The 288,358-nt window shown below is 39.8% G+C and overlaps 4 protein-coding genes across 11 annotated transcripts; 1 reads left to right on the top strand and 3 right to left on the bottom strand.

Moving 5' to 3' along the window:
- The first annotated feature begins 4,400 nt into the window (after positions 1-4,400).
- On the top strand, positions 4,401-93,262 carry ebf3 (early B cell factor 3). 4 transcript variants are annotated; one of them, XM_014470951.2, is made up of 16 exons: positions 4,401-4,531; positions 4,857-5,013; positions 5,394-5,457; positions 5,649-5,704; positions 7,620-7,693; positions 9,426-9,494; positions 56,061-56,142; positions 59,797-59,914; positions 64,609-64,742; positions 65,437-65,563; positions 78,676-78,764; positions 86,182-86,247; positions 86,419-86,590; positions 89,120-89,305; positions 89,759-89,926; positions 91,137-93,262. In XM_014470951.2, the coding sequence occupies exons 1-16, from the start codon at positions 4,401-4,403 to the stop codon at positions 91,166-91,168; spliced, it is 1,725 nt and encodes a 574-aa protein (XP_014326437.1). In that variant the 3' UTR covers positions 91,169-93,262. The 4 variants fall into 4 exon arrangements, with proteins under 4 accessions (XP_014326437.1, XP_005804938.1, XP_023183813.1 ...); XM_005804881.2 differs by having other exon boundaries at positions 89,759-89,848; XM_023328045.1 differs by having other exon boundaries at positions 64,612-64,742.
- Positions 90,819-130,643, bottom strand: mgmt (O-6-methylguanine-DNA methyltransferase). Of its 5 annotated transcripts, XR_002752237.1 has the most exons (7): positions 130,559-130,643; positions 128,181-128,326; positions 113,870-114,030; positions 107,624-107,763; positions 95,348-95,397; positions 91,501-91,568; positions 90,824-90,839 (listed from the first exon to the last, which is right to left on the bottom strand). XR_002752237.1 is itself a non-coding variant. In XM_023328049.1 (6 exons), the coding sequence occupies exons 1-5, from the start codon at positions 130,574-130,576 to the stop codon at positions 91,536-91,538; spliced, it is 498 nt and encodes a 165-aa protein (XP_023183817.1). In that variant the 5' UTR covers positions 130,577-130,643; the 3' UTR covers positions 90,819-90,839; positions 91,501-91,535. The 5 variants fall into 5 exon arrangements, 4 of the variants coding, with proteins under 4 accessions (XP_023183817.1, XP_023183816.1, XP_023183814.1 ...); XM_023328049.1 differs by lacking the exon at positions 95,348-95,397 and having other exon boundaries at positions 90,819-90,839; XM_023328048.1 differs by lacking the exons at positions 90,824-90,839; positions 91,501-91,568; positions 95,348-95,397 and adding an exon at positions 103,658-104,487.
- An 89,564-nt stretch (positions 130,644-220,207) lies between these two features.
- LOC102223304 (progonadoliberin-3) lies at positions 220,208-222,222 on the bottom strand. The gene is made up of 4 exons (XM_005804880.3): positions 222,188-222,222; positions 221,872-222,014; positions 221,611-221,688; positions 220,208-220,400 (listed from the first exon to the last, which is right to left on the bottom strand). The coding sequence occupies exons 2-4, from the start codon at positions 222,007-222,009 to the stop codon at positions 220,347-220,349; spliced, it is 270 nt and encodes an 89-aa protein (XP_005804937.2). The 5' UTR covers positions 222,010-222,014; positions 222,188-222,222; the 3' UTR covers positions 220,208-220,346.
- Positions 222,223-223,957: 1,735 nt separating this feature from the next.
- LOC102223048 (receptor-type tyrosine-protein phosphatase epsilon-like) lies at positions 223,958-252,874 on the bottom strand. Its single transcript, XM_005804879.2, has 21 exons — positions 252,368-252,874; positions 243,389-243,604; positions 238,159-238,230; positions 235,792-235,888; positions 235,339-235,412; positions 234,762-234,898; positions 234,516-234,606; positions 234,320-234,396; positions 234,197-234,233; positions 234,018-234,115; positions 232,657-232,776; positions 231,658-231,821; positions 229,885-230,020; positions 229,549-229,698; positions 228,977-229,070; positions 228,507-228,583; positions 228,232-228,366; positions 226,601-226,726; positions 226,360-226,511; positions 224,157-224,292; positions 223,958-224,054 (listed from the first exon to the last, which is right to left on the bottom strand). The coding sequence occupies exons 3-21, from the start codon at positions 238,223-238,225 to the stop codon at positions 223,980-223,982; spliced, it is 2,043 nt and encodes a 680-aa protein (XP_005804936.1). The 5' UTR covers positions 238,226-238,230; positions 243,389-243,604; positions 252,368-252,874; the 3' UTR covers positions 223,958-223,979.
- Positions 252,875-288,358: the final 35,484 nt, after the last annotated feature.

The following is a 288,358-nucleotide window of genomic DNA, read 5'->3' on the forward strand; positions in this document are numbered from 1 at the left end:
TTTTTAAATATTCTTCAATTAATTGTTTTTTTATTTATTTATGATAACTAGTAGATTTCTTTAAATCGATATAAACATGAGAGATTCTGCTATCTTGTCACTCATGAAGAGAACAGCTGCCTCAAAAATCGACACGATGATCTCAAGTGTAACCAAGGAGGGGCGCTGTCCGTCCATCAGCGCCAGCAACTTGACACGGGCTGGGCTGTGCAGCACCGCGCGCCCGCCCGATCCCGTGATTGATCTCGCCACTCTTGCCCGTCTGTGTTTTACCGCTATAATTAAAAATAACGTGCGGGCTTGTGTTTTAATGCGATGTTTGAATATTGTCACCTCGGATTTTTTTTTTTTCCTCCCCGCTTTTTTCGGAGGTCCATAAATCAGGCCTATATGGAGTTGGGAAAGTTTGCAAAAAAATTTAGGGTTGTCATTTCAGATTAAATACATTTTATAAAATGAATTAAATAATAATAATTAAAAAAAAAATCAGCTCCCATTAGGCCTGATGTTTTTATTATTATTATTTTGCCATTTAGAAAATGCTTATGAAGCTTTTATAATAATAACGCAAAATAGAAATATGAGGGGTTTTTTCAACAATATGCGCGCGAATTTTTGGAAATAAAGATGACTACATTTTTTTCAGAGCAATTACTTTCTTTTTTATTATTATTCTAACAGAACAATAACTGCGTTTAAGTTGTGTTGCTACAAACAATACACGTGCTCACTATTTTTTTTTCCCCCACAATGACTTTGGAGTGATGCGTTTATTGTAGGTGGATTTGATTAATAATAAATCGGGATAAAAAAAAGAGAGAGAGACTTGCTTAAAACAACCTCTATGATAAAGCAATGAGCGATTTAGCTCGATGGGTGCTAATAAGACCCCCCCGCCACCCTTCTCTCTCTCTCTCTCTTTCTTTTACTTTCTCTCTCTCCTTCTTCTTCTCCTTCTTCTTCTATCGCCAATCAATCCATTAGGAAACAATGCAGGTGAGCATAATGAAAGTGTTGTCCCAATAAAGTGCATCGATGGACAGCTGGGCAGCGGCCGGCTGATTGACTTTGCCTTGACATCTGGGAGGCCCGCTGGCCCCTGGCACGCGTAGAGGCTGATGTCGCCATTTACATGCAAATTTAAGGAGATCATGAGGGCCTCGCCCCGTAAATTCACACACACACACACACACACACACACACAAAGAAAGACGTCACCTTTGAATACGAAGGATGCACATAACCCTTTGAGACTGGAGGTCTCCTGAAGTCACCCTATACATCTTTTTTGTGTTATCATTGCTATTGCTATTATTATTATTATTATTATTATTATTATTATTATTATTGGAGGAGCTGGGTTTGATATCAGTCTTCAGGCTCAAACCTTTGGGGGCTCGTTCATTGTGGTCACTGAATAGAAGAGTGAAGATCAGCCGGTCATTTAAGACTGAGCGCAGCCATGGCTCCAACGCGGGCCAAAGATGCAGGAGATCAAATATAGTTTGCACTTGTCACCCACCACTTACCTCCAGCGTGCTGCTGAGGAAAGCCTTTTTTTTTTCCTCCAAATAATGAGGAGGCTCCCCTTGAAATCATGCAAGTTTTCATGCATGTAAGCATTAAACCAAACAGGGGATGGGATCAGCGTTTCTTTCTTTCTTTTTTTCATTTTATATATTATTATTATTTCTGATGCCGTACCATGTCACCTAATGATGGAGAGCGCATTTTCCACGGTGTAAAGCCCACCACGCAGATGATCCCACAGAATGAGCTGAGACGGATTCAGACTGCGCGCATGCAGCAGCAGCAGCAAGCAAGCAGCAAGCAGCAGCAGCTGACTCCCTCTCTCCGCGTCCAGATGGCTCCTGCACACAGATTTGCATTCATTTTCCCCCCACCACCCGCCTTTAATATCTTCTGAAATAGCGGGGGGACAGCTGCATTTGTTGTCAAATACGGTTTAAAACTCCCTTTCAGGACAGCATCGTTACCTACGTGACGGGTGTGGAGATCCATTTTCCCTCTCCAGTCAACAGTATCAGATCTAAGAGGATTTGTCTCAAAAGTCTCCCTAATTTGATAATCAGATTTAAATCGCCTCGGTGCGTGTAATCAGGGGTTAAGTTCTAATAAGCGACTTGAAACTGTTCAAAAAAAAAAAAAAAAAAAGATAGAAAGAAAGAATGAAAAAGAAACGCAATCTGCTCAAACAACAGACAAAACATTTGCAACATGCGTCTCCTTTAAGAGGAAAAATACGATTAAAAAGGCATCAGGCATTTTTCTTTATTATTATTATTTTTTTTGTGCAAACTGAAAGTGGGATCAATTATAAATTTGAAAGAAAAAAAAAAGTTTAAGGACAAGCAAATCTTTATTTTGTGACTGAGCAATTTGGCAATAGATTTTGCAGAGGTGAAAGCAACAGCTTATAATTCACTTATCTTTGGCAGCAGCTATTAACCCTCAGCACCAGCTAGATAGATTGCTCAGGATATAGCACACATCTCTCTTCCTCGCACCCTCCCCCCACCCACCACCCACCCACCACCCCCTTTTCACCACTAATGAACCGAATTGCTCGCTTGTCCCTCTCGGACAGAGTCGGACATGTAAGGCAGTTGGCCTCTTTAAAAATGATTAAGATGTTTCTGATTATTACTGATTTTACGGGACGTGCATGAAATAAGAGGGAGGGCAGAGAAGCCACGCGGCGTGGGGGTCCCCTCGAAGTTGTGTCTTAACGCTCTCTCCGTGACCGAAAAGTGACAAATAAATAAGTGTTCACCTGCAATAACTGGGATCAGAATTTCACTGATTTACGGCAATGCGAGAATTATTGCCATCGTGTATTTCATTTCCCCTCCCCGTCCTTGGCTCGTTCATAGCGCAGAGAAATCGAGAAACTCTTTTTCTTTATGGGAATAAAAACCAACTTGATATTGTTGCAATTTCTCAATGAAAAATTAATCCAATTTAATAGATTTATAATGACGTGTGATTCTTTTACATGCAAGCTGAATTATCAGTGACATATATATGAATTGCATTTTAAAAACTTCAAAACATTTGGAAAAATGTGAAAAAAGTGGACATTTTAGACAAGTATGGTACAAGTATAAACGTAACGTGCCAGTATTGAATTTTTTTTTCCAGAACAAAATTATTTCAACACTTATTTAAGGTAATATGTTAAAAAAATAATAATAACAACAGAAATAATCAAACAAAAATTAATCGAAGGAATACAACAAAATTCATCACTTTTAATCAACAGAAACTAAAGCAAACTTTATCATTAAAGAAAAAAAAAGAAACATGAATTCTGAAGTCGGAGTTATTAATAAGCATTTTTATTATTGTTATTACTATTAATATTACCACTATTTTTTCTCTCTCTTTCTCTCCTTATTATGTTTGATGGTTACACCCCGCTCGAATTGTCCATATCATTAAAAAAGTCAAACTCACCACATATAGGGGCCTAAGCAAGAAGGAAAAAAAGTGGAGCGAGTGAGTGTTCTCATGCTGCTGCACTAAATGGGCTGCACCCGCGGAGTGGAGCGCCGCTGCCTGACAGGAACCGTCAGCGCTCCGTATATGGTCAAAACCCCGCCCCCTTCAGCGTCACGTTCTGACAGCGCCTCTCCCGTGGGTTTAGAGTTTTGGCTCCCGGGAAAGATTTCAGTCCTCGGGGAAAGAGGGCTTAGTTTTGCATGTTCCCATCCATCCTGCACGACGCGAAAGGGGCCCCCTTATCCACCTCTCCTGTGTACGAGGAACACCTCCACTGGTGATCAGCCTTTGCCTTCGTGTGTTTGTCTTGCGGAGAAGCAGCAGCAGCAGCAGCAGCAGCACCACCACCACCAGCAGCAGCAGCAGCAGCAGCAGCACCTTTTTCCAGGAGTGGGGCTTGCTTTTTTTTTTTTAATTCAACGAGAAGTCCTGAAGGTTTTGGATGCGGGCGCTTCAGGGATGTGGGCACTTTGAGAGCAGCAGCATCACCCACAAACACAAACAACTGCCATCGATTTTTCTCTGAATAGCACAGAAAGACAAGAAAAAAAAAAGAGAAAAGAAACAGAGGAACAATAGCAAGACAAAAAAAAAATCTCGTCTATTGAACAATTCACTTTTGCAGTTTGTGGATACCGCTCTAACTAAGTACAGCACTTTGAGAATTGCTCACATCGGACGGACTGAAGAGGGAGGCAAGACCTGTGGACCGGGATTTTTCCCCTCGCAAGTCTTATCCCGCGAAGATAAAACCCTGAAGGATAACACGCTTGGACGTTTATTTCCCCTAATTTCACAGGAGGCTCTTCTCTCTCTTTTTTCCCCCCTTCTTCTTCTTCTTCTTCTTCTTCTTCTTCTTTTCACGCAAATTGTCCTAAATGTTTGGGATTCAGGAAACTATACCGCGGGGTGGGACGACGATGAAGGAGGAACCGCTGGGTGGACTGAACTCGGTCCGCTCCTGGATGCACACAGCTGGGGTGGTGGATGCAAACACAGCCGCCCAAAGGTACGCATGCCAAAAAATGCATCTGATTTTTTTTTTTTCCCCTCGCACGCATTCAGCTCCTCATCATATCGACCCCTCAATCCCCTGAATACTCTGTATCAATTACGGTCTCCCAATAAAATGCCCCCCCTTCGGCTTTTCGCTTCTTTCATTACATCAGATTAGCCATTATTGTGACAAATCAAGAAATCTCCCCCGGTTTGTGCTCAAGCGTGCTTCTGCATCCTCAATGTTTCTCCCCCTCCACCAGCTTCTCCATCATCTAGTGGCATATCCCCGGTGTCCGGTGCTTTAACCGAGATGGTCTCTTGTTCTCTCCCCGCAGCGGTGTCGGCTTGGCACGGGCACATTATGAAAAGCAGCCCCCTTCCAACCTCAGAAAATCCAATTTTTTCCATTTCGTCCTGGCGCTGTATGACAGACAGGGTCAGCCCGTGGAGATCGAAAGAACAGCTTTTGTGGACTTTGTGGAGAAAGAAAAAGTAAGACGTTTTAAGAAAAAAATTATAATACTTTTATTATTATTATTATTATTTTTTTTTTATTTATTTTATTTTAGAAATAAATGTATCTGCAAATAACCTGCACATGTTTCCAAATTATGTTCTCTGAAATTATAGAAGGGGAAAGTCACGTGTATTATTGATTTCTTTTATTATTATTATTATTATTTTTTATTTAAAACTCAATTCGCTTATGCCAGAGAGTCGTTTTAACCACTAAAGCAGATCTTCCTACTTATAGAATTAAAAATATGCATGTATTTAGATTTTTATATTTGATAAATAAAAACAAACACGTCTGTTAGTTCTGGAAAGCTGATTCACTGATGCTGATTTTCACAAACTGTTGTCTTCTGCAGGAACCAACCAGTGAAAAAACTAACAATGGAATACATTACAAACTACAGTTATTGTACAGCAACGGTGAGTAAAACTAATAATAATAATAATAATAATAATAATAATAATAATAATAATAATAATAATAATAATAATAATAATGCTTTATTTTGAAATGCATTTTATTTTTATTGAACGTTGCTTTATTTGCAAGCTAAAATTCATAAAACATTTCTAAAGTGCCCCTCTTCTTCTCTCCACCCCCCCACCCACAGGCGTCAGAACAGAACAGGATCTTTACATACGATTAATCGATTCCATGACGAAGCAGGTAAGCTGTTTGTCACACTTTAAGTTTCTTTTACGCACGGCGCGAAAACCCAAAGTGCCTTGCAAATCGTCACCCCCTAAAGCCAGAGGAGGGGAACATAACAAAACTTATGGTACAAAATAAAATCAAATTACGTGCGTAATCACAAGAGACAGCCTCTATTTTTGACTGTTTACGTTTGACCCTACATTATTGCCATACTCCTAAAAGTCAATGTCACCCTGGAGTTTTTTTTTTCTTTTCCTTTCTTTTTCTTTTTTTTTTTTGGCTTCTTTGTAAGTTCAGTTTGTCCAAGCATTAAAAATTTACGCATCACCTCTGCTCCATATCATCTGATTTGACTTTTCTCTCGCAAAGAGTCAGAGGTGACGCTCTAAACCAGTTTTTGGAATAGTGTTTTACATAAATATACAGTTTTTTATTATTATTATTATTTTAGGGTTTTTTTTTCAAAAGGAGCTTAAAGCCTAAACGCACGGTGTGGATTGTTAAATCCAAAGCAAACCCGATTACAATGAAGAAATAGATAGATTAAATTAAATTAAATATTTAAAAGGCCGCACACACATGCTTAATTTTTTAGCCTTCCATTTCCCCCCCTTGTTTTGTTATTAAAGCAGGGGGTGTGGAGGGGAGGTTAGGGGGGTTGGGGGGGAATTAGATAGAGCCGTGAAGCTTGGACAACATTCCTGCGCGAATGATCCGAGTCAATGACGCAGAACAAGCAATTTATGGATTTCTGTTACTGCAGTTGCAAATAGCGACATAAATCAAACCAATATAGATAATCGCCAGTTACAAGCGGGTAAAATACTACAAAAAGGAACGAGGGGGAAAAAAAAAGAACATAATAAAACCTGCAGGTCAAACAAGTTATCTTTTATAATGTGAATGCTGCGACCTGGTTCAGATGTGTCACTCTCTCTCTCTTTTTTTTTCTTTCCCCACACTCGTTTTATCCTGTTGGCCTGAAGCGTGCCAGACGATGATTGAATTTATTAATGGCAACACAGCGAACATCAGCAATAAAATTATCACCCTTATTATTATTATTATTATTATTATTTGCTACAACCCTTTTTATTTATGAACGTCGACTTTTATTCATTTGTTTATTTCACTCACATTTGCACATTGTGCCTCAGCCTTGTACAAGGGAGTAAAAAAAAAAAGAGAAAGAAGTCTATCCTTAGAAATAGAAGAAGGAAGGAAAGGAGAGGGAGGGAGGGAGGGAGGGGATGGAGGGAGGGAGGGAGAGAAGAGCGGCAGAACTGATAGCTCCACGCCATCTGTTTCAGCCAATGCTCAAAAATTACTCAACCGTACCGCCAGACACCGCTTTTTATCCACAGAAAGATCATTGTTAGCGGCTCAAAATAAACAACAGATTGCCCATTAACACTTTCCCCCAAATATCCCCAGATTATAAGCATATTGATGACACTTCTATTGGATCTCTCCTCGTGAAAAATCTCTTCTGTGTGTCTGTGCGAGCCACAGGATATTACCGAGATTAATAATAATAATAATAATAATAATAAAATAATACAGTTTATTATTAGGCTATTTCTATAATTATCAAAAAACTTCAATTGTGTGCTTTTTTTAATTTTGAAAAAAATAATACCATTGCTGGATTTAAAATGTTTGTTTCTGCTATTTATATTATATTTTGGAATTGTTGATCATGTTTTAAATAGATGTTTTTTTTGTAATGTTTTCTTTTATAGAGAAATAATTTGCACATGGGAACCGCGTTTACTATTCAGTTTAATATTCCGAGCTGTCTGTACACTGTGTGCATTTATTTTCAGGAGAAGTAAAATCAGTAAAAAAAAAATATACATACAAATATTTATTTATGTTGCAAAATAAATTAATACAATTTATTTCTGTGTCATTTTGGTTTAAAAAGGCCATAGTTTATGAGGGTCAGGACAAGAATCCAGAAATGTGCAGAGTTCTTCTCACTCATGAAATCATGTGCAGGTAAGCATTGTGTATATTTATTATTATTATTATTATTTTACACTGATACACTGTCCATGTTGCAGAACCAGGCAAAATCGTTATTCTCTTTCCCTCCAATAAGTTTTGACACTTTTGATGTGATGCAGCAGCCTAAATTGTTCTGTGGTCCTTCAGCAGCCACACACACACCCACACACACACGCACACATACTGAGCCAGAGCGAGAGAGCTAGAGAGGAAGAGAAAGCTGCTGTCATTTCCAACTTTGATATGATGTGATTAGACTTTGATACAAATATGACAGTGAAAATGAACTGACTGTCTTTTTTTATTGAATGGAAATTGACATAACCACACAAGATCCAATTTCTTTCTTACTTTCTTTTTTTATTTAATGTGATTTCTTTAGGAGCTGCATGCCACTGTTAATGTTCTGTTATGCATAAATGCAGCATGCAGCGCATTCTCTATCTCTCTCTCTCTTTTTTTTCATTTTAGTACAGAGTCATTTCTCGCTTGATCCCACCTGTCAACACTGATCAGCGAGCCTTTTAGTGTCATTTAAACCACGTAAATCTCAACAGCTCACGTTGCACCCGCCTATTCATCGGTGTCACTGATACTAAAAGGAAAAAACTCCTTTTGTTGTTATTGTTAAGGCTCAGCGTGAGCTCTGTGAACACTGAATTTGGATACTGTCGGTTAACCTCTCCTTTGTTGCACCCGGTGCATTGTTCAAGTTGTGCTGGTTGGGGAGCAGGAGCAGCATGAGAGCTGAGAATGATTTGTCCTTTTTCATGCATAAACTCATCACTCACGCTCAATTTATACATGCATCCATCACTTATTTGTGACACACTGAATATGCTCGTGCTGTAGGGGTAATTTTTTATTTATTTTTTTTTACCAAGAGGAAGTGCATTTTGCGGCTGCATAAAATAAGTACTAGAACCTATTACGACATATATAAGACTGGTGTTTTGATATATTACCTAATTCTATCTTTATTTTTTTTCCCCAGCTTGTTTTGAATTACATTTTTTTCTTTCCTTTAATACATCTCAGCTATAAAGCTCACCTTTAGTATTGCCTCTTGTAAATAAGGGACACCCAGATAGTGTGTGGTTGACTGACAGAAGCTTTGTTTTTCTCCTTGCAGCATATGGCATAAATCAATCCCATTCACATACGCTGATACGTTTTCATCTCAAACGGAAGCCGAAACGATGCATTTGTTTGTTGTTGTTGTTTTTTTTCTTATGCACTTCCTGTTTCTGAACCAAAGAGGTGGTAGGCAGCAGCTATAGCTATAAGTTTTCTTTTTTTTTTTTTTTTTTTTACAGTGAGGAAAGGGCTGGAGCAATGTGCTGGAAGATAGATTAGTGCTTTTGAGGGCCATAATTGATAAATGCCCCACAGAAATATTGGTTGAGGGTGGCACCTTGCATCTCCCTCAGAAATAGCAGCTTGGCAATTAGAGGTAAACAAAAGCTGAAGCTGTGAAAAGTGACTCCCCTGCCTCCTGGCCCAGTCCCCACTCCCCTCCCTTCCATCGCTAAGCCAAACAACACAACATGTTGTTTTCACCATTTTTATCAGCCATCAGCATCAATGGGATTCGGTAGATTGAGTGAAGGAAATCTCAAGGCAATGTCTTACCACTCTGATGTACTTAGCGAATAAATGTTCTGATATTTAGCTAATTATTTGTTGTTGGGAAAAAAAACAATCATTTTCTCTGTGTCTCCAGCCGATGCTGCGATAAGAAAAGCTGTGGAAACAGGAACGAGACCCCGTCAGACCCCGTCATCATTGACAGGTAGGATGTGTGCATCATTCTGCATGCGTGTGTGTGTGTGTCTGCAAAGAGGCAATGAGAGAATGAATGAGAGTCACACCGACTAAACGGATGAGTGACGGAGTGCTTGATCTCCCTTCTGGTGCACCAGTCTGGCCCAGTTGGGCTGACTTGCATCTTCCAGCACCACAGTGTGGGAACTGCGGGCGAGTCTGTGTGAGCGGCTGAGGGGCTTCTTTCCCAGGTAGCCTGTGCACCACCGAGGGGGCGGTCACCACCTGGATAGGGTCTGTTGGATCACAGGTGGTCGAGCCACCAGAGGCTCATGCTGAGAACAACGTCTAATTAGCTCGCTCTTATCTGGCATGCTGTCGTATCTTTATTTTTGACAGCGACGCCGTCAATAATAATTGCTTTTCATTGACTACTTCCTCCACTCGGGCGAGCTGCTTGCTGGGCCGCCACTAAAGTTTTGTTTTCAGGGGGGGATAAACATTTTATGGCTGCTGTTTTGAGCTCCACCAGAAGGGAAGTTGCACCTTGCACATTTATATTACCCTCGCCGCTAAAGAGGAAGAATAAAAGCTCCTCTCTGCAGGCACTGACATTTCTTTCCCATGCCAGAGCAATAGGTCCTGGTCAGCAAGGGGTTTGTTTAGGTTGAACATATGTGTGTGTGTGGTTGGATATAGAGGTGATGCAGGGGGTTGCAGCCTGAGTGTTGGATCTCAATGTAACTCGCACCACGTAGTGAGGGAGGCAGCAATGCTAATGTTTGACTAGCCGGAATCACTGTTTGCTTAGCGGAGAATGCCTGGTATCTGACAGAGGGGACAACTCTCTTATTAGTAATCAAATAGGGCTGAGCAGTTGTTGCTGCCACTCCACTCCAGCGGCTTCTCATGCATCAGGAAGTAGGGAGCCGGCTGCCCTGGGAGCCTGGATGGATTACCAGGGCTACTGCTGTCTGAACCCCAAACTCACACAGACACAAATGCATGTCAACACACACACGGACGGAGACACAAGTGCAGCATGAGACACGCTCTCTGCAGGCGTGCATGCATAGTTTCTGTATGTTGTTTAAACTACTGCTCTGGTTGACTGTCATATTTTTATACAGCTTGGGAGAAAAAAAATTAGGAGACCTCTGTACAATTCAAAGTTCTGGTGATCTGACTGTAGCTCTGAGTTTGAGTAGTGCTAACATTTGTTTTAATCCTAGAAACATAAAACAACATTCCTCCGAAATTTCACGTAACAATATTGTCGTTACGAGCATTTATTTGCAGTAAGAGAAAATGTTAAAATAAACTAAGGGAAAGAAACCATTGACTTTTAAATAGCATGTTCCTGATGTTTTAACTTAGGAGGTGTTCAAGCATCAGTATTTGCTGGAAAATCAAGATTTTCAATCACAGCTTTCACATGCCTTGGCATGCGCTCCATAAGTTTTTCCTACTGATGTTGAGTTGAGGTGATCACCTAGTCAGTGCCGCAGTACACTGATATGTGCTTCTTGTGTTGACTCGACTGGCTTTCACGTAGAGATCCTGATTTCAAAACTATTTTCAGGGGTCATTTTGTATTTTGAGGAATTCATATCTAATGACTACGGCTGGTTTAAAATAATTTTTACTCACGTTTATTTAATTTTTTTAAACAAAAACTGGAACATTTGTTAGATTCAGGTCAGTCAGATCTGGCAGGGGTATGGATAATTTTGCCAAACATTTTTTGTCATATTTTTCCTACAAATCCTCTTAATGAGATGATAGAGAAAGTGCTTATTTTCGGCTATTTTATGCATTGAGTAACGCAGTACTGCATAACCCCTAGAATTATTGCTGCACACTTCTGGTCAGCTGGCTGAAATAAGCTTACTATGCTTTTCCCTGGCTAACAAGAAAAAACACTGTATAGAAAAAAAAAATCAATTATTAAAAACTATAGTTAATGGAGGTTATGCACAGCATTACTAGAGCTAGAATTCAAAATAATTTGTATTATTTCAGCAGTAGTAGGCGTAAAGGTGGGTTTTCAGATTTGAACAATTTGACATATACGTACATTTTACTTTGAAATCTCTCGTTTGGCCTATGCCAAATGTACATATATATTCTTTAAGTCAGGCTCAGTGGATGTATACCAGAGTAAAAAGCTGCATTTATTAGTCAGGAGGAGTTCTAAAAAGATTAGACTAGATAAAAAATATCCACTTTTTCCCGGATTTCCGGTCCTTTCATGTTTGCTTTGTGTCGTTGCTACTGTTTAAAGTTTCGCACACCATTGTCCCTCATTCTGATCGGACAAAAGCGTGTAACTTAAGTACAATAAGCAAAATGAAAGCAAGTAGAATTAAAGTCAAGAAGAAGGGGTGGGAAAAAAAGGGGTGGTAAAAAAAAAAAAAGAAGAGAGAAGCGGATGGATATTGTAAGCTCAACCAGCTCAGGGAGGGCTCGGATTTTCATTGTGACGACTCTGAATAGGAGCAGAGTATCCCTTTCCTTGCACAATGAGCTGCTCTGTTGAAACACAAAAGCATATGTTCCTCATTAGACCCTCCCATTGTCTCCATGTCGTAACTATGAGCCCGTCAGCTCACCCTAACAGACCCACGCAGGTTCCCAGTGACTGAGGGGGGAAACGCTCACAGAGAGGGGCGCCTGTGAAAGTTTGCAGAGTTTAGCAAGAGTTACGGACATGACCCGAGCACCGAGCGCGCTTACTTACTGTACGATTATTTAGTGCAGTTACTTGACTCTTCCTGCAGTGCATATGGTTAAGCTTTTAGTTTAAGCCCCCATGTTTTACAGCCATTTCTGTTACATCTGTCATTTTCCCATACACATCATTAGAGGCACCTGTGCTGTGGTCGCTGCTGGCAGAAACTGATTATTTCCAATTGAGTAGAACATAGCTGAGTGACATAAACCTAGAGGAGAGGTTTGATTGTTGAATCAAGCATGTCTCATCTGTCTAGAATTACAGCATGAGAGAAAAAAGAAAACAAAAAGAAAGAAAGAAAGAAAGAGAGAGAGAGAGAGAGAAAAAAGAAAAAGCCCAGCGAGCACTGCCACATTTCGTTGAGAAACAGTAGCATGGCTGAACCTTAAGAAACAGATTTGGAGTGAATCATTGATGGCTTTCACTCTCTGTAACATTTTCCCAGATGGTACGAGGGGGGAAAGCGCACACAGCTAGCTGGCATCTAGCAAGACATTAACTGGCGTTCCCATGGATCTGGCATATCCAACGGAGTTTGGGAAACTTATCATTCCAAATGTGTCCTATTTTCCTGCGGTCAAGCCAGACATCTGTTTACCCTATTTTCTCTTGGAGTTTTGATACAGATTTTCACTCAGATTTCTGAAGAGGAAGGATTCTCTTAAAAAAAAAAAAGAAAAGAAAAAAAAAAAATGTTGGTTAGATATTGGCCCAACAGCTGTCACAAAGTTTCAGCTCTACTTGGGCTTTAAATATTTCAGCAATTACACTAGATGCCCTTGCATTATTCATATTTGGTTTTGGATGAAGAAAAGTCCTATTTTTGATTAATTCTTGTGGTTTTATATCAGGCATGGGGCCGGCATGAGGTTCTCACGGTGTGTACAAGCGCCACAAAAAAATATAAAACAATATCCGAGCGCTTTTACTTAAAACTGGAGCATTACTCATACTACTAAAATAAGATTGTATTGTTAATTACAGTCATGGTAATGTTTCGATAGCTTTTATTTATAGGTATTTTGAGTCTGACGCATTTAAATGTGCTTAATATTATAATTTTGTTGGTAATATCATTATGAACGCTTTTATTATCTGGTTAATTACTGAGGCTAATTCCTTAGTCAGTAAAAACAGAAATCTGCCCTTTAAAATTGTGTTACACTAATAGGTTGATAGGTGGGGCTCTTTTAGTTTCCACGCCTCTACTTTACTTATTTTCAGAGACTAGAAATTAAAAAAAAAAAAAAATTTCCCACCAGCCAAATTTGTGTTTCTTGTAGAAAAGAAAAAAAAGGTAGCAGCCATTCTATTGGACAGCTGATCAGCAGTGTGCAGCAACAGATAGGGCAAGAAGATTACTTGCGGTACTCTATACTCCGTATCCAGATAATTAAAAGGCCCTTAAACTGTAGGAATGATATGACAAACAAATTTATGCAATTTAGAAATCACAATTTTTTAAATACGTATTATACTTTTATCCCAGCCTCTCCTCACTTTGTATTTACCATGACTTGTTATCATGAATGTGTTTTTCAAACATAACAAGTGAAAAAAGTGAAAAAAATTCAAAGCCAGTTGGTGCGAGAATTAGATTCATCTAGAGACTAATTGTTGCGATGTTGCTATGGCCGCATCCCCTTCCAGTTTGCATAAATCTGGCAGAGCTGCAGATGTCACTTTTATAAGTTAATGGTGCTTTAAAGTAACTGGGGGAGCAGGTTTATTTAGTCTGTAATTTAAATCCTGAGAGTTATAGTGATGAGGTACCCAATATCTGATTAGATGTTTTTCTCCCCCCCATTTACAGTGCATGCAGCATATATCCCAAACATAACTTAATTTACGACGACTCCTCTGGTCTGGGATCTGTCTTCACTCTTCTGCATATTGACTTTGTCTTCTCTTGTGTGAAAGATTAGATACAATGGCCAGGCTCTACGCATGGATTTTGTAATAAGGCGGCACATGTTGTTGAAAGATGAGAGAAAATGAGTCATTCTGACTGTCTGGGTTCAAAGGTCACCTTTAGCCTGGGAAAATTGGGATTTTTTTTTTCTGTTGTTTTTTTTTTTTTTTTTTGATGGCAGAAATCAGACGGACAGTGTGTGAATTCTGGTTTTATTGTATCTTTGTGAGGTCGGACATCCTGTCTCAATTTTCATTGCCATTCGCAAACAGTTTTTGGAAGAGAGCTAAACACGTCAGCTTCATTTTTTCCATCGGCCACAGCACTCCATTTCACTTCCTGTCACAAAGGTCAAAGAGCGCTGACCTTTGGAGTGCAGCCCAGCCACTGAATAATTCATGACATTGACTTGTTTTTTCCCCTTATTTTTTCCCCCCTTGCCTCCTTTTTTTTTTTTTTTCGGTCAGCACACATGGCTGTGCAGTGGGAGGCTTTTATTCATTTAGCTCATTTATAAAAAGGGCCTCGTTGCACCTGTTTGTGTGTTAATGCAATTAAATTTTGGCCTAATGTAAATTTTGCTTAGCTTTCTGTTATGTCCCTCATTAGGCAGCCTGTATTTTCTAAACGACTTTGCGTTATCGTTCATTTGTGGGAACACCTACGAGGTCATTTCCCAGAGTGCACTTGACTTGTTGTCAAGTTGTTTACCAGAAACAAAAGGGGGGACTGCAAGCCTCAGAACGTCTCGCGAGCGGCCTCCTAAGAAACAAATCGTGGAAATTTGTGCGCTCCCATCTGGTTTTTGCAGAGCCGTGATTACCTCCGAAAGCTGAACAAATGCCAGTATTTATAAGGTCAGCCCTTTATGTGGAAATGCGATGTAAATGAGAATCAGCGAAAGGGGACATTAAACAAAATTAAATTCATTGTCTCCTTTAATGTCATTTACATTTTTGGCTAAGCTCCGGACTGTCAAAGAGGATTTCTAAAACCATTTTAATTGCACATCAGCATTGAGGGAGAAACCCCCCCCCAAAAAAACAGAGGGTGTTTTCACTGTGCAGCTGCCTTGATAACCTGCGAAAAAGAAGTGTGTTTATGAAGTACCTAAATGACATGTTTTCACTGCGTCTGCACAGGGGCAATTAAGATGGCAGTCAGTAGGTAGTGTTAATCTGCCATGGTACTCCAAGCATCCTTAATGAAAATGATGCTGAAGGTCTTTATTTTATTCTTAATACCTTTTTTTATTTTGCATTGCACCTTTAAGTTGCAGCACTTGAGTTGCAGTGCTTCCTTTATGGTTTAGCCATTAAAGCTGTTAACATGTATAGGAAGTGCCCTCTTATTATATTTCTGCACGCATGCAAACACCTGCGAACACCTAATTACTTGCGACTTAACAACACATTCAAGTCAACGTTGTATTTATGGACGTGTTTGGCATCATTCCTGAGACAGATGTGGGTTGAGAAATGGGAGCACAAGCCGGCCACCCCTGCTTTAAGCCGGCGTGGTGTTTGAGTGAAGCCTGTCTCCTGCCGGGGTCCAGAGCAGGAAGAGCAGGAAGTGTTGAGAGCGAAAGCTGTACTTTGGCAGCTCTCCTTTGGCTTGCACTTGCCGAAAAATGAAACCCAGACCCTCTGCGCAGCCCCTAAAGGAGCCAGAAACCTTCCTTCCCAGCGCTCCCAACCATCCAGGATTGGGTAATACTTGTTCACTAAGCAAAACATTACCTCAAATTATTCTCGCCCTGTTCCCCCTATTCCCTCCTCCCCTCGTGTCGGTTTTTATCGCAGTTTGTAAATGTCAAGACACGTACGACGACGCACAGTATAAATGATATTTTCCAAATTATGCTCACATGTTTGGGTTCACATGAGTGGCGGCTGAATGTAACATGGTGCCTGATGCTCCCGCGGGACGCCCACCTCACTGGGGTAGCATTCCCCAGTGGCATCAGCTAATGGCAAGACTTGACAACAGCAGAGAAGCCGGGGGTGTTGTGTTTTACTAGCGCTGAGCAGGGGTGATGACTTTAACATGTGTGCAGAGAGAAAGACGGAGATGTTTGTGTGCTCTGTGTGCGTGTGTGCGTGAGTGTGTGTGCTGTGCTAAAGAGAGAGGTGTGCAATACGAAAGATTGGCGCGGGCCAACAGAGCGACGGATTCGGCTCCAGCTTGACGGCAGTGAAAGACGAAACATGGTTCCACATGTGTTGAGAAAGAGCAGTCCATCTGTCCATGGAGACAACCCCTCCTCCTTCAACCCCCGTTTCTCTTCCCCTCTTTCCTTCTCTTCCTTTCCTTCTCCTCCACTCTTTTACTCCCCTGGTTCAATGCTGACAGAAACAAGGCCAGAGCTGGGGTGATGAGATGAATGCTGGGCCAAAAGCAACACTGGACCTTGTGTATACACACAGAGAGACATGCACACGCACACATACACACATATATATATATATATATATATATCCTGAAGAGGAATGAAAAAGGCTTTAGAGAGATTATTTGTTATTTTGTGTTATGTTTTATATATGTTGGTAAAAGTTTTCATTTTTATTTCTGTGCTGTTTGTGCATTTTAAATCTTGCCGCCCCCCAAAAAATCTATGAGTAAAAAAATCAATCTATAAAAACAGGGATTGTTTACTGGTATATATTAAAAAAATAAACTGTATTAAAACAGTGTTATTGGAATACAACTATGCTAACACTGAACAAAAAGGTAACATTAACTATTGTTTGTAAACCCTACGAACTGAAAGTATGGTTGGAGTTATAACTTTTTTACCAGTGATGCCCTGAGGGAGTGTCCAGAGGGGCTTAAAGGGGAGCAGTGGCTACCTCTATAAATTATATTTGTCAATATATAAAAAAGAAGATTTAGATCTGAACGCTCTCTCTTTTGTTCTTTATAGTATTTATATTGAATGCCCTCAAATGATACCACAGTTATTTTATGCCAAAATGTAGGAGGCTTGCTGTATTTTAAAGTAATGAGCTACAATTTGCAGGGATAGAAAAAAAGGAGGTTGTAAGACATATCACCTGATATTTGGTATGTAAGTACGCACTTTATGGAGAAGGTAACAATTTTTTTTTGTGCCATAATGAAACTAATGAAATTCTGTAATAGCTTTTGGATTTCGGTGTGCCACCCTAGCAATGTAAAGGAACCCCATCTGGCAGTCTCTTTCAAATCCTTCCACTGCATGATCCATTGGAGCAACAATAAGTATCAATATTCGGCGCTAGTTCATGTAAATAATGTGCTGCTGGTGTAGCTTATTTGATAAAGGGTACGTTTTATTGTTAAATCAATATCTGTGTTTGTGGAACTTTGTATGCAGCGACAAGTTTAATGTCAAAACGACTGATAAAGTGAAAAATAGGATTCCAAATCCTTTTTACTGTAATAATAATGTCGTGATTATTTTGATAATATTTCAGTCCATATTGCCAATCCCTGGTGAAAGCTCTAATGAGATAAACAAAACAAGTACTTAGCAGCACTCCTTTCTAATTTAGCTTTATTGCGGTTTTGAAGGTGTTTTGTTTTTCCATGCGGTAGTTTTTATTTTTTGGTCAAATTGCTTCTGATTCTGTGAACCAATTTGGTTCACTCAAGCCTATGTTTTTCCTTTTGCGAAAAGTGTCCGTTTTCTTTCTCTTGGCGTACTCTCCCTTCTCATTCAACCCTTATTAGGTTTCCCCTAATTGTCAAACAAACTGTTGGGTCAACCTCAGTCATATCTGGCCGTAAAACAGCACATTAGGCCCCGGCGAGGGATATATGTGGTATTTCATCGGGAGACGGAGTAATGCTGGGGTTTTATGGTTAAGTACCAGTTCACGCCCACGCCATTTGTTTCGCATTAGAAGCGAAGGTTTTGTAAATCAGATCAATATGTTCGCTGAGATGTGATTCCATGTCGGGATCTCCCGAGTCGTTCGTTCCTCCAGTATTTTTCTTAGGGGACTGGTTGTCGATGCACACTCTTCCCCTCCTTTGCCCTTCCTTTCCACCCCCTTTTCTTTTTTCCTTCCTGTATTTCCCACCTCTGCTATTCCCTCCCTCCGTCTTCACCTCAATCTATTTCCATTTTCTGAATGTAGCAATTTGTCGCGTGACACGGACGAGATTAGGATGGGAAGCAGTCCTGAAGATTTCATCGGACATGGTCCTGCTCCCGCTGGTGTGAGGTCACAGGACAAAAAATGGGGGGTGGCGATGGTGGGTGGATTCGGGGAGAGGGTCATCAGTTACCTTCGGGGAAACGAGCTGGTCTGCTGGCTGCTCCGTTGGCCCCCAGGGGTGCCTGGGATGTATCGGAGGAGAAGGCCCCAGAGAAGGAGCCCTGAACCAGTGTCATTTATTAAAAGTGACAAGTTATTTCTAACTATAGCTCTGTTTTTATTGTTTTACAATGCTGTCGTTTGGAACGGCGGCCCCTCTCTTCAAGCATCACAAACAAGTGATGAATGAACCAGGTGACCAGCTTTTTTTTTTCTTTTCGTTTTTTTTTTTACATGCTCGATGCACTTAAGCGCCACATGTGTGCCGTTAAATCATGTAACGTATCTTGTTGCTCTGTTAAAATTAAACAAACGTGCAGCTTTAATAAAAATCAGACCATATGTTAAGTGTAGAAGAAATATTTCAGCATTCGCCAGTTTTTTTTTTGTTCTCCAGGACATTTGTTCAGTAAATTAATAACAGCTTACAGTATGAATCTCAAGTTGACCTCTGCATAATCAGTTCCAGAACATGACCAAACTGCAATAGTTGAGCTTTTTCCCTTATTCCATTCAGCACTTCCTTAATGAAAACCCCACTAATAATGGAGTGTTATTCAATGTGTGACCAAAGCTCCTTATTGAGGGTCAGCAAGGTACCCGACCGGCCCCACCTCCTCAAACCCCCTTCCCCCCATTTTTTTTTTTTTTTTTACAGCCAGCCCCAAGTGCGTTAATGATATATGACAGAAATTTCCTTGTGCTGGTTCAGTGGCAAGAAAGGTCCTGGCTAGTCTATATCAATCCATCTGACTTATGTTCCCATGTCTTGAATTACCGCTTGATGGAAACCTGCTGCGGGCTTCTCTCGCCAATTGAAATCAGATCTCCTCCACAGCCTGGTGTGATATTGATCCATATTCAACACCCAGGCTGCGGATCGATCAGTATTGATTTACAATAAAAAACACTCCTCTGCTTGTTCAGCACTGCAATCGATACTTTAAAGCAAAGGAGAGAGGGGGGGAAAAATGCAAAAAGAAGAAAAACAGGACCTGCACTGTCCAGCTGGAATTTATATATGAAAAAAAAAAGAGGATCTGTTTTATTTCATTTGAGGAGCAAGAGTTTATGTGACCAAACCTTAACCACTCTGGTAACCCCACAACCCCTGCAATGATCCTCCCCTGCAATGTAAGACAAACCTATAAAAATGGTTTTACAGGATGATATTTCTATAAGGACCCGTTTACTGAAAGAGGTGTGTCTGTTTCTGAATTAGCGGCACATCTGCACTGCAGTCTGCAAGCGCTAAAACTGTCACATCAAATCTGTTGGAGAGCTGAAATGGAATGCTAAAATTGGTGGATCACTTTAGCTTGATTTCGGCGTGTTAACACAATGACATGATTTCCTGTGGTTTTGATATTAATTCATTTCTCATTTTCCACCCCCCACCTTTCCCCCCATGCTCACACACAGACACATAATCTTGGTCCAAGCCTCCCACACGTTCACGATTAGGGCCCGGTACAATGCTGAACACGCTGGAACAGGCCGAGGCGACCCAGTGAGCTCCGGCCAGATCCACTTTCCTCCCTGTCACATCTTAGTCCTAATCTTTCGGACTTCCTCTCCCCTGCCAAATAACTGTTCCCATCCAGCAGGTCCCAGCATTGGCTCAGGCTGCCAACATCTGAAAGTTATTATCCCCAATCTCTGACATCCAGGAGTTTACAGTTATATAATGATGGGGAAAACCACATGTCCCCAGAGGCAGAGAACATTTTTGAGATGCCTCCCCATCTGTTTTGGGGGGAGCTGCCCATTTTGGGCAAAACTCGGAATGGCAGGCAAGCAGAATTTTTTTGTAATCTTTCAGTTATTTATTTTTTTATTTTTTTTCCAACAACTGTAACAGGCTGGTCTGGGAGTCATTATATGGGGTGATAAAGCAAATCCAATTGGGTCAAGTTCCCCTCTACACAGCGCTGGTGGCATCAGCTCTCTCCGCCTCACCGCTCGTCCCTGACTGTGTAAGTGGCGCTTGTTTGTTTGTCCTAGAGAGTCAGTGTTGGGGGGGCCTAATGCAAGCCCAGGGGCCAGCCAGGTCGGAGGCGACGGTAAACCCGAGCTGCCTGGTGTAGCTGCGCTCCCTTGCTGCCGGCTCGGCCTTGTTTGGACTGCAGCTCCGGTTTGCTTTCTTAGAGGGAAGTTGAGCCTCCGTAATCACTGAGCCCTTCGCTCGGGTGGGGAGTGCAGCCGAGGCCAGAGGGAGTGATGACATAGGTCCGCAGAGGCCTGGCCCGGTCCACCCCTGCTGCTCCTCGCATATTTATTTTCTCTTCCCATTGCATGGTTTAAGTCACACCATATTATGTTCGGACCTTATGCACGTGTGTAAGGCACTCAGATGTGATGAGGTGCATCGAGTAAGCCGTGGGCTTTGTTTTTACTAATAAAGCTAGGGATTATTGCCTTGCTGACCTCAGTGTAAACTTTATTAGTCTCTTAATCACATACTCTAGTTATGAAGCAGCCCTACCTGCCTTGGGAGTACTTATACAGCCATACAGTTCACATTATTGGGGAACTGACTAAATTGCACTCAATTATTAAAACCCCAGCCACACAACTTTGGAAATTTTCTTGCATGGGTAAACTATTAGTATTTTGAGAAAAAAAAGAAGCCCTGTCAACACTGTCTCTCGGACTCCTGCAATGATAATGTAATACTTACTCCAAGCCAGCAGTTGGCAATAATATCATCAACAATTACATCAACACTTCAAAAAGAAGATCAATGACCCTGTTGCTATATTTAGCTGGTAATTAGAAACTTCCACCATCTATTTTTCAAAAAGCAGCAACAATTGGCAAATCTATCAATATTTTTTTGGTGCTACTGAAGACTTTTGTAACTTCTGACAAGGCTTGCATCATCTGTACATCTGTTGCTTTTGGCCCAGCTGCAGAGAGCAGGAAATTTTCACACTTCTAAGGTGTGAGTAAACTACGCATGTGTGAAGCAGTCGTTGCTAAACCTCCAAATCCTCTAATCTGATGTAAGAAAGTTAATCTGTTTTCAACTATTTAGATTGTTTTCTGTGTCACTTCCATTGGGTTTTTTCTCTCTAACAGCATACATAAAAATTACGTGTAGAATTGTGTTAATTAGGTGACTTTCTGATATGCTAAATGTAGCTAAAGCAGCGCACGGGTAAAAACTGGCCAAAACAGCTGCAGTGCTTGTTTTCTTCAACACTTTACACTCCTAACTATCAGTCATTAACTTCAGCTTGCAGTTTAGTGCAAACAGAGTCACAGTAAAGCAAGACATATTTGTAGAAAAAAAGCTTTATTATATTCTAAGCGTAATCTTTAGTCTGGACATCAGCATTGGGGATCCACTTTTTAAGAATCCAGATAGCCAATCCACTTAGATACACCACCATTCATTTTTAAACTAATCAGAGTCCACACTTACCATACAATACAATTCACTACCTGTGCTGCTCCAGCAGGTGGTGATAACAATGATATGACCTACAAAAAAATAAAAGGATGAATAAAATGAGGATGCCGAAAGCAGTGCTAGGCTAGAGAGTCTCTTAAATCAGTTATAGTTCATGTTTTCCTTCTCATCATTTACCCTCTGTCCACAAGCTGTTGCATCAGAGTTGTTAAAAGGCTCCACTTTGAAAAGTGCTTTTGAAAATCTGTTTTGTCACAAACAGCTTATTTTGAGTGTGGAGAGCTACGTGGATGCAGCAGAAAATCGCAAAGTATCTCAAAGTATTTGTATTAATGTGGACAGCGCCTGAATCACTAGGTGAGACATTGTTTATGTCTAGGTAAATAGGTGCTTTGGCATAAATGAGCAAAACTCTTCCCAATTTTTCGCTGTTTAAAATCTCATCTACGCAGTTCTTCAAAAATGTTTTATTCAGCATGACCACTCTGTTTTGTTTTGTTACGTTATTGAAATGGGTTGTCGATTCGAATAGAGTCAACCTGGTGGGCCAATCTCATTGTAACCAGTGGAGAGTGAAAGCCATCTCCGCACTGTGGGCTCACCAGAACACACACTAAGATTGGACAAGGGGGGCAGTGAGTGAGAGAGAGGGTGCGCTGCTCTCCAGATGGAGATCCCAGATATCGGGAAAGGGGGGGGGCGGAGGGGGTAATGTCCGGGCCATTTTCCAGGGCTTCCATAATGGGAATCTACCCCTTGCTTGCTTATTAAGTTGTGCACACACGGCAGAGGGACAGGAGAGATGGAGGGGAGAGGAGATAAGGGCAGGCGAGGCGGAGGATGGACAACCTGCTCGCATTCACCTCTCCGTCGCAAGTGTCAAGCAGACCCTGTCGGAGAAATCGCAGGTCATGTGGACAGATGATTGTCAAAGCTCCACCTTGATAGAGGGCTTTTCCGTCTTTCTTGTCGCTGAGCTGCTGAGGTGAAAGATAAGATTTGTTTTTGTTTTCCGTCGGAGAGGGAGAAAGTATGACGTTCCAGTGAGGAAGGTCGCCTCCGGGGGGTCACCGGGTCGCGGCCCTCACGGTACCTGAGCACCCTCACACGGCTAATCCATTTCTCAGCCTTGCCGAAACGACGATGGGGTGCGGAGAGGAGTGGGGGGCTCGGCTCGAGGAGAAAGATCTATCAGCGGCAGCAGCAGACATGCAGACAGCATGGCAGCTACTACAGCTAAACAGAGTGAGACAGATAGGCCAAAGTCTCTCATACGTAACACCGGCAGCTTTAAGACGACAGCACTGAGTGTTATGGATGCTTGACATTGACCTCCGATGCACAGATGGTGTATTTATCAAGGTTGTAGGACAATGGTGTATTTGTTTGTAAATTATTTAGTTTGGCGGGTGAAATGCTGCCTCTCTTCACATAAAAAAAAAACATAAAAACTTGCCACTTCTGTGAGATAAGAACAATCTGTTTCCGTTCTCCCCTTTTTGTGCCTCTTGTCAGCTGTTTTCTACACGGCTTAGAATTTAGGTGATCATATTTCCAACACTGTCAGTTCTATCAAGTCAAATCTGCTTTAAAAGGCAGAGGAAAAAAGCTCTGCAGCGTACATTTTTCTCTAAGAAAAATATTTGTGTAAAGATAGGCTTGTCATTCCGTGAAACAACATTCATGATTCTTTTATTGGTGCTCTGCCATCGCCCCCCCTCTTCTTCCTCTCTTCCCTCTGTGGAAAAAAGGGCTAGTCTACAAAGTGGCTTTTTGTCGTCTGAGAGAAGTAAACTTCATCAGGTCGACGGTGAGGTGTGCTTCACATGTCACTCAGTTGAGCTCTTTCCTAATGAAATGCTGCATACAGATTTCTGCCTGCGGGCTCAGGGGGATAAGACCGTGGTAACAGAATGAAACAAACCCCTTCCCATTCCCTTCACTCACACACACACACACACACGCACACATCTTTCTGGAGAGCATCCATGTGAAGAGATCCAAATCTGCAATTTATTCAAATATTGATATTTCTACTTGTCAGGAGAAAGGTGCCTTGAAATTTCCTCTGAGTACTCCTGTCAAAAAAATAGCAGGAAATATGTCAGATAATTCATAAATGGAGTTCAGCGCTGCAAAGTCAGTTGGGAACAGCGAAAAAATATATATATGCTTGTCAATGAAGAATAGGAGCAATATTCCAGAGCCTGCTGCTCATTCTTCCATCATGTCAAGCAAACAGCTTTTGCTGGCCCATAAGCGTTTGTTTCACAGTTTGTGTGTATATTTGTGTACGTCCGTGTATATTTGCACATGTCCTCGTGTAAGCACATGTGTATGTATATTTATGCATGTGAAAGTGTGTGTGCTTTGGCAATGTTGTGACTCCTACTTAAGATGTGTTTGTTATCTTTTTTCCATCAAGACACCCCATTTCCCGTCCCGGAGCAGCCAATGGGAATGTGTCCACTTTTTTTTTCTTCTTCTTTTTTTTTTTCTTCTGCAGAGGTCCGTAACCGGACGCTGGCCTCCATGTGGTTTGAATTAGGGCCCCTGAAACTGTGAAGGACGCCTCGAATGACGTGAGGCACTTGCAGACCCAAATTCCATTCTGTTGAACGGAGGAGAAGAGAACTCTCCGGAATCCTCTGAGATTTTTTGGCTCGGCCCCCGTTAGCGATTAAAACAGGGCGGAAACTGAAAACTCAATGAATCATGTGGCAATGTCCCATGAAATCTCTCTACCCTGTCACACCCTCATGCAAACACGGATCAGCTTAAGTTGTGAAAAAAAAACAATTGCCTCACTCGTCTGTGATATCTAGTGAATGAAAATTTCTCCATGTTGGTCAAAAAAGTACTTTTTCTCGCTCTTTTTTTCCCCCATCCACTTCCCTCCTGACGGAGTGGCAGCCCTGTGATGATGTATCGCCTGACCACGTCGTGCCAAGGCAAGACAGAATGGGACCTCACATTTCTCCCGCGGTCATGTGATGCCATAGTTCATAGCTGTTGATGAGATGCAGTTTGGCACAGCTTGGGACCCATCTGGGAGATGCAGATACGCAGACACGAGAAGTATTTTACAGCAATGCATCTGCGCGCTTGAAGAGCCATTTTGCATATGCTGCTATACAGGAGAATGTGCAAGGCCATGGCCAGCTGCAGATTAGACTCCATTTCTCGAGAATCCGACAAACCAGCTGATCCATTGTCAGAGATGTGGCAATGCATCGTGTTATTTGATATTGCGCTTTCAATACTTTGAAAAGGTGTTTTGTCGCATAACAACCACAAACGTCAGTGAGTTTTTGCAGATAAAAATCTGAAAAGTTTGGTGCCCATTTTCATTCACCCCCTTATTTTAATAGCTTTAAATAAAATTCAGTGTAACCAGTTGGTTTCAAAAAAGTCATATAATTAGTAAATAAAGTTGAATAAAAGTCTGAAGGGTATTTTAGAATAGAATTTAAAAAAAAATGTCATGGAAGACTACTTAATCCATCATCCAAAAATAGAAAAATGATGGCGCAACTGCCAAGACGCTAAGCGATGCAAGGTAACTTTGGAGGAGCTGCAGAGGTTTAGAGCTGGAGATGGAGAATCTGCGGCAGTTCTGAATTTAGCATGCGTTGTAATTCCCTAGTCAAAATTCAAACCTAAATTCAATTTAGAGTATGTGGTAAGATTTGAGATGAGATGTTCGAAGATGCTATCAACCCAATCTGACTGACTGACCTCCTTCACTGGGAAATGGCGCGTTAGAAGCCAAAACATACGTCTAAAGACTTGCAGCTGTGATCGTAGTGAAAGGAGGTCGAACAATGTAGACTCAGACGGATTAAATACTGTACAAATTCCTCCTAAAACTAGATTTTCACCGATTTTGGTTTGTAAAAGACAATATACTTCTTTTGTTGGTTTATCTCAACAAGATACACTGTAATGTGACAAAATGTCAAAAAACTTTAAACAATTTGTTTGAATTCTTCTGGACATCCCAATAAGTGTCTGTACACGGCACAGAAAAATATCGCAAAACAAGTAAATTCGGTCACACAACGTGTACTTTAAAGTTTTCCTTGTAACAAGGAAATAAAGCAGAGCAACATTGGAGCTGCCAGCCCAGCTTGTTTTGTTTCTGTTAGCTTTAGCAGAAGTCAGAGACCATCCTGCTGCTCTAACTCAAGTGGCTGATATGTTCGGCCATCTAAGGCATGGCAGGCGGTTGACAGTCCATGCAGCCTGTCTACCCACAGGACATCTCCACACAGTGTGTCCACAGTGGGGGCCAGCGCTGTCATCTGGGCCCACTATGGACCACTGCTCTGCTGACAGTGAGATGGTAAACGTTTACCACCTCAATCCCCCATTAACTCGGTGAAGGCACTTCGATCCTCTGTGAAAATAATGATATTGATTGGAAGCTTGGGCTTTACAAACAAAACGGTTGCAACTAAAAGAGGGATGGGCCCGTGCATTAGAATATGGGATTTCCGAGGATAAAAGAGTGTTTGGATCTTGTTATATTTTCCCTCTCCTCTATCTGCCTCCAGCCCTCCAGCCCTCCTTCCCTCCCCACCACCACCTCCTCGTCTTCTCTCTTTCTGCATTTTTTTTGTGCCTGTGTGTCTCCCAAGATTACCCTCCGCAATCCCTACAATCAAACAACAAATGACAACATCATCGCTCGGGTCCTTTTCAAAATACGACACAGAAAATGTGCGTTGTAGCTACATTAACTTGCAACAGCCCCCCTAATAGACCCTTGTGGGTTTTGTATCTTCTCCCTCTTTCTTTTCCCCCCACTTTTCCTCCTCTCTTCTCTCTGCTAGGGCTGTCACATTTCCACCCCCCACTCCCCCTCCTCCTCACAGCGCGAGCCTCCGAGCCTCGGTGGAGATCAGGAGCTCCCTGTCGGAGGTGCTTTGTCACGTAGCCCAGGGAGCGTGGAACTCACCCAGAGCTGTTGAACAAACACAAGCGCAGGGGCTGTCAATAGCAGCTCCGCAAACTAATTGCCTGTCAAATGAACCACCCTCGTTAAGCTGCCCTCACGCGCACGCACACTTACATGCACGTGCACGCGCCGGGCCCGTTTGATTCAAAGAGTAGTGATACCTTGTTAAAAGGAGAAGACACACGAGTGACACTTCTCTGTTTGCCGTCTTGTTCCCCGCGATCGTTACCTGCGCGTGTGGAGCAGTCACCGTGAGATTGGCTTTTTGTTATTATTAAAGCGAACATGGCATCGTATAGCATAGCTGATGTAATCCAAGCTCATCCAAGGCGCCCCGATGATACATCAGACCTGTGTTGTATTTCAGTTGTTAAACCCACTCATTAGATGGTAGCAGAGCTCCATATGCCAAATGTTATTGTTTTTATGTTTGTTTTGTTTCTCTTTTTTTTCTTTTTTTTTTTTTCTGTAGTCATTAGGCGGTAGCAGTGGAGTGCCCAGCGTCTTGTCTGGGTGCCTGTAACAGTGCTGTCGGATTGACACAGCTGGGGAGAGCAGCTTGAGGCTGCACGCTCAGGAATACACAGGGGTGTTCAAAGCCCCTCTCTGAATCCTGATCAGAGCGCTGCCCCGGCCAACTGATGGCCTATTAAATATACATGCGCAGAGGTCAGAGCTGGAGGTCCCGGCTTCCTCCCAGCCATGTGCACTTAAGCGGAAGGGCTGGGCAACAATAAAACCAACCCTTCTCTCTCTCTCTCTCTTTCCTGCGAGCTCTCCCCTGACACCCTCACCTCCAGTGTGTACGTCAAGTACAGTGCTCACCTAGCGCAATATTACAACCGCCTTTGTGAAAAGGCCAAATGATGCATTTTTTACATGGTTATTATATATTTATATTCAATAACACCAGGACCAAGCCTTGAGTCTGTCCGTCTCCTGTTATTTCTTTCTTTTGTCACCTTGCTCGACAAATTGCCCACGCGTGCCTTCTTGTCGTTTAGCGGGGCTCGAGACGAGAAGGTTGAAGGAAGATCCCCTCCAACCCCCTATAATGGCTGGTCATGATTAACATATTCAGAGTGACACTCTCTGTGTGTTCCTTCGTTAAGCCCGGTCTGTCTGACTAATGAAGTGAAGCGGCAGTTTATCAATTAATCTAGCTCTGAGCCATTTGTGTAGGGGATAACACTCACGCCGGGCATCAGAGTGATCCAGTTTGGTGCCCTTTAACCTCCACTAGCGTTGTGAAGAGTTAAAAAAAAAGGGAGCGTGACAAACACTAAAGAGGATGTAGCAGAGAAAAGCATGTGGATTGATTGGTTATTAGGATCCTGGAAAAGCAAAAAAAAAAAAAAAAAAAGCATAACAACAAACTAACATTGGGGGATTCAGCGTTCTCAGACTTCACATAGATCATAGCAAACAACTTAGTGCTGTCTCTATTAAAACAAGGCCTCCCCTGCCATTATCTTTCCCCCCACTGCTTCCTCCTCCATTTCACATTGTTTGTGTTCATTAAGACATGGGCGACCTGCCTTATCCACACATCAGACCCGGCTCTCAAGAGTAATTGCGATAGTCTTGCAGAGGATAATGTGGTTTAAACTCAGTATAGCCTGTCTATTAGGAGAGACATGATGGCAACCACAAATAATAAAGAACTATTTATTCCTCTCTCTGTGACGCTAACTAGGTAACATATCAAGGCAACAGCACTAAGGGTCTCTCTTACTGTCAGAAATGGCACCCTCCATCCATTCCCAATGGCCCTTTGCCTCGACATCTCTGCTCTTCATTTTCTACATGAGCTTGGTCATAAATGGACACACACCTCATATATATTTGATGGTTAATATTTATCCTCGCCGGGGAAGTGCACTTTACATGTGGTAACATACGATTACCTGCAATTCTTATAGCAAAGAAACAAAATCGATATGGATATATAATTCATGACAGAGGGGCTATCAGTTTTTATGGCTCTCTATCCAGCCTCATTAAAGTTTTATCATAATTGACTGCAAGCAGGAGTTTTTAAGGCATGTTTCTCCCGTACTTTCTACCTTTAATAATTGAGCAAAGTTTAATTGGTTGTATTTTGAAGCACCTATAGTGGATGATAGGATTCTCTCCGACCCAGAAGCATGAATTATACAGCGTTTTGTTATGCATTAACCTGTCAGTTTGTTCATTCGTTGAAGCAGTACAGTATCCCTAGAAATTAAAAAAACTCAGAATCCAAATAACTAACTGGACGGGACAAAAAAAAAAAAAATCCCTTTTTTATGTCTCTCATTGCTGTGTTAATGTAGTGACACGACGCTGTCACTCAGCGCGCGCCCGTCAAGTGCCGGCCCTCCGAATCGACTCCCCCTGATTGGTGGTCAACTTGTTCTCTTGAAGGGAGATTGACAGACGGAAAATTGCACTCTCAGATTTCACCCTTCATTCGCCGCAGTTGTTCTTCCACTCGTCAACCCCTCCGCCAGTGCCTGAGACAGACAGAGGCTTTATCCATTAGCCGCTGGTGCTGGCGGGTGGGTGGGCAGATTGAGGCGGGGATGGAGGAGGAGATGGGGGGGTGGTAGGAAGACAATCCTACATTTGAGCACTCTGAGGGAAAATCAATCATGTCATCATAAGTGAGAAGTATGGATGAATTTCATCAGCTGGTTCCTTTCCTGTTCGCGCCACTGGATTTCTGACTGGCCTGTCCCTCCTGATTGGCTTTCCCAATGACCCTTAAATCCAAGAATGGGCGAAGATTTTGAAAACACTTTAATAGGAGAAGTCAGACAGCACTTTCAGGGTTACAATTTCCCACTTTGCCTGCTGCTGCACTGCGGGAAACCTCAAGTGGTTTCTCTTGACAAAGTGGTAATAGATTTACCATATGATTCTGTGCCAAACCAGCATTAGGTGGTTTTGTAAGAAAATGTTTCTCAACTATTTTTCCGTCTGCAGCAGATATGATGAAGTGTTATAAAGGGCAGCCTCAGTCTGCCACTGAAAATTTATTTTATAATTTCCACGCCCCCCATCATCATCATCTCACAAGGTCACAGATGAGCACTAAAAGCATTGCAGGTATAGGGTGTGAAGCAATCAGAAATGGACGAAAATGAAGACATGGGAATCACAGATGAGAAATGGACAGCCGTTTACAGCCTTGTTGTTGATGTGAGTGAGGAGGGACGGGGGGCCTGAAAGCGAAAAGGAAGGAGCGAGAAGGAGAAAGGGAAAAGGAAAGAGTTAAAGTGGTGATAAATTTAATGGAAAAATCAAATACAAACCAAATTCATTCCTCTGAACTTGATGCTCCGGTCGTTCTTTTCTTAGCTCGTGCTAAGCCTTAGAATAAACTGTCACTCCCTATCGATTGCATCTGAATTGTTACCGAGATTTCTCAAAAGTAGTCTTGACACACACCCCGCGAATGGTAATCTTGGGAGATGAGAACATCCAGACCGAACATCTAACACCCCTGGCTTAAAATAAAAAGAGGCTTTTCCTTTTCTCTGCCTTTATTCGAATCCAAACTAATACACGTCGGTGAATTACAAATTCGGTGATAAATATGTGCTCGAGAAAGACGGGGGTTTTTATTATCTTTCACGGTACAGTGCCCTAAAAAAATACTCATGGCTTTTGTCACATAACAGCTAGAAACCTCAATGTATTTTTATTGGATAGACCAATCCAAAAGAAAGCACATTTCTTAAGTGTAAGGGAAATTTTAAATATTCCAAAAAAATAAAAATCTTGAAAGTGTGGCCTTTATTGTATTTATGGAGCCCCTTCTACAGTCCCTCAAAATGAAATTCTACCTGTGTCTAGTTTAATCACAGCATAAATCCAGTTCTGTGAATGAATCAGAGGCTTGTTAGAACAAACAGCATCACTAAGACTTGTCAGAAATAAAGTTATGAAGAAGTTTAAAGCAAGGCTAGGTTATGGAACAATAATCAAAGCTTTGAATATATCATGAAATATGACACAATTGACTTGATGCCACCTGTCAATCAATCTAGTGGGTTTGTCAGCAGCTGACCAATAAGCAGTCACAATTTTTCCCAAAGTAAACGCCCCTTGCATGGAGGAACTGAACCGCCTATGGTGCTGACACATAGTGTCAGGGTTTATCATTATAAATGAAAGACATTGTAAGCCAAAAAGCAGCCAAGAGGCATATGGTGACCTTGGAATAACAGCAGAGATCCAATCCTCAGGTGGGATAATTTGTTGACAGGAAAAGTATCAGTTGTGCACTCCTCAGATTTGTATTTTACGAAAGAGTGGAAAAGAGAAAAAAAACTATGAAACGTTTGCTCTGCTGTTCGCTGCATTTTATGTGGGGACACAGCAAACACATGATGCAAAGTCACTGTGGTCTGATGAAGCCAAAGTTAATATTCTCAGCCTATTTGCAAAATGTTATATGTGGTAGAAAACCAACACCCTGAGCACAGTTTCAATTATGAAACAAGGTGGTGGCTGCATTAGTGTGGGAATGCTTCGAGGAGTGGTGGTGGACAGTGCTGGACGAAATTTTTTAGCACTGCATAAGAGTTCAAGGAACAAAGCACACTCATGTTTTAGGATGGTCCAGTCAAAGTCCTTTATTAACTTTTTGGAATGTGTTCAGAGATATTCTCTATCCAATTTGTCTGAGCTTAAGTTATTTTGAAAATGAAAACGGGCAAAAAAAAAAAAATCTCCGTCTCTAGATATGCAAAGCTGATAGAGACATACGACAAAGGATTTGTGACTGAATTTGTAGCACTAAAAAAATTACTTGGTATTGACTCGGAGGGCCTGAATGCACACTAGTTTCTCAGATTTGTAGGACTAATTTTCTCTCCACTTTTTCATGATAGCACCCCTTTGCATTGGTTTGTCATAAAAAGTCTTAATAATTTATATACAAGTCTGTGGTTGTGATAGGACAAAATGGACAACAAATTTCAAGAGGTATGAATACTTTTGCACAGTTCAACACAGTAGCTGCAAATACAAGGGATGCCTAATGTTTTGTCATGGGGGAATGTTTAGAAGCAGCAGCTGAGCATGAAATGTTTGCACACAATTTGCCTAATATTTGTGTCGGAAGTGACATGATCAGAAAATCAATTCACTTCACATGTAATTTCCAAACAAGCGGCTAAATGACTGCCGCTGACAGCCGCCGCTGGAATTCATGTATCATGGTATGGCTCATTATATTCTGATGGTGTATTAATTATGGCTATAGATAGAGAGCTAAGCTATGAGCGGTAGCCTTGCCGCTGTGTGCCAGGGGGAGCTCGCCTGAGGAGGAAAAGCTCCGCTTGTATCCACTCATCCCTCAGCTGACAGGCCTGCTCCGGGAGAAAAGGATTTCTCCGGATTGAGTGCCATTTTCTCTTCTTTAACAAGGAAATTAGTGTGTAAAGGAGATCTGTCAGGATAAAGTGCAGCTTGACTGCTGCCGCCCTCCCCTTCTCTCCTCTCCGCCTTTCTTTTCCCGCTCTCTTTTCCCTCTTTCCCCAATCCTGTAACCTGCTCTTCACCTCCCTCTCTCTCTCTGTTTCTCTCGCCTTCCCCTCACACTCTATCCATTTCTTTCCTTCCCTTCTCTTTCTTCTCCTTCTCCTCCTCTCAATGGCTCCCTCAGGGGATCTTCCTTGAGCATTAGCAGAACACATCCAATGTCCCAGCTACATGATTTCATGATATGATTTGTACCGGGGATTTGCAATAATCCGCAAATAAAGTTGAAAGTCAATGACTCTCAATAAGAGAAGCAGACAAGCACAACCAAACCTTTTAAGATTTTCTTTATCTTTAATGGCATGAAAAATGAATTTGTTTTGCATTAGATCACAACTATTTAGGAACAGGCTTGAGTGCCTTGTTTTGTCTTTGGCTTTTATGATCATGATTAATTCCTGCACAGGAATTTCAGTGATATACATAATGCATCACACTCTCATTTAAATGTTCAACTCCTCTGCAGCAGCAGAGCTTGGTAGCTCATTACACATTACCCACGTGTGCCTGGGAGTTGGAGTATGCCAGTTTCTCACTTGTAGTCAAAGATTCAGTATGTGCAGCTTTACTTGGATGTCATGTTAAGCCCAGGTGTCATCTCCATTTCACCGGCTTCATTCGCCTAATGCTGGTGCTTTTATTTTTGTCGAACTTTTTTTTTTTTCCCCAACTCGAGCGGATGGACAGGAACGATACCCGCTGGCACATTTTAATAAGTCTGCTTCAAAGGTGTTGGACGAGGAAGAGAAAAATCAAAACATCCTGGGTTAATTTGAAATGTACTCTGCATCTGTGATGGGAAATGGCCTCACAGGTAAGTATGGGGAGACAATTAGGGAATATCCGTTAGTGCAGGGGGCTGCATACTAAAAAAAACGCAAATCACTATTTCCCCCCATCTGGCCCCCGCTGCGCTGAGAACTGCAGCTGAGGTCCGATTTCACCCGTCAATCATGGCCTCCTCGCTGTGGGGTGTGTGTCCTGGTGAGAGAGCCTACCCCCAAGTCATTAGCACACACAGTCAAACTGTACTGAGAACTGCCCCGCGCCGCTCTCCTCAGCACCGCGGTTTAAATATCCCCAGCCTGTGACAGGATCAGTTTAGCGATCTGTAGGATTGATCTCCTCTTTAAAGTTTTGCCTGAGGCGACTCTAATTGGGAACGAGGCTGCCTCCCACTCCCCTCACTCCCTTAACTGTCAGTCTTGGCTTTGTTTACTGAGGACATGCCCAAACCTATTTACTCAATAATGAGGAGACGTGGTGGGGATGCTGCTGATCACATCCAGGCCCCCAGCGGGACTCATACCTGCTGGGAAGGGCGGGAACATCGGTTTTGGACTGTTCGAGTCGGTAAAACTTGGCCTGTACGCCGTCATTGTAACGTAGACTGATGAATCTTTTTTTTTTTTTTTTTGCTCCTGGTTTTCTCGTCTGGCTCTCACACCTTGATTTGCAGATCACTTCTCTGCCTCTGGGTGTTTATTGTTTTTCTCAGTCATGTGGTGCGTTTATCTAAAATAGAACCACCTTTGAGCAGACAGCACATACAGTGCCTTTCAAATGGATTCATGACCTTCCTTTCCAGTTTACTGCATGACAAACACAAAATTTGGTAAATTTTATCGATGTGATGCAATTATTTCATAATCACAAGGTGAAATGAAAATGACCTGTCATAGGTTTTTACAAATAGAAGAAAAAGTGTGGTGTGCGTAAGTATTTAGCCTCATTTTACTCTGGTACCAATGAAATATTTCCTGCAGCCACCTGCCTTCTGGCAGCACCAAGGCATTAGAGTGACATCATGGTGTTTTTGCAGCTTACTGAAATATACTCTGGGCAAAACAATTTTGTTGCATGGTTTCCAATAAATATTGTGTGATTGGTCAGAAATGTAAAGTGGGCATGGATTGCGCTCCTTTTCTTGTAACATATGAAATGTCCTGGTCAGCAAGAACTCTGCTCTCTCTTATTTTTCTCTCCTTGAGTGAAACAATTTTTTTTTTCTGCTCTTGCACAGTATGCATAGATGCTTCGGAGAAGCAGGTAGCTCTGGGGGAGCTGCAGAGCTTAGGTGGGGAATTTGTCAACAGGACAGCTACCTGGCCTTTCCCACAGATTATTTTTCCCTTATTAGGGAATCTGGTGTTAGTTATCAATGTGACGGCCTACGAAGAAAACCTGATAACCTGAGTCTGTCTAGGACAGAGATTTATCTTTTAGCATTCTAATGACCCTAAACATACACACAGAGCTCAGGTAGACTGATTTCAATCAAAGCAGGTTGATGTGATAGAATGGCCTAGTCAAAGTCCTGACCTAAATCTAATTAGATATATGTTGGATTTGACGGGGGGTTAATATAAATGAAATGCTACATTTATTTTTTTGCCACTTCTCAATAATGCTCTACTTCTGTCTGGTCTGTACATTTAGGTTTATGTTTGTTATTTGACAAAATACTGTATATACTGCACAGGGGTTTTTTAAAACACAGTAGCACAGCTTTGTACTTCTACAGTGATGTTTGATGTCATACTTGCAGAATAAAAGCCCACTCCAGACATGTGAGGCACCACCAACGCTTTGCTGTGGATTAGACTATTCATGATTCAAGTGTTTTGGCCTGCCAGCTAATTTCCTCATCTCTTTTAGCCGATCCCTCAATGCTCTCATTTAGGTTGTTTTCATTTTGCACCGAACGACAAAGCCTTTGGTGTGGCCGGGCCATAGAATCCATTGATGCCCATTGGGATTATGAATGATGAAGTGGAGAAGCTGCTGCTATCAGAGGGACACAACACTGCTCTTAATAGAAAAGCATTTAGAGAGGCAGCAGGGAGGAGGTGGTGGTGCAGGGGGCTTTCTGACACTCCACTGATAAGAGGCAGCCCTTCAGAGGTGGTAGTGTGTACAATGAAACACGCTGATGGGGATACAATGACACACATGTTGCGTCTGACAGCCGCGTGATTTAGATGTGCAGTTGTGAAGAGAGAGAGAGAAAAAAAAAAACTGGACCACACAACAGAGAGCTCTGTGATGTGACGTTCTTGACGTGGAGATCTGCATTTGCATGTTGCTGCTTATTGGTTTGATTTGAGGAAAAAACGAGTTGTCGTTACTCATATCAAGCCCTTTCACAGAATGAAGAGGGAAAAGAGGCAGGACGAGAGAGGAGTTAGTAGGGTAGTGGCACGGGAGTGAAAGAGAGATACGCAGAAAGGAAGGGCTGTCAGTTTGAGGAATGAGCCTGATAAGAAAAGGGGACTCGGCAGATGGGAGGAAGAAACCGGCAGCGCACTTCTCAATTAAACATGTAAATACCAAAAGCAGGCGGCAATCGAGAAGAGGGAGTTGGGTAAACACAGCACCGTGCTGTGATTACAAGCTCAGAACGCTGCCACCTTTACCACTAGTTTTAGTTTTTGGAATACCAAGGAATTGTTTAATCAATCCAAACTTTTGCTTTGCCATATATATACAGGAAGTGCACCCCAAAGTAAGAATTTCATAGAAAAGTTAATTTTAGTAATTTAATTTGAAAAAACTCAGAAACTAACATACACTAATTCAAGTGTTCATTTCTTTTCATTTTGATATACTTTAAAGTATGTCCATTTCGTTATGGCGTAAACACTCAAAACTTGGACTGGCTCCTTTTGCAGCGTGACATGAAGATGATCAGCTAGTGGCTCTGCTGAGGTGCACTGTTGATTCTTGTGTCCTTCATGTTTCTCTGACAGTTATCCATTGATTCTTTACTGGTTTTAGGTCAGGCCAGCATGCAAGCTTATCAAGCACAGTGATACCATGGTCATTAAACCAGATATTGGTATTTTCGCAGTATGGACAGCACTGGCTCGGGTGATAGACCAGGTTGGCCATAGACCCCACTCTGGTTCGAACCTCACTCGTTCCCTTCCTGGTGATATTTGAGGAGGTTGCATTAGGAAGGGCATTGAATGTCAAACCTCAGCCAAGTCCGTGTGCATGCAGCTGTGGTGTGTGGAGGCTGCTTTGCTTTTGCAATCCCATGTTGGACAGTGCCACAAAAACAAAAAAAATAACATTGTGGGCAGGTTCCAAGTCCTGTGGGAAAAGTGAAATTCCATAGAACTTGTCAACAGGGAGAACCATGAAACTCTGACATTTCCTAAGAGATGACTTCATGGTCTTTGAACTTGTGTGGACCCACATTAGCAAATGACACAGATTCCCAAACTATCACTGACTATGGAAACTTAACACTAATGCCAGCCCCTGTCTACATGTTATAAATCTCCCTCAAACAAGCTGTTCTTCACCATGCTATAAAATTGGGATAATGCTGCTGCTGTGTGCAACTTTTCCTTCCACTCAACTTTCCATTAATGTGTTTGGATGCAGCACTGTGTGAAGACCTTTTGTGGCTTACCCTCCTTGCGGACAGTGTCAGTGTCTGTCTGCTGGACAATGGTCATGTCAGCAGTCTCTCACATCATTGTGTCATTGTGTAGACTACAACATAATATTTAGTTTAAAAAAATCTTTTTTTTATTGGCCTTGTGTAATATGAAATTTTTCTAGGAAACATTTTTTTTGCTTTTATTATCTGTAAGCCATAATCATCAAGATCAAAAATAAAAGCTTAAAGTTTATCAATGTACACAATGAATCTATATGCAAGTCTCATGTGTAGATATTTACTTGTTTTAATCACCTCCTGTGGGTGAATTGATTCATGCAGAGTCATTCTTTGGAAAACTGCACGCCCACCAGGAAATTTTGATAAAGACCTAATTAATGCTGTTTATCCATCCACTTTGCCCTTTTGTTGTAATTTCTCTATTCTAATATCTTTTCTAATATTCTTTGTCTATCACTTCTACATATTTGCCCCCTCCTCTGTATGCACCCCGCTGTGAACTACAGGGAGTATCTTAAATACTTCTGTAGGCAGTGTCCCTGACATTAATAACAATGAGCTTGGCATAAGCACAGTGCGTTCTCAGGGTAGACTCACAGTTTGACATTCAGCCCAGATGCTATCGCGAAGCCTCGCCGTTTAAGACCGCAGAGAAGACAGACATCTGTCACTTGTTACCTTTGAAGTGAATAAAAGAGGGATGCAGAAAAACACAGTGGACAAAAGGCCATTCTGACCACAGACCTTCAGTGTTTACAAACGGAAAGAGAGAGTGACAGGAGAAACTGGAGATGAATGGATCGCCGCTGTTGATCTCGCCTCCTCATTCCATGTGCTAAGTTATTCTGCGGCTGCTGCCCCAGTGGGGGGTGTAGGGAAACAGGAAGTTGAGAGAGGGAGGCAGAGGCAGAAAGAAATGCCTCAAGGAGTCTAAAGGTGCCGAGCACTGCAGCCTGCATGGGAAAGAAAAAAGTCCCTAACAACTTACTGTACACTTCTCTAACCGGAGGTATCAAACATTACAAATGTGAACACCATACAGCTTTTAATGAGGGGATGATGCTATACTAAAGCAATATTTGCAATAGTGTTGTTGAAATAACCGCTCTTGTTGCGTTAGCTGCTATTTGTACACAGTGCAGATTAAGACTTGAAGTGTAAAGAAAGGCATTTTCATACAATTATTAGAACAATGGCCACATTCATTTATCTTCTGTCATGTCTCCTTAGACCTGTTTCTATTTCAGGTTGCACGTCAAGTGAGAGCAGCTATATCTGGCTGGCAATTAAGTCGGTCCTGCCTCCCCTTGATGCTTGATTAGTCCGATTGATGGAGGAGGCCATATGTGGCGGTGTCAAAACTTGGCAGCCAGTCTCCATCCTCTCAAATGAGAGGCAGGCAATAAAGAGGCAGGCTGCCCAGAATGGGTGCATGTATGCAAGGCCGGCAGCACTGCGATTTTAGGCCCTGCTGATGCGATGTGTGGCGTTTTTCTCTGGGGGCCTTCAGGGCGCTGACCGCTTCCGCCAAGTTCTCGTCAGGCCAGAGGTGGCCACCGGCTAGGCGTGTCACTGTACCAAGCCCTCTGGGGGGGCCCAGGCTTCGGGGTAGGCATAGAGAGGGAGGGAAGATTGGGGGAAGTTGGGTGCGTTCGTGTTGTTGGTGGGGGGGGGTGGGCCGATACCATAAGGGGGAGGGTTGGGAGGTTTAGAAAGCTGAGAGATATGGCCCCCATCCCAATCTCGCTCGGAGACAACAAAAAGGGAATGCTTGAGAAGGGGAAGCAGCGGGAGGAGAGCACAAAGACAAAGGCGCGGGCAAGGTCAGTCTAGCTAATGGGCCTGAGCCGTAGGCTGCCTGGGGCTAGGCACACTTCTGTTCTCTCTCACACACTGGGCCTTCAAAGACCCTTCAGTCCACCCCTCTCCTTCTCTCCTCTCTCCCTCCATTCTCTTCCACTCCTCTTTTGCTCGCTTCCCCACTTCCATTGGTGACACTTCCTCCCTTCAAAAGATCCTGCACAGGTGCTTTCACCGACACGCTTTTCCACGAAAGCGTCTCCTGAAATCCCGACTCGTTGCGAGTATCAACAACCGTGAATTAATAAATGGCAGAAATAATTCAGCGACGTGTTCAGCGGGCGAAGAATTCTCCAAGTTTACACAAGCACCATCATTAGCTTCAAGGTGGGTCTGAGGAAGTGCTAAGAGGAGCTGTTGGAAACGAGGAGGAGGTGGAGCGGCGTTGTCAGGTTGGCTGGCTGGCGTTGCTTGGCTCCACTCGAGGGCTCCTTTAATGTGCAGCGGAGTAGAATAAGTGAGTGGCTGTGGGCACCAGCTGAGCTCACTCTCGTCTTCGCCTGGTAGCTGAGGGGTGAGCCGCCGCCACCTGACACTGGGCACACGGCTCAGGGCTCCTCTTGGCAACGTGGCACGGCACACATGTCCCCTCATTTGGATGGAGATTCAGACACAACACACAAAAGCTTTCCCCCCACCCCTCTCAGCCCCTCAGTCACTCAGTCTCTCGTTTCGTCTCCCTTCCGCTTTTTTTCCTCTCCTTCCTTTAGTTTTTGACAGCATCATAATAATCTGGGTATCTTCTTGATCATGCCCCATGTTTTTTTTTCAGCTTCTTTTCCTCATCTTCTCAGAGACGAGTTTGAAATTGCCTGCGTCAGGACTTTGCTAATTAAAGTCATACTTTCAAAAATGCCATAATAACTGTTAATTAGCTTGATGCTATTTTCAGCATAATTTGCTAATTAGTGGAAAACCTGTACAGCGTTTCTCTCTAATTACAGTATGGCTCTGCACGGCGCATCTGTGCCTTGACTCCAAATGATACCATTACAAAGTCCCGTATTACGCATTCTCTCAAAACAGTTAATTGCCTCCACAGATAGTGAGATACTTCAGTCAGCTGATTTTTATGGTAATAAATGGACAGGCACAGACTCAAACCACCCTGGTTCATATTTATGAAATATGAAGAAGGAAAACAACCTCCTTATGAGATGCATGGAGTTAGTTTGGAATATAATCTAGTTGGTTCTGTGATGATTTTGTGTGCTCATGCGTTGAGTTGCTGGGATTTTTCTTTAATGAAGTTGGTTTTATTCTTTGTTGCGACCTCTTGTCAAGTAAACCATAATGCTGCAATTAAAGGGAAAGTTCAAATTTATTTGAAGTGATGTTCTGTGTTATTATGAGTAACAGTTCCTTTACGTGGTAGAAAGATGTCACGTTACCAAGGGTTTGCAACAAACTGAAGAGATCTTCAGAGCTAAAAGGCTAACAGCAGATTTTAGCTAATTATAGACTTTAGCTGAAAATGTTAATATCTGTGTGAAGTAATTCTGTATTTGACAGCTATTAAAGGTTTACACTTTCACACAGAAACGGTTAAGTATGTCACTTTTTTCAAACAACTTCTATGCTACTACACTAAAGTTACACTCCTGGAGGCCTTCAGCTGCATCAATACACCTAATCAACAAATCAGCTAATAGCAAGTCCACTTGCCTTGGAAACACACAGAGATTAACCATATTTGATGTAACTGCATCCTGATGCAAATCCAGATGTTTACTCCACTATTGGTAGGTGAAGTGATGAGTTGTTGATCAGGTGCAATGAGTTTATTTACTTTCCACTTGCTGTGTTTCACATGTTCAAGTACAGACAAATTGTCCACATGTTTAATACGCCTGGCAGCTTTAAGGACTTTATCATTGTAAGATTGTTGAAGTTTCTCAGCTGGAGAACATCTGCATTACCACCTTGAAGTTATGTTGGTGTCCTCTAACTCTGCCAAGAGTGGAAAAAAATTAGTGATTCTGTGAAATGCTGTCATTTCTGAATTCGGCAGTGAAGATGGTATAGTCTTGTGCTTTTCCAGGTCTTACATATTTGCTTGAAAGTTATGTTGACATTCTGCAGATTAACAAATTGGATCGACACAGTCGGCAGCCTTGCCTAGCATAACTTTAGCTTCATAGCAGAAAAACTTGTTGAATGACAGTCCATAATATATCATTGTATACCACAGACCTAATCATTTTTCAGTGTGAATTGTTATAAATTTCTAAAATTAGCTAAAGCAGTAGAGGTTTTCTTCACTTTTCTACAATCCCACTGTGATATCTTTCAACTACACGTAAGGGAACTGTTACTCATAATAGCTTCACAGAACATTACTTCTAAAACATCTGAACTTTCTCTTTAAAGCAGAAGAGATTCATACTGTTATACGATGAAAGGCAGCGCTGTGATGGAGTCCTGCTTCAGGGTTAGCGTGTAAATACAAGCTGGAACATTATGCGACCATGCCACTACTTATTACTGAGGATGTAACTACCTTGTCGCACCGCCGTTTATTTTCATGTGGTCTAGAATTACGGACATGACCACAGGTTGACCCCCTGACACACATGTGTACGAGACGCAAATTATGACTCATTAAGCGCGCTGAGGAGTGTGATTGGCATGACCTTTGAACCCAGAGACGTCAGCTGTGCCCATCCTCCGCTCTGCCCCGCTTTTTGACAGCCACCAGTCTGACAGGGGTAGCATTGGCGTCGGCTAATTAATGCGCCACTTCAGAGACCCTTTCATTTATGGCTTCTGAAAGGCATTATTAAATTAATTAAACCACCAAGAGTTAGTCATTATGAAATCAGGAGGTTTACATGGATGACAGCGTTTATGAATTAAACATCCCCAAAGTTCCTCGCAGGAGATACCCCGAGCTGCATGCGGGTACCTAGCGCGACAGATGTTTGCCCCCCCTCCACCCACCCCTCCTCCTCGAGCTAACCTGTATTGCAAGCGATTTAGGTCTCATTTGGGGGTTTGAAAACTAAAGGCAGGGAGAGAAAGAGGTTCAGGATAGCTAATGAGCAGAGAAAGAGAGGGGAAAAGGAGGTCACTAGCTCTGTTCATCTGTAGACAGTACAGATGGTTCTGTTTTATACAATGCAACAATAGCGCACATCAATTTGTTGATTGCTAATAGATAGCTGCTCTCAGAAGAATTGCAGTCTGGGATTAGCTGTCTGCGGGTTCGAGCTGAGAACTCCACATTCATAGCCTGGAAACATTTAGAGAAGCTCTGTGCTGTTTTTAACTCATCATGTGATATGAAAACTACAAATGGTTCGCGAGATAAATCCCATAAACTCAGGCTTAGCTGGAGAGCAGAGGGCAGAGATGAGTGGCTCGCTCAGGAGCCTTGACGATAGACTTCTTTTCATCTGCGGACTGAGATTCACAGATTATCTCAAGAGGCTCTCTATCTCTGTCCTCGTCTCTATTTCTCTTCCTCTGTTACACCCTCCCTCTCTCTCCACCCCTCCACCTCCCGAATCAGGAAGTTTGCCAGCTACTGTCTTTGTTTACAATGCCAAGGGAAAATGTCAGAGCCGTTGAGAAAAATATCCTTAGAATCTCTCTTTTTTTCATCTTCTTAATCTAACAGTTTACTGAACTTGATAAGTGTCCTATCAACATGCTAATCAAATTACTTCGGAACCAAAATTGACAGTTTTCATTAATTATACAAGATTATTCTAATTGCAATTCAAATTTATTCATTCTGAACAGAAGGTATTCAGTAATATTTTACAAAATTTGCATATTAAATGGAGGGAGTTGTGCATTATGCATGGTAATGTATGCACAGTTTCTTATTTTTAACTTCACGGCCATATGTGGTGTCGTTGTAGGAGCAGGTGAAAAGTCTAAGTGTGTTTAATTTGCTTGACAAACATTCGGCTGGAGCTTGTCAAGGGGAGTATTGTGCATGCCAATCTTTATTCCCTCTTTATTGATTACCCCCAAACCCTAAACATCTGGAGGTAAATGGCACTGAGAGAGATGAACTGAATCATGGGATTAGTACCCTCAATGACTGAATCACTATCAATTACTTCAATAGCATAATTCAAGTGTACTGCATAAAAAGCAGCAGCACCTCGGTCTGAGCATGGGATTAATATTGCAATTTAACGTAACAATGGAGGCGCGGGAATGATATGGATGGCGTCCAACTTTTTTTTTTTTTTAACACTGATGTCAGGGAGCTAATGCTGTTATCTAAATATGAAAGTATTTAATTCCTAATTTGAGCTTTGTTTGTGGAATGAAAAGACTCCACGCATTAGGCACATGTTTTAAAAGGTAATGGATTCTGTGAGTAAAACAACCTTATTTATTCACCGAGACGCAAAACCCCCAATTTGCTCTTTGTTTTTATTTCCTAAAGCGGGCAGTGAAGTGCAAACAGCTTACTGGGAAGCTGTTTACTACTGTATATGACAAAAGGAGTGTGTGCGTCGGCATGCGCGAGTGTGTGTGTGTTTATAGGAAAGGGGGCTGGCTCTTGCAGCTCCACAGGCAAGGTCTTGTGCTGTAATGTAAGCGTAATAATTATCAAACAGCATCGGGGGCTCTGGGTACGGGCTTTAACAGGGGGAGAGCATGTTTGATATGTAGAATCAGCCCATAGTGCATCCATAGAGGGTGACTAAATCGCACGGTTCATGGATCACATTAGTATTGCTCTGCATCCACCCTCGCACTATAGGTGATTTCCATTTAGACACACATTTCCACACGAAGATAAATATGACTTGAATCGTAATTTCCCTGAAGTAAATATAATACAAATACAACATAATACAGTGTCAGGCCAGGCAGGCTAATAGATTACTAGCGTGTTTTCCATTTGTATGGTAAGTGGTGAGCCAAGGTGGTGGTCTGGCGAGTAACAAATTGAATGTTTAATCCATCTCAGTGCAGATTGAAGGTATCAGAAAAGATCGGTAGTCTTTGCAGTTCTCCTGTGGCCGGTACTATATTAGAGATTTCTTTTTTTCCTTCACTCTTTGGGGAATTTTGAGGAATGTTGTCGGATTAACAAGAGGTGCAAAGTGCTAGATAAATTCAATTTCTTATCTCTTCAAACGTCATCTGCTCTTTTTTCAAATAGGTGCTTGGGTTTGATGGGCAGCGTTTCCAGTCACTCGCAAGTGTAATCTCTGATGGCTGATTAAAATAAGACCAGCTCTGCTTGAGCTAGATAGTTAAAATATTTCACGACTTTTAATTACTGAATTTTTTATTAGAGTATTGAATTATTAAACTCCCCACCAGTCACATATGTGGAAGTCATTACACCCACTATTAGGTTCATCTTTTTAGAGGCTTCTTCCCTATAACTATGGTGGAGGAACAGTGACAAATATGCAAAAGACGTGCCTCTTTAATGCTACCAACTATTCTCTAAGTGCATGTTTAATTCTTTAATAAATGTTTGCTCTTGCATTTGGAAAAGCTAGATTAGCCCCAACTGTGCGGCGTCTTATATAAGTGTGACAAATTGATATTTTTATATAGCTTAATCTGTTTACTATGATGTTTTTTTTTTTTTTGCGAGGACTTATTACAAACTAATTAAAGAAATCACTTTGATATAATTAGTCAGATTTCAGGAAGCTCATTAGTAGTAATTTGCATGAAAAATAAGCCCTGTAGTGGTGCTCAGACCCAGCTATCCGATCTGTGTTTTATCTGGTTACACATCATCCCCCATTGTTTGTTGTCTGAGGCTTGTCTGAAGTGGCCCACGATATTTTCAGTCATTGCCCTGAGAAGCGGCAGGGTGTCTTTCAACAAATTCCTCCGCCTAAAGCTAGTCAACCTGCATGGGGAAGCAGACACGCGCCTCTGTGTACATAAGGCAGGAGGACTGAGCAGCAAAACACCGTCTATTTATCTGTCAGGTTCCTGACAAAGAACTGAGCTGACAAGTAATGGTCTCCCCCAGCAGAACAGGGGGGGAGCTTTTTTTTTTTCTCCCACTGTACTTACATGCCCAGTCTATGCCCAGAGACTCATGTTATTTGCAAATCACAGCCTTTGAAAATTCACAAGCGGGGCGAGACATGCCATGCTAGGGTTTTGTCAGCTGCCTTCATAACAACGAGCTGTATCACTAACAGTGTGCGGTTTGGTAAGGAAGCAGCTTTCTCTTAGCATTTGCCTCGCTGTCACTTTTTCCAACACATGCGTTCTGTGTCTTCATGCATGGGGTCTCTCCTCCCTCAGAGGGTTGCCATCTTCCCTTTGGACTGACAGAACGTCCACACTCCCACTGATATAAAGAAAGAAGTGGGGAGGGAGAAAAAAAAAGAAAAAAAAAGGACAGAATTATATCATTCAGTGCTGTGGTAGTTCTTCCAGAAACTGACACACAAATATTATATTTATGATTAGATAAAGGTAAGCTAAGGGTGTTTGACAGTGACAAAAAAGAAATAATGCTAACATCATATTTCTTTTTTTGCCATTGTTCTAATAATAATTTTACTTACAAAAATGCTTGATTTCAAAAACTTATGGATGTTTCCAAGTAGTAAATTTCAAGAAGTGGTCATTTATGAAATACACACCATTTTTGGTGGTTATGTTAACTGTTAACTGATTTGTAACAACATATATATGGCGAATAGAATTGAATATTTTTACCATTAAAAAGTTATAAACAATATTGTTTGAAATCAGATATATTCCGCTTACATTTTTAAATAATAATAATAATAAAAATTCTGATTTCTGACGGAAACCGGACCTTGCTCAATCTATATAAGCGTGCTCGTTAATTAAATCTATAGATTTTTGGTACATTGGTACTTTCATTATTTAAAAATGCTACTTGCCCTAAGAAACACAGCATTGTCAGACCAAAATTTCTAAAATACACCTTGGTGCTGGCTCTCGTACTCACAGGAATGCAAGAAGGAATAAATTATACTATTTAGTTCTCAATGAGGATTCTTTAAACTCATACTCTGATCACTCAGAAAAGAAGAATCGACTACTTCAAAAGCCTCACAAAATGACTGATTGATCGATTACAGTTTGCAGATACACTCAGGGACAAATACCTTAAATGTTGGAATAGTGTTCTATAGCCTGCTGATACTACAATTAACATTTTTGGCCATAATGTACACTGTTACATTTAATAAAATAAAGGACAAGTTTGCATGCCAGAGCACACCATCCTCACAGGAAATTTCAGAAGTTGCAGCATTATGTGGTGGAGTTGTTTTGCTGCAAAAAGAGGCTGATAGTCTTTGCCAAACAGTTGACAGTGTGAGGGAAAGAAACATTATGTAAAAATATTGAAGCAACATCTCAAAACATGAGCCAGGTAGTTAAAGCTTGAGCACAAACTGGTCTTCCAAATGGCAATGAGCTAAACATAACAACATCTTAGATATAAAGTGGCTTAAGGACAATAACGGAATATTTTTAAAAAGAAAATCAAATAGGGTAAGTCCAATAGAAATTTTCAGGACAGAGCTTAAAAGATGAGTGTAAACAAGCTTGCCTAACTCACTTCACTCAGTTACACCAGCTCTGTTGGGAGGAATAGGCATATATTGCAGCAAAGTACTTTAAGTAGATACAGTAGGGTATGGTAATTGTACCAAATACTGAAACGTGTTTTTCTGTCATTTTGTTCAGTGTGTGTAAATATCTAGTTTCACATGTGTATTGCACACACTTTGGTAATAGTTATGAATCTTCAGTTTTTTAAAGAAATTTTCCTTCAACATGTGGGGTTCAGAATGACGGCACAAAAGTGGAACCTGTTTATTCTCCATACTCCTTTCCCACCACAGGACGAAATCCTTCCCTAAACATCCGGACAGAGAAGCACTTGTGTGACGTTGATGTCACAGACCTACCTGGCCTCCCTCTCACAAAAGCTAAGGTATCATTAGCTAGGCCCACACAATGGCCATTCAACCAAGCCACTGCGCTCCTCAGGACTGAGGAACAATGTTATTTTTTGTCTCAGAATTATAAAGACAGACTTTTGCAGGAAACCTGACAGACAAAACCTTTTAGAGGTAAATGCTCCAGGCGGCTTTTGGGTTTAATCTTTTCCCATTAGCATTTCAGCCCCCCACCCCCACCCCAACCCCACACCCACCAACACACACACACTACGCTCCCTCTTTCCCTTTGCTCACACACAAAGACCATATTTACAGGGTCAAAAAGTACAGACTCTGAATCTGATTCTTTTCAACTTTACATTTTTGCACTTTTTTTTAACTTTAGTTCAATCTGATCAATACATAACACATTACATACATACATACTAAACATTTTTAAAATAAAATTTTTGCTGTTTTTTTTAATAAAGCCAACTAATAAAACAATATATAGACAGAGATCATACGTGTTTACAAGAATATGAAAAATGATTTACCTACGAATGCAAAGGCTAACTTAATAGTCACATTGTCAACAATACAACAACTGTGCTAAGGGTTCATAGACCTACCTTTGTGTGTGTTTGTGTGCATGTGTGTAGGCGTGCACACATTCACTTACACTCATGCGTGTGTGTGACTCCATGTGTGTGATTCATTCCAGGGCAGTTTTAGTCCTTATAAAATATTCATTTTGGTTGTGCAGGGCCCTGTAATTGCCATCTCTCACCCTGAATTATTTATACCTCGCACAGACTGACAAAGCTTTGCCATACGGCCCCAGATGAATCAGAAAGCAGCCATCTCTGCTGCCAACAGCACTGGGCTTTCACACAAATATGGCAGCCACGTCTCTCTGCCTGGCCTCTCTTAATTTGACATTTTCTTTTTCCCCCCTGCCTTTGTCCTAGGTGCAGAGAAAGGTTACCTGTTAGCTTTAAGCACCGACCCACTCTCTGTCTTTCTGTCTCTATCCCCCCTACCTACATGACAGTCCGTTATGTTTTTTTTTCCCCTCTCTCTCTCTTTTTTTAAAGTCTTCTGAGAATGCGTCAAAGTAGTGGCAATGTCACAGTGACTGCTTCATGATGACTGATCAGCTCTGACAGCCACTTTAGATGTATGTATTATACATTAGTAAAACTATGATGTAGAGTAACACTCACATAAATATGAGCACGCATGGACAGACTGCAAAACCATTGACTCGGTGACCTAAAAGCAGCACACACACATGTAAATCAGCCCCTGATGGCATGCTGAGTCCACCAAGGCTGTCTGTACCGTAAGCGGTCACAGCCTCCCCGCTAACCTTCGCTGTACAGCCGTGCTCCTCTGCACCTCGCCTGGGTCTGATCACTCCGAGGGGTGTCACAGGAGAGCGCCTGTGTTGTATGGCTTTCGTTGTGAACAGACTCCAGGAGCCTGCAGAACACCACGTCCAACACCCTAAATACAACTATTCAACCAGCCACGCCAACATATGCTTATCTTCCATCTCACCAGTGCAGGGAGGTGCTGACTGGTATTTCCTCAAGGCCACAAGCTGCAACATTGACCAGTAATCAAAGCTGCATATTTCCTTTTATGCACACACGAAAAATAAATAATAAAAAAAAAAGAACATAACAAGCAGATACCTCTATGGTGTCCAGCTGGTGAGTAAATATTCCTGGCAGCTGTGTTGTTGATGTGCGTGATTGTTTTTGCAATGGCAGAAATCTCTCAGTCGACACTGGTCTGACTGCCATAGTCAACACTGGTAATAGGCATGGACCTTTTACCGCTATACCAAGGTTTTGCTAATTTAAACCATCAATATACCATTCCTACATGAGTTGGGTATATATCTGCTTTGAATCAGAAATAATATGGATCTCAATACACTGCTAAACAATCTGCTAAAATAAAGATGCATGAGCTGCAAACTCCAATCTGATACAACTCAACCACAGTTCCGTTCAGTTCGGTATGTTTTGACTATAATAATTACAACGCAATTCAATTTGATGTGACAGGATACAATAAAGTAGAGTGAAGGAAAGAAATGATCATTTGCAACTCAATGAGAAGAAGCCATGTAGTATAATGTCAGTACAATGAGCCTCAGTGGATTATAAAACATCTGCAATGCAACAGATCGTCATTTTATGAACCTTTCAGTTCCCAAATAGAGAGCGGCAAAATTGTGCTTTCTAAATTGTGAGCATCAAAAAAATGAGCTAAACCAAATTCTCAAGACAGGTCTTTAGAACTGCTCACGAATGGGAGATTTGAGCTTAGTGACATTCACTGGGTGTGTAATTAGTCCCATTGTTAAAATACAGTAACCTAGATTAGTGGTAGTGAGAATTTTATTAAAGTGAACATAAACGTTCAACAGAAAGGGCTGGATTGCACTGATGCAAACATTTAAAAACCGACACATCTAGACTTTATCTAAACCAGCCAGTCAGCATACTGCCAGCCAGCTGGCTGAAATAAGGCTACCATGCTGTTTCTTGTTTACATGAACAAAACATTTTTCTGTCTGGAAACGTGTCATGGTTTTGGAAACTGGAGGACTGCTATAACACAAAAGTTGCAAAATGGCAGGTCTGTTAAGCAGCTGACTGCAAGCTAGCTACTGGAGCACATAGCCACATAGCTAGCTTATGATAGCTTGTTAAACCTGTGCTACTCTGCTGCATTTCTGCCAGAATAGAACTGAATAAAGGTATAATATTCCGTGTAGTAAGTGCTAGAAAACCGCTTCTAAAAATGGTAATTGTTTACTTTTTATTTTGGTTTAGGATCATTATATAACAACAGATAGTTGATGACTTTATTGGAACTGTAATATTCAAGCTGCTGGAAAAATTAGAAATAATTATTGCTTTTCTCTTTCTAAAAAAATCAGTCGGATCATTTTTCTTTAAAACTTGGCTACCGTTAAACCTCACTGTTTTTACTTAACTTTATACCCTGAGAATTTCTTGCTTGCCAATGCCTATAATCTGTAGTGAACTTCACATGTTTTTTTTTCCAGGGGCAAACAACAATTCAGCTGCATTGAGAGATTCCACTTTCAATGCAGATGATGTTTGTTCTACAGCAGCATTTAGCATCAGATTTGTTTTTACCACAGCACCAGGCAAGACAAAGTAACGCAGAATTATTTATGTCCAGCGTCTTATTATATTGTGTTCAAAGTCCTGGTAGAGTAACGTCGTATTCTGAGTAAAACAAAGAACAGCGTGGAACAGTACACAGCCTTTGCAGTGTCTCAATGTGAATGGGATGGGAAAGGCAGAGAGAGCAGAGAAAGCTCGGGGCTAAACATGCAGTGTGTGGCGGGGTTGAAGCTAAAAGCTGCATAAAGCACACAGCCTTAGTCCACTGTTAGCTAGTGATGGATAGTTAGCAGGAGCTCCAAGTCTTCGTCTAATCTGTTACAGTAAACCTATGCCAAAGCCCGAAGGGAATCAGTGGGGGCTATAGCTGGGAGTGGGCTTGACGTGAAACCATTTGTGAAGACGAGTGATTCTCTTAAGTAAGAAACTAACAGTGTAGAGAAAGGGAGAGGGGAAGAGAGAGAGCGAGAGTGAGGTGGAGAGAAAGTGAGACAGGAGGTGAGGAGAATGAGTGAGCGTGTGAGGGAGAGTGAAGGAGGAAGAGATACCATAATGAGTCCTGTAGCCATGGAGTAAATGAAGAGGGATTGACAGAGTGAGGGATCCTCAAGTGAAATAATGTCAATGCCACTCTGCCCATTAGAGAAGATGGGGGTGGTGGAGCTGGTGCTGGTGGAAAGGGTAAAGAGGGATGAATGGAGGGACAGAGCTACATCTTACGTTGCAGAGGAAGCACATAAATTATTTGTGACACCTTTGCAACACACGTGTACGAGCTACAAAAATATGAAATATGAAACAGCGGAATGAACCGACAATAGCAGCTGAAAAAATATAGAAGTAAAAAAATAAAAAATCCCAGAAAGGGCCTTGGAAATACCTAATAAATTCTCAGAGACGTGCAGTCGGGGGTATTTGATGTCGAACAATAATAATCACAGCAACATCTGCCTTGCTGCTCTCTGAGGAGGTGGGCAGCACCAGTGGGTGGAAGGGGTTAATCTCCCAAACCCAATAAGGTTGGATAGTGAGGCACTTGTTCCCTGATAAAGAAGTGATAGGATCTGTTGGTCTGGTCCCTTGGCGCTTGTACAGGGGTAGAGCAAATATTGTTAATGTGCTGTGGTTTACTTCAGCTAAGGCGAGAAAAAACAGCCCAGTTTGACGAGGGAGAACAGCAGCAAACCAGAAATATGATGGAGAGGGTCGAGTTTGCTCAGTGCGGCCTCCCAAGGTCTTAACTGCCATGTATATCTGGGCCTACTCAGCTGCATAAATAAGTGTTCGGGGAAGATTAAGATCTATAAGTGTCTCTATTTCTCGTTTTACCTGCCCCTCCTTGTCACAACAGGGATCTGAATGCAGTTCAGTGAAGTGCCTAATAACCAGAGCAGTAGGTAGGAAAGGCAGGAGGCTTGACATTAAGACCCTGGCGTTTTGGAAATCCGATATGCTATTGACCCGTGTACTACTATCTCAGCGTAGAGATCTGGTGTCAGCAGATTGTAGTCTGGTGTTGGGAGCCGTTTCTTACAGGGCTCTTGTAACAGGGGCCCATTGAGTCTGGGAGGCAGCTGGGGCCTGATGGGCTAGAGCTGGGTGGTGATCGATACTCACCACCCCGCAACGGATGACCTCACTGTCATGGCTGCCGGCTGTGGACACTGCATGCTAGTCATTAGTGCCGGGGCACCAATCAGGAGCTTAGAGTTGTCAATACCTGCCTCTTACAGATACTGTGGCCATCTGTCAGTGTATTGTGTAACGGCCTGAGTAAATACGGGGAAGCTCTTTTGAACAATAAGAACAAGGTGTACTATCGAAAAAAAAAAAAATTGCTTCGCTGTAAGTAATTTAAGAAATCACTGAAAAGCTGTTAAATAATTCCGAAAATTTAAACAAAAATAAACAGATTTAAAAAAGGTTTTATCATAAATTCAACATGAGGCCCTTTTAGGTTTAAATTTGAGAAATGGAACTTATATGATAACAATTATTCAACTCGTCTTATAGCTTAATCAAGTAAAATACTTTTATGTGAGTTGAAGTTGCTTTTTCCTGGATGGTTTTATGTCTGGCCTAATAAGATACACTGCTTTCGTAGGATTATAGCAATTATGAGTTTAGCTGACCACTTTGAGTCAAACACATTTAAAGATACACTTTCCAATCATCTATAAATGTGTGTTTTTTTAATCAGAATTCCAATAGGAAAATCTCATTTTTTTAAGAAATATCATTCAATGTCACTGTAGAAAAATAGAAAACTCACATTACACAGTCACACCGAAGGTTGCAACAACCAGTGCAGTGTCTCTTTAACCATTCTTTCATTGTGAACATCAATGAAAAAGTTGGGAATTCTTAGCGAAAATATTTCTCTTAAATTATATGCACATAGATTTTTCTTAATCCGCTATATTCCAGTTTGAAAGTGAATTCCTGCATCTGAATCTGCAAGTCATAGAAAGTTGTATATGGAAAAATTATTACATTTTTATTTATTTTTTTGATTTTAATAATGTTTTTGTAATCACATGGAGGAGAAATTGATGTACGTGACTGATTAGGTGGATGGTCTTAGTGGAAAATAAACAAGAACCTCCTTTTACTTCAATTACCCTAAGCATTAGATTTAATCCCAATAATTTTGCTTCAGAAACATTACATTTTCAGAGGTTTGAGGAAAGGTTGAAGATCTAAGGTTCTAATATTTATTGAACAGTAATTATTGCATCCCTGCATTGTGGGATTTGTAGTTTTATTACAATAAAAATAACAGTAACATTCATCAGAGCTAAAAAAAAAAAGAAAAGAAATGAAACTAACTTGACTCGACTTTATACATTTAAAAAAAAGACAATGCAGCTGAATTAATATGAACACAGAGACTAATTTTCACTGGCAATTCTGGGAAGGTTAGCTGGTATAAAACAAAATGGTAACATTCAAAACAAATTAAGTAAAAAAACCAGCAACAAACAAACAATAAATTAATACAACAAGTAATGAACATGTGATATAAATACATGTAATTAAACACCTACAGAAAATCTGGTTGTATTTAAGATGTTTATGGCCTAAAATGAGGATGAATGAAGACTTTTCAATAATTTGCAGAAACACTGAAAAAAAGAATGAAAATGCGAAGACAGCAAGCCTTGGAGATCGATAGATCCTCCTTAATAATACAACATTATCCTTATTTGCCCTCCTCACTCAAATCAAAAGGTTGGACATTTATGCATGAGTGACATCAACCCGGCAATTAAGTTGGCCATTTAAATGAGAGAAGGGCTTCCTCACCTCCTGTGTTTGTTTTTCCCCCCTCTTCTCTCTTCCCTTTTTTTTTTTTCCCTATTCCCCCCTCTGTTTGATGAGGGGAGAGGGTGAGCTCGAATTAGGGCGATGGGTCTTCCTTTGAGTGTCAGCCTAAAATGATCAGAGTAAAGATAAGAGGGTCTAGCAGCCCTCAAATCAGTCAAAGTGCCAAAGTCGGCCTTTTTCTCCTCAATTACCGGGTCTGTGAAGCCAGGGAGTAGAAGGCGCAGAGCCTGCTGCATTACTAAAGAGACAATCTATTTCCCCTTTGACCAGAGGGAGAGAAATCATTATGGCATGATTAGTAGCTTCGGCAGTGGGCGAGCATGGAGGTACTACAGGAGAACCGTATTAATTGCCTTAGACCGAGGCATGAGCGGGATTGTTTTAACGTTGATTTGAGGACCTGTATGACTAGCTGTCGGAGATAAAAGCCCGTGTCAGGTCTTAGTTATACTGGCAGACTTCGGGCGTACAGAATGAGAGGCTTGATGTCAAAAAGAGCTTCTGTGGCTGGCCCAGAAGTCTTTCTCTATATGCCTGTCGATGTCTTCCTCTTTGTCTTTCTTCACACTTCAGAGTTTTTCCTTTACGCCTCCCACTATCCCTCCCTCCACTCCCCCCACGCTCCCCCGCCTCTCCCTTCCCTCGCGTGGACTGCACCCCACCCCTTCCCACACTCCTGTTCTCTCCCTCCTCCAACTGATAGCTGCCTTGGCCGATTATTTCATCCAGTGCAGTCCACTGAGAGCCTCCTCTCTCGGCTTTGGAAGAGCTTTAATTAGCCATGTTAATATCCCCTTCATTGGCCTTAATATCACTCAACACCTTCCTCCATCTCGGCGGCCACCAGGGTCCCCCTGTCCTGTCAGAACAGCTGATTATTGAGAAGGATAGCTTTAATCAAACCTAATTGCAGTTCATTCTTTCCCTCTATCCCCCTTTGCCCTCCATTGCCAACATCTAATGGCAGCGACGACTTGATATCCCATTAAAAAACAATTAAACAACCTCCTTTTGTCTCTGTGCGTGCCAAAACACCAGCACAAACTTCTGCAGATATTTAAGAAGTACAGGAGAGAGAGGGGCCTTGTCTTAATTGCTCTCCTTTCCACCAAGGACCAATTTGCAGAGTACTCATGGAGAATCCTAACCAACTCAAATGTAATGAATGCTATAGTAGTGTGGACGGTGAAAATGAAGCCTCTTTCTTTCTTTTTTTTAGGGGAGAAATTGTACTTAATTGCCTTCATACGATTAAGCATAAAGAGCTTCTTTGTAACAATGTGGACACTCAAACTTTTGGTTTTGCTTAGGGAGGAGCTGCATGGGAAGGCATTGAAGCATCCAGGAAAGAGACAAGACAAACTCTGAAAGTGATGCGTTTCTTTTATGAAGTGAATGCCTGGAAAATATATTCTGTCTCCAGCACTGACATAAATTGTCTCTCAATAGGTGATGCATGTGCATGCACATCTTCACACAAACCCACTCCAGCTCTCACACACACACATACAAATACGCGCATGCCGTATGAGAGGCGACAGACAAATAAAAGTCGTATTTCAGGTCTGCTTTCCGCAGATGTCTGCTGCTCTACATTATGACTCTTCTGGGAAATAAAAACAGGGTCATGGAATTAGAGTACATAATGGTCATTTTGATGATCAGCCAACAGATGCAACCCGAAAAAACACAGCGAACACAATCAAGTGAAATGCACTAATGGCAAGTTAGGATTTTTAAATTTTTATTTATTTATTTAGTTTTAGATAGCCTTGCCACACACTGACAGGCTATCAGCATTCTGGCATGGTTTAAAACATCTTTTATTGATGTCGAAGCCAAAGCTCCTCGGATGTGGAGAGAAAATATTTTCTCACCTCCGCTCACCCTCCTGGGTACACGGCGGAGCGCAAAAGTATAGAAGTCTATCGAAGAACGCTTCTAAATGACCAGTGCATGTGTTAATGCGGCCAGGGTTAGAAGGGTCATTTCAGTCTCTGATTTATGGCCTGGCTGGAATCCCAGTGGGCGAACGCAAAAGTCTTAAGTGTTGTGAAAGCGTCCTCGCAGGACACACAAGTCACTGAATTTAGCTGAATGAAATGGCCACGCAATCTATGGTGCAATCTATGGTAATCCAGTAAGACACAGCGATTCAAAAGCCAAGTCATTTTTACAAAGGCAACAATAGCATTGTATATAGTAATAATGGCGCAATGTGATGAAAAAATAAATACGACTGTGCTGTATTTCTAATTGGAGAAACCGTAGGCACAATCAGTCGGAATCTGTGGTCGATTTCATTGTTTATTCTGTGTGTGCTTTTTAGCACAATGGCTTACAGCTGAGATAATTTCTTGCCGTGCTTTTCCCTTCCTTGTAAATTTTCCCTCCTTAACTATTTTGCGTCGGGGAGGCTACATCTTGATATGTGCAACTCTAAATTTGCTTCCTTATCAATAAATCCAGCGAGAGAAGAGGGCAGCTTATGTGAACTAAACCAAGCCCAGATCTCACTCAGACGTGACATTTGTTCAGAGACGATTAGCCAGGTTGTAATTTGTGGCATAATTGCCTCACCCACCCACAAGTACATGGGTGTGTGTACGCAGTAGGTGTGTGTGCCTGTGTGTGTGTGGCATTCTGCGGTCCCAGGAGTGTCCGCCTAATTGCCTGACAGGACTATAAGTTTTGTGGCGCGCTCTCACCTTGTTAGGTCCTTTATCCCTGATGCTCTTCAAACAAGACCTGGTCACAGGTGGGCCTCATTTGCTTCCCTATTGAACAGGGGAACTTTAATTGCACAGGGGGTGTCCTGGGATTAAAGAGGTGGGTGGAATATCAAGTGACTTCCTGTATGTTAGTGGCAGATGGGTGTTGGGGAAGACCTGTGAACTCAGGTGAGATCACAAAGAGGCTGAAGCTCCCGGGTTAGAAAAAAAAATGAGATAAAAATGTTCAGATGAATGTGTGAATACAATCAGATCTGCCTGGAGAGTTTAATTTAAACATTCTGTCCCCTTTTTCCTTCATTAATTTTTAACTTTGGGAACATAACTAATAGTTTTTTTTTGCTGTTCTCTGTTGCTCTTTTTCAGATTCTTCCTAAAGTTCTTTCTCAAGTGCAATCAGAACTGTCTGAAAAATGCAGGGAATCCACGAGACATGCGCAGATTCCAGGTGACTGAAACCTATTTCACACATACGCTCCATTTCTGTCACTGTCTTTCACTGTCTGTCTTCTTCTTTTTTTTTCAGACATACACACACACACACCCACAGGTGTAGAAATGTGCAGCTACAGCTGCTACTCTGCACTAACTCACCCTGACACAGATTCACATATGAACACATTCTTATTACTGGCACTAAAGGAGGTAAAAAAGAGAAAAAAATAGAGGAAGAAAGAGTGAGGGATTTTGTGTCGTGTGTGCCCTGGACAGAATATTTATTAGGGAATACCATCTGACACAAATAAGGATATAGGATTTAAGAGTGCCATCAATTGTGTTCCTGACAGCTTTCTGAGCCCCGGCGCACAGGGGAGGACGATACAACCACATGTAACAACAGTGTTAACTCAGGATCTGTCTGGCAGAGGAAATGCATACCTTCTAGCGCACTCATATGCGCGGGCACGAACCACATATGGATGCACGCACATAAACGGAGCGCATGTGTTTGCTTTCTTCATGTCCGTCTCTTGGTTTTAAGCCACATGTGCATATGCTTAATGCCAGTCATGCAATTCTAAGCAAAGCCATCAAAAGAAAAAAGTACACGAGCGCAAAGTGATGTTGGATGTTTCTCTTACCCTCTCACTTCTGATCTGTCAGAGAAGTAAAGAGGAGCGGTGATTGACCCACTCCTGATCCATTTATCCAACCGTTCATCCATTCTGCTCCGACATTTTCAACACAAACAGCCCACTAGGTCAAGGTGAGACAGCAAGAGCTAGTGTGATTTGTCCTATCAGGGTTTACTACAAACTACAAGAGGACGTCCGTGACTGGCAGCACTATTCAGTGATAGACACATGAGCCGGCATCCTCCAGGAGGAAGCCCAGACATGAAACAGACAAGACAGGGTGTCCCCTCCTGATGTCACCACCATCAGACCTCCCCTGCCTCCTCAAATCTTCCCTCAGGGTGAATGTGGACTGATGCGTGACAGCCACCATGGGTTTTCAGCTTTCTCACATTCTGGTATCAAGAAGGAATTCAAGAACCAACTTTTCTTTTTTTTTTGAAGGTTCTGAAATAATAGAATACTTTTTCCATCGTCGATTATGATGATCATAACAGTTAAGATGCCATTACCCCCTAATGGATTTCCCAGATGTTCCTGCATAGGTATTTCTCTGGCCAAAGTTGTGTATTTTACATGCCTTCGACTCTACTTATTACCCCCCAAAACCAGCTGGAGGCCAGAAAGGGCCCAATCCATCATCCTCTGCTTGGCCCAGCTCTGAACCTGCTCACAAGAATGGAGCTCTTTCACTTCCCCTCCTCCCTCCACCTTCCCTTTACACCCCCACCATTCTCAAACCAACTCCCCCCCCCAGAAAAAAAGTGCCCCCCTAAATTCCAGCGCCACACCGAGGTCACTTACCGGCGAAGCAAAACCTGAGAGGGGCTCTCTGTTTCCGGCTCAGAAAACACTTTGGCCATTCACATGCAGGTTTGCTTGTTTGGAGTGCGGTAGCCAAAAAACAACAACAAAAATAAGCGTTATAAAATATGGAGTGTGGTTTGGAATATGATCCTGGTAAAATGTTTGCTGAGTGATGGGGACGGCGTACGGCCTGGCTGTTAATGACTCCGGTAATAGTTTAAAAGGAAAGGGCCTACCGTATTCAGAGTTGGTGGAAAAGCTGATCAATATTTTTGAGTTTTAGTCATGATGACAGTTTGGGATGTAGATAAATGAAAATTGTATTCCAGTCAATCTCTCTGAAAGTAGGGCATTAAAAACAAAGGAAGGAACAGGAAAAATAATGGTAATGCAATATTTCCAAGGAGAACAATCACTTCAACAGGTTTGGCAGTACTTACAAAGGTATGCTCCTCACAGGGGAGCAGTTGCTCATTTTCTTCATGTATTAATCTATTTACTTAATTATATCCTACATTGCCCAGAACTGCTTTACATTCTGTCACATTAAAACTACAAACTGTAATGCAATTTATGGCAGTTTAACGTGATAGCCCAACACAAGTGCAAACTTGTGAGGAAGAAGAGGGATGCATAGTTTTTCTTTTTGTAAACACATTATCTAAAAGGTTTGGCATGCATTTTTATTAAGATGAGTAAATACTGTGGAAATCCACCTTCTATTTGCTGCTTTTTCGCTGCTTTTTGTTAAAGAATTTTCAATAATTTATCTGTGCAAAATAACTCAAACTCCATTTTATTGCATGGGAAATTCATCCCAGTATTTTTAATTTGATTTAGGTATGGACTTTAGGATATTCCTAATAATGAATAGGCGTTGATCTAAACCTCTCCAGTGTGTCTCTGGCTGCATGTTTAAGGTCATTGAACCTCTGCCCCAGCCTAAAGTCTTCTGCAACCTTTAACAGTTAGTGTTCCCAGATTACTCTATATTTACTTCAATCCATTTCCCACAAACTATGTCCCATAGCATGATGCTGCCATCAACATGCTTCACCCTGGGGACAATATATCTGTGTTGTCCCTAGGGACAACGTGGTGTATGAATAGTACAAATATTGGTAGATAGATGTGTCTTTCATACCAAGGACACCATCAGTGGTCGAAGTGTGGACTACATGTGGATGTGCACAATAGAGAGACTGCATGGAATTTTGCTGATAAAGTCAATAAATAATTTTAACTCTGAGCCAAATTATGCAGCAAAAACTATAATTAGGATTACAGATGTAGTTAATAGCTAGTTGTTTGTGATTTTGGGTGTGACGTATTTTAGCGACACTAGGCAACTAAGGAATAAAAATAAGTAATACTAATATAATAAGGATTCAGGTGTAATTGCAGAAATGGTCATTTGTGTGGATGCATTTTAAAATGCAACTTTAAATTAAATGATTACTTCAGGTTACAAAAATATTAATAAAAATATAGATGTAAAAATAATTACTTAAATGAGTACATAAATATTATTTTCTTTTTTCATGAAATGGGATAAAAGCTTCTAAGAGTTTAATAAAACTATATTTCAATGCTTAGCTGTACTTAAAACACTGTAGGTTGAACACCAATAACTGTTCAAAAATATACATTGAAATTAATTTGTAACACTGATTTCTTATTGTGAAAACTGGCAAGAAGCTCATGGGACTGTGTGGCAAAAATGCTTTGCTACATTTGAAACACTGTAGATATAGCTGTCCAAAAACATCCATAGCTGGCTGGAGTTGTTATGCAACTCCAAGCAACTCAATTTCAAAGTTTTGTTTGAGAAACAGCGGGATCAATAAAATAATCAACATACCACAATTGAAAAGTTAGTTTCAGTGCCTAAATGTCTAGTGGATCTAATTGTGTCATACATCCATCATACCAAAATTGACACTAATTGTTAGTACAATGTTCACAATAATAATCCCAAATTAATTTAACATCTAACTGACAGCAAAAACACAAATAATATATATATATATTTTTTGGTACAATTAGAAATCATTTCAGGCACTTAGGGGTCAAACCACACTTAGTTTGTGACTGTAATGTAACAAAATGGGAAAAGATTCAACGCTCCATGTCTTTATCTGTATGCAATATATTTTTCAAAGCCTGAATTTTTGTCTTGTATCTTGCTAAACCACATCTCACTTTCACTCCTCTCGCAGGTTGTCGTATCGACGACCGTCAACGTGGACGGCCATGTCTTGGCCGTTTCCGACAACATGTTCGTACACAACAATTCCAAACATGGGCGAAGGGCTCGCAGACTCGACCCTTCAGAAGGTACGCCTCCTTATCTGGAAAATGGTAGGCACATTTTTACATCTTATAATTTGCTACGCTGCTTTTTTCCTATTAGTTTTTTTTTTCCCTTTTTCCATTTTTCAGATCACACACCTATAGCTCCTTTTACATCCGTAGAATCAATAGTTCTTTCAACATCATCTTTTTTTTTTTTTCTTCACTTTTTGAGTTGCTTCTGGCTTCCATCCGAACTTCTGTTATGCATTGACAGGAAATACAATGCATTAGTTTTTATCATTGTTGCACTGCGAATAACAACTAATTCAGAAACGTTATGCTACTTCTACTCTGGTAATGCACCTACATTTGTCCTAAAAGCCACAGTGAAACATGATCAAATTGCTGAAGAATTTGGCTGTAAGGTTAATTTCCTGCCGTTGGAGTTCTGTAGATTTAGCTGAGAGAGAGTCGAAACAGGGGGAGGAAGGAGAAAGACAGAAAGAGAGAAGGGGGGGAGAAGGAGGTCGACTGATTCTGTGTGTGTGTGTGTGGGTGGGTGCATGGAGGGGTGGGGTGGCCTATGAGCAAAACAGAACTTACTGTTTTTCTTCCAACTGATTCCATATGATAGACTGATTGCCTTCTCAGCCAAAAGGGAGAAAAGAAGGACCACCAAACCATGGGAAATCCGAAAAGTAAAATGTGCTATGTGTAACCTTTCGACCCCCGTGGCCTTCGCTTACGGAAAGCAGCTAACCCACAGCTGAAATACTGTTAAGAAAAGAAAAGAAGGGGAAACCTGACTTTTGTGCGATTGTTTAGATTTAAATTGTGAGGGCCAATTATGGCAAGGCAAACAGTTTATATATGCCACGAACTAAAAACAAGCTTCTCTGCACATTAATGGGCATTAATGGTTCTGTCACCAAAAGCAAATGTAATGTTTAATACAACAACGACGAATACAAAAGAAAAAAAAAAAAGCAACAACAAAAAAAAAAAAAAAAACATAGCAGACAATTAATATATCTCGGTGCTCTGTAGTCCTAGTGGGGGAAAAAGCTAATCTATTTGTTTTTGTCTTTATTAATGACTCCTCTACTGGAGAACAAAATCAAATAATTAAAGTCCTGCCCGGAGCACCAAAGTCATTATGTTCGCTGACGTTCTGTTTGTGTGTTTCACATTTATGACACGATAGGTGTGGATCGCCTAGCAACCAGTTTCTTAATGAGGAGAGCAATTAAAGAGGTTGAGCCCTTGCCTCCGTGTTCCCCTGCTCCCATGAGACCTTCTGTGTGTTGTGTGTGGTGTGTGTGGGGTGTGTGTGCGTGGGTGCGTGTGTGTGGGTTCTTTACAGGTTACCCCAACCCATCCTTTATTCTCCTCTTCACCGCACTCTTCAAAGCGGCAGAGTGACGCCCCGTAAAGCAAGAAAAGAAGCAATTGTCAACCGCCCAGTTGAACATGTCTTTGTCTAATAACTTTAATACACCTTCCCTCTTCTTTAGAAGTTGAGATCTGTTTTTTTTTCTCTTTTTTTCCCCCTCCCAGGCTAAGCTCTACAACAAACTAATTTATCATGCATCAACAGCGATGGCTCACTTTGTTTTGAGTCACCTTTAACAAACGGAGATGTGCCACGGGAGGAGAGGGGGAAAAAAAAAGAAAAAAGAGAGAGGCGGTTTTATAAAATGTAACTCCAGCCATGTCCTCCGCAGCGGCTCTGACAACTCGAAGGCAAACAGACAGACAGCGTGCTTTAAATTAGCAACACATTCTTCCTCTGGAGTTCACAGGGCGAGAGGCTTTCAGCCTTTGTGGCTGTCTGACTGGCTGGAACAGGGAGGCATTCTTTCCGAGCGCAGCTCAGGCTCAAGAAGTGCTGCCCCCTATTGGCACTCAGAGGGGATCGCACCCAGATGACAGTCTGAATCTCGCCATGTGACATTTTTGTTCACTTGTGTGCTCTGTCACACAACAAGCATATTATGCATTCAGACATGAATGTGCTTTGAGGCCGGCTGTCACTCAAACATGTATGGATTCAGGCTCAAAGGTGCATAAACATGCTCACAAATAGCTGAGTCTTTCACACACGCACATCACCCCCCTCCCACCCTCACCTCCAAACACACACACACACAGCAAATACAGAAATGCTCTCACTCACTCACCCCCACACGCATACACACGCCAACACAGACATACACTCATGCGCGCACGTTCCTTAGCTCAGTTTCACCATTATAGAGCCCCAGACAATATAGGAGACTTAGCATAGGGCCTGCAGCGCCTGACTCATTTGCATGCCAAGTGGCTGTAATGCTGTTAGGGTTTATGCAATAAAGACAAGCGAATCCAGACCGCCGGGCCTAAGAGGACGAAAAAAGAAGAAGGGAAAAGAGGATGGGAGGAAAAGGAATAAGAGAAGGAGAGAGACTGAGGGTGAGACAGCGAGAAAGAGAGACAGAAGAGAGAGTCAAAGGGAACAGATGGCCCAGGGAGAGGTAAAAGGTATAATCCCATCAGCTGCACTATCAACCGACCATCTGGACATCCCACAGCACAATTACAACACATTTCAGCAGGCAGAACAAAGGACGGCTTCACAGGGCCACATCAGACCTGTTTGAGTGTCACAAAACCAGAGCCAGAAGCTCCTCCGCTCAGATCTCGAATCGGCTTTGACGTCCTCCACGGCTAACGCTAAACTGAGAAAAAGGAAAAAAAGTTGAAAACGGGTAGCAAAGTTGCAGCATGTGGTTGTTTAAAAACATAAAATTATTTAGATTCAATTTGAGGTGATAACTGGCCCTTGATTTGTTTTACTTTCGATCCTAAAGTTTGTAAAGACTTAGTAAAGCAGCAGAACATTGCAAACTCCTCCGTCCACTTCAACTGATGTCTATCATCTGTCGGGGTGGGAGGGGGGGCACACTGTGCGTGTCTGTCATCAGATCGCCTGTGCTGACTGTGTAATCCACTTTGCCACGGTCCCCATTCAGCACATGCTCCCCGCTCTGACTGTGCATTGAGACATATGCAAATTTCCAGGCAGAAGGGTGGACGGCTTAGGGCCTCAGTCACTGCCTCTCCATGAGTCCTTCTGCGTGTGGGAGTGAGGCGTGGGGCTGGGGGTATATGGATGCAGACAGGGGTGTGATAGATGGGATTTCCGAGGTGGCGTTTGTCTATTCTCGTGTCCGTGTGTGTGTGTGTGTGTGTCTATGTGTGTATGTGTAACTAAGCGCAGCCCGTCATAGGTTTCAGGCAGCAGCTGCCCCCCCACGTCCCCACCCAACAGTCACCATCAGGCACCCTTCTAGCCCCCTCCTCCTTCCTGCCCCTCCTTCCCTCTCTTCGTTCTCTCTCATCCCCAAAGTCAATTTGTTTACAGTAATTTTGAAGGGTGAATTATTTGCTGTAATCGTCCGCACTGATGAAGGTCAGGCCCTTAGAGGGGGCCCCGGCATGCCCATGGAGGGTTGGTCCTCTTTCAGACGCTCCGCTTCGCAATTAAGGAAAGCAAATGTCACTCCTCCAGGCCTCACAAATGAAAATCTGTACGAGGTGATTAGCATGAAGTCAACAGCGCCTGTTAAAGTCAGATTCCCTGTAGTACCAATGTGTGTGTGCGCACTTTATGGGCAGAGAGAGAGAGAGCAAACATGACCTGAACAGACCCAACAGTAAGGCAAACAAAGGGAGATGTCTTGTCTGAGGTGATCCATACAACAATGGCTGACTGTGATTTACTTACTGGATGGAGGGGATAAAGGAGGATAGAAGTGTGCTTGCAGTGGGAGGAGAGTAAGAAAAAAAAAGAACAGAAGGAGAACTTGCAGGAATAGTTGCATGCATTTTGAGGAGCGGGAAAACATGCGCATTTCACGCCATATTATAAGATATTGATGAAAATAGATTAAATTTGATATTGCTATTTTATGGCAAGCTGTCATGATATTTCTGTTGTAAACATGGTGTTTTGCCGAACACCATATTAAGGCAATGCATCAAGTGACAGCGAAAGTGAAGCATAAGATCACTCAAATTAGATTATAATAACAACTCCCACTGTTGATGAATGGCAGCGCTGCACAGCAGAAGTCATGCCAGATGAAAAGCATTGTAATAAACAATGTGAAATGGATTGAATCGATCACAAAAAGAAAACAAAAAAAAAAAAATCTTATACTGAATAATTCATGAGCGCATTTCACGATATGAAACCTGAAACTACACGCAGTGTGCCTTCACTGTATTGTAGAACAAAGGTAATGAAATAACATGAAGCAGCAAAGCTTTAGCTTGTCATTTCCACTTCTTGACTCATTTAAGATGTGTTCAGCTTTAAAATTTTACTGTACATGTCCGTGCATGCTTAATCAATTCTGATGGCTACATTTGCCCTGACACATAATTTGCTCCATCAAATCATTTTCCTGGGGAGCCTGAGCGTTTAGCCTTTGTGAAGTGGACCATTTGAAGGGTCTGCTTAACTACACCACTCCACCGAGCTGATAAATGATTTTGATTCTCGTGCCTTAAAGGACAAATCCATCATTTTTTTTTTTTTTTCTGGGGGCAATTTCCATGATATGTCTTTGTGGGAAAAGACACACAGGGCTGAACGTAGAGGTGATTCAGTAACGTGTCTGAGAGAAAAGAGACATGTGCTGGAGTGTCAAAGCCTGGGTGCTGAATTTGCTCTTCTCTTTGTCTTGGATAAGCAGCCACCCCATGCATCAAGGCTATCAGCCCCAGTGAGGGATGGACCACTGGAGGAGCCACTGTCATCATCATCGGGGACAACTTTTTCGATGGTCTTCAAGTCGTGTTTGGCACTATGCTTGTATGGAGTGAGGTACGATAAAACATTTGTTAAAGAAATACTTCAGAATTTGTTCTCATCAGTCAGTCTTGGATGCTGAGACTAATCCGAAAGCAGGCTTTCAACCTGGATTAAACAAACATAAGTTTAGCACAGCAGTGATAATCATTTACATAGCTGTAAAAAGTGGTACGCTTCCAATAGTCCTCTGCTGAGAAACGTACTGAGAAACAACAGATAAAACTAAACTGTCTTAAAATTAATCAAACAATGGTTTGTCAAAAACAAAGTAATATATTTTACTTTTTCCACCACTTCACTTTTAAATCAGTTACTTTAATGGAAAGTTTTGTTGAACATGTTCTGTTCTTAGTAAATGTTTCGCAACAGGAAGATAATTTTTGGTGCACCACCTTTTACCTCCATGTAAAAAAAATCATAAGCCTTTTGTGTAAAATAAACCCTAAATGCAATTGTGGCAATGATTTCAAGGTTCATGAAATAACATCTGCATGAACAACTTTGAGATTGGAGTAATTTCGGACTAGCAGTTGGCTTCACCTTCAGGATCAGCTAATGTGGATTTGTGTTAAATGACGCCAATATATATTTTAACCTTGCAGCCTGAATTGCTTTCCCTCTTGCATGGAAATTATGTTCTCAAACGTTGATTGTTTGTTTTTTGTCGGTAACTCGTGATTTCCTCTCGTTTTCCTCTGTAATCTAGCTGATAACTCCCCACGCCATCCGTGTTCAGACTCCCCCTCGGCACATCCCCGGCGTTGTGGAAGTCACGCTGTCCTACAAGTCCAAGCAGTTCTGCAAAGGTGCCCCTGGGAGATTTGTCTATACTGGTGAGTCAGAACCTTCTGTTCCTGTCTTTCTTTGTATTTTACAATCTTTTACTATACTCTATCTCCATTCTGTCATTGGGGTGGAGACCTCAACTATCTATCCTAGCCAATAATAAAGAGATGCGGCACACAAGCTTTTCTGGACGGCTTGTCTCTTGCTTTTAAAGCCTTTACAAATATGATTTTGACTGATTTGGATTTCTCCTTAAGAACTATAATATAAAAAGATAAAAGAGATACAACCAAGATTTTTTTTTCTTGTTCTTCTGCCACGAGCAGTTGATATTTTTCAAGAGCAAATGTTAACATCACATGTTTGTGAAAGAGCATATTAGCAGCGTTTGATATTATTTTAAAGGCAAAGAGATTACAACGTTGACATTTTGAACTTGCATTAGCATGCTTCCTCAAAGTTCCCTTTAAACACCTCACTGATATTGTACATAGCTAACTCAGAGTCTTCTCAAAATTCAAACTTGTCAAGTAATCTAGAGCCAATTTCTCTGCTCTTGTTAAGTGATCTGGTTCGATGAATGTTAAATAACCATGATCCAGTAAGGTATCATGCTAAATTACAGTCAAAACCCTTCAAGATAAATCTTTCTCCCAATCGTTCATATCTACCATTAAGTATAACAGATTATGTTTTAGTGTAATTTGCTGAATTTATAAGTCAAGCGTGGTTTCATTTTTTATGAATCAAATAAGAACGTCTATAACTAGGTTAAGTGAATGAGTGTGTCTGAAGTTATTCTCATGTGTGATCAGCATGAATTTGTAAGAGAAAGTGTGGGAAGAGAGGGTGAGAGAAAGAGGGAGCGTGTGTGTGTCACACCGCGAGTAAAAGATCTGATTATCTTGGCTAACAGAAGGAAGTGGTGGTCTTATCTGTCATCATTGGTGAGTAGACAGAGGTTGTGAGGGTCAGAGCCTGTCTGACCTGGAAGCCTCTGTCTGTTCCAACTCTGGTGGGCAGAATGAAATGACCCCTCCTTCCCTCTCAGCACTCCTGAGCCTTAAGCAAAGCTCTGGCCTTGAGCTCAGCAAGGCCAAAGCTGGGGGCCCCCCAAACCCCTTTCCCACCCCCAACAAAAAAAAAAAATCCCAATCCAGACCTTTCCATCCTGCAGCAGCTGTTTCTCATCAAGTCCCCCTTGCTCTCCCTGATGCCCCAAAACTACTACTCCCCCCCAGCACCAGAAACAGCCGTTGGTCCCCTTCTCCTCCAACCGTGCAGTCTGGCCCAGCTCTCCTGCGTTTAACCTCCCTAGCAGGAGTGGAGCAGAGGCCAACAAGACACCGGGATAATGAAACAGGAGTGTAGTGTGACTGCATAAGTGTATGTGTATGTCTGAAAGTGAATGAAAGTGGGGGAGAAAGTGTGAGTGCAAAAGAGTCTTTGTGTGTGAGGGGTGTGTGTGTGTGTGTGTGTGTGTGTGTTACTAAACAGCCCTGAGAAGGTGTATAAGTTAAGACATTAATGGCTTCTATAGCACCCTAGTGAAAGTGCCAGGTCCCTTAAGAACAGACCCCATTAGTCACAGAGGCTAAGCGGATTGGGATGATTACCATCAGGTTTTACTGGAGAAATGTGTCCCCTTCCCTCTATCTTTGTTGATTTTTCTCCCCCCATTCTTCCACTCTGTCTTCCCTGGCTCCTTCTCACTTCCAGTTAGTATTAAGATACAATTACCCCTGGAGGCAATGGTGGTGCAATTGATTAGTGTGGTGAATTAAAAGCGAAAGTCACCAACAGACAGGTCCAACTCCTTTGCTTCCGTACTCCCTCAGTGGCTCGCTGTGATTGTGCGATGGTGGAGGGTGAAGCTCGAGTGAACGAAACCGTTAAAAGGCAGCATAATGCCAGAATTAGGTGCCGCTGATTCCATATGTACAGTAATTGCGAGATGAAAAGGATGTTAGCTACTCCTCTCGGAGATTAAAAAGCGAATTGAGTGCAGGGAGAGTGGATTGTGTCTTTAAAAATGAAACAGCTCATTTTAAGACCACAGTTTTTCTTTTTCTTTCACAGCACTTGAACAAATGGCCTTCACACAGAAGTAGATCGGAGTTACATGAGCGGGGAAAGTGAGTGCGATAAAATGGCGCTGTTGAATAGGCAAAAAACGTCACCATAGAGCAACACGTGTATATCAAAAAGTCTAGCTATCAAAGCTTTTTGACTTCAGAATGCAACCTGAGGACTGTGGGTTTTTTTTTTCCATGTTGACTCCTCTTTCCCCACTGTCCTAATTGTGGAGATTTAACTCGGTCAATTTAAGAAATTATCACAAATTACCAAGAGTCAACACAGAGGAGACTGCAGTCAATTGGAACAGCGGAGGGACACGTCCTCAGTCAGGTTAGCACCCTGGATCGGCTCCAAAACTCACAATCCATTCTCAGAAAGAGAGGATCCTGTAGCGTATGTCAAATAATCCTGTCGGCATTGACTATTGAATGTTTAAAACACTAATGAGACAAACAGACAGACCATATAAAACTTAACTAAGCTGTAGCTGACTGCTTCAAGGAACCTATTTATGTTCTTTAATTGACACTTTTTAAAGGAGTGAGAAGCTATTTTTGTTTGTTTTGCAGCCTTCTAAAAGAGCCTTGTCCCCTGGAGCTTACATGCCTGTCCTCTGTCTAATCCATGTATTGGTTATCCATTGGTCAGGACAGAAGTGGTGGAACCAGCTGTCAGCAAGGTTGTGGAAAATCAAAAGGAGAAAGTTACGGCTGCACCTGAGTCGATATTTTATTTTGCTTTACACTTTATTAAGCACGGAAAACAGCAGCGAAATGGGTTTAATCAAATATCTTAAACAACGAGTCCCAATTTTAAGCCTCATTTGTTGCCTCCCAACCTTTTTACTGCATACTTATAGAGCTGTGTGAAGGAGTAAATCATAAATAAAAATTTGACTGTACAATTATTCCAATTTAAACTCCTAATTGCATCAGAGCTATTGTTGTATATATATATATATATATAATTTTTTTTTTATCTCAGCCAAGTTTCCATGAAGAACTCCCCTCCAGGGCCAGCGATGATGCAGGCCTGTGGTAATATGGTTCTGCAAGCAGTCCTAACACACTCAGCCGCTATTTATCCTAATCAGTGACATCCACATAACCAGGATTGCTTAAAATGAACCCCTTCCGCGCCCCAGAAAACGCACATTTACCGGGACCCCATTTGTCATGGGTAAATTGAGGGTCAGTAAACTTCGCCTGTATCCTCCAGTGGGGATCCAGGACATGCATCATAACGTTAGGAGAGAATGATTGGCGAAGGCGAGCTGTCACATATTTGTCAGGGGGAAGGGAACATTATTTGCTAATTTCCCAAGCTGGGCACTGACAGGGTGCTTCGTCTTCAGACCTTTGGTGACCAGCATGGCTTCCCGGCTATTAGTACAAGTCAAGTGTTTTTTTCTTTTTTTCTCTCCTCCCACTGTAAAGCGGCAGTAATAAGAGCCATTCGTTCGACCTCACAAGACTGCAGCACACTGGGTGAAGGATTTTGGATGAAGCAGATGCCCCCCATACAGAGAGTTGCTCTTGCCAGGCCTTAGTTGTGGCCAGACAGCCTTGAGGGCTGATGGATCACAAAGTTTCCTCGTCAAGGTGACGCTATCGACTCCACTGCACCAAAATCTGACAAAATGGGTATGAGGCAGTCATTCATCAACATAAGGACAAAGGGGTCATGTGTGCTTCACTCAATACTGTTGGAGATCAAGAAATGTCAACCCTGTGAGGGAATAAAAAAGGAAGCGGTTGAGAGTGCTGAAGTGGGTTCTCTATATAGATAAAATGTTTTTTCCGAAGTATTCATACCTCGTTAACTTTTTTTCCCCATTTTGTCACAAAGCAACCACAAACCTTGTTGTGTTCAATTGGAATTTGCATGTGATAGACCAACAGAAAACAGCACAAAATGTTGAGGTGGAAAAGAAACACGCATTGTTTTTAGAGTACTTTAGAATAAATAATCTGTTAAGATTTAAAGCAGGGTTAGGTTAAAATATCACCATATGAACATAGAAGGATTATTGCAGAACTACATGGACCACCTAATTTTAAAGGCTGGGCGAGTCGAAATTTAATTATTACGGCAGCCAAAAGGCCCGAGGTATCACTAGAAGAGCTGCAATAGTAAACAGCTCACGTTGGAGAATCTGTGGACAGATTAAATATAAGTCGAGTGACAGACACATACCACATAAAAGACTTGTAGCTGTAATATGAGAGACATGTCATTCAAAATATTGAATCAAAAGGTATAACTATAGATCCACGCCACACTTTTATTTATAAAAAGAAAATACTCCTATGCAATTTTTGGCTGTAACCTGACAAAAGATTAAAATGGGTATGGGTATGAATACTTTTGCAAGGCAAAGCACACACAAACTAAATGTTTAAAATTTATTAAGCCAAAAAAAAAAAAAAACATGCATGTACATTGGATTTCCCTGCATTTTAGCAAATAGCGCCCTTTTCTCCAAAGCTATAAATAGTGGTATCCAAAAATCAAACACTTCCTGCTAGACTCGTGGAAGGCAGAACAAAATGCTGCACCGTTCTTGACCCTCCTCTCTCCTGAAAAAATTAAATAAACAACCAAAGACATCTTTATCGGCACACATCAGACAGGGTCTAGTGCCGTCCAGCTGGTGAATTGAGCCTATCCTCTCCGCCCTGCCGGCACTTTGAAGTCCCAGACTTACAAGCTGATTAGATGGAGAGCTTCCTTTTCATTTCCTGTCCTGCAGGGCTGGGTTTGGTACTTCACTAGCGAATGGTCAGTGACGGGGTGTGGCCTACTGAAAGATATGTTATAATCAAAGGCATTCAAGGAGGTATGTAAACAGATCGGCTTCTGAGGAGGACCTGCAAACACACAAAATACTTCATACTTCATTTGCGTATTTAGAATCTACTCCACGCAGGGTTTTGGAACCTTCCTCCAAAGCCTATTTTTAAGACGAAAGTCAGTGCAGGAGCGAGGAAGGATGACACAGGCATTTATAAATGTCATCTCTGCAGTGAAATGGGTTGTAACCAGTTGGCACAACAGTTTTAGCATGTGTCAAGGCGTGTTATCCACCAGCCATCGCCATACCTGCCTGTCTTATTACAACTGCTGGTATTTAGCGCGAGCTCCACAGGAGTGGAGCAGACACTCATTGCCAAGTGAGATGGGCCTGGGCTTGAAGGCCTTGTGAGCTTGTGTGCATCGCGACAAGGTTCCACAGAGGAAGGTCCTTGTGTCCAATTAGAGGGCTGACGTGACACGTGCTCACACTCCCCCACTGTCAGGCAGCTTGTCAGGTAAGCTTTGAGAAGCACACTGTGGCATTATTCCACAGCGTGTTATCAGCAAGTGACCTGTGAAATCCAGCTTCAGGAAATTGATTGAAATAAGTACTCGCGGCCGAACGTGTGTTTTCACCCATTACTTGTTTCTGAAAGTGGTTATTTTTCAGGAGCGGGAATAAAAAAAAATGAAGGTGTTAGTGTGTTTTTTCTACCAATAAAGCAGGTATGCATTGATTTATTTTTAATTGGGCCCACTTTTTGTTTAACTATTAGCGTTTTTTTTTTTTTGGTAAGTGAAAGTCGTCACCAAGTCGCAGCATTAGTCTTTTGCCACTGGACAGACAGGCAGAAATATGTTCTGTTCTCCTTTCACCACCTACCCTTCCCATTTTCAGGCATGATCCAAACCCGAAAGGCTTTAAAGGAACTCCAGCCCCCGACTACCCCCATCCCTTCTCCTCCGCTGCCGCTTTTTGATTGAAATTCATCGGCGAGTTTATTGAGAAATGAATGAGGGAGGCAGCGCGGTATTGACTTTGAGAGGAAAACACAACTCATCTTGAATGAGGGGGAAAATTCACCCGTAATTTAGCCGCCATCGATCCATGCCCCGTCCATGTATTGATCTTCATTTTACAATATTAATTTGCGCTTGCAATCAGCTGTGAAGGGAGCCCATTTGATTTCTGCGGGGCCAGTAATGTGCGAGAGTCCACCGGCGTCCTCGGAGAAGAGGCACACATGCTTTAGATGTCATCTAAGAGGATTGAACAGGTGTCTCTGGCACCTTTCTAATAACACAGCCAATATGAAGGGAGCTGAAATTATGGATGTGCGATCTGTAACATTGCTCCCTTTTAACCGTGTTAATTACATTTTATCTGTTGCAGGGGCAATATCTGTGGGAGACTGTAACTGTCGAGCTTTTTTCATCTGTATTGGCTCAAAGTTCATGAAATTTCAATGAACATTGATCTGTCTCCATTGATTTATCTTAACTGCAGATCTTTGAAATTTTAATTTCCTGTTCATCTCGAGACTGCTGGAGATGGAATCACTGAGTGGTAACTGGCTGCAGTGGATGGAGATGATATGGTCAGTGTTGAAACAGATGAGGTTTGCTTTGCGTGGGCTTGCTGTGAAAATTTCAATTTGACTTGGTTTGGTTGGTTTATAGGTTGGTTTCCAAGTCTGTGTGCATGTTTTCTACTCTTCCAAATGGAACTTATCTATTCTGAGGAGCAGCAGCATGACTTCTGATTTCTTTACCTTCCCTCTATGCACAGTATTCAATTTTAATTCCTTGAAGTAACCATGGAAAGTTATTCGCCCTTTCTGCAGTGCTTTGCAATAGTATTCAGACCTGAAATGTTTTCCCGTGTTATCATGTTACAGCCAAAAACAGAGTATTTTCAAATCTTACAACAGAATCTCAATTGGTTCATATCTAGGTCATTCGAACACATGGACCTGATTTGGTTTAAGCTACGTTTTATTGCCGTATGTGTAACATTTGGCCTCAAATAGGCTTTTCTCCAAGAATGCTCTGTATTTATCTTCATCCATTTCCCTATTAGCTATGATCAGCTTCTGCTGCTGAACAATAGCACATCCACAGGATGAAGCTGCCACCACTCTTTTTCCTGGTTCTTTGTGGGTATGGTGTGTCCAGGGCGATCTGCTGTTAGTTTTGCATCCAGTTACATTTTAGTCTCATCTTACATGAGCAACTTTTTCTATACGGTTTATTGAAGCAAAATGCAAATGGGACTTGACTTTCCTCTCACCACTTTTCCATAAAGAGTGGCAAGAAAAAACAAATAGCTTTCCTTTCAACAGATTCCCCCCCACCTGAGCAGTGTGTCTTTGCAGCTCGTCCAGTTACCGTGGGACTCTTGCCAGATCTTGGTAATTTTGCAGTAGCACCATAGACTCCCTGACCTAACACTAATTTTTAACAACTTCATCCTTGACCTGTCAGTTGAGTTCATTGCTGTTCCTAATGCTGTTTGCTCACTGATGTTCTCAAACAAACCTTTGAGGCACTCACAGGACAGCAAGATTAAATTACATTAATTAATTGGATTAAGTGACCTTTTAAGGGGAGGATTGGATTTTATTTTAGAGTATCAGAAGAAAACTGAAATCTCACGTAACTTTTGAGATTTCAGTTTTATTTGAAAAAACTATATTTCTATACATTTTCTTTCTATTTCATGCACTACTCTGTGTTGGTCTGTTAGATTAAGTCTTAATAAAATACCTAATTTTTTTTGGGCTGTAACATGATGAACTGAGAAAATTCTCAAGGGCTATGAATACCACAAGGCACCAAGTAATTCCTGTAGAGTGGTGAATTTCAGCTGGAAGAGGTCATTCTGCGTGATGATAGATCTGCATTTGCGTAACAGACTACAGGTGCCTAAAGGGCTTCAGTTTGACAAGTCACAAATGCAATAACACTTGAATGAACTTCTTGCTTGTGCTGTTTATCTGTCTCCCCCTTTCCAACTCCCACTCCACCTCTAATTTGTGTTAAGGGGGGAAAGAAAAAAACTGCTCAATGGTGTAGGAGGAGTGGAGATAAGCTCGAAGCAGTTAAGTATAATTAGCGAAAGTAATAGCTGGCAAATGGCAACAAGGCTAGGTTTTTTATCTCCTGGAAAGATAGAGTTATCGTAATAAGCTGTAATGGCTGGCAGGAATGCTAGTACTCTGTGCAGGCTTCCATTCAGGCTCGTAGACTTAACAAGGAACAATTTCCCTTGAATTTACTGCTTTGCTCAAACATTTCCCTATGTTTATACCCTGATACTGTAAGTCAATACACGTGTTCACTCCACTTTCATATAGATTGAGGGCACACATTGCCGTATTGCCATGTAAGCACTTCTGGCTGCCAGCATCGGCCATGTTCTTCTGTTCCCTCAGAGCGGTTACTCATGTCCCATTTCCAGAGAACACGGAGAAGTGAGCAGCAGACCACACTCATACGGCATGTACAAGCGATCCACTCTACATTTTAAGTAAAGTGCCAGTGACCGAGGCTGCTGAAGGACCTCTCGCAGAAAATGAAGGGAAAAGGGAGGGAAGATTGAGGCGTCAGATCGAAATAAGATTGGGAAGCGTGCATTCCAGGAAAGGAGGAATTCAACTGAAGGCCTGCCACGGCTGCCAGTGCGCATGCGGGCCTGCTCAAAAGGAGGAAACGATACGGTCGCAGCTGCACAAGGAGTCAAGCATTCCATTTCTTCATATTCTGAAACACGATCATTCGGTCTCTTGAGAGAATTGCTGAAATAGTCATAAAAAAATATTCTACTTCCCAATCTTCAAGACGGTCCACAGTATGTCTGCGCATTTTGCCACTTACCATGCTAATTCTGCTCGCATGTGGCCATAATTCTTTAAGTTATCAGCTGTTAAATTTGAAACATATTTGCTGTCACATTCAGTTAGGAAAATTTCTATCATCCTGGAAATTAAAACACGAAGCATCTCTGATCCAGCCAGGGTGAACAGATATAAGGAGTATAATTGAACAAAACACGCAACCTGTCGAAATCTGTGCAGAAAATGAGAGAAAATGAAAATTCTATTAGTGTCTAATGTTCCCTCCTCCCCCTCGCTGCGCGCTCTTCATCTCTCCGGCAAAGTATTCAAATGCAAGCCCTGCCTTACCTCCCCGTGTCTCTTTTTCTCTAATTATCCATGAGGTCAGTAAGCAAAATGGGGAAGAAGCCAGGAGATCAATACAAATTATCCCTGAGCAAACCAGTGCTGACAGTTTGAATTGCAGCATATGTTTACCCAAAATCAGGCAATTTATCTTAATATCAGGCGAGTAATGCAGCAGGGGTGAGAGGTCACACAATCTCTCCACCTCATAATTACCCGCCTCTAAAACAGGAAAGTGGTATTGATTGGCCGCGGGCCGGGAAGCGGGCGTGACTGGAACGTGCCAGTGACCCCCACCTCTCCCGCTCCCGGACACCCACCCTCCCCTATCATACCTCCCATAGTTCTCTCTGTCCCTCCGCCTCCCTTCGGCTAGACTCCCCACCCAGCGCAGGATTTATGGGATGTGTGTGGATGGTTTCGTGTTTCCTCGAAGCGACTCAGAAGTCTTACAGAAGGGGTAAGAATGGGTGAAGGGGGTGTGGGAGTGTAATACCGCTTTCACTGTTTATCATTGGAAGGTCAAGGAGGACTAAACAAATTTTGGCTCTGGATCATCGCACCACTTTATTGCAGCGCAAAGTTTATGACTGAGAAGAAGTACATGACGAGGTGTTGTAGATCTGGGAGGTGAAGAGGGTAAAAGTGTGGAAACATGCACATCAATGCAGGGAAACGTAAGGAGAGTGGTCCCAATGATTCTTGTAAAAGCTCAGCGGATGAAAGGAAATCTTCGCATGGAGGAAAAAGAAAATCTGCGGAGCAGTGCAGCGACTGCACATTTATTGTCCAGATTGAGCATAAGTGCTCAGTATATATCATCAGCAGCTCTTACAGGATTATTGACATTGTCTGTGTCTGTCTGCGCCGGTGTTACACGCTATGACTACAAAACTGTCAACTCATCAACTGACAGCACCGTTTAGCGCTAATGCAAGTCTCCATCAGCTGTCAAAAGCATTTGCATGAAATCAATAGCAGATGGCGGTCTGTGTCACCAATTTCATTACGCCAGGGTTGTTACAAAGATCATCTCCATGATAGATGAGACGGCGACATGCCGGCATGGGGAGATCATGCCTTGTGCTGGAACTGAGACTGCACTGAGTTCTGACACCAACTGAGACAAGTTTTAATATATCTTTTTTTTTTTTTTTGGTCTGTCACCAGAGCGTGATGCCAACTGAGTCCTCCAAATCACATTCATTGCAGTTCTGAGGCCAGCATTTACAGTAGGGCATCATTATCATTGGAAAGACATGTCAAAAAGTCCACCTCTCCCGTTCTCCGTCTCGTTCTGTACTTTACATCTGTCCGGCCGAGTTCCCAGCATGCCTGGCGGGTTCTGCAGGCCCCAGCTGAGGCAGAGGACAGGAGAGCGTGATGTATCACCCTGAGAGAGCCCACTGACAGCCTCTGATGATGGATGGCCTGATTATGGAGTGCTTTTTACACATACACAATTTACATCACACTGAGCAGCGGGGTCTAGCAGGGCCGTCGAGCACATGCGCGTTTTCCAAGCGGGGCACAGGCGTTCACACGCTTGCATGTGTGCACATACACGCCTGCACGAGTCTGCCAGAGTGCATAAGATAAGGAGGGGAGTGGAAATAACAAAAGAAAAGGGGGCAAATTCCTCACTACAGCCTTGTCATGTAAGATCAATATGGCAGATCAATCCTTTATTAAGGAGAAGATGGCTTCTCCCCCCACATTCCGAAGCAGACCTTTGTCGTTTTGCGACACATGATGACATGTCAAATCAGATTTCCAGCAGTGTATGTAGCTGTGGCGGGGGGTTTATTCAGGTGTGTCTGCACTGCCGGGTTGAATACCACTGTATTTGTAAGCTGGATCTGTGCTATCGATTAGAGCCCCCACATTGTCCATGCTTGAGTACATAATTGCTGTTTGACCATGCTTGAGCTGGCAATTACTGTATTCAGCATTTAGCACAACTGCTGCATGTGTTCAGTTGCAAGAACAAGTTGGAATGAATAGGAAATTAGTGCCTATGTCAAACGTTGGCATTGAAATGAAGCCCTGAGTTCCATTTCAACCCATAAACCTAAATCTAAGTTCTTGACCCCACATTACTGAGGGGCATAGCATCCAAATTGGTTCTGTGTTGTATAGAGACAGCAAAGTAGAATGAATTTTTAGCCCTTGAAAACAGAACCACACTTTATAACAAAAGGGGTAAAAAAAAAAAGTAAGCAAATTTTTACTCTGTTTACATATTTTTAATGGCACAAAAGCACCAATGTTGTCAAGTCTTAAATGGCCCACTATAGTATGTTTAGAATCACTGCTAAACATTTAAATAATTCACCATCACACCCACCAATAATTGTGCAGTTGGATGTAAAACAATGTGTTTAATATAATATTCAAGAATATTTTAGGCAAAGTAAAAGAAAGGTTAGACACAGGTTGTTACAATGAAAATAAAGAATGTACTAATCATCAGTGTATGCAAGATATTTTTTTCTATTTTAAGATTATTATGCTTAATGTGTTTATTTTAAACTATTTTCAAGTTGTACATGCTAAATTGAAGAATGGAGCATAAAAGCAATTTCCACTGCAGAATTGATTACTGTTTACATCATAACACATAAGTGCATATTTGGTCACGTGTGCAGACAGAAAAATAGATAAAAGCTGATAATATATCAATGTCACTGAAGAAGTGTACTGTTTCCAGTGGTAATTTTTACCCAGTACCATAATTAATTGCAAACAAATAAGGCAGTAGATAGTGGTAGGGGTAACCTAACTAAATGGTACTTAGGTCATGACCTTTGTGTTACTGTCCATGACTCTTTGTGCTTGAGATCACTTGTTTAAGACCTTTTCCTACAAAAGCAGATACCTAATAAAGAGTAGCAGGCTTTGTATGGACCAACGCCCAGTCCTAATCCGGTAGAACTAATTTCTGGTTTCAGAGTTCGGGTCAAAGTACTGGTGATGGTCATGGATAAGTACAAGTGAAATTACTCAAATGAATAAAAGTCAGTGCCATGTCCCAATGAGAATAGGAACACAAACTGGGGTGTGTGTGGGGGTGTTTTTGTGAAATTGTTGGGGGTTGCGTTCACTTGCTTATACATTCAGCAGGTTCAGCGAGCTGTGTGGTGTTAATGCTGAAATTACATGCTGAGTAATGAGTGATGGGCGAAATTACAGGCTGAACAATGAATAGAGGCAGGCAGCTCTTATTAGTCTCCATAGAAAGCCATTGATTTATGAAGCGCCTTGCTCGGCGGAGTTACTCTCCTGAAAATGATATCTACATTGAGAAGTGATGTTCTCTATTAAGCCATTCTTTCCCCTTTTGCACTGCTCTCCTCCTTCCTAACTCTCCTCCCCTCTGCCTCTCTCTGAGTGTACACATGATTGTTTAGAATCAGGCGGAGCTGTAAGGAAACCTTCAATTACCCATTAGGACTGTCAGACATAAAACGCCCGGCTCTCACCAAAGTCTGGGTTATGATTCATTTACTTTGTGCCTCTGATTCATCGCCCAATATGCCCCAGATTACTGTTTGAGGGGTGGGAGAGATTAATGGCTCCATGGGATCTGCCACCGTTTTTCAAGGGCCCAGTGTTGCAGTACAGTTGGTGCAGAAGGGTGAAATGACAGCAACTTACACTAGATCAATGTGTGGACAGTCTTTCACAGATTATTAAAGCTCTGTTAGATTAAAAGACCCCCGCTATGCTACAGTACTGTAGTACTGTAGTAACTACAGTACTACAGTACTGTAGTTTACTGTAGTCAATATTCCCAAGCAGATAAAAAGGGGGCGGATCCCTCTAAATAATTCTTAGACTGATGTAGGTCATCATGGCTGCTAATGAAATAGCACTTGGTGACACAAGTGTCAAAAGGAACCCCCCCAAACCCCCACCATAGCTGATGATGTTTCATAAAACATTGTCTCACCCTTGAGTGTTTTTTTTTTTTTTTTAAATTAGGCATTCTGAAATTACTGTACTGTAAACCATCACAAATTTTTCAATTAGTTCCCTCATATCTCTGGCAAAATTAGCCCTCAAATGGGTCTAATCTTTATCTTCCCTTTTCTCTCTTCTAGCTCTCAATGAGCCCACCATCGACTACGGTTTCCAGAGGCTGCAGAAGGTCATCCCCAGACACCCTGGCGATCCTGAGAGATTACCAAAGGTCAGTACATTGTCCTTCCCGAGCAGAGAAACGTAGGGTGGTAATGACACAGAGCTCCTCAGGTTCTGAAGGAACAGTTTATATCTTAACCATAGCAGATAACTCTCATGACATTGTTATTTAATATAAATCCAGATTAGTTTGTTGGTGCTAATTGGCTAGTCCAAGAGGGGCCATTGTCCGTTGTGTATTGGTGACTGTCCTTGGAAGCTCGTTGGGGGACTAGTGCTCCAGCGGTCATTGGGCAAAAGGCAGGGTACACTCTTTACAAGCCACCGGTTCATCACAAGGCAAAAAGAAACAAACAACTATAGACAAAGTGAATGTGCGTGGAGTACCGTGGAAGGAAGCATCAGTAGTCTGGACATTACCCACACATGTAAGGGGAGAACATGCAAACTGGATACAGAAAGGCCTCATCCAATGCAGAGCATAGATCCTATACAGTAAAATCATTTTATTGCTGTCCAATTTTCCATATTGATGTTGCACACACTAATGCAATGCAGGTCGATAAAATAGCATTTGCTTAAACAGCGGCAACGTTTTTGGGACTGACGTTGTGTTAAGACCCTACAAGTAAACTTTATTCTTGGCCACTAGCTTCAATCTCCAGGGTCAACTAATCTGGATTTACACTAAATGAAGACTCCAAAAGAATTATCCCCATGAAGTAAGACATTTACTGCCTATAATCTTTTAACAGAACCTCCCTTCAAAAATCCTGAACCATCCATTTAATATCTTGCTAATACTCTGTGACAAATAAACTAAACAACATTCCCATCAACGCAGAGCACTGCAACCCAGAGCTCTAACAGCTTTTACTCCACATATGTGGCTCACCCTCCAACCAGCGTGGTAATGGTATTGGGGGTTTTTTGTGTGTGGGGAGAGAGGCGTAAACTCTCTGTGTGGTAAAATAGCTCAATCAGGCGTTTTCCTCTCCAGTAGTCTGTGGAGATGGTAATCTGGTCAGAAACGACGCCTGCACCCTCATTACCCCACTCATGTTTTCCTTTCATTTTCTGCGGCTCGATTTGGTTTAATCTTTTGTTTACAGAACCCTGTGCCGTAAACCTTTCTAGTCTTGCTGCAGCTAATAGACAAAGACTGCATGTTATTATGCTCTGGCTTTTATAATGCTTTGTTTTTTATCTTTAAGTTGAAAGTCACATCAGTTTGGCATGACACATCAATAGGCCAAACTGAAAGAAAGAACTGAAAATTAGCATTAAAACTGAGGTGTTCAAATGTCTGTTTTTTTTTCATAAATGCTCTCCTGCACAGTCCTTTTGATTCCTTTGATTCTTTCCCTCTTAGTTTCCCACTGATAGAACCTGTGTGTTTTCTCTAATTGCCACCCCGCTAGTAACCATTTTGATGACCAATGCTCCAAATGTGTCAAAAGTAATAATATGACTGATTAGTCAATTCAGGACCCCTCGGCACGCTGTAATGCGGGGACCACCTCAGAGTTTTAATAATACTGTAGAACCTTTAAAGACCTTATCTATCATATCCCAGCAAGCAACACAACAAAATTATTAATGTCCAACAGACAATTTAATAAAGAACAGAGTGTGATGTTTGACCAAGGCAACCTGGAGAAATGGAACTTCACAGCTAGTCTTTGGCTCAGTATATGAAGTGTTTCAATTAGACCTGGTCCCTGTGGAGACAGGAAGCTACACCTCGACATGAAATGTTGCTCTAATTTCAGGTGTAAACGTTGACCAAAAGGTGAAGTTCACTTACCTTTCATATCTACAACTCTATCTCCGCTGGCAAGACTGTTTGAGTTTTACAGGGTTTTCAAAAGTTTTCATCCTCTGTTAAAATTAAACCATGATAAATAATTTCAAAATATTTTTACACATATTATGTTAAATATATCTGCACTAAAATCACTTAGAGTAAAAAGAAAATGCTGCAATAACTCGACTGCATAAGTGTGGACATTTTAAAACCAATAACGTCTGAAAACATGTTTTGATGCAGTTTTAGAAAACTTAATCGGTTTCAAATTGATTCAGTTTCAGTCTGAAAACTGATATATTAAGTGACATGCTTAATATATCAGCATGTGGCATACTGATACATTAAGTTAGAATATATCAGCATGTTACATGAAAGTTATCCAAATCTGTCAGACTACTATTGCACATGGCCATCTTCAGATGGACCCACAGATTTTATGTTAGATTTGTTTAGCGATTTTTAGCTTGGTCAGTCCAAAACTTAAAATTTTTTTCTCACAAAACTATTGTTTTATTAATTGAACAGTATGCTTGGACTTCTGGTAATGTTGACAAATTAATTCCCACTTCATCTTGATGTCTTATAATAAAGCTGACTAGTATTTGATATATTTCCTTCCACTTTGAAAAGAGAAAAAACACAATTCCAACTGAAGCCACCATGTTTCAGTGCGTTGGTTATGGTGTTCTTCTGGTGGTGGGTGTTGTCTTTGAGTCAAACTTATCCTTTAGAATTGTGGCCCAAAGTTCAACTTTGGTTTCATCTGACCACAACAAATTTTATTTGACATAAAAGGTGACTCTTCTTGCAGTCCAAATCTTTAGTAAAGATATTTGAAGATTATTGGAGATGTAGGATATTTTTTGTCATATATAGAACACAAAATGCTTGGAATAAGTTCCTGCGGTTTCTTTATTTAAATTACTGATGACTGTCTTCCATTTGCCCTGGTGCATGCATAATAATTTATTTGTGTTTTTGTAATGACTGATAATTTTAAAATACGAAATCCTTAACTTCTCAGCAAACCAAAAGATGCAAATGGAAGTGCAATAAAAATCTTATTAGGGTAGCTGAACTTCAGAATCACTTTAATTAGTATAAGATGTCCAAAAAAATTTAATTCTTCAATTAAATCAAAAGGCCTTTTAACATCAAGTATTAGGTTAAGGTTGTGAACACCTAAGCAAGAAGGTTATTGCACTTTTTTTATTTTAATTTGAAGACAGATATCTTGGCTTTTTACTTCAATTCTATGTGGTGAAAATTTGTCGTGGTGACATTGTTTTATCATCAAAACTTTTTCACATTTTAACAGAGCTGTGTACACTTTTGAAAGCCACTGTATATAAACCAAGTCCACATCTTTTCTGCAACCAGAGACACAATGTTACATGGTAACATGGCTTTATTACAAAGAAACCTTGAATACAAAGCATGGCTGGTTGTGGGACAGATTTTGACACTGAGACCGAGATTAGTTTCCTGGGTGAGCGTATACTTAATATAGCACGGTCTCCCGGCCTTTGCATGAAACAATCAGAGAGTGAGATGAAACCCTGCACTCCCAATAAACAACATAAATATTTGATTTGCTCTCTAATGGACCCAAATATGGGGTTCAGGGGGCATGTAAATGATCCCACGAAGTGATTCGTCATTGTTAAGCTTGCCATCTCAGGGTCAGCTCTCGGGGTCAAAAGCACATTCCCAATAAAACAAGCCTGCGGCGGGCCGAGGCTGCTGTGCACATTCGGAATGAGAGCAGAAACAGAATATAGAGAACAGCCATTACAGGGTGCAGGTGAGGCAGAGAGACTCTATAAAAAGAAGATAAAGCTGGAGGACGGCACGGTGTGCATTAGCAGAAAGGCAAATCGACACCAAGCCCACTCACCACCTCTACCCAAGACCCCCCCACCCCCGTCTCCTCCGTTCCCTCCCTCCCATGACTTCACCCTCCAGTTGATAATATTACTGCGCTATTGATTTCCACCAGCCTTCTCCCTGGGACCAGTAAGACACGTGGTAATTGTAAGGAGACAGAAAGCCAATATGGGAGTGCTCATGGATAGCAAGGGATGCACGCTAATATTGTTGCTACACAGAGAAAAAAAGGGGGGAAGCTGCCTCTGATTGAAGTTTACCTCGTAATTCTAAGACAACATCGCAGATGACAGCCTGACCCTGTGGGAGGAGAGGAGATATAAAAATTCAATGCAAAGTCCAGGGTGAATATGAAAGTAATAAGTGTGAGCAGTCAAGTGATGAGAAAGGAGATTGGTTTGCGGGCATGGCGTTAAGTGAAGAGAGACTTTAGAATTCACCCTCCTTTTTAAGATCTTGTTATAAAACAATTTTCTATTCATAATATAAAAAAGACAATTTATAATACCATTTTGTGCCCTCTGGCAGTAATGGACAAATAGACTGAATATCACATTATATCACACTCAATTTCTCTCCTCTGCAACAAATTAGATTCATTATAAAATTAAAAGTGGAAACTCAATATTGTTTTATTATTAAGCTGATTGCTTTGGATTCTTTTTGTTCCCCCCACCCCCCAAAATGAGCATAAGCCCATTCTTTTCCAATTCTTTGTGTAATCCACAAGGAGAAAATATTACAAATGTGTTCATGTCAAGCAATTACCCATGTATTTAAATGAATCTCTCTTCCTGTGCTCTTTGAAGTACCTTCATCTAATGGCCCTATGCTTCTAAATGCATTCATTACCTCAGGCTAGAGCTAACAGAGTAATTGCCTTACAGTTTTATAATGGCATTAGCACTCCAAGCTACATAACCTAGGCCCTCTTTTATTAACTGTGATAATATAAATACAACATCCATGTTAATCTAGTGCTTGAAGACTCCTTATTGTTAGATTTGTATTTTTTTTTTTTTATAAGTCGTCATTTTGGATTTCTTCCCCTCAATTTTATGCCTCGGCAATAACACGAACCGGCTTTTAAATCTTAGGTGATCAGTCATCGGAGCGTTTGTTAGCAGAGCACGGGACCTTTTATGCAGAACAGTCCCAAACAATAGCCGAAATCAGTCACGCATTTGTCACAGAACAGCAGAAATCATTCGAAGCCGTTAATTGTTTCAATTTAACATGGTGTGTTCAGATATGTCTCCATGACAAGAAAGCCAATTACACTTATGCCGGAGCAGCATTTGAGATTTACATGGAAATGCCCTCGGAACGCTATTCCGTGCTAATCGTATTCACAGCATGAGCTGATGCGCATGAAGGCGTCTCGTCAGAAGAAAACAAACTTCCTTCCTTGATTGGGTGCAGCACTTCTCATCATCCGCCGATATGACTAGGTTGCCACTTAAGCATAGCCCCGGCGAGTCAGCTTGGTTAGTTAAGACACCACGCGGTAAACGACAGATTAAGGATGAGAGGCAATATCGTTTTCTCCCCTCCTCTTTTTTTTTCCCAAGCTGTCCTTATGTCACTGCTGCAAAGTACCATATGGACAAGGAGGGAGAGGACGTTTCGCGGAGAATGAAACATGGCTTCCGAATGCGACAGTCTTAATTGCTTTAATTGTTGTTTAAAATTGAGAGCCATGTAGGAGATCTTGAAATATGATAGAATAGATTATTGGTAATTATTAACTGCAGACAAAAAGAAAGGAAACCACTTTATCTCACTCAGCAAGAGAGAGAAAAATCTGTTCTGCCTGATGAGAACACATCAAGACAGCTGGTACTCTCATTTAGTCTACCTGCTTCACGACAACCATAATTCTTTATTTGTATGCAAACTAGATGCATGCAACGTTGAGCATACACACCAATTTCAGAGGTAAATGCCCATTCTAAGAGCCACCCATCCGGTAACTTGGGGTGGATTAAGCGATATGTTTCTATAAGAGAGCATGGCACACGCTGCAAGTGGCTCCTACAGCGATTCATCTTGATAAATCAAGGACGGTGGCTAGCTATGCTCCTTAGGATGAAAGGGGGGCCCCCTTACACACGCTGCGTACACACACTGCATACGCCGTGCCTCGGAGACGCAGGCCAAGTCTTGGAGGCCGCTGTTTGAAGGCGCGAAGGCTGTGTTTACATTCATTTACGGCAGCTGCCGTCTTAATCCCACACTGCCATTGCCAAGTGATGGAACACTTCAGACAAATTACCGAGGCCTGCAAAAGAAAACACAGTGAATGTGGGAAGAAAACAAGCACCATCTGAGATGTTTCTAGTGACAGATTTGCATTGCTTTTAACCGGAGTTCTAACAGCACAGTCGACAAATCTCTGCTCTACAGCAGGTGACAACAAGAGAGCATTTTAAAAACACACACACACAACAGCCATGACTGCAACTTGCCTTTGTCAGATTAAATACACTCTTAAGAGGAGGAGAGGGTTTTCATACAGCAAACTGCCTTCTGTATTATGGAAAACAAAGAGAGCAGTCTGGTTTCTGGAGAGGGATTTAATTGTAAGTGCTGAATTCAAAGAGCCGATAAGGACACACAAATGGGCCAAACCCCACCTAGCCGAAAGCCCAAAACAGAGTGTGTGTGTGTGGTTGACTGGGTGGGGGTGAATGGGGGCTGAGGGGTGCGGGATCCGGGGCCAACTCATTTTCACCGTTAAGAGCCAAAGCAACACAGCTAATCCGCATTGTCAAGCGGGGGCAAGCATGCAGACATGGATAAGACCACATCCTGAGCATCCGTGTCCCCAAGGCACGAGCACCCAGCTCTTGCTGGATGGGAAGTCATTTGTGAAGTCCTTTGCAACAGCCAGTCAAAGAGGTTAATTGAAAAATTCCTTAATGTCATTACAACAGAACTAGATTAACCCAGAGCTAATTCACTTTATTGTTCTGAAGAGAGGGGACTCGGCACTGAACTCCGGAGCAAACGTGAAGCCCGGAATCAGGGGTGAGGTGTTGTTTTTAAAGGACTATGCCAGTTTAATTAAGATAGGGAACATTATTCACTGCTCTGCATGGTTGGAAGGAGCAAAATGGTAGTGCTGTATAAATTTACCTCCGGTGCCTCTTAAATCTAGGTGGCTCTTATTTATGTAAACATTTCATAGCACTTTTTAGCACTGTTGTTCGGCTCTCTGCGTGTCATTCTTATTCTGCATGTACAGTGACGACACACCTCCCTGCTTCCCCCTCAAAAGTAATGACAAAACTAATAGTGGTGTATATTTTGTTGGATTGCCTTTGACATCGTCTGATGCCTTTGTTTTTGGTGTTTCAAACTAATTGCAATCCCCTTTTTTGAGATGTGTATTGATGGGATGGTTAGGCTCCTTTGTAACATGTTTTCAAGGCCATCAAACATTTTCAGAGGGCCTAAGGACCTAAAAACCTGGTGCTTCGATGCTCCTTGAACCACTTTCCCACTGTTTGGGCCCACTGAATACTGGGATTATTATTTAATTTGAGCTGGACGCTAAAACAAACATTTTACGCTATTATTTAAGGGATAAGAGACATAAAACTGGACTGTTTTGACTTGCATAACCTGTTGCCTGTAGAAACATGTTAATCACTGCAAAAATCTTCCCAAAGCAGGGGTCTTCTCTTTGGTTTGACAGAGGCCTCAGGCTAAAGAAAACTCTGTTGTGGGAGTTGTATTTATTTCCTTTCCCTGTTTCCCTAATCAGGAGGTGTTACTGAAGAGGGCGGCTGATCTCGTCGAAGCCCTGTACGGGATGCCCCATAATAATCAGGTACCTCAAAAATCCTCTCAGTGTGTCTGATTTACACATAAAGAATTTTTGATGACATAATTAAGGCCCATATTCAGGACTATATCTGAAGGAATATAGTGCCGCGAGTCAACTCAACAGCCATGTATTATGCATTAAAAAAATCCTTTGCCTTCTTTTTTTGCCTCTCAGGAGATCATTCTGAAGAGGGCAGCTGACATCGCAGAAGCCCTATACAGCGTTCCCCGCAACCACAACCAGATTCCCTCTCTCGCCAACACAGCCTCCCACGGCATGATGGGAGTCAACTCCTTCAGCAGCCAGCTAGCAGTCAACGTGTCAGAGTCACAAGGGAATGACCAAGGTGTGTGATTTGGGGGGGTTAGCTCCATAACTTAGAGGTGCTCAAAAGGGGGTTGCAGAAGGATTGCAGGTGCTTCTAAGAGGAATATCCAGGGACTTACAAGAATATGGCAAATATGTTCTCCCTTTTGTCGCCTTCAAATAAAAATAACTAATAAAAAATGGCCTAATACGAAAAAAGGTATTAATCCAGTCCGTGAGTCTTCTATCATTTTTTGTAAGGAGGGGTATTACGTATTTCCCAGGCACATAGCAACATTTCATAGCACAATCAATTAATTATGTTACCTTCAGTTGTTATTAAAAAAAGTCCTGTATATATCAAACATAGCTTAAAAGAAATCTGACTTTCTGATTAGATACCTTGAATTTGAGCCTCAGTCTCTTTAAGAAGCTCAAATTCTTCCTGACATGCCGCCTTCAGCACGTTATCACAACAATGCCTTTCAGTTGTGCCATTTATAACCATTCATATGAGCATTGGACTGAGAAGTAGTTCATATGATGAGCTCAGCCATACCCAACTTCCACCAGATGTTTGATAATTGTTGCTGCCGCCAGTGTGGTGGAGCTCAGTGGGGAAGGCTTGGTGGGTGAGGGTTGCTCTGTGAAGAGGAAGCTCGGCTGGATACTGCGGCTCCAAGGAGGAGCTTTGTGTAAATAGGCGGTGCTTTGAATGAGCAAGCATTTTAGGCAACCTGAATGGCTGGCAGGGGTGCATGAAAGAATCAAAGCAAAACTCCAGGTATGTTTTCAAACATGATATAAAGTTAAAAATTAACTATATTTTACATAATACCTCCATTTGAATGTGGAACTTGCAATATGTCTTTATAAAGAAAATAGAGATGAATTTGGCTGATTCTGTCTTTCATAAGGCTTTAACATGCCAGAACTAATTTTAGCCAACTATGATTTTGTTGTACATTATACAGATATATAATTCCGACATTATTGATATGACATACTATAGATAATGAACAGCACCCAAAATACTTCTGTCTAGTCTTCTCACCAGTGTGAGTGATTAATAATTATTTATATTCAGAACAGACATGAAGTCATGCCCTGTGTGTGCGCGAGACAGTGTCTGTAAAACAGTTTTACAGCTAATTTAAAACAAAGAAAATATTATGCAGCTCCCCTTTTAAGCTGTCTTCAGCATCTTATATTAGCTATCAACAGGATTAGTGAGACTAGGATTATTAAAACAGCCATCTATGTGTGTATTCCCTGTGGAGAATGTAGACGACATTTTCAACTCCAGCATGCTCCATCAGATACAGAGGCTGAACGCTTAAAAGGATAAAACAGTTCAACTTTGCTTAACGTTCAGACTTCTTATTAGCCCCTGAAAGTCTTGCTCTATCACTGCTTAAAGCTGCAGTAGATAACTTTAATTTTAATTTTTTTTTTACATATTTGTTAAAGTTGCCACTATGTCCTGAAAATATAATTTGAGACAGTTTGTAAAAAAAAATCCTGTGGTCCTATTGCCATCTGCAGATTTATACCACTTCCGAACAGAAACTACCAGGCAGAGCTAGGAAGAGGGTCTTAGTGCTGTCAATCAATCTTGTGTACGCACTGCTCAAGATTGGCAGTTTGCTGCAGCTTTGGTAATGGTGGGCAAACAACTTACTGCTACAGGAAGACTGATTATCTACAGTTGTTACTAGCAGGCACATTCACAACAGATTATGCTTTGGGAAAGGAGCGGTATTTCAGCAGAGAGCAAGATTTACTGATCGGTCAATCAAGGAGGATATAAGACCCTCCTCCTGGCTCTGATTGGTTGCTTCCGAACAGGATTGGTGTATTTGTGCAAATAGCAGTCAAACAACAGGGAGGAGGCAGAGGAACTTGACTTTTTTCACTGATTATGTCTCACCCTAAGCTGCCACAAAATAAAATAAATATAATCTTTTTGTAATAAAAGTTATCTACTGCAGCTTTAAAGAAATTGCAGAAATGTCTCAACATCGGTTGAAAACAGATTTCTCGTAGCATCTTACTACTATGGACCTAATCTGAATTCCTTTTTAATAAACTCACTGCCCCTGAAAATAGAGAGTTTTGGCTGTTCTTCACTCAGTAATAGCGTCCACATTTGGGAGTGCTGCTGTATGACTTGTGCACTGACATGGAAAAAAAAATCTTTGAACAAGTCATCAACAGATTTCTCAGTGAATCTTTTTAGCAACTTTGCATACTGAATGTTATGTAAATTCTGGAAAGATAATAGAAATGTGTTGTTTCAGCTTCCTGCCTCTCTTTTGACACTCTAAAGTCATTGTATCGTTTACGTTCTTCATTCAGTAACAGAGGATTTGTCAGTGAAGCTTTGTTAGCGTCTTGATAAAAGAGCTATCTGATCATGGAAACATCATATTTCTCGCTATGTTGCTAATGAAGATCTTTGACTGTACCAGTTCATTTCCACTGCCATTTACTTTCAATCACCGGACAATGCCTCGGAAAGAAAGGAATGAATGAATGTCCTTGTACGTCTTCCATTTGTGTTATCCAGTTGGCTACAGCCGGAACACCAGCAGCGTGTCCCCCAGGGGCTACATCTCCAGCAGCACCCCACAGCAGTCGAGCTACAACACAGTCAGCAACAGCATGAACGGCTACGGCAATGCCGGCATGAACCTGGGTGTGCCAAGCTCCCCGGGGTTCCTCAACGGATCCTCTGCCAACTCCCCATATGGAAGTAAGTAGCTTGCCACTCTTGCATGCTGTAGTAGCACTAAGTTCCTGCTGATTTAATTCCAGCTCCTGCATTCATTCACACCTCTACGAGGCGTTTCTGAAAGGAAAGGGGTACGGGGGGTGAGCGGATTGTTGATGGTGATAATATGTGAGTCTTCATTCACAAAAGCTTGTTTAGTTTCAGGACTTTAGAGAGCACACATGTGGTTTAGAATTGTGGAAATATTAGGTTTACTTCGCCACACGCCACCTGTATTTGTTCAGCCGGACCAAAATGTTGATCATAGGGGCCTGTGAGTACTGATCATGTGTCCCCCACCCCAACCCCTCCCTACCTGACAGTAACTCTACCCCAGCCTTACCTTAACTGCCCTCTCCCCTCTCAAGCACTACTCACAGCACGTTCTCACTCTCGCCCTCCCTCCTTCCCTTGCCCTCCCTGTCGTCTCCGCAGTTAAACAAAAGAGCGCCTTCGCCCCTGTGGTCCGACCCCAGGCCTCCCCACCCCCCTCCTGCACCAGCGCCAACGGCAACGGACTGCAAGGTGAGCCCCCCTCACCCCCTCATCCCTTCCCTACGGACTACTGGTCAGATACCGCTGCTCAGGCCTCTGTCCGGTTTGGTGAGGGATTAATCATTACAAATATATGCATTTTGACAGGCCAATTTACACCTTTCAGTTCACATTCAGACACACACTCTTGCAGAGAGCATGCACACACACGCCTGCACACCCCCACACATGCAAACAAGACAGCGCAGGTCTGAAAGTGACAGTGCAAATGTTTATGCATACATGCATCCTTGTTGCCCTTACATACAAATGATCCGCTCCGATGTCGCAGGACAAGACCTTCGGCGAATTGTTTTAGTAATTATGTTTATTAGGTTTTGTGCGTGTGTCATGACCAACATGATTGCATTGAAAACAAGCTTAGCTGTAGCGCGTGCCCCAAGATTAATAACATTGGGCTTAATGAAGTGGGAAATTAAAGTTCATCTTGCTACACGTTCATACTTATTAATACATGTTGTGCAGAAATTAATGAGCAATGCCTTGCCATCATCTGCGCTGGCAAACTTAAAAGCATTTCAACCATGACTCTACAAATATACTGCGAGCAATACACTAATACATCATCCTAGCACTTCACTAGTTGCCTAATTGTTAAAACATGTGAAAATACTGAATATATAAACTCTTAGGGCGAGCTACAGTTGCTAATGATATCCAAAGCAGATGGTCTTAGCGCAATAACAGGGAGCTACTTTTGATCTTGCCTAATCTCTATTGGATAATGACGTGAAGGCAAAACTTGAGTCGATGATAAAGAGACGGAGGGGGTGCAGAAAGGAAGGAAGTAGCAGAAATGAATCCGAGTGGGAGACTGAGCGGAGTTGCGGCATTGTGGGAAATGACCGTGTTGTTGCTCCGTCGTCACCACAGCCGGCTCTCCTGGGAGTCTGGGCCACTGTTTGCCATTACCCCGACGGCAGGAGAAATATCACACATAGCAGGAGCGGCGTGCTGAGAGCTGAAATGTCAGAGCAGGAGGGAGGTTAGGGGAACGTACGGCGATGAGGGCCAGCGGACACGGCAAACACTCGCAGGCACATGCGCAAACAGGCACATTTAAAGGCTTACATCCACGCACTTGTGCAGCATCAGGTGGCTGGACTCCGAACAAGCACGCACTGACACACATACTGCACACATGCATGCACTCATTTTTTTTTTTCAGTTTTGATCAATTTTTAGATCAATAAAGCCAAATCTGCTGTAGCCAATCCAACTAATCTGCTCTCTTGTTCTTTCTTTATCCCCCCCTCAGCCATGTCCGGCCTGGTTGTCCCTCCAATGTAAATGCACTTTTGTCATCTCGAGCACCAGTCGACACACTACCACTTCACAGGACACTCCCCCTTGTCCCCGTACCCCTCTTCTTCCCAAGCACACTGCAAAATGCTGGTGTAATGTATAGTCAACTGCTCGTTCTGAAGAAAGAAAAAAAAAAAGAGATTTCCCCCCCCCCTTTTCAATGACTTTCAGAACCTGCAGAAAAAAGGATTTAAGAACAATATTATTTTTATTTTTTTTCTGTGGGATTTTATTTTTCTTTACCCTCCCTAACCCACAATTTTATCAACCTTTGAAGAGAAAAGGACGCGGGATGATGAAGGATTTATTTTGTATACCTGTCGAGTTGAGCTTCAGCCTCGGACAGCCACTCTCAGTACTGGAAGGGACTCTGTGGACTCACCATCTGGTTGTAAAGTAAAAACACTGATGTACAGTCCATTTGCCAACAAACTTGTTTGCCTCAGTTTTTTTTTTCTTTCTTTTTTTTTGTTTCAACTCTCTTTTAATAGATTCACAACAGTTGTGCGTCTTTCTAATGTGACTTTTGTATTTTTATGTGTGAGAAAACTACACAGGGGCCAAGACAGTTTGAATTTCAACTGGAAAAATATATGAAATATATAATTTAGCAAAAACCGATCATAAAAGTACAATAAATATGAAGTAAAAACAGGATTTCTTTTTTTTGGGAGGGCCAGGGGGTGGGGGGGTGATGGGTGGGTGATGTTGTATCATGTTTCATTCCTGCATTTTAACTTAAATTTTGTAATTTATTGTAGCTAGAAATCATCTTCAAAAGTGAAAAAAAAATAATCCTCCGCGTCAACAAGCACACTGATGTGTACAAAAACACTACTCTGTTGATGAATATGATGTACTTCCACGTCTAGAGCTTCCTTTTAAGCAAGTGTGTTTTGCCATGTTTTTTCAACTTTTTTGCTAGCACTGTATATTAATGCATTCCTATGCTACTGTGAAGTCTGTTTCTTGTTGATGAGGAGCAGTCTCCTTTTGGCTCCAACTCCCTTATGTGTTTTATATGTGGTTAAAAAAATTGTAGACTATTGTGATATTGCCAAACTTGTGCTAAATATTTATACATCTGTCTTTTTCATGTTCTTTTAGATCAACAAAAAAATGTTTAAAAACAAAAAAATTAAAACCCATTGAGAATGTAGGAATATAGTCAGTCATTGTCATTTTTCTGTTCAAATACACACTTGCGCTCACTGAAGGAAATTTTGTAACATATCAACTATAAATAATGTATTTATCTCTGAAATTTTGTATATTGCTTTTCATTATGTATGTATTAATCGTCATGCCCTTAATATAGTGATGCAGCACAGATAATTCAGCCAAGAACTGTTGCCTTCATTTGTTTTTCTTTTTTGTATTTGATGAAATGCAATGTGCATATATTTCATGTGTATCCTCGAAACTTTTTGTGTTACACCGTCGAGACTCTCTGTCCATTTTTTTTTAAAAGGGAAGTCAAACTTCATTGTTTATTTTTATATTGATTTTAAATTATCTATACAGACCATTTTGGAGAAAACTTTGTTGGTTGTATTGTCAAATAAATTGTTTGTGACCCATATGATAGTTGTTAAGATCCAATAGAGACTAATGTGCATGAGGGACAACCTTGGAGATAAAAAAACACTCCATTTGTGGTTGTATTTTTTTTCTTTCCTGTTTTGTAGAATGTATAGAAGTCATTTTTACTCACCACTTAAGACTCTGCCACATAGCTTACATGTGTTTACAGGGAAGAAAATTTTAAAATGTCAGCATTTGGAATGGAAACAGAAATGACTAAGTGATGTTTTATTAAAATTTTCAGTAAAAAAAACATAATAGCCCCTCAACTGTGGACTTCTTCAGTTTTAAGCCCAGTTTGGATGGCAGATAAACTGACAATCAGGAACAAGGAAACAAACAAATACAAAAAACAACAAAAAAAAAAAAAACAAGAGAAAAGACAGTAGACAAAACCTGTGATTCATCTGTAAGATGTAGTATTTAGACATTGCTATGGAGATAACTGTTTGAACCTGTGGAAAAAGTGTAACATCCATAAAAAAGATGAAAACTGCTCTATCCTCATATTCTTTCAGCGAAGCATTCTGAATTTGTTTCTACTGGTCTCTGTGTGAGCACATCCTGCATCTGTGGTGCTTCAAAGGTTCATTGTAGTCATTCATAAACAGTGCAAGCTTTTTTATTCAAAGCACCCCAAATGGGGCTCATTCAAATCCCTCATTTCATTGCATTAAGCCACCTAGTTAATAAAGAATCGATACATTGAAAGAGCAAGGTTATCCTTTGTCTATAAGGCCTGGTATCGTTTTGAACCTCTTATAGTTTGAGTGCTGAAAGGGGGGACGGCGAGGGGGGCGCTGTGAAATCTATACTCATCAAGTGGGTCAAACAGGAGGATAGAAGTGTTTGAGGGAAGAACAGTGGTTCTCCTTAAAAACAACTGAGCATCTTATCTGGCATCCTGAGTGCTTGCGGAGCGCAGGTCACAAAATGTCAATTTCTCATCAAGGCGCCATTGTCCGAGGCCACGTCTGCCTTTAATGCACAATTAAATGACAGCAACCCGAGTGGCAATCAGCATATCAGCGGCTTATTACGCCAGCCAGCATGCGCGGATCTCGGCGGTGCAGGAGATCCACCAGGAGCTGATGATAGTGCAAAGGACAGACACACCGAAAGCAGCAATTTCATTTTCTGCAGGCTTCAAATAATTTCCCTGATAACCCAGTGCATCTGATAACAACGTGCACACACCTGTCTCCCTGCGTTATCTGTGTCGGATACACAAGTTTCGATCCATCACGTTGCATTCTGCTTTGTGTTTTTTTTTTTAGGGGGTGGAGGTGGAAGGGGGTTAAAATAAAAACAAACAAGCAAACTCCATATTAATCAATGCAGCAAAGAAAGTAGATGCACAAAACATGAATAGGGATTGCTGAGGAGAAGCTCTGTTAAATTATTTTAGGCAGTTAATTACGTACCTGCTGTAAATAACTCCATTAACATCTTTATCAGTGTAAAACCAGATTAGTTGGAACTGCATTATATTTGAGGGTTGTTTAAAGTGAAGCTGGTGATTAGTTACATGGAGAATGGAGCTACCTGTCTAATACAAAACATACTCTAACCGTTTTTACTGATTTTTATGTTTTGCTATTTTATTTGCAATAAGTGTTGCTACTGACAGCTAATAAACATCCTTTAGATTTATTACAAAATATATTTTTGGAATAATTTAGCTCGGCAACAATCATAGTTATTTCGGAGTCTATTTTGGAAAATAATTTTTCTCGTGATGTAAGGTGTGTCCAGTTTAAACAACTATTCAAAATAAAATTGTTTAAAAAGTAAAAATAGCACAAATAAATAGGGTTTATACAAACTCTGTTTTATTTATTTTTACCCTGCCTTACTGTTCTTTGAGGTCGTTACTGAGTTTGGAAAAACCTGACATGTTCTCAGTCCATGTTTCACTCAGGAAGGTCACTGGTGGCTCACCGCCTCCAACCTTTATTTCCTTTGTAAATAATCACTTTCTAACCACCTAATAAAATGTGATAATAAAATACGATTTGCCTTAACCACTAACATGTTTTGGGCATTGGACACTAGTTTGGGTTTTGCCACTCTTCTGTTACTCCTTGAGCTCTGGGATCATCCAATCTTGATTTACACCAGAAAAAAATGCCAAGAATTATCCACTGTAGGCTACATATCAATTCCTTATAACAATTTAACTAAACCTCTTTTTAAAGACTAAAATCAGAGGGTAAAAAACCTAATGTATATATAAAAAATGACAAGTTAGCTCAGTTGCTGGGTGCTTTAAAAGCTCTGAAGCCTGCCAGGCAGGCTGGAGGTACAGTATATATAGTCTCAGCAGGTTTCTTTGTACCCAACAAACAGCCACTAGCTCTGCCACACCATTCAATCATCGTGAGAGCCTCTTTTATTGGAGAACTCTAATGGCCACCCTCCACCATGATCTTAATGTGTGCATTAAATATTTATAAATCCTGGGTCAATAATGCCCCATAACCAGAGCCTGACAGACCCCCACCGTACCATGTGGCTGCCTTGCTCTCAAACAGAAGCATGGGTCACGGGGTCACACAATCAAAAGAAAGCGAAGCTTACCGCATCCATATGTTGCCACTCTTATCAAGACTTTCCTCCGTACTGGTTATCTGTCAAAGGAAAGAAATATTGAAAGCAATATCGATCTTAACTAGCCTTGTGTTGCCGAGGGCCACTCTTCAAACATCTGCTCGTGTATTGTTATATTTCAAAAAAAGAAAAGGGGTGGGGGGGGGAGAAAAAGTCATCTCAGTAATAAAAGCCCAAGCTGTAATATTGAACATCTCTGTGTGACGCAGGCACCCTGAGCATGACTAATGACCACGTTATTAAGAAGCATCGCTGGAGGTTTTTAAAGTTTCAAATATTTCTTCATCAGTGTCGGGTTAATTAAGCAACCTGGCATCTACATGGGTGACTTGCTTGTTTTTGGGTGTGTTTTTTTTTATTTTTTTAATGTGACCACATCCAGGTTGTGCGCTCCTGAACTGTTCAGGTGAAAGATTGTGCTCCGGTGATAGCGAGGCACAAAAGAGCGACCGGACAATGAGCCAGTCAATGGAGAGCTTCAGTTGAAAGCGCCACAATGGCCGTGCATGCTGGGAATTGGGCTGGATGATATAAAGGAATGAAACCTTCATTGAGGCCATGGAGGACAAGCATTCAGAAAAGAGGGTTTTGTTTGCTCTTTATCAACCTGCGCTTTCCCATGAGAAAAAACAATTCAAACTGACCTTAAAAAGAGAATATCTATTACCTTGTGCATCTTCTCCCTATGTAAGTTGTATACTTAAAGGTGTTTGCATTCATGCTTGGGGGCATTATGTTGCTCAATATCGAGACAGGTCATAAAACTAGGAGGTGGACGACGGTTTATCTTCTCTGCGTGGTGGGCAATGCCGAAGAGTACTTTTTAAGGATTTGCTCTTTGACAGAGGGGATTTGTTTTAACCGCTGAGTGCAGAAACATAAAAAAAAAAGTGGCTGCAACTCTCCTGTAGCTTATGCACGAGACAGAGAACACTTTTGAGAGTCATAAAAACGGTACGAACCAAGACCATAACTTAAAAATGAAGCAAATCTGACCTTTTTGAACAATTCAGTATTTGAATCAAAATAAGACATGCCCCCACCCCCCTCCTTTTTTTTTTTTTAACAGTCCTACATTAGAGCAGCCTCCTGTCTGTGATTCTGAACATCAGATAAGACACCGCTCCCCTGTTGCTGTACTCTGGGAGTGAGCTTTGTAAGGAAAACTTGTGAAAAGTGGAAATCTTTTCGATCCTTGCAAAGATTTCCACTTCACTCGCTGCAGCCGAGAAGCAGGAGCAAAATATCCCAGTGCTTCGGCGTCCATTAAACTTGTATTCACATGTCATTTGATACTTCATCAATGTTTCAGGGCATTTCAAACCAGGAAAAGAAAAGCCAGATTTACCCCTTGATGCAAATAAAACGTTCACCATATTTTCCCTGCACAGTGCTCTGCAAAACTATAAATTTACACATTTTGTAATGTGATATAAACTGAACCTCATGTCTTTAATTGGGATTTATGTGATAAACCCACATAGAGTTGGTTGAAAGGATTACTATTTTTTTTTTTTTTACAAATAATAATAAAACACAATATATATTTGCCATCAATCTTTCCCTCAACTCTGACCAGCTTCCCTATAAAAGCTGCAGAAAACCATCTCTACAGCATGATGCTCCACCACTTTTCACCATGGAGCTAGTAGTACCTGAGCTACTGTACATTATTATGCAGGTTTGCAGTTCTTCCATACTCTTTCCATTACAAGTCTACTGACTGGACAGTACTCTGTAACATGGTTGAAGCTCTGGTGATTGTTTTACTACCCTACTGCATTAAAAATCTCTACAACTGTGTCAAATGTTTTCTAACACTAATCAACTCCAGTCCTGAAGGTGCACTGCCTTGCATTTTTTTTTAGCTGGATTCATATTAGTTCAAAATGCAACCAGGTAAAATTAATTACTGAAATTACATGACTTCTGAGGGCAGTTGTTAAAGGGGACGGAGTATCTATTCACAGGACACTTTACATACTTTAATTTTGCAGAACTATTAGAATCTTGTACATCATGTGCCTTCCACTTCTCTATTACATTATGCTGACCCATCACAAGATTTAAAAAAGACAAAACACACACACACACACACATTGGAGTTTATGGTTGTAACATGACAAGATGTGAAAAAGCTCAAGGGTATTAATACTTTTGCAAGGGACTGTATATGAACTTCGCTAAGCCTACAAATTACAGTGTGTGGATTTCTTGGCACAGGCATGCAGGGCTGCAGTGATAAAATAATATCACTTGAACTGTATTTTCTGCCACAGTCTCCAGCATATAGAGCTCCTTTCATACTAGTCCTGTGTAGTGCTTTGTCCAGTATAGTTCTGGATATGATATCATCTATTAATAATGTATTGGCAATGGATTACATAAAAAGGGAGCAGAAATAACATCCAATATTCATGCCCCCTGAGCTCGAGTGTGTCCAATCCGTTTGGCCCATAAAACCTTAGCCCCATTTCCATATCCGCTGTGGGTCACAACAGGTCTGCCGCACAAAGGCTCACAGAAAAGCTCAACTCAGGAAGAGGGCAGTAAAAATTGGGTGGATTTCTGAACCCTTATGAAACAGCCCTCCTTTGAGAAAAAAAAAAGAGTGAAAAAGTGAAAAAGCCCTTTTCCGATTTCAGCGCCTGTGAAAAACCTGTTACAGTGTTTCCCTCTTTAATTGTGCCACTTGAGAAATTGACGTGCCTCTGAAACATGGCATGAATCTCGCAGTTATTGCAGTCCCCTTGGCAGGGAATGTTGATACAACATCTGCATGCTATAGAAAGTAATGGAAGTAGCAGAGGTGGCAGCTGCAACTCTACAGGAAGTGTGCCATTTTCAGGCAGCGCTGCTGTGAGAACCACTAACTGCCAGCCTGGTCGTGCAGGCAGCTCTGATTGCCAGGACACTATGACAAACACGCAGGGGCTGGGAGTGTTGCATCCTGGGGGATGACAGCTTCTGTTTGATTGTCAATAAGGCTCATTAGCAGAAAAAATGGAGAATGCGGAAAGAGATTAAATGACTTGCAACAGGGTCCCCCTCATGTTTCATTACAGTGGATTTATCAGACCCTTTATTTCATCAATATCAGGGAAAAAAGTAAGGAAGTGGAAGGACTGCTGCAGAATCCAATTTTGTACATTTCTATACATACCCGATAAAGTGTGAGCTGTTTTATTGAATTCAGCACCACCTAACTCAAAAAAAAAAAGAAAAAAAAAACCTCTCCAGTGCAACTCTTGTCTTAAGACCAAGCAACGGATGTTTCCCTCCATCTTAGGGAGGGACGGCCAACAAAGCAGCGTGTAAGGGCCTTTCCCTGAAGAGTCCTTGTCACGCCGCGCCAAACCTCTGTGATTATCGTTGTTTTTGCAGAGAGTGTCCACGCCTGCCAATACCGCTGTTCCATAAATGAATTTGGCCCCTCGTCAACGAATTACCTAACACGCAGAACTGTGTATGTGTCACATCCAATTCCAACTCACCGGCTTTGGCGGTGTGTGTCAGCTGGAGGACTTAATCATCAATCGTCAATCATAATAAGCGAAACGCATTGATAGGAGTTGTGTTTTTTTTCCCCCTCCTCTTTTTCCTTTCCGACGCCGTTAAAGTGTAAAGGGAGAAGTTAAAAACGACCTTGTTAAAATGGGACCACCATTTATATTCCTAATTTAGTGTATGGATTAATTAGTGTTGGCGAGTGAGTGTATCAGTTTCCATGTGGCAGAGCTATGGAGTGATCAAATCATTACTCTCTTTCATAAGGGAACTCTGGAGTGATTTCTATCAGACGTTGATGTTTCTGCTCAGAACCAGCTTTGCACATATTTAGAACCGTGCTTTTAATTATTTCTTAATTGGACAGTTAATAAACAGGCCTTTTTAAGTATTAGGAGCCAATCTATAACCTCAATTTCACACCATGCAAAATTAATGCTATCAGGGTCTTTAAGGGATACATAGGACGTTTCAAGTGGGATACTGTTGAGATGTTATAAGTGGTTAATATCTTACCTGAGGTAGATAACTATCTAGTTAGCTAGCTAGTCTAAGATAAGCCAACAGCAAAGTGATCATTTTCTGTTTAAAATAGTTATTCATATAAATTATGAAGCTTATGCTTTAGCTCTCAGCTTGAAGATAATCCTGAACATTTAAACTGTTACCTGCTTGTATTAGGGGCATATTTACTTAGTAACCAATTGTTAGTTAAACAAAAAGTAGATTCAGACGGTGTTGAACTACCAGTGATCTTGATGAGTTAAAGGAACTAGATCTTTGCATTTCCATCATCACAAGTTCTGACTCTGACACCCAGACACCCCAAAAATACAATGGTACTGGGCCAGAGAAAAGAACCGCTTCAGCCAATCTAAGTCTTATGACCAGCCTGTTTAAAACACCAGAGTTAGTTCTTCAACTGGAAAAATAAGGTAAAAGCAATGGATGTCAACATTTACAAAGTTGGATTAGCAATAGAAGAACACAAAGGCATTGTCTCTCATCTTCCCGATGTTGATCTGATCTCTTTAAAAGGTTGCAATGTGATATTCTTAGCCAGATCCTTAAAACTCATTTCTGACTGAGTTCTTAAACACCGTTCAGTTTTTAATATCGCCAGGTGGTGTTGGTAAAACCTGCTATAAAAGTGTTTAACCCCCACTTTCCAGCGCTGGTAGAACAAAAACTGGATTGTGAAACATTTACAATCACATTATTGTTTAAAACAGCTTTAATAAATAAAAATGACGATTTTAGGAAACTTGTTTGCAGCCCAGTCTGGGTCATTTCAACATTTTATTTTGTCAGAGTAACCTTCTGATTTAAAAGTGGTATAAAAGGGAAAAACATTATATCATTTATTACCTCCATTTACAATGTAAATAATCATCAGCATCTCTAACAAATCACCAAATGCAAACATGACAATTTACTCTAAATGTATATAATAGTCTTCTCATAAGTCACAATGTATTTTAAATCTGAAGTTGTTTTAAGATGGTTTAAGTTCACTTAGGTCTCATGTTAGCCTGCAGGTCTAATTAATCTGGAAAACAAAAGCAGGACTATCAAGTACAGGTAAGATTGTAGCAGCTTATAACCTTTTAACAGAGTCTCACTTCAAAAAAAAAAAAAAATCCTTTTAATGCTGCCTCACATCCACATTACACACTTACTGGCACAGAATATCTTTTGCACGAGGCAGAGGAATCTGGCTCATATTTTCCTTCGGCCTGATCCATTGCACTCCTCTCTCCCGTCATATAGATCGGAGTCTGCAGGGGCCAGAGGCGCTGACAGAGCCCAGATGCTCCCAGTCTGTCTGGGGGACTGGGGAGACTGGTGCCATGGGGTCCTGGAGCCTCTGAAGTGCCGCCCCTCCATCAACATGACCAAGGCTAGACCTGCACTTTCTCCAGGCTGAGACACTCTCCTTACCACGCTGACAAGTGCGCTGCACAGTCGCAGATTGATATGTGCACACTCAAAGGTAATCGCTCTCACGTAATGTATGGCCATTCGTCAGCCGTTCCTAATCAGGGAGCCCAAAAACCCAAGGCTTGGGTTCTCACTGACACAAGGTCGCACGCTGATACCACGAGGAGTTTTTTTTTTTCTCATTTAATCTTTAACTTGCTGCTGTAGAGATCAGTCTCTTTGTTCTCAAGAAACCAACATTAAAAAAAAGGAGGCACCATGCGAATCCTACGTCCTCCTGGTTTCAGTCGCACAACAACAGACAAAGATCATTACAAGAGCATCAAAGTGTGCCATGTTTGAAACGCTGGTTCTCTTTGTAGTAGCGCTGGAGCATGGAGTGTGTTGGTATTAGACGCTGCTGTGGCAGCTGTCGTGGCTGGCTGTGTGGTGCCTTGGTGTTAGGGCCTCCGAGAGAAAGGCCGTCCCGGCAGACAGACACTGGGGGAGGAAACTCGATACGGCAGCCAAAAACCCGGTCTAATGTCTGTGTATCCAGCTATCTATCTGATGTCTGTCTGTCTGAGTGTTGGAGGCTGCCTATCTGCATACTGGATACTCCTCTGGCTCCCCCAGCACGACCGCGCTGCCTGCAGCTGAGCTTAACACGCACCAGAAAGTTGTAGCTTTATATATTTTAAGCGCGCAAACTTCTTCTGGAAGAATGGCTGTTTATGAAATCGGCAATGCGGCTGCGTCATTAATTCTGCAGGGCGGGGCCGTGGGAGTTGGTGGTGGTGGTGAGGGGGGACTAAGCATCGGGACTTGTTCCGAAAGGGTTCAGGTCGTGATAACGGCAGAATTATGAGCCGACATGTATGAAGAGAAGGAGATGGAAGCGCGGAGTGTGTTTGTGTTTGATGTGGGGGCAGAAAATTGTTCTATAATGAGGAGGGGTGCCAGGATATGAGATGGGAAGCGGGGAGTTGGAGACAGGATATAAGTTATGAGAAGGAAACTAATGTTAGGAAATGCAGAGGGTGTTGTTGTTGTCTCTGCTGCAGCTTGTATGAGCCAGAATGTATCTTAGCTACTATTGGGCTGTGATTAATACAGCCTGGCCAGGTCAGAACCCCGCACTGATGCTACGGATGCCACCAACCATATCCCCGCTCTTTTAGGGGCTCAAATAAGTGTGCGTGTGTGTGTGTGAGAAAGAGAGAGAAACAGAGAGAAATAGAGAGAGAGAGAGAAAACACGCATGCACGTGTGCGTGTGTGTGAGGGGGTTAATAAATGTTGAATCAAACGCCGCACGAGACACTCACACTCCTTAAGGGTTGCCCATTAGCGGTGTGTGGGTGCATGGGGAGTTTATCAGTGTCTGGGTGATTTATGAAGTCAGACTCAATATCATCCACTTCACCCACACACATATGGACATGCACATGTGCACACACACACCAGCATGCATGGCCACATTCTCACGTACCCACATGCACAGCAGCCCCTGCGTGCCCGCACGTGCACTCCAGCAGTCTCTTTGTGAAACGGGAGGCAGGTATGAGGGCAAAATTAAAGGTTTCCCAGAGATTAAGAGCATGGATGAACCTCTTTAAATCTAATTCTTTTTTATCTCTGAGCCTGAATTATAAAAAGGTGGTGAAAATATGACAAAATAAGGCAAATATTGTTATAATGCATCTATTGGTAGGTTAAAATAATTTAAAAAAGTAAAAATGGTAAAAAGTTGACAAATAATGATGTAATAATTGTTAGAGGGACTCTTTGGGTAAATTACAGAACCAATTACTGGCAGCATATGTGATGCTTTGATGCCGGACTTGTTTTAAAAACATCAACCGCTCAACTCTAAAGACTTCAGTCGCTTTTGGTTGCTAAATTCGTGGCATTCCATAGAATTTACTTGGCCAGTAGCAAAAAAAAAAGGAGGGTGCTTACAGTGCACTTCAGAGTGTGCCTGGCTTAAATGGGACCCCTTGTGGCTGTGTCACAGCTCCCTTCGTTAGGGGGCTGACTGTAGCCTGTAGTCACCACAGGCATCATTAGCCCTCTGTGAAACCACAGACTGAGTCTCATTCTTCATCTGCCTGTCTGCTGCCTCAACATTTACGCTGCGATGCTGCTCCAATGGCAGAATAACTGAGTCCGGCGAGCTGCGGTGAGAGAGACAGCCGTGCGGAGCCAGGGCGGATAAGAAGATTCAAAAATGCAGCAAAGTTCAAATATATTCAGCAGGCGGGCCACTCGAATTGGTTCTGTAAAGGTTAGAGCCGGGGTTATTTTTGGAGGGTGGATTATTAGGCTACCTGGACTGAAGAGAAGAGGAATAACTATGAGCGAGTTAGGGTCACTTTGGAGCAGAAGACAGTGAGTTGAATCAGGAATTCAAACTGTAACTGTAACAACGGATCAATGGGAGAAAAGAAAAACACAGAAAGTAAAAGTTCAAGGCACATTCAGTTAAAACAACTGTTTTCTCTAAACACGCGCATCCCCGCATGCTCTTTTTTTTCCCAGAAAGAAATAATAATTTATCCCACAGGGATTAAATGGGGTTGTGATGATAATAAAATAACACATAAACATTTAAATTACAGATTAAATGCACTGGATGAATTCAAGGTTGAAATGTTGATTTTCTGTTTCCCCGTTCTGTACTGCCCTCTAATGGAAAAGCCCACTCAGAAATAAAAGAAGGAGCTCTGAAAAGTCAGACAGCGAGGGAAGAACAGACACACGGCATAATTAAAAACGAGCCGAACAGAGAGCAATTTATAAGAAACCAGCACCGAAATTAAACAAAGTGAAATTGATGAAAAGAGCAGATTTGTCGTTCTGAAATGTGTTTATTTAAACATGTCGAAACGGAGGAAGAGTACAGTATATATAACACATGAGACATCTCTCCACTCTAGGTGGATTATAAGGCGAGAGCAAACAATGAGATCTAAATGAAGACAAAACAAATGCTTCACTACAAAGCTTTGTAGCCATAAAATTCTGAGCCTTTATCACTGGATGTCGAACAAAGCTTTCACTTGGCAGGAAATTAAAAAACCAACGAGAGGTACAAAGACTAATTCTGCTAAGGAAGAAAAAAAAAGAAACAACAACAACAACAATGCAAGAGACATATTTTTAAGGGAATAATAATGCTTTAGAAAAACCATTCCAGCACTATCTGGCAAACGCAATGAGGACCCACGGGAGCATATGTTTGTAATTCCTACTGTTCTCTGTTTAAGTTATTTTTGCAACAATCTAATTCTGCAACAATTCTGTATCGCATTAACAATGCAGCATCTCTATTCTTAGATTAAAAAAAAATTAAAAAAGAAAGAACTATAGTGAGGTTTTCCAAGTAATTCCAGTTGTTCCACAGTTTGTGCCAAGATGCCTAACTTTATAGCCTTGTTTTGTGTTTTAAAAAAAAAAATAAAAAAAATAAAACAACCCTGTGCGTGTGTGGTATGCTGGCGTGGGTGTGCGTGTGTGCACACTGAATGAAGGACAGTCGGGCTCTGTCATGCTTCAGCCTTCCCCTCTCTGCCTCTCATGGGTGAGCAGCCATTGTTTGAGATGGTCGCCCCTGCCGCTCATGTACGGCCCACTCTGTCCAGAGCTGGAAATGACTCGGTGACAAGGAATGAGTAGAGGAACCTGGCACAGACGGGCAGGGAGAAGTGTGACGCTCTGAGGGAATAGACGTGTTTTGTTTTGTTTTGTTTTTCTCATAAATTTCACAACACTTCCTCATGTCAGAGTAACTTTTCACAGCTGGATGTTGATTTTCTTTAATCAGTAATTTTTTTTAGTTTGATTTATAATCAAAAAGAAGTTGCATAGATAAATTTTTTATCTAGGAAATAAAAGGTAAATATTTTTTTTAAAAAAGCAAATAACCACAGATTGCAGGTTTCCGGTCACAGTTTAGCATTTATAGTCACGGCAAATCAATAATTTAAACATTTTGATAGCAGGTGCGCATGATAAATTCAAGAATGTGTGACTTAAAAGCACTCGACGTGCAGAGGATATGAACTACACCTTTCTGAGTTATTTTGCACTTTTCATGTTCTCTCGTTGCATAAAAAACAAAGTGCCACACCAGAACTGTTTGGTTTGATCCTGCGCATATCCACATTCAGGGTGATGGCTTAGTCTTAGGGTATAAATGTTTTTTTTGTTTTTTTTTAACTCTTTAATAGTGAAAAGCAAAGAAGCAATCAAAAATTAATGGGCAAAAACACCAGCAGGATGAATATTCAATCGAGAGGGTGTCAACATTAAGATCTGATAACCCTGTGATCATTAAAAAGAGGAAGTCAGTGAAGCGTTTACTCTTGTTGCAGACGACTGCCAGGGGGGTCCCGAGTTCTTTGTAAACTAAATGGCTGGAGAAAGATTAAGCAAGCAAGCCTAAAACACTTCGATCACTGTGGCTTCGGAACAAGAAAAGCGGTAATCGTCGGAGCAAACCGCTGGAATCGCCTCTTTTTAAAAAATATTCTAAATGATGTCCTTGTTTTGTTCGAGCTGCACGAACAGGAAAAAAACAAAGCAAAAAAAAAACCATCCCAAACCACTGCTGCACTCTGGCTGCATCCCCTCTAATTTAACAGAGCTGTGCACCGAATGGATGGTTCCACTCTCGCTCCCTTCATACGAAAAGTTGGACAAGCAGTGTGTGTTTCGGTTAAAATCCATCATTAAACCCTCTTCCATATCAACAGCAATAAAACTTTCTGAGCCCCCAGATTAACCTTGCAGACAGAGAAATACTGCTCGCGTATTCGGATCAATACTGTTCCCCGGGTTTGGAGGGAGAGCGGGGTACCCTCAAGGCCTTCGGATCTGCCTCTTCACATAGGGGGGAAAAAGAGCACTACGCCAGGCTTATCAATACTCAAATCCTGGTGAAGAAGTGCCACAGAGAGGCGAGGATCGATTGAGCACACTGAGCTTTTCACAGCTGAAGCCCGAGTGGAGCAGTGCTACTGACAAGTAATTGACACTGACAATCTGACTCTGGATCTGAATCAGGAGCTAAGGGCTCAGGCTCCCAGCCTCCCTGGCGAAAGGGAAGAAATGTCTGTAAAACATGAGGCTGAGCACTATTATACAGCTATAGACCAGTATTGCCACTGGCTACTGAAAAGTGTAAAGTATATAGAGAATTTAATGTGGCACATCAAGAGCCAAACTGTGCAATTTTATCCCTAATTCTGATTGGAAAAACTGCAGAGTTTTAATTCGTTTTCTTTTTTTCTTTCTGCAAATTTAAATTCCAAACCGCAGCGGACGGAAAAACGGCGCATAAACACAATTTTTCGACATGGAGTTTTATGGAACATATAAGGAGATAACACAAGAAGTGCTCTCTGCCTTCACGGAGCACACCGGTGGTGCCCACAGCACTACATGGGCAGAGTTAAACAGGCTTTGATCAAAGAGTCTGATCAAAAGAAGACACACCACTTGCCCTCTGGCCTTTCATTTTGTACACAGTGGATTTGTGGGTAAAACGATGCGGACCAGGTTTCCTACAAGATTCGGAGATTTGCGGTGAACGATACCGACAGGAGAGAGCAGGAACAAAAAGGTGTGGGCTTAAAAAAAAAAAAAAAAAAAAACGAAAAAAAAACATACCGTGCTGTAGGTAGCTTTACTCCTTGGCTGCTCTCGGCAGTAGGTGCCGATTGCATTTGATGGAACACACTTATGGTTTAAGATTCAATATCCTGGATTGTGGAAAACTTTTACACAACTGCTTTTGAGTAAATGGCATCTCAGCAGACAGCTGAAACAACAACAATGGGTCTTAGAATCAGTTAGTGTTAAGCTCAGGCCCGTTGAGGTTTCAAAGTCTGAAAAATGCAGAACTTGTCTATCATACCGCTCCTCTGGTTAAAAGCCTTTTTGATAGGATGCCAGAGAAACTGCTGGAGTGACCAGAGTTTTTTCCAGCTGCATAGACTAATACACTGCTCCTCCCCCACCTGTTACTGTTTTGTGAAGGCTAGTACACTTTGTCCTTGTGTACCATAAAAACTAATTTGCCTGTTTGTAAATATTTTTAGTCATAAAAAAGGAAAACAAAACAAAACATGAAAAGTCATCATGTGGAATTGAAAGGAGCTCTGCTCATCACTCTTTGGAAGGCACCATTTAGAGCCATGTCTAATTGACCATTATTTTCAATGTTACTCTGTAGTAAAGTCCATCAAAGATAATACTAAACTCAGTATTTAGTATAGATTTTAAATTTTTACTTGTGCTTGTATCTAATAATAGTAATAATTTAAATGTGCTTTGTAAAAACAATAAAAAGGGTTTTGTCGTACAGCATTTTAAATAAAATTAGACAACTTTCATATATGCTGTGTTAACAATGTAGATCACATATTATAAGAATGATTTAACTCCTGTATTTTTTCATTTTTTACGTGTAAATGGCACCTTAAATATTGACTTAATAACTTTAAGCACTTAATTTTTTTATGTCTAAAGTGAAATGTTCAGCATAATCTTTCCTGGAAAATTTCTATGTCAAAAAATATATTATTATATCTAGGTTTCTTTAATTATGAATATTTCATTTTAAATAGCTGCAAGCTTCCATGTTTAACCTTCTGTAAATTTTTAAGAAATAATTAACAAACCATTTTTTTATTATTATTATTATTTGTTCTGTTCACAATAGATAGCTTCATGATAAAAACCATTTTCTGTCCCTTTTGGCTTGAATAAATTAAGTAATGATGGAAGCCTGTCAATCAATGTCATCCACACTCACCGGATTCCTCCTCATGGCCCCTCCCACCGCCCGCACCGCTCTGGGGTTTCCCGCCATCTCGGCGAGGCGCTTGTACGAGACCGTCTCTCCAAACTTCACGTCCCTCAGAAGTACTTGCAGCACGCGGCTGGTGAAGGCATCTTCGCCACGCGGCAGAGGACAGGGGAGAAAAGAAAGAGAAAAGAGAAGGTGAGATTAAATCTGGCAGAGATTTGATAACAAGAGGAAGCGTTGCACGCTGATGGAACTCTTTTCAATCAAAACAGAAAGTGTGAATATGCCTGATTAAAACACTTGCTGTATACCGGGATGTCTGTCTCTCTTTATTCCTTACAGCACTCATTAAAAACTAAATACGAAGAAGTCTCCCCTCTTTGACCTTAGAACCAGTATTAACATGCTACACAAGCAGACGTGAGAAAATTATTCCTATGGCAGAAAAATCTAGGTTATGCTTCGGAAAGGTCACAGCTAAAATTAAAAAAGTTCGCTCCTTCATTTAAAAGGATTAAGAGGGGCCAAAAAGACTGCAAATCTGCTCCAGATTTTTAATAATAATAATTTGAATGTTGCAAAAACCATTTGTGGCAGTGGGATGACTTTGAGGTTAATCAGACCAATTTGTCCTTTTAATTGCTTTCTATTCAGAGTAGATTCATTATATCATCTTCACTTAAATGGCGGAATTCCTCAAATCATCCGCAGCTTAACCGACCATATTACCGGCTTTGATTTCATTAGCACTTTAGCAGCAGTATTATCTTTTTTTTTTTTTCTGGATTACCGGGCAGTGACTGAGAGGCATGTTTGTCTAGCTCCGATTGCTGAAGAAAAGGGAAAAGTATTTGAAGCCTCTCGAACGCTTGAGACACTGATGCACTCAGCTTGTGTAGCGAGTGGAAAAACACTTTTCTCTTTTTTTGCACACAGGACAAGAAGGGGAACAATAGTCTCGTTATCAAGACTGGGTGAAATTCGTCTAGTATACACATGTACTCCGCCATGAAAATTCAATTAGTGATCTCCCATTCTCTCTCATTTATATGGTCTAAGAGAGCACATGACAACTGATCTATGTGAAATCCCTCTAAATTGGCATTGTGTGAAAACATGTCACACCCCTGTCTCTCTTCTACAGAGCGAACATCCTTTGCTCCCCAGGCTCCCTTGCTACCTTATAGTCACTCTCTGCTACACAAAGCCACGCGAACAAGGCAATTTGCCTAAACTGGGGGGAATAAGTGTAAAACCTAAAGGGGATACGTTTGATTGATGCACACCCATGTGAGTTCTTTGTCTTGAACAAGGCCCGTAGGTACTGTTTAATAATTTTTCAGGTAATAATCACGCTGTCAACGAGATGATGGGCTCTTACGCAGACAGCCTTAATGTTGTGAGGAGATAAGATACACCCCCTAAAAAAAAAATTTTTTTTTCCCTTTTTATGCTTTTCACTCTCCCTCCTGTAGCTCAGATTTGGCCTCGTGATGATGTCTGCGGTGAATACTGATATCGCTTTGCCACTGATGGGTAGACGAATGTCTGCCCAGAACGAGGTGACGACAAATCCCTGTTGATGCAAACTTTTCGGGCAAACGAAACAAGGTCTGCGTCGCCCTTGAAACAGGTTACGACACGCTTAATGTGTTTAAGAAAGTTCATTTTAAGACTTTTTTAACACCACTGTGATTTCAATTTAAGAACTGACATGTGTTATGAGAAATATCCTACTTACAACTTATTTTTGATTTGTTAAATTGTTTAAAGAAGTTTAACATGACATTGTCAACTAAAACTGTGCTTTTACACTTTAGCTACATAACTAAATCACCTCCCCAAACTTTCTTGTTGATTGGTTTAACTACTATGAAAATCCTTGCTTTTAAGCAAGATATGCATATACACTTCCCTCTAAAAAAGGAGCTAGAAGTGGGTCTTAAATTTAAGGGACAATTTTTTTTCACCAACTTCATTTTGCAGTCCAGTCACAAAAGATCTGACATGTATGTGACAGTTTTGGAAAGTTTATAAAGTGTCAGATCCAGACAAATAAAAAGCTTCTGCGACCAACACAGTCTCTCCATCACTGTTGTTTCAATGCAACATCATTGGAAAGGTTAGAGAAACCCATGCTTGTAAGATTATTTCCACATATTGAACAAAATTCCACGACAATCCAATTTTGAAATGGATTTGGATTTTTTTTTTACTTTGGGAAGCTGTGGAATGTGATAAAATGTTTTGTTTAATTGTTGTTTTGTTTTATTGTGATGTTTTTTTCTGAAGGTTTGGAGTCTACATTGAAACTGAAATAAAAATGTGAATTTATTCTTTCCAACACAGCTAATTGTATCCCTTAATTATCATCAAATAATCTTTATTTTTAAAGGACTTTTCATACAAAAAGTTTGCATGAACTGTTTATTAGAAAACAAGGACAATACTTGGTTATAAAAACAAATGAGTCACCTGTCAACACCCCATCAACAACATACAAAACACATTCTTAAGGCGAGCTCATGCACCTTGTAGATAGCTAGTTTTGTTACAGCATAATGACTAAACTCCTCAGTAAATCAGAGAACAAATATCCTATCACCTTACTTCCATCTTAAAAACCTTAAAGAAATCCTGTAACTAGTGATGTACCAATTTATTGGCCAGGAATATTGTGAAATGTCTGAAAACTAAGAACTTGCACAATTTTAGCTTTGTAAGAACATCAACCTACGACATGTGCTTTGACAAACATCAGTTGAAGGTTACAGTATTTTTTACTTTGATGCAAAAAAATGTATAATCTTGCAATTCTTTCTTTTTCAGTTTGCTTCAAAGCTACTCTAAGAAATTTTATTTGAAATAGTTCTAGGATTAAAATAACATTGAAACAGGGAGATCAGACCACGCAGAAAAGAGGGAATCAGCATGAAGCCAAGAAAAGCCTGACCAGTCCATCTCTGCTCCTAACACTTCTGCACAAATCCTGTTTCTCAGAGCAGGTCGGGCTGGAAAACAAGTGTCTGTTCTTTCATCTGCAGATACAGAGGTTAAAGAACTTTGCCCTCATCAGTGTTTGTGACAGACACTTCATGCAGGTCGCCCAAGGTGACCAGCAGTGATTCAGAGAGCGGTCCCCCAGCCCCATACTTCATAAAGAGCCTAATACGGTGTGTCTGAGGTCAGGACCCTCTTTAGATCAGAGTGCAGTGATGTCAATTGTTTAAATAAAACTTGAGGGAAACCACTTACATGTTTACACGCGGCCCATAATCATGTCACAGGTCATTACCTGCAGTGAGGCCAGGTGATGGGGCTGCTGCAGAGGCAGAGACAGATTTACTCGGAGAAAAATCGAATGCATCTAGTGATTATGAGGATATTGACATATATGATTGATTTGCTCATAATTTTGTATACGAGAGCAATCTCGAGGAGGAAAAATAGAAAGCCGTAAACTGATTTCCAACAGCCCCGCTAATGACAGAGTTGGAGAGACGACCTCCAGCTGACAGTCACCTCTTACATGCTTGTGAGAGAGCAAAAAGACAATAGTGGAAATGCAGCTACCTCATTATCCTTTGTGTCTAATGGGAGGGAAGACTTTGACTCCCAGTCAAAGTGTCTCTTGAGTCTTAAGGGATCCATACTTTTGAAGGCTGACGGGGTGCTGATGATTCTCTGATTATTCGATATTCTGAAAACGTTCATTTCCCTAATTCCTCTCCACATCACAGGGGCGAGTCCTGGTGAGTGTCTCATCTCGCCCTGCGCTGTGCACAGGGGGAGGTTCAGGCTCCTGCAGGAACACAGTCATTTGGGCTTTGAAGAGCGCCCTTCCCCCCGCCCCCCGCCTCCTCTTTGCCTGGCCCCCCTCCCAGCACATTCCCCATGCCGCTTACCGAGACTAAGATCCTCTCGTCTGTTACATATGGATGTATAATTAATGAGATAAGAATATGCATCATTTTAAGAACCCACGTTGGCGTCTGTGGTTTTCTGAGGGAGCAAATGCGAGCACACACACACACCCACCCCATACACACCCACGCGCACCCCCCCGCACATACACACGCTGGAGCTAACTGAGCGTAACACGCGCATGCTCTCACCATTCCTTTACCCCTGTTGGCCAAACTTCCGTGTGATGTTGTGCGTGACAGTCAGACGATATAGGGAACTGCGCCTTGAATCTCCTTTCATGTCACCTCTGTTTCTCAGGTATGCCGTGACAGCTAATATGAAAAGTGGCTTGTTTTGTCAGAAATGTGTAAATAAACATGGCAACACTTCAAGTGAAGGTCACAACTCAATATTACATGACAAGTGCTGCGAGAGCGCTGTCGCGTTCAGGTTCTCCCCAAAGATAACTGAGCAAACAAAAAGTTGGTTGTCACAGATTGTAATAACCTGATTATACTTGTTTTTTATATCCCTTTTTTTCTTGGAGACTGGTGGCTACAGTATGACTTGTTAAAAAGAAATTTATGCTCCATAAAGGCAAAATCAATTCATGAATTTTTTGCACACACACAAAAAATATATATATATTTATATGTGTATTTTTTTTTCTTTACCCTCAGAAGACAAATACTCCTGATGCACACATTTAACATTTTTCCACTAGTTTGGCCTCTGGTTCTGACTACTGAGAGACTAAACCTTGTATTTTATGGAGCCCCAAAACAAAAGACGAGTGGGGGGAAGAGGTGCAACACGGCACAATCACCTATTCAGATCAGGTACTAATGAAGAATTCCATCTATCCTGAAATTTAATTAAAACCCCAAAGACTTTCAGATGAGATGCGATTTGAAAGAGCCCGGGGCTGGTACACAAGCACTTGGTGGCGAAGGGAATCACACTGAAAGTTGATATCGTAATTGGTCCTGATGTATTTTCTGCATTGCCTTTGCGGGAGCGTGGGACTCATAGCTGTATACAGGGTCTCGACGGAGTACCTGCTCATTGAAAATGCCATCACTCAAGCACCGCAGATCTGCATGAAATTAGAGAGCAACTAAGGCCTGATTGCAGGGGAAGGGAGCCACAATTGTTAAATGCATATATTAGGGTTTTTCTTCTCCATGTATGTGTGCATGTGGGGCTAAGTGAGCTGGTCTGAAAATCCTTAAGTTAAAATATCATAAGCGCCTCAGTAAAATAACATAAAAAAAGATACTTAGTTGTGAAAACAACACTGACTTTTTATTTGATGTCTATATTTAGGTTTGTCGTGTAACAAAATTACAGTGTCTTCAAAACAAAAAAAAATATCTTATTCGTCTTTTCTGTCACTTACTTTGTAAACACAAATACTCACTGAAAGAACAATAATTGTAAATGTAAAATACTATGTCTGGTGAAAAACTAACACAGTGGACATCAACTGTAAATTATTGCAGTGGCAGCATCATGCTGTGACATGCTTTTCATAAATAAGAAGAGCAATGCAATAAAACCTATTAGAGGTTGTAAACTGGACAGTGACCCAAAACATATGTTAGAGACACGATGGGGAGGTTTAAATCAATGCATATTTATGTGTTAAAGTGCCTCAAAGTAAGTGAAGTCTCATTGAGAATCTGCGGCAACAGCTGAATAATTATAAACATTGTATTAATTTGTTTTGACCAATGCACTGACTTTAATTTGATTTTAAAAGTTTGCTAGGCAACAAAACCATTGTCTTTAAAAGCACCAGAGATAAAGGATTCTTCATTTTTGTCCTTTAGCTTCTCTATCACTAACTCCACAAGCACAACTTCCCACTACAAGAACACTAATTGTCCAGTTTTCTGGGCAGCTTTTTACACACCCTAAGTGACTGATCAAGCCAACAATAAGCTCATTCAAACTTTACCACCATTCACATGTTCTCATCTAAAAAAAAAAAAAAAAGACAGAGAAAGAAAAAGAAAAGAAAGCTTCCTGTCTGAAAATGTCAAGAGTGGAATTCGATCAGTTTCAAAGAATGTGCCAAGAATCATGAAAAAGCTTGCCAAGACTAACACGCGTGGTAAGAGCTGCCACAGATTACTGAACCAAGTTACAGCTCTGTGTTCTGTTCTCTCTCCACCGCTCACACACACACACGCACACACCACCCACTTTCCTCCACTCTCCCTCTCAGCCATAAAATACTTCATTATAACACAGTGAGCCAGTGAGTGTAAGTGATGTAACTGACAATTAAGAGTGAAAGCCTGATCCCAGTCACGGCTCTGCAAATATTTATCCATGACAGACCTCCTTGCAGGGCGGGGTGGTGAAAGGCAGGGAGCGGGAGACTCCCAGCGGTCTGCGGCTCGGTGAAGTACGCCTGGAGCCATTCAACGCAGCGCTGCATCTCGGGGCTCGTTTCTGCTGGGCTATCGGTGACCACGCAGCTCAGGGGGGCCGCGCTGCTCCTGGGAGGGATGTAAGGCAGGACAAGGGAAGTAAGATGGGGATCAGAGGAGCAATCATACCACCCCAGCTATAGCTTGAACGGTGCTAAAAAAAAGAAAAAAAAGTCACAGGAGTGCAGTAACATACGACACAGATGGAAGATGGCATTATATGCAGAATAAAACTTAAGCTGTTAATTGAGACGTGCTTAAAATCTAAAGTTGCACACTGCCAAGGAAGCTTTAACACTATGTGAACTTTTTGTCACATTACAATAACAAACCTCTTGTGTGTTTTATTTGGATTTTACATGACAGGTGAACAAACAGTAGTATAGTATATATATAACTGTGAGGTTTTCATTTTTATTACAGATACAAATCTGAAAAGTGTGGTGTGAATTTGAATCAATTCCTCCTTGGATATGACACCCCACATGAAAAAAACCAGAGTAACCAACTTTCTTCAGTAGTCGCCTAATCAATAATGGAGCCCAATTTTGTGTAGCTTAATCACAGTTGTGCTCTGATGAATTGATGAATATCCAGCATAATTAAGACAAAGGGACACATGAGATAGGTCAGCAGAAAAGTTAGAAAACAAATTCTAAGCTTTCAACATCTTTAAACAGCTCCGTTAAATCCGTCATCTGAGTATGGGCCAACTGCAAACCCATCAAAACGTGGCGATCACACAAACTGACAGTCTGTGTGAAAAGAAGATTACGGTATTTAAAGAAGCAGCCAAGAGTTCCACTGTAACTCTGGAGGAGCTGCAGTAATCCACCGCACAGGTGGGAGAATCTGTTGACTGGACAATTACAACGTGTATGCTACACAAATCTGTTTTTATAAAAGAATGGTGGGGAAAAAGCTGAAGACAGCTATAATATGTCCTGTTTGCATCTCAGGAGCATCTCAATAAATCAGAGTGCAGTGGAGCCCCACCTAAACACAGATGTTTCTGTGGAATGGGACTCCAACTTATTCGCTGGAAATAAGTTGGAGTCTTATTTTCAGCTAAATAAGGTGGAAGGGCTGGAATATTAGAATAAAGTTAGGGTTATTTTAGATATATTAGTGCATAATGCATATCTAAAATATTCTAAAGAAAATGCTTGGGAAGCTCGAATAAGTGGACACAGTGCTACTTGATAAGCCATTGGCTGGTGCTTGCTAAACAGCCAATCCATTAGCTATGCTTTTCTTGGCACTGATTGGCTGTGCCCTCAAGAGCGGAATTAAGGAAGAGTGTAGATATTATTTTCTGTCGTACTGCCAAAATGATTTACTCTGTGAGTGTTTATGCATATTAAGGTATATTTAAACAATTTAAACAGGCAGTTATAAGCGTTTTGAGGGTCTAAAGTACTCACAGATTTTAACCATTCGCAAGTGATTATGGTCCTTAACCTTTGTGAATATTGGGAGTTCACTGTATTTATTGAAAAGTTAATTTATTTCAGAAAGTCAATTCAGTGAGTAAACACGAGGTATAGATTAATTACACACAGGCTGATGTTTTCAAACACATAGTTTTGTTAATTATGATTTTCCACTTACAACTAATTAGAACATGACATTTAGGCTTTGAATATTATATCAGACCAATAAAAAAAACATTTTTTATAGGTAATAGGCAGAAATGTGGGGTTAAGAAAAAGAACTGAATTACAACGGGTAAATTGAATGGGATTTAATATTCTAATTTACTGAAATTTACTTGCAGGGGACACTGTAAGCATGCAGGAGAAGGTGCTCTGGTCAGACAATTAATTTTCAACTTAACAGTAATGCAGAAATATTGTTTGTAATTGAGTATGAGTGGTATGACTTGGATAAAAAAGAATGACAAATAGTTTTATTCAGGCTTATTGCAAACATCTATTTTTCATTTTCCACTGTGTAAATTTGCACTACTTTGTTCAATAAATGACAATGGCATGAAAATTTTGTAAGGCATTAACACTTACAGGTTTACCCACTGTAAAAACAGCAGGTAAACTGCAGCCGCAAGCCAAAAAACTGGAGCAAAACATGAAGAAATCCAGAAATGTCTCACAACAGATTTTAAGTGTGTGTATGTGTATTGCACAAAGTGAAAGAGGAATCACAAGGGGCAGAGTTTGTGAAGCAGTACAGATAGTTTTTCAAAAATAACTACAACAAAAAAAGGGGGGTTTTAGAAATAGTCAGAAAAAGTTAGAAGCCTTAACAACCGTTTCAACTCTGCTTGGGCTTTGTTTAGAGTTCATGACAAGAATAAATGGATTTATTTATTTTTTCTTTTTGGACAAACTGGAGCTGGCCAGTACAGAACTGCACTTGGACGTGCATCTTAGCATGAGTAGATGCTTGGAGGAATTTGCCGATGGTTGAGTTGGCATCACTTAACAGCTGAGTTTCTCTCTGCTGCTGACCACCCCCCAGGTCAACGCAAGCAGGCTGACCCATATTTGACACTTAAAGACCCTATTGGGAAGGTCCTCTCTTAGCATGTGCATTACTCCAAAGTGGACCTCAAGCTGTGTTGCGGATTCTAAAGCAGGCCGCCAATTCCATTAACTGGTGTACAGGACTTATAAATAAATAATATCGCCATTTAAGTGCCCCCCTTTTTTTTTTAAAATTGGCTTATCCTGTACGGTATTAATAATAGACATTTACTTTGTTAAACACACAGGCTGTCTCCCTCCCGCCTGCCGTAACAACGTGGCCCTAAAGTGTTTTTACACTTCTGCAGGTCACAGTTTGAGCAGCGTTTTATATTGGACATGTGAAGCCGAGGTTTACTGGAGTGTTATGACTGAGCAGGTCAGTTTTCAGAGGGCCGCTCTGCCTGCTAGTTTGTGGCTGTGTGATGGAAATCTCCTGGGTGCCGTTTAACAGTGGGTGTAAATACAGTAAAAGGTGTAAATACTCTCATTTCTAAATAAACCTCGCAGCAGTTTATAGCCGAGCGGTGGAGAACTCGGAAACCCACCAGCGGGCTCTGCGCTGAGACCCGCTCAAACAATGGCCATGGCTCATGGCAATCTCTGTCGGCATGGGTGAGTGCCCAGCCAGCCCCTACTTGTCATTGTCTCTCCTTTCTATCCCTTCCCTCCTCATTTCACCCCCTCTCTATTTCTCTGTCCTCCCACACCAGCTCTTTTGGCTCCCCAACACCACCCCGCATCCCCCCGCCTACTTTCTCTCAGCTAGGATCTCCAGGCCACCGTTCCCTTTCTACCCCACCACCACCAACTCGCATCCTCCCACCTCTACCTCCTCCTCTACCCCTCCACATCTCCTCTTTCTCTCTGAGAGGATGTTCCAGACGCTGCACACTGACAGCTCGGGGATATTGTGTGTGGAAATGTTCCTGTTGGACCCGCAGGCCCTTACAATCTACCGGACAAAGGCTGGTGCACCTTTGCTTAAGGCTTGGCACCTTTGACCCCCTCCCCTGCTCGTACTTCAGACTTGTCACCGTAGCTAATTTTTCCTCTCCGCCTTTCGCTTTAAAAGTTGCCTCAGCGACACAACATTGACAGTGGTAAAACTTAATGTAATGCAGGACATGTTATGGTTGATAAACAACAGCAAATATAAATAAATAAGTGAAAAAGGAACAACATCAGTGGAGCTGAAGTCTGTCACCTCTTGGTGCAACGGGGGATTGTTTTTAAAGAGCATATGGGCTGTGGAAGATGGAGCTCCTGCAACATTTCCAGACGCTTCAGTGCATCACCAGTCAACCCTCATCATATGGTCTTTAAAGAGGCCAGACTGGCACATTACCGAGCCTTTTACATGAAATTTGGCATTATTTTCTGAAATAAAGTAAGAAATACAAACTCTTCCTTGTTTTGCTTAAGTAATGAACATGTGCATGGATGGAATTGAGATTCTTACTGAATTGAGATTCTTACTTTGAGTAAAATTATCTAGATATCACAATATCACAAAACAAATAATAATGACACATATTTATTATATTTGATATTTACTAAGGCATTGTTTTTATATAACATGGCCTGTTAAAATAAGTAGTAAGTTTTAAGTCAATTCTTTGTAGCCACAACATTAAAGCTATTTTCTGTTATTTTCTTCATAGAGTAACCCTGAGGTACACTAATATAAGCTGATTAACAACTTGGGTAATCTTGGGGTAATCTTGCTTATTTTACCTTTGACTGGAAGTAATATTAATATTTCGGAGTGGCCCAATCAGAGACTCAATTTGAATCTCATAGGGAGTCTGTGGAAGGAGCTAAAGATTTGGGTAATGGGAAGGAGGCATTATAGCATTAGAGATAATCACTGAATATATATACTGTATATATGCATATATTTATTTATTTATTTGTTTTAAATACCAGTGGGAACATGGAGAAGTTGGTCAGCAATTGTAAGGCGGATTTAACTGTTGTAAAGACTAAACATATAGTATTTGATTATTATTGAGATAGGCATAACTTTTAAGAGATATTTATCTCATTTCATATTTCATATTTATTGGTTAAATATAAATAATTATAGATGTTAACATCCCATTGCAATAAAATACATTGGAATTGTAGACTATGATGATTTCATAAACAGTGCTACAAGATTAAGCAATGCAAAGCAACAGGTGATGGGGGGTGGAGTGATGCTGCACCATGCATGCCAAGAAAACATTGTTAACATCAGTATATTTTCTGACATCTCATTAAAATGACTTCAAAATGTAGGAATAATGCAAGAAAGACTAGCATGAAAGAAAACTTTAGCAGTTTGGAAACTGTTTAATATTTTTGGTGTACCTTGATATTGGTAACAAGCTTGTGCTTGATTGTGATTAAAAAAAAGCTTCAATAATTGCATTTCAGTTGAAATAAACATTACAAACCAGGTTAAAGTAGAACTGCTCTTTCATTATCTTTTGACTGCATAAATCATACTTCTTTAGTGTCCTTTGGCCATTTTCTATTCAATCACAGGTAAGGAAATAAGAAACTAATTCCAAACTAGCAGAGGATCTGCTGCACTAAAAAGAATATTTCCCCTGATACGAGATAGCGATTTGAGAAAATTTCTAATACTGTGCTCCTGTCACAATCAATTTCCAATTACCATAAATCATTGTTGCGTAAAGTGGGAGTCATCTGGAGTTCCACCTATTTTCCAACTCTAATATAAAGAATGAATTGAGCATTTGTGTAATGTTGAAGGTTATTCCATCAATCAATGAAACAATGAGAAAAAGGCAGAAAAAAAAGAAGAATATTTGGCATTAAAATTGTCAGTTTTCCTTGAAACATCTGGTATGTCCACTTGCACAAGACTTCAGTAAGACTTTTTCTATCAGCTACAGACGTAAGAATGAAACAGGTTAACCACAGGATCTAATTGAAAGGGATCTGGCGAAGGGTGTAATGGTGTATCGCACAAAAAAGGGGAAAAACTCCAAAGTGAAGCCTCCATCCTCTGAAGCGTGATGGCGCTCATCCCGACTCGATCGGCTGTCACTTTTGACACAGCCTGCCAGAGTTCTCCTTCACCGATCATGGGTAACATGGCGGGTCAGAGGATGAAATAGAAAAGGCCAAGAGCCGTTCAATATTTTTCCTCAGCCTTATAGCTGCAGATACTTAACTCGGAGACGTCAAAGACTCAAGAGAGCATGAAAAAAGCCTAAAATGACTGTCTAAAAAGGGAGAAAAAATACAGCATGTCTCTATGAATGTCAAGATCCTGATGGTCTCTGAGCAAGAGGGTGTGATACAATTGTAAGCCACTTGCTCGATGCAGGGCGTTCAACCATTTGAGATCAGATGCCTATCTCAGTACTGGTAAGCTTTAAGAAAGGCTTCCTATTCTGCTATGAGAGAGAGAGAAAGAGAGAACATTTTGTGCTCAGCTGTTTCGAAATAAAAACAACTAGGCCAGATAAACTGCTCTCCTGATATCCAGCAACTCTTATTAGCAAATGTCCACGGAAGAGGCCGCACGCTCAATCCAATACATAAAGGTGGTGGTGAAATACTGCAGAGCAGGCAACAAAGCACACAACAATTAGGTCTTCTCCCAGCTGGCTAGCCACAGGAGTCAGTGAAGGCATGTATTACCAGAGCCTTAACTCTTACTCCATTATGTAGTGTATCCACACCCCAACGCTGCAATGTTTATCTACAACAGAGTACTGAGCAGTTTCAAATAGCGTTTTTAGCCTCTATTCTCAAGTGCCACAGTAAGAGATTCCAATTACCCGAATGGTAAGGAGCCAGTGAGGGAGGCATAAAGTACATTAGGGATCCCCTGTAACTGCAGGGACCTTTTAGAGACTCAGCTGAAGAGGGCCAGGAGACTGAGGGGACAGTGACCCTGCATGGATAGCCTCTGTCAAAATTTGACCACGTCAAGCACAAAGGCATTATGGGAATCCAGTGTCACCAAGTCCTAATTACTGTCTGTGTTCAGAGCAAATTACTGCCTTGTTCCTCTGATTAGGGAGGAGGCTAATCTTCACCTGTGTACGCCAGCACTGTTGAGGGCCCTTGAGTGTTAGCGCTTCGTCTTCTGTAATTTATTTTTAAATCAGTGCCCGCTCCCAAGAGTTTTGAGTGTTTTGTTGTGAACCGCTTACCATGATCCCCACCGCCGCCCCCTCACCCCTAAATCCTTGACTAAATCCTTGTTTGGTGCCACAGGAAGATAAGCAATAACAACACTTGGGCATAATTGACTCGTACTCCTCTCCAAGATGTCAGAGCGGAATCATCTCTCTGCATATTGCCGTGGTATGTCGCACACTATACACTTCTGTGCGTTGCAGATACAGAATCCAATCAAGTTCTAAAACAAACTTGCCTCATGTTGGAGAAACTTCACGGTCGACAGCAGGGAAAAGGGAGGGGGAACAAAAACTGCAGGAGCTGCTTTTAGTTCTGAGCGGCAACTCTCATTTGGCTTCTGGGTTCACCCTGGAGGTTCTGCTTTGGAAAACCACAACATTTGCAGAATTTTATCAGAGCGAATGTCAGTGTCTCGTCTGCGTGGGGCGGTTTACAGGTAGTGTGTTGCACAGGTGTTGGTTTACACAGGAAATGGCACATGCAGCCTGATTGGGAGGATCCCAGGAGACAGGGGCACAAACATAGAGCACAGATGGGTCCAAGGGCCAGTGGGAGCAGCACCTTAATGAATACGCAGCTGAGTACTACACTTCAAAACATGCAAAACAATATTCTGAGGCGGTCATAAAAATAGAACAAAAAAATAATCTGAATATCATTACACAATGAATAATTCATATATCTTTTCTAAAGGGAGTACGTCAAAAAGTCTCCCCGCTGCTTTATTGATGATTTCATTCAATATTTCAGCAGTTTGCAGTTTGTATGACGAAGCATTTTAGTTACAAATGTAAGCAGTTTATTTAGCACACAAAAGTGTATTTAGACAATGAAAGACTGTGCTAGACAAAGACTGGTACAAGATAAAAATTTAAATAATAACCCAAATGTCCAAATATAGCAGCTACTTTTACATATAAATTTACCTGAGGGGACTCCCGGCTATCACTAAAGTCTGCCTTTCAGGGAACATTAAGCTTATGTGTTAAGCTGATGTGATGATGGAGAAAGAAAGATGGAATGAACCAAAGGTTTGTCACCATTTTTCAACACATAGTCACTCACTTGTCTTTGTTATCGCAAGTCAGACAACACCACTGGCACTGGAGTAAAATTAGCTCTGGTGGCATGTTGAAAAATTATTCATACCCTTCTCAGTGCATGTATTTTGAGTCTAGTGATATGCACAGACTTTTTAAAATCAAATATCTGTTCTAGTATTCTAGTATTTTAGCTTTATCTATATACTCCAAATTCAGAAAAGTGTCAATACACATGCGAAAACACAGCAGCTTCACAAAATATAGTTTTGGTCTAAACCACGAGCTCCAAGACTTCTTTTTTTAATACAAGATGATCATACTGTTAGAATATTATTCTTATTTAATATTTGGGCTGCACAATATATCACGTCACTGTTGTCATCGCAATATCAATGTGTGCAATATTGCAATCGCAAAGGAATGCTTTGGCTTGTAGCTCAGTAAGTTATTAGAGTTCAACTGTCGTTCATTGACCCTGCGTATATCAATAATGTATTTGGCCAGGGGAATGGACCCTAACTTCCCTCAATGGCCACACCCTGTGTGTATTTTTATTGCCCTAGAAACTTTTAAGCTAACAGAGACTGCTGAGGAAATTGCAAAAGCAGATTTAAAAAGAGGAAGAAAAAAATCTGACAAAAATGGGTCAACTGTAACTGATATTGCCATAATAGTCTCAATATATATGAACATATTCACAATTATGGTACCTCTGGTTTCTCAACTGCAAACAACAGTACTGTACACAATTCTTTAGTCTTTGCTTATTCCTTTAAATCTTCATTTAAAGCTCAGACTTTCTTCATTATCTTTTAAAGTGGACCTTAGGGACTTGTTTGCGACGTTTGGTTAAAATCTAGGAAGTTTACCAGGACACAGCACATCCTAAAATTGGTCTGGCAAAGCCATTGGTCAAATTAAATAGTACAGATCCAGAAAGGAACCGTAGTGGAAAATAAGTTGTGGTTGTGGTTTCCCGACGTGTGAGCACATCATGTAAACAGACCCCAACCAGGGAAACACATTTACCATACCGCTATTCAGCGCAAAGCAGGACATTGATTCACAACACAACACGAGTGTGAGAAAAACGATAAATGCATCACCTCAGATATTTCACACCAGCAGTGGTAGTGTGTAAAAGCTGTTGTGACAGCTTGGGTATTAGAGCCGGGTAGATGGAAAATGTCTGGCTGCTTATGAATGCCAATGCGACTGGGGTGACGGGTTTGACACAAAAACACTCCACCTCAGAACAATTAGGTTGTTCTCAGGCCCCATCCAGTGTTGTCGGTGATAATGGAAAGCTGTGAGGATAACTGGTGATAAATAGACTTTAACACCCTCCTCCTTAAGAACAGTGCAGTCCTGCAGTCCTCTCATATGCTTAACTAATCATGACCATGGCCAGCAAATTCATACAAAAGACTAATTACTGTTGTACTTCACTTCAGTCTCAAAGGCCTCTTATAGAAGGACTTGGGGGTTCTCCTGCCTCTTTTCTCCTCTTGATGGTTATTTTTTTTTTTTTTTAAGTAGGCCTCATGCTAGACAAAGGCGTTTAAAAATTTGTGATTGCTTTCATCCGCTTTAATTGCATTCAGAAATGGCATTTCTGCCACATAATGCACTCCTATTGTTTCAGAATTATCTGGCTTGGGGAGTAAAATCTACAATATTTGACGATGCTCCCGAGTTAAATCGCCTCTTGAAATTGAAATATGCCACCGAAATGCAAAATAATAATAAAAAAAAGCAAGCCTTTGCAGCTGATATACTGGAAAGCTCCTTGGCTTTCTACAGAATGCTATTATTATGCATATCCAGGTAGAAAGTTAATTAACCCAAAGCTTAAGCTAATTATGGTAGCAGAATGCTATCAACCAAACGCTTTCAGTCAGACAGCTGTCCAGAATTTCATTTGCTAATCATTTGTCTTTTGCCGGAGCATATGGTACATTTCCCCGCTATCACAGCAACAACAAACAGATGAAAATCATTAACTAAAAACAATGTGCAATGTGAAAAAAATCAGACACAGATTTATAAGGCTTTGTGTCAGAGAAAAAAGGGGGGGGTTGATGGTGGGGATTTATGGCCTGGTAAGTATAATGATAATTTTGGTTTTAGCCACTTAGGATTTTAGGCTGATCACATGACCTGAGTGTGCAGGGAATTCACATGCACAAATATATTGTTTATATCTATATGCAAATGAGAGAGAAGTGTTTATCCGTGTAAAATTAATTACAATTTTCTATAGAGGCTTATGCAAAGAGCTTGCTCTTAACAATTTTTAGCTTCTAACACATTTTGTGCCAGTATTTTTTTTCAACATTTTTATGTTGTTAAAACAAGAACTCCCCCAGCTCAGAATTAAATCAATTATTTTCCAAGAAATGCTTCATACTTTATTTTTTTTCTTTTCATAAAAACACATCACATACGGCTGTTAAAGGGTGATTGATATCAGCATTGCCTTGCGACATTATCAGGCAATAAAGGCTACTCAGGTTCTAATGCAACATGTCATACACCGGCTCCTGTAGTACATTTCTATTGAGGACCTCACAAGCTAAATTGCTTTTTTCCCACTCCCCCACATCTCAGCCAGCTTGACAGACAAATTGATCAAAGCATTGTAAAATAATATGCTCACAAAATGTCTCGGGGCAGGAGTCCAGACCTTTTTTCATTTTTCACCCTAATAAAAAAGTGCTCCATGATTTCCTCTGTATTGCATGTCTGTGCTCTGTGTGAATGAGGCAAGAAGAATCATATTTCAGATAGCAGTAATCTCCTGTAAACAAAATGCAAACCGTTTTTTTTTTTCTTTTTTCTTTTCCCTCTGTGACTGCTGAGGCAATGCTAAAAAGTAAAAAGGGGTAAAAATGGTTAAAAGGAAGGCTGGTGTGTTAAGGCCCCAACAGGGGTTGTTGAGATGTAATGAATTTGTTCATCTGATGGCGCCTTCAGGGCTGTCGTTAGACTGGCAGAGGAGGCTGATTTCAGGAAATGCTTCTTAGATCAGTTAGGAAGCAAAAGGGGCTTGAGACATTTCTATTATAAAGAGCTGACGGTCACGGTGTGTAAGCAATACTTCAAGGGCGTTTAGGTAGGTATAATGGCATTTATCAATATCTATCTATCAATGCCAGAAATGCTTCTTTTTTTGTTTGTGCTCAAACTGCTCCAACACCAAACAATATTCTTAAAAGTATTACCCTTAAATCATCTTATTATCTTTCCTCTTTTATAATTGTCCTTTTGCTTTCCTTTGTTTACCGTTGTTGCTGGTATGGCTCATCACCAATTCAAAACAGCGCCTATTTTAAATCTTGAGAATATTTTAATTTTAATTTATTCTGGTTTTGATCCTTGGGTGAGTTGACTGCACATTTCTTTACAGCAGATTAAGAGTGAGTCACAGAAAATGAACTCCAATTGATGGTTTTCAAAGCAGGTATTGTGGTTATAAAATGTCCTGCGGGGGTCAGCTCCAACTCGTGCCCGAAAAAGGGCGTCATACAAAGAGACAAACTGATCAGCACCTAACATTTTATTTCAGTATGTTGTACCTTACTTTTCTGGTATGAGGTGTTGCTGTATTCTTTCTAGCAAAACATAAGTTATATGTAGAGCCAATATTGGATTAATTAGGACAAAACCATTAGGCAATAGGTAATTCAGCATTTACTTAGAAAATAAACACTTAAAAATGTGACTTTCCTGTTTAGAAAAACAGAAGAAGAGATAATATTTAATAGAAGTTTTTGTTTGTTCGTTTGTTTTATGGAATGTGTACATTCAATCTAACCAAGGATCAGATAATAATTCAACAACCTTGTTCAATTTCTCTCGGCATAGTTAGTTGCCACAAGCTCTGATTAGTTTTTACTTAAAATATCTGGTTCAGTCTGGATCTAACATTTCTTTAAGCTTGCTGTTTTTTTCAGCCGGTTCGCTGCTAATTCTTTTACAACTGAAACAAAGGAGTACCAGACGGGCGTAAACTGGTCGGTTTGACTTTTATTTCTTGCTCAGTCACTCCACTGGGTACAAAACTATGCACATGGTAGGATGGAGTCATTGTGTGGTGGGAAACACTTCTCAATGGGGAGACACGATCTGATGTAAAACATACTACATGCTATCAGCATGTTGCTAATATTTTAAACATATAGATTATTATCTATATGTTTAGGTTATGCCATCAGGCATGTTCACTCCTTCATTGCTACAGATACATGACCATTACTGAGCTTTTCAAATCTTTCTCCAACATCAGAGTTTTGGCCTTTAGGATGCTCGTGTAGTTCCTGCTCTGTAGCAAAGCATCATGGCTTGTTGGTATTCTTTGGCTTTTCCTGTTCATCTGCCACAAAATACCTAAGAACAACGTTTGCCTTTTCAGCTAATGAGAGTCAAAAAGGCTCTTCTCCAAGCATATTTGCTACGTTACCAGTTCATGCTCATTTCCAACTTTGGGAGTTGGAAATGTGTCTCTAATGCTTTTGATGAATCTGAGTATCCTTAAAGAATTGTTTTCTATGTTTACTGTATGAAAATATTGATTATTTTGATAACTCTAGTACAAATAATAAGTAATAAGTAATTAAGTCCTGTCTGTCCTAATTATACTTTCACATTACAACATCCTTAATATTTATGACAATTTAACAAGAGCATAAATAAAAATAATAAAATAATTTTAAAAAGGCATTCAGTAATTCAGGTATATGGTATGAACAATGTTTTTTACAGGTACAAACAAAATGGAAGCACAAGGGTATAAAATTGGGATCCTGATTGTCTTTTTATTACTGTGGTAGCCTCTCCACTTGATTGCTTTAATCAGATACAGTTGTTAAATTAACAGAGCCAATTATGCAACAGGACAAGTATCTCACTTTTCCTGTTTGGTAGAAGAAATCTGACCTGACACTGCAAGGGATTCAGACCCACCATGGTGTTGATTTAGCTGCCATGGCAAGACGCACACACACACACACACACAACAACAAAAAAAGACATACACAGTTCTGTAAACCTATAAATGCACTGTAGGTCTTTCTTTGTTTTATGCATGTATGTTATCTATTTTCTTATCCAAAATATGTTCTTAGAGGTCATTTATCACAGTGACTTCCTAAGCCTGTGCAACACCACATCCAAAGCTGGGAAGAGCCTTGTTTAGTATGTCATAAATAAATCAATGGAAATGCCTGATCTGAACTATTACAGCTACAGCCAGGCTTTTCTGAGATCTACATGGAAAGCCGGTTGCGAAGATAAGCCGGTATTTTGTCACTTTATCTCGCCTCCCTTAATGCCTGTTTACATAGAGTAACTCAACATATCTGAGGTGGCTCTGCTTCGCCATCTCCTACAACACTGACAGCATATTCTACTGGCCAAGATAAAATCTAAACATTTTCCTAACGATTTCTTGCTCACACCTTGGAGAACATATAGACAGTGATGCGATCACTCCCACTTATGACCGACATCGCAAATGATATTAAACTGAGAAATGATCTAGTGATGCGAATCATTAAATTCATTTGCATATTCTTACTGAACCTGAACGCACAAATTAAACCCCGTTCGCAAGTCGACGGAGAAAGGTGCCCGCGCATGGTTACAGGACATCTTCCATAATCAAAATTCCATATTATTAATTTTCTCACTTCAACTCATTAACAACAAGTGGAGTGTTTTTGCTGCTTGATGAATTTTGGGAAATAGCAGACAGTCAAGGAGGAAACACATGTTGAGGTGTAATATACAAGGTCATTAATGGGTTTCCATAAATTAGAATTTAAACGGACATTTTGAAAGGGATAACTTCTTATCCGGATGCATTTGAAATGGTTTAATTTCCCAAATCATTCAAGTTTATCAAATGTGAATCTGTGAAACATGGATATTTAATTTCAATCTAATCAAAACTAATCTAAGATGTAGGACGTGGACCTTTAAAACTAAGGAATAAGTATCTATTAGTGCTGACTTTAATCAGTTTCAGTCGCTCCAGTAAGAATGTCTATATTCTGACAATTTTGAGGGATGGGAAGGCCATGAAATGCAACCACATAATACATTTCTGAGTGTCAGTTGACACTCCAAACTACTGCATACAACTTGAATGAAACATAAAGAAACAGGAGAGAACAGTCCACACTCCCTGTGGCCTTAGCTGACCTCCCAGACATCATTTCTAATCAACTCCCTTGAGGGTAATAAACAAGTTATTTTTCTGAAATTTCAAATATACTGCAGGAAGAATCACAACCACATGCCATCAGAAATCTAATTTCGAGCCCAACAGTATTCTAGTGCCCCTCATATTTCTAGTGCCTGCTCATATTTGCCCAACTTTCTCCTGGATATTTCTTGTGGGATCTACAAAAATGCCCTGCTTCCAATGAGGAATGGTGGCACTCCATCACAGGAGTGGATTCTGTCTGCCTGTAAATTTCACACCTTTGTTTATCACGTCACCAGCCCGGCTGTTGTACAGTACCTTTCAGCAGGTGCGACATCCATTAGGATCTGGATGGTGTGCACACCATTCTCACATCCACTGACTTGGATCGTCCCCAGGGGGCTCAGCAATGAGATGGTCTTCTGAGTGCACTGGCTCTCCCTTTGCTTCTTCATCTCGCTGCCCTGACGATGAAGAACAAATTACACCCTGCTTATTGACATATTCATGCGGCAACTTTCACAATTTTCCATGAAAAATTTGCATTGAGTGATCTATTGAAAACCAAGCATGCCACCAACACAAGATGACTTGCATATCTGAACACCTAGCCTTCCAACAATGTCATGATGTGACTTGATCCCCACATTATTCTCAAATATTTCTTTTGTGCATGGAATAGAATACGCCTATCTAACCAATAAATCGCCCATTTTTTCCTCTCTTTCTGTTCTATATATCACATAAATGAGAAAAACAATGCAGTCTGTTCCCTTGTCTGGTGGGGGATTCCCAAGATAGCTCGACATTATTTTCAATCCGTCATTTTTGGTTGATGGCCGGGATGTTTTTCTAGCATTAAATTTGTTCCTTAGGGTGCAACTCCAATGGGATTCTGGTTTCCAGCCCTTAACAACAGCAAAAACGTGCAGCTTTTCTGACGACTGAGATGGATACTGGCAATAACCAGACAGCAGTTCCTTTTTTATTTTTACTTTGAGGGACTGAGAGATGATTGACTATGTTATATGTGTGATTTTGAGAGATGGGGGTTATAATAAATAAAGGTCACATTGACTGCAAGCAACCTTTACTTCCAAGAACCTTGATGTGAAAAGTTGAAATGATACAAAAATACTTATTCACTTTCAACTTTTCAGCATTTAAAAAACAAAGCTGTACATACATTTGATTTTTAAAATAATTTAAACCTTAAATTATTTATCTTCTGTAGAACCAAAAAACATAAACATATGCTTCAAAATATGATTAAACCCTAAATATGTATATCTTCACCATGGTTCCACTGCTTAATGTTGATGAATGCACTGATTGCATGAAATAATAGATTTATAAACAAAAGAAATATACACTTTTGTATATAAAACAAAATTGCCCTGCAATATATTTGCAGGGGAAACTGAAGCAGGGTTTGTTGATATGACACTAAAACAGCTTTCATATGTTGAAATTATTTTTACATTCTTTTTAGTCGAAGTGCTTATTCTAAACACTACTATTTTATTTTTTTTCTTAGCTTGGGAAAAAAGATCTTGTTTGTGATTCCAACCTCGACCGTACTTGTCTCTCAAAGTCTTTGTCTTTTGGGACAGCAAACAAAATTTTGGGAAGCTATGCACTGTTAGTCAGGCAGCACAAGCAATTGACTGATTTTGAGAGTGTGAGCTTCAACAATTTCGAGACTGTTTTTTATTATTGTTATGTGAACCACCAGGTGATAATAGAAAAACACTAACTGAAAGACAACAATATAGTTTTTTGCACGGATTAGTATGTTTTTCTTTTTTTTAAGGTTTAAAGGTCTGTTTGTTTTATTTTAAGATTACCTCTTCCCACCCACCCCCACCCAATACACAAACGCGCACCACTACCAGCACATCTGTCATGGTATGTGATCACAAATGCGTCTGCTTCAACTTTCTTGTTTCTACTCTTGCAGCTCTCACTGTATTCATCAGGGGTTTGCCTGAACTGACAATAAAGGCGAGAAATTTTCTGAGCCAAACAATGGTACAGTGCACTTTGGATAAGCGTTGGACACACTGTCTGCCATTTAGCAAATAGACTCGCAAGATAGAATAATGGACTTTGGCAATAATGGTCTTTGCTAATCGCCTGCGCTGATTAAAAAATAATGTCCTTCGTGTTGTTGGTGCTGCCGTATTTCGGCGCAGTAACACTCGGTCTACTTAGTGACTGCTCGGATGTTTGATGTTTACCCAGCTTTTCACGGTGAGGAACAACAAACAATAAGCAGCTTGTGTTGTTAAAAAATGGCTGGCAGACTCCTCGTGCTCGTCAATCATTTGACTGGTTTCTCATTAGACTAGCTCCTGGTCAAACCTGCGTGATTAATTGAGCAGAAAGCTCACCGTGACTGCGCAGGTGTGAAAATGCAACATGTGCCGTTTAAAAACAAATAAATGAATCACACAATTCATGCCGAAGCACGCAAGATATCTACCGTAATCTGTGAAAGTGAGTATTTGCCCTACACCTTCATAAACACACCTTCAATTTAACTACGAGCTTAAAATGTCCAAAAATTAAGTAAAGTTTCTAACCGAATCCGAACAGAGACCATATTTTGTACAAGAAGCAATTTCAGAGCTAAATTTACTTTTAAAAAAGGGGTTACAGTTCAATTAGTTGCATTAATTAGTCTTGTAGCTTACAACTGATGCCTTTTTCATACTCCGACTATAGGGCAACGTTCAATCTTCGTTCCTGTGAAAAACAAATGACACTTCCTGTTTCTCCTAGCAGCATGGTCCAACGATCCAATCACAACACGGGAAAGTCCGCTCTTGTTCCCTAATTGGCCAGTACAAAGTCACCGCTCCACCCCCTGCCAGGGACGGAGTTGTGCTCTGTAGATGTGATAGAAGACTCCTCTAATAGGTCTCAAGTTGGAATTTGGGGTTCTTTAGGGGCTCCACAGTCAACCAAAGACTTGTAATGGTAGTGATTTATGTATTTGATTTGCTTGATGTTCATACACCATGAAAAAAATATAATAATGCATATTTCTAGCATTAATATCAAACACAGTTATCGCTCTGCTTATATCTAAGGCATTTATACAGTGCTGAATCTCTAGTGATAGCTTCTCTGTGAGGGATTTAGAATCCTAGGCATAGTGTTTGTGGATAAACCACGTCTATGTGAGAGCAATAACCAATAACCCCATTATGCATTATTAGCTAATAAAGTCACCATGTTATTATAAACAGCACAATTTGATACTTTTATTATAGTTTTGTGCTGTCTAAAGTAGACAAACTTGCTTCATTCTGCCTGCAGCAGTATTAATCAAGAAATGCATGATAATACAAAGCACTTATAAAAAAAAGTGTGGTATCAATCATATAATTTTTAAGTGTTTGTTCTCCTCTGCCGTGTTAATTTTTATTTCTGTGGAGCCTTGAGCTCTCTGCATGCCTCCGTTTGGAATGTGTAGGCCGGTATGGGCCTGTGGCCCACACCCCATCTCAGCGGTGAGGATGGGAGCGGGGGGAGAAAACGCCACCCCTGCAGAGACCATTTTGAAATCTGTGAGGATTTCCGTGCCATCTGGACCCGCTGCCAGTCTGCCCCAGATAGTAAGGGTTGGCAACGGTACCCGACGGTGCAATATGGCTCTCTCTTTAATGAACTACTAACTGTCCCCCGTTTTAATTGATGTGACATTTGAGCCATTTATCTCTGACATTTCAATGAAGGATGATTCTCAGCCTTGCCATTTACTTTTTTTGTGCTATTTTCTAAGCGTCATTTGCATTTTTCTACTCTAAACCTGCTTTTTGTCTCTCATTAGCTAATTAGAGGAACATGCACAATTAATAAAAATGAACATAACCTAGTTTGATATAGGCTTGATGAGGGATAATCAGAAAATCAATGTTTTCTTAACATTTATCACAAATGATGTGAAGGGCTAACTGTGGTAAAAGGTGACTCTGATAAAGCTCTGTAACCTTTACCCACATACCAACATGTAGCCTACAGTGTGGGACAACTTATGTTCACAGCATGGGGAGAATCAAGCTCAATTAATCAGCATATGATTGCAGTAAGCAGCCCCCTCTGCTGGATCTTTGGAGCCATACTGTTTGAAATCATTTAGAAACTTGATTCAGTTGCCAGACTGTTATCTTATGTCAATGTTTTTTGTTTTTTTTTCTTAAATGTTTTATGATTGTTTTAATACATTGAATTAAAATATGTTTAAAGATGTCATATTTTTTAAAAATCGTATATTTTGCTTTTGTTAACATTTTTCATGAAAACCAAATTAAATGACCAAACACATCAGAGATTATTTGCACAGTTTGCACTGTGTGTGTAAAGTTATTTATATTGATTCTAATTAGGCTAGATGTTGTATATCAAAACAGGAAATATTTTAGTGCGTATGTATTGAAGAAAATTGCCTGAGGTGCGTATGAGTGACATAAAAAAATCCTCAAGGCTCAATTGTTTTCCATAATGAGACATATTTTAATCTTTTTAGATATCCTTTAAAAACACGGCTCCATTGATGACGACTGTTCCTTTGATTGTGAGTGTTATCATTGCCAAGGTGTGGTGCCCTGTCTGTGCTGGCAGCCGGGCTTGATATCTTTTGTTTGGGAGTCAAAGAGCTCCTTTTCCTGCTCAGTTTCCCTCCCTATTTTTGTTTGTGTGAGGCGTTGATAGACTTATATGTTGCACGGCTTCCTTTTAGTGTGCTGCCCCAGATGTTTGCAACAATAACAACCCTAAGCTTTTTCTTTTTTTTTTCGTCATTGTGGCAGAAATTGTTTATTAGCAGTTTTGTCCATCCTGTGTATCGTATGATTGCCACAGCTCAGTCAAAAATGCTGCCTGTCTGTGGCTTTGCTCTCTTTTTCCTGTGTTCACTGCGTCTCTCTCTCATGTTGGCGTGGGAGGAGTTGAAGTCATTTATGATATCAGATATTCTCTTGGAGAGCGGGAACGTCCTGACAGACGGAACAGCCACTATCCTCTCACGCAGTGGTTTGTGTGTGTGAGTGTGCATTTTAATCAGGAAAAATGGCTCTTTGGGCCTCACACTGCACATCGAGGAGGTTTGGGGCTTCTCGTTGTGTATATCAAGGGTACATAAATGTTATGTCTGTTTCACTAAATCAAACTAGGATCCAGCCATAAAAACAGCACCCTATTACAATGCCTTGCAACAGTTTAATACAGCTTGGGTTGTTTTTTGTCGTTTTAACAGCTACACGTCTTTTGAAGTAAGTCAGATTAGCAAAGCTAGACACTGAAAATTTTGCCCTTTTGTTTTACAAAAAAGCTTAAGATTTTTTTTAGTAGGATAGAGACCTTTTGTGAATATCAATGTCTTTTTACAGGGCAATTCATCTTCTTATCACCTCTGACCAGCTTTTATGCCATTACTAAAAAAGTACTGTATCTCCACAGCATAATGGTGCCACCACCATGTTTCTCTTTTGGAATAGGATGTTTAGTGTGATAAAATGCTATGGCACACATAGTAATTTGAAAGCAGACTATTAAGTTCAATTTTGGACTGTCTTCTCCATGTTTGCTTTGCCAGCTACCTTGCTTGAGACAACCATTTTCTATATTTATACTGTTTAGAATTAATTCTGCAGCTTTTGAAAGTCAGTTGTTGCACTGATTAAAGGGTCCTATAAGTGCATCTGCATTCACTACTTTCTACTTCACAATCATGAACTAATTTGTGTTGCTGTGTCGTTTAAATTTCCCTAAACATAAATTAAAGTTTATTCTTATAACATGATAAAATGTGAAAAAGCTAAAAAGCTATTTATTCTCTTGAAAGACTCTGTGTTTTGTTCTTTTAATGTTGGCTCCTTGTATTTCCCCTCCTCTCAGAAGAATTAGCGTGATCGTCGCGCAAGCTTCTCCATACCCACAAAGACGCCGGCTAAATTTCTCCGTACCCCTCGAGTGCCCACTTATTTAGTACACCTGTGTGCTTCTGTCCCTCTGACTCTGATATGGTGTGTCTTTCCTATTTTACTGTTGACACAGTGCTATGAATGTCTGAGCATTTTTGCAAATGAAGAGGCTTGAACTCCTGACAGGCAGTGTCGCCGGCACCCTGACACACTGGCCCGCACATGCTGTGCGGCATAATGATGACATTAGGATCCAGTGATAATATCAGGACGCACTTCAGATAAATGACTGATAAACCAGGGGTTGTGCCTCTCGTATTACACGCTTGACAGAGCAGCTAATCAGTGTCCAAGTGACTGCTATTACATAAATCATGAGCTCGACTTTGATGCATATTCCAACGGTGTTCCCTATTCATCACGTCATCTGGGGGAAGATTCTCTGGATGACTGGCTGCCGAGCCAACACACATTTTAAGAGCACATTATGTTTTCATTAGAATTTGATATGATCCATTCCAGTGTTGATTTGATTTTACGTGCTCGGGTCATTTGATAGGAGGCTACTAAGGAGAGGTGGTGTATTGTTACACTATGCGAGCTGTTTCCTTTTACTACCCACATTTATTGCCAAGATGCGTGTTGATGAACAACCACATTCTTTGTATAAAAAGCATGCCCCCAAACCCCAATTATTATTGTTTTTTGCTATATTCAAGATACATGTTAACCCAAGATCTTGTTAATTTTTTTAAAAGTTGTCTTATCTTTGAGTGTGAAAGTTGGAACAAGTATTATTGCTTTCCTTAGTAATAAAATCAAAATACACCCATAGGTGAAGTTGGAACTGAGACATTGGGTGTTGAAGTGAGTCACGGTGTATGTTTTATTCCCCTGTATTGGGGTCAGAAGATGTGAAGGTGGGGGTGTTAATTTAATCCCCATTCTTACCCTGAGCATGGCCACACTCTCTAAGGAGCTTTATCTCTGACAACTGTGTCAAATTAGAGAGACCACGAGCCCCTCATAAAGAATATGTCTGTCAGACTACATTGTTCCTGGCCTCTGAAATATATGGCTGAGTGGGACAAAAATAGAAGATAACTCCGTGGTCCCCGCTGTTGGACTCAAACATGATGAAATAATTTTCAAACCATGTGATCCTGTCAGCGAGACGGACTGCTAATAAAACTGATGCCCACGTATTACTGGGTACCTTTCGATCTTTGTAGAGTTCTATGTGCTTTTATGTTTAAAATCTCATTTATTATTTTATCCTCTTTGTGAATAAAACATTCAAACAAAACTTTTAAGAGATGTTAGTCAACAGTAACACTGTAAAATGAGGGAAACAATAATAAAAAAGTTAGTTTTTTTATTTTTTCCAAATTTGATGTCTCCATCTATTTCTTTAGTATTTAGTGGTTTTCTTTTAAACTCTCTGAGGCTTGAGAGAAATATTCTTAGTGTCATTCAACAAGCTTCTCATAATAGTTTGCTTGAATTTGGGCGCTTAGGTTCCTTCAGCTCTAGGAAATTAAGATCAGGACTTTGTGATGGCCACTCCGAAACACAAACTTTATTATACTTAAACCACTTTGTGACTAATTTGACATTACATTAAAGGTCATTGTCCATTTAGAAAATTAATTTGCTGTTTCAGGTTCTTCTCATAATATTCTTTGCCATCTATTCTGCAAAGCATAACAGCTAATTTTTTTTAGTTAAACACTACCAAACAATACAACTGCCACTCCCATAATTCATAGTTTGGTTGGTGTTTTAAGGCTTTAATTTAATCTGACCAAAAGACATGTCTCCAAAAACTAAGGTATTTTTTTTCTTTCTTTTTTTTTGTAATTTAGATTTTTTGTTGGACTTTTGGAGTAATGGCTCCTTCCTCTCTGAGTATCCTTTAGGCCATGTGAGTACAGAACTCTGTTTATAATGAAACCAGCTTCAGCTTGGATCCTCATGAGGTTTTTGGTGTTTTTTTGGGTGCTAATGCAGACATTTTGCATCAGACATGTTTACAAGGAAGTCTTCCACTTTCAAAGTGGTACGGTGGCCAGGCATTCTGAGGTTGTTTACCCTCAGCTATAATAATCAAATAGATACCTGTGGAGTTTTCAGGTGTGGGAATTTTATCCTATTGCAAACAATATTTTTATAGCTCTATTTTGGAATTCCTGATATAGTGGCTCATTTCTTAGGAAACAAATTTCCATGGATGGATCCACATGTGTGTCTCTAACTCTGTTAACCTTTCAGAAGTTTACAACAGCATTACATTGTCATCTGGGCTTTGCAGATGACGATCTTAGATTATGTAAGCATCTGAATGTGAGGTAATAAAAAAAGATTTCTCTCATTATTCTGGCATTCAACAAATATAAATCATTTTCGGTAAACTTGACTGACCTTTAAGTAAAATAATTTAGTCTGTTGTAATATTAGACAGTGAGAAATGCAGGGTTATTTGTCATTTAATAAAATATCAAGTTTCAACTCCAAATCTGCTTGGCTCTATAAGTGATGGACATGTTTCATTGCATTAAAATGTGGCACATAACTCCAGGTCAGTCTAGCCTAATAAGTGCCCATCATTTATCTCCCCTGTATCATCTCTTTACCACAGTCAAACATGTAAAACAACTCTTAATGTTCTCCTCAGTCCCCTATGGGTGGGTCTCCCTGTTATCATCATTGCCTCTATTCTGCTGGGACTTCCTCAGGAGACAACATTTTCATAGACCTTTGACCTAAACCATATTTTCCATTTGAATGGTCTGACTTGTGAATATTTACAAGCATGTTTAATGTATAATAGATCTCATCTGTGTGTATCAGGAGCCATTTTCTGCTCAGTCAGATTCTGGCATCGGCCTCAGCCCCTTGCTTGAGGTAATTTTGACCCTTTTTAAAAGCAAAATGACCTGTGCCTCATTTAGGGCCAAGTAGTATGCATACGTTTCCCACAGGTCCCAAGGGCATACATGTTTATAACAAGAAAAGCCGGCAGTCTCAAATGTAAACATCTTAGTACTGTAATATTATTGTATCAGTAAAGTCCCAGAAGGTGGAAGATTTAATAATGTGGGTGGATTATATAAGAGAGAGAAATAAAGCAGTAATTTGAAATTGTTTGGGGACCTTTTGTGTCAATGGTTATGGAGGCTAAGGGACAACTCTGTTCCCTCAGGCCACTGTTAAAAAGGCAATGACTTTTCTTGTACATGCACAGCATTTTGGAATCTACATGCATCACTAGCAGCACCACAGGCTTGTATTGTGTAATTACTAATACATAATATATTGGATTCTATTTTCGCATATAGATAGAAAAATGAATGAAAGCAGTGAAAAAGGAAGAATATGTTGATGAATAGCTTCTGCGCTGAAGAGCATTAATATACATTTGCTGGTGAAACAGATCTTGGTTTGCTTCTCGGGTGCTTATACAACGATGGGGTTTTTAATCTCTTTCTTGCGGATGAAAGTCCCAGTAATTGCTATATTTCCCTTTTTGTTTCAAGGACCTTTGATGATCCCTTGGCTTGCATCAGAGGGCAAAGTCATTAGTGGAGAAATGAGCTCAAGTGAAGAGAAAGAAATTGCAGGGCTCCCAGCATGATTGGAAACTTTGGCTCATGTTGGAATGTTAATTTGAATTCAATTTTCAATATATGTTTGATAGATAAAGCACAATTAGAAAATATGTACTTAGAAAAACTGATGAGTTCAGCCCCCCCTTTAGTGTTTAAGCATTAGTCAATACAACATTATGTTAAATATTACTTTAGCTGCATCAAGCATAAGAGCTGCATCAGGCTGTGCAATATAAATAATTGCACCGCCTTTGACAAGAACAATTACTAACTAAGAAATTTTCTTTTCTTTTTACCAGAAAAGATGCAATTATATTTTAATGCTGGCTTACATTTATATAGTGAGCAGGTTAACACAAGATTGCCACTCGCATTAACAGCATACATAAGGACTCTCAAACTTTTTCAAAAGTCAGACTCTGATTTATAGAATTAAGTTGTACTTGCAACTTAGAGAAATAAGTTATGTAAGTTGACGACATCATGTTTTATTATTTTATATTACTCTTACTATTATTTCACTTCCTAATAGTTTTTAGATATAAAAACTTAAGAAAAGTCCATCTAGAGACAAGTGCTGCAAATTTGCTTATGCTATAAGCACCAGGATACAGGTATAGACTGCGGTTTCATTCAGTTTTGCATTTCGTCATATATTTTGTTTGTAAAATTTTAACATGTCAACATAAAATAAGCCTATTTCATTTGGATTAATTTGGAGGGACATGAGCCTGACATGAGCAAGAAAATGTGAAATATGAAATCCTGTAATTCAATTAAAACAGAGAACACTTGCTTTGTGTAAAAGTAAAACTCGTTATAAATCAACTTAAAATCCAGACAACAATTTTACAGCCTTAAATGGTAAGCAGTAATATTGCAATAAATGTTCAGTGCACCATATCGTTTATTGTGCTAGTGCTCAATTAAACAGACCGTTTAACTGAGCACATACAACTATAAACACAACACACAAACACCCTTTGGTCAGGGTGATGTTTGTTGTACTGCTGGGCTATTTTATCTAGCTGACTCTCTGTTTTGATATGACTCATTGATTGTGTGTTTGCATCGTGTTTTGTTTTCTGTTCCAGTTAACTGTTTGTGGTTACAGGAAGAGTTATTCTCCTGCTTTGTGCACTAAGCCACTTGCCTTGAAATTTTGTATGGTGAACTTAGATAGGAAAATGGTTTCAGTTAGCTACCACTGTCTAAAGTTGTGGCTTTTTTTGTATAGCATAAGAAATCTAATTTATTTATTTGGATTGTTTAATGTATTTTTTAAATTCATTTTTGGTGTCCAGACATTGTTGCCATAATATTACCAATGCTGCTTATGTTCCACTAAATCTAAACTACTGCTTGTACTCCCACACGGCATTCGGTTGAGTAGGTCTTATCACTCAGACAGAGCTGGAGCAGCGGTGACCAATGCTGACTCCTTTTTACTACTCCTTACTTTAAACAGCAATGTGAAGGGCACAACAACACTTAGACTGTCGTAAAACCCCAGATTTGTGAAATCCACAAGTCATCAACTTCTTTTGATATTCTTTGTTGTTTTCATTTACCCAGTTCCACTATTATATCTTTGCTTTTCACACTGCAGGAATCATTGTGCTCAAAAATACACTTTAAAATGCGTCTAATGTACTTGCCATTATGTCCTGATCCTGCTCAAAGTCCCAACTTTCAAAGTCAATGTTATATAGAAGTAACTGTGGGTATTTTATTTGCATTAAAAATGTGCTGGTAGTATATAGACCGATAGCTAATGGATTATTTATACAAAACATAAAAATAGCTGTATTTATTTCACCCATACAGTTATATGTATAAAGGTACACATTTGTGAAATATGCATTTGCTTTAAAATACAATGTCGGAGCATTTTTTTTAAGCTAACACTTTTTCAATCTTATTTTGAGCATGAGGAATGTATAATCTTTATCTTTTCTTCCTATTACTCTCTGTCATTAATTTAAACCCTCTGTTTCTAATTTATATCTTAGGTTCGCCAGTCTGAAACACCATCTGTATCACAAGCTAAATACAGAGCAGTTACATTTCACAGCAGCTAAACTGGCAATATGTTTTATGCTATAATCCTGCAATCATCATCAAGTTGTTCTGGGAGGGAGAGGGATGAGGGGGTGGGGTGCAGGGACATGTGAAATATGAAATCCTGTCAATCAAACTGCAGCATCCAACACTCGGTTGCGGTTGGGTGACGGTGGTTCTTTCATGTAAATCACAGACATTAGAAATAAAAGACAGGCCTGTTGACTTGTTTCATGCTGGGAATCAGTGGCCCAGCATGTGTTGCTCTGTCTCTGCTTCACTCTCCTGTGGAACCGCTGTCCCCTGAGTCCCCAGCACTGCTCCCTGGAGTGCACTGCATATAATTACCCACAATCCACCCTGAAACAGCTCTCATTTACAGTAATCAACAGTCTGCACTTCAAAGGATTCATGTGGCATCAGACACCAAAAGCCAGTGTGTGTTATTGCAAATTATTATTATTATTATTGCCTCAGAGTTACCTTTACACACTCCAGCTGATGACTATATTAACTAAGGAGATGATGAGATGCCAGGGTGTGTGTGTGTGTGTGTGTGTGTGTGTGTGTGTGTTTTTAACCCATTAAGGGCTGATGAGGGCAAAGATGATCTGCTATATGCTGTTAAGAACTTCAAAAGCAGTCTCAGTTCAATATGAGGTCTGAACAACAGCGGCAAAGCATCGGATGTTTAATATTATACAGAAAGATGTGAGGAGAGTGAAGGGGGGTGAGCTTCATCAAGGGCCTAAATTTACATGACTAACAAACTCAGACAGCAAGAAAGAAAACGCAGGATCATTTGATCATTTGGCAGACGTGATGGTGGTCTGTGCAATAATGGTCATTATCATAAACAGAAGCCGTCATTAGGCTTGATTTCAGATAATGGTCAGCGTGGAAACCATTTTATACCAAGAAAAGGCTCCCCCATTAAAGACATATTAAGTGAATTAACTCGCATCATGAGTAGAAAACCACTGTGTGGTATTGCCTGGAACATAATGTTCTCATAATGTGAAGTGATTTCTCTTGACTGGAGACAAGTCAGCCACTTTACATCCATAATTATTTGCTTCAAAACTGAAAATTGTGCTCCAAAGCATTCGCAATGTTGTGTTTTGCTGTGAGACATGTGGAACATTAATGTTAATCACTGTGATTTATCAATTGCTATTGTATATATATATATATATATATATATATATATATATATATATATATATATATATATATATGTGCATTACTATCCGTGCGATAAACAGCTATGCCCTGCCAGTAATCAGATACCCTGCTGGAATAATTAGCTGGCCAAAGGAAGAGATAAAAGCCACGGATATTAAGACTAGAAAACTACTAACAATGCATGGAGGGTTCCATCCCAAATCCAGCACCCTGAGACTGTACATGAGCCGCAAGGAAGGAGGCAGAGGACTAGTGAGTGTGAGAACCACAGTCCAGGACGAAACAACTAAGATCCATAAATACATCAGGGACAAAGCCTCAACAGACAATGTGCTCAGTGAATGTCTCAGACAACAGGGAACGGAGGTTGAGGTGCCAGAGATACCATCATGGGAGGACAAGCCCCTACATGGGATGTACCACCAGCAAATAACCCAAGTGGCTGATATCAGTAAATCCTACCAATGGCTGGAAAAAGCTGGACTCAAGGACAGCACAGAGGCCCTCATCCTGGCCGCCCAGGAACAGGCCCTAAACACCAGAGCAATCGAGGCCCAGATATACCACACCAGACAAGACCCAAGGTGCAGGTTGTGCAAGGAGGCCCCTGAGACAGTCCAGCACATAACAGCAGGGTGCAAGATACTGGCAGGGAAAGCGTACATGGAACGACATAACCAAGTTGCAGGCATAGTGTACAGAAACATCTGTGCAGAATATGGACTGGAAACCCCGAGATCAAAGTGGGAAACACCCCCAATTTTTTATATATATATATATATATGTATATATATACATACACAGTTACTTCAAAAATTATATTTATATATATATATATATATAAAAAAAAAAAATTCCCTTCTCACCCACTGCGGGTGGTTCTTATCCTCTGAGCTCGGGTCCTCTACCAGAGGCCTGGGAGCTTGAGGGTTCTGCGCAGTATCTTTGCTGTGCCAAGGACTGCACATTTCTGGACTGAGATGTCTGATGTTGTTCCTGGGATCTGTTGTAGCCATTGGTCCAGTTTGGGGGTGACTGCCCCGAGGGCCCCGATGACCACAGGCACCACTGTGGTCTTCACCTTCCAGGCCCTCTCCAGTTCCTCCCTGAGGCCCTGGTATTTCTCTAGTTTCTCGTGCTTCTTTTTCCTGATGTTGCAGTCGCTTGGTATTGCTACATCTACCACAACGGCTTTCCTCTGTTGTTTATCCACTACGACAATGTCTGGTTGGTTCGCCATTACCATTTTGTCTGTCTGGATCTGGAAGTCCCATAGGATCTTAGCTCTGGCGTTCTCCGCCACCTTTGGGGGTGTTTCCCACTTTGATCTCGGGGTTTCCAGTCCATATTCTGCACAGATGTTTCTGTACACTATGCCTGCAACTTGGTTATGTCGTTCCATGTACGCTTTCCCTGCCAGTATCTTGCACCCTGCTGTTATGTGCTGGACTGTCTCAGGGGCCTCCTTGCACAACCTGCACCTTGGGTCTTGTCTGGTGTGGTATATCTGGGCCTCGATTGCTCTGGTGTTTAGGGCCTGTTCCTGGGCGGCCAGGATGAGGGCCTCTGTGCTGTCCTTGAGTCCAGCTTTTTCCAGCCATTGGTAGGATTTACTGATATCAGCCACTTGGGTTATTTGCTGGTGGTACATCCCATGTAGGGGCTTGTCCTGCCATGATGGTATCTCTGGCACCTCAACCTCCGTTCCCTGTTGTCTGAGACATTCACTGAGCACATTGTCTGTTGAGGCTTTGTCCCTGATGTATTTATGGATCTTAGTTGTTTCGTCCTGGACTGTGGTTCTCACATTCACTAGTCCTCTGCCTCCTTCCTTGCGGCTCATGTACAGTCTCAGGGTGCTGGATTATATATATATATATATATATATATATATATATTTTTGACCTTAACATTTATGTCAGGAATGCTATAAAACCAAGCTTTTCAAACTGTGGTATTTGGGCTGTTTCCGAAACATTTTATTGTCATTTCTTAAAACAAATGAACTCAAATAAATTGTTCCAGCACATTGATCTTTGTTTCAAATGTGAACTACTTAAATTATAAAGGCAGTGGAGAAAATGTAAACATTTTAAGTATAAGCTAAAGTTGTCAACAAAACTCACTGGTACTAGCGTCACAAACTAATAATGTAATTTAGAAATTAGACGTATCAATGCTATTTTGTTGTAATTTTCTCTATCCGTTTAAATGGATGGCAGCCAAATTGGATTTTGCGGTTGGTTAGAAACCTTTGACTTTTCCCACATAGAGTTTCATCATTTGGGGAGGAGCCAGTCAATTCAAGTCAGAACTTGAATATTTCAACTTTGTTTAATTTATTGCAGAATTAAACTGCATTCTCAACTAAACACCAAATAAAAAGAGACAAAAATATTCCAACTCCAGTTGCTCTACCACAGTAAAGTAACTGTAAATCAGTGGTACTTACAAAAACTTAGAGTGGTCTGAGTTAGTACTTATAATAAATAGAGAACCACTGTAACATTATAACATTGAATCATGTTATATGTTTATTAAGTTTACAGATAGCTTGCTTGGCCTTACGGCTGGAGTTTTCACTGAGGATATATTTGTGCATGCTAAATATACAACTCTTCTGTAATTCCTCTACAACTTACCCCTTGGCAAAATGGCTGCTGTGCATCCAGAGAGAACACCTTCAGACATGACATCCCCCATTCTCTGGTGGGAAGAACAGCGTCCTCCACAGAAGCTGCCTCTGACCCTCTGGCACTGCTGGGCCTCATCATTGCCGGTCCATTAGGGATGCTGGAGCAGGTCTCAGAACGGGCATGGCTGCACCGCATTACTCCTACCGCTCACTGCTGGCAGGTCCCCTAGTGGCCAGGTCATGTCATGGCATGGGTGCCCTGTGAGTGAGCTTGTACCAGGTCTGCCCTTGACATGCCCCCCTCCTCTTCTTCTCCGCCTTTACTCCTCCTCCTCCTGCTTTTCCTCCTCCACGGAGAAGAGAGAGCAGACTGTCCGGATGGGGCACTGGGGGTGCCAGCTGGTGCCAGCTGCGAAGGGAGATATCCAAGGTGGCGGACACCTGTCCTAGCTTGTGCCCCCAGCTCCCACAATGCATCTGGTGCAGCCCTGCAGACCCATCGTGGGGAAATGAGGCGCTAACCTTGAGGAGAAATGCTCCCAGCGACGCATTAAGAGAGGCCCTAATTGCCGAGCGCCAGCACTGCCAAATGACATTAGGAAGTGCTGTCGTTTACTTTAACATAATGGCTCAGCGTGTTTTTTGGCTAAACTTCCTTCTGCTTCTCTGAGGTGCTTCGCCACCGTCGCCATTTTGGCTTTGTCACGACCAACCAGTGGAGGACTTAAGGATGAATCTTAAGGACAGAAGCTGCAAATACGTCACAAATTCTGGCATTCGAGTCTGAAACCTAACCACCTAATTCCAAGTAAAACTGCAGAACTTCACAGGACAACTCGCTATACCATGAAACTGCCATTTGTGGAAAGCAAAGTCATTTACAGCACAAACAGAGTGAGTTATTGTATTATTTATTCCCCTGTTTTATGATGAAACCATGTTTTTATGGCAGGGCCATTACAAAGAAATACTAACACAGTCCACTCAGTGTGATTAAATTAAACAAGCATGCTCATTACATTATGCATACTGTAATAAGAATAGCCATGACCGGTCTGTAGCAGTATAGCAGGCTCCACAGAGACTGATCACATGTTTCACTGCTGTGCTAGATTTTTGGGGCACCCATTAGCAGAACAAAAATCACCTTTGATTTAATGAAAGGTCCTCATTTGCTTACCGGCTCCCCTCACTTACGGGCACATGGTTAAATTAAGCACCCGTAGCCCCCTCCCTCCCACCTCCCTTCCACTGTTGCCTCCATTCGAAGGAGACACCGTCCCCTTTCCTGCAGTATAATGCTGTGATGATTCTATGATCTGGTGTTTCAAGTCTGCAGGAGTGTCAGAAATCCACTGCAAGGTGCTTCTAATTGCAGATACACCTCAGCACTTGAAAGTAATGAATGTGAGCATGGCGAAACCTCCAAGGATCAAACGCTAGTAATACATCATCAGTTCTGAAAAGGGTAATTCGTTTCCCTTCGCCAAGCAAAATATTAGAAGTTCAGATAGGGGTTTTATTATTAATTTATTCTCCCCAATACATGATTTTTGTAATTGAAGTGCTATGAATAAAGTAACCCATATAACTTAGTGAGATGCTATGCATCCATTGACTAGACGTGGGATTTGAGTGTGTAAATATTGTCTGTAGCAAAGCTCAACAAGGACGAGTCTTTGTCAAATATACTGTACTTTGGTGATATCTTTGATTGAATTTGGAGCTATGTATTTCCCAAGATCCTTGCAAATCACTCTTTATTGTGTCTCGTCTTAGATCTATAGTGTTATTTACCGCACTTTGAGCAAGCCTAACTCCTTGAATTTATTTGAGGTTTTGTTCAAATAAATCCTCATATTGGTGGCAAGTCTATTCTAATTGTTTGAGATTTCAAATTCAGAAGACATCTGTTGCATTTTCCGTCTCCCCCCTGTCAGAAAGACCCATTCAAACAATCCAAATGTTCTTCCTAAACTTTACTTCACCTGATCCCTCTGAAGAGCATCACCTCCATTCACCAGCGGGTAATTGTGCCACAGGGACCCAGTCAAAATAAGTCCAGCAGTTCACTATAAGACGGCCTCTTGCTGCTGGTTGACCCCTGTAGCTACCAATCTGCTGACCCTGGGAGCGTCGGGGTAAGAAGTTCAAAGCCCAGCTGTCTGCACATGATCTCTCCGTCTAGGCCGCGGTCGTGCACCGCAGGGGCCACTTCCCCTGCTGACTAAAGCTGGTCTTTTCTAAAACAAAATCAGGATATGCCATGCTACTCTAATGGCGCTCTAAACAACTTAAACTCAGTTGAGCACAGAGTGTTTGTGTGTTCGCGGGATGTAATTTACAACCTTGTGGTGAATGCAAGCTACCAACCTCGTGCAGGGACGAAGAGTCGGGGCTGCTCATGGCATCTGCTCATACTGGCCGCTGAGGAGCAGGCATAACAATGTGCCATTCACGGGCCAGATGATGTCCAACTGTGAAGAAGAGCTCAAACAGGAAGGGCAGTAGAAGGGCAAAATGACAGAAGAGGTTGATGGACTTCACAAAAAAAGCCAAAACCAACTTAAAAAAAACAAAACATGATGGATATTTCTGGGGGAAAAAATCACTTAAGTTTAATTTGGTTAACAAATATTAATTTTGCTAAAGCACATTTATAGACCAGGAGTGCATTATAATTTCAATGGCCAGACAAATCAAAGTTGTGGTCTGCAGTTAAAGCCAAGTCTCAGAGACCTGTCATCGGCAGTGTACAGTCAGGAGGTGGCTACCCCCTTGGGAAGGAGAGAAAGTGCTGGGGGGTCTGAGGTGTAAAAACCAAGGAATTTCAGCAGCTGATAAATGAGGCTCTTCCTAACTGCATATGGTATGTGTTTTAAACTGCCTCCCCCTTGGCCCTCCTTGTAGCCAGCCATCCTTCATGAAGAGTTCAGGGGCCCTCTGCTGTTTGGGGCCCTGTTTTGTTGCCAAGACAGGCCCCCTGCATAGGCTGCATATGGGACTGTAGGATGACGGGCTTGGCTGGCTTTCATGAATTGTTATGGTGGTGTTATAAAGGCTTCACATTGGGTCATTGTTAATTTACACTGACTTTGTAAGCTATTAGTTTTACAAAGAAAATGGTTTTGTCACTCAGAATATACACCTGCTACCTGAGAATAACAGAAGTGAAAGTCTAATATGTTGAAAAGGAAAAGCAGTCAAAAGGCATAGAATTAAATGACATCTGTCTGACGGCTTCTTAATGTAGTCTTGAAGTCAGGACAAACCCGAAAACAGCTTTGACACAACCTTTCTTTAAATAGATTCCACTTATCGAAGTGGGGAGCCACTTTCCGCAGAATAAAATAGACACTATGCGTCGGGATGACACTGTGAACTTTCCCGACATCAACAGCAGGACTTGTAAATTTTAACTAGTGACAGTAAGGTGACCTTTTTGGAGCAATTGGCACTTAGTATCCTTCATTTCTGCAGGTTACATCTGACTGTTTGCCATAGTGGTTGTTCACTGTCCTTTTCTGTATTCTTTCAACCAGCCAGCTGGACACATATGCCCCCCGGTTATTCCACTGGACCTTTACCTCCTCTCTTATAACAGCAGCCCACTCCCTCAGTCTTTCAAATGTATTCTACTCATTGTTTACTGTACATGCGGGTCCACAGTAATAATAAATAAGGAGCGTGTGTGCCGTGCCAACATGATTGATTACGACAGGGAGGCAAGGTCAGGATGGAGGAACAGGCTAGGGCTGTCCGACTCATTGAGTTAACACTGTATCCGTATTGTATGAATGTCACCAGCGATCCTGTGATTTATTACTACAGCCACTGCTCAATTCTGCTTTTCTACCTCCCCCCTTCTTTTGGTACCTGACCGAGATACAGGATATGAGCAAAAGTGTGGACAAAATTCTGTATGCTAGTGAGCAGACTACATCGTTATTAGGGTATTTTTTACTATTTGAAACTTTATTTTTTCTAATTTTGTGAATCTTAAAATGTGCATAGGAAAAAAATGTTAGGATTTTTTCAATAGATTTTTGTTGAAGAAGACAATTAAACCTGAGTATGTGTTAAACTGTTTATTCAATGTCTTAAGAAATACTTTTAACTGTATGAATTTTATGTACATTGCTAAAACAAACTTATAGACTACTGAATAAAATCACATGCATTTCATTTTGGTAATGTTGAATATGTATTTACAAGTTCAAATCATGTAAGTTTAATATCTAAAAGACACTTATGTGTTCGAATATAACCAACTTTTAGCTGCTCTTGCCTAAGCAAATCTATTTCTAGACAATTTTGAATTTTATTTAATTCAAATAAACTGGTTAGGTTCGAACTATTCTGTTTCATAACAACCTCAATTTTTGACACACAAATTGTATTTTATTTATAACATGAAGCTATAAATCAGCATCTCAATCAACTGTTCATTAAAGCCTGCATCTAGACTTTCTTAAACCTACAATCAGTCTGCTGTTAGAAGGTTTTGTGGGATAATTTCATAAAAACAACAAAACCTGTGGCAGGTTGCACAAATGACAACCTGCTCTTGGTGTGCATGTTACATCTAATCACGCAGACTGCTAAAATCAGCAACCTCTGGAAATGTAACATTATTTTAGCATACTAACATGGAAGTTGTTTGACAGAACAAACATTGTCAAATTTAACAATGATGTCTTGTACAAGTGTAGATATTTAAAAACTGCTCAGCTATATTAGATTATATTCCACGGATATAAACATTTTCAGCTTTGAGTTATTTTAAATGCCTAAATTCAATTAAAATAAGTGGCTCATCAGACTACCTGTTGGCGTTATATTGTTAAGAGAATTTAATCACATTTCTGCAAACTCACTGTGAAATTACATCTTTCTATTACAGGAAAGAGTAATACTACTGATGAAAACTTTATCAAAACTTCCTCCAAAAAATAGAAACCAGGTCAACCCCAAGGTCTTTGATAGTTTTTAAATTAATTCATCAATAATACAACCCACAGAATACAGAAGAGAATAAAAAGAAATGGCTGACTCAACACATATTCAAGTTAAATTTTTATCAATAGTTTTAGCTAGATTTGTTCTAAAAATAAAGCAATGAATGTGTTTAAATTAACTTTTACCAACTAATTTTGATGTCTAAGTACCCTTCAATTTCCTTTTAATATTTTTTCATATGAAGTCTATGTATATCTGTTTTCATTTCACCTGCACTCAGCACCTATGTTAAATAAATTGAAAAAAGAAAATCTGAAAGAACTGACAGAATTGTTTATCTGCTTGAATACACACCACCTCCCACAAATACGCACACACACACAAAGTCATTGTCACTTCCCAACGATATATACTGAACTACTCTTTCTTTTGAGAGAATCTAACCTTTCGTCTTGGACTGAATACACAATGCCCCCCTGGACCCCTGGACTGCTCACTCTTTAGTGCATGTCAAGAAGACACCAGTCTGAACTATTTCCTCTGGGAGGTGGGTAAGCAAGCGCCACGCTCTGTCAGTTAGCGTAAAATGTTTCAGACTGAAGATGGATGGAGACGACGTGTCACTGCGGCTCAAACGGGCTTTCACTGCTGCCATGGCCATGTCCTGGTCACATCAACCCAAGCGACCGAATCGCTAGGACCTGTCCTTCCTTTTGAGTTAGCATATACACTACATGACAGAGCTTGTGGCCTTCAGTCACTCAGGGCAGCAAGAAAGGGAAGAAAAGGTTCTTTTTGTATGGTAGGTCATCTGGATCAAAGTGAATGCTTCGGTTGACTTGTTTTGTTTTAGTGAACTTTTACTGTTTTGCTAGCAAAAGGAGGAATCATGTCATTGTCCATGTTGTGCAGCTTGATTTTCAATCACAGAAAATCACAATTAAAGCAAACCACTTGAAAGTCTGGAAGGGCTCTGACAAGAAGGGGACCCTGACATGGAAAATCTTGGGGTGCTGACCTCTTTCTTTGACCCCCACCCCCAATATGTTTCCACAGGCAATTCCATAACTCTCCAGCCAACATTTAAATGCTTCCTGTTTGACAGGAAGTTCCACATGACTCTGTGGGACAAGGGCTTATACTCAACTGTGCGAAACGGCAGCATGCTGAACCCACAGTTAATTTATATCACATCTCATCACCTCTCTTTCCTTGTGGAAGACTGCACCCACACATGTAAGCATTCAGAGAGTAACATGTGAGCGCTGGCCGTTTTGGTCATGCTCACATGCTGGTTCTCAAAGCGTGGCCCCTCATTTGACTCAAAGGTACCGCATGCATCTGCCTTACACACTCACTCAAGTAAAAGTCTCTGTGTGACAAGATATTTTTCTCACACTTTTACTCTCGCTCTCTGTGTCTCTTATTCACTCACTCACTATTTCACTGTGTTGTTATTGGAATGTGTGTGTGTGCTGGTGCGGACTGTGAAACTGATGAATGACCAGCCATGGCAGATTCATAGTCCGGATCTTGGTGCAGCTGGAGAGGAAACTAATGGCAAGCTGGGACTATGGAGGTCTCAGAGCTAATACCTGTCTCTTCCATCAGGAGACCTGGGGGCATTTTTTTACACCCAGCCAAATAAGAGCCAGCCCCCCACCACCACCAGCACTCCTACTTTTAACACCTTCCAACTCCTTGCTGCTACTCCCGCAACATAGACCACCTCTTTTCACACACATACACACCCACGCAAAGACGCACACACGCAGTCGAGCATGGGAGCACGCGGCCACATACAGATGGACATGGGCACACCCCTGCCGAGCCCCAAACTGTCCAAACTGTAGGGTGCTGGGGTAAGACTTCAACAGTGAATGGGTGGCCTTGTCTGTAGCAGGCATCAGCTGTCTGAGTGTAAATGTGTGGCAAAAGAGGACAAGGATGGGCACTTTCCTGGACACTGGCTTTTACTCCCCTGCTGAGCAGCCGCACCATGCATTGTGTCTGTTGTGTGTAGCCAAGGTGAAGTCATGAAGCTTGAAGATGTGCCAGCGGAAGTGTTGGGGTTGCACCCATTTTTCCAGCATCCAAAGTTTTCGACTGTGCCCATGTCTGAAAACACACATTAATGTTTGCTGTCATACTGCATGCCTCCTAGTGTTATCCTCATTAGTTCTATACTATGCTCATCCCGAGAGCAGGCTGTGAAATAGAATCAGAGCGCTAGTGGAAGTCATTAGTCAGTTTTGAGTGTGCATATGTTCAATTGACCTGCAGTATGTAAATTCCTGCAATGCTGGCCTTGCATATGGGCCGCTTGCCTCACTGGAGGCCCGTCCAGCATGGTGCCTCATTACAGAGCGGCTTTCCAGAGTCTTCTCTGTTAATTAGAGAGCCTTTGTCTGTCACGTGACTCCGCTTCTCTGACACTCTGAGGTCATGGTAAGGACTTATGGATCTTCCCACAAAGTCAGTTTGTCTATCTGTCAACTTGCACCAGACTGACTTCCCATTTTTCTTTTTTGTGTGTGTGTGTGTGTGTGCTTGTTGGACAGATCTTCGATTGAAAGTTAAGCTCATCTGTCAACTTTTCTGGCTTTGAAAAACAATTGTCAACTTCCAAAGTTAAGAGTTTAGTTAAATAAATCAGTGTTTTTGTGCAATGGGACTCGATTTCTATGGAAAATACCTTTTTGTCCCCCCTTTTCTACCTTTTCACCTGCTTGTCAGACCTGCAAGGCACAGGGAGGAAATTATCTCCAGGGGTAGCAACAAAGCACTGTCAAGATAGCCAGCATCCTGTGGCTTAATTGTTATTAATTTACTGCAATTAAAATGTGTCTCTCTGTCTGTTTTTTTTTCATGCCTTGACAAGCATGGATATTGTTTACACGCAATGAGAAACTGTTGAAGAACATTTCCAAGCAATGTCACTGTCTGTGCATAGCTCCCAGCAATTCCGGCACACATCGCGATAAAGCCCATATTTGAATAGGAGCGGATATCAAACACATTCATTAGGTTACATGCTTCACTTGATTAATTATATCTGAAGAAAATTGCGGGCACTTCGGATCTTAGTCTGGTAGTATCGCCATGTGCCACGGATCCCTAATTTCCAAAAGAAAAAGGAGGGGAAGATGTGGAGGGGGGCTGAAGGGGATTTTTTTCCCCCCTCTCTCTCTCTCAGTCTATCCCGGACAGCCTGCCTCTCTCCCCGAGGAAATGAACGTATTCAAATGTATCTCCATCAATGAGCACAGTAATTATGAATTCAGCACTAATTAGTAGATACACTACTTTCCTTGCATATTTGATTTCCACTGTGAGATGTTAATAAGGGAAGTGCCCATTTTTGTCCTATCTCATAAAAATTCCAGAGTGTTGGAGAGGGGGGAGGGAGGGAGGGAAGGAGGGGAAGTGGAAGGGAGGGAGGGCATGGAGGGTGGGGGACGGGTGAAATGGTGGGGGTGGGGGGCAGATGGCGAGAGGGAAACTAGGGATGCATTAAGTATGCATGGAAGTCGGAAAAAAAAATAAGTTTACAGATAATTGGCGTGGTTACTGAGGGGCTAAAACAACACTGCTTACCTTAGTTAACATTCTGCCGGCTAAACATGGCTTTTAAAAGACACACGCATTATATCACTCTTCTGCTGTTTACAAGACGAATAAAGACTTTTCAGGAGAAAATTAAGAGACCCCAAAAATAATCATAATAATAAGTTGAATTACAAATATCGCATCCTTGTCAGCAAGCACACATTAGCATATGAATAATAGATATTTATTTATTTTTATTTCCAAATTTTACATCCTTTTCTGATGTAATGGGAGAAAAAAAAAGCAAAAGCCTAACTGTTTTGCTCTCCTACAACGCCAAGGGGTAATTACAATATTTTCCCAGAGTGAGAGGAATAAAAGAAACCCTCCCCTTCTTTGATAATGTTGGAGAAACATATTTACAGAGCACCACTGCTTGTGATTTATTAATATTAGAAGACAGCTTTTGTGTGCAGTGTTTTCGAGTGATTAGCACAGCCAGCTACAGTGAGCAAACTCGTAAGTGGATTAAATTATCAAAGTGGAATAAATCTAATGGTATAAATGTTTATTGGAAGTGAAGGACTTCATATTCATGGCGCCGTCAGATTACGGAGCAGATGGTCACCCTTATGCCAGCGTTGCTGTGCGAACGCTCGTGTCAGAGGCCGTACCTTTACCAATAACATGAACATATTTCTGGACAACACACAGTTGCATTGGATACAGTGGATTTATCTAATTAATCCAATCATCTCTTTTGAATAGGGATTTCTGTGCCCATTGGTCTTCTCCTTTCTGACTGAGATTGGCGTCTTTGTGCCAGGCATCCAGGCTGCCAGCCTAAGAGGCTGGTCTCCTTCTCAAGGAGACTGTTATGACCATTGGTGCCTGTGCCAACCTCTGGCTGCGGCGAGGAGATAGGGAGTGCAGGAAGGAAAAAAAAAAGAAGAAAAAGAAAAAAGAAAGACGGACAGAAATACAAACAACAATACACACATATTCTCATAAATGCGGTTGTAAACTTGATATATACACAGATATAAATATTCCTCACACACACACAGCTCATGGGTAAACAGGGCTGCCACTCTGCGATCTACTTAATCTGTGATCAGATAAACTACAATAAAGGCAAGTCTGGCAATAGAGGGCACGGACTATTATGAATGATCTGTATGTCACTCAAGCACAAGTGCACACAAACAGCCACGCAAACCCGCACACGTACACACAAAGGAGGCCCCCTCACACTCTTATTTGACTTTGTGTGTGCTTCGCTGGGTTTATTATGACAGGCTGAGCGGCGGGGAGGGAATTAAACTGTTAAGCAGACATCAGAGGCTGTCTAATGTTTAATGCAGGAGCCGGGGCATGTGCTGACTGATAATGAATACAAACAGGCCAACGTCTTATTTGTTGTGCTTTTCATTGGGAATGACTCGGGTGCTTGACATCCACGGCTAATGTACTGTATGGGGCTATTGTTCTAGCTGTCCTCTCGTGCTTCCTTCCATATCTCTCTCTCTGTTTCTTTCTGTCCCTCATTCTCTTTCTCCATTTCACGTGTCTTCCTTTATTGTGCTGATTCTTCAAAGCTGCTCTGTCACCGCCGTCATGCGGCAAGCCCGTCTCGGCCGCGATGTGACAGGATAATGTTGTAATTTTCGTGGAATCACAATCTCCATCATGATAATGTGTTGATGGGATCTGGTAATAGTTGTTAAAAGGTCACCCAGTGTGCCGTAATTGGCTCTTTCATACTCCACTACGTTTACTACGACAGAAGGCATGACCTCGCTGGCAGAGATGGTAAATATGCCATCTTGAGAGTGTAATTATACAAGCCAAGCCTTCTTGGATCCCTTTCCCCCGCCTCCTTTGCCCTCTTGTGCTACTCGCTTTCCTTACAGTCCCACTTTAGATGTCCAAATGTAAGTGTAAGTTGGCATGTTGAATGAAACAAAGCTACGCCACAATACTGTACCAATGCCACGATTGGCAGTTGTACAGTATTGTTATCACTGGCCAATTGTTAAATGAAGACCTGCTTTGAAATGGCATCCATTTAAAAAAATAATACCCAGACAATACATTTCACACACAAAGGTTTTGTCAACTTTATTTAGATGGGGAGGAAAAAAAGGAATCATGCAAAACAATGCAGCACTACATCTGATGTCTTGCTAAAAGATACACACACTCTAGTATATAGGGGTGTGTGTGTGTGTGTGTGTGTGTGTGTGTGTGTGTGTGTGTGCATTGTAGCATTTGTATAGCAGGGTGACAGCGCAGGGAATAAATAATAAATAACAATCCTACATAATTATTTTTCAAAGACAACAGCCTCGGTTCTGCCTTTAATTAGTTCAAACATACAATTAAGAGGGGAAAAAAATGTGATTTATGTTTTTTGGGCTTTAGGTGTTAAGTTAAATCAATACTCTAATTAATACAGTGATACAAAGGGACTCTAAGTAAAAAAGCATAATTACTAGTAAACATGTGTGAGCAGTCTTCCTGTTATCTTGGGTCTGATGGCATTTGAATTTCCTTTAAAATAGTTCACTGTAGGAGACATATTAAATTCTTTCCATTAATCAGGTATAGATTTTACTCTTTTTTTTTTTTTTTTTTTTTTTTTACATTATTTCTTAGTTACTTTTTTTTGCAGCATGTGTTTGTTTTTAATTAAGAGTAATAATTATGTTCAGCTTTTGCCTCATTGTTCTGGATCAGTAATTCAGACCCTCATTAGTTTATTTTGTTCTGAAAGTATTGTCTGATTGTCTATTGTTGAAACAGGTGCTTACATAAATTAGTAATAATTATCATATTAAAACATTTTTTTCTCAGAAAACACTACTGTGTTGTCTGCCCTTTCTCTTCAAGACTATTTAACACAGTTACCTGTCAGAATAATGTACAGTTAAAATAGATACACTGTCATGGTTCATTCTAGCATCTTATTTTGTTTAATTTTTAGTCACTATGGCTAAGCATTTACATTACTTATGAATCATTCCAAAATGTACCTTTTTTCAGACTTACTGATTTTAAATGATTTTTAATTCTATTAATATTTTTTATTATTATTTTTGATGTTTTGTCAGGCAAAAACCTCTGAAAAAGTGGAAGCATTTCTAAACTAATTTTGAAGATACACCAAAAAACATTTTACTTTGTGTGTAATATTAGTTGAGCTGAGTGTAATAGGGGATACAGATCCATAGCACCTCCCTGTGGCACTGACCATTTTGTTCTGTGCTCTGTGAACTGACTCTACTTCAAATATCTTATCTTACATCTGTTCTACTTATAGTCTCCTCTTATGTACCTCTCGAGGATTTCCTTGCCATCTTAAGATTACCCTGGTAAATTACATCATCATAAAACATTAAAAACGAGCGCTTCTTTGTGAAAACTTATCATCCGCTCTGACAATATGCTTCATTCAGTTTAGGCGGGTATTGAAAACCGCTGCCATCATTGTAACATTGTTATGGTAACTGCTCGAGTGAAGTCACCAAATCTTATTGTAAAATCTCCTACAATATCATAATAACACTTGGAAGCGGGGGCAGCAGAGTTTGACAATAATATATCTGTGGAAATCTTTCCCCCTCCTCTCTCCAGATCCTCAGTGAGAGGCACATCAGAGGAGACATTTGCGCTTTATGAAGTGCATTCATTTGGCCATTTGCCATGTTTCCTCACCAGAGGACTGCTATGATGAATGAGAGAAGAGAAGAAGCAGATTTTCTCTCCCACCTCTCGGCTTTCCCCTGTGATTACTAATACAGAGCCCTGCAACCTCCCACACTATATGAAAACTGTAGGCTTGCTCTCATATCCAGGGTAATCCTCAATTTCCCAGAATCATTAAACTGAGACTAGCATCTCTGATGGCTGTGGATACTTGACGTATTATGATTATTATCATATGAACACCTTGTTTTTTGTTGTTGTTGTTTTTTTTTAACCTTGGAAAGTGGTGAAGTTGCCTTAAAAAAGCTGATGTGGAACACTGGCATAATAGCTTTTCTGGTTTGTTGAATTTGAAAATGAAAACCCCTGCTTACATGGATAAGATAAATCACAGGAATTCTGCCCTCAGCTGTTGTCACGGTGGACAAAACAAACATAAGTAAGAATCGGATGCTCGTGAGTGAGAAGTTTCAGAGCAAACTTTTAAACACCCTCTGCATGAAGCAGCAGAGATACAGTTTATTTGACTCCCTTTCAACCAACCAGGTATCGCTGTGCGCTTTGGAGGCTCATCCCTGCAACCACCTGAAATCTATGCCGATGTCCCCGGTCAAAATGGGCTGCAGCGGGAGACTCCCCAGCAGACTCTCAATCGTGTTTGTGGTATGGAAACACTAAAACTTTCAAATGCATCATTTACTGTTCACATAAACCCATGTTTCTGATTATGAATGCTACCCTTAGGTGAAATAGATAAAATTTATAAAGTCGAAATGCTGAATTTAGAGAAATAAAGTCAACTGCTACTGTGTTGGGGGGGGTTAGTTTGCTGCGGTGGGCGGACACGGGAAATTTATGTGGGAGAAAAAATGTATGTTCAGCGGATCGGCTCCAAACCAAACATATAATCTGCTGGTTTGCCCTCCCCTCCATAGCCTCAATCAGTTGTTCACAGTGTGTAATTCGCTGACATCTTCACCATGCAGAGACTTAGGAGAAGGCGCTCTCCCACTACCTCTGAGGGGAAGCATATACCGAGCTGCAACTGCAGCTAACCTGGCACCCCTTCAAACATCCAGCAGGGTTTACTCACAGATGGGGTTGTTTTCCAAAGGTAACACAAAATGCTAGAATCAAAACCAGAATAGCATTTTTGTGTTTCACTTCATACCCACTTGGACTGCAATGTACATAGCAAAAGGTTTTACAGCACTTAAGGTGCTGTCTCCTGCAAGTTAATGACTAAAAATGTCCTGGAGCGTTCCAAAACTGGAAGTGAGCGAGGAACACATCGTGGCCCGGAGGGTTACATTAGTAGATATCCGTGTGGTCTTGTACATGAGTCCTAGCGACAGTTTTGGAGGATGGGTCAGATAAAAGACAACAGAAGGAAAGCAGGATCAAAAGCCATATGCTTTCCTGCATCCCTACTTGTTCTAAGGGCCATACATAGTGCATAGGATTCATATCTAGGTCTTTGTACGGGGAAGAGAGGGCCAACACGCTGTGGCCTTATTATTCTTTACTTCAATAACAAACTCACATCCCCCTCGCCATCAAAGGCACAGATCTCCACAAGTGAAGATACACATCATATATGAGTCATTCGTCTACCTAGGAATTTAAATAACTCCTTTGAACAATGTCTTTGGCAGGATGTTGCCACATACAAGTAAAGTGGCTTTAGAAAGTATTCACACCCCTCAAACTTTTTTTTACATTTTCTCAGATTGCAACTACTAATAGTGTCCATCTATACAAAATTGTATCTCAATCCAGCCGTTCAAGAAAAGCCACAGTGGTTCATTGATAAATCAGCGTTTGGCCATCGCAAAACTTGACCGTCTAGTGAAGCACTGCTCCATCCATCATCTGAACATGAACAGAGTTTGTGTCAACTGCAAACCCACCGACACCCTGAAAAAACTGGGCCACACTAGCTCTGGAGCAGCTCCAGAGGTCCACAGCTTAGGTGCATGAATTTGTTGACAGGACAGCTATTAGTTCTGCATTCTACAAGTCTGGACATGTAGGAAAGAAAGAAGAAAGTCATTTATTTGAGGTTCCCACCTTTCATATATTGGACAGGAACAAACGTACTAAAGTAAAACGTTTTGACTGACAAGGAAAACTCTATATGTGGAGGAAAATTAAAACTGCATCACCCTTATTTCATCATCCCCTCAGTGAAACATGGCAATGGCAGCATCATGCTGAGGGGCTGATTTTCTGTAATAGGGAAGGCGAAGCAGGTGAGAGTTGATGTGACGAAGGATGGAACTAAATAAAGGGCAATCCCTGAGTCACATGTTAGAATGGACCAGTCCAAATTACTGAATATATTTCACAATCATTTTCAGTACTAGCAAATTGATCTTTTCAGATGATCTCCATCCAATATGGCTGATAAGCTATCGCAAAAAAAAAGAAAAAAAGAAAAAAGAAAATGCAATTTCCAGATGTGCAAAGCTGGTAAAGACATACTTCAAAAGATTTGCAGCTGTAATTTAATTCAAGTCAAAACTTTATTAAGCCCAAGAGAAAATGAAACTGCAGGAAAAGGTGGTTTAAAGTATTGACTCAAGAAGTCTGAAGACAAATGCACAACACATTTTTCATACTTTTAAAACATGGACCATGTATCAATTTCCTTCCACAGTTATGCACAACCTTGTGTTTGGTTCATCGCATAAGATCCCAATAAATGCATTGGAGTTTATGGTTGTAATGGAACAAAATATAAAAACAGTTGAAGGGGTATAAATACTATTGCTATGCTCTGTAACTCTGCATGTGCTGCAATTTACAACATTCACACGAGACAGTTCAGTTACAGCCTCCCCCCACCCACACACACCCCATTCATATTATATAGCGTAAGAAATGTGGCTTACTTTTCTCACTCTGCAAAACTACACCACATAACTTTTCATACCTTTCAATCAAGTCCTATTCGCAACCCAGTAACGACATTCCCTCCCTCGCCCTGAGTGACAATAACTAAGTTGTCCACATCCATTCCACACAGTTATCTGCCCGTAGCCTATAAAACAGAAATAACGTGGAGGTTTACTCACAGTGAGGGGTTACTCTCAGACCGGACCTGGGCAGCCATTTGAAGTGACAGGGCCGCCCATCATGCGCCTCTAACGGGGTCAGGGGGCCTTATGGGGACTTGATCCAGAGCGAGGCCAAAGGGACCGGGCCTTTAGAGAGGATGGATGGAGCGGTGGTAAGAAGGAAGGACAGGCTGATTACATCATTTTTCAGACCCACCAAAAGGCCCTGTAAGGACCTCTGGGCAGCTGGATTGACAGTTGGCCTCTCTGCTAATACATTTTGGAGTGATTTGTCAAAATGAAGAAATTGTTCCAGCTGACCTATCTCACTCAGCTGTGAGTGACTCAGTTGGTGAGACTTGACGAATAAATGAGAAGCCAAGTCATAACAAGCATTCATCTCTATGAAAAGCTCCTACTTTGAAAAAAACAGAAATAAAGCCTCACCAGGGCGAGGAAATAACGTTAGGGCAAAGATGTCAGGACCAGAGTTAATCACCTCTTCTGTCTGCAGCATGTACTGTAGGTGGCGTCTGCTTCTGTCGGATGGGGAAGTGTTTTGTTTTTCTGCATTTCCTGAATGTCTACAAATATTCCCTGAAGGCACACTGCTGCGCGATGTTGCGCCACCTGTTTTCAAGGCGCAGGCGTTCCCCGGGGCCCCTCGACAAATCATCTTCCTTGTTTCTCCTGCGGGGAAAGAGACACCGTCACTTCTGGGCTTTGGGTGTCATATCATAGCTAAAAGATGCTAGAGCAAATTCGACATTTCCTTCCATCCCAACAGGTAAGGTGAGAATCAACAAAGCAGGAAATTGTGAAATTAGACAGTCAGGAGTTATCCTCTTAAAATAAATCCACCAGACTACAAGTGGTACCTACAGGTGTATTTCAGTACATTAGAATACAATCAAAAAGCTCATTTAATTCAGTCGTTTCTTTGAAAAATTTAATTATGTAGATTTATTACAGACAGAGTAATGTATTTCAAGCATTCATATTTATTTGTTTTGATGTTTGCAGCTTCTGAAATCTTGGAAAATTGATTTTTAATGCAAAAATGTTATGTTCATGTTATAATGTACACAATCACAAGGAAGACTGCTGACATGATGGGTGTCTTGCAGACAATCACCGACACTACTCAAAGGCAAGAAAAGGTCATGACGAAAAATGTTAGTTTTTGACAAGAGTCCTGTTTCCATGCATATTATTTGGAAGGTGAGGTGAAGGAAAGGTTTTCATTGTGCACCATCTGCAAAGTGTACAAAAACATTTGGGAGAGATGTCTACGGTGTGACAATATCGGGCAGATTTTATCTGTTAGTGTTGGTCTACTGAGTTTTAACAAGATATCTACAAGGAAAGATCTTATGTACAGTAATTAATTTTTATTTGAAATGTAAAACAAAATGATAATTTTGTAGGTTGCTTATTTTTAAGGTAGCAATTATTGCATTTTTTTTTTTTTTTTACAAAAATAAGCACAATGTCCAGGATTTTGACATCTGAATTACTATAAATTACTGAAATACGTCCTTTTATTCTGTAATATTCTGGTTTATTGAGTTGCACATAATTTTATATGTAGTTTCTCTTGTGCATAAAAGGAACAAAAAGAGCAACACTAAAACTTCAGCGCAGTCTGGTATCTTTATTTGAGACATAATGACTGACCTGGATTCAGACTACTGTTTTCAATCACCATCTTCCTCCAAGGTTATTGGCCGAAATCCAAAGGTTGCTCTGGGATTCCACTTTATCAGAGGCAGAGCAACATGCAGAGTTAATAATTTGGTCTGTGTTTTACAGCTGTTACACAATGGACACTGTGTAAACCTCTTATGGCACCAGGGCCACTGAGCTTTCCATTTTTAGAACCGCATTCCGCGCCTGTAAGTCAGTCAATGACAAATAAATAAAAATAAAAAAAAGTATGTCATGGCAAAGAAAAGAACAAGACAAGAATAATTGGTGGGAGTCTAATTTGTAATGCAAACAGTGTGTTACATTATGTTCTTTTGATGATGTAGTCAGATGGCAGTGGCTGTGATGAAATTTTCCCTTAATAGCGCTGGTGTGAAACTTCCTATAGATTTCCATTAGTCTCCCAATGTAGTGTGAGAAAGTAGTTACAGAGGCAGCGAGGAGGTGCTGCCATACTGAACATCTGCTTTCCCCATCGCAAGCTGAGCCAAGAACACATTAAGAGCTACAGGTAAGCAGCACAGCAGCACTCCTCGGCAAAGCCGGGATCGTTGTAAGCTCCTACATTCAATATAGATTAAGCCAACATTATAATGCCGCTGTTCATCCGGAGAGCAAACATTTTTAAAAATTGAAAAAGTGTAGTTTTTTCCTGCAGTAAATCAAAAATGAAAAGGGAGCTTGGTTATTTACTGCTCGACTTGGCGTGCTTCTAATGATGGACTGACATCTGTCAACAATTCCTTTATTTTAGGAATAATGAATATATTTACAGTGTAATTCAGAACTCCTATTGCCTCCAGACAGTTCAGCTTCCCCCTCCGTGCACCGCTGTATTTCATTCAAAGCAAAATCTCACCAAAGGAAAAAAAACTTCTATTATCCAGCCTAACACTGCAGCCCGAGGAGAAACACTGGGTAAAACAGACTTAATATTTCATATTGGTTAGATTATTCCTCCACACGAAGACGTTTCCCCCTGTTTTTATTTTTTTTTTCTTCCTCTCATTGCAACGCCCTCATTAAAAATGGGACACTGCACATTGAAACTTTTTAAAAATTCAAATATTTTCCTTCAATCTTTAAAGAGCTTATATCTAATGAACTAAGATTTAATTTGGCATGGCTTAACATCCATTTGCACTGTTCATAATTAGGAATACAGGCCTCGGTATTAAAATGAAGGGGCAAAGCCCTCAGTAAGTTCCCAAGTGAAACAAGAATTGGTTCCACTTTAAGTATTAATTGATTGGCTTTGCAGTATCCCTTACAGGAGGAGAGTACACACACATCAACACATGCACCCACACCCCACCCAACCACCCACCCCTACACACACTCGCACAATTTACAGAGCACTCATTTCTCATCAATCTGGTGCTGCTTCATTTGCCTGTCTCTCATTCCCCCAGAGAGGGACAACCTATCTGCTAGCAGAGCTTAGCATTTGATCATGAGTGTCAATATCAAACTGCAAAGCAGGATTACACACTGCTGTCGTCAATAGGCGTAATGGTTTTACATGTGTTAAGGTTAACTCAGCCATTTAATGTGCACGGCACCGCCAAGATAATCATTCAAAAAAAAAAAAAAGACTTAAAAAATGTCACAGAAGCCTCAGCAGACCTGGGCCTCTGCAATGATCACACACTATGCTCAGATGCTCAGAGGGTGTTGTTGCATTTTTCTCTTTTCCAAGATTTGACAGCTTATGACTATGGAGTAGAAAATTTCTCCTCTATGAGACTAGTCTTCAAGGTATTTGATTCAAATTTCTTGCAAAGAAATATTGTCTGTGATGTATGATCAGACTGTCTGCAGAGTCACCAGAGATGCTATTATTGATCATAGGCCTGACCTAATATAAATTCTGTTAACTGTTTATTAAGGGAGAGCTTTAGTGCTGCACAAAGAGTGCTCTTTGTTGATCATTTTATTTCACAGTGGACTGTAATTCTGATAACATTAGACACATAAAGTGATTTCTTTTCCTACTTTCAGCTCCAAACTGTTGAAAATTTAACTGTCTGCCTGCGCCTTTTCAATTCTTCATGTGTGTGTTTGCGTGTGTGTAGGCGTGTGCGCATTCAAGTGTAGCTACATGAGTCTCTTACATTTATTTCTCACAATAAAAAAAAAAAAAACACTCTTTCACTCCAAACCTCTGCCCGTGCAAGTGACAGCTAAAAAATCCCCCACAATGCTGTGAATTAGGAAACGGTCTATTAAACACATGATCACATGATGTGGGATTAGCGGACTGAAGTCTTCAAAGCTGCTATTACAACTCCTGAGATGTGATACAGGCTCCCCCACTGCTCTCTGCAGGGGCGTGTGGCTCTTCCTCAGAGAATTACCTGACACTGTCGTGTCTGCGCTCTGGGAGACAAGTGCTGTGGCTCGGAGTGGAACAGCCAACATCCGTCAGAAATTCTCGCTCCATGCTGCGCTGAGCCAACAAACCCTGCATTTAATCCCATGTGTGAGCAGCCATGATGGCTACATGAGTTGACATCAGAGAAAAGGAGTTAAGGTGCTAAGGCTGGAATGATGGGTGATAAAGTGGATTACAGATTGAGGAATGGCGTCATGTTTGAACACTAAGAGCGATTCACTGTTTGGTGATCAACCTTGTGTAATGTGGAGATACTGTCATGTTGTTAGGATTAAAGGTGGGGACATTTCACAGATTATTACAAAAGCTGAATTGTGTAAATTACACACTTCAGTGATACATTTTGTACATGCTAAGGAAAATTATTATTAACTCATCTAACAGAGAAAGCTAATGATATTTTAAGAGGAGCACTGTTACAAGGTTAAAAGTATTTAATATTTTGCTTGTAGTGACTCTCTTGGTGTCTTCAAGTTCTACAAATAGCAACTAAAGGTAGCGGCTAGCGTGGAGCAAAGGCCGAAGTGGACTAATACTGTCTTAAAAAAGCTCCAGTATAAAACACCATTTTCATCAATTAATATGAACTCATCATGTTTGCATCTTATAACGATTTACACAGGAACCGAAGGTGCCAATGACATTCATACATGAAAGAACACATGAAGCATTTTCCAGGCTGCCAACTGTCAGAAAGGAAAGTAGCAATTATTGTACTTTGAAGCCACAGTTCCAACTCCCCATCTCATTTGGGAATGGCATAAGTAAATAAAAAGGTATATTCTGCTCTGGACTCACGTGGGATTGGCTTGCGAGGTCTGGTCTGTCTGTGAGTACTTTGGGCACTTTGAGGAACGGGACTGTCAAATCAGAGTCTCCAGTATCAATAGGTTATTTTCCAGTCACACAATCAGGGTCTGAATACTTGCTAAATATGGCAAATTCAATATGATGGGAGCACTGAATAATTCATATCTAGCAGAAAAATTAAGCAGAAAAAAAATTCACTTAACCTTTTACAATATATTTTATTTTTACTCCATTTTTATTGTCTGGATATTCTTTACGTTTTGTTCTCATTACATGATTTAAACAAGGGGGATCATTGGTGGCATATTCTCTTTAAACTAAAGTTTCAAAAGCTTGATCGAATGGGTATTGCGTAAATCATACAGTTTTGAGATTGGAGAGGTCTACAGACAGTAGATGTTCGGTTTGTTGCTGCCCATTCTCGGACTAGATGATATATTAAAGCTCGAAGTCCAACCAGTCTTGATGACTAAATTTTGATTAGCTACATATAACTTTGTAGTTAAAGTTAAGTAAAGTGTAGGTTTTTTTGAAGTGAAAACTTCACTTCAAAAAATTCTGAATTGTCTCTTTAAGACTGAAACAGGTTACAGGATTGCTTGTTCATAGGCACTTTGCCAGAAAGAATAGTATATTAGCAAGTTTATAGTGTTATTACTGCAATATAGCCCATAACATCATATATAACAATAAACAATAAAAATAGGAGAAATAAAGGAGAAAAAGACATAATTTGAGGATGAGGAAAAAAAAGTGATTGCATTCTGAACTTCAAGTTACCTTTTCTAAAGCTGAACACAGGGAATTCGGACCTCCCAGCGCAAACATTAACGGCCTGAAATGCAGCTCTGGATGTAACAAAGGAAACAATACCAGGGAAGAGAGCCAAGACGGCAGAGCTGGCACGCCTGTTCCTGGGACCATGGGAATTTGGCTCCCAGAAATAATGGGGTTGAACAGGGCCCAGCACCACTGCTACTGTAGCTGGGAAAATGGTACACTGCAAGCCAGGCTCCATCCAGGGAGACTTAAAACAAGGGAGGGAGGAGGGGGGAAAAAAAGAATGAAATATACAGTATAGGTTGCACCTCACAGTGTGAAGTGAGATGAGTAAAATAATGGAGGAAGGGAAAGCCGGTCTTATGTTTGTCCTGACCAAGTGATGGTAAATCAGAAACATTGCCTGGCTTTGTGGCTGGATGTGAGTGAACATAATGGACTGTATGGACAAACTGCCACCTGGGCAGAAAAGCGGAGGACAATAAAAAATAATACCACGCAGGATCTAAAGGGTCCTTCATGTTTACTTTACAACGTATGAACAAAACTAAGGAGAATTATTGGTGCATGTGTATTTATGATATTGGTAATGTTAATGCTAGCAGCCCTTCTCCAGCCTAATTAGGACAATAAAAGGCTATGGGCTAATGTATGACTGCCATGCCAAAGCTAATGAATGCCTGGTGTACCTTGTTTCCTCCCAAGCGTCCTTGGACTGTCATCTCCAACCTTTTGATGTTGTATCTGATTATCCAGGCAGCGATTAATCATGATTAAGTAAGCACCAAGTCTCAGAGAGAGAACGCAAAAGCGGAGAGGGTGGGTGGACAGCAGGAAAGTTGCCCAGGTTCAGGCCTTAATTCTAGGCAGCTCAGGCTCCTGCTTCTGCCAAGTGGACACTGGTAATGAGACAGCAAAGCAAAGAAAGAAAAAAAAAATCTGTATTGTTTTATTTTTTTCAAGTATTACAAAAAGAAAGAATCATTATCTAAGCCAGTCGTTACTCAAGCCGTAACTGAGGCTTTCCAAGAAATGCTGTTGTCCTTTTCTGACAATGACCAAATTAGACACAACTGCACATTTTCACAAGGTCTACGCTGCTTGACAGAAATTCTTCTTGCATGTTCTGTTGACACATACTCTACATTTCAATGTGATTTGACAATCCACATCGAACATTTTTTTTTCTTTTTTGATATCAGTTTATGGAATATAAATGGATTGGAGCAAACCTAAGCTAACCACCTATTGGCCTCCATGCATTTCTAATGTAACCCAGCCTCCCTGTGTTCACAGCGTAAGGTTGGCTTCATTACTCTGAGTCTTTCTTGCCACAACCCTGCCTTTTGAGCACATAGATCACCCCTGTGACCGGGAACTCCGATACTCTACACACCATCTGAAAGCTGGGCTTGTTTGCCCAGGTGCCAAAAAAATCAAGTTCAGCTCACATGGTGGGTTATGAAAGGATATTAATGGTGGAAACAACCCAGTTTGACACGCGTCGTCCAAATGGATGGATCAAATGAGCACTACCTCGGAAAAGGAGATTTCCAGGTACTGGCAGGGAAGTCTGCTTTTGTGATGACACCAACTTAATCACTGTTACTTTAAAGTCAGGGAGGTCAGTGTTGTAATGGGTTTGGATAAAGGTACAACGATTTCCACTTTTTTCTCTCTCTCTCTTTTTTTTTTTACTCTTCGACCTTTTTCTGTTAATGCTTTCAGCATACCCCATCCATAATGGGTTTCCCAGCAAACTAGGAGGGTGGAAGTCGTTGCTGAAGTACGTTTAATGACAAACCGTCAGAGGCACACATTATTGCGCTATCAATAATACAACTGTATAAGTGGTCCACTTGGAGAACAGGCATATAATACTTCCTTTTCTGTTACGCTGCTGCCGCTCACTGTGAGAAGTGTTTTTTCCGATGAGGTCCGATGTGAAGGAATTTATTTTGAGAGCTCAAACTGTGGAAACCACACAGGCGTGTCATGGTTTTCTTGTCAGGGTTTGTTTCTGTTAAACAGAACTAAAACTTGATTTTTCTTGGAAGACCAGAGGTGGCTCAGGGTTATAAGAGGCTATAAGCAAAATTTCTTTTAAGCCCCCCAAAACCCAGCAAGTGACCCAACTATGAATTCAACTGACTAAATAATGAAATGATTTTCAAGTGGCAATCACACAAATCCCTTCACAACATTTGATAAATAAATAGCACTCAGGATTAAGTGCCAATTTTAAAAGTTTTTTTTTTGTTTTTACATGTATTTGACATTCATATTAAATCTAAAAGCTTTCCTGAACTCGAAACGTAAGAATACTCCTTCATTTCCATTCATATTTTAGTGTTTTTGGCCACTATAAAGAACAAAAGCATTTACATAGGCTTACAAGAAATCTGGTAAAGAAGTCACCATCCAAGAGGAACTTATAATTCAAACTGCTGTGTCACATGCTCAAAAGGCAAACTTGGATCTCAGTATGGTGGAAGATTTTGACAAAACTAGGTTTAAAACTCAAATTATGTAAAAGAGGATGCACAGGTCTTTAATGGAAAATTATTAATGCCTTGTTAGAGGTGTGATAGATGGAAGAATTAGCAAAACCTGTGGAATGTAGGTGCTCAGCCGAATGACAGAGTGGGTCATGTCATTAGCTTTAGGTGGGAAACCTGAGAAACTAATATCTAATATTATTAATTTTCCTCTGAGATTTTATGCAAATGGTAAATGATATGAAAAAGCTGAGTCATGTAATAAAAGCTGCATGTCTTCAAAGGTTGTTCTAGCTGGAAAGGAGTTTGAATCAGTTATTTGTAAATTATTTGAAAGCTCATTGCATTCATTTTCTATTGTAAATTACAATGAAAAATATATTTTTTTGAAAGAGGTAAATATTTATGAAAGTGAAACAGTTCTAATAACTAGAAGTCATAGTACACATTTGAATAATCTGAATGTTGCAAAGAAAATGGTTCAAACAATACAAAATATGTGAGAGCAGTCAGCGACCAAAGAATAGCAAGAGGATCACAGTTATGCGGATGCTTCCCAACACTCACATTACAAAAAAACAGGATATTAAATGGTGTAGAGACGATTTCCGTTTAAAAAACTAATTCAAGCATAACACCCACATGTGTTTAGGTTGGCAACCAGGAGTAAAAGCAGAAGTTTTTATGTGTAAGGATTAAGAGGTTAAATTGTGCATTCTATTTGTACTCGGAAGTTGGAATTTCAGAGTTCCCAGTCGGAAATACAAGAATGCCCTGTAAAGTCGGAATTTCCGTCTAGGAAAGTTGGAGGTCCCAGAGCAGCCTGGAGTACAATTTTCAATATGGCTGCTATCACTCATAAAATGTAATAAAAGCTGTGGCATAAACTATTTTTTGGACAACTGATGGCTTGTATCTTATTAAACACACTACCGTACAATCTTTATTCGTGATAGTGTAGTATTTGAAATTATTAAAGAAGGGTCAATAAATAGATTTTTGCCTGGTGCTACTTGTTTTCCAAATATTAAGCAAATCCCACATGCACACTCTTTACTCGACTTTATAGAATGCACCAAAAGATTTAATGTGCCCAATGACAATAAAGCCTGTCATTACAAAGACAAAGTTATTTGTTTAGAAACACAGTGTGTATGAAATGCTTCCCCAACTCAGACAAAAGCGGCAGAACTAGTTAAATTAGTGTTAAATTGTGACTTTGTTAAAGCAATAAGGAAATTCTGAAGGTTTTCTGTCGCATGTGGACGACATTCATAAACATGTTTTAGGGTTAATTCTGGTTTTAATGAGTCCTCCAGACCAGCAGGGCCACTGAGTAGCCACAGGGTTTGCTTCTACCTCAGGCTGGCTCTTGTGGAGGAGGAAAGGTTTCCACCTACATATTTAATTTTTTTTTACTTTCCATCGGCCGTTCTGTTTTCCTCCTTGAAACCAAAAATTTGCGCTTTGCGAATTACGGCAAATGGTGTGTGTTCTGTGTGTTGTGAGGAAAAACAAAATAACCCCAGATGACTGTACTTTAACTGAACGTTTCCCTCACAGCCTAGTGTTTAAGTGGAAAACTTCCCAACCGCAGAGGCATAAATCAGCTACCCTGTCCTCGAGGTTTCATCATAGAAATGTAAAACCAGTGTTTCAGAGCCAATATGAAAACATGGGAAAAGGAAAGAAGCATGAAGTTATGTATCTTGTTCCCATCAAACACAAGTGGAAATCGAGGAGATCATCATATAATTGGCTGGGCTGTGTGTACACATGTCTCCCTCCAGTTCCAGCACAGTCTTTCAGTTCAACACGGGCTTTGAAATGTGGATTCAAAGCTCGCGGACTTCCCTGAATCACTGAAAACCCTCAGGACGTGCTTTGGCCTTTGCGGAGGTGGAAGCCAAATATGAGTCTGAGAAGATGAAGCACCCTGGCCTATCGTCTGTTCCTGGTAGGTGTTCACTCCCGATAAATATTTCATTTTGGTACAAAACAAATAACTTGACATAATTCCTCCCTCACTCATCCGAGCAGAATGACAGAGTGGCTGATTTATGCTTGGAGAGAGGTGTAAAAAGAATCGAGGCATCTAATGGCTGTAACCCAACAGGCTAACAACTGTTCAGCTTTTTTTTTTTTTTTTTTGTGAACTGTAAAGTTTCACCTCACTTGGATTCATGTGAGTTGCTCACTCTGATTTTTGAATTGCTCCCTGGCACATATTAGTAAGGTCATTCTGCTCTGATAATAGTTGTGTGCAAGGCGACTACAGTTGAGGAAATAATAATCCAGGTATTCACATTTGCAAAAAAGCAAAAAAAAAAGATTGATCAAACTGTTAATCATTCCTACAGAGAGATTTTTATGACACAGAGGCTAAACAGTTTGACCCAGACCAAAGGTCCATCTGAGACATGAAAGGGGAAGCTGTTTCAACTTTAAATCTACTGCGAAAACGTATTAAGCACTTAACCGTTTTCTCATTCTTTCTTCATAAATGCTCCAGGCAGTCTCTGCTTTGTTGCATTTGTCAATCACTGTGATTTGGGCTCCATTTCCAAAAATAATTATCAGGTGAGTGGCAGCCCTTTGCCTGGAGTGCCAACTTGGAAGCGATGTGCCCAAGAGTATTAATTATGCCGCTCAAAAATATGAAGTCTTTTAATAGAGAGGCTGACGTGACATCATTGTTTAGATTCTTTCTTCCCCACAAACATGACAATCACGTCTGTCCCTCTGGTCATCAGCAAAGATGAGGAGGAATTGTCAGAGGAAGTTATTAACAAGCTGTATACCATGTGATAAAGTCAGTCAGCCTCTCGCTGGTGCTGTGTCTGTTGATTCGCGTAGAGGAGAAGCTGAGAGCGAGAGAGGAGGAAAGTCAACAACTTCAGCAGCTGTAAGAGATGCAGAGCGAGGTGGAAATATGCAGAGCAGCGACTGAGGGGGAGGCATTATGTGAGAAAGCCTCAAATCTTTCAAATGCATGTACAAGAAGAAGAGGAAAAAAAGAAGAAAAAAAGATTGCCGAATGTAAGCGTTGATGCTGCACTCTGAGGACCATCCGGTTTGGTACAGTCACCAGCCTAAATCTCATTTTCCCTCTCTCCCTCTCATTCTGCCAATCAAGCGCTCACAAACAGTGCTGCACTGTAGTTGCGGTTCACATTCAGCAGTTGCTTCTGTGAAACCCTAAGAGGGAGAGACAGCTTCCAGGTCTCATTAGCATCCAGTAGCAGCTAATGCTGCCTCCCTATTACTGTCTGAGGAGCTGAAATTCAGTTGGAGATGAGCACAGCCCAGGGGGCTTAGGGTTGCCAGTTTAATTAGTGCCTGATAATTTCAATAATGAGTGACAATTCATTGGGGCTTTTTAGGTTGGCCCACTGTTTGAGTGCAAATCGATAATCCTCTGTTTCTTCCCCCACTCTCACGAGCAGATAAAGGGCGAGTGTGTGTATGGTGAATGTGTGTTTGGTTGAAGGGTAGGGTGGGGTGGAGGAGGGGGGGGGGGGGGGGGGTTGTTGCTCTATCCTTTTGCAGAAATTTAATGAAAAGAATCAACTTAGAGAATGTCCCTTTGAAACCAAGAAAAGAAAGCCTATGTGATTTGATTTGCTGTTATTGGATGAGCAGGTGGGTCTTTAGTTGCTGTCGTGGAGTCCAGATGAAGAAAAAAAAAAACAATTTGCCTGGAGTGATCTGGGGTAAGTGAGTGGAGGGTGAGACTTTACACTTGTTTTGTACTCAACTAAATGATGTCCTCTTGCTCAAAGCTAAGCCTCAGTGTTGTCTAATGGACAAGGAAGAACACCTCTAACTGTTCAACATTACAACTAAGAACTTCAGAGTTTTTATTGGGGTTTAATGTGACACCTCAATGCAAAGTGGTGTACTGCTGTGAAAGCGATATATTTATACACAATTTATGCCACATAAATTTGTATATGTATGTATGTGAAACTGTATTTTGCTGCACTTACAGCTACAAGCTTTCATAATGTGTCTCAACTAATTTTAACTCCTTCAACTTTGAAATGAAAGAAAAAAAGAATTGCCTTAAGACCATGAGTAACAATTAGGAAACCTTGAGAAACATGTAAACTTACATTTTGTGTAAAAAATGCATTATAGCAAGTGAAGTTTAAGAAACAATGTAAGTGAATTTATTCTAAAGGGGTTTTTAGTTATAAAGTGTAAGTCTCTCAGTTGTTTGCATGGTTTATAAGTTTAGGTGGACAGCCATGTCTTTGTGCAGTTGTGTCATTCTTGTTTCATTGTTAGATAATTCACCAAACAGTACTTGGTAAGACATTCAACACTGTAATTTTATAACTTGAACCTGCTTTTAAGTTCTCAACAGCTTCCTTTCCAAACTGTCTTCATTATGAATTATAGGAAATCTGATCTGTAACAAACCCATGACACCTTCGCAGAACAGCTGCATTTTACTGAAATTACATTACTCACAAGATCTCTGTCTTTGGTGATTGGCTGATTTAAGAGACCAATTAAACTTTATTTGGGGATATCAGATTAAAGAACACTCAATAAAATTGAATGTCCCACTTTACAGAATTTTATTTGGAAACCATTTTTAAAATCATGTCACAATTATCCCCTTACTTCACAATTATGCACTGGCTTTAAGATTATCCACAACATAAAAACTAAATAAAACACAGAAAATTGTGGTTGAAGCATGTTTTTTTTGTAGGCACTTTACATAAATAGCAAAATATCCCCCTTAGTACATTTTGAATGTTTTCTGAATGTGCACAGCAAAAATGCGGAGCTCCAATTTTAATGTAATGATGAACAGTAATTTATTCAGCTGCCCTGAAGCTGAAAGAGCAGGTTTACCTTGGTTACTTGAGAAAGGTGTTTAAACCTGCTGTAACTCTGTCACAGGCAACACAATCCTGCTAACACACTACAAGAAGTTGATTTCACTCCGGAAGCTGTTTCACAGCTCAGCAAGAAGAACAGGTGAGGCTTGATAAAGTTCAAACAGACACTTTTCATACTCGCGGAAATAATTATGCAAAGGTAGCATGCTGTTTTACAATGTTATTGGAAATGAAGAATCAATTTTAGGTGTCGCAGCTAGTGCATTAAATCACCAATTAACCACATAACACCCAACGTCAAGCTGACACTTGCATTGTAATCACTGCAGAAACAGGAAGTTGGAACCCTATTATTTCCTAATACACAGAAATGAAATGCCTGATGGATGCTGAAATAAATTAGCGCAGAGAAAAAAAAGAAAATCTGTGAACAGAAAAAAAAGCAGAAACAAAAGAAGATTTGCATCAGACCAGCCAAAATGCAACGTGGAACCCTCTACCTGAGCAGCGAGGACTGAGGTAACAGCTTTACGGTCCTGTGTGACATATCTGCATTTGACACACTATATGTTTCACAATATCCTGAACAATACTGAGTCAGCACTTGACTTGCCTCTATATTCAGACTTCAGCCATACAGCTCTGGAATGAAAGTGCAGTGAGAGCATGCGGCATTTCCTCAGTTAGTCTGACATATTGTGAAGGACAGTAGCCTAATTATTCGCTAGCAGTGGCACAGACCTGCCAGTCCCTTCAGATTGAGTTGAACCACCGAGGCTGGAGTTTGATTCCTGAATGTCTGCTGTGTTTCCAGTCAGATAGGATCATGTCCACTGGAGATTTAATTTGGACACTCAGTGGTGTGAACCTAACCCCTTATTACTTTCACCCCCTCATCACCCTGACCTGTAGTCTCCCTCTATTACAAGCCCAAGAAAAACAGCAAATCATCACGCTAATACAAAGAACATCAAGAGACTATTGATTGCGGTTACTTGCCGAATACTCCCTCCATGACATGTGGTTCAGTGCCCCCTTCATGCTCGTCTGTGGCAGTCTTTTTAAATATTCATGACGAGGTTGCCTTATGGTTCTACTGCTGAATTTCTAATTGGGCCGTCAAAAGAGATACAACATGCCCTTAAGCAGGACCGTAACAGCGGTCAGCTCAAACAGAAATCGTGTGATTTAGCCAAAGGGCTAATTAGCGATTAGCATTCACTGTTTACAAGGGTTTTTACCTGTGGGCCAGGCGATGGCTGAATTGAGTTTAAATCACTCCATTCTGCCTTTGAAGCTTCAAGAGCTGCCTGTCCATATCATAATGACTGGGAGGGGAGTGGGAAGCGCTTCCACTGTGTAACAACATAATCATCAATTAAGGCAGGGAAATGGCAAGGAGTGGGGATTTTAGCTCATTAAAAAAGCCCAGAAGAAAAAGTATCCCCGGATTTCTATATATTTTCTGTCTCTCCTCTGTCAACGTCTGCTATCTTTGGAATTCAAATGATTTTTGTCTTTCAAGATGAGTGGATAACCCAAAAATATAATTCAGAGACCCAGAAGCAGACATTCCCTAATAAGGGGCTAAAATATGAATGACATTTGCCACACGGAGATCCAGAATGGGAAATGGGATTGCCAGTGATTTAGCCCCTCTTATTAGTTTTACAGTGTCCCTAAATTATGCTTAATGCATTTTTACAGCCATTAGAACAAAAATTAATGTCGTTGAATTGCAAGCAGATTCCTGAAAATTATTGAGTTTATAGCAAACTTATAGCGGCAAAAAAAAAAAAAAAACAACAACACAAAATTGCTTCTCCTCATGCATACTGCATAGCCTTAAGCCCTAATTGGGACATTTTGAATGAGGCATTCATACCGCGGTACACATATGGACCATGGTCTGCATATTATACGTTTACATTACATCAGTGTGCAGGGAGAGTCAAGGCCAATGTATTCTTTATTTTTTTTTAAAATTGTCCTTCCACCCTAGTCCTTCCACATGATGCAAGAGTCCTGATGCTAACAAGAAGCGTTTTTAATTATATCTCCACCCACGGAAACAACAAGAGTGACACTTTATCTGACTGATATGTCACTTTTACTGCACATTTAGGTCTATTGTGGTCTATTGTCCACATCATCACGATGAAGCCACTACAAGGACACATACAGTAGCTCATTCCAGCTTTCCAGACATTAAAAAGAATACCAGATTCCCCCAACTTCTTTGAGGATGCACTGCCTTTGAGAGAGGACTTCTTTTGAGCATATCCAAACGTTTTCATCTCTCTCATTTTTTTTTAAATCTATTTTTTGCCACAAACCGAGGACTCAACACAAACTAATTCAGGGTGATAAAACTGCTTGAGCGAATTTTCTGCTTAACAAAGTGCAAAGAGCGCTGATAAAGGGAGCCTTATTAGAAAACCATCATTACTCTCACTTTAGCTTGAAAACGTTGACTGGGACGCACCGTTATGTCCGTTTTTTTTATAGTTTTTTTTTTTTTTTGCTGATGTGGACACAATCTGAGGTGATGGCGTGGCTTTTAGCCCAGCGTTTTGGAGGGTTAGTTGAGCAGACCTGTCAGAGATGATATACAGACAGCAGGAACAGTGCATACTAAGGGATAAGAGTCAACAGTAATTAGAATCCATCTGGGGAAGGAGGGGGCTCTCGTGCATATCACGCATATGGTCCCTGCATGCCACATCTTTAAGGCTTCTTGTTTGTAAACATTGCTGCAAGGTTTGCCATGTATCGTAGATATGCAAAGACGTTATATATCTATATGTCCTAATCCTGGAAAAGCTGCTCAAAATGTCTAAAAAACATGCTCTTTGGAAAATAGGTCCTGCCTGGATTCTTCCTTTTTCCCTAATTGGTCATTAATAAAATGGAAATACATTTCTGTTCCAAAGTTTTGGGGAAAAAAAGACGCACTCATTGAGAAAGGCATAAGTCTAAACATTTGAAAAGGAATTAGAAACGGGAGCCTCCCATTCTTGTTCTCTGAAAAATTAATGCGGCGCATGTTATATTTATTACAAGGCTGACTGTCATTCATTTTACCCCGAACTAACAGAAATTAAAAGTGACAGCAACCTCATCAAGAATGAATACCATTGTATTCTACATGGAGCAGGAGAGGCAGGGCAAAAAAAAAAAAATCTGATAATAAAACACAGACTTCCATGGTTGCATCTTTTAACAGGGAAGAGAAAAATGAATGAATGAGGGAATGAGGGCAGAGAAAAATCCAAAGAAAAAACACATTTTTCTTTTTTTACTAACTTTTATTTCACTTTTTATTTCGCTGCACTTTTAGATACAAAACTAAGTTTTGAATCTAATCACTATACCAGCAATGCAGAAAATCGCATAAATAAACAAAATGGTGAAGTTAAAAGCGACTTATGTGTGGAAATGTTTTCCATTTTGTGCTCCAAATCTATTTTCAAATGTTTTCTGAGACTTGTATAATTGCTGGCCTCACTCATTAAAACAGAGAGGTTCTGATCTGAGTACGCTGCAGCTAAATGGTCAGGTTCCCATGTGAGGGGAATAAATGAAATATTAGTTTATTACATATTTAAATCTCTCTCCCCAGGCTGTCTTACACTTTTTTTTTCTTCTGTTGGTTTGCATTATAATGTTCAGCAAACAGCTTTTTCCTCGACTAATGGCTTGTAACAACGCAGTCCTGCTTTCCCCCTCTGCTTTTGGTCTAGATTTTCATAACAAATTACCGTGGTACGCCAAGGGAAGGAGGAAAGCTCCAACTTCCTGAGAAGGCAAAAGGGAAAAATTCATCTTTAAGTGGTACAAAGTTGAGCATTGCCTGTGGAACATATTCACAGTGTGTGTCCGTTAAACATTGAGTAGACAGTCAGCTGCAGATAATAAGTCAATGTTGTCAGGGAGCTGACAGTAACATTTGGTAATAATAAAAAATCCATATTGCATACTGTTTATTGAGAGAAAGAAAAGATTTTTTCTTTACCTAAGTTCCCAAGATTTCGATGAACCTCACACTACTAAACAATTGTTTGATCCCTCCTTTCGGCAGGTCAGATCCAAGGTCACGTTTGAAATTCCAGATTGCTATTGTGAGTTCATAATCTAAGTCCTATCTATCAAAACGCTGACGTATCTAAACAAACAGGAGGGCTGAAAGTGGCGATACAGACCGGGATGGGCTTCCTGAATAATTGTTAGGGGCAGCCCCCTCACTCTCCCTATCTCAGGTGTGTGATTAAAATCAATTAAATCACTCCTCTGGTGTCAACCCGCCCCAAATCTCCTGACAAATGAAACGGTGCTTTAGGAAGACGAGGATGTTCCTGGTCCTGTCGTGGCTCAGCTCATATTCACAAATGAGATTAAGATTGGGCTGCTGGGGGATTTCAAAGGCCTGTTTTCCATAAGAGCATGAAAAAGCCTGTGAAGCCCATATAGGCTGCAGTAAGTAGACTTGAAAGTGTCTGGAGCAGAGATCAGCTCCCAGCCCACAGTGAGAGTAACTAGCTGGAAAAAAAAGAGGATTATTTACCTGAGACTATATCGGCGTGTGGTGCAAAAGTATTCACGCCCCATACAATCTCAGATCCATGTATTTCAATGATAGACTCATACAAACTAGTGCATAATTATAAAATTGGAGGAAAGTTACTAATAAATATTTGAAAGTGGTGTTCATTTGGTATGGTCTGAATTTCCCCTTTGTGGGACAATGAAGGCTGTTTCTATTTCTACACTTATTCCGATACCCCTAAATAAAATCAAGTGCAACCAGTCACCTTCAGAAGTTGCTTAATCAGAAAATAGAGCCAAACTCAGTGCAATTTAACCTCAGTATAAATACAGATATAGTCTGTGAAGGACTCAGATTTGTGTTAGAGAACATTAGTGATCAAACAACTTCCTGAAGACCAAGGAAAACACTAGACAGATCAGGGAATTAATCTGTCATCTAAAAGTGTAAACACTGTGATAAAATCAGTGCAAACATGCCAAAACATCAATGTCCACCTACGCTGACAAGCAAGGCAAGGGGAGCAATATTGAGGGACATAACCAAGAGATGCATAATAACTCTAGAGGGGCTGCACAAATCCAGAGCTCGGGTTGCAAAATCTGTCCACAAGATAATTACCCACTTTGCAAATCTGGCATGTAAAGAATAGAAGCCAGATGAAAGCCACATTTGAAGGAAAACCACATTTACCTGACTTGTTTGCCACAAGTCATGTAGATGACGCCATAGAAGAACATGAGCAGGTGAGAGGAGACCAAAACAAAACTTTATATATTGTAGAAAATACTGCAGATCACCGTGAACACACGATAAAAATGGTGAAATATCACAGAGGTAGCATCATTCATCATGAAGAGAAGGAAGCTATTGAACTCTTCAAGTCTGTGTGCAGAGGTTTATCCTCCAGAAGCTACCATGTAGCCAGAGCTACAGTGCAGAGGTTTAGATTTAAGCAAAAATCTATGTTAGAACAGCTGAGTCAACGTCCAGATCAAAATTCAACTGAAAACATAAGTGAGGCTAGAAAATGTATGTTCAAAGATGCTCTCTGTCTAATATCACTGAGCTATTTTGCAGAGAATCCATAAAGAAGTATGTACTCAGTGGGGTTTAAAAACAAATGGACTCCACACTTTTCAGTTATTTCCGCTTGTAGAAAGATTTTGAAAAGCACACATCATTTTCTTACCGCTTCGCATTGTGTACCAGTTTATCTATTACATAAAATTACAACGGAATATATTAATATGACAATATAAAGTATGAAAACTTTTGCATGGTAACGTACTACTCAGTGATGAATGAATGAATTTCTTGATGAAAGAAGAACAATTCTCTTGGGCATTAGTACTTTTGCAAGACTGGGAGTATAAAATTCCTGAAGTTGGATGTGCAGTAAAGCAAAGTTGAGGAAAAAACAAAACAAAACTAAAATATTCCATAAATTCTTAAAAGCCCGCTGTCTATTTATGTGACAATAATATGGTTTGTCTGATGCATCAATTAATGAGGTTTTCATCTAATATTAATACACATTAAATCATGTTGTTTGAGTCTATGCAGTTTCCACCGCAGCTCAGCCTTTGCTGTGCATCTTCAGACAAATTAAGCTATTTATACAGCATCAATATGGAATCATTAAATGCCCTTTGTGTATTGTTCTCTGTGGTCTGTAGACCACCCCTCATTTTTTTCTTCTGCTTCCTTCCCTCACATGTATGCCTGCTTGGCTCGTGCTTCAGATGAGAGCCGGGCTCTAAGCCCTCCGCAGGCCTCTTTATGACGACAGTCGGCGAGATCTGCTGATCCCATCTCCAATGGGCCTCTGTAACCCCCCTTTGCAACATTAGGCAAAAAACGCTAAATCAAAGTGTAGAGTCAGCCCAGTGTGTGTGTTTAACATCCCCCTGCTCTTGTCACCAATGACCAGGGGCGGGCCGCCACGTGTCCTTGCCCTATCCCCCGGTGTCCTATCACTTCTTTATCTGTCCACGGGGCATGGCCGCTCTCCCAAAGACAACCACACATGCATGCTCAAGAAGGGTCTTTTTTTTATTCATCTCAACACCCACAGAGAAAATCAGACATCCAAAATTGTTCCCCTACAGCAGTTGTTTTATTCATTGTTGCATTTGATATTCTTTTCCCCTCCCTCACTTCTATCCATTTCCTACCTGTAATAATAATTTATTTTAATAAAATTAAATTTTTAACTAAAAGCTTTATTTATTCTATTGCACATTCTCATGTAAAAAATCTAATATGAAAAGCCTTTGTGCTGATTTTTCCAAATTGCAAAAACTCCTCATGTACACCTCACAGATGTTTCCGAAACTGCAGAAAACTTATGTAGGACACTGACCTGTATTTCATTTTGAACAGTAGACAAAAGAAAGAGAATACTTTTTAACTGTGAGGTTCTTGTGGGAAAACAATAACAGACAGTATGTTTATTTGCGATGAAGCTACACAGCACAAAGAAAGAGCAACCATACCGAGGGATTTTCCTGACTCCTGAGAAGGGTACAACCAATATTCCCAAACCCATGCCAGGACTTGTGATTCCACCGTATACTTTCCCCCCCCCCCCCTTCTTTATGAAGGCATGATCAAATTGAGCATGGAAGTGTGTTTCATCAGTCTGTTGGAGGGTAAAGAGAGACTTTCAAAATAATCCCTTAAGTAGATGAGAATTTTTCATGTAATGCGTTTCACAGGAGCACGCACGGCGCTTCAAGACAGTGCAGGAAATGACAATTATGTAGAGATGCTATCTCCATGAACGACGCAGCCTTCTTTTCTCCTGCTCAATATGGCCACACATCTGATCTAACAGTGTTATTATTCAGTCTCTTGACAGGTCATATTTTGTCAAATGAAATGCTGAATTGCTTCATACTCTGCAGAGAAGCTGAAGTGATACATGTAAGTAGAATTAAATTACTCTATAGTATATTACAGCCTCAGTGGGATTGTGGCTGTTCCTCCATTTTTAATAAGCGCTTATTTCCCAGGGGGCTTTGTTGGGCACCATGGGTCAACAGTGTCCAAGAGGGCAAAGCTTGTTCACCACATTCTAGAGCCCTTTAATTGCTCGAGGTTATGTGTGCTATTATCTTCCTTTTTCTCTTTCATTATGGAGGTGCAGAGGTTCGGATTGACCCATCCTCTCAATTTTGAAAGCACTCTCTGTGTTTAGCGCACTTCAATTAAGCTTGCAGAGGAGTGCTCTGATGAGATTTATTTAATTAATTATGCTGCCTCGGTTTTGGTCAGTGCATATGTTCACTTAGTTCTTCTTCTGTTTTTTTTTTTTGTTTCTTTTTTTTTTTACATTTTCATGATTGTCCCAGGCCCACTCTTATTTATTCTGCTGTGATAATGTTACAACTGTAACAGCAATATTTTCGGAGCTCCCAGGAGTGCTCAGTCTGACTCAAACATAATAACCCACGGCAGTGTCTGTCTGACTCTCAGCCATTCTCATTCCTTCTTGCAGCTGATGCCGTAACCCCGGCCCCTTCCCTGCAGGCTGTGCTGACGGCTGACTCTGAACTGCACACACACACACACACACACACGCACACACACGCACTCATAAAAAAAAAAAAAGACCTGTGGACCTGCATTTGCATGGACACAAATGTTCACATGCAAACATATGCAAATACACACACATGAATGTAAGCATTTACTTTTTTTTTTTAGTATTATTATTCCAATCTACTTTCATTTTACTTTATTGCCTGCCCCGCTTCAGGGTTATTTTAGATCAGTGGGTCTCACATGTTTCATGGCAAGTGCCTCATGTAAATGCCACATTTTCGAGTGCCGCCATTTTGAAAGACATTTTAACACATTGCGAAACGACTTGGTCATTTTTCAGTTTGTGTTATATCATAAAACCAAAAAGGAAAATGTTGTCATTTGGCTCTAGATGATGGGTTGAATGCTCCAATTTGGCAATATGGAACATTTTGACTCAGAAGAAGTGTAAATTGAAAAATACCTAAAAAAATCGGTATTTTGATCCTTTCTTGAACTAGTGTTTTAAAGTGTGCACGTACAAATTACACACACAAAAAAAGACACCCAAACCAAAAACAGAACAAACACATTTTTGGGCAAATCCACGTCAGCACCCATCCAGCCTTGACCAGCGCTGCACACTTAACTCATGAATATATTATAGCAAAACATGCATTGAAGTCCATTGTAATAGTCAGTGATGTAACCAGTGTCAAAATTTTATGAATCTTATTTTTATCTCACAGTAGTTTTAATGGTTATTGCATATTGTTGTATAGCAGTGATCAAATCTGCTTTTTGTTTGAGCGGGAAAGTTGGAGTTTTCTCATCCTCCTTAAAATTTAAATCCAATATTTCTTTGATACATATAGAACTTAGTGATAGCAGAAGTAAATAAAACCTTATTAGCAATGCTATTAGCTTTGTTTGCTAACAGCAATTAGCCTAGTTGCTGAGTACATCATTCTGCAAATTTCTCAAGTTTTTAAGCTAACCTACATTTAGTGACAAAGGTCAAAAGTCACTTATTTGCACTTTTGAATATTTGTAACTTGTTAAGTCTTCCATCATATTGTTATATACCACTTTAATTAACATATTGTTAATGTTTTAAAAAATAGTGCACCCAAAAAAGAAAGGAATGCCTTGCCCTAGCTTTATTTTTTGCTAAGAGTAGTTAGCCTGGTCTCTAAGCATATCAATTAACAAATCCTGCTAATTTTCCAACTTGGAACTAGAATATTATTTTGTTCAATTTAATGTCATTCCTACAGTGAAATTCTATATTCATACATCAACATAGTCATAAAAACTTGTTTTTGGTTTATTTTTATCCATTGTATCACAGTTATTAAGAATTAATTTCTCATGCTAATAATTAAAACCATAATTTCCCCTAAATACCACTGACTTTAGCCTGGGTTCCGGGACTAACACTTGTATCTCAGTTTTAGATTAAAGGGAAGTACTGACTACCTTTTACCTTCTGGAATCAACAAAAGTCACTGCAAAGTTGTGCTAAGAGACCTAGAGTGTTGGAAATAATTCTGGGGCTCATTGTACTCCAAAGTGGCTTGTAAACATTGCTCCCTAGTTAGTGTAGAGTTGTGCCTTGTTAAGAGGATTTGATCACTTTTTTCCCCAATTGCACAAGCCTTTAGTTTACCTCAAAAAGAAAAGCAGACGACTGATCAATATAAACACAGGTGTTTAGAGAAAAGCCGTGGATTGATCAGTAATAGTCCCTCAAACTGGAAAGAAAAGAACAAATCACAGGAAGGAAAGTGAAAAGTTAAGTAGGACACTGTCAGGGATTCCCTGGGTGCGAGTCTTGGAGAAACTGCACAGCACAAATGAAAAAGAACAGAGGAGAGCTGGTTGGGGAATTCAAAAAAGAATAATTAAAAACTCAAATCGGGTTCTTAACTGTGAGAAAGAAAGAGAGAGAGAGAGAGTGAGAGTGGGTTTTTTAAATCCACCAACAAGAATACACTTGGATGATAACTGCCTCAGCCGTAGGCTATTAAAATATTAACCACCGCTGTCCGAGCTGGGACTTTCCAAGCGGTACTGAGCAGTATCCTCCCCGGATGCTGGGCCTGAGAGGAAGGCTCTGCTCCTGCTCGTTGCCCTGTGGGAGGCTCAGGCTTGCATGAGGAAGTGTTTTAATGTTTCTCAGATGCCTGACTTACTGAGAGAGCTTTGACAAGGCAACTATCCTGGGTGTGATTTAAAGGTGTGCACAGAGGGATCCAGGTACGGGAGCTTAGGGCCTCTTAAGCTACCGAGTGCCTTTCTGGAGGAAAAGGAGTAAACTCAAAAAAAAAAGTGAAGGAAAAAAAAAAAACACTCCCTTGATGGAGAGCAGAAGTATGTCCCTTAAGTTTGACTCAATTTTATAAAATGAAACAATTGCCATGACGTGCTGCTGCTTGAAAAGGTTCACTTAGCAGCTGAATACTAAACGTATACGAGTCTAAGGTATTGTGGTTTATTCCAAATTATAGCAAATAAGTCTTGATGCAAAGCCTTGAAAAAGTATTGTCATCTCTAGAACTCTTCCGCATTTTGGGATTTTATGTGTTACACAAATAATTCTTTTCTTCCTTGTCCTCCACGTAACCAGAGCAGTGGTTCCATCAGCTCTGACCAGCCTCCTGGTTCCTGTTGAAGAAAAGCATCCACACAGCTATGATGCTTTCAGGAATGACGCAAGTCTCACTGCAGAGGTGATGACTTAAAATCAGTAGACAGTGTTGGTTTTACCCCCCTTGCATGTAGACCCAAATTTCAAATTTTATTCTCTTTTGACCAGAGCAGCTCATTTAACCATGGATGCAACATGAGCATTACTTGTTCTCACATATGGATCGGTTTCCTGAGAATTTGGGATCGATGAGTGATGAGCAGGAGGAGAGATTCCATCAGGACATAAAGGAGATGAAAAATTTTTCACAATGAAAACATAATGTTCAACTCACATGTACTTACCCTTGTAAGTGTCTATCATTCAATTTACATAAATCCGAGTTTGTAACATTTAATTAATACATTCTCTTAGAAAACAAATTTTCTTCTCCTGAAACCTTTTTTGGATGAGAAATATTAACGGAAAGCAACTGATAATGCATCAAAAATATAATCAATTTGGTCAAGAGATTGGATTTCTCTAAATCACATTAGAATAAAAATCTGACCTAATTGAGAAAAATGGATGTCATTTTTGGATTCAGTGGTGCAAAATAGTCATTTTTCATCTACATAAACAGACAACTTCCAAAAAAAATTTTTTTTGTAACCCAGTGTAATTACTCTTCTTGGTCTGCGCAGAAACTTGAACACCACATTATTTTCATTCTGATTCGCAATAATGGCATATGTGACAAAACGTCAAAAGTTCAAAGGGTGTAAATTGTTTTGGATGTGTTTTTCTTTGTGATTTACTCCAACAACTAGAGATTCCCATTAACATTTTTTGGACTTGTGCTCATTGCAGTTATAATGCAAAAGAAAATTGAGTGTACATGTGAAATCATTTAGTGGGATTTTGTTTAAAGAGAATGTGTGGACAGATCCGCCCTCTTATCTCAAATATTGCAGTTGTAAAGGCTCTATTGACTCCAACAGATATCAGCAGTTATTTCTCTGAGTTTGCTTTCTGCTCTCTGCCAAATATGAGCTGGCAGATTATTAAAAAGACAAGTGGTCTCTTTGATATCAAGACAAAATGAAAGCGTATATTTTTAGCAGCCATAAAGGCTTGCCAGTTTTGTTCAGGTGGAATTTCTGCCCAAGAAAAAAAATATATAATAATAATTCCTGCTCATGTGCTCGCTCGCAGCAAGAAAATCACGGATTGAGACATGGCGATGCGTCGGGAAAGTTGGTGAATATTCAGAGTGGCAGCTTCTTTGAATATTTTATAAGGTTACAGATTCGTGGCATGTATCATGGCATTGACTTAAATTGTGAAAGTAGCCTGAAGTTCACTGAAAGGGTGAAGCCTCTCATCTTTTATTCCCCAAACTGCACACAGTGCGTCTCTGTCTGCCTCACTCATTTCTTACTGTCCTGTCTTTTCCTTCTCGTTTCTGACGTCCAGCCATTATTTCCTGGGGTGCAACTCCCACTCCAACACTTCCCCCTTGTCTCCCTCGTCCACGCCCCCCGTTCGCTCCTGTGTTGTCTCAAGCCCCACGTCCATCTACCCCACAATACCCCCACACTTCTCCCAGCACTGTCCCGTCTCTCCCTGGAATCAGGAGCCTGGCTCTCTGGCAGGCAGATGGGACAGATGAGGATGGCAGGGATTGGCTAATCCCTAATCTGCTGTCTCCTTGCCATTCTGGACCACAGAGGAGAGGAGAGAGAGGGAGAGGCTGATGGAGCCAGCTAGATGGAGCCAGCTGTCAGATGGAGAGTCTTTCATGGTCCTGCGCACACAACAGCTGCACAGGGCCCGCCTGCACGGCTCTGCATTATTAAGCATCTTTTTAGTTGGTTCCAGATGCAGACCTAGCTGTGTTTACCCAGGCTTTGTGTTTTCTTGCACGTCCCCCCAATACTCCCCCTCTTCCTCTTTAAACCATTCTCTTACTTTTTCACTGTCCCATCATTTCTTAACTCCTTGCGTTTCTCCAAAATAACTCAAAGTCCTGACTTTGTTTGACAATAGTGTAATTTTCAAGCATGTGACCTGCACATGTAGCACTTTAATAACTCATTCTAATTATGTGTTTCCTTCCCGGAGCTGCTGGCAGTCGGTATTTGAATCATTTAAACACATGTGGGTTTTTTTTTCTTCTGGGTCGAAACAATTTCCTTCGTATTGGAAAGAAATGAAAGCTAAGACGTGTCATGACCATAAAACATGCCTCCTAATGATTTCAATGATATCTAATGACATTATATAAAAGGGAAATCTTTTCTTTCAAACACATGTTGTAATGGAAGAGAGGTAAAATGTAATTACAACATAATTAAATGTTTCATTGCTGTAATTACATGCTGTTTAACGTGTCTCTCTCCGTGCTATTGTCTGCATATAGAATGTGCAAACAGGCACATTTGTTTAAACATAAACGCACACCCCGACACACGCACGCGCACACGCATACATATTACATCAAGCCAACATACACATATTCGCATGGCAACCTTTAGCAAAAGCCAGCTTTGAGAGGGCTAATCTGTGCCTCGGTGTCGTCTCTTGTCAAGTTCAAGAGGGTTAACAAATCTTTACCTCCAGAACAGCCCTTCTCTTCCCCCTTTCATGTCCACATTTGTTCACTGTATGTCCAAAAATCTACAGAGGCCCGTCCCGACTCAGTTGGGATTGGTTTAGCTGAAGAGCTGGAGGCTTTTCAGTTGCTGGCATCTGTTGTTCTTCTTCCCAGAGCTGCTGGCAGTCAGTTAATGGCCATGCTTGGGACCCAGAGAGAGAGAACAGTGGCTGATTTCCCCATTGCCATCGCACCAATCCCGGCACACCACCAACTGCAGATGAGCCACCAGCAGCTAAAAACATTCAGGCTAATGCTCCGCTTCTCTGAGAGTTTGGGGCAGATGTTCCTCACTTTTTCTTTTTTTCTTTTTTCTGTGTGTGTTGGCGTGTGCGTGTGTGTGTCTTTTTGTGCATAGCTTAACACTCTTGAGTTAGTCTTTTGATGCAGGGTACAGAACTGTGCTTACAGGTTTTATCCTTTTGGTTGAACTGATTAAAACAGCCACATTATAAAAAAAAAAGGATAACATTTGAAATATTTATTACACACATCCATTCCTCCTTTGTTTATACCTGCTTATCGTGGAGGGCTCTCAGGGGAGGCGGTTCCTTTCTTCAGTGGTCATTGAACAGAAGGCGGCGTTCGCCCCAGACAGGTCGCCAGTCTATCACAGGCTGGCAATAAAGAGACAGGACAAACAACCATTCACACACGCTCACTTCTAAGGGCAATTTAAGGATGACTAATTAACCTATCATGCATGTTTTTGGACTGAGGGGCGACACCAGAGTACCTTACGAGAACCCACACTTTGCTGCAAGGCACCAGTATGCAACCTTACCACATTGTTTCTCCTGTGCTGGTCACACAGGAATAAGGTGAAGAAGGTGCTAAGGTGAGGTGAGTAAATATAAAATTGTATATGTAGTGAAAAACGGCATATTATCTTGAAAACATCATTCCCACAGTGAAGCATGGTGAAGGCAGCGTCATACTGTGAGGATGTTTTTTTTCTTTTCTTTTTTCAGGAGGACAACAGAAGCTGGTCAGACATGATGTGAATACGCTCTTCATTTATTCTGATCCATTTTAATCTGTTTTGCAAAGAAAAAATGGCAAACTGTTTTTTAAGTAGGTAGAGGCATATTTCTGAGTAATAACAGTTATAACTGGTGAACTGAATTCAATTCAGTTGAACTGAATTAAAAATAATAAAAGAAGATTGGCTCAGAGTGGCTTTATACAAATAAACACCACAACATTCAGATATTATTTCTAAAAAAAACAAAACAAACTGTGAGGAAAAACAGTATTTATGCTGATATTTGTGTTTGTAGCATTCAAGCAAAAAAAATATTCAAGGAGTGAAAGAACGTGGGCGAGGCACTCTATTTACAATTACTGCAAATATCTTCGAAATAAATAAATAACGCTCGCCTCCCAGGAGCACTAAGTTCAGCTTCAAATATGAGATCAACAAGTTATTCTTCTGCATTTTATTCCTGTGACCAATACATAGTTAATCTCGACTTAGTGTGGATCCTGCATCTTATTATTATTACAGACACTCTGAGCTCAATCCTCAGCATCTGCATAATACTGAAAGAGCTTGCTACAGTTTAATCAGTATCTTGTTACTCTGGAGAGTTGGGCTGGATATGTTATCACTAAGGAGGAAGTTCAAATGAAGCTCAATAAATAAATTAATGCCTTGACGATTAGCTGTCACATAAGAAATTAAAATGACTTCAAATTATTCATTTTCAAACAGGTGCAGCCAAAGAAGGCTGTGATTGTTGTAGTAATTGTCAAAATCAAACAATTTGTTTTGATGAACCTTCCATATGCTTCTCCCATGAAAAATTCAGGAGATCTTGAATTCCTTCTAAAGTTATCGTTGCCTTTTGTTTCAGTCCTGCTCAGGCCTTTATTCTCTTCTTCTTCTACACCTCCCTCGCAACGTTTTGAGGTCTCAACAAAAACGCCACGACAAAACTGTGTTTAAAACTCAATCACATTCTTTTAGCAAATTATTAATTGTGACTGTCATAGTAGTGGCGTCCTCCTGACAATCACACGACCGCCTCAGAAAAATACACTTGACAGCTCAGGACCCCAAATCCCACAATGAATTCGTCCTTGACACATCCTTAATGACGATCATCTTGATGATTGTAAATACATTATCATATCAGATCACGTCTGTGTTGCAATCATCACCTCCATTTCCTTTTAATTAAACAGCAAAGCTGACACCACATCTGTCAGAAAGGAAGTGAGACTTCTTGAAATCGGTGTGAACTTTTTCTTTTTTCTCATTTCTGCTCCAAAGCAAACAAAAGAAAGGGAAATGGCTTTGAAAATAACACGCTCTATCAGTGCCTGTCGTCTCCTTGCCCTCTTTGCCTTTCTTCCTTTTACCCCCCCCTCCCCACCACCCTCCACCCCAACCACCACTACCACCTCTTTCTTTTTCTCTCCCTCACACACTCTTACCACTTCTCCATCTCTTCCCCTTTCTCTCACCACTTGAAAGGCAGGGTAATGAGACAGCTAGAGAGCAAAGCAAGGTGTCCGCGAAGCATCAGTTGTGCACAGCAGAAGTGAAAATTTACTGCAAATGAGACAATGCCCGTAAATTCATTTTTATTCAGATTACTGTCATCATACATTATGGCTCTCCCTTGTAAACATTTGGCCTCGGTTTTTGTGACGAGGTGTCATTATATTTGCCAGATTATGTTATTAAGCTATTAACACGTCAAGCACGGCAGGCAACAATACAGGGGCACGCTTAAGCAAGCTGAAGAGAATGGAGGAGGTGTCACTGGCTTGACATATGAAGGCACTTTAATAGCTGCTGCTCTGAAGACAGAAGAGCGAAATTAAATAGACAGCTTTCATGCCGGGAATGGAGAGCGCTATTCGCAAGTGCTTCAGAGAGCTGACTTAACCATCTTTACGTGGTGATTATTTAACGCGCCTGCAAATAAAATGTTGCAATTTAGGTCTGCTGAAAACATATTTCCCCGCACGTGTGTGTTTTATTGCTCATATTTACTCGTTATTGGTGTCGTTATGAAAAAGAGGCCTGTTTGAATTTGGAGGCCCCAGAAAGAGAGAAAGAGAGAGAGAGAAACATATCCTCCTCTTAAATCATACGGAGACTAACAGTAAAAACTTGAAATTAATTCATTTAGTTTTATTGACCTTTTATGAAGCATTAAGCCTTCAAATCTGCACTTCTCTAGGCGGATTTGTCCAATAAGTATTACTGTTAAACTGCAAATGTTAAAATCCTGCCATTAACATCAAAACAAACACAAAAACATTGAAATGTTTTGCTTTCTATTGATTATATTTCACCTAGAAATGCCTCTAAATAGTCTAGAGACATTTGAACATATTTTGTCTAAAAGTGAAAGTTTTTGCTGACATCTGAAAGTACTTTTTAAACATTTAGAGGTCTAAATGTAGATTTGTTTTGAACAATATTGCTGAGCATAAATAAATGTGTGGATTTAAAAGACCTCAATTACTATTGGATGAGTCACACTAACACACTTCTAAAGACATACAAATAATATATTATAAGTTCAGTACTTTTTATGTAATCCAATCATTGTTTTATTGTGATTGATATAAGAGGATTAGTTTTTAATGTAAATAAATAATAATAATAATAATAATAATAATAATAATAATAATAATAATAATAATAATAATAATAATAATAATAATAATAATAATAATAAACTCTTACGTGTCCGCCCTGTAGATACTCTATTCGCTCTGCATCATTACTGGATTACAAGCAACCTGGTCACAGAGCTGCAGCTGCTGTATGAGTGTTGTCGTTCTGGTTGGAAACGACTATTCATGCTGAGCAAAGGAATTTTTTTTCTTAATGAAAACAGCATCTCTAGTGATATAGAAAGAGTGTTTTGTTGTCAGTGCTCAATGTTCTACAGAACTGTGGATATGAAATGTGTGTTTCTGTTTTCCAGTACTGTACAAATGTGTCAATATGATCTCAAACATACTATGTACATCTAAATCTGAAATTATTAGCTCTTGCACAAAAGCTCTTTTTTCCCCCACACAAAATAGTATTATTGCAATTTTACAACTACAGCAAAGAATGAAATAAACTCATTTGAACTAAATTAAATGAAGCTGTCTTTAAGTTTTAGTTTAGGGTTTTAGATTTTTTTGCACAAACTCACATAAATTATGTTTTCTTTAGGACATTTTTTTTAAAGATATATCAATATCCCATATAAATGTCTAAGCTTTAGACACCGTTGTTGTCTAAATGTAAACACAATGTCTATAAAAGAATCAGATTTACATATAAACTCATATCTAAATTAAGTCTAGATGTTGCCTCAACACTGCAATCAGGTCTGTTGCTAAGTAGGTGAAATATAACAGTTGCACTCTTCAGTTACAAAAGCCTTTAAATATATATTACCTTTTACAGCTTTGTAAAAAAAAAAAAAAAAAATACACTAAAGCTCAAAAGATTTGGTGTGATGTGAATCAAGTTTCACAGATTCACATCAACCTTTCTCAAAATATTGTGATTTCTAAATAGATTTTGTAGAAATCTATGTAGTCTCTGAAAAGGAGACTTTGTTGTAAACATTCTCAGTTTACATTTTCAGAACAGAAAACCTAACATACAAAAGAATGACTTACTTTTAAAGAAGCTTAGAAAATTAGCAAGAATCAACTCCTGTTCAAATGTAACATACAAACCACACCTTTATATACTCCTTTCTGACAGGCACACCAGGTCAGTCAGAAGGTACTGCTTTTAGTCAGACAACCTTTTTGGTGAGAGCTCATACCTGGAATACTGTTCCAATGGAGTTCATGCATCATAACACTTACCTTTTTTTTTAAAAAACGCAATTCACAAAAATGGTTGAGAGATGGCCAAGTGTGTGATCATTTGCTCTGAGATTATACAACATTTGTTTTCTATTTTATGTTCATTGTATATTAATGTATGATAAGTTCTGCTCTTGCAGAGCTCAGGTCACCTGCTCCAGAGACAATGGCTGAAAACTAACCTATCTGGCTAAGCTGGCACATTTAAGAATGATTTTTTTATTAATGTGCACTCTCTTTGTATATTTTAAACAAATAAACAAAGGTATTGATAAACTCAGATGAGGTTACCTTGAACAAAACATAAACTAAGCAAGAAAATACTTAATAATACCCATTTTAAAACAGCTTATTGAGAAATGACCCTTAATGAAATAATCCTAATCCTATAAAAGTATTATTGTTTTTTTTCCTACAAAGTTTTATGTCAAAACTTTTGACCTGCAACGCCCCACTGCTTTGTCACCAAAAACAGACCATAAGTAAAATATGATGCATTAAGTAAAGTAAATTGTTATGAAACCTAATGAGCAGAGATAAACAAAATTTAAACAGAAGAGTGAAAAGGAAGCAGCATGCATATAAAATCAAACTTTGACCTGGGGATTTTTTAGACACTCTGATAGAGTACGCAATCTTACGCAAATATTTGTTGGGTGATACTCATTTGATGAGGTCATCCTCTTGAGGTATCTGAGATCTGTAAAAGATCTCTTGAAAATGCCATTTTTTACTTTCTTTTTTTCTTACGTTTAAGAATCAACTGTAAAAAAAAAAACTGTGATACCTGTAGTCAAACTCAAACTTGAGACAACTGACTAAAAGTGTGTAAAGTGTAAAGAGTTATCTGCATTGAGGTCCACTTAGTTGCACAGATATTCTTCTTGATGTTCAAAATAAAAAGTAACTAATTCAAAGACAAAACTAACTAGCAATAAAGTTTCTCTTTGTGTGTTGTGTGTTGGCCTGAACTTTGAATTTCCATAAAATCTTCTCGAAAAAAAGTCAGCATTATGAAACAAACAGAAACAGGGGTCCCACTGGTGACACGAGGAGGCTGCACATGGACGGCCAAGTCAGCGGTTTTGAGTGGATAAATCCGTGGTAACCTATTGAAACGGTTCAACCACAGCCAAAATCAGTTGCAGCAGCCAGCGCCGCCAGAGCTTCCCCTCCGCTCAAGCCAGCACAACAGCTTAGCAGTCTTAACACAGAATCCACCACTTATCATCGTCGGCATCCAGCGCCACAACACTCCACCATGAAGAGGCTTGAGTTAAGCCGGTTAAAATAACACGAGACAATACATCAACAACAGCTTCCTCTTTCCCCCTTTTGATGCCTGCTTAATTTGAATGGTACAATGGGTTGAATCCTGTTCTGGTGCTCGACCAAAGGACCACAGAGCTCTGTCCATCTCTCCTTCACATCAGAGGCTGCCGGAGGAGCGGGGGGCCCCCTGATACTGTGTGGGGTTGACTGATAAAGGCCTTATTTCAGGGTCTTCCAGTGAGGGGGCCGGATTCTACTCCCCAGCAGGGACGGCGCGGGCCGCGCCGGTTAAGGCAGACGTTGGAAACTGCAGCTAGCGCTTAAACCCAGAGAGGGGAGGGCAGGATGAAGAAAGTAAAGGAGAAAGTGGAAGAGATTGAGTGAAAGAGAGAGGTGTTGACTGATAATGGATGCTACCTGGAGAGATCCCCATGCATATGACACCTTTAAGCTATAAATTGGGGAGTTTAAAAGTTCAATCTTCTCACTTTTTCCTTTTGTTTTGGGACGATTTAAACGCTGTCTCGTGGTATTTGACTTCTCTTCCAGGCGTTGACACATGACTGAGGTCCCATTACCGCGAGCCCTGTTTTCTACTGAGGCAAACGATACCCATTGACCGGCACGGGCCCTCTGAAGCATTTTACCTTGCGTTCATCCAGGACTTGACATGACCTTTGAACCTGTGGAGCACAGCTGTCAAATGTCTCCACTGTCATTCCCTTCGGAGATCCTCTGATTCCTCACAAGATATCACACACTCTCTGTGTCTATAGATGGCTGCAGAGAAATGTTTTTTATCGCATCTGTTGCATGGCAATAAAACACTTAGATACCTGTAAATTTGCACATTTCATATTCATATTGAATTTAGAAATATAAAATAAATTAACGTGCGTATGAATATTTTTTTTCCCCTTTTCATAGTTCAATTTGGAAGAGTGAGGGACCATTAATATGATGACTGTATAAACAGGAATAAGTGTATGGAAGAGAAAATTCAAAATACGTTTAATAAAAGACAAGTGAAGAGATCCAAATTTGGTTTTAGAATATAAATATTTCTAATGCAGACGAGGCAAAACATGAACAAATTCTGAACAATTTTCTGGAACCTGCCTTCTCCTAAAATCTGCATCTGCATTGTTGTCTTCCGCCTCTCCGGCCTGCTTGGCTTGGATACGGCGAGGAGCGTGTTTTTATGCGAATCCCACCATATCCAGGCCTGCGAATTCACTGTGACAGGAGCACCACCCACTGGCCAAAACACGCTTCACCATTAAGTTACCTGGGTTTCTCTCCTCCTCTGATGTGCATTGAAAGATTAGTCACATGCATCCAGTTGCAACCTCCACATTTAAACAGTCTTGATTTATTCTTAGTGTGATCTGAAAAACAAGCAAGATTTTTTTTTTCCTTTTTTTTTTTCCCTTCTCCTCAAAACCCCCTCGGAGAGGTTGACTTCATGGTATCCATCATCATGCATCTTTAATGACGTCAGGCCAGGAGCATGGGGTAAAATCACAGTAGTGGCCTGAGGCTAAAACCAGCTAAAATGAGGTTCCTCTTACTCCTTCCCACGCAGAGAGAGCTGCGCGCAGGCCGAGAGGGAGGGTACATCGCGCCCATCGATCGCTGAAGCTGGCGGCCACTCGAAGGGGTGATGGATACATTTCCCCCCCCCCCAAAAAAAGAAAGTCGGAGTTGGAAAGCCTTAGACAGAGATGTGACAAACGATGGATGCCTTGATTTATGGATCTTTCTGCAGGACTGGGAAAAGGACAATCTCCCCTCACCCAATTTGATTTAACTGTAAAGGGCTTTTGGAGACTCACGACACAAAGCCTAAAAAGTAGAGAAACTTCCCTTCATTTAAAGCACGTCACAAACAGGAGTAACGTAGAACTTTGTCACGTGGATCTCGACCATGTCTTCATCTATAATTCTACTAGTAAAGAAAAAAAGAAGTTTGTTTTTACATTAAAAGGATAGGAAGTAGACTTGAGTTTAAATCAATTACACACAATAACCCTCAAACAAACAAGTCAAATATAGCTCAGGGCCAAAACACATTTTATGTCACAAAGAACAAAAACAAAAGAGTGAGCAATAAAAGATCTCCCACATTTTAACAGCATACAGTAATTTTGGAGCTATTTCCTGTAAAACGCCGCGATAGTCTGAGCGTGGCTTGGAAACATCTTTCAGTTGCCGAGCCCCCAGCCTTGACCCCGGGGGTCAAAGTCAGTCAGGCTCTTCCTGTCTGTGGCTTTTCCCAGGATCCCCTGCCTGTCGGCATGTCAGCACCTCTCCTGTCTCCTCACCAACTCAGGATGTTGCTTTTGCCTTCCAAGAGTTTCCTGAAACCGGAGGAAAAAAAAAAAAAAAAGATCGGTTTCCATGTAGGGGTCACTTGGTGTGAAAAAAAGAAAAGCCATTAAATGTTGCTGTTTTGTATATTTGACTCAATTTTGCAAACTCGCTGCCCTTTGACTCGTTCCTATTTGTGGAAGTGAGGATGTGTTAGCCTGTAGGGAATGGAAAGTGAGCAGAAAGAATGGTTTTTGTACGAGGGGTAAACACAGGATGCATTTTACTATATTTTGTTTAATTCACTTTAGTTGTTTTTGAATGTGTGATATATATCACAAATTATACTTTCAGAATTTTTTATTTTTTTAAATGCCAAAAACTATTGCTCCAAACTGAACAAGTGCTCCGTTGCTGAAATCTTTTTTGTTTAGTTTTTTTTTTCTTTGGAGAATCAAAAATAATGAAAGTTGACACTAAAATGGCGTCATGACCTGCTTAGAGGGCATTATGGACAATTAATAGTTATGTTGCTAAAAACAGTAATGACTGTAAATGGGACACGTCATTAAAACGACACATAGTTGCCTCACTCTGCTTCTTTCTCCAGGTGCTGAATGGAAGAATGAGGGCTAAGTGACAAGGTTGCACCCCTGGCAACAGACGTCCTGATTACTTTTTTGTCTCAAGCCTCAAAGCAGTGCCCGAATCGACAACGCACGACTTCAAGCCCATGCACTCAATCGAAAGCCGTGTTTGTGATGCAGAAGTTGGCTACGTACACCTTTATCTAAGTTTGATATTAAGTCTGTCATGGATGCTAAAAAATTCCTCTTGGCCCCTGCAGTATACCCGTAACTCTTATTCCCTAGTTGAGCAGCCCAAAGAGTATGTGTGTATAAATGGAAGGCCTGTCATTTCACATTCATTAAAAGTGAAGTTCCAAAATTAATAATGTAAAAATATGGGTTTTAATTAGTCTTCTATTCTGCCCAATGTACTTAAATTGGATCATCGGGTCCCTGTTGCCCTTTCACTTAATAAAGAATTAGCCTGTGATGTTCTTAGCTTGACAGGTAGGATAAAGTGGAGAAAATCACTGCTGTTATATAAAGGATATATCCGTTTGTACGTAATTTGCAGCTTAGTCAATTTGACAGTGGGGGGAGGTTCCCAGCTATGGATCCAGAGCAGGTTTTCTATTTAATGCATTTCTATCATGTTATGGCGTGACCACACCATTGCCTTGCATCGTTCAGCTCTTTCGCATAATTAATGACATTAATCCAATTTGATTGGATATCTGCTTCACTTTAGTAGGGGTATTATTTCTGCACCTATGCTGACAACGTCACTGCTTAGTCGGATTTATGCTGTAATTTTGCATTATTTAAAACTGATGTTTCTTTTTCTTATTGTTTTAAACTTTGTTAGAGCTGACAATTAATTTTAGATTATTTTACAGTTTAACACTTATTTGGGACACTGTATGAGCATTTTATTCACTGGGCATCTGTGCTTTGAACTTGCAGAGATAAAGAAGCAGCTTTCTCTCATGATCGTCCAAAGCTCAGAGCTTGTTCTATCTAAAAGGTTAAATAGAGGGGTTTAAAAAGAGGCTTTAGTTGAAAGCATATGGCATCCATGAGTGATCCTTTACATTCGGTGGCAATATAGCGGTGTTTGTGTGGTGGGCGAGTGGGTGTTGTCGTGCTATTCTCAGGCAACGAGCCCAGACAGCCCTCTCCTCTCGCTCACTCACTCCCTCGCGCGGGACAGGCACAGCTGTCAGATCAAAATCAATCGCATTTTAAAGGACGTGCGAGCTAAATATTTCATTCTTGCCTTGGGAACCAATTAAGTGCTACATATGAAGTCAGAAGGACTGGTTGAGCCGGAGTCGTACTGGTGCGTACCAGCTGCTCATTGCTTACTCCAACCCCCCCTCCCACGGCCCACCCTTTCCTCTTTACTCCATGCAAATGTGTCAGTGTGAACGTTCGAGTTCAATTACCTAGTGATGTTTTAAAAATGCACCAAAGCCAGACTGGCAGTCCGGAATTGGAGGGGATCCACCCCAGGTATGTTGTTTATTTAGTTGTTGTCTGTTGTGCTGGCTGTAACCCATTTGCCCTGATTGCAGATGTAAAGGATCTCAGCAATAGGAGGAACTGGGGGCCCTTCAAAGTGCCATGTGTCAGAAAACACCTCGCGCCGGATGGCAGGGACAACTGGCATCCATTCCTCAAATCATGACCCCTGCCTCCATCTCTTATTGCAGTAAATAACTCGTCTCAAAAATAAACTTATTTTCAAACTTAATCTTGGAAGTTTTTTTTTTTATAATATTTATCACAATCTTATTTATTTTATTTTTTTTATCGGAAATGCCCCTGGTAATTGGATCCAGGCATTTTCTTTCATAATAATCTGTCCTGACTGATTATTAGCAAGAAAACTAAAATGTAGGGAACTTAAAAGAAATTAATTGATCCCCACCAGGTCATATTGACAACCACACTCTTCAGTGTGGATTGTGTTGCTGTGTGAAGAAAACCCAAAGTGAGCTGCTTTCATTGTGAAAATGAAAACAAAGGACGCACAGAGATCAATTTAACTATTTAAAAGTAAACTGGACGAGTTTACTCTCTCAGGAAATTGAGAGAGGAAGACTTAAAGCAGATAATAGGAAGGCTGAATGCAGTGCAGGTAAGGTTGCTCTGTTTTATCTGTTTCAGCTTTCAACCTTTATTTTGAATTTCAGATGTTCTTTCTTAAAATGTCACAATATAATATTCATTACTGATGATGAAGGACAATAAAAAAGTGTTTGCAAGTCCATCACAGTTTTTGTATAAGAATATATTTAGAGCATCACACACACAGCTATGAGAATTAGTCTTGATCTGTTTTGAAAGAACAGTATTTATTGGTGAGTTCATGGAACCAGACATTGAAAAAAAAAGTCTAACTCTTTCTCGGATTTACAGACATCTTTGAATAGAGCTTATCATGATTATTACAGGGTGACTGATCTATTATCATGACAATTTGTTTTCAAAATACCGATAGACGACAAAATAATTGTTCAACATTTTTCATCGGTGTTCCATTCGTGAAACAAGCTAAATTTGTAAATATTGGTAACTTTTAAGAAAGCTCAGGGTTTAGGAAGAATTTTCTCTGGACATTTACACAAAGACTGCCATTTTACTAATGCTAGCCATGCTAACCATGCTAATAGCTAACATAGGATGCAAAAGTCAATCTCTTTTTTCTTGCACAGAAATATTAATAATGATCACAAACTAAAAGAATCTGAGAATATTATTTTATTACAGAAAATTTAAGTCATCAAGGACTGGTGTTAGCAAGATCAAATCTTTAAAAAAATTAGATTGAAAACTGGCCACAGAATTCTGATTGATACAGTTTTATATGTATCATTGCATTTTTTTGTATCAGTTGATTCCATTTTCACAAAAATCCAACTAGATTTGGAGACTTTGGAATCTTCTTGGTTTCCTCAAAAGTCATTTGGAAACTCTGCACAAACATTTTGTTGAACCCTCTTCTAATCCAAATAATTTCTGACAGCTTTTGAATGTTTCTTTTACGTTTTCTTTCAGTTCTTAAAGAGAATTCAGGAATGACAGATTAAAGCTTTACAAACTATGAAGATAAGAAATAGGAAAAATAATGTTGTTGGTGTGTCTCTGTGTTTTCTTCAACCCGGTTTATTCAATCGGCTCATTCCTACATGGAACATGCTGGTTTTGGAAATGTTCACAAGTTTTATAAAATCTTAGAGTTTAAGTAAGGATCTTCCTTCTCCAGGAATTTAAATGGTTGCAAGTATTTTTGTACTTATAGTTGCCCTACCCACACTAATTGTTAATAAAAGACAATAAGGTTTGTAATAAGTTTGTATTTGTTTTTAAAATTAATAGCAAACTCTTGTCTTAAATGTTTACTGTCTCTCCCTTATGGTGTGACATTGCTTCCCATAAACATAGTTGTAAACTCCTTTGGGAGAAGAAAGTTAAATATATATATTTTTCTTGAATGTCATTTATTATTATTCTAAAGGGTATTATAATATAGATTTAGCTAAAACTGGTATTGACAGGCCAACCTTTCACAAAGACCGGAGATTGAATTGCAATTGCACCTGCGTTTTTTAATATTATGTTTTCTCTTCACTTAAGTTAGATTACATCATTAACAACATAGTTTTGAAACTTTAAATTATACAATTTACCTCTACAGTTTTTACTTTTTCAGTTCTAAGGACAATGGAAAAAACATTTAAAGACTGAAAGGGACTCAGGTAAGGCACAGATGAAAAATATTAAGGTCTTAAAGGAAGAAAAAAACTCAGAGAGGGTCAGAGTAAAGGACTGTGTAAACTGAAGGTGTGCATGCAAGTGAAAATGGCTGGCAGCCAACGTGGACTTTCTGAGAGAGCTAAAAAGAAAAAAGAAAATAAGAGGAAAAACAAAAGCTGAAAGTAGAGCAGAGAAATAAAGCCAACGAGTTAAAGTGAGAGACAGTGCAAAAAGGAAATGGTGCAAAAGAGAGAGTGTGAGAAGAGGAAAAAGTAGAAGAGAAAGAGAGAAAGAGACAGGGAGGGAGTATGATTGATAATGGTGCTGACAGAACCCCTCTGGCCATGCTCTCTGTGGCAGTTTGGGGAGACAGGGCCTCCCCGCGTGAGACCGAGCTGCCCCTCGCCACTGTCCCGGCACACACTCCACATCTGGTGGGATCGCCCACGCTAGGTCAGAGGTCATGGCACCATGGGGGCTACTTTCGGACTCGCATCCCCAGAATGGTTGGAGAAAAACACAAGGCCTGTCGGGGTCCCTGCAATAATCAGCGTTTAAAAAGTACAAGCAGGAACCTAATCACGCCTCAGGATTTTTTTTTTTTTTTTGCTTTCACTGACCTGGGAAAAGGAGAGGAGAAATAGTAGAACAGAAAAAAAAATACAGCAGTTTAACTAAACTAAGATGACAAAAGCTCTGATAGAAGGTAAGCAGAGATTAATGTGCTGATGTGCAGCGTGTGTCCTCTGCATGTGTGTGCGCTCACAATCTTTCTATATGTTGTGTGCATTACTGCCCGTGTGCGAGGAGACAACACTGATGAATTAGGGATAAATAATGAAGTAGCTCAGGGACTGATTTGTGATAGCAAGAGGCCCCATCAACAGAGAACACTAATACTTTTGAATGCTATGCCGTTTGATGTTGATCAAGTTCAACTCGGCTGACAGGGCTGAGAAGACTGTGGGGAGCACAGGGACCATAAGAGAGAACCTACTCAGACAGGTGAAAAAGGAGAGGGACAATACCACTCAGACACACTCACACAGGCATAAAAAAACACACCCCAAACCACACCCCTACACACACACACACACACACATCAACACACCCCAATCCAGCAAATCATTTGTAATGTACAGGTATTTAAAACTTTTATTTTGAAATAATACAAAAAGGTTTATGCACTTTCACACTCAAAGGTGTTTTGTTTTCATAATAGGCTTGCAATGACCTGTAAGGGTGTTCATTTCTTTATATAGTCAGAAACATCAAAGTTTTTTACAGGGATATTATGTGAGCACAAACTGTTTGTTTTATTTAATGTTTTATCACAATTTGCATGCACATCTTTTAAGCCTCTCTCTTCGGATGCCCTTGTAGGACTTCCTTTGTATGTAATTACAAGTTGAACTTTATTGCCGAAGCATCTCAGTTTGACTGAATGAAAAGTGTTTTTGAAATCAGTTTTCAATACTTTTTTCTCAAGTCTTTAGCAGTCTTTTAGTCACAACCACTCTCACTAGCATCCCCACAGCTTCTTCTTGCCACTACCATTCTTCACAGAGGTGTTAGTGGTAGGGTTGCATAGTGCTCAGGGTTATGTCCATTGTTAATTTGTATAACACTTTGCGTTCTGCATGTAGTCCAGAAAGTTACATTTTTCTTCTTGTCTGAACCTTTTCTGTGTCCCCTAAATGACTTGTGGCAAACTTTAAATGAGACTTTTTATGATTTCTAACCATGAATTCTTCTTGATGTTGGGTAATAAATATCAGGCATGTGGGGTGGATATGAATCACCAATTTGAGTTGTGGATTTATGTAGCTCCTCCAGAGGTTTTTTTTTTGTTAAATACTTTTAAAACCATAGATAATATTTCTTACATTTTACAAAAACTTGCTACATTCTGGGTTTGAGGTTAAAACACAACAAAATGCAACAGAGTTCAAGGAGTAAAAATAGTCTTACAAGGCTCTGTATTTAAACCATTACTTTTAAATAAGAAAAGGTTAACACATCACTTGCATACTCAGAGGTATTTTTTTTTTCCCATTACAAAGGGAGTTTTGATAATTAACTGGGTTAAATATCTCACTAACTCACATTAAACTGCATGGTGGCAAATCATTTCGCATCTATAGACATTCATGACGCGCCGCTGTTTTGCCATTGCTTTGGGCGCGGGTCATTTTCAAAGTGTCACCATTTAACCAGGGGGAGGGCCGGGTCTCCATACCTCCAGCATTAGTCCATGTGGGCAGAGTTCGGGTGTGTGGAGAGCGTGGCCTCATTATGAAGGAGATAAAGACCGTTAAGGCTGTTTGGTCTTGGGCTGGCTCCAGCCCCTATGGTGAAACACACCTGCTCCCCTCTTTAAAAAGCCCTGCTCCAGTTTAGCTCTTGGCCACGGACGAGTAATGACCTATCCAGGGGGCCGTAACGCCCGCTTCGTTTAGCCTGTCGTTAAGACCCAGAGTCAGCAGCATACTGCGGCACAGTACCGTGCCAAAACTCAGTACAGGGTGTCCTTGCCAAAGATCTAACATCAAGCCTACTCTGTTAGAATATGGATAACTAAGTAGTTAGCTACATTAATGAAATGGCAGAATAAATTTGGCAGGATCACTATCATCACTCATCACTTGAAGAATTTCTTTCAGACATATTGTCAGATGGATTTGACGCTTTGATAATCCAACTGAATCATCAACATGAAAATAATTTAAAAAACAGGAAGCCCCCGTGTCTGCCAGAAGGAAGACACTCCTACACTATCCGATTAGTAATTAGCAAACATAAAGTTGCTGCTTGACACTACTTGGTTCTTCCATTGTTTCCCTGACATTTTTGTTACAAAAAAAGGGACTTAAGGACACGCACGAATGCATGCACAAGTGCACGCTCACACAAAGTCATGAGCAGAAAAAGCATGCATGCATGCATGCAGCCAAGCACCTTTCTCGCACACAAATGCGCTCTCACACATTTAAAGATTTCCCAGTTTCCCAGTTATGTTTTCATCAAAGCTTTTCTTTGGCACTACAGAGCAGCGTCAGTATGGTAATGTGTTGTGCTGCCTGGAAAGCTGTCAAAAAGCTCCCACCTTGGATGAGAGACCACGGTAATTCAACTGGGCTCCTGTCTTCTGTGTGTTCAGGTCTCCTCATTATTCCACTTTGTGGGGTAATGGCGTCTTGCACTGTTTTATCTGTCAGCTCACAGCAAACTATAGTTTTTTAGCCCTGTATATTAGATGCTAACATCAAAGGCAGCTGTCTTGACACAGGAGAGACAGGGAAAAAATTGTTGCGTAAAAAAAAAAAAAATGGAAACACTCCCGGTAGGCGAAAATTGAATCTCTTTACGTCTAGGGTGATGTGTGTATTGAGAATAGATTTGCTGGTTGGCGTCTGTGTGTTTGTTCTCGAGTAAACAGCAAGGCTTGTTTGGGTGTAACTGTCAGGTATATGCCTGTGCCCCGTGTGAAAATGGGTTTGTTCGCAAAGTGGGAGTTAGAGAAAAACAGCAGCACAAATTCACTCTTGCTGTCTGATCAATGGGGATTTAAGTTACCGGTGACAACTGCACAGCAGATGTCAGGAGACATGGACCCCTTGCATACTGCAGTGATGCTGGCTGCATATTCTCAGCAGTTTTTCCTGACTTGTCTCTTTTTACCCAGCTGAATGCTTCTGAGGAGTGATTCGTACATGCAGTTAGATCATCTGAGAAAGTTTCAAGAAAAGTGAGCTTCCAAAACTAAAGTCTGACACCCCTCCAACTGAACGCACACATACACACCTCACTCCTCCTGTGCACTTCACCTCTAGTTGGGTGTCTGTCCCCCTGGGTGGTGGCAAATTTGTATACAGCATGTGTGTTTATTGCGAGTCAGTGCGTGATGAGGTAAGTTTAGAAGAATAGATCAGTGTGTGTTTGTGTGAGTGTGTTGTGGGGGGGGAAGGATTCTTCAGAAGACACGGGTAGAGCAAATTAAAACTCACCGCAGGAAATGAGCGCCCTTGGCACTCCTCTTCCCAAGCAGCTGCACACACCCCAACCATCATCTGCCATTTTGACACATCCACGGGGCGTAGCAGGCAGCGACAAGGGGGAAAAGAGGGGTGCCAACGCGACACCCACGGCTTCGAGCGTCGCCAGGCCACAGCCTCCAGCCAAACAGGTGTGTGACATCATGCCGCTGGTTCCTCTTCAGGGGCCCAGGGAGCAGGTCGGGGGATTGGAGCAGAAAGAAGGGGGGTGCAGGAGGAAACAAAGGGAGGTTAGGTCTGTACCTGACAAGCTCATTGATAACATTTGGGACAAGAGCCCTGAAGTCGATGGCAAATTGCCTCTAATGTCTCCCGGAGATCACGGGCCAAAGTCAGGTGCTGGGCGCTAAATGGGCTCATTAGTTATGATTTTTTTTTTCTTTCTGTTTTTTGGGAGGGCTTTTGCAAAGAGTTTTTTTTTTTTTTTTTGCTCACACAAAAAACACACACATATCATGTCAAAGGTGTTTGAAGCCAGAGGGCTTTTCCAAACTTGGGACGTCATCATAACTCAAGACAGGGTTATAGTTGAGCCCCAGTGTTGAGACCTTTTTTTCCTAGCTCTTGTTGCACATACTAAACAGGATTTTTTTTTTTATTTGGAGTATATCAACAGCTTAGAATGTGCCAGATTATCTGGGGAACGGACAAGTTGAAATTAAAACATTCTGAGAATCGATCTCACGCAGAAGATAAATGCCATCATTTTCCTGTCATCTCGACAAATCTTTAACCAGAACAAAACTTAAGAGCAAGACAACAAATGAAATCAGCACGTACCTATTTGGAATTCTCAGCATGTCTCCTATACACACCCCTCTTCACACTTCAGTCAAATCCCCCAGCGACAGATCCTGTAACAGAGGAGAAGGAGGCTGTGAGTAGCCTGGGGGGTTCCTAAAGGCACCCGTCTGGGACCTGCTTCATAATCAGTGGACAGAGAGGATAGTGGTGGTACGGCTTCCCAGAGCCACTCACTCCCTCTGGCTGACCGAACTCTGGCAAGCACCCCAGGGCTACCTGTTAAGGTGTTCCCCCTGGTCCACTCTCTCTTCCTGGGCAAAAAACTCACATACAGTTTGCTGTCTCCACACTAAAGTGAGCAGGACCTGGCAAGAGATTGCATGGATTGGACAGAGAGCCTACTTGTGTATTTTCACATCTTTTTTCTTGTTTTGTTTTGTATGCAAATTGATGCATGCATACTTATGCATGTATAGACAAATTGTCTGTGTGCCAGCACATCCGCATGTGTGAGTGTATGTATTTGTTAATGCATGCACATGGTAATGCTCTCTCAGCATGCATGTAGAATTGTGATGTGTGATTTCTTGTGCTGCTAGCACGAGCTACAGAGTATAATTGTTAGTTGTCAAGGAGACATTGCAAGAGAGTTGGAATTACTCACCCACATGGACGAAAACGAATGCCAAGAAACAGTCTGGACAATACATGTGTCTCTGCAGACCTTTTTGGCCCTTATCAACAATAATACTTGTTAATAATGGGAAATGGCTCTAATTAGTCTGCAGTGAAACTAACTGCGGCAGTCTAATAAAAAATTATCTTCATGATAATAAAATTTAAAAGAAATCCGCGGAGACATAATGGACATTAAAGTTAAAATTAAATCCGTTGCAGTTGATTTCTTTTTTGCGCATTAGGACATGTTGGACGGGCTGTGTTTTATCTGTTTGAATTGTTATTGTAGTTACTCTGGGTATACCGTATGTAACACTGGCCATGTTTCTGTTTCCATAGTCAGTTACAATATTCCCATGACTGTGCCTCGGGGTATTTCCTCCTTTCCACTGTTCTACACCACACCTCAGCTTCTCCGCTTCTCTTGTAGGATGCGGAAAACAGTGTAGCAGTGGGTAACTGATGAGGCAGGTTTGGAGTTGCAGACTTTGTGGACTTTCGTTTTTGGGGCCCTGGCAACAGGATAATGGAGACGCTGAAGATTTTTACACAAACTCTCTGGCCATTTCCAAATCTGTCTCGCGAGCTCAGGCGTCCATGGTTCTCCAAGATATCTGGAGGACAGGGAAGGGTGGGCGTCGGGCTTCTGGGAGGAGGGGTGTACAAGGCGGAGAGAGCCAGGTCTGTGCTGTCTCCAGTTTGGTTTGGTCCGAGCAGAGAGCCAGCTGGCCTCATTAGGAGTTGATGGGAGGCGGGATGGCAAGAGACGTGCACATGCATGCACACATCAACAAATGTAGTGTGAAGCATGGCCTGATGCCCGTGAAAGACCCAAATGGAGAGCTACTTTTTTATTTTTTTATTCTTTTCTTATGGAGTGCATTGTGTTTTATTTTCAGGGGAGTGTCTGATGTGAGAAAACATGATCATTAGTTTATCTCTGTTTGAGGCGTTCTCTTCACCTAGCTCACCTGAGCTACTTCAGTGCGCTTCAGTGCCCATTTGAAGCACGAGCAAATCTTGAACAGGGGCAATGAGGGCTGAGTTGTATGGAGTGGAGTGGGCATGAAGGAGCGAGAGAATATGATTCATGGTAGGGTGGGTCCATCACGAGAGACGGCCGCTGACCTACAGTCTAAGGGCCATTGGACCGGAACCAAGGCCTTGTTCCGACAGAGCAAGCGTTGCGTGAGCTGTGACGGATGGCGGTGGTCTGTTTGAGAGCCCCTGAGCAGGTGTGTGAGTCGCTCACATCTGCAGGCAAGCACAGTGAACCGAGACCAAATGGCAGACGCACGGGGCCCATCGGGTACCTGTGCACTGAGACACACTAATGATTATGGATGCAGGCCTATTAACGGTCACATCTGTAAGGGAGAACAACAACCAGCGCACTGGGAGTGAGTCAGCAGTTTTCTCTTCCCACTGGAGCACAGACACGCTGGTGTCAATGTTGGGATAAAAACTCAAGTCGAAATGCCACCCCCCCCCCCCCCCCCCTTTCAGGTAGAAGTACACACTATCACTCAACTTGGGCTACAAGATAAGGAAGAGCTCTGGCCTATAAATAAAAAAAATAAAAAAATCCACTCCTCCTCCAAACTTACTTGTCAAACATCAAAATTGATCCATTGCTAATGGATAAAAATGTTTCCAATCGCAAGAAAAAAAGAAAAAGACAGTAAAAAGAAATATGACTCCTTGTTGGAGCTCAACAGTAAATTATCTAACGAATTCATCAACTTAAAAACAACGTTAAATATTCATTCTAAGAGTATAGGTGATAAATTAAATATTACTCATTGAGTCATTATTTAAAAATGCATAATATGATTTGCATAGTTTTATCCTGATAGAAAATAATAATGGGTAGTTGTCTTGCAGCGTCTTTCATGACGGATGAAGCTTGCATCTTTTTGTTCCCTCATCATCCCTCTATCCTTCTTGCTTCTCATTAAAGTTTTAACGGAGGCTGTTTTAATTGTCAATCCTTTGACAGGTTGATAAAAGCAACTTGACAATTAAGTTCATTGGCTTCGCTATGCATATTAATTAGGTCTTATTTGGGTTTCTATTGTTATTGGAAGGAGCACTCATGGTGTAGCAAAATGTCATCCATTAACTTCTCTCTTCTCAAAACTTAATGTAATTAAGCTTGCTATTGTATGACTACGAGAGGAGGCTCTAGAGAGAGGAACTTTTAGTATTCATTGTATAAATGAGTAATGCCATTCCTGTGACACGGCAGGAGCGCCATTTCTCCAAAATCAGCCATTCACAACTTTATTATCTGTAACAAGTGCTTCTGGCTCTTGTTTGGCTAATGAACAAAGGAAGATTTGATATCACCGCATGAGCATAAGCGAATAGGGAATGTGTGGATCTGCATGTGCAGTCCTCTGTCGCACAAAACATGTAACAGCTGTTTGTGCAGGACAACCAAAATTAATAGCGTAACATTAAAGGTTGGCTGGGGTTCTTTACTTTGGGGTTCCAGTCTTGTGATCGCAAGCTATCAATGTAAATTTTCAAAGGTTACACCTGATCAAAACCGAATAAAGTAATCAACACCCTTTTCAACAAAAAATTTCAAAGTATATTATTAGTACTTTATGTAGACAAACACAATTAATTGTGAAATTGTGAAATACTCTTTTAAATTTGCACTAGAGAAGATCAAAGAGGGGTTATTATGTGAAAGTGACTTTTTGAGCTTTATTTAATGTCATAATATTACTTCTTCAACGACAACATACCTGGAGTATTGTTTTGATTCCTTCATGCCTGTCTGAGGAATCCTTGAATCGCTGCTGGCAGGCATTGAAGAGCACCTTAATGCTTGCTCTCACAAAGCATCTAGCTGAGCTCCCATCTCACAGAGTACCCCTTCCCCACTCAGCTCCTCCAGACTAGCAGCAGCAATTAGCCAACCTTTGGTGGAACTGCGCTTCTGTTTAAAGTATTAACTACTTCTCAGTTCAGCGCTCATAAGAATAGTTGTAAGTGGCATAATGGAAAAGCATTGTTGTGATGACATGCTGAAGGAGAAGTATTGGAAATATCAGGAGCTTCTTGAGACAGAGGTGTTAAAATACAAAGTCAAATTTCTTTCAAGTCACGTTTGATATATAAAGCATTTTTATAACGACTTAGTATAACATATTTACTTGATTTTACTGTAGAGTAAATAATACTACCCCTTTAAAAGCATGCATTTTTATTCACCCCGTCTTTCTAAGAGCCCAAAAAACTCCATTGCATATAAAATTGGATTCAAGTGATGTGTTTTCATCCTGCAGCTGGAAATTTTGTAATTTTTAGCCTAAATATGTATTCTAATTTCACCATTGATTTCTGGATGTTCTGTACATTGCCATAATCACAACTTCATGACTTGTGACTGTGTGATTACATGTCATTAAATGTTTTTACATCGATTGAAATTAACTAAAATTTTACAACCACAAACTTAAGGTTATAATTTTAGGAAAATGTAGTGATTGTCCTACACAAAATACTGTATTTCATAACAAAAGTACTACATAACAAACACAAAACGTAGGCTTGTAAAACTTCTGAAACGCTATCAATGTAACACACTGGTATGTGGGATGTTGTGTAGTAAAAAAGAATAACAACCTAAGCAAGCTTAAGTAGTGAATGTATTTAGCCCTCTGCCCTCTGTGTAGGGAAAGAGGTGAAAAAATGGGGCTTAAAAGTTAATGGTGTTTATGTAAAGAAGCCTATTAATGTCTGAGTGTGCTTAAAAAGTTGAGGACAATCAAAAAGTCAAACCAAGACAGAATTTTGATATTCAGATCATGGATTTTGGTAGGATGCAGCTATTTTTCCTGAATCCTTAAAAATGAAGGAATATAATGATTTTGGTACTCAAGAGTTGTGTCCTTTTAATGTGTCTTTCTGAGCTTTTATGTCGTTTTTAGAGCAATGTAACTATTGACTATTGGAAAAATGCATTAATGTACTTAGTTTCTTTTTTGCGTGTTTGGAGCAGTGATGGTGCATAAGAAAGTTTGTATTAGAGGGAAAACAAACTGACAAAGTCAAGAAAAGAGTCCCAGCGTAGAGAGGGAGGGGAAGGAAAAACGAAAGAGGCTGGATGTGGGTTGGGGGTGCTTTTAGCAGATTACCCAGTGCACCTTGCGTAACTCTGCAGGCCCACACACTCACATCAAAGTGGTACCCTCTATCTGCCCCAGGCTTAGTAGGCCCCTGTCCACCCCCCATGTCACTCCATACATCCTCCTGTTCATGTTGAATAATTGACAGTTCTGTTTTACATGCTCCGCATTTGCCAGGACATGGAAGTGTGACTCCAAACAGGGCATGACTCTGAGAGGTGCTGTGCATTGGTTTGACTTCATTAGAATGTGCCCTACTAATGCTCGGCACGCACCCTGAGCCGAACACTGTTGAGCATAAATCCACAGAGGAAATGTCTGTTGAATCAGCGAGCAGGCTGTTGCAATGAACATGCATTTTTTATTTACTTTTATTTTTGCTGCGTTTAGACCAAAACTTAATTACCCACAAAGCACTGTCCACATAAAGAGTTTCCTTTCCCAAATGTGTTTTGACATCAGGTTTTATTTTCTACCAGGGCTTATGAAGGGAGTGACAACTCCCTTCATTATGCTGTTCCAGCTTCTTCTTTCAAGATTCTCTGCAGCGCCTGGTGTGCACTTACATTGTGAATCTGCTGAACTTGTTGGACGTCACTCAAGACTGCCAGAATGGCCATGCATAGCAAAGGACAATGACCACCATGGGTACGAGAGAGGGACTGGAGTGTTTGTGCCAAGGCAATCTCAAAAGTCAAATAAGCCATTATCAGTCTGTTAAGCTAGGTCTCATTTGAGGTCTCTTAATAACAGTTTGGTGAGGTCTCTATCAATGAAGCAGTAATTGCTTTTTACAACTACTGCAGAGGAAAAAAGAAAGGAGTGGAAAAAGTACGGTTGCAACAGGGTGGTAGGATTATAATCTACCGTTCTATGTGCAAACAAGGAAAACATAACGTCAAAAAGCATGCCTTTGCATGACTTTACAAAGAGTATGAAATGATTCTGTGAGAGTGTAGTTTGGTACAACCCTTAAAGTAGGGGTGTGAAAAGTCTGGCTGTTCATTTGATAGTTTACCTTGACCCCTGAAGTGTGTCGCTCACACCCTGAGGGCTTGGGCTGGCAAAACCTTTCTTATTCCCCCCTGGGAATGATAATCTCAATGTGGGCGTTTACCACGGACACCAGACACAACACCATTAGCCACAGCTCCGCGGCTGCTCATTAGGACCCTCCGATCGATACTCACGGCCGCAAAAATCGCCAGTGCTGTGGAACCGGCTATCACTCTTCAGAGTTATTATTGTAAACAGCACTGACCAAGATTTAGGGCAGTATCCCACCTTTTTTTTTCTTTTAGAGTGGGAAATAAGGGGGTTGGAAGGGCAAAAAGAAAGCTGAGTGACCATTGCACTTCCAAGGGCGTTAAATTGAAGCACTTGTTCACAGACTTTGAACTACGTGGAGTCATCGGGCCTGCTGTAAAATTAGACGCAGTCAGGAAGAATTACTGTGTGCTTGTGTCTCTGTTCTCCGGGGTTTAGTGGTTGAACCAGAGAAACATTGACACATAAGAAGTTTGTTCATTGCTGTGAAAATGTCTCAGTCCTGATGTCTCCTTTATTTAGCGTCAGACACAAATGAGTGAAGTTAAGCACAACAGCATGCTGGTGGACCTGTTCTCTGTGTATAAAAATATAAGAAATAAGGTAAACATTTTTATTTATTCTGCTTAAATTGTACCAAACGAGACCGTTCCCCCCCCCGTCCCCTCAAGTTCCAGCTCAGCACAACAACAAAATTCAATCATTTTCCTATTATTTCACCTTAAAATGTGAGATGTGCAGACATTAGTCACAGGAAATCGTAGATGAAAAGACAAAAAGCAAAGTCCATTGGTTTCTGGCCGAGGAGAGAATAATATTGAGGCAAAATTGTGAAAATAAGAAAAAGGGGAGATGTATTGATTTTTGGTGGAGCCGGGGAAAGAAAAGAGAGGGAATAAAGAAGTGCTCTTTGGCCGATGTGTCCAAATGATGTCTCAGGGGAGGTTCTTAATGGTAGGGGGAGGGGTGGAGGGGGTTAAGGGGGTGAGGTGGGGGTGACGGGGGCAGGTGCCTACCCTGACTAAGGCATGGAACTGCCCTTAGGCTAGGGCTAATGGTATTGGCTGAGCTTACTTTAAGCAGCTCTTTCCTAATGGCCAACTATGAGTGTGCCACAGGATAGACAGGTATTGATTGTTTCAAATGCTCTTGAGTTGACAAGAACTGAAAGTCCCTCAAGCATATACAATCTCACAGCAAATTATGTCACATGGAAAGGTGATTAAAAACAGAAGCTCGGGGCAGGCACACTCATTAAAAAGTGTATATGATATTTCTCTTGTTGTCCTTGTATCTCACTCTTTGTGTTTACTTTTTTTTTTGCTTTCTCTCTGTCTTGCCAAAGCTCTCGTCTCTCTTGCTTTTTCGGTGTTTGTTTTCAGTTTTTCTGAGTGAGAAACGTCTGTTTATGCGGCGTGAAAATCTACAAGCAGCGCTGTCTTCAAATCTTGTTTTCCAACATACAGCGCTGACGGTTGAACTTGCATTGCATCAGTCAAAATGATGCATGAACCGTAGTTATGCACTTCATTGCCTTATGCACACTAATTATCTTTGTATTTAAATGCTTCTTTTAAGGAATGAGTGCTGGCGTGAGGCTTCGATTCTTTCTTTTTTTTAAAAAAAGGTGCAGAATACGGGTATAAGACACAAAGAACAATGCCATATATTTGCTTTGTTGTCATGCCCCCCTCTACCCCCCCTTCTTCATACACACATACAAAAAATGCTGTGTACAAGATTTTCTCTTATTCACAAGGGGCGCTTTCTAGACTGCTTGAGGCATCTGCTTTGATTGCATAATTCCCAAGAGATGTGCAACACAAAACAAAAATACTGACTGAATTCATACTTATAATATACCGAACAAATAACATACCAGCTCCTCTCTTCAAAAACCAGCAGTTCTCTAAAGAAAAGGAATTGGAGAGTAAATTCAAAGTTGAAAGCTTAGCTCTTTTGCGGAGACTGCAAGGATGGGGGTGACAGATGAAACAAACTTCTCTCCTGGCTGGGAATGTGCGGCATCACTATAACAAATAGGCCATAGCACACACATTTATGTAGACTTTAACTCAAGTGGCACATATCAGAGGCCATTTTAAGCCCTAACTTTTGTTTATGTTACAGGAATGCTAGGTGAGGAAATGTGTTGTTATCAGAGGCAATACAGTTTCTGGCGAAATTGACCATATCATTTTGAATTTTTCACATCTCATAGATTTGTCTTCCAAATGGAAACAGATTGCAAGATCAGGACAAGAATAAAATAAAAAACATACATATATATCGTAAAAGATTCATGTAGTGATGCATTAAAACTTAACAGTATGATCTAATGATTTCTTCTTAGAAGAATCAAATCACAATGTCTTTGAAATGTCTATAAGAACTGTTCACCCTGTTGGATGTTTTACACATTTTATTACCTTTACAAATAAATCATGATCAACTAAATTTGTCTTTTTTGACCAAAACATTTACAACAGAATCTCTGTAGTGTCAAAGTAAATACTAATTTCTACAACATAATGACAATATGTAACATAAAATTGCACGGAAATTCGCCCCCTTCACTAAAGTATTTTGTAGATCCAGATTTGGCTGCGATTACATCACAGATATGACTCTGTGTAGATACGTCCCAGTCAGGCTTGTACTTCTGCACACTGCAGTTTTACTCCATCCTTCGTTGCAAAACTCATCAAGCTCTGTCAGGCTGAGCGGGGATCGGCTGTGAACAGGTCTTTTTCAGGTTCTGCCACAAATTCTCAGTCTGATTGATGTCTAGGCTTTGAGTTGGCCACTCAAAGCCTAGACCATTCACCTTGTTGTCTTCGGATCGTTTGTGTGTAGCTTTAGCTGGATTCTTCAGGTTTTCTTGCTGGAAAATGAATGAAGCCAAAGTTCTCAGAAGGTGGAAACAGTTTCCACCTTTGCATATTTTTATGCCTTTCAGCGTCACATCATGACGCTGCCACACTATTGTGTGTTTGTTGTGATGTGGAGTGTTTGGAGTCTGACAAACATAGTCTCTTTTCTGATGGCAAAAAGTTCAATTTTGTTTTCATGGGATTAAAGAGCTTTCTTCCACTTGACCATGGAGTCTCAAGTCAAGCCTTGATCTGAGTTCTGTCCAGCAGTGGCTTCCTAATTGTCAAAGAAGTCAAAATGTAATGATTATGTCTGCAATAAGAGTAAAATATTCTAAAGGGTGAATACTTTTTGTGGGCAAAAAGTCTGTCCCTTAAAGTTTTGAATATTCTCTCATGTTGCAGCCACAAACCACAACATATATTTTTGTTTCTAAAAGCTTTGGGCATCTGCAGAGAGTTTTTTTTTTCTTTGTTGTTGTTGTTCGTTATTGTTTGAAAGCTCAGTCACATTCAATGGAAAGTATCACGTAACAGACGTTTTGGAATCCTTTTTACAGATTTCAGGTTAGATTTAGGTTTAGACATTGGCTGGGTAGTTTTTATACACATCATATGTTTTAATCTGAAATACTTAATTGCAGTTAGATGTGACTTCAAGCAGCGCTGCTCGCAGTTGAATCTCTGCAGCAGTTTCAATTCATTTAAAGCCCCAAATAGAGCTTCATATATAATTGTTTTACATTTAGCTTCATCCATCTTTATATCAAACTGCCTTTCTTCTCTGTGAATCCTGAAAATGCATGATGTTGCCACAACCATGTTTCACTGTGTGCTCAATGTGCAGTGATGCCAAGTAGGACTTTGCATGTTTGTTTGGGCTCATTTAAACCAGAACCAGAACATTTTTCTATACAGGTCAGATGGAGGACACATTTCTGCCATCACACATCTGTGGGTTTCTACAGCTCCTGTAGAGTAAAAATTGACCTTTTAGCTGCCTTTCTGGTTAAGCGGACAGGCTTATCATTTAGGTTTGCAGTTGTGCCAAAGAGTCTTTCCATTTTGGAAAAGATGGGTTGAAATGTTTTAAAATGTCTCACAGCTATAAAACTCTCCTCAACTTTACATCTGAATTGTCTGCTGTGCGTCTTGCTATTCATATTGCTATTGTTTCACGAATGTTCTCTGACATTAGTTACAAAACAAAAGTGAAAGAAATGTTCTCTGTATATATCACATATACAGTATATACTGTATATATATATGAGAAAAAAATACCAACTTGATTTAGTGATAAGCTGATTTCTGAAGGTAGTTTCATTTCAACTGTTCCAGAGTAAACATGGCATAACACATGTAAGCCACAGCATTTAGAAAATAATGAAAACATTTTACTTTCAACTTCATGGCTAAGCTGTGCTTTGTGTTGGTATATATAATATAAAATCGCTCTAAAAAGAAATTATGTTAAAGTAACAAACTGGGAGAAATTTTGAATACCTTTCCAAGGCACTCCACAACAGGTCTCCCGTGTGATCTGGGACTTTACCAAGAGTGACCTGGCAGGTTCAGGAAAAGTAAACAGAGCTGAAAAAATGAAAGTTGAAAGAAATGACAGCCACTTTTTCTTTGCATCCGAATGATACAGCTGCACTCAAAAGCTCACAGTTTTCTTCTCTTTCGATTAAATGCTCTTTCTCTGGCTGTTTGTGCTTTTTACAGTGGAGTGTGCTACATCGCTACTTTCTTCTCTACAGGGGCCCCTGGGCTCCCCAAGCAATAGGAGTAAATTAGAGTGCACCTGTTCCAGCTCCAAGATAAGCCATCTCCAGAGGATTTCCTCTGAGTAAAATGAAGTGAGTGAAGAATAAACAGAATATCACAGCATTACTCCGCCAAGGTGAAGTTGCTGCCGCTCTGGGGACACGGTTCGTTTTGCACAACACCCAGCAAAATATCCTCTGTAAAAACCTCTGGATGTTAGACTGAAGGAATGGTCTCTGCTCACAGCGGAGAGAATAGGCGCTGCTCTTTTGTGCTCCCACCGACCGAGGCAGGCGAGTCAGCTTCTCAACTGTATCTACTCAGAACCTTGACTCGAGATGCTGTTATTTTGTGGTCTGGGTTTTGCGGTTTGTCTTCAGCGTGGTTCGCCTTCGTGTCAACACATGTGCAATGGTCAGACATCAAACAGCATGCTTCCTCTTTTTAAAACAGTTTTATAGTCCTGCCAAATATTCTTTTTTAAAATATCTAATTAAGTCAAGTCAAAAAATACTTTTTTCCCCCTCTCTCTCTCTTCTTTGCATCAGCTTAGTTAGACAAATAACTCCTTGTATGTTTCTTGGAAGACATAAAAGGCGTAACCCCAGTGTGATGCCCAAAGACCACTGACCGCAAATGTCTAGAATGCAAAACTCACCCAGTTGGTTTACACATGAAAGGCAGGAATAATTAGAGGAAAAATTTAATTCATCATACGTTTGATAATCAGTTTGATTTGGTCTCCTATCTGCACCAGGGCATTCAAATAACCCCCCCCACTATTAGCACCCCACTCTGCCTCACAACAGTAGTCTGTTTTACCCTCCCTTTGTTCCCTTACAACACATTATCATTATTGTAGCTAATTGCACGGTTCGCCTTGAAGTCGTGCTGGAGACTCGTGATCCGGGGTTGAAACGTGGACGGGGGATCCGGTCTCCTCCACAGCTTGCTTTACTCTGCTAATTGCCGTTACCAGAGGATGAGGCATGCTCCTCGCTGCGGCCAGCCGGACAAGGCTGGAACAAGGCACTGGCCGGGCTGGGTGGAGGGGGATGCTATCACACAAGGGTGGTAGGATGTGGGAGGGAGAGTAAAGGGTGGCGCAACTGACGTGGGATGGGTAGACCAGATTGGGGAGGGAAAGGATAACAGTAGGGGGCGAGCAGAGGGGGATGCAACCAGCATTAGATGTAGGTCAGCAGGAGTGGAGTACCCTAAAGATTACAGTTGGTTAGTGCGACCCCTCTCTGACAAGATCCAAGCCCTTGCTCCCAGCAGAGGTGGACCCTGGCATTTGGGGAACTCAGCTATTAGTGAGGCTAATAAAACCCGAGCAGAAAGTTTTGAACCTGCAGTGGCCTGAAGACACGGTCCAATGTTGAAGAACACTTAACAGGGCTGCAGAAATATCACTAAAGCAAAAATATTTAATGTTGTTGGTGAATGTCGCATGAGACCTGCTATAGATGAACTTTAGTTTATGAAAATGATGAGTTTTTTGTTTAAATATTAAACAAATATGAAGTTGTCTTTAAGATACTGAAAAAACCCACTAAATACACTATCCTCATTCCACCTGATGGTTTTATTAAAAAAAATTAAAAAACAACTTTCTTGAATAAAGATTTCACCAGAACATCATTTATGAGAAAGCCGTCTACATTTAAATTCAAATTAGAGTTATTAATAGTAAACATTGCTTGTATTTATTTATTTATTTTAATGATTTAACAAATCCTAATGCTTGCATACGTTGTAAGGTATACAAAGAGTAATGGTTTAATGTCTCTTGTTTGTTTTTTGTTTATATCTGTTGCTTGTTGTCATGCTGGAGTCACATTTCATGCACATTGTCTATTAAAATTACTGGAAGTCAAGTCCGGCAACTGGTCAATTGACAAGTTTTTGCAAGTGCATTCAAATAACATGATTTATTTAATAACAATTAATTATTGCCACTAATTTATTTAAGAATATGAAAAAAAAGTGAAGATCAAGTAAGACACATTGTGTAGTTTAGAAAAGGTGTGTTTTTGCTTGCAAGTAAAAACATAAAATTTGAAGATGTTTTAATTGCATAACATTCAAACAAACCAATTTAGGTAAATTAAGAGACATTGTTGATTGTGTGGTGGTTGAGGAGTCATGGACTAAAATGGAACTGTGCCCCAAAATTAACTTCAGCACAAGCCCCAAATATTCTAGGATCAGCCCTGTAGTTAGCAAATATTTTATTGATTTTCAAATATTGTTTTTCAGTGATGAAATTATCAGTATTAATGCTGAAAAATGTCTGTTATATTTTCCAGTATCAGTCCAAAGTGACAACATTCAGTGTCTAAATAATACTTAAAAGAGCAGCTGAACTGTGAATTGCTGTAAAATTCATCTACATTCAGAAACGCTTCCTCCGTTCTGGACCGCATCCTAATAATGATCATTTTTATGAGTGCATCTTTTTTTTATTATCAGCATTGTTTATTAAAGAAATGCACTTTGAAAGGCGGGTTCATCGAACTCTAAAAATCGTACAATTTTTGCGAGCTCTGATAGTTTTGTAATTCCGACGGGAATGCTAGTTTTACGCTGCAGTATCAACTTCTAACTTCAAAAAATGAGTCACAGCTCCCTGGTGGGGCTTTATAGAAAGGAAACGGAATCACAGACATAACTAGTGACAAAGCCTCCATCACCTCACATAAGATCTCATTCCTTCTGTAGGAATTCTGGTTTATATATCCCCCAAAATTGAGAAGTATCTTCCTCTCATACAGCTTCCCCTCCTGCCCCCTCTCTTCATTCAAAAGGTATTTTCATGACCAAACTAAAGGAAATGGTGTCATTAATGATATGTATTGTGAAACAAGCCCTCTTTAAACACTGTTTTCTATAAATGTACAGATAAAGGGGCTGATCTCTTTCCCAACAAAGGATCTCTAAAATATGAAGTGAAAAGCTACCCATGATGAAGCTGGTAAAAAACAGGCAAGGAAGAGCCTATTTCCACAACACAAACAGATTTCCTGGCCTTTAGCAGTCTCTTACTGGGATACTTTGAGACATATCCATCAAAACACAGCTGTATTCATTCATATTTCATACCTCCTCCTTCTCCCAGTGCTTTAACACAGTTCTTTGATCAAAGAAGAGAACTCGGATCACAACAGGAAGGTTCCCTGCTAGCTACGAAGAAGATACAGTACTGTACATGACTCTGTATAGCCGTCTTTAATTTAAATCGTCATTTATACAAAAATAAAATGATATATATTTGTGCTTTGCAAATCAATGCAAAAGAAGAAAAAATTAAAAACTTGAGAAATTCTTCTCTTTCTTGAGTTCTCCTTTGTTGTTTAATTCTTGTAAAGTTCTGTTGCAAAAATTGTACAATTTATCTCTATTCATATGAAAGTGAAAGACAAACTCCACCAGTGAGTTTCCTTTAGAATAGGGATTTTTCTGAATATTTTTTTAACCGATTTAAGCCTTTGTCAGGGGTTTAAAAGAAATACAGTTTGAACAACTTGGGTGAAGGAATTGCTGAGAGTGACAGCTAGAATCAGATCCTAAACACACAGCTCAAGAGTGTCACCATGTGGAGATGGGAAGATATGGCAAAATGGAGCCAGTACAGCTGTCTGAGCAAATGTTTTAACACAGCGCAAGAGAAACTGGGGACTTTTATCAACCTTAAGACTCAGTCTTTTTTTATTGCAACTATGCTTTTAACAGCTAAATTAAGTTGTATTTAAATTTGATTAACTTTCCAGCTTGTTCCTGTACCTCAAGTCCAGCGTATCAATTCCAAGACGTTGCACTTCCAAGTACCCCTTTCGGTAAGGCTTGGGGAGGAAGAGAAAAAAAATTGTTTGAAGACCTCCCTGACATTTAGACTCTCTCTGAAGATGACTTTGCCTTCTACTATTGCCTGCGGGAACATAGTAAGACCCACACTTAACTTCAATTGAAATGCAGTGCCAGAGTCCTCCTGGGGAAATTATCATTCTGTTCGTAATAAGTGTCACAACAAGCACCTGGAAAATTACTTTATTATACTTCCCGCTTAAATAAAAGTTTCCTCTGACTCATTGGAATCACATGCAGTGCAAGGAACAATGAGTAGTGCCTTGCAAAAGTATTCAGACTACTCAAATGTTTTGGATTTTAACACATTTCAACAGCAAACTTTAAACCATTTTAAAGCCTGTCGAAGTGGAAATGACATGTGGCTGAAATTCTACCCCGGATCATGAGTGGACACAGCAAAGTGGGAAAGAAGGTGGCCTGTTCTGATGAAAAACATCATGCTATAGGTCTGTTGTTTTTTTTCAGCAGGTGCATTAAGTTGGTGGGCAGATTTAAAAAAAAAAAAAAAATCTACATACGGATGTGAAAGACAGTTTGGTTACGGATGACTTAATAGCTCAGGCAGGACAATCAATTGACAGGAAGATACAGTAGTTGTACTCTAATCTGCCCCATTTTGGAGGAGTGACAACAGAGCCTTTAGAAGTCCTATTTGCAGCTTCGTACAAGCAAAGTTGGCCGGCACTGCAAGTGTGGAAGAAGGTGTCCTTGAGACCGGGGTGCAAGTTCACTTCTTGAGGCCAAAGTTTAACCCATAAAAAGCTCAAACTATGCCTGAACATAAAATATCCAATCCCAAAGTCCCATCACGCTGCATAGAAATTATTTTTTCAACAGGGACTATGAAGTTGATTAAAGTTGCTGAAGATGAATGGAGTACAATAATGGAAAATTCTGGGTGAGAATCTGATAGACGCTGCAGAAAAAAAAAAAAAAAAAAAAAACTGGGGAAAACTGTTGAAACTGGGGAGCAAGTTCACGTCTAATTATGAAGTCTTTGGTGTTTATTTCCTCCAAAGACTTGCTGTACTTACACTCAAAAGTAGTTCAGCAAAGTATTGGCTCACAAGAGCTAATATTTTCAGAATTTTACTAGCAAAAAAACATCTATCACATTCTTTTTTTTTTTTCCCTTTCACTTTACACACTTATGTGGAGTCAATTAAATACATCAAAGTTTGTGGCTTTACCACTAGCACAAGTGAAAATGTTAAAAGGGAGTGTATACTTTTGCAAGCCACTGTAAACACCAAAATGCTAGTAAAAGGACACATGTTCGCTGATAGGTTATATGAGGAGGCGCACCTGTTTGATGTGATTTATTGATGTGATTGTTGACTTTCTGCCATAGCCTTGGATTGGGGTGCTAGGAGATCCCTTTTTCCTGTAGCCATTATCCAAATATTCTCCTTTTTTTTTTTTTAGAAAATGAATGGCACAAAAATCAAAGTATCAAAAATGCATCGCCTCTTCATAATGGAAATCCCTCTGAGCAAGGACATGTAACAATGGGCCATTCTCAGCTTCCTGTCCTTTCCCTCTCCATGCCAATGAACGTGACCTCCACGGCATTAACAATGGGGCACCTCGCAGCATAAGCATACATACACTAAGGCTGCTTTTCATCTTTGTTGTTATATTTAAGGATGACATCCTAGCCTGCTGGCCTCTAACCATTGTCTTCAGCATGATTATTTTCTACCCGTTGTTTAGCCCCAGTTGCGGCTCTTTGATGAAAAGGTCGCCACTCAATTGGAAAACAGTCATTAAAATGCGGTTGGTACTATTCACCGGTGTGCATGGGGGAACCAACTCAACTGAGCTGGTTAATCAAAAGTTAATTATATAATTTTCATGCAGATGAGGGAAACATTCAAATGAATCCCAACCCTACAATCATTACAAAAAATAAATAAAGAAATAATTCTAAAAGGCTATAAAATGTTCAGGGACCAGGAGGCTGTAAACAATATGAAGTTTAATTTGAGGTAAACAAAGTGAATATCCACCAGGGGGTCTGGGGAAGGAGAAAGTGAGGTTAAATCAAATTTGGAAACATAGATACCAGCAGGTTTTGTTGTCCTGATATATGTGCAATTAGGCGGGTCCTTGATGAGGACACTGGGAGGGGAGAAAGTTGGCTCACACGGCTAATGCTTTGGGGTTCTTTAAACAGAATTTATGGGATTTTATGCTTTATGTGTAAACATTAATTATTCTCACAAAAGTACACCAAACCGAATTAAACCTGTATTTTAAGAAGAAGTTGTAAAAGGATAATTATCTTTTATGAGCATGTTCTAAAATTATTGAACATCCCATGAAGACGAGCGCAAACTCTGTGGGACTTTCAGAGGGAAATGCCCTGGACAACAATTTTCCCCGCAACTTTGTCCAAAGTATCACTTTTCAAAAAATGCTCAGCGTCTCCTCATCTAATGAAATGAGTGTGTTATGCAAATTACAGACATGAATATTAAACCAATGAGGTGAAGTATCACAAATGAACAAGTATTGTTCTGGAAGTGCAGCGGAATGCAGTTTAATTTCTCCTTAATTCTATGTGCTCTTATAATGTTAGCCTTTTTCCCAGTTGTGCGAGCCAGTTTGGGTTCATTGGTGTGCATTACAAGCGCGCTCTAACAATGCGGGGCCTCCCCGGTGTCAGCACAGTTCATGAATCTTAGCCCCTTATGCACCAGGCGATTAGTATGGTGCTCTGTCTGTGGGGCTTTGCCAGAAAATGAGTTCTCTTTAAAACATATGCCCCCTGCTGATTCGTTTCCTTTCCGGATATGAAATTCCAATTTTTATAATGAACACCAATTTCATATACGGAGAGATGGAAAAAAAAAAAAATTAAAGTTATGCACTTCGTCTGGTTTTGGATGACTGCGGTTACCCTAAATTAGGAGAAAGCCGTTGTGGACGTTGCGAGCAGAAATTATTTAGATGAGTGTGTTTCGTCGGCAGAGGCTAATCAGCAGTCAGGTATAAGGGCGCAGAAATCAGCTGGTGTTTTCCACATTGCATATGCATATGACTGGCGTGGCAGAAAATGGAATTACCAAAAGTGTAACAAATTCAATTAAGTCATTGATTCCTAATAAATTGGCTTAATCACCAGCTGTTGTCATGCTAAGATTGTTGTGTCACAAGTTTGTCATGCTTGTCGGTCATGACTGCTACACAAAGACGATTTATTGGATTTAAAAGCTACAAAAGATCTTTTTATTTATTTATTTTTTTTAATGTGGTGACCAGATCTATAACGTGTTATACCAATCTGATTAAATGAAACAATACACCTTTAGTCAGGGTTCAAACGTTTATTATAATTGATTTACAATGACATTATAGGCATGTATTTTATGTGTTGAAAACAAGATAAAATCTGAAGTCAGAGTAGACAGTCCATGGCGTTGATTATAATACAGTTTGTCTTCTTTTTGATGCTCCTTTATTTATTCAGGAACCTTTTGTTTCTGTCAAAATGGCTTGAGCCATCATTAATCTAGAGAAATTAAAACCAGAGATTTGTTAGAATTTGAGCTGCAACTTAAATATGGTTGTGGCTCAGTAAATTAAAACACAATTCATTTTTTTCAGTATTTTGATTCATATTGCTTAATTACACACCAAGTGACAATATTACATATTTATTTCTGTTGACTTTGTGACTGGTGTGTCTTACTGAAAATAGCAAATTATTTCTCTGTGGCTTTGGGCAAAGCATATTTCTTGTCTATTGACTACAGCAACATCATGGTCACTAAAACACATACTGATACATTTAGCGGCAAAGCTAAATGTATCAGGGTATGTGATAATTCTTGCGAATGCAGCATCTTCAAAAACCTTGTTTGCAGAGGGAAGCATGAACATCAGCAAATGTTTGGTAGACGATTGTGCTAAACTTTGGACTTGATAAAACACATTGAACCGATAGCAGCATGACTCCCTAAACAATCCCTGACTATGAAGACTGTAAACTAAATTCTAAATAAAATGTGAAAGTTACAATGTGAAAAAGAAGACTTTGGGCCAATATCCGGAAACTCTTAAAAGATTTCGCTTCACATTTAGGTTGAGGTTGTGATGTTTCCTGTTTGTGCAGTTTTAACAGGTTTTTCCTTCTACTAAACCTTCCATGAATATATCTGGATACAGCAATGACCTTTTGTGGATTAATGTCCTTGTGAGGCGTATCAAGTGGTGTACCATCAAGTCTTTTTCATAACTGTGTAGCCCTTAGTATTACATGTATGTGTTAAAATGTTTATTTGTCTCTAATATCTGGGAAGCACAATTTTAGTTTATATACCCAGAAGCTTGGAACTTAAATGAAACAAATGCCATAAATGTATCATTCTGTGCCATTAAAGTGTTTAATAAAATTCACTGTGAATTTGATTTGCTAGTGTTAAAGTTAGATACTGAATCACACCTTCCTTTAAATTTTACTGTATTTAAATACATTTATATTGATAAGAATTCGATCTGAATTATGGTCGTCACCCTTCAGTTAGGTAAAAATAAAAATACGACACATTAATCATGCACAAATTCAGTCAGGCAGGAGCAGAAAAATAAAAACAGTGATTGAGCCATTTGTATATTGTCATTGCGATTTTAGAGCATGGCGGCTTTAGGGGCATGATGCACATTAATATTGTACAATTGTAGAAAACATTGGTGATGAATTATGTATACAAAGCTCTTACATTGTACGGCCTAAGCCTCTCCTGGGTTTGGGCACTCGCCTCTTCAGGAAGCGACACCACTCCTCCCGTGCCCATCATCTGAACACAACATGAGACATTTTGGAACTGAAACCAATGTTTGAAGTGAAATTCAACCTACAACACCAGAGTCGGACTTCACACACCAGTTCTATGAAAGCTTTACTCGTAAAACGGGTTTTTTGATTCAATAAAATTACCACATTTCCTGAAACTCCAACTCCACATAAAATAATCACTCACCCTGATGGTTGCCTCGAGCTCTCCCACGCTTCTCTTTCCACCTGGTAGCCATCCATAGGACCAGTGCTGGCACAGAGTGACCTGAGCCAGCAATGCCAACAACAGCACCTGCACCATAACTCTGCTGCTTGCCTTCATTAAAGCTGCGGGGAAAGCCAAATATGTAATAAAAACAATAATGTCACAGCTCCACAGCCCACGGATGCAAACTAACTCATCACCGTGCGCAAGCAGACTATAACGTAAACCACAGTTAATCAAAACAACAGTTATAAGTTCATGGACATTCACCCAACTTCATCGAAGACTATCTCACCTCTGTGTTTTCCTTGTTAGCATGTGGTGCATTAGCCAGGGGGGGATTTTATAGGTGTTGTACAAGGCTGCTGTCAGGATTATAATCCCCTCTTTGCAGGTGTGACACATTTACGGACTAATGGGACACAAAACACAACTAATGGAGCTGGCTAAGTGCTCACATATGCTGAGATCACCGCCAGGCTTGGAGAGGCATTAAATATATATCATAAAATGTCTTTGTGATGTATTGGATGCATCTGTGTGGAGGTGCTCACTAAAAAAAAAAAAGACATTTGGTTGAAACCTGACGTTTATCTCCATCTATAATTTATTGGACGCTGCTTTTAGCAAACAGTTGCTGAAAATCTGCACAGATACAAAAGGCAGAAAAAAAAACATCACTTAAACCAGATGCTTGTGCATTCGTTACACTTGCTGTAAGGCTTTAAATGTCATTACCCTTATCTGTTATTCTTTTAGCAAAAGAACAGATTGAAGTCAACAGTGCAGTTAGCAATGATGAATGACCACGACTGATTTTTGTGTACACCAAAAATGAAAAGTAAATAAAAAAAATAAGAGCAGTGATTCCAGTGTAAACCAATTATTTAGATGTACAAACATAGTAGAAAGTTTGCCGTACAAACTTTAATGCTCCACAAATACTTAATCACAAAACTTGCAAAAATATAGTACCGTATAGGCAATTTAGGATTATCAATAACTACTGTGGTTACTATAGAGTGTGAGATTCTATTTACTATAGAATGGATAAACCCGTATTAAAAAGATGAGTTCTTGTTTCTGTAAAGTGATGCAACTCATTTCAGTTAATAAGATATGTCTTAACATGCTTGGGATAATGAAGATTATTTTTAATTCGAAAATTTTAAGTTTGATTTTCGTTTTTCTTGTGTGTTTGATATCAATATGTTCTAAGAATTCGAAGTCAGAAACCTTTTAATCAATGGAAAGCGGCTTCTGTGTCAGAAACCTAAATATGATTAGATAGGCGTAGAAAATGGATGAATGTATTGGACTTTTTACAAATTATTATTCACTAATCTATATGTGAAATGCTTCTTCAAAATATGTTCCATTAAAAAAAAAATCAAAAAGATATTGCAAACAACTGTCTTAACATAATTTAACTTGCGTCACTTTGTGACTAGTTTCTCAAGATTAGAACTTTGTCTAATCAAAATGGCACCGATTTACACAAGATGGAAGCATTTAAACCTGGCTCGATACAATATATAAAAACTATTCTTTTAAAAGCAGAATGTGACGCTCGGCTGGGATGATGCATCTGAATTCTTGATATAACGCATTACTTCCTGCCCGTTCCAATACAAGCTAATTGCATGTTGCCAAGTCAGGCACCAATCCACTAATATTTATCGCCACAGGCAAAACAGAAGTTAGTTAGTGAGGCTGAATCTAATTGCAGCAGGCAGCAGCTGTTAAGTGAATCCCAGACTGAAAGTGAGGTACTATAAAGCAGAAATAAACGTATATGAAGTTTTCTGTTTTTCGTTAAGCACAAATAATATTCACACAATAAACTGTACTTATTTTACTTAGAAATTATTACAATAGTAGCGCATGAATTCATTCAGAAAGCCTAATCTGTTCAGATTAGATTACATGTTTTTGGGAGATTTAGTCCTGGAGCTCTCCTTTGCCAAAGGTCTCCTAACATTTTCATTAGTTCTGTTATGCCAAGTGTAAAATGTAAAATGCTATACAAATCAACATTAACAAAAACAAAGCAGACTTTTATTTGGCTGATGTATGTACAAAATGACCTATTTAAAATTGGCATAGTCTGAGAAAATGTCGATAAAATCCTGGACCACTCTGTAGCAGAAGTCATATTGCTCCTGGAAATGAAAAGTGAAAGGAGAAGCATGAACAGAAACCGTCCAGACAACAAAAACCGTGGACAAACTGACATGTTTAAAATGATTGTGCGTTGCTCTCACCACGGTCTGAACCATGTGTGGTCTTTGCATCCGTAAACTCTTGACTGTCTGAAATACATCTAGGAGGCCTTCGGCTTTTACTCTTTCCAGAATGTTGCTGAGTGCAATAAAGGTGCCAGTCCGTCCCGCGCCGGCGCTGTGAACAGAAGGTGCAGAATTAATGAAAAGCTACTTCTCGAAATGCAAACACTGGAAGTTCTTTCTCTCATCTTTTTCTTTGTTCTGTCTAAGCGGTTTAGCAAAGCAGTCCAGCGGGTCTGGTAGCCCGGCAGTGTCAGGCCAGATTTCCTCTACAAAAGAGGAAAGTTATACATTTCTTCTGTTGCATAGCTTAGTGTATTTTGAAGAGCAAAAGTTTCCTCAGAAGCCCTTCAAAGTAGGGTTGTTAGATTTTTTTTTTATTTAGTCACAACAGAGTCTTATATTTGACCTCAAAATGTCTCATAAAACGCTGATCAAAAGCTATTCTCAAAAAACTTTTTTTTCCTGGATGTCTGTAGAGATACAATCATATTCAGCATGTTAGAATTTGCGATCCAATAAGACTCATTTGTCAGATTAAAAATACCTTTTGAAAATAAAATTGACAGCCTTTTTTATTAAGGCTGCTTTTTTTATTTGCACTTTTTTTCTTATTGGTTTGATGTAATATTCTCATTTTAAATGTCATGTTTTCATCAATTGTAGGCAGAAAATCATCATGATTAGCATAAAGAAAGGCTTCAAACACCCATCTGTGTATAATTAATCTATGTAATGTGTTTCACTTAGTAATGAAGCTCCTGACATGAATGGGCTTTTCAATAACTGTCGAATGAGTCTGTGCATCATAGACCTTCAAATGTGAATGATATTATGTGTAGAAATTCAGACAATGTCAAAATAATCCATAATTAGTCTACTTTAAATACTAGTTAATCTGTTAATTATTTAATGGAAAACTTCCTTTTATTCAGTAAAACAAATATTTTAAAATCTTAAATATGGAAACATATGAGCGTGCATGCTTCTTAAAGTTCCAAAACTTAGAATTTATCATTGTTCCTTCACTCTTTTCTCCCTCTAGTTAAAGCAAGATATTACAACTAAAACATCGGCTACAAGTCCATTTTTTTTCTATCTTGGGAGACCAATAAACTTACAAAAAAATTTGTTAAAAAAATGAAATAAAATTAAATTAAATTAAACTAACATCAGCTTAAGCAGAAGTGGTAGCATACTCAAGTTGTCCTTTAGATTTGTGTTTTTGACTCATTTAACTAATTAATTAGTAAATTAATTCCTCATTGAAATAAATATTTTAACATATTAATATACTGTACATATGCAAGACCATGTTTCTTTAAATTTATGATAAAATCCTCCCATAGGAAGGAAGGAACTCAGTCTAGAAATTATGACCCTAGATATTTAGGCCTATTAATTCTTCAAAGTATATTTCAGTTTCTTTACAATGGAATTAAAATTCAGACCATTTGTTTTCTATTTGACGTGAAAAAAGTTAGAGGGAGTAAAGGTGACCTTTGTGTAATGGCACTAGTAATTATCCCCACTTAAAGAGAGGCTAATCCAAACGCCAACACTAATCAGTTTGGAAGCTCAGTATTTGACTGAGTCAATGTTTACTATGACGGTGGGATGGAGAGATGGAGATGTGTGTGGGGGGGTAGGGAAGTGAGTGAGTGCGAGAGTGATGTGCAACTCGGAAGAGAAATTGTAGAGAGACGTTGGGGATTGCAGCGGGTTAGCCCCATTCCCCGGAGAGGGGGAAAAAAGCTTTAAAAAGCCCCTCCTAGACAAGCGGTGATGAAGGAATAGAGGCAAGTGATGACACCATTTCCTGTCGTTAGCTCATCTTATCAGATTAATCATAGTGGGAGTCAGAGGAGATTTCACTTTGAGAGGTTTTAATTGACTGTGAATCAGTGGATTGGATCAATCCCATCGGGGTATGCTGCCTTAGAATCACTTCACCTGAAGCTAGGTTCTGATCAAAGCATTCACTGCTAAGTCTTTATAAGGGATCACATAAGTGGTTTAGGCGTAGAACACTGGGTCTACTGAGAAAATGTACAAGTTATTGTATGAACAAGAAAAAAATAATTATCTGTAAAATCAAAAGTCCAGATTTGGATAACACAAAAAGCATGTGAGAGTGGAAAAAGTAGGAGTACTGGCACAGTTTTCAGCTGATGTTCCTCACCTGCAGTGTACAACTATGGGACGGTTTCCAGACTGCTGCTGCTGCCTCTGCACAGCAGCAATAATGTCAATCATCCCCCTTCCCTCTCCTGGTATTCCAATCTCGGGCCATCCGTGGAAGTGGAAGTGTCGGACATGTTGCAACTGTTTTTCCTGGAGAACATTTGCAGGATTTAAGTCTTTTTCCTGACATGTCATGACAAAGCGAGATATAACGTAGATTATTGCACAACATGACGCACTGGCTTGTTGGAGAGAACCATATCTCTGCGCGTGAAGGTTTCACACTGTGTTTCCAGTTTCAGCTCCACTGTGTAGTCTCCAAATGTTATACTGCCCTCTGATGGCCAATACTGGAAACACTTTTCCTGAGAGAAAAAATAAACAGAGAATACTATTAGACTACATTTACCTGATTGTTATTATTAAAGTCATGTGAAAAAAAAATTAGAGACATTAAATATTCAGTTTACTTTCGGAAGAAAAAAATGTCAAATCTCATCCTTTTTTCATTTCTGAAAAATAAAGTTACTTAATTGCCGGTAAATAAAAGTCAACCCAATTTTATTGAAAACAAACTTAGTTTAGAAAAGGCATCATTAACCAAAGCAAAAAGTTAGGAAACCCATATACCTTAGCATCTTTGTTACTCCGTTGGCTGAAAAAATGTCAGTAGGCCAATTCTTTTAGCTATCCACCAGTCTCTGACATCGGTCTGAGGAAGGTTTGCCACATTCCTTAACTGTAAGATGTTTAAGAGGTTTCTAGCACATCCTGTTGGGTTCAGGATGTGCTAGAAATCCTGGACCCCATTTGGGCCCCACATATCCAGATATGACCTTTGACAGAGTCAGGAACCTGTTTCTAAATTTCTTTCTCAAGCAGCTTTTGGTGGATTTGGGCTGCTTTCCTAGAATGATGTATTTGGCTTTATGCAAAACGTTCTGCATTCTCCAAATATTTCATTTTTACATTCTAACGGTGCAAAGAAGATCATTCCAGATGTCCTTCTTGATCTTCATTTTCTGACAAATTTTAGTCTGGTCTTCATGTTTTTTTATAGAAAGCAAACATTTCTTTGGAAACTTTGATGAATGTTACACTTGTGCATGAATGATAACATTGTAGCAGACTTGGAGATCAGTTGAGTGTTTTTCAAATAGCTCACAGGATGAAAGCCTGAACTGGGTATGTCGTCCAAAACATTCTCCACTTGAAAAATATTTTCTGTACAGTTTAATGGGGCTTTACAAATTCTTTTGAGCCTTCTTTAAGACCTCACCAGACTCAAAAACTAATACAATCTCCTTTTAAAGGTCATTGACAGATTTTTCAACCTCTCCATGGTGTTGGAGATTACTTGCATTGCTTTGTCGTATATATATATATATATATATATATATATATATATATATATATATATATATATATATATATATATATATATATATATATATATATATATATATATATACATATATATATATATATACATATATATATATATAAGCATATGCCAAATACATAATGATAAACTTCAATAGTCAGGACAACAGCAGACTAAATGTTAATATAGTTCACCCACAATGAATCACTTTTATATCGAATTTAAGATGTATTTTCTTCTGTTATTTTTATTTCTCTGAATTTTTTTTAAATATGCATAAATCCATGTTAAAAAAACCTTCTTTCCGGTGCCCTAATTTCCTCACATGGGTTTTTGTTTTAAGTGTGAGACACAAAAATCATACAAAACAAGAAAATGCAGACAAAAAATATCTAAAGATAATAATAATAATAATAATAATAAAAAGGGAACATTAAATGTGCAGATCAATTTCTCTTCATCTGTTTGTGCAGGACCACGCTTTACCTGCTCTCTTTCTTTGAGTTCGGTGAGCATAACGATTGAGTGACACCTCCACTCCCACACCATCCTCCAGAAGTCCTCCACAGTGTGAGACAGGGGGCCCTGGGTTGCGATAAAATAGTCCTTCTGCCTGTAGCCCTGGAGGGCGGATCATCCAGTAAACACGACTTGAGAGCGCGGCAAAACATAATATTTTGCATTGTTTGCAAAGGAAACAATGAGCTTTATTTATACTTTTTATGGGAAATCTATACAGCAGGTTGAGAGGGAGCGCTTACATCAATAAAGGAGGCATTGATGTAGTCGGTGAACTCCTGTCCTCTTTTCACTGAGAGTATTACTCGGTTGAAATCATCTACAGAGAGGAAAAAATAAATAAGGAGACAAAAACTTTCCACAAGTGATTTATAATAAAATAAAAGTTTTAAAAAAAGGCTGATAAAGAAAAGGAAACATGAAAAAAAAGAAAAAAAATGCTTATTAAAGCTAGAATCCAATATCAAGTTTTTGTACATTGTAAATAAATGCGGCTTCTTTCATTACTCTGCTTGTAACTGAAAGAACAAACAAAAGAAGAAAAAGAAAAAAACACAGGCCCACATTTAAATATCACTGATCTGGCTGACATGAACCGATTCGACAGATATCCATGTACGGCGTCTGAGAAATCACCAGTAGCGTAGTGCTTTGATGTTACTCAGATATAATGCATTATGAAACCAACCGAGCATAAAAAAGCAACCCTTACACGGGATGATCTGAAGCACACGGTTCTTCCTCATGTTGGCTGGAAGGTTCCCGGTTCTCATGTTCTCCTTCATAATGCGAACGTTGGTCAGCTTCTGATGGGAGAAAACGTATTCAAACTGATGTGGATCAAAAACTTTAATCAAAACAGGGTAGTGCAATGCGAATAAACACAGTCTTTTTTCTTATTTTTTTTAACTCTAAAGCAGACAATGGTTCAATAATGTTAACAACTACAAAAACTGAAGCTGGACAAAAACATGACTTGTTGGTAGAGGGAGGGGAGGGGGACGAAAAGAAAATCTGAAAAGTAGGAACTGGAGTGTCATTCTGCTCGGTTTGCGATGAGCCATGGAGGATTGTGCATCAAAGCTAAAAAAAAACTGAAGACGGCAGATGGTGGTGCCTTATAAAGTTTCAGCTGATCCAAAACATTTTTACTTATGATTTTCGCCGCCAAGAGCTGCACCCTGGGCAACATTTCCATGATAATATAACTGTGTAGGATGCAGGGTGATGGGCGACAATTCATTCTTTACTGAAATGTTTAACAGGGAGCTCCTTCCTTCGTACCCTGAATTCCTCCTCCAGGCCCAGCCTGTCGTGGGGGGCCCTGGTGTTGTGAAGCCTTTGCAGATGGCCCTCCAGAGAGCATACATCTAGCTCAGTGTCTCCGTACAGATAGTACTCCAACAGAGCCTGGTAGATAAAGGAGTACTGCATCTGAGGAAGAATAGATCAGAAGACACAACAGAAGCCGATTTAGTTCTGCTGAACTATTTTCCTCTCTTTTTTTTGTTTTTTTCTGTATTACAGAACATGGCTGTTTTCCAAGTTTTCCAGTTGTTTACGGTTCCGAGTCGAGCCGTCGGTTCAAGGTGCAGTGGGTCGGACGGGGTCGTCACTTACGTCTGTCTGGATGAGTTGACAGCGCTGCTCTCGTATTCTGCTCACAAAGCCGAAGACGTCCACTCGCTGCTCCATGTGCATCATGTCGATCATGCTGTCAATGACAATGAACGTCCCCGTCCTCCCGACTCCGGCGCTGCGAAAACAAAAACAAGGGAAAGGTCTGGTCTGTGACAAACAGCTCAAAAAAAAGTTACAAAACAAAACATGGACAAAGGAGAACCTTTACAGCACCTTGCAAAACATATTCATGCATCCTGAGCCCTTTCACATTTTCCTCACGTTCCAGCCAAGCTCCAGTGTATTATGTTGGGATTTTATGTGACAGACCAGTAGAATAGTGGAGAAAGGAAAATAAATACATTTTTAAAAACAAATTTGAAAGGCGGGGCTTATGCACGTACGTAACACATAACTCTAACACTTTTATGCAAAATCCAGGGCAACCAACTGACTTCAGAAGTCAAATTTGCAAATCCACTTGTGAGTAATTTAACCAAACAATCCAAACAAACAAGCAGAGAGCACAGCAGACAGGTTGTAAGCTTAAAGCAGTATTAGGTTATTAAACAACATTCCAAGTTTTGAAATGTTCAATCCATCATCTTAAATCTGAAATAATGCACTGGCACTCTGGAGGACATGCCGAGATCTCCAGCTTAGCCATGCATCAGTTTTATGTTTGAGAAGGCATTAGAAGTTCTGTTTGCACGTTGCCATTATACAGGTGACACAGCCAACATGTCAATAACATTTCACTTTTTGGCAACATCACGTTGCGAGGATGCTTTTCTTCAGCAGGGAGAACTCAACGATAAACAAAGCAATCTTGTACAATAACACGATAGAAGTTTCAAAAGCTTTGGTCTGGTGGTGGCTCACATACAGACAGAACTACAATGGAATGGTTCAGACCAAAGCATCATATAATGTGCTAAAAGGGGAACGTCTACCTGTAAATCTAACAGAAAATTTGTGGAGATACTTTAAAAGAAAATACATGTTCAAAGACACTGTCTGTTCAATCCAGTTGAGCTTGAACTATTTTGCAACAAAGAATCAGCAGCAATCCCAAGCCTCCACATGTGCAAAGCTGGTAGAGAGCTCCAATTGCAGCATAATGTAGTTCTCCCAAGTAATTGACGTGGAAGGGACTGAAAGCAAATGTACACCACATTTTTTAGACTGGAAAAAGACCACTTTACAATTATGCACTACCTAGCTCTGGTCTATCGTATAAAACCCCCATAAAATACATTGAAGTTTTTGGTGGTAATGAGACACAAGCCACTGTAAGCAGCCTATATTTGCCTCCCACTTAAAGAAGCTGTAGTTGTAGAACCGTAGAACCGTGTGCTTTGAACAAAGGAGTCAATTGTGGCCATCGAGCATATGCACAAATGCTTCGCCTCTGAAGTCCAAACACAACACTAATAGATTTACAAGGGTCATTTGGGCAAACTGCACCTCTGGGAGCACAGAGCCTGGATTCCACAGTGGGGTGTTGAACTTCAGTGGTGTGGGCCCCATTCAAGAAGTCAACACCTGTTGCAGCAGTTGCTACAGTCAGCTGCAAATTTCTTTGGTAGGCCATTATGCTGATCATTGAAACAAATACAATTCTAAAGCATGGACTACAAGTCTTTAAGCTCAATTTTTCTCTCTATATATAACTTTATTAAACCTGGGTGTAAACTCAGCTTTTAACTTAAATCAGCAAATCTGGTTCTTTGTGTCATTCCACTTGATGTCTCCTTTCTTCCTGTATATTACCTGCAGTGGACAACAATAGGCCCAGCAAATGACGGATTGACAGCCTTGACCTTCTTCAGGAATTTCAGCATTCCGATTGGTGTGAACGGCACCCCGAAGTCTGGCCAGCTGGTGAAGTGGAGCTGGGTGACCAACCGAGGAGCTCGAACGCCATCGCTGCCCTGCTGCAAAAGTACAAACACGCCAAAGGTGTTACACCAGGGATGTGGACACACAAATCTGTTAATTATGGCTTTTCATAATTTTTTGTTAAATATTTCTCACTGTGCTTTCAGGGATACAATGTCATTATCAGAAGTTTTTTTTTTTTTCCTTTTGCCTCACTCCCAGGAGAGCATCATTCCACTCTCTTGGTTGCTGTGTTTTCAGAGAGCTAAATGTGAAAGCACTCGTTACAGAGCTCCAGCGCACTCATCGTTTTTTTTTTTTTTTTGAGTCAGAGAGGATTTCTGCGCTTGTCTAGGTTCAGACGGAGCAGGAACAAAGTGAATTTTGAAATGTGAAAGCTTCGCAGCACACCAAGCAGACATCCAACTTGGCAATCAAAAAAGGGAAAAGAAACAAATACACCTTTAAAACGCACGTGGATTCCTGAGGATCAAGTAGCGATAAACTCGGAACATTACAGTGTTGTTTATTGTTCGTTAAAATACGCTTATTTATTGATGACATATCCCGTTTCTGCTATCTGTACCCTTTTAATGTTTTATGTCTAAAATATTCATTTTCCAACTAGGAAACTTTCTTACGCTTGGTTTAGCATTTGCATAAATGAAGACGATAGGAAAAATAAATAGCTGTTTTAAACCACATACCAACATCTAAAAAGAAAAATCAGTTTGAAAACTTTTCCTGAATAAACACTTTATGTTCATAATGTTTATTTTCCATTGAAGCCCATATATAATGGGATATAACTTGTTCATAAAGGGACTCTCATTTTAAGTCATCATTCACTGCTAGTAACGAGCACAAGTTAATACTTTGATTTTCACTTACATATTGAACACAGAACTTTCTGATGGTGTAGTCCACCAGCACAATGACGTCTTCAGTCGCCACGCGGATATTTCCGTACATCCAGCAGCCTTTCTCCGGCCAGTACTGGCAACATTTCTCCTGGAGAAGGAGAGCGATCATAAAAAATGACTGCAGTTACAACTGCAGTCATATTAATTTCTTACCATGGTACTCATAACCCCTCATACCTTTCCTCCCTCTCCCCCCCAATTTCTCATGTTACAATTGCAGTGTATTTTACTGGGCTTTTATGAAATAAACCAAGACAAAGCAACACATAACTATGAAGTTGGAGAAAAAGGATTAACAGGTTTCATAATTCTTGACAAATACAAATATGAGAAGTGTGGTTAGCTCAATTTAATCTGATTCCCCCAAGGGATAAACTTTCAGAAAAATAGCACTGCGAATCACCCAAAGGACATCAACCGCATGGGGAAACATGGTGGTTGCAGCGTCATGCAACCACCATGATGCTGGTCATGGTGGTATCAATAACAACAGAAGTCAGTCGGAGTTAATAGGAACATGGATGAACCTAGAAGACGGGGAGGTGCAGAACACCGGACACTAGGGTAAAGGTTCAACTTTCAGAAGGACAACGACCCTACACATTAAGCTAGGGCTTGCAATGATTCAAATAACTGCATATTCATCCCTTTAGAATGGACCAGTCAAAGTTCACTGATAATATGTGGCCAACCTTCAAAAATTTGACTGAGTTCCAGTCAAATTATGCTAAGACAAATGGGGAAAAAATATTTTTTTTAGATGTGCAAAATTAATGTTTCACTTGATAATCAAGTTACAACTTTGTGTTGGTCCATCATATAAAATTCCAATAGTACACTTTGACGTTTGTGGTTGTAATGTGAAAGAATTGGAAACAATTCAAAGGCAATGAATACTTACTTTATCAAGGCACTGTATGAGTAGAAGAATTTATATTTTCAGTGTGTGTTTTAAAAATTCAATCCAGAGGCGGCTTGACAGTCGATAAGGTCTTCACAGTGACGTTTCAACCCATTAACTAGATTCTCTAATTATCATGAAGCCTCTCAGGATCTTATCAACAATTACTTCATCATTGATCCCCACCGCCTCTAATCTGCCCCATCAAACTTGCTTTTTGAGCACTCAATTATCCTCGTTAGGCTGAATTTAATTTCAATGCTAAGTGATCCTGCAGGGTGACACTTTTGAGTGGATTCCCAGTTAGAAGAGGGGTCAAATAAAAGATAATCAGCACGTTGGCTTACAAGACAACATAAGAGGTCTCAAAGAATTTGTGGTGTTTACAGGAGGGTTTGAAATAATTCAGTAAAAAATTAGGAACATACCTCCTTTCTTTCTTTCAAATTTGTCAGCATCACTATCGTTGTGGTTTTTTGCTCCCAAATCATTCGCCAGAAATCAGCCAGTGTCTCGGGCTTGGGACCTGGAACAGTATCGGAAGAAAGATTTCAAAACACATGGCATCAAGAGTCAGAAACTCCAGTGTTTTCTTAAAACACTTTACCTTGAGCTGCGATGAATTTGTTCTTCTCTTTATATCCCTGCGTGGGAAAAAAAAATAACACTCTAGATTAGGTAAGACAGAATGATTATATTGATGAAGAGCTTATGGGGTAAAAATACCTACATCTATGTAAGAGGCATTGATGTAGTCTGAGCACAGATGTCCATCGAGCTGACTGAGTATCACCCTGGAATGATCATCTGAGACAAGAGAGGAGACATAAAACAAAATAAGTTTTATTTCTGCCTGCTGCACTGCTTTTCCCGGTGATTTAGCCGTCAATAAACCCGCGGTCTAACATACACAGACCCTCACTCACATGGTAAAATGTTTGGGTATCTGTTTTTCTCTCGGTTGTGCTCTCTGCTCGCCTCCTCAAAGGACCCATGGTGGTAGTAACATGGCAGTGACTACAAAGAAAGAAACCAATCCTCACATGATAAAAAAAGCAACAAGTACAAAGCCGTCTATCAAAATATTTTATTGTTTGTCCACTGTACTTGATATACGATTTCACGAAGAAAAAACCCCCCAAAAAACCGTCATCCACACCAAACAATCTTACATTGAACTCCTCTCTGAAGAGTTTGCCGTCATCTGCGGAGCGTATCCGGTACTCCTCCTCCAGCGAGTCCAGAGGGATCGGGAAGTATCTCTTGGACGGCGAGGGAGATCTTGGGAGGAGGACCACTGTCTGCTCTCCTGAGTATAAAGGGATATACGGTGGTCAGACAGAAAATGTCTCCCAGTGGACGGCATTACAAGATCTCGCAGCACCTGCACAAACAAGCCTGATGACTATTAAGATTTCCTACCTCTGTGGGTACATGACAGAAATGATTTCTGGAGTCATAAAGTTGGTGCTGCGGCTCAAAACCATCTCAGCTCGGAATTTGGCATTTCCGCACATTTATTTTCCACTTGAAGAAAAGTTTATGTGGCTCCCTACGTGCTATGAAACCTAAGAGCCCCCCCCCCCCCCGCACCCCCGCACCCCCACAACTTTTCCAGCTTTGGCTCATGAGCCTTCCTTTGTTCATAAAGAGTTTAAATTTACAAGTAAAATAAAAAAAGGCATAAAAACAAAATGGATGCATTATATTTTCATGCTCCGGTGGTTATTTTGAGTGCAGAAGGAGTACCTTGTTCCTCCAAGAAGCCATTTGGAATCTTCTTATCCACGGATGTGACCAGGGCTTTCCTGTGGTTTTTAAACCTGTAACGTAAGAAATAGGGTGAGGTAATGAAAACCATCTGATGAAGAGAGCCAAGTTCAGCAGAAAAGGTGCCCACGGAGAACTGTTTAACACGAGATGAGTCACAAAGTTAAAGGAAACATTAACCATCTCAGAGAAGTAAAGCTGTTCCTCCTCATGCTGTCGCTTCGGAATGTGAAGCCTCATCTGACCTAACTCGTTTTGTTTGCTGTCTTCCTTAACAAGCAGCTGTTAGCCCACAAGCCACTGCTCGCCTCCTGTTTAACCCCCCCAGACCCCCAAACAATAACGCCCTGACACATTCAGCCTTATTTTCATTTAATGATAAAAAAGGGAGACGGTGAGGAAAGTAATTGTGAGTTTTGCGACTTTATTTACCTCAGGCAGTAGATTGTCAGCAGGACAACAATGATAAGAAGCAGGGATATGATCAGCGTCGAGGGCAGGACGTGATCACCGTGGTGGGTGGGGTTTTCTGCACAAACAAAAAGTGAAACAGATTACTTCAAACCAAAAAGCTTCAAACTAAAGTTTTCTTTTTCCTTTCTGACTTGTTTTCAAAAAGCTTAGAAGTCTTGATGCCGCACAAATAACTCAATTTGTAATTCAGTAAGTAAAAATGACTAAATTTTAATTTGCACAATTCCACTCAAGAAAAACTTTTCTCTTACAGATTTACAGAAATAACTTGCAGTGGGTTTATGCTCACAATAATGATTAAGAACAATTGTTAGGAGTAAGCACTGATGGCTGATTGTGCTGCAATAAGATGTGGGATTGGGTTTCTGTGACAACTACTGATATATTTTACAAAAAGTCTGTCTGAGTTATCTCTTAGTCTTCTTGAATTTATCATTATAACATAAATAAAATATTGCAATTTCCTTGGTGTTTTATTTAAACATATCTAATGTGGAACAATCATTTCTTTTAATTAAAAACCCAGATCTTTTGGGATATTTAGTGGGTTTTTTGTAGTGTAATTAATCTGCGAAGCTTTATAGCTCTTTGCTAAAATTGCAGTAGGAGCTAATATATAAATTCTTCTTTTTTTTGTAAAATAATATTTGGAGAACTGTAACATTTAAATTGGATTATTAATTTCATTATATATAAATATTTAACTTGTAGTTTTATAGATGCAGTTTTATGGCCATCTCTGATCCCCTGTTTGTTTGCTGTTTTCTCTTCCACAGTGTAAAGACATTTAGACTTTTAGTTTTACTGGTCTCTCAAAATTCTCCTTAGGTGTGAACCTGTGTGTGCATGACTTTTTTGTCCTGTCTGTCTCTGTGTGCAACGAACTGGCATCCTGTACCCTGCCTCTCGTCCGTTGACTGTTGGTGATGGGCGCCAGGCCCCCTCAGACCCTGAAAGGATAAGTGATTTTCTGAGAGAGAGTTAATTATTGCTGTTACACTATTTTTCAGTTTTTTACATCCAACTTTGTCTGTGTGAGCACGATTATAGAAAATTCACAGGATTTATTTTTTTGTTTTTGATTGCTTTATGCTATTCTTTTTGAAGTACTTTCATTATTTCTGTACTTTTTAAGAGGGCAAAGAAATATGTTTACTTGTATTTTTTTATGCATTTTTAATGTTGCAGTTGACAGAGCTGTCATAAATTACTCAGCTTGTTTTTATGTCAGCAGCAAATTTTGTCTCATTTCTGTAAACTGTTTCTGTGCAAAAGAAAAACTGAAGCCTAAAAATATAAATATATTTTGTTAGTTTATGTTATGTTTTATAGCATAAACATATAAAAAAATAGCATATTAATAGGCACCCACATTTTGCACTATGTTGAATTTGCCACTCCAATTGCTAACTCTTTTTGTGAGTCTGTAATGTTTTAAATCACGGCCTTCCTGAAATGTTTTTGGACATATCATCTCTCATTATTTTACTCCAGAATTAAAATAAATATATATATTTTGTTTAGTTTTGAATTGTGTGTTAAAAACAAATGAATATATCTAGTCCAGACTGCAGGACAGATTGCACTCTGACTCAGTCCACCTTTGGTAAGCCTGAATGCAGAAAGGAGGCAGAAACAAACAGCATTCAGGAGAGTTCCCAGAGCTGAAGCATTAATTTGTGCAACTATCTTTTTCGTTTTTAATTGTCCTAAATAGAAGCCATATAGTTTTAATGTCTTCAAATTTGTTGGAAATGTTGCTCTAAATGGTATGCACTGAACTGTTAGATTATCTTGTTTTTTGTAACTCACTGAAATTTTTTATTTCTGTTATAATTACCCTTGAGAATATATTTTTTTAATACACAAGGAACCTATAAATTTTCCATATCAACATTCTGGATTTCCTTACATTTTAATTTATAACCCTTTCTCCATCTGTTTTTAAAACTTCTGGAGATGTATTGGTCCTAATTGGGTTTTATTTTCTAGATGTTCCACACATCATTAAACAGCTCCATGCTGACGCTGGCTTCCAATTTGGCAGTAGGGCAAAAGGCTGTTTCAGTGTTTTTACTGGCATTCAAAAGTTAAATCAGCTTTAGTTCAAAATGTACAACACGGACCTGGCAAATCTGGACATACGTGGAAATGAAAGATAAGTTACTCTCTCAAATTTCGTCTTTACAACAGCATCCCGTTCATTTTGTTAGATGATCTGGAAAATTACTTCGATATGTTAAAACCAAATGTTAAACCTTTGCTATTTAAAATATACACGTTTCTTTCTTTAATGTTAGCAGTGCAAGAACTTTGATGTTTTACCTGCAGTTTGGTTGTCATGAGATGAATTGTTGACAGTGATGGAGGATCCAATCAGAAACAACACCATTGTCACTGAAAGAGAAAAAGAAAAGCAACAACATTGAACCACTTTTACTGAAAAAAAAAACCTGTTTGAACCTGTAACTCTATATATCTGCCACTAGACGGAGCCAAACCAATATAAAACCCATCTGTGTCTTGGTGTCTTCATAAAGGGCAGAGATGAGAGCTCTGCTTTGATGTGGCTTGAGGGTGATGTGTGCGAGTTTGTCTGCAGAGCAGTTAAGAGTCCTGTTGGGAAATCTGGTTGCAGTCGTGTTCTGTCAGGCCGACTTGAAAGTGAAGCATCAAATAACCTCAAATTCAAACATCAAACCAGGGAGGAGGCTTTAACCCACAGGTGACAGTAACCATATCCCTTGCAGACCTTGTGGAGTTGAGCTTCAGCATTGCTTGTTAGAAGCCATTTCCTTCTCCCCTGTTTTCTTTGATGTACTGGATCTGTACTGGAACCTGCTTTGAGAAAATAACACTATTTCTGTATGTCCCTGGCCCTTTTTAACATCCCATAATCTTATGGGATGAAAAAAAAAACAATGTCATTTCATATTTTTAATTTACTAACAAGGGGAAATTGTCCGTAATGTTGCATGGTCCTTTTAGCTCCCTCCATCTCTTTATTTTGTCCTCCCTCTATACCAGCGTTTCTGAAACTTCCTATAACATCTACTACCTGACTTACCTTTTGCAACACAATACTTAAAAAAAAGAAAGAAAAAAACCTCTTGTTCTCCTGTTCTGCATTAGGCTGTCCTAAGTTGGAATTTCAAATTGCAGAGTGAAAGGCTAATGTGACCCATATCCCTTTTTTTTTGTCGACATATGACCCATATCCAACTTTTTCATAGCAGTCTAAAAGACCGAATTCAGATTTTTTTCACCCCCCCCAAAAAAAATAAAATCTGATTTGTGCCACTTCCATATGTGCTACTAAATCACATACTGTACTTATCCAATTGTTTTTAATGTGTCTGTAGTCTGAAGGGTCTTGCTGATGCACTTTAGCCAACTTACATTCTGCACTGGAAAAAGCAAAAAGCTCAGTAAATCCAGACATAAATAATAGCTGAAAATTTTAATTATGAATTTATGAAATATTTCTGTCAGGGAAGCGCATCACTTCACTCCAGGCTCTGACTACACATCTAAACAGGTTTCTCTAAAGAAGTTGCAGTCAATGCTTCATAAAAAGCCATCACTATTAATTTTACTTTTCTTAATAGCTTCCTTTATCTTATGATCTTGTGATAGTACTGTCAGAATACTGCAAACTCAATTCATAAGCAGTGTGCTGCTGTGGGACATCCAAGTTAACAGATTTTATGTCATTCCCAGATCCAAGTTTAGACATCAAAACAATTAGCTGTCACTTAGCCTAAGCACCAAAGTTGCTTTATTCTTTAAAAAAAACTATTCTTAATTAGTTTCTCTCTTTTTCAACAAAAGGAACAGAAAAGTCTCACTTACTTAAAGACATTCTGATTCGAAGTCTTTTCCCACCTCTCACTGCTTTCTTAAGATCTGTGTAAATATTTTTGCATATTTCTTTTTAATAATCTGTATTATGTATTTTTTTCTTAGTCGTCATGTTTTAATTATTTAATGATCTATCTTTTTTAGCAATTTTTGATTTTTATCTTTGGATGATGTCATGCATATGGCATATATATAAAAAAAGAGAATTGCTCACAACATTTTTCTTGTCTTTTTTTATCTCCAAAGTTCAGTAGCTATTTTTTTTTCAGTCACTTACATTTCCTTTCGTTTTTCTCGCCATCCTCAAAGGGGAAAGGTATGAAACAAAACCATAAATTGGGCAAATGTGCCAAATCTGCCTAAATGTCTTTGCTTTGATTTTGTAAAAGGGCAACAAAAGAACTGAGTGTCCTAATTTATCCTCTGTTTCAAGTCCCTTTCTTATTATAGAGGCCAAAAGACTAGATGGAATAATTCATTGAGTCAATTTATTTCTTGTGAAAATGGGTCATCTGGGGGCCTCATTTGTGATTTTTTGGAGAATTTCTTTCATACATCCCCCGGGAGGGGATTCCAAATAAAAAAAAACATTGCCCTGAAGCTTTTGTTGAAAACAGAGCCACATAATAACGCTCTAAACTGTTCTCAAAACAAACTCGATGTCAGATTTTATAAAGTGTTACTGGATTATAAATTAGATGTTTGAGTTTTGAAAAATATGCCATCTTCTACCGCCATGAGAAACAAGTCTTTATATTCAAAGTAGTGTGTGCACATGCAGCACAAATGCATTTTTTACATAAAAAGTACACATGCTTTCACATGTAATTTGTCACAAAGCCAAAGGTTATGTGTTGCATACTGTTAGATGAGCCAAACCTCTCCCCACTGTTAAACAAGCATGCAGAGCCAGCACCTGCTTCTATTCCCTCCCCTTTGGTGGGAAAGTTGCGTCTACTGATTTAGCCCCATGCTACTGTACATGGAACATGCACAGCAAGGGATGCTGTGCATGTGGGTCACTGCATAGCCCACCGTGCGTTTGTCATTTTCTGGCAGCTATTCTATATATATATATAATATTTAGTGAGAAACTGAGTAAGTAAATTGGTACTAAAAATCGCCAAGCACAGTCAAATGCTGAGATTCGGTTAAAAGGATATCTGATAAGGCATGAAGACACTTGAATTTTCTGGGTAGTTATGGAAAAAAAGAGGAACTAAGCTTTAAGTGTTGATGAGGTTCTAAAATATGAACCACTGTACAACAGCGGGATGTCATGACTCGGCTTATGTGTATGCAAAGAGAGGAAGCAACGACAAAAACAGTAAGAAGCTCTGGCCTCAATAGACGAAACTGGAATGGAGATTCATCCTCCACAGCGAGACACCCACCCTAAAGATAGAGCTAAAACAGAATGGTTGTATATTAATGTGTCAGAAATGGTCCAGTTAAAGGCCAGAGCTCAATCGGATTAAATATATGTTATGATACATTGGCTGCAGTAGAGGTGGAATGTCGTTAAATAAAATTTTATATTCAGGGAACTGAATAGAAGTCAGTACTACACTTTTCATTTATATTTTTCATTTGTGAAAAACATGAGATTCATTTTTTTCTTTAACATTAGAATCTCTCCACCTTTCCATCCATCCATCCATCCATCCATCCAATCACAACTAAGGTGAATTTGTTGAATCTTGCATTAAAGCTGTACTGTCATTCAGCTACGATGTAATGCCAAGACTGACAGTGCATAACGTTTGAGTCAGCCTCTCGGGTCATGGCTTATTTAATGTTGATGCAATTTGCACTGAAAGGTGTCACGAGTTAAAGATAACTTTGTGACAGGATATAAAATGTGCAGTGTCCACAGCAGGAGATGTTGCTGTAGGAAACTCAATGATTTATACTGGAAGCCTGTCAGATCCAAACATTCCCAGTGACCGGCCTGGTTTTGCTTCCATGTGTTTATTAACTCAACATTTGCAACAAGATAGACATGAACTGACACCATGGAAGCACCAATAACAAGCGTGTGTTTTACCTCTGAAGACATGAACCCTGGCCACATACATTTTAGATAAATGTGGTCCAAGATCATGTGTTTATTCCCACTGACAGGAATTCTGTAGGCTCTTTTAAAACATCATTGTTTTGACATTGTAGCCATAAATCATCTTGAATGATATAAACAAAAGCCACTTGAAACGATACGATCAGTTATGCAATAAAAACACGAGTAAAGAATGATCATTATTAAATAGAAATTAAGCATCAGTGAGCATTTGCTCGTTATTAATCATCCATAATAAATCAAAAATTCTTGCATTATCATTATATTGTTCTGACTGGCTGTGACATGTGATTTGCGCAATAAAGTTTCCTAGCGGCTTCAAGAAAATGGGGTCACATGCAACAGAACGCTGACTCAAAACAAACACTGAAACTTGACACAAATCCCTTCATTGTAGTAGGAAAGTCAGATTAAAGCTGTTTGTGGGTCATCTTTTTCCCTGTGCAACATATAAATGTGGCAGTCTGGCATTCCTTTTTCCTCAAATTATTCTCAAATGTAAATGGAGATGCTGAGAACATACTAAATGTCTTCAAAGGCATCCAATGAGGAACCAATGGGAGTCAGAAAATCTGCAAATTACAGACTCTTACATTGTCTTTCCCTGACAATTAGGCAAATTTTTATTCAATTTGAAGATCTTCCTAAGTCGACAGGACGATGGAACACATACAATCCCACAAATACACAACAAAATCATACAGATCCATATCACTGACCAATACATACAGATTAACGGATTTCTTAGCACATGGAGAGAAGTGTGTCACTGAATTGTTCCTTCTCCAATTGAAGCCACCACAGATCTTAGAAAATGTGTGTATTTCTTAAACATTCAAATGTTCCCATCAACGTACTATTTAGAGGTCATGTACAGATGCTCTATAAGGTCCTAATCACTGGCAATGCTGAATAAGGGTGCCACTGCAGGTTTCTAGATTCTAGATTCAACATATTAAAAAAGCTCTAAGAACAGGATCATCAACACTTCCTGACAAACAATAACAACATATATCAAATATATATCCACACATCCAGACATGCTTCAGTTTTCTCCCAGATCAATATGTCTTCAAAGACTTGTATTCTCTGAATACATGGCATGTTTGGAACACCAAAGGAGAGAGAAAAAAATGTGCTGTTGTTTTCTGGGATCTGAGGAGCAAAAGCATCAGGTGTGGAAAAATAAAAAAAGAAAGATGCAAGACACATCCAGCATTTTTGCTGTCAAGTGCCAAGGACAAAAGTGAAAGAAAGCACAATGGAGATGCTGCACTTCGCATGTCAGCAAAGTGCAGCAGCAGAGTGAGCGGTGTGAACAAAGAAGAAACTGGAAGGAAAAGGAGAGAAAATATCTCCTCTAATCCAGACTTTGAGTTTATGTGAAAAAAACAAAACAAAACACATTATGTGTTTGCAAAGTGGCTAGTGGAACAATTCTTCAGTGTTTGGGAAGAGAATTACTACCTTCATATGTACGTATGTTATTGTATTATCATATATTCTTATTTAAATTACTTAGCTTTCTCAAGAAATCAGTTGAATTTCAATAAAATTCTGTTTATTTCTGGAAAAAATATACATGTAAATATTAGGGTGAACAAACAAGACACTTACATTTCCACTCAAAGCTGCTGTGACCCGTCACTCCATAGCAATCATGTGGTTCTGTTGTCTTTGTGATTTACTGAGGAGGTTTTCTTTCCCTAAGTCTTCATCACATCCTGGAAGTTACCAAAAATATGAATGAAGAGACGAGTCAGGATAATGGCAGTGCCGGAACGTTCCTCAGAGTTCTTGGGGCTTCGGATCAACAAGTGACCTCTTGGAAACCTGGGGGAAAAAAATAATAAGAAATGTGTAAATGAAACAGAAAAAGTTTGGAAAACTATCCGACACATTTTTGTAGCTCAGTTTTTTTAAGCAATCTAAAAAAATAAATAAATAAAAATAAAGCTACGTGCATGCAACTAAATGCAAAAAAATAGGTGGAATCGCTGCCAGACTGAACAAAGCATCAGTCAGCTGGCTGAGTGGGTGTGGATGTGAAGCCATCTGGATTCTATGTTCTTCACGTCCACCAAGAAAACTAAAATCAATCTCTTTATGACATTAATAACCATAAAACCCCAAAAATTTCAAAGCCTTTGTTTAGATAATCTTTTTACAAATTACACAATTTTGATTTTATCCACAAACTTGTTACAACAAAAAACAAAACCACCTATAAACAAAGTCAAACAATCCCTCTATCATGGCACAACACATGAAAAGGCCCAATTTGTTTTTTTGTTGTTGTTTTTTTGCAGTCTATGAATGTTTTTGCATACCTATGGATTTATTTGGATGGTTGCAGGTTAGTTTGTAAACTGGTTTGAATTCCCTTGACATATCTGAATTTAAAATGACAAATTACATCGATGTCGCAAGTCAAGCCGTAGAGCTGTTGGGTACGTTTGTGGAGATCCGCAGGGCCATGGCGACTCAACAGAAAGAACCACATGGCAATCAAAAAACTGTGGGTTCTGCTGTAGGGCAATTTGCTCTTAGGAAACTTGCAAACCATTATGTGTGTCAGTGTATGAATGTGTCCATGATCATGTTTTTAACTGTGGCCCAAAGTAAATGAGGCTCAAAAGTGCTTCAAGTTGTTGGTATGACTAGAAAATCACTGGGGTAGAACCTCACTGATCCCTGTCTCTGCACTTAAAAAAAAAATGTTCTAAGGTAGTATTCTGAGGTGGTTGTTGGGTTGTTTTAAGCGGGACTCCTCATTTTGATTAATTAAACCATGTAAGTTCTACTTGTGTCAGAGTTGAGACAAGCGCGCCTATGCATGCATATCAATAATAGACAAATTAAACAAAACTTCTTTATGCAGTTTAATCTCAAACTATGATTCTATGCCACATGAACTTTGGAGGCCACTGCCTACCTGACCTTAGATCTCACCACAACATGACAGCATCACCATGACTCACTGAGATGTTCAAAGCTCATTCTGCCTTTTAACCTAGTTCTGTTTGTTCACTAATCTTCTCTGCTGCCATTTGTGACCTTCATGAAGCAGCTCCATTTATAAAATTAAATAAATGAAACTCAAAATGGTGAACTATTCATAAAAACATTTAAAAAAAACATACATTGTCTTTCATTTCACATTTATGCATTATTTTATGTTGATCTGATGAAGCTTGTAACAGGACAGGAACATCTTAAATGGTGTGAATATTTTTGCAAGGCACCACTGTAAAACAAAGGTATTTAATGATTCATTTTTTCCTGTTTAGTGAAAAGAAGAATGAAGATATAGTCTTGCAAAAGATAGTGAGAAAGCAGGCTTAGTCTCTTTTCCTGTCCACTATGCACCATCATGGCGTAAAAAGGGATACTGTAGCTGCTGGAACATAGCTAAGCCAAAAAAAAAGAAAAAAAAGTAGAGGTGAATTAGTCAGTAGATTCAGCTGGATGACTTCCCTGACCTGAGCTGTGAGAAAGAAAAAGTAACTGAACAAGGTGTGAAAAGCACCTTATTTCCCCAATCGGAGATCAGTTTTTTCCCCCAAAAGCTTTGAAAAGTTGCTGCTGGCAGTGAAATATGTGCAGGAAACCTTCCACTAAAAGCATCCAGTTGAACTTGATACTGCTCAAGAGATCCTTTATGAATAAGGCAGTAAAAATATGTTCTGGAAGTTTAATATTGTGCCTATTAACACTTGTGAAACCTATAAGCGTGTTTGCTCGCTTTCATTTGTCAGAAACAAAATCTGAGTTTTGTTTTTATTCGTTTGGGCAAGAAGCTAGGCAGAGCACGAGGAGATCATTCTAGAGGTTAACTGGGCCTTTGCAAAGTAAATAAATTTCTCCAGGGACTTGATTTTAAACACTATTAATAATGTGCAGAATGTCATGTATTGATTCCACTTATGTACTTTTCTCTATTTTTCACTCTTTTTGTCAAAAACTAAGCAAACAGGTCTTTATTGCCCGTCACTATTATGATTGATAATACACGAAAAAGAAAAAAATATGTTACAATATAAATTTTCCGTCTTAATGGCTTCCTTGCTTTAGACTCTGATCAAATATAACAAGTTAAAGAGCAATTCCTTTAAATTAAATATAGTTTTAAAAAGCTTATGATATAGGGAGAGTGGGGGAGGAAAGAAATCAGATTTTCTTTTTTTATATTTATAGAATGAACTTAAAACTTAAACACTTGAGAAACTCTTATTTAGTAAGAATAAAGTTGGGAGAACAATAATCATTTGCTTAACCTATATATCACATATTTTTTAATATATTTGACATGACCTTTCATTGGAAGGACATTTTTTATAATTTCTAAGTTTATTTAACCATTATTTAAATGTCATACAACAGAATATTATAGAGCAGAAGACATTATACTGTTTTTGGCAACTACAAAAATCCAGACATCTATGTACCTAAAATGATAACTACAATGAAAATAATTCAACAAATCTATATTTTTATTCACACCTATTTTTGGAATTCAAGTTGAATTCTAAAAATATACATAGAAAAAAAGACATGCAAACCACACAAGGAAAATGAAAAACATTAAGACATAAAACCATAAAAGTAAAAAAACTTTAAAATGACTAGAATGAGATCAAGGCATACACAGACATTTCAACCTGTGCCTTATTACAAGTAAGATGGCCACAGGGGGCAGCATACACAGGTGTGTGAAAAGATTTAAACAAAACCACTCATAACTGAACAAATAGAGGAAAAACTTTTGGTCAGTGGTTATTAGCCTGCATATCGAGCTTACATCGCTGTCTAAGTATATTGTCGTCATCTTTCATTTGATCTGTATTAAAATGGCTGAGGTATTTAACCTTTTTAAAAACTTCAAGAACATTGTTGGCCTGTTTAAACACAGGGAAATGTAACTGTTTATCTTGCCAAGTATCTAATATTATGTTTAGTAACATTGTACTTTGCATGCATTATGTGCTCAATTTTTGGGTTTAATATTCCCATTCAATTCTACTAGATTAGTTCAGAGGTAATTTTATCTGTTTATTTATAAATATATCTAGTTTTAGGTCCCCTCCTGCTCTGATTGGTCAAATAAAAGTCAAAAAAGGTTACATGGAATGACACAACACACTCATACCAAGCTAGCAACTGGTCAGGCACTATGAAAACATTTTATGCTGACCTGTAAAAAATACAGAGTACATATGCACAGACTAGCATAAACTTTAGCTTCATATGTTGCAGAAATGTACAAAACAAATGTTTTCAATCTCTGAAGTCTGTTTCTTTAAATGCAAAGTCAAACACTGATTGGTTGAATACTAAGATTAATCTCATATGTTACTGAACAAACTGTTCTCACAGCAGGCCATCTACCACTCCCAGAACTAACATTAGCATCTGAATGTAAGGTTTTCAACATCTTCTAATGTACATTATGAAATATAAAAAAGCTAGAGACCATGGAAGACTCTTACAGTTAAAAGCATACTGTGAAAAAGTCATCCAGCCCAGCTGATCTTTGAAGCGGAACAAAAAGATAAATCCTGTAACTAAATCTGTCAATCAAATATGAATTATACTTTTAAAAGGGCAGAAGGGTAATGCTAGAGCTGTTTTCTGGTTCTGAACACAATTTGGCCTCTGGGTGGAACTCCAGGCAACTTTTGGCCCTTGGCTCTTATTTAAAAGGGTAAGAGTGCTACTCAAGGGGTTTGGAAAAGTTTTACTTAATAACATATTTCAATAAGGATGATAGCATTGATTAAAACTGGCAATAAAATACAATACATTGAAGCATAAAAATCCTTCAGAAAAGATTTTGTGAAATTTATAGCAATCTCATAATTGTTGTAGTAAAAAGTCTGACCTGACCAGTGGTATGATTAAAAGAAATGATAAATAATACTTAATACAGTATTCTACTTGCCTTTGGTCATTCAGTTCTTTAGTTCTACAAATTTAGTCAAAACGGAAGCCTTGTTCATAATGTTCTATTATTATTTATTATAGGAACAGCTACTTCCTGTGTGCTCTGTGCTGACTAAAAATGATTTAAAAAAAACAACATGGAGGTCATCGAAGCTGTATTTGAGTGCCGTCGTCATCCAAAACTTCCAAAAGAGACAGCAGTGAGTCTATGAGTTGTTGTTTACCATAGCTATCATTCTTTTCTGCCAGCTCAAAATACAAATATTAACACAATTTCCTAAAAAGAAGACATATTATGCTTCCTTGAACAGGTTAAAACAGGTCTGTGGGATATACAAATCATGTTCATTGCATTTTTTGCACAAACATCAATCTCATATTTCACCCAACTGCTTCTAAAAGCAGTAAAGACTTAAATGGAAAAGCAAAAATGTGCAAAAAAACAATTTTGCATAATAGGTCCCCTTTTACAATGGAAAACAAATTGCTATTTCCTTATAAGGTGGTGTGAATTATGATGTATGCCCTTTAAAAAATGTTTTATCTTAAACACAAATTCAAGTTATATGAGTCAGTTGGAGTCCACCTGTGAGGTTCCCTGCTGTCAAACTAACTGAACACACAAAGATACAATTGTTTCTTACATTGTGTAACTTTCCGCCGACGCAAAATCTAAACCTCGACTAAACAGTGCACAGCACTCAGTGTGTGGGTAGGACCAGAGCCTCGAACACCTGCACTTCATAATAAGCAGCCATCCCGTCGTGGGAAATAGCCAAGAAAATTCAGTTTTATCCACACGAGCCAGGAGGATGAGGAAAGTAATCTCCAGCCTCCAGTTTGAGGACTCTGAAAATGACACTTCTGGGACACAATAGGTGAAACCGGGGACATGAGATGATAATCATTGCAATTACAGCCTCACTTGTTCAGCTGCAGCTCAGCCAAGGATAAAGGAGTAAGCTTCTTTCCTGGGATTCACCACAATGGAGCTAGGTGCAAAAATGAATACAAAATCAAGCCCCCGCAGTATACAAAGAAATCTACTGTGATGGTCGTGTTACAGACAACATTTCTGAAAAATGTATAAAAATAACAGCTTGTTTTTCTGTGTCGTTGCTATGGGTGTTGATTATTTAAGCAATTGCCTCTTTTGCTTGACAGACCACAGAATGACGACGCAGACACTTGCTCTTCTCAGTAAGAGCAGAGTTTCACCACAAGCATACTTGCAAAACCACACATGAGCAGGGTTGCAGTTGTGTCTTAAAATACATATCCATAATTTGCTGGATAAATACATATCCACTACAAAAACTCACTTTTTTAAAAGTAATCATGCATTTTTGCACAAATGCATACACTTTCATTGTCTCATTTTTGTTTTGTTTTGTTTTTTAGCAGAAATGTAAATGAAACTTATGATTCCAACTTTTTTTTTTTGACTAACATTAGGTAACATTGTTACCTAATGTTACCTACTGTAGGTCCTCCACGTGGGCTGCAAATGTGTTAAGCCTGGGCCAAGAGACAAAGCGAGAAGAATGTTACGTGGCCTAAATAGAAAAGCAACTGGACTGTTGCTCAATGGTAAAAAGTCATTTTTTCAGATGAACGTAAAATTTGTATTTCATTTAGAATTTAAGGTCTCAGGGAAGAGTGGAGAAAGCACAGAAGTCATGATGCTTGACGTCCAGTTTGAGGTTTTCACTGTCACGATTTGTACAGAGCAGCTAACTACCAGAAAAACTTTAGGGCACTTCATGCTTCCTACTGCTGACAAGCTTCATGGAGATGCTTATTTCATTTTCCAGCAGGTCATGGATTCTTCCCACACTGCCAACTGTACCAAAAGCTGATTCAGTGACCATGGTATTACTCTGCTCGACTGGCCAGCAGACTTGCCTGAGTTGATCCCCATAAAAATTATTTGGGCTGTCAAGAGGAAGATGAGAGACACCACACAACAACAAGGCAGATAACTTGAAGGCTGCTATAAAACCAATCTGGGCTTGAATTACACCTTAACAGTGCAATAAGCTGATGGCCTCCATGTTGCACTGAAGCTGTAATTTGTACACAAGAAAGCCCAACCAAGAATTAAGCTGCAAGAAACCAATTCACAATATGTATATATTTTTAAGTGATCTTATGTATTATTTATATTTTGTGAGACATACATTTTTGAGTTTGAATTTTTTGTCATCACTAAGCTTTAAATATTTCACTCTATGTGCAATAAAGCTACAAAGTATACATTCAACTTTCCAAAAGAAGTGACAAAAGATATTGAACTTTTTCACAATGTATATTCTTTTAGATCAGTGGTTCCCAAAGTGTGGGGCCAATGACATTGCAGCGGGAAGCTGTATGTAAGAATGAAAAAAAAAAACTAAAAAACTGTTACACAACAGTGTTTCGCTGTAAAGATGGTTTGTAGTGTGTTTTATTGCAACTTGAAGTGTGAAATAAACTTCAGTCAAGTTTGAAAACATAATATGTCTATAGGTTTATGTCTGGTTGAACGATGTGTGTGTCCAGTTGTTGTTTTGTTTTCCTTTTTGGGGAGGATGTTGTTGTAATCCATAGGGGAGCCCAGAAAATCTTTGGGAACCACTGTTTTAGATGTACTTGTATGTGACCAGAACAGCAGATTTGGGTTATATTAATGTTGAGAACATCAAGAACTGACACTGAATCGCTCATAATTTGCTTACATAACGTCAACTTAAAATTAAGTCATCCTACTTACAAAGACAAATGAGTCATATGTTTTCCACATCAAGGATATCCACATCAGAGGAAATCTCCCAGAATTCCTCTGCAATATGTATGATTGCCACAATGCAAACCATGTTTCTCACCTTCGGATGCCGAAATATAATTCCTGGGAAATTTGTCACTTTCAAAATGAGTCTAACTATAGCATGTGAATTCCCTCAAGGGTATAATTGTGCTATAGCCGTCCCAATATTCTGAGGTAATTTGAGAATTAACATCAGCTTTTAGTAGGCCACTTAATTAGGAATGAAGCAAAAATGTAGGTTATTGTGAATCAGGCTTTGGCAGTGAACAAGATCTACAATTGATACAAATGGCATTTATATGATCGTTTTACTTTATTATTAAATATGACATTGCAAAACAAGGATCATTTTGTACAGACTACGTAAGGTTCAGAGAAGGCAAAACATTATGATCGCTAGCAGACGAGTGTTTATCATGACACAGAGTGTAATGGATTAGGAAGGAAATCAAGAAATAAAAGAGAAATTGGCAAGCCAGAGGACTTCAATTAGTTTTATGAAAGTCATTCCTGCAGCGTTTATGAGGTCTTTCCACTAATCAATCTCTATCTAAAGTGGTCTCTGAGGACGGAACAGTGGACAGGCATCTGAGTCATTGGGCTGCCAAGCCTCACTGATGAATGTGGAGAGTGACAGGACAGCCCAACTCCTCCAAACGTTAATGCTGGTTCTGATAGAAAAGCGCAAGAATGCACAGTTGTCATTTCTTGTCGCATACGAGGCTACGTAGCTGTCAGGGTATCCATGCTAACATTAGAACAACAGGCATGTAAGCATTAGAACTAGATAACAAAGCGTTGGAAGAAGATGATGTGGACTGAAGAATAACATTATCTTTTGTGTCACATGGATGGCTGGTTAACTGCTTCACTACGTTGGGGATCATAATGCACCAGGATGCTAAGTTGGGAAGAAGGCAAGCTGACAGAGGAAGTGTGTTGCTCTGGGCAATGTTTAACTGTACTATCCATGTGGGTCTTCCCTTATCAGGTTCCACTATTTTTAAAAAGCCTACTTATGTTTTCAGACTGGTTCTACTTATGTGATTTCTTGATTCCTGTGGGCTATCAAAACAAAATCCAGCTGTGATTGATCACAGTTAATTGATGATTTTGCATGAGCTAGGTGGGTTGGATTAGAGACCTAAAACATGTACTGCCTTTTGTATTTGCAGTGTCCGTCAGGTAATCTTTGTCTTTTATATTGAAAATTGGTTGGTGAGTCAAAACACTTAAGTGTAACAATCAAACAAAAGCAGAAGTAATGTCTAAAGGCACGATTACTGTTTCACAGCTCTGCAACCAGCATGCCTTGCATCAAACTGACACATTTGCTTTTCTTTGCTGCCATTAGAAGCAGGCTATTAGCTGCAGCATCCACTATAAGTAGAGCACACTGGCCTATACTGTACTATATTGTCCTTCATTCGTTTTTTTGTCCTCAATAACACTGCTGTTACATTTTTTTGGTGTCCAAAGATTTATTATTATTACTATTTTAAGCTATATGATCACAATACATTTAAAAAAAAAAATCAAATCGTTACATGAATGCACTCAGTTTAACCTTATACATATCGTGTCCTGGTGGTCACTGGGCGCATAGATTTGCTCCACTAACCCATATTCTGTACAGCTTATGTTGACTATGTACATGTGCGAATGACGGCTTAGATAGAATAAATGTCCAATCCTCCGTGACCTGCATGCGTTTAGTAAAGCCTTTTGTAGTTTGAGCGAACCGAGCGGTTTAATAAAAAGGGAGAGTCACAGCTCATAGACAGAAAATGGTCGGTGTTTAGGGTTAAGCCTCACACTGAAAGCAGCTGGGTTTGTCCGCATCTTACCGTAGCTTTAAGATGACCTCGTCGCTCACGCTGCAGCGGCTGATGATGTCGGCTCCCGCTTGTTGTTGTACCCGACGCCCCGTCTCCTCTCTTTTCCTCTCCTCTCCTCGCTCGTCTGGTCTTTGGAGAATAGCGCTGCGCACATGAAGATGTCGAATCGTCTGACCGGAGCCGAGGAATGCGTTTAGGCTCCCTTAGTGATCATGTTTCCAGTACATCTCTCAAAGGATGCGTGTCCGCCTGCCAGAGCTGGGCCGAGTTATGGCAGAGCGGAGACTGGAGAGACCCTCCCCCGGGCGCAGAGCAGTATCAGGTGGACGCAGAGCATCCTTCACATTCCTGCATCAGTGGACAATAAAGGGCAAACTAATACAGGAAAAAACGCGCAATCTGTTTTACTCCCCCATCTTTTCTGTTGGTAGTTCTTATTTTTTTTATTACAGTTGGTATTTTAGTATGACGTTTCTTCAATACAAAGAAAGGTTTCGAGTTGTAACATTCCTGCAGTGACGCTTAGGGGACTGATGTGCGCTTGTTCATGTCATATGATGCTGGAGGAGTGAACAAGCAGAGCTTCTTTAAAAAAGACTACAGCTTCACTTTTTCAAGTTATCATTTTATAAAAGTAATACTACTAATAATAAATAAAAATACTATTATTTTTTATAACATTTTGTAATGTTATATTAGTTCAAAAAGTAGTAGTAATAATAATAATAATAATAATAGGTCATTCTGTTTTGTTTTTTTTCTTAAATTATCTATTTAGTAATTTTCTTTAAAACTCCATGTCATCTAATGCTGGTTGAGCTACTGTACGTTCAAGAACATTAATAGTTATGGTGCCCGATAACTTTTTTTTCTGAATTTCTGTAATTCTCTGTGTGTTAAAACCTGTTAGAGTTGTGTGTGTGTGTGCCGGAAGTGGATGGTAGGGTGCATGTATTTTTTTTTATTTTTTGCAATATGGCTCAGTCTTGTTTTGATTCGTTGGAAGGAGTCTGTGACCATGGATTTTCCATTACAGAGACAAACTTCTCAAATTTTTTTATTTTATTTGTTTTATTTATTGAGCCATGATAAACAAAATAATGCTTTTTCTAAAACATCCTATCCTCTACATGTCTTGTGATAAACTGCAAATGGGACTTTTTCTAGCTACCATTTCATAAAGGCCAGCTTTGTAGAGGGCATAACTACTAATGTGCCATTCAAAGGCCTGCTACATCTCAGCTTAGGATATCTACAACTTCTCAAGAATTACACCTGTGATTAGTTCTTTTTGGGTTGACAACCATGAGTCATAAGCTTTCCACTGTCAGATGTTGGACTGAGCAGCATGGGATATTGTACTATAGCATTACATTGCTTTAATCATCTCCACATCATCACTGACTTGTCTGGTGTGTTCCTTTGTCTTCATGATGTTATTTGTTCTACAATGTTATCCAACAAACCGCTGACCTTCACTGAACAACTGAAGTGGACTATATTTACTAATTAGGTAACTTCTGAAGCCAGTTTGTTGTACTGGATTTAATTTACCAAGATAAAAAGAGGCTGAATAAAAATGCACAACATATATTTAAAGTTGCTATTTGTGAAAACCTTTTCATGTCCTTTCTTTGCTTCACAGTTGAGCAATACTTCCTGTTGATCTAAAACATAGATTCCCTGTACAAAGTTTTAAAGTTTGAGGTTGGAACGTGGCAAACTGTGTTGTAGTTCAAGGTCTTCAAAAATAATTTTGCAAGCCATTGTTTTGTGTGTGTCCTAATTACACTGTTTTTTAGATAATTTTCACAATCGCATTCCCTGAGTATCAAACAGACTGCTGCAGACGAAGTGGCCTTTACATGAAACTCACAGATTTGAAATATGATCTCACAAGGAACACTCCTGGGCAATTTTGTTAAAGGGCATCTGCGGAACAAAAACTCCTGCTCAGTTTTTTTACACTAAGAGGCCCTGAAGGCATGTTTCAGCTTTGTAGAAACTGATAAATATTGTGAGGATGGTTTGTGACAGCTGGAAAATTATAAACAAATATGCTCCAGAGCATACAAGATAATCCCCTGTGGCCTGATGACATAAAAACACAATTTGTATAAACATACAGCTTTGCTGACCTCTTGTGGTGACTGCAGAAATAGGTTGTTTTCAGATGAACCAAACCCTCCTGCAAAACAACTAGATTTACGTATAAATACAGACACAAAGACAATTACTCTTTACAAATGTGTATTGTGTAATGTATTAATATGCTGTTCCTTTTTTCTTGTTGTTTTTTGTTTGCCTTTTTACTGACATTGAAATAAAAATTTGTGTTTTCATAGAATTCAAGATAATTACATTTCCAAAAGCTCAATTTTGAATCATACAGCTCCATTGAATAGCTAAACACACTCATTATGGGTATGCATTTTATGGTAATTTGGGGTTTTATGTACTTTTTTGGTCTGGAACACTCATACAAGATATGACTTTTGTAAATTTTAAACACAAAATGGGTGCACATATCTTAATTTCTTATGAATTTACTCTAATTCTGTACTTACAAACTCAAAAACAGATAAAAACCGTTTTCCTCTTACAGCTATGTGACGGGTGCAATTTGAGAATTTTACATTTTGAGCAGATAAACACGGACGTGAATACGTGGGCTAGGAATGCAACAGAAGGAAGATTAAAATGCAACTAATCCCCAAATAAAGTTTTATTGATAAACTGTTTAAAAAGTTTTACATAGGGTTCTGTCTTCATGTTTTACGTGTGAATTTTGACATTTTCATGCAGTCACTATTGCATCCCATGTGTTGGGTTCACTCTGAGTGCAGGAAACTTTCGTGAACAACAGCAACAGGCAACAATTACTGCCACCTGGGGTGAAACCCAACCCACCTCACTAATGTCGAGCCCTTGAGAAGTTTTTTGTTACCAAGAAGGAAGGGCCTTATGCAAAGTGTATACCTTTCCCTTGTATCTGTAGCTATTTGCAGTTATCCATGCAAACGAACCAAACATCTTCTGGAGAAAGATTTTATGATCAGGCAAGATGAAGGATAAGCTGGTTGGCCGCAATTAAAAAAGAAATGTTTGAAAAAGCCAAGCTTAAGCTTTCAACTGGAAAGTATGGTGGTAGTGGTAGCATAATGCGGAGAGAATTTTGAAACTTGATCACAAGTGGGGGTTTCACCATGATAACGATCTCGAACGCATGTCAGATCTGATTTTGTAATGAATAAATCGGGCTAATTTTATATAATATATTTTTGGGATAACCTGCTATACATTTGCAGACTATGCCTAAAAGATAAGTCCACAACAAGAACCCAAACAGTTTAAATGACCCCAACCATTTGTGATTGGAAAAGAAGTCAACTATCCTCCCAGAATTGATGTCTTGCCACAGGCAGAAGGACCTTTTATTTGTGGGGTTGTGTGTACAAATTTGAGGCTGTATGCGTTTTATAATTTCGAAGGTGCCGGTAAGAGAAAAAGCCAGAGATAATATAGTTTTGCATTATTTTTTCCACTTTCTAAAAGGGCAAAAATATGTTCATGTCTGTGATGAGAAGAGTCAAAGTTCTGACTCGAACTGAACATTACTTAAAAAGGTAGAACAAAAAAGGAATAAATTATGAAATAGAAAAAGATGTTCAAGTTTAAAGACCAGAACATAAACAAGAAATGTACTCATATCTCTGAGGGAAAGATAATTTTTTTTATTGTTGTTTCATAAAGAGGATACTGACACATTTTCTAAAAATCATTTTCTCAACCTTTAAAAATATCTTTTAAAGCTGATCCAAGCATATTGACGTTTTAAAGAACTTTTCTGCATTGTTTTTTTTATATAAAATTTTGAGCTTCATACAAAAACAGCAGTCATCTCTTCTCTATAAGGTTGAATTAAAAGGCAACCTGTTTTTATTTCTAAAGTGCACTAGAAACTTTTGTTGGCAGGCTTTCATTTAATTTCTTTAAGTAGCCTCAGTATATGATTTTCAGGCATCCCAAAAGACATCCAATGCTTTTTCTTATCATGTTGGCAGGTTGTTGTTTAGTTATCTGTCATAAAAAAAATCCCACACAGCTTCAATGAAGTTAATATTCAGGATCTGAAAATTCCGTTCCCAGTGACGGTGCTGCATTGTCTGTGTTTGTATTCAGAAACACTCTTGCTGATTTTGGCCAACTGAAGTTGTTCTCAGTCAGATGCTTTCCTGATTGTATTAGATGGTGGATAAGAATTTGCTTATGTTCAACTTGTCTTGTTTCCTTAATTTTGTTAATAAAAAAACTAATATGCCAAGTTTTTAGCTAATGGATCTTTGCAAATCATCTGTTTTTCCCCCACTTCCAATTATTTAAGCAACAACCAAAGAAAAAGTACATAGTATAAAGTATTTTACACATTTTAATGATGAGGTACTATTTTCTTATTACAGTGCTCATCTATAGAGAAACATCCTGCAGATAGGACAGTAGAAAAAACTTATTTTTGAAAAAAATAATCTGCATTCAGATAATTTAGATAGCTTATTCCAAATTTAATCTTATTTGATGTTCTTTATATCTGTAAGTTAATTGCAGTTTTAGTTTGACCTTATATTTTATTATTACTGTAACCAGAGCAAGGCTGCATGGTGGTACAGTTGTTATCACTCGGTATCAGCTAGAACAGTGTTCTCATTAAATAACCCTGCATCAGTTTAGAGACCTGCAGATCATCACTAATGACAATGACCAATCTGTGTGACAAGTTTTATTTTATTTTTTAATTTTCCATTTTTATATATTTATATTTTAAATGTCTTAACTGAGAGCAAAGCAGATCTGATGTCAACTTCCTTGTTTGTGTGCACAAAGTTGGTGAATAGGTCTGATTCTGAACCTGACACTTACACGAAAGGACCACCAGTAGCACATACCAACAAATATACATATCTTACCCTCTTCACTTCTCCTTTGAACCTTCACTTGCACTAAAGATCTGTGAAGAAGATGTGTGCTGGCTCTTTTAGTATTAGAAGGTCAGGAAACATACAGGACATCATGCTTGAGAGGCTAAATCAGTCGGGTCTGCAAAGAGGGTCATTATTGCTGATTTTCTCGCAGTCTGTCAATATAATGAACATAATAAACCCTTAACAGCCAGAGAACCCAGATAAAGTACTGGGAAACAATATGCAAAGCACTGTTTGGTGCCTTCAGTGTGTTTGAAAAGTGCTTAGGAATAAAGAAAGAGTGATTGAAACTGATTAGGTAGTTTTGGAGAACTACTGGAATGTCTTGAATTTGATAGAAGCATTAAAGAAAGAAGGATCAAAAGTGCTTTTAGCTGCATGTTTCTTTTTTCCTTATATGCTACAAAAGAAAACTTATGTAGAACAGGTATTTTTATGAAATATTTTAGCAACTTTTTTTGTGTACAAATATAACTTCTGTGTTTGAGCAAGGTAGGAAGTAGGGGGGGATTGGACTAAAGGGAGAATGAATAAAGAACATTGTATTGGCCATACAACTTTTATTTTTGTGAATCAAACTCTTCTTTCAAGCTGTATCCTCATCTCATGGTACCTCTGGGTAACACTATATGTCAGCTGAGGGCAGTGTTGCTCTGAAAATGCAGCTGCAGTCTGTGCACATGCTAATCTCTATTTAGCAATTCAAAAAGATTTATGTATATTTCTGTGCAACAATGACCCGTTGTCTTCTCTATCTAAGACTTTAAGTATTTTAGAGTAAATCCGTATTTAAATCAAACCCATTTTAGTGAAATCACGTGGTTTTCGTTTTCATAGAAACAACATTTACAATTCAGCTCACATTCATGCATGTAATATTACTGTACCGGACAGCTTTGTTCTTTGTGTTTCTTTGTTTACATTAACATTTTGTGCTTTTAAAGTGACACTGCACAGAGGCGTACTGTTAAGGTCAGTTTGCGCATTGAAAGTGAGGCGCATTGCTGCAGGTATGCTCACTTCCTCAAGGCTCAGAAGACCTTTTGGGAGGATTTTTTTTCTTCTTTTTTTCAACCTGCATGTCAAATAGATTTCGGTTCTGAAAAACACCATGAACTGACCTTCATCACTCCCTTTTACATCCTTTCAGGGAAAGGGAATTCTTCTCACCACAGGTATTTGATTCTAATGTCACTGTTTTTTTTCTACATTGTGGATTCGAAGTGTACAAAGATTATTAAAAATAAAAACACATCGACTTTCAGAAGCAAAATTAACTCAACCTACTACACTGTGCCAGTGAACTCAAAACATCCACAACTTGGTGCTGGGGGGTATTATTCTAAAATAGGCCACGATGACAAGTTGTTCAGCAGTGACCGCTGGCAGTGATATTTTTTTTTATCCCTCTGCCGTGCCTGTTGGCTCCCGTGCCAGCCCAAGAGAGAAGGTGCTTCTGTGTCGCTTTATGACAAAAGGCTTTATCCTCCCATTAACCTTCGCAGAGTTAACATGAGGAAGGCTTTTTAGGTGGAAATCAGCGCTGGTGTCAATAAACATCTGTAAGAGTGAGCTCAAAGACAACTGGCTATAGAGTGAAAGCCACACGCTTCTTTGCCTTTCATTTCTCCTCTTTCTCTTTAGGGGTTATTCCTTTGTAGGGCTCTGACCCGCAGAAGCCACTGATAAAAAAATGATTATGGCTCGTGGACTGGAACCAGCTCACATTCTCAGCTGCTCTGAGAATGTGAGCTGAGAAAGTCCTTTCCTTGATCTGAAATGGAAGCTCCAACAGCTTTTTGATCACTCTTTCAGTGCAGCATACATGAGTGTGTAAAGCTGCCTAACTTGCGGTCTGAAATCCACTGCCAGCACATTGTGTTTCTGAATGCGCCACATGATGTGAATTCTGGACATAGATGGAATGTGAATGCTGGCGGAGGATCAAAGAACTCTACACTGTATCTGAAATGGATCAGCCTTGGCTGACATGCTTTAAAAAAAAAGAAAAAAAAAGGAAAAGACACACACAGCCACGCTGTATGTACAAAGGCTGATTTAGTCCACAGGGATCAGCAGTCAGTTGTGACACTCCTCTGGCGAAGCATCTCTGTGCCCATGAAAATGGAAATGGCAGCAGCTGATCTGTCGGTGGGGACCAATCTGCCTCCTCATCAGGACTCTTCATTAAACTTGAGCTCTGTCTATTAGCCCCAGTCATTCTCCTCATTCATTGCAACACATGACCTTGAGGTGGAACAGCATGTACTGTTTTGGCAACTCCTAGGTCGCCACCGCAGAGCGGCCAGTGTCGGTCACACTTCGGATACCGGATCTCCTGGGCGAATTAATTATTCCAAAAGATTTCTCTGAACTCCACGATTCCTCCCTGAGCCGTCTGTCACATTACATCCAATCATAACCAGTAATTTAACTTAACCTCGTGATGCTCGTTGCATACTGCGAGTTTCCTCGCCGTCTAGCACAGAGTGTGATCAGTGCTCTCCCCCCTCACGATAGCGGTGCTTAATTGAGCTGGATGTGCGTCGGTGATTTCACTTAGAAGGGGATCATCAAGATTCAGACAAGCACCTGGTCCTTTATGTGCCTGTAGAACGCTGGCAGGAAAACCGATTACCGGCCTCATTTGTTCTCGATAGACAGTTGTGACCTTTCCAATTGGCACACCCTCTTACGGATATGACAGATTTTCTTTCCCGGAAACATGCAGTGAGTTTGCATTTAATATGCATAAGAATTACACCTGCGCCTAGTGGGAAGTTTAAAGCTGGAAGACACTGAGCAGTCATGGTGGGGTTGCTTTTTGACATCAGATTTGTCTGTTGTTGGTGAAAGTCCATCATTTCGATGCTGAAATGTGACCCAATTTAATATCCAGTGAAATGAAAATACAGCTTTGGACAAAATATAAGAGCCCACTGTACTGAACCCCATTGAAAAGCTGATGGTGATTCCAAATATTGATTTCTGAACTCTTCCTGAATTGAAACATTAGTATTGTTGTTTCTAAATAAATATGAACTTATTTTAAACACTGAGAAAGCACCAACTTAAAATCTATATAGTCAAGTTAAACCCCACCATGATTTTATACACTTTGGTATAAAAATATACCAAAGTGTGTGATTAAAGCGATAGAATAGCAATTGCATTAGCATACCATTCATTTTCACTTCCCTAGTTGGATCAGTCCATTATTTCTCCGATATTCCTCAACCTATAAATGCAATTTTAACCGACTGGATATAGACACACTACCAAAAGGATTTTGTACAACTGCCACAAAAAAAAAAAGGTAAGAATATTTTCATAATAATGCAGAGCCCTATAACACACAAGAACATCATGTGGAGTGGCACAAATATCCCCTACTTTCTGCTCTCTTTATAGTGAGAGAACAAAATACACACATGGGAGATTTCAGACACAACACAGCTTTTACAAGCTACACCATGAAAATGGCCAATCTCAGTTCAAAGCACATGAGTTAGATTGTATCATAAAATTTTCTGTTTAGACGCTGGATTGGAGAGAAGCACGGGGAATTATAGCCAAAATTGTTTGCTTCAATGCATTATATTTCAGAAGCTCTCCTAGAATGTGCAATCTCAGGGAAATATCTGTGTATAGTAACTCTAGGATGCATGAAAAAGCAAATCAATTATGTGCAGATGGAAATGGTATAGGGGCCATGGAACTTAAAGAGTAATAGTTACTGGTAGGTTTAATGTGTTGTGAAAAATGTTATACCTCCTAATAAAAAAAAACATATATGTATCTGAAATCTGTCTGGGAAAGGTAACAAATCTATTTCTAAGGCTGTGGGACTCCAGTAAATCACAGGGAGAAGCAATTATTCTAAAAAAAAAAAAACTTGCAACAATAAAGAACTTCCCCAAGCTCCCCCAAATCTCTTAGATGCTATGTGTCCCACTTTGTTATTTTAGATATGATTTCATATGATTTTATCTGATTATATAAAAGTTGTAAGTGAAGCAAGCAAAAAAATCTGTGAAGGGACAAATACTTTTTCACAAGACTATACATGTCCTGATTTAAAAAGCAGGTCTAACAAAAAAATAAATAAAGTCCCTACATCTTTTCCATAATTGCATGCCAATTGCGTCTAATTCGCTATCAAGGTTTTCCCAATAAGCAAGTGCATAACTTTTTAGTGCTCATAAAGCGTTAAGTACGTGAAAATGATTTGATTTAAACTATACTCTTCCTAACATGGTGAAAAGGATTATGAATTACAGAGATATGACCTCAAGAAGCGAATGTGAAGTTGATGCACAACCAGCATGTCCATTTACAAGCATGCTGCAAAAGCAAAGCCCTGATGAAATGTGTTCTCATTTCTCCATGACACGAGAGGGAAGAATTCAATCTGAGGAGGTTACAGAGAGGGATTCATCGAGTGTTCAGAGACAGAGAGAGAGAAAAATCCCAGAGAAATGCATTTCAGTCACTTCTCTCTCTCTCCCCCTCTCTCCGTGGGAGAGCATTAATGCTTTGTAATGCTCCCTTTGTTTGTCGAGCACTGTCCAGGCTGATCATGTTTTTGAAGGCTATTTTCTAATATTGCAGACTGTCAAATGCCCACTCATGCCTCTATGCTGAACTAGCAGAAAACCCACATGCACACATACTGTGTAAAATCTGAAAATGGCTTCATAGATACAAGGACACCTGAACAGGCAGTGTATTTACAAACCACTGTCTTGTTTCTTTTGGATATCATGGCTCTGCACTGGCAGCTTTAATCCAATGGTCTTTAAAGCCATTCCTCCTCTGTACATCACTGCTCTCCAATCTCGAGCCCAACTGGAGCCTGGTCTAAACCTGGGCCTGAGTAATGATGACCAGAGGCACAACAACCATCTGTAATGTGTCTGCTCCTCCCTTCAGGGAGCCGGAGAAGAATCTGCTGTCACTCTAGCAGGGGAAACATCTGTTCCCATTAAATTACAGTGGCCCTGCCTTGCACGTTATCTCCACTGCACTCCATTTTACTGCTAGAGTCCTGTGTCTGTCGACAAGGGGATAAAACAAGATTAGTTAAATGACTGGGAACTGGAGAAGAACGACAGGATTCATGGGAGGGGGACGAGGGAGCATCTCCCCTTGTTGCCTGTTCTCTTACCAATTAGTAACTGGGGAATGTCCTCAAGTGATGTGACAGAGGGATAAAACCACCTCATCCATCAGTTATCTTGTCACCATGTGGCCTAAATCTGTAACTGGAGTTACTCTGTTAGTAGCCTGAATGAAGAGGTTTGAATGTATTTAAGATCTCTGAACTTCTACGATTTGACGGTAACTTTAGACCGCCTAGGATCTGATGGTCTAAAGTTTACGCAAATAAAAGCAGGTGCAAACTTGATATCATGGGCAAACCTGATCTACAAACAACATACAAACTTGTGTAGCAAAATGAGGAGAATGGACCTTGCCAAGCTCCGCCCACAACTGACCTAGAAAAACCCATGTGGCCGCAAGTCTCACAAACAAAGCCTCGCGGCACGTTGTTTCTATGTAAACATGGCGTCTTCCACTTCGACTGATTCTCTGCAGTGTATTTCTGACTGGATTATTGCATATTGGATGATATCAAGGTGTTTAAGCCACACGATGCCTCCAACATTGTGCACGTCACAGCAAAATGCTTTCACTCCATGAGGAAAACGATAGATCCACACACCCTCTACATCAATATAGCTGTGGACAAGATCGCTGATGCCTGTTGTTCTTGCGAGGCTGGATAAGTCGGGTATTCATTGTTTTATAGGTTACTTTTGAAATCAGTGGGTGATTCCTGTGGTTTGTTGGCAAATGTTTGAGTGATACAAATATACACTGTACACTGTACTTGGTGGTAGAGTAGCTAACACGAGTAACAGTTTAGTCCAAAGCCTTTTCTGCTAAAATAAAATCTTTAGTGTATGTCAGATACAGACACATTGAAATTTGAAATTGAAATTTGAAATTTATTCGAACATGATACAAATATAAAAATAAAATAATGCACAGTGATAAGAAGTGCATAAAAAAGAAGAGAAAAAATACAGATTTTTTGTTTCAGTTAACATATCATGCTCAAAATGGAGTAGGAAGAAGTGAGAACTTATAAACTCCTACCCCCTAAACACTTGAAACTTTAGAGTCCTACTGTCATTAAAAAAATCAAAATCAAAATGGCAGTCAGAAATAACAGTTACTAATATTTCCCTATACATTTTATGCTGGTTTGTCTTTCTAAACCCTTACACCAAGTTGTTATCTGCAATACACACCTTATTGCTTTCTGTCACCCATATGTGTATCTATTGAAAATTACCTCCTTGTACTTTCTTTTGAATTGTGTTAAGCTATTACTTTGTTTTAAATCTCCATGTAACTTGTTCCATAACTTTACACCTTTAATTGAAATACAGAAGCTTTTTCTTGTTGTTCTAAAATTGCGGATCTTGAAGTTTGAGTGACCCCTTAAGTTATACCCTCCTTCTCTTTCAGAAAACATGCTCTGTATGTGCTCAGGTAACAACTTTTTAGATACTTTGAACATAAATTGAGCCGTTTTAAATTCTACAAGCTCCTCAAATTTGAGAATTCTGGATATTATGAAGAGCGGGTTTGTATGCTCATAATAACCGACATTATGGATGATTCTAATGGCTCGTTTCTGTAGGACGGTTACCGGATGTAAAGAGCTCTTGTAATTAACTCCCCACACTTCACAACAATATGATAGATATGGTAAAATCAGAGAGTTATATAGAATATGAAGTGATTCAGCATTCAATACATGTCTAGCTCTAGCCAATATGGATATACTTCTACTGAGTTTACTCTGTAAATATTTAATATGAGGTTTCCAACTGATTTTGTCATCTATTATTAAACCGAGGAACTTATTAGCAAAAACCCTTTCTAGAGTTACGTCCTCTATTTGAACTTGGATTTCAGTATTTTTATAACAGTTCCCAAAGAACATGATTTTCGTCTTGTCCAAATTTAGGGATAATTTATTATGGTCAAACCATATCTTTAACTTACTAATCTCTGAGGTGACTGTTGAGAGAAGATGCTCTAAATTGTCGCCAGAGGCTAGAATATTTGTGTCATCAGCGAATAAGATAAATTTTAATACATTGGACACTTTACTGATATCATTGCATATTGATCTGTTTAGCTAACGTAAGACTGTGTAGCAGACAGGCTTCAAGGTGTAGAAGTTGTATCATTACTGCCATTATGCTGTATTTAGCTAACGAGAAGCGTGTGTTTGTGAGATGGCCACGCACGTGGTAGCCGCGCTAAAAATAGAATGGGCGTCAGCCAATGAAACGCGGCCTCTCTGGCATGCACAATAAATTTAGCATATCTGCTTTCAAGAACATCTACAATATTGGGGGAATATACAAATATAATGACTTATCCCCCACAATGTGATTTAGTGAACTTGAACTAGATTGATAGATGCCGATTCTACAGCTATACTTAACACATTTGGAAAGTAGATATAAGCTCGATAACACAGGATTATTAAATAACTCTAGCGCACCATCACTTTATGGCAACACACCTTCGTTCTGTTGAAGCTTTGCAGGAACACATCTACTTTGCCCAGGAAAGGTGATGCATATTATAATAGTCTGCTGCATGTTCCACAAATTGTACAGGCAAAAGATGTCCAGATTAATGCCACTGGACTGCTGATCATACATAAGCAATTCAATCAAAACAAAAAACTTTATGACCAGACTTAAAAATTGGGGCAAATTACATAAACAAACCTGAAAATTAGCAGGTGTTAGGAACAAAATCCTGAAAAGACAGGGTATTAAACCTTACCCTAACTTCCCAAACTAAAATCCAGCTAACAAGCAAATAAGTTTTACTTGTGTTTTCACTGTGATATTTTTGTCACCTTTGCAGATATGTGCTCCATATTTGGCTCATTCTTTGATACCCCTCCTATTTGTCTCTTTAAGCTAAGGGCATTATGATTCTCTGTCTGACTTGTGTTTGTGCTGTGTGTGTTTGTGAGGTCTTACCGCTAGGGCTCCTTGATGATTCATGCAGCTCACCTGCTGCTGCTTTCACACCTGCCGATAATCTACTCAGGCTGACGGAGCTTTGTAAGGAGCTGTTGGACAACCTCATGACCAGTAGAGCAAAGCCACCTGAAGGGCTCTTAGAGAACCTTCTAGGTCTACTTTCAAATCTTCTGCCCAGGTTTTTCCTCACTGAAGCCTTGGTCTAACTGGACGTTCTCACCCAAGCTTACCTTGACAGAATGCATCAAGGATCACTCGCTCTGCAGTTGCCCAGCCAAGCTCCACAGAATCGCTGCCTGCCAATTCCCCTCCAACTTTGCCCCTGGAACATTTGGACCTCACAGAAGAACCCTAAAGTTGCCTACAAAAAGACTCCCCTTAATCTCTGGGTCCTGGTTACTGGCTTGATGTGGGTCAAAAGCTTCCCTTGGTCATGACAGTACTAATTTAGGTATTTGTATTTGCATATGATCCTTCAGGTTCAGCTTTGCTAATCAATTTCCCCTTAGTCACTCCAACAATTTTCTTCTGTGTAGATGTCATCCCTTCTGCTTATTGAGCTACAGTAGATAAGTTTAGTACCCATAATGCTGAGAACATTCCTTCCAGTCTGTGCTGTTGCTATTCTTGTTTTCTACAGGTGATTCTTGTTTATTGCCATCTCTAAATTTTCTTAGACTTCAGTTCTTATAGGCTTGCACCCACCCACAACCGTTTTCTTACACCTGTGCAGTTGTTGTCAAAGAAATATAAATACTAATAAAATACTCTGACATTTGTTGACATTGGGAACAAGTGTGAGAGCTATGAATACTTTTAGCAAGCCTCAGCATGTATGAACAAAGGAAAAATAGGCTGAAAATGAAGTTCTAAAGGCAGCCCACCTCCAGAACCTACACTACTGACTGAGCATAAAGCTGAATTGGTTTTACATATCAAGATGAATTGGTGTGCCAGCACAGACATTCTGAACACGAAGAGCCAAAATTGCCTCTATATGCTGCAGGATACTGTCACATATTTTTAATGACACTTTGATGGCTTCTGTTATATATTATACAAAGTCATTTGATGGAAAGAGAAAATGCTGACATAGGCAGAAACAGACCCCAGAGTAGTGCATAGTATGTTGACTATATATATTAAGATCCAATATATATATATACTGTATATACACTACTCAAAAAAATAAAGGGAACACTTAAACAGGTGTTTCACACTTAAAGTGTTCCCTTTATTTTTTTGAGCAGTATATATATATATATATATATATATATATATATATATATATAGCAGCTTTTATTTACATGCGTGTAGGGGTGAGAGAGACGGAGAAAGTAGTCATTTGTAATAAAAAAGCACTTCATGTTAAATACCATTTCATACATTCACATTTCAGCCTTCACAAATTGAATGCATTTTTATAGGGGAAAAAGACATCAAGACTAAACATTTCAGAATATTCTGAAAATAAGACACCCATTGACATTTTCGGGGCTGTGTTTTATAAAACACAAAAGAAACACCCTTTAGCAAAAAAAACAAAACAAAGAAACCTTTCTGTATTTTCTCTGAATGAGAAAATACAAAATCATTTTTATAATTTTTTTTCTATTCCCACAGTAGAAATATTCAGACTTCTCTGTTCAATTTGCTTAGTAAATTTTCTCCTACACATTAAAAAGTGATGTGATGGATGTTGGAGGAATTTCTAGTTTTAAATTGTGAAGTAAAATCAGGAGGAGTAGGGGTAAGAATGCATAATTTTTGGTTATGCTGTGCTCAGCTGATTAACCAAATGACATTTAGGGTAGACTGTAGTCCTGTGTGATTCTAAAAAGTACAGTTTTAGATTGATGGTTGTATAGATGACCACTGTGAGGGAACATGTCAACAATCGACCCTACGCTGCTGTAGCTGCGTTTTGTCTGTAACCAGGAGGCTCTTTCTTGAGCAGGAATGCACGCAGCGCCAACTATCTATCTAATACTTGTAACTCCTACTGTAATTTTTTTTTTTATGTTGGGCTTTCTTCAGGCTGAAAGAAAACATCATCAAGCATGCTGCATTTAGGAATGGTTTAATCAGACTAAACTTCAGATTTCACAGCCTGTAACGAAAGGCTCACAAGACAGAAGCCCCACAGCTTTATTGGAAAATGGAACAAAACCTGAATACTTCTATAAAATATTTAGTTATAAATAGATAAGCCAGGCCAAAGCTCACTTCTGTCTACACACCTTGATAGGCATACCTGTTGACAGCCAGTGCTCAGTAAAGTAAATGATCAGCATTTGCCAACATTCCCCGGTAGCTCATTGGATTTGAAGACAATTCTTCCGAAACTCACTAACCTTGTTTACGGAGTGCCAGGATTAAAACAGCCATATATTTTCATTTGTTTTTATTTCTGTGTTTGACATCATTAGAAAGCTTAGAAATCACAATTTCAGAATCTGTAAATAATTCAAAACGCACCCAGGAAGACTTTTTGTGGTTCTGCCATGGTCAGTCACAAATATTTGGGACATTAAATTTTGTCATTTATGTTCAAAAGTGCACTTCCAAACAAGATGAGAATCATTTGGCCATGCATCTAAATCTGCATTAACTCAATATCTCAAAGACTGGGTTTAAACGACAGTTGCTTTGTGTGACTAAGCAATTTCTGTGACTTTAACAATATCACATTTCATAGTTTGGAAACATTCTCTGAAGGCACAAGACTTGATATTCATGCAGCTGGAACAGGATTTGTTTGATGTGAAGCAAAGCAAACTAATTTTGGTTGTGCTCCTTTTGTAATGTAAAACAGCATCATGTTCCCCTATGTGTTGTAAACCCACATCTCCTTCTTCTTATGTGGTATTTGCCAAATGTAATTAATTTAAATAGATGTTGCTGTAGGCTGCTTATGCAACCCATCTACTACATACTTTTAACTGTCATATAAGATAGGCATTATCTGAGTAGGTGTATATGTATATAAAATAATGTGACACTGCAATGGATGGAAACTACATTAGACAGCCTGAGTTCTGTAACGCAATACATTTTGCATCAGTGAAAAACATCATTTCTTCTTTTTGCTTGAAATGAGCTATAAATTATCTCTTAAAAGTCATACTGCTGTGGCTCAAAGAAATGCAAAAGAATTCAGGGCAATCCAGGTTAGAAGACAAAGACATATCTGGAGGGTAAAATTAGCTGAAGGGAAGTGGAGGAATGAAGCATACCAGCTGAGAGAGAACCCTGCAGAGTTTTTGTGACAACGTGAGGCGCAGACGACAGTGCTAAAAATAAAGATACTGAAGCAGAGCGACGTAAACAAAACTAAAGTGCCACAAATGACTTTTGCAAAAAAAAAAAATGTTTCTCATAGACAATCTTAATGTAGACAAACACAAACACACACATCAGATGACATTCACGCCCTTGGTAAAGCAGAGGAAAACTGAATACGCTGCAAGTCAGAGGATCTGGAGTATAGTGATAACTCTCAGGGAAAAAGAATGAAAGTCACGATAATTAGTCATGATAAAGTATTTGGCTTAAACAGTGTGAAAGCAAACTGGAAGTGTTTGGAAGTTCTTTTCAGTACTTGAATAACATATTTGCCCTTATATCATCTGAAAGCCAAATTAACCCATTTTACGATAAAACTGAAAAAAAATATGAAATTGTGTTCTTTACTTCCCACATGTTTTTTTTTTTTAGCTCTTATGTGCTATAGGCACAAAAGAAAGATGAAACAGAAAAACAGTCACTGCAGTTTGTGAACAAACCACACAGGGAGTGTTACATCACTTTTGACATTCAGAAATGTCTGCAGTGTCAGACTGGAAGAGCTGCAGAAAAGAAGATGATCAAGTTGAAGAACCAAGTTTAGTTCCAGTCCAGACAGGTCATGTTGTAAAGAAACTCTACATTGAAAAGTAATTCATTTTGTTGCTATGATGCACACCACATCTGAGTTATTATTAGCTTTAAAGAGATATTTTAAGGTGTGAATATATATATAATTTTGTAAAATTACTAGGAATTACAGAAATGGGCCTCCTCCATCAGGTAACTGGGTTGGACTTGAAGATCATCTTTCACAAATACCAGCTCAGCTGACTCTCTGGTCCTCAGAGTAATTCATGCAAAAGGATAATTTGGACCAGACAAGGACCTAATTTTCATTAAAATAAATTACTATAAAGTTTATGCTCACGTAATGTCACATAGTGACTTGCATGAGAATAGTTTGCACATGGCCTGTACACACATACATGAGCACTTCATTATTTTAAAGAATTATTTGTGTTCATAAAATGAGAACTTATGATCACTAGCTAACACCAGATAGTTTGTTTCTCAGAACCCTTTAACCTTAACCACTGACTGAAAACTCTTTACAAACCAACTGAACTGAGAAGTCTTTACACTGATGTTTGTTGTTGCTGTACCAGTCTTTTACTTTCTTTAAGACATGAATTTCATTATTGACGTCACATCTCAGTAGAATTTTCTCAGAAATGTCAAGACTACTTAAAAAATAGAATCATCACAGGTGGAGCTCAATGTGTGTCATAAAGCCATAATAAAAAATGTTGTAGCTCATCACCTTTAACCTATGACTGTTTAGATTCTCAGAACTGTCTTGCTGTTTAAAAAAAGCGCCACAGCTCATTGTTTTGCTTTTCAATACAGTGACTGTGAGCTGTGATAAACAGCTTTTTAATTGCAAGAGCCTGAAGTGTGACCAGCTTCAGAAGTTTGCATTTTATGCCACTGAGTTGTTCAGGTTGCAGCATAGCTCATCTTACTTTTAATGAAATACGTACCCAAGCTACTCAAAACACAAGCACGTATTAATTTACATGAACAATTACGTTTTATTTATTCTTCGCTATCTTTTGTTATTATTTGATGCCTTCCTTCCTACTTTTGAAGACACCAAGTGCTAAACTCCTAAATTTTGCTGTAGGAATAACCCACCCATCCACAAATCCATCCATCTGTCTGTCTGTCTCTCCCCGCTCCGTCCTTCTCGGGATCATAAAGGACTGGAATCTACCATCCATCAATCCATGTCTTATAATTATCAGTGTGGATTGGAATACAGACATTCATGATCACACACTGAGATCCCGTCCATGAACAACACAGGATTGGTGACAAGGGACTGCCCAGACATATATATCACACCTTGGAAACAGGCTTACACTTGCACTAAGAATGCAGACACAGCTCTGACATTGTGTATACAAGAATCACACCCATTAAAAGCAGCCCAGGTACCCCATACATCTATAGCAACCTCCACAAAATGCCTCAAGGGACATGATGGAAAGCTTTCTTCAGATTCACAAACCTCAGAGGGATTGGACAGCCAAACTCCCACGAGCCTCTTATAACTTCAGCAAGGGCAGACATATGATTCACTCTTATGGTCCAATGAAGACCATACGAGACCACATTAATACCCATACTGGTATTAATAAATACTTAAAAATTATCATGTGCACCTCTCCAGTACTGAGATGGACATCTGAATTGGACCACCTTTTGCCTTTAGATCTGATTTAGCTCTTTGCCACATAGTTTCAGCAAGGTGGGAAACATTCCCCAGAGATTCACTCATTGGATATTTACCTTTTACTGGTCATTCTTTGTGAACCTCAGAGAACTTCAGCACTTCCTGAAATACTCAGACCAGTCCATTTGGCATCAACAACAATGCCATACTTAAAGAAACGTTGGATACTTTTACCCCCCATTCTGATGTTATGTCTGCAAGTGAAACGCTTAATTTGCTTTCATGTAACTGGCTAATGTGCTGTTTGAATTACATTGAACTGCAAAAGTGCAAAAAGGTAGCTGATTATATTTAGGGATTTAAGCAAGATCAATATATAACATATAATAACCAGCCATTGGGCTGTAAGAGACTCTGGTTCTCCTTACAAAGGAGCAATTGGTGTTGGACATAGATAATCAATATGCAATTATTCTGTCAAAGGGAAGCAAAATGAATATGCATGAAAAAAGATGGAAGGCCTCCGTCTTTTTTTAGAGTTTAAACATATCTGATGAAACACTACCCTAGCCCAATTTCCACGTGTGAATAAATCAATGACAAAGTAGAAGATAAGACAATATCTCTTCTTCTCACTGCGTCATTCTCTCCTCCTTGTTCCATCTCTGTCTGGCTCTAATAAAACTGACTGGCCTACGACTTTTCCTCCCGCTCCTCAGATACATTTTACAGTCAGCTTTTATAAGCAAGACATCTGGGTTTGTGATGAGACAAATACACAGTCGAGCTCTGAGAGGTCTGCATTATTTGTGTGGAAATGATTTAAGCCGTGTTTAAACAGCACTTGATAAGTGAAACTTATTCTACCCTGAAAAGCATTTTTGCCTTATCATTACAGCCCTATCATTACTCTTCATAAAAAGTACCATAACCGGAAGAGGAAACTATTCTTTATCAGGATAACAATGCTGCTGGCTCCTAGCTTTCATTAGAATAGATTCATAAACACAATGCTGTCTCCCTGGAAGACAGCATTGCCAGGAATTGCAAATTATGGAATTGCCTCAACAATAAGCAACAATCAGCCTGAGACTCTTAATGCCACGTTATACAGTATGATACATCCATTTTTGCTCTCATGTACACGTAAGTATAGAAAATCCATGTGCACACAATACTACATCAGCACTCTCGTATGGCTTCTGTCTCTTTCTTGGTTTTGCATCACAGGAACACCAAAGAATACAAAGGCAGCTGCTGGTCATTTTAACTTGCCAGTCTAATTGTTTTTTTAAATTATTCATGATTAGCATATTTGACAGTGCAGTCCCAGGGTGCTATAAGCATTAAATATATTCAATAAGATTTCATATATGATTATTTTGGAGCAAATCTTCATCTCCACAAACAATTTAGCCAATGCTTGACTTACTGACACGCTGTGTCAACAATAAGTAAACAGCAGGAGAGTATTTCTATGAATCCGACTCCCACTCACATTGATCCTGCTTTGTCTAATTGGAAGAAAACTGTTGTAGAAACAGTTTAGTCAAAACGTCAAAGGCACTCAGCTCAAAAGTGCAAGACCACTTCAGAAGCAACTTAAGGTCAAAACCTTTATTATTTTATTTATACACAGACATGTTTAATATACTAAATTCATTGCCATTTTCCTTGTGGCTCACAAATGGCACTTAAAGATGAAGGACTGTTTCAAGAGAAAGCAAATTCACAGAAGCTGCAAGACGCATACACACACTGACATTTGCATGCCTTGCTGTGCACAACCCTCCCATGCGTGCTTGTGCAAACTGGGGTGGAAACGGAGGATAGTCATTTGATATTTTTGCAGGGCAGAGCTGAGATGAATTAATTATTCCAAGTTTGGGTTTAGCTTCAAAGTTAGGTCTTCCTCCAAGGAATGCCTGCCTCTAGACTTTAGTAATGTATCTGTTTGACTTAGAGCTAAATAAAACGTTGCTTTGCATTCAGACTGCAGCAAATATATTAATGGCAGAGCAGTTTTTTATGTAATCACTTATTATTTGTTGTGTTTTCTTTGTATAATACTGACTTTAGCACTGATTTAATTATATACGCAACTAGATATAATATAGGCAATAAGAATATATTTTAAAGTTTACAGTATGAGAATAATTTGATTAGGGCTATGTAAATCATGTTTGTTTAATGACCTTTACTTGTACTCCAAGGCAGTATTTGTGTACTTGTAATCCTGCACATTGGGGTCACCATTCTTAACCTGATACACTTTAGCTGATGCACTAGTGGGAGTCATTGAGAGAAACAGAACATGAATCAATGCGAACTCACTACTCACTTTGTAGTTGTATGTTTAGGTTGTCGTCCTGCTAGTAGATCAGTCTCCACTCCAGACTGTGAGTGTCTTTTGCAACTTTAAACAGATTTTCTGCCACTTTTATTTTTCAAATCTTTTAACAACTCAGATTTTCCTTGGCTTGTGAAGATAAGCACAGCTAAAGTCTGCCACAACATGCTTCACTGTTGGTATCTTTAGGATAATGTGCAGTGTTAGTCTGTCAACACACAAAAAGTTGTGTTTTAGCCACATTTAACCAAAATATAACTTTTGGCTAAAAGTTATATTTGGCCAAATGTGATTCATGTGTCCTTGTGGCAAACTGCAAAAACCCCCCCCCAAAAAAACAACTTCTAATTGTCCGACATCATCTGTGGATCTATGCAGCTCCTCCAGAGTTACTATGAACCAAGTTGGCTATGTTCACACAGTAAGCAAATGTAACTCAAATTAATTTCTTTGCCCAAATGTGGCCTACACTGAAGTCTCATTGCAGTCACATTTAAGTAGCAGCATGAACACACCCATGACACACACACACACACACACACACGCACACACACACACACACAAAATGGATTCCATCAAAAAAATTGGAATTGATCATCAAGACTTCCTGTCTTCACTAAAGCTCTCTAATTTTGCAGTCTTGCATGGCATTGTAAGTTTTTTTTAGTATAATTAACTGTATTGTCACAATTAGGTTCTTTAGGTGTAACTAAAAAAAATGCAACCTTTTTCAACAAAAACGTGGTTACTCACTTTTTTGCAGTTATTATTGAATAAGTTAATCTTGAATAAGAATAACTGCAATGATAGTCATGAAAATATAGAAAACCCATTGAATTAGAAGGTGTGTCCAAACTTTTGGTCTGTACTGTGTATGATATTTTTATTTTTCCTGCACCTTAAATGAATGTAAGCTCAATAAGCGAGAAAACAGAAATTCTTGGCTACCTGTAATACCTTTATGTGTAATATATGCTATTGTCTGCTTTAAAATACCAAACCTAACTAGTTGTGGTAAATATTAAGCAAAAGCAAAAATAAACAAATGAATAAAATAAGTTCATAAAAAGAATGAATCAATATGGGATACTAAAAAGAAAATAAAACATTTTCAATATTTGGTATCCTTAAAAGCTCAATGGGTAACATGAAAAATATCTTTCAACCTAAATAAAGAAAACAAATCTACCCACCATCAAATGAAACATCAAGGCTTTTCAGGCTCTCCAGTTTAAATGTGAACAATTGTATTTTGTTTGTTGTACAATGCCCAATAGGATATATCTAGTTCTTCACATTTTCAGTTATTGCAAAAATGGGCACTCAAAGTCTGCTTTCAAAAATGTGCTCTTGATAAATGCCTGACTGCTCTAGTGAGGCGCAACCTGAACAGATCAAATTAATAAGCAATATGCTGAGGATTTATTCAGCGTTGTTCACCCACTGTGTGTGGATTGGCCACCAGAGACAAAGTGAACAGCAATAAAGGAAGATGAGAGAGGGATTTGGATAAGTCACCCAGGATCACCCCATTATATGAGCCATTTTGTTAGAAACTCTCATCAGCATGACAGGGATTTCCAAGGCTGCTTCAACACAGCTGTCCGCAGGAGGTCATTTTGTATGTCAACTATAAGCAAAGGATAATAAATACTTTCATTGATGAAATTAAGAAAATTAAAGTTGAAGCTAAAGCCTAAAAATAATGTTAACAGGAACTCGTATAGATTCTGTGAAAGCCATGCTTTACTGAATAACATGTTTTAGGATGGATAGATTCACACCAGCCTTGTTTAATTGAACTCTAGTTCGTTCGTCTATAAAGTCCAGTTCGGTTGGTGAAGTATGAATCTGCAGTCAAACACTGATGTGGACCAAAATACAAAACTCTGGTCCGCCTGAAAACCTCCGTTCAATTAAAAGTGAACTCTGGCTTATTTTGAACCCATATGTGAATGCCAAGCGGACCAGAGACCACTCCAAAAGCATGAAGCAAACTTTAGTACATGGAATTCTGGGTAAATACAACCAAAACAAATGCAAGAGTCTAATGCTATCGGGAGAAATGGCTCGTGGTCTTTTACCAAAGACAAAAGAGAAATTTTTCAACTGCTCAAATGTGCCTCTACTTCATTTTTGTTTACATTTGTGAAGATGGAAGTTGCGCTCATGTCTTCTTCAGACCTATCTTCCCCTGTCCACCTCCCAGTGATCTGTTCTGTGCTAGTGCTTCGTGTCAGTTACCAAGTTGACCTCCGATCACCTGAAGAACATTTCCAGGATTAAAGGACTAATGTCCCAGCAAAATCTGGAGAAACTCATTCATGTGTTTATTTTTAGTCACATTGATTACTGCAACTGCAACAGTGAAAACTGCAAAACAGCTGAAACACTGAGTTCCTTTAAATCCAGAATTAAAACACACCCATTTAGAGTTTCTTTTTATGAAACATTGATAAACATTCTGATGTGTAATAATGCCACAAGACAAAATGTTATGTTCCAATTGTTAACTGTGTCTTCTATGACTGTATTTTTTGTGTTTTTATGATGTAAAGCACTTTGAACTGCTAGTTGCTGAAATGTGCTATACAAATGAACTTGATTGAACCTTGACTGATTGACAGGTCCCACAGTAATCTGCCTAATGAGGCTGATTAAACTTTATAAACAATAACTGTGATTGAACTATTAAGCTATAATCAAGTGGTGTCCCATCTTTGTAATTTTGATCAAAATTTAAATTTTTATTAATAATTGCCTAAGCAGTTATGTATAGTTATTCATAACCACAAGTAGATTGCTATTGTGGCACATGTACAACTTGTACTGAACAAGGTAGCATTTTTCCTCACATTTCAATGGTCTATTGTTGCTTGTTATAGAATAGAAGTACTTTATTCATCCCAGCAGGGAAATTACTTCGCAGTTACAGCATAGAGACAAGACACAATAACAACTACCACTGAGTAGTAGTTGTAGATAAAATAAAAATAAAATATAAAATGCTATAAATTGTAAAAATATAAATGTTGTTAATATAAAAAGCAACTTAAGAGCAGTCCTTGCAAAGATTCAAAAAATGCAGATATGTATATGTAAATATATGTACAGCAAGTGTGCCACAGTGCAGTTGTGCAAAATTGGACTGATTAGTGCAGAACAATGATTTAGCTTTTATTGTACAGTGAGATGGTATAAGCAAGTGCAAGTGGAAGAACTATAGAGCTAACTATAGTTATCAAAAGTCTGCTGGCTTGATGATTATTCTCGGCAATAGTGGAGGATAATGGTTTTGTTCTGCAGGTCCCACAATAATATCTGGCTGGTGCTTTAAAATCTAATTTGTCTAGTCTAGTCCGCCCTGAACTGCCTCGTGCATTTTTGTTGTTGAATGGTCGAGAAACATACGCAGTGGTCTCACATAATGCTCAAGGGCTTTGCCCCAGCCACACAGAATATAAACACAGTCCATTATAGGACAAATGCTAATAAAACTCAGGAAAACAACAACAAAATAAAAAACAATTAGCCATACTTTGAACACACTAGTTATTCTTAGCTGTACCAATGCTCCTTTGTTATCAAAGGAAATTCCATCTGGTTTCAAATTCATTAAAACAAAATAGCAAAACCAATAGCAATACATTTCTTTTATCGGGAGTAAGCTACAACTGCACTCTTTAATAGCTATACCCTTGGCAGACTGAGGTTTAAAAGAATGTTTTAAATTTGCCAACTTCTGACTACAAGTAATAATACGCTGAGAAGTCCAATCACAGTTCTAGTTTAATATGATTTTGATGGCTGAACTGTCGCTGTAGATTCATTGATTGATCATCAGAAGGGTACATGTACAATGTCAACTCATTTTACATTGTTTTAATATATTTTGAGAGGTCTGTGTTTCATGCTTTATAATAAAACAAACGTCTTGGATTATTGAAAATATTAAACCCAAGTCTTCAGGTGGTAAAAAATAATTTCATAGCTTACCTGTATATACTTTATATATTGAACTTTAATTGACTGTAAAGCAAAGTAAGATTGCAAATGACGGACATGGGAGACTTGGAATCTGCTGTAGTGCCCCCTTGTTGAAAACAAAACATGGGCAAAATATTCATTTATGCCTCTCAAAATCAAATTTTGTTTGGAAATGTGCTTTACTTCAAAGATACAGGGATTGTTTAGATTGCACCTTTGTTTCACCTATGTCAATTTGTGAGTCAATATTTTCCTCAAGCATCTAACCATTACTCCTGTCTCAACATTCCCTTTCAACTAGAACATGAGCTTTATTGATCAGAGGACTAAAGCTGGGATTGACCGCTGAGAAGATGCTGTTGCTTTTGGTCCACCACAGCAGCCATAGAGCTCTGCAAATGTAAAATTAGCACATGATGTAACTCTAAACAAACACAAAATGTTTTCATTTGATAAAAATGTTAGCTTCCAAGCTGCTATTTAGTGCAATATTGAACAGTACATTTGTTCTTTAAATGGCTTTTGTGTGTCATGTGCCCACTATAAGTAAAACGTTCTTGTAAGGAAGGCTGAAATGAAAGCTATACTTAACTATTAGGCCCTCTCTTCAAAGAAGAGAACTAATGACCAGACAAGAGCCCTTATCACGTACTTCAGTTGAACTCAAACCAACTTATCCTTATAATATCAGCAATTAAATATTAATTTGAAATCCTAGAAAGGACCAAAAGTCTTTGAGGTAAATCAAGCAGAGCACAACACATTGATAAATGTTGCATGCTTCCTATAGTCATTAAAAAAAAGACTTTCAAATAAATCTGGTCATGAATGGTTATGAGTGATTATTTGGTGTTAAAGATATATAAAAAAAATGGTTCTGTGCCAAGTCTTGAATTCAATTTTCTATTTTGTCTTGAAATAAAATGTATGCACCCATGCTCAATTCAGAGGCTTCCCATTGATTCATCCAGACTGAATGAATAGGTGCTGTCATGTTTGATGCTTTACCAGATGATCTCAAATTGCCACTATCCATCTGCATTAATGTTTACCCTACATAAGTTAGAAGGGGAGGTTATGTTTCTTCTCCCAAAAGCTATCCAGTCGATCAAAACTGCAAAAACCATTCAGATCTATTGGTGGTTGTAAGATCGGTTTAGTTAAGAGTACATCGGATTGCTGTTTCTTTAAACAGCAATCACAATGTTACAGAACATTGAGGTAGACGTGTGCAGACATTTACCAACTAAAAATTATTTTGACTTTCAAGATTCTATCTGTTGGAACAAACAAGCCAATAAAAATCACCTTTGTTTACATGATGCATTTATTAGCTTTAGAATATTCTTGAATCAATTAACAACTGTGGCACCATGCAGCCATTCCAAAACTAAATCCATCCAAAACCCTGTGGGGATTCTTAAAAAGATCAGCGGACAAGAGTCGTCCTCTCAGTTACAATGAGCAAATATGGCCAAGTGTAACTCCTACCACAAAAGATTGAATGCTGAGATTGAATCAAAAGTTGTTTCATCAATGCATTATTTTTTTTATAATTTAGTTTTAAAACTTTTGTGAGTCAGTTTCTGTTTGAAATACTTATTGCAATTTACAAAATAAGTAGATTTATTGAACAGAGGTAAACAAGTTGCGATTTTATTGTACTACTTTGACAAGCATTAAAACTTTGTTTACCGTAGTAAACCACAAGAAATTGAAATCTTTTTGCCCAATATGAGAAAAAAATCCACTAAAAAGCTGTTTGAAAAAGCAAGACACTGGAGCTGTACACAGTAAGAGATTAAGTCTTCACTAACACATTTTCTGTTGTCATTATTATTCACACAGAGCAAGGATCCTGCTGAACTACATTAAACAAAACCGGGGTGGAAACAAATCCAAACAGTAATAAGAAAGAAACCAAAAGCATCAGATGAGTATCAAAATGGGTTTTGTGCAATATCATTGTCTGTAAATTCAGACATAAAACTGAATCATGTTGAGTCTTGGAACATTGATGTATTTGATTGGGGATTTTTTTTTTATTTATTTGATCTTTTTTTATTTCACTCAAATATGAATAGTTCATGTAACAACTAACAGAAATCATGAATAAAAATTAGCAGAAAGAAGTATAAACTTATAATTTCTGCAACCTATTCACATAAAAGGATGTGAATAGGTGTTCAACTCAGTAGACTATTACGGACATATTTCCAATGCACCAAAAAATACAAAACAAAACATCAGTTTACTAGCGCCTCATCCATAATGATTTTCATATATCTTCTAAAAGCAGAAAGAGATTTAAATGGTTTTATCTCACTGTCAAGATTGCGCCATAATTAATTGTGCTTTAATTGAAATGCATCTTTCTGTCATTGACATTAAATCTATATTTAAAAAAAGAGAGAGAGCTTTAGTTCAAGCAGAGGAGGCAAACAGACTTTTATAGCAGGTTATAAAATATAACAGATGACTCATTACCTTTTTGTCAGAGTTAAGAAGAGAGAGAGAACAAAAAGCAGAGGTAAAGAGTCGTTCTGACAGGCAGCACCATGAGGAGCAGAAGCAGCAGCGGTGCTGGGATCAAGATACACCTGCTGCTTTCACAAGAGCTCTTCAACAACATGGAAGTAGTAAAAAAGAGGGGAAAAGGCTATTTTAGACTGTAGAAATTATTCTAGCTTACTATTTTGATTACAGGACCTAATAAAGCTGTACGATTTGTTCCCAAATCCATCTCTGTAGAGACTTGTACTCACATTATGCACAGCATTTTTCTCATCAACATACAATTGGTGTTTTTACCTGCACACTGGGATATTGCAACACATGGGGCTCATTTTGCAAATACCAATCATGCTCCTCTTTTTCAGCCCAGATTGAAAACTCCCACCAAAGTGTTACAGATGTATAGCAATGTGGATGTGTAGCTTTGAAGCTGCAAAAGGGAAAAAGTTACATTTAACATGTTATTATGCTAACATCTGAGATTGAAGAATGTTATCAACCACATTTGAAAATTGTGCAGAAAGAAAGAAAATAGGCTTCAACAGGCACAGAGGTCAGCCCTGAAATGATGAGTGACAGGGACAATCAGGACTCTGTCTCCCAGTGTGTGGCTTTTACAAAGCACTGTGTTGCATGTCTTCATTATTGGCACACTGGGAACATCACGTAAGTGGGCTAACTCTCACCAATTCCTCACGTTAATCAACAGCGAGCACTTGGATTTAAGCCCAGCAGGTATTATCTATGCATCATAGCTACTGCCCAAATCAAAGACGAATGACTACAGGACACAGGCAGGACACGTAAATGTTACACTAACACTAGACTGGTAAAAGCCAGCTCATGCTATTTGCTTCGTACAGAGCGTCTGGGCTCTCTGCTGTTGCTTTCCGGAGGAGTTTGCTTTCCGGAGGAGTGGACTGTGTTGAAGCTTTAAATTTTACCTAATTCCTAACGTTTGCCAGTGACGTATGTAATGGGCTAGGTTGATGCTAAGAAGTTAACCAGAAGTTGCCTGTGCTGCAAACAACCATCTTAAGGCCCACGCACTTCAGTCCGCGGAGGTCCACGCGGACATGTCCGCGCAAGGATAATTTTTATGACCGTGTACGCGTACTTGGTGTCGCACATTAAACTACCCTGTGGAAACATCAAACTTGTTTTCATGTGTCACTGGGCTGATAAGGTTGAGAATAGTGGTTATATGAGTTCATGTTGTTTCAAAGTTGACAGTCAACATAAAGTTGTCACGGGGACGTGATAGACACGTAAGCAAAAATGCTTAACAGCAACAGGCTTTATACTGTATATTCACGCAAATATTGACATGGTGAATTATGCAGAATTCTAAGAACAAAAAACAAGACATCATCCCAGACTTCTTTATCAGCAGCGGAGCAGAGAGGTGGTCCGATAAGATGAGTCTGACTTTTTTTTTCTCCCACCAACGGCAAGGAATAATGATCGGCTATGTGCTCATTTTCGATTGCTGCACAAATTATTACACTGATCACAAATGTGATTTTGGAGCATAATAAACAAAGCTTATTGAATTGCAGCTAAAGCCAGTGCAGCCTCCTGCTGCTCCTCTGCCTGCAGTAGGATGCTACGCTGGCTCCAGGCAGCGGTTCACTGTCTTTGCCGGATGAATCGACGTGTGACTGCCATTCTCTGCTCCGCACTGAGAGGTGCGTTAAGGCTTCCCAGATGGAGAAGAAACAGAGCTAGGTGCCCAAATAGTTCATCAAACTTGCTAGTTCTCATTAGGATTGTGTGAAATAAAGGAATTTGTCACGAGAGAATTTTAGGTAATCCGTACGCTCGAATATGAAGACCCAACTGTCTGTGGACAGTATGCGCGGTTCATGAAATGTGCACAGTACGCCTGAGTATGTGGGGCACACTGCGGAGAGAAGTGGCGAGCTGAAAGAGGCAGATGTTAATGTTAAATATTTGAAAGCGTGGCCAAATATTACTCCATTGCCTTTGGAAGAAGTGGAATAGCAAAGGAAATTTTGCCACTTCCTCCACTGCAATTGCTAAAATTCCAGCCAGACTAAAATTCTAAAACAGCTCAGAAAATTGACGTCATCATCATTCACAACTTCTTCTGTTTTCTGATTGGCCTGGTAGAAAATGTACTGGAGACAATCCAAGTCAATGGGAGAAAGACCAGACTGTGCTGGAATTTTTGGCAGAATAGTTTTTTTTAGCAGAATTGCACAAGAAGGCAACAGCCAGGCTACAGCAACACTTCTGTAACTTTATTTAAGGGAAAGTAGCTCAACATGAAACAGAAGAGAGTTGGATCGTTTTCTTACGTGTTTTAAAAGCCAGAGATGAGATTTTAATGTATTCCTTTTTTTTCTCTCACATATTTCTAAATGTAAAAGACCTAATTGCAGGACAATCGCTTCTACCAAAAGTTTTAAAATTTATATGGTTCTCATGGGAATTTTGCCTCCACAGTGGCTGACACAGTACAACAAGTAAAGTCTCCTGAGTGTCAATTATCTCATATTGTTCAACCCAGGCCTGCTCCTTCTACATCTCCTGAAAGGGCTACATGTCTGTAGCAGTGCAAAGATTTGCATAACAGAAATGGGGTTTTCAAAGTAAAGGAATTATGATTTCACTTTATAAATAAAAGTAAAATACACAATTTAGTAACTTTATGCTTTGCTCCTGCAGAGCAATAAGTCATTTTTCGTTTTTATTTTGAAACAGATTTGAGTTGAGTTTCCTCAGGCACTAAGGTTGCCCAAAAGGTAAAAATCAAAAGCAAATAAATAAATGTAAACTACGATAAACTATTTTTACATACCCTGTTTTCAGTACTATTCAATATGTTTGTTGTCTTAATATTCAGAGTCTTTAAATTGTTAGTTCTTTTCGCAATACTTGTCTTGCACACTTGTCTTGGATTTTAACAATGTTGATAAAATCACATATTTATCAAATATTAGTCTTTTATTAGCAATAGTGTTTAATTAGCACTGAACAGTGAAAGCCACTGTACCCTCACAAAGTCCCAAGTGTTTAAAATGAAGGAAACACAATAGGCTAAATATATATATATATCCAAAATTCTAAAATTTTGGAGAACAAATTATTTCCCTATTGATTTCTTCACAAGATAAGGCAAGCTAGATCTTGAGCTACACACACACATATATACAGTATGTGTATATATATATATATATATATATATATATATATATATGCCCTGCCAGTAATCAGATACCCTGCTGGAATAATTAGCTGGCCAAAGGAGGAGATAAAAGCCACTGATATTAAGACTAGAAAACTACTAACAATGCATGGAGGATTCCATCCCAAATCCAGCACCCTGAGACTGTACACGAGCCGCAAGGAAGGAGGCAGAGGACTAGTGAGTGTGAGAACCACAGTCCAGGACGAAACAACTAAGATCCATAAATACATCAGGGACAAAGCCTCAACAGACAATGTGCTCAGTGAATATCTCAGACAACAGGGAACGGAGGTTGAGGTGCCAGAGATACCATCATGGCAGGACAAGCCCCTACATGGGATGTACCACCAGCAAATAACCCAAGTGGCTGATATCAGTAAATCCTACCAATGGCTGGAAAAAGCTGGACTCAAGGACAGCACAGAGGCCCTCATCCTGGCCGCCCAGGAACAGGCCCTAAACACCAGAGCAATAGAGGCCCAGATATACCACACCAGACAAGACCCAAGGTGTAGGTTGTGCAAGGAGGCCCCTGAGACAGTCCAGCACATAACAGCAGGGTGCAAGATACTGGCAGGGAAAGCGTACATGGAACGACATAACCAAGTTGCAGGCATAGTGTACAGAAACATCTGTGCAGAATATGGACTGGAAACCCCGGGATCAAAGTGGGAAACACCCCCAAAGGTGGCGGAGAACGCCAGAGCTAAGATCCTGTGGGACTTCCAGATCCAGACAGACAAAATGGTAATGGCGAACCAACCAGACATTGTCGTAGTGGATAAACAACAGAGGAAAGCCGTTGTGATAGATGTAGCAATACCAAGCGACTGCAACATCAGGAAAAAGGAGCACGAGAAACTAGAGAAATACCAGGGCCTCAGGGAGGAACTGGAGAGGGCCTGGAAGGTGAAGACCACAGTGGTGCCTGTGGTCATCGGGGCCCTCGGGGCAGTCACCCCCAAACTGGACCAATGGCTACAACAGATCCCAGGAACAACATCAGACATCTCAGTCCAGAAATGTGCAGTCCTTGGCACAGCCAAGATACTGCGCAGAACCCTCAAGCTCCCAGGCCTCTGGTAGAGGACCCGAGCTCAGAGGATAAGAACCACCCGCGGTGGGTGAGAAGGGAATTTATAGAGAGAGAGAGAGAGAGAGAGAGAGAGAGAGAGAGAGAGAGAGAGAGAAAATGAGGACCTGGAAAGCACTACAAACCTTTCACTTAATGGGCTCTCAAGCTCCATGAATGATTGCCTGCAATGGTGGAGAACACCATTACACTTTTCCCCATTTTCATTCTTCATCATGAAAAACAGGGTGAACAAATTGGACAGCCCGAAAACAAAACAAGGAGGAAGTTGTTGATTTTGCTTCAACATTACATTTTCTCCTGCCTTTAAAATTAAAGCTCTGCCACACTAAAATAATCCTGGCGTAATAGAATTCATTTACAATCTGTACTCCTTGTGCAACATTGCCTTGTTCTCAAACATGTTTTTTCCTCCTAAAGTTAATGCTTCCTCTAATATTTAAATTAAAATACATTTAAACATATTTTTTTGTACTTTTAAGAATCTTAAGTAAACTGGTAAAGTATAAATATTGTGTTCTAATTTTAAAATTGTAGGACTTTTTAGTGCAGCAACATCATAGATAATATTTCATTTGCAACATAATTTCAGAGTTCAAGCGTAATTCTAAGACAACACAAGTCCAGGGCAGTTTTTTGTTTTTTTTTTACAACATTTTTTTGTGGAGTTGGATATGGAACCTTTACCAGAGGTCAGAGAGTGGCACCAATGAACAATGACAGATTTACAAGGAAAATGATTTAAATATTTTTCACAGATTTACTGCAGCCTTGAACTTTAAGACATAAGCCAGAGGAGCTGTATGTGGAAATGCAAATGATGAAATCAGTCAAACTGGACAGTAAATGGCTGAGTATTGGCGGAAAAGGCCCATTATATCCGATGAGCCTATGTGTGAATGGTACAGGTAGCTGATGAGAGACTTCACAGTAATATACTAAACTACCTGCTGGTTTGAAATGAGAAGAAAATGTTTAGTCATTTACTAAAACAGTATGAATTATGATACATTACACTTCCTTAATTAAATTAATTTCAAAGTTGAAATAACTTTCATATTTAGTAGTTTACATAAAGGTAAATCAAAAAATGTAAAATTGCATTTACAGTTATGATTTAATTGCCAAGTTTAATTTGTAAAAGTGCAAAGTATCATTTACTAATCTGTCAGATTGAATTTGATGGCATCAAGGTTTTTCCATAAGTCAACATATTTAGCCAATATAAACCTCTATTTGTTAGCTCTGGAGTACCTCTGTGTCGCCATATTTAGACATTATCAACACGCATACATTGGTCTGCTCATGTAGCTAGCAGCTAGATAGGCTAATCGGCAAGTCACAACTCAAAAAAGTGATAAAACCGCACCCTACAACACAAAAGTATTTGGCCAAAATAGTTGATACACAGTAGAACATGGTTTTATCCTACTTATTTATTTTTCACTAGATACTAACCTGAAAATACAGAGCTGCACAGTGGCGCAGTTGGTAGCACTGCAGCAAGAAGGTCCTGGGTTCGATTCCTGGCCCGGGGTCTTTCTGCATGGAGTTTGCATGTTCTCCCTGTGCATGTGTAGGTTCTCTTTGGGTACTCCGGCTTCCTCCCACAGTCCAAAAACATGACATCAGTTTAATTGGTCTCTCTAAATTGTCTTTAGGTGTGTGTGTGCATGGTTGTTTGTCCTGTCTGTCTCTGTGTTGCCCTGTGTCAGACTGGCAACTTGTTTTCTGGGTGTACCCCGCTGGAAACGTTCGCTGGAGATAGGCACCAGCACTCCTCCCGACCCCACTAGGGACAAGTGTGCACAAACAATGGATGGATGGATACTAACCTGAAAATACAGGACAACATGGTGTAGCTTCTGGAATGGGCTCTTTGCATGTACAGCGCTGACGTCATGTCAGAAATGCGGCTTTCTTGCTTTCGCTTTGAGTTACCATGACAGACAAAGTCGTATTTCAGAAGTAAATAAAGTAATATTGTATATTGTAAGGGGCTTTTAAGTTTTCATGGTTTTCAGAGCGATCTGGAATTAAGAACACGGTGGCTAGTAAGTATTTGTCGCTACCAGTTAAAGCTAACGCAGCACAGCAAAGTTTGCAGCCTTCACTTCACTCCGGATCAGCTCCTTCAGCCTAAAACTACTGGGGAAGACGGAAGGTAAATAAAGGAGCCGTCCTGTGTTATTTCCATGCAATCACTTCTGTATTCAGCCTGAAAGAGCGAGTTTATGGGAACGAGTGAGCAGACCGGAGCCAGATCGCCAAGCAACTGATCCGCCTGTACATACTTTAAATGCCATTCTATTTGAGCTCTTCACAAGTAGCATACAAAAGTAATAAACCTAAGTAACACAGAGACTTTAAAGAACATGACCATATTTTTCTGAAAACAACAACTTTGAACCTGAACAGTCAGCTGAACTCAAACTCTGACATCATTGCTACCCTACTTTTAAGCTATGGGGCCTGTTGTGCTTCTTCAGGCTTCGGAAACAGACCATAATTTCCCCCGGTTCTTGGTCTCTGTTTGACACTAACGACAATAAACACACATAATATTGAAAACAGGTACAAAATAAAGTAAAAAGTTTAAAGAAAGTAAAACTCACCTTCGTATCTGTGAATGTATAATGAGGCATACATCTTAAAACCTTTCTCCGTAGTTGTTGGGGCTTCGGATCGATGTACATCATTAATTGTTACCTTTTGAAAGCCCTGCAAGCACCTAGTGTAAAATGCAATTTTCAATAGACCGGAAGCGACCCAGCCGCTTATCCCCGAACACGGAAGCTGACATATATAGATCCCATTTTTGTGGTTATGAAAGAGCTAGAGGAGAAGACAGAAAACCGCTGCACCATATCGCCCCCTTCTGGCTGGCGTACACAACGCTATTCTTGCAATAAATTTGGATCTGAAACTTTTATTTCTTTTTAAATAAAACATCTTATCATGTTTCTAGAAGAGAAAGATGAAATACTCCCAAACAATCATTCACAATGGAATAGTTGTGTGTTTGTCACACTGACTATGGGCTTCATGTTTTTGACCTACTTACAATGGCTATCAAATGGGTATTAATAAAAATCTTTCGATTGCAGAGAATGTCTGCCATTCATCTGGGAACCATAATTTATCTTTCTCTTATCTTGAGAAATAAGCCAGAGCTTCAGTTAAAACATTTGAATATATTACCTGCTCTTTGGAAAAAAACACTTCAAATGCATAATTATAATTCTGAGGTAATCCAATAATTACAAAGTGCTGCCAGGACTTAATTAGGTATAGTAGGATCATTATAAATAATAACATAATTACATATTACAAAACAGATCATGTTTTCATTGTATAAGTATAGCAACAGCATGTTTGTATTTTGCTTAAAATATGAATCTTTACATTTAGAAATGTATAAACATTTGCTGATATACAATTTTGTCTAAATTTAAAAGTGAAAGCAATAAATCTAGTGTATGTTTTAGCTTACTTACCGATTTCTAACAAAAGTTTAATTGTTTTGTCATGTAAGAGTGTTTTTCTTTTGTTTATTTTCTGTTTTATTTTCACGTCAAGACTCAAATGTCTAAGTAGGTTTACCTCAGACATCACAATACAATAACTAATGGAAAGTAACAAGTTTCCACATGAATAACATTCAAATAACTTTCACATTAGACTCAGCACTTTCTCTAAAGGCCTGAGTGATTTACCATGTGGCTGCTCTCCAAATGGCCTCTTTGCAATAGTCCTTTTGTCAACCTGAATGCTGATCAATTATTATGGTGTAGAAAAGCTGTTGACAACTTTAAGATACCTGCAGTTCACAACATCAGTTGTATACCACACTAAAGTTTATTGCTTCATTTTGTGAATCTGTATTTTGAGTCATAAAATTGCACCAATTATAATACCCAGCTGGTTATTCATCAAACTGAGTACTTCAGAAAAAAAACAACAACAACAAAGAACATGTTACATTAAAAATATCCTTTTGCAATTCTCATCATGAGATTCATTATTTAAATGAGTTGAACAGCTTCTAATTTCAGGATTCTGCAGTCTTGTGTTTCAAAGCGATAAGAAGGTTTTGAATTCAAGAATAAATAAACAAAATTGCTTGTTAAAATGGACACCAAGTGACAGCTTTTTGGCTGAACTCGCTAAATGTGGTATATTGCTCAGCTAGGACATTAAAAGATAAAGGATTGTGATATTCAGCAGAGACTCGCCTGGTGCTGGTTTTTAATAA

Source organism: Xiphophorus maculatus, chromosome 22 (genome assembly GCF_002775205.1).
Source record: "Xiphophorus maculatus strain JP 163 A chromosome 22, X_maculatus-5.0-male, whole genome shotgun sequence".
NCBI lineage: Eukaryota > Metazoa > Chordata > Actinopteri > Cyprinodontiformes > Poeciliidae > Xiphophorus > Xiphophorus maculatus.

Excerpts from the sequence above, each read along its gene's own strand:
- ebf3 (XM_014470951.2), top strand. The coding sequence starts at position 4,401 with ATGTTTGGGATTCAGGAAACTATACCGCGGGGTGGGACGACGATGAAG. Across the intron at positions 86,248-86,418 it reads GGATGCCCCATAATAATCAG|GAGATCATTCTGAAGAGGGC; the intron begins GTACCTCAAAAA and ends TTTGCCTCTCAG. Across the intron at positions 86,591-89,119 it reads GTCACAAGGGAATGACCAAG|TTGGCTACAGCCGGAACACC; the intron begins GTGTGTGATTTG and ends TGTGTTATCCAG.
- mgmt (XM_023328046.1), bottom strand. Across the intron at positions 114,031-128,180 it reads GATGTCGCACCTGCTGAAAG|GAGCAGCGCGGCCCCCCTGA; the intron begins GTACTGTACAAC and ends CATCCCTCCCAG. Across the intron at positions 107,764-113,869 it reads CCACCCCGCCCTGCAAGGAG|ATGCCTTCACCAGCCGCGTG; the intron begins GTCTGTCATGGA and ends CGCGTGGCGAAG.
- LOC102223304 (XM_005804880.3), bottom strand. The coding sequence starts at position 222,009 with ATGAAGGCAAGCAGCAGAGTTATGGTGCAGGTGCTGTTGTTGGCATTG. Across the intron at positions 221,689-221,871 it reads AGCTCGAGGCAACCATCAGG|ATGATGGGCACGGGAGGAGT; the intron begins GTGAGTGATTAT and ends TGTTGTGTTCAG. Across the intron at positions 220,401-221,610 it reads AGAGGCTTAGGCCGTACAAT|ATTAATGATGGCTCAAGCCA; the intron begins GTAAGAGCTTTG and ends TAATTTCTCTAG.
- LOC102223048 (XM_005804879.2), bottom strand. The coding sequence starts at position 238,225 with ATGGTGTTGTTTCTGATTGGATCCTCCATCACTGTCAACAATTCATCT. Across the intron at positions 230,021-231,657 it reads CCTATTGTTGTCCACTGCAG|CGCCGGAGTCGGGAGGACGG; the intron begins GTAATATACAGG and ends TTGTTTTCGCAG. Across the intron at positions 224,055-224,156 it reads CACACATGGTTCAGACCGTG|GAGCAATATGACTTCTGCTA; the intron begins GTGAGAGCAACG and ends TTTCATTTCCAG.